Source organism: Cuculus canorus, chromosome 20 (assembly GCF_017976375.1).
Source record: "Cuculus canorus isolate bCucCan1 chromosome 20, bCucCan1.pri, whole genome shotgun sequence".
Lineage (NCBI taxonomy): Eukaryota > Metazoa > Chordata > Aves > Cuculiformes > Cuculidae > Cuculus > Cuculus canorus.
In genome coordinates this window covers 11,943,338-12,167,757 of record NC_071420.1, presented here as the reverse complement: position 1 = coordinate 12,167,757, position 224,420 = coordinate 11,943,338, and the positions used below count along the sequence as shown (strand labels likewise).

The 224,420-nt window shown below is 51.9% G+C and overlaps 9 protein-coding genes and 2 non-coding genes across 22 annotated transcripts; 6 read left to right on the top strand and 5 right to left on the bottom strand.

The window, feature by feature from the left end:
- Positions 1–11,906: 11,906 nt before the first annotated feature.
- TSPOAP1 (TSPO associated protein 1) lies at positions 11,907–79,566 on the top strand. Its single transcript, XM_054085267.1, is given in 35 exon segments — positions 11,907–17,555; positions 19,944–20,051; positions 22,172–22,300; positions 24,828–25,004; positions 31,164–31,418; positions 35,802–35,909; positions 36,774–36,803; positions 36,806–36,859; positions 38,645–38,734; positions 40,011–40,067; positions 40,069–40,113; positions 40,115–40,135; positions 40,521–40,628; positions 40,968–41,018; positions 45,672–45,855; positions 46,154–46,374; positions 47,838–47,947; positions 49,419–49,528; positions 50,926–51,741; positions 52,253–52,404; positions 54,059–54,652; positions 58,249–58,345; positions 58,348–58,395; positions 58,398–58,574; positions 58,838–59,004; positions 61,642–62,769; positions 63,364–63,487; positions 63,636–63,787; positions 63,967–64,135; positions 66,289–66,360; positions 66,730–66,765; positions 67,461–67,564; positions 69,746–69,817; positions 70,987–71,115; positions 78,253–79,566. Coding segments are annotated over 35 exon segments (6,762 nt in total). The 5' UTR covers positions 11,907–16,904; the 3' UTR covers positions 78,469–79,566.
- A 670-nt stretch (positions 79,567–80,236) lies between these two features.
- On the top strand, positions 80,237–111,157 carry MPO (myeloperoxidase). 7 transcript variants are annotated; one of them, XM_054085265.1, is made up of 14 exons: positions 80,237–82,666; positions 85,832–86,129; positions 87,470–87,563; positions 88,681–88,856; positions 90,736–90,859; positions 91,863–91,992; positions 93,247–93,453; positions 94,959–95,274; positions 97,618–97,778; positions 98,682–98,928; positions 99,275–99,445; positions 101,259–101,496; positions 104,707–104,930; positions 111,028–111,157. In XM_054085265.1, the coding sequence occupies exons 4-14, from the start codon at positions 88,787–88,789 to the stop codon at positions 111,123–111,125; spliced, it is 1,986 nt and encodes a 661-aa protein (XP_053941240.1). In that variant the 5' UTR covers positions 80,237–82,666; positions 85,832–86,129; positions 87,470–87,563; positions 88,681–88,786; the 3' UTR covers positions 111,126–111,157. The 7 variants fall into 7 exon arrangements, with proteins under 7 accessions (XP_053941240.1, XP_053941239.1, XP_053941235.1 ...); XM_054085264.1 differs by lacking the exon at positions 80,237–82,666 and adding an exon at positions 84,001–84,011 and having other exon boundaries at positions 85,832–85,906; XM_054085260.1 differs by lacking the exon at positions 80,237–82,666 and having other exon boundaries at positions 84,488–85,906.
- Positions 111,158–111,832: 675 nt separating this feature from the next.
- On the top strand, positions 111,833–117,527 carry LOC104057360 (1-acyl-sn-glycerol-3-phosphate acyltransferase alpha). The gene is made up of 6 exons (XM_009558715.2): positions 111,833–112,162; positions 113,714–113,847; positions 114,298–114,473; positions 114,746–114,841; positions 115,337–115,409; positions 116,810–117,527. The coding sequence occupies exons 1-6, from the start codon at positions 111,978–111,980 to the stop codon at positions 116,953–116,955; spliced, it is 810 nt and encodes a 269-aa protein (XP_009557010.1). The 5' UTR covers positions 111,833–111,977; the 3' UTR covers positions 116,956–117,527.
- Positions 117,528–119,790: 2,263 nt separating this feature from the next.
- On the bottom strand, positions 119,791–135,439 carry LOC104057358 (eosinophil peroxidase). The gene is made up of 14 exons (XM_009558714.2): positions 135,433–135,439; positions 134,254–134,331; positions 133,601–133,694; positions 132,480–132,655; positions 131,467–131,590; positions 128,241–128,370; positions 126,853–127,053; positions 126,442–126,757; positions 125,441–125,601; positions 124,809–125,061; positions 123,085–123,255; positions 122,018–122,255; positions 121,379–121,596; positions 119,791–119,831 (listed from the first exon to the last, which is right to left on the bottom strand). Exons 1-14 carry the CDS (start codon positions 135,437–135,439, stop codon positions 119,791–119,793), a joined length of 2,208 nt encoding a protein of 735 aa, XP_009557009.2.
- Positions 135,440–143,808: 8,369 nt separating this feature from the next.
- TRNAS-UGA (transfer RNA serine (anticodon UGA)) lies at positions 143,809–143,890 on the top strand. The gene has a single exon. It is a non-coding gene; the product is annotated as a tRNA-Ser (tRNA).
- A 613-nt stretch (positions 143,891–144,503) lies between these two features.
- TRNAE-CUC (transfer RNA glutamic acid (anticodon CUC)) lies at positions 144,504–144,575 on the bottom strand. The gene has a single exon. It is a non-coding gene; the product is annotated as a tRNA-Glu (tRNA).
- Positions 144,576–151,573: 6,998 nt separating this feature from the next.
- Positions 151,574–154,119, top strand: LOC104057337 (C-C motif chemokine 5). The gene is made up of 3 exons (XM_009558689.2): positions 151,574–151,822; positions 152,641–152,752; positions 153,183–154,119. The coding sequence occupies exons 1-3, from the start codon at positions 151,750–151,752 to the stop codon at positions 153,268–153,270; spliced, it is 273 nt and encodes a 90-aa protein (XP_009556984.1). The 5' UTR covers positions 151,574–151,749; the 3' UTR covers positions 153,271–154,119.
- Positions 154,120–158,370: 4,251 nt separating this feature from the next.
- Positions 158,371–159,956, bottom strand: LOC104057336 (C-C motif chemokine 4). Its single transcript, XM_009558688.2, has 3 exons — positions 159,835–159,956; positions 159,249–159,360; positions 158,371–158,851 (listed from the first exon to the last, which is right to left on the bottom strand). Exons 1-3 carry the CDS (start codon positions 159,905–159,907, stop codon positions 158,764–158,766), a joined length of 273 nt encoding a protein of 90 aa, XP_009556983.1. The 5' UTR covers positions 159,908–159,956; the 3' UTR covers positions 158,371–158,763.
- Positions 159,957–167,184: 7,228 nt separating this feature from the next.
- LOC104057334 (C-C motif chemokine 4 homolog) lies at positions 167,185–168,833 on the top strand. The gene is made up of 3 exons (XM_009558685.2): positions 167,185–167,435; positions 167,797–167,911; positions 168,510–168,833. Exons 1-3 carry the CDS (start codon positions 167,366–167,368, stop codon positions 168,595–168,597), a joined length of 273 nt encoding a protein of 90 aa, XP_009556980.2. The 5' UTR covers positions 167,185–167,365; the 3' UTR covers positions 168,598–168,833.
- Positions 168,834–174,358: 5,525 nt separating this feature from the next.
- LOC104057357 (E3 ubiquitin-protein ligase TRIM39) lies at positions 174,359–184,188 on the bottom strand. 2 transcript variants are annotated; one of them, XM_054084791.1, is made up of 7 exons: positions 184,097–184,188; positions 183,737–183,997; positions 183,057–183,152; positions 180,333–180,563; positions 180,174–180,196; positions 179,575–179,687; positions 174,359–179,098 (listed from the first exon to the last, which is right to left on the bottom strand). In XM_054084791.1, exons 1-7 carry the CDS (start codon positions 184,172–184,174, stop codon positions 178,527–178,529), a joined length of 1,374 nt encoding a protein of 457 aa, XP_053940766.1. In that variant the 5' UTR covers positions 184,175–184,188; the 3' UTR covers positions 174,359–178,526. The 2 variants fall into 2 exon arrangements, with proteins under 2 accessions (XP_053940766.1, XP_053940765.1); XM_054084790.1 differs by having other exon boundaries at positions 174,360–179,098; positions 183,737–184,174.
- A 17-nt stretch (positions 184,189–184,205) lies between these two features.
- LOC104057356 (C-C motif chemokine 5-like) lies at positions 184,206–196,233 on the bottom strand. 5 transcript variants are annotated; one of them, XM_054084792.1, is made up of 5 exons: positions 195,793–195,902; positions 191,825–191,950; positions 186,357–186,521; positions 185,976–186,090; positions 184,206–184,416 (listed from the first exon to the last, which is right to left on the bottom strand). In XM_054084792.1, exons 3-5 carry the CDS (start codon positions 186,427–186,429, stop codon positions 184,206–184,208), a joined length of 399 nt encoding a protein of 132 aa, XP_053940767.1. In that variant the 5' UTR covers positions 186,430–186,521; positions 191,825–191,950; positions 195,793–195,902. The 5 variants fall into 5 exon arrangements, with proteins under 5 accessions (XP_053940767.1, XP_053940768.1, XP_053940770.1 ...); XM_054084793.1 differs by lacking the exon at positions 191,825–191,950 and adding an exon at positions 187,266–187,529 and having other exon boundaries at positions 195,793–195,897; XM_054084795.1 differs by lacking the exons at positions 191,825–191,950; positions 195,793–195,902 and adding an exon at positions 196,169–196,233.
- Positions 196,234–224,420: the final 28,187 nt, after the last annotated feature.

Below are 224,420 nucleotides of genomic sequence, written 5' to 3'. Positions count from 1 at the left end.
ACAGGGTGCTTAGCTTCAGCCCTCCAAGACCCACCAGCAAAGCTGCTGTGTCCTACAGCAGCATCCGCTGGGGGTGCAAGGCCACCTGGAGCAAAGAGCCCATCCTGTTGCCTCTGGGTCCCTCCAGCCGCACGTCTCTGGCCTGTCCTTCCTGGGGGGTGCCTAAAACCAACCCAGCTTTTGGTGATGCAGGAAGGAGTCCCTGTTCCCCAAACATCAGCTCCCAGACCTCCCCAACCACCCTCCCCTTGGCTTTGACACCCATCTCACACTTGTGGGAGAGGATATCTAAAAATAACAGAACAAATATATTAAAAATACACATCTTTTTACTTTTTTTTTGAGCCCAAATGTTAATGGAAAGTTCCCACATTTTGTAAAACCCACTGTGCTTGTTTCAGGAGCGCCTTTTGGTGTTTTTTATTGTTTAGGGTATTTTCCTTTCATTCTCTGGGCTGCCTGGGATGGACCTGGGGTTTTTTTGCTTCTCTTTTCTGTCCCGGGTTTCCCACCTTTCTCAGCTTTGCTTGCTTGAAGGAGATGCTGAAGCAAAAAGAAAATCAAATCAAAACTGTCACCATGGTCTCAAGGGGGAAAGTTTTTAAAGACCAAAACCCAAAAAGGACATAAAAAAACCTGCGAGCAGCCAGCAGAACATCCTGAGTTGCTTTCGGTTTGTTGGGCTGTGGGAAGGAAGAGCAAACACCAGGGTTTAACATGCAAGGGCTGGAAAGGTCCTGATGATGAATATTCAAGTATCAGGAAGGGCAAACACCAAATGGGTTTGATCCAGTGCTGTTGGCGTTATGATGCAGCGTTCACTGCTGGGAGAGACGCTTGGTAACAGGTTTCTTGCTGAGAGCAGCAGAACAGAAACAGCTACTTATTCCTTGTTGTTTTGTTTTTGTTTTTGTTTTTTTAAAAAAAAACCAAAAATGTTTTTTTCAGGTCCTCTCTCCACACTGAATGCATTTTGCTACATTCCCACAGGAAAAAGTGTCCTCTCACCATTGTGATGAGCTCCAGCTCTGCGAGGGACCTCTGCTCCTCTATCTTTGCCTTGGTGGGTGCCTGGTGCACCAGGGCAGGGCTGGTGCTGAGCCCCCTGTGGGTGCTGTGGAGGGTGCGGGTGCCTGTCCCCAGGCTGTGGGCACCACTAGAGTGGGAGCCAGCCTCTCCTGCACCAGCCCTGGTGTTTCCACACCGCGTTGTGCTGGGCTACCATGTGTCGGGCCGTACCGTGACCAGGGCCAGCCTATCACATCCCCTTTTCTGTTGGGTTATTTTTAACCAGGGTTCTGTCCCCACACTGCTCCGTGGCGCAGCCTGGGTGCTGCTGGGGGTGGCAGGAGTAGCAGGAAGAGTGACCCTCGACAACGTGGCCACTCACATATGCTCTGTGGAGCTGCACCAGCTTGGGTCAGAGCTCCTTGAGCCCAGGATGGGTGCATGGAAGTGGGAAGTGAGAGCTACAGGAGAGAGCAGGTGCCCACTTGTGTCACCATATGTTGGTGCAGCCATGAGCTCACGCACGGAGACAGGAGGGCCTGGATCTACCAGAAAGAAGATGGAAATGGGTTAGCACCTTCAGGCCACCTCAATCTGGAGGTGTCCTCAAGGGCTGACAGCTGCCACTGTCCCCACAGCCATGTGCAGGTCCCCTGGAGCTGGCGTAGTGCTGGGTCCTCGTCCATCCTCCTGTTGCCTTCCCAGCTGAGACCGCAGTGGAGCCCCCACAAAGCCCTCCTGGGCCCTGCCAGATGCCATCCCCAGAGCCAGAGGACGACCTCAGCAGGACTCAGCAGGCACCAGTTGGTCTTAATTGCCCTGAGCAGGCTCACCTAGGACCCCACCCCCATGGACCTGCATTAGTGCATTATTTAAGCTCAACCCTGAGTCCTCAGGCCTTGTTAGAGGTTTGATGCCAGTGAACCTCTGTTTGGTCTTGTCTTCTGGATGGCCCCTGGATCTCTATTTTAAAAAGCTTATCACCAGACGTGTCTTCTGGAAGGACCTTAGATCCATGTTGCAGGTGGCTTGTCCCTAGTTCTGCACCCTGAACAGACCCCATGCCGTAGCCTTGGCTGCAGCCCTGGCTCTGTCTCCTCTTGCTCCTGTCTGGATCCCTGGTTCTGGTTCATCTTATCTTGTCTGGGGCTCCCCAGGGACCTCATCCTCAGTGTTCTGCTCGAATGCTGTGAGGCGGCTTCCTGCTATTTGAGGCCCTTGTCCTGGAGTCACACTGCGCTTCTCATTTGTTGTCCAATGATGAAGGGAGACCTCATTGCGCTCTGCAGCTCCTTCACAAGGGGAGGAAGGAGGAGCAGGCGCTGAGCTCTTCTCTCTGGTGACCAAGGACAGGACCAGAGGGAATGGCAGGAAGCTGTGCCAGGGGAGGGTTAGGTTGGACATGAGGAGAAGGTTCTTCCCCCAGAGGGTGGTGGAGCCCTGGAACAGCTCCCAGGGAAGCAGTTGCGGCACCAAGGCTGACAATATTCCAGAAGCATTTGGTCAATGCCCTCAGCCCCACGGTGTGAATGTTGGGGTGTCCTGTGCAGGGACAGGAGTTGGACTCAATGATCCTTGTGGGTCCTTTCCAGCTGATGACAATCTGTGAGTCTATGATCTTTTTTTCCCCTGAACCTGTCAGTTCCCCTGTCCTGGAAAAGCTTCACAGATCTTTCTAGGAAGCGCTTTAGCCCATCTCCTCTACACAGAGCACAGCCCCACGGCAGATCCCAGGGGAGAAACAGGGGCGTATTGACTTTTGGGTCAGAGACCTCCTGAGACACTAAGTCTTCGTTTAATAGCCCAGATGAATTTATCTTCTTTCCTGTCTAATGATGGTCTGTAGCCATGACTTAGCCAGCTGGCAAAATAGCTGTAGGCTGGCCAAGCTATGAAAAGTCATCACCAGCTTCCCAAGACCAGGGATCCAGGAGATGTCATTGGTTGGTGGCAGGGGATGTACGGACATCCCATCCAAGGCCTTCACTCAACCTAACTGAGGCCTTCAAATGAAGGCTGTGGGAGATTCACAACTGAGCCAGGGCATTGTTCCTGGACCCTCTTTCTCCAGCGCAGCAGGTCTTGGGGGTGCAGTGGAGCCACGTGGGCCCGGCTCCAGTGAGTGGGAGAAGTGAGACATTGCCCAAGGGGCTGCAGTGGCAGCAGGACCCTGAGCTGAGCAGAGACGGAGCCGCACGTGGCAGTGGAAGCACAAACCAAGGCATGTTGGAGCAGGGTTTCCCAGGAGGCTGCACTGCGAGTGGCATGCGTGCTGCTCGCAACCGTGTGATCCTATCAGTGGCACATTTCCCTTCCCACCGCTGGCTCTCGCCTCCTGCTCACCAAACCCAAACAGTCTGTCTTGTCAGCGAACTGTGAAGTGCCTGGGCCACGTCCCACACTTGTGCAGCTCCCACAGCTCCCACCTCGTGTCTCCCCATGGGGAAAACAGTGAATGGGAAGCAACTATGGGGACCCCAGCGGGGGTGGGACTTGGCCAGAGCCATTCCTGGAGGGGTAGGGGTCACTAAAGCCATCGTCTTGAAGACATCCAAGTCCTATGAAATGCAGGAAGGTGTGATCCGTTGTCTGGAATGCTCCCTCTGATCTGTCGGCTGCATTTGCTGCTCACCACCAGCTCCGGGCTTCCCCCCACCAGCCTCATGAACTCCTTAAAAGCGGATGCTTGGGGGTCTGGGATTTGGGTGGGATGACAGCCTCCTGCACACTGTGAGATGCATGACCCGGTGGTGACTCCATCTAAGTGGGTCATCTACACCCTTTGCAGTCAGCGGTGAGAAAGAACTGCCTTAGCAGCATTTTGCCTGTGCTGTCTCTGCTCGTGTGGAGATGATACATAGCCCATGGTGTCCCTTTTAAGAGCTGACACATCTGCACAGAGCACATCTGGATGTGCTGCTGAAGCTCTCAGACGAGGAGCTCATAAAGTGATGTCTGAAACGGACACCAAAGGTGTCCTGTGTGGCACTTCTCCTGGAGCAGGAGGCCCAAAGCCCACTCTCCTGGTGCAGGAGTCATGACCACAACAGGAGACACTTTCTGTGCCATTCCCAAAGCTGTCCTCACCCCGTAGTGGGATGGGGTCACAGAAGCACAGGATGACCTGTTGCCTCAAGGAGTTGTTGCCCCACACAAGGCTGTGGGGAGGCAGGACCTGTCCCCAGCTCTCAGCAATGACCTGAAGTCTGTGCCACCCCTCTTGGTTTTATGACCACCAGACCTTCGGTCACACTTTGAACATGGCTGGGGAGCAAGGAGAGCCACAAGTCCCCCATGGTTGGCCCCAGTGGCTTCGTCCTGAGAAAAGAGCAAGCAAGGGGAAGAGCAAGCAAACCCTTCCTTGGGGTGGGGGTGGTGGTCAGGACAAGCATCCTTCTCCCCAGGGGTCTAGGGCAAGGATCCCCTTCCCAGGGGGTGCCAGGGCAAGCATCCCATGGCAGAGCTGCCCCTCCTCATGCCCACAAAAGCGTGCAGGGTGGAGGGCTGCGAGAGACCCTGGAGAGGGGGGGATGCAACGGAGTGGATATGATGAGGAGGGGGATGTGAGGAGGTGGATGCAACTGAGGGGATGTGATGAGGAGGGAGATGTGGGGGGGATGCAATGGAGGGCGGGTATGGTAGGAGAAGAAGGGATATGATGGGGAGGGGGATGCAATGAGTAGTAGGGGGGAATGCAATGGGGAGGGGATGCGATTGGGCAGGTGTGAGGGAGGGATGCGATGGGGGAAGGAGGGATGTGGTGCAGGGGGATGCAGTGAGTGAAAGGGGGATGCGATGGGGGTGTGTGATGGGTGGAAGGGGGATGCGATGGGGCAGGTGTGATGGGGGGATGTGATGGGGGGTGAGGGGGACGGCCCTGCCGCATCCCACCCCCTCCGCTGCCTCATCAAGAGGCACCACCCCCCCCTCCCTTTCCCGCACCGTTTCCATGGAAACCGTCGGAGCCGCCGCTCCCCCCGGGGCGCCCGGCCCGGCTCGATATTGATGAGGCGGCGGCGGGGGCTGCCCGAGGCCACGGTGAGGGGCTGGCATCTCCCCCGGCCCCGGCGCTCGGCAGCCCGGGCTGGGGGGGGCTGAGGGCAGCGAGAGCCGCTGCGCGGGGCGAGGTGGGGGGGTCCGAGCGCATCCAGGTGGGTTCGGAGCCTCCCCCGAGCGGGGGGATGCGGGTGATGCTGCGGGGGAGAAGCGCGGCGGCCGCCGCTGCCGTGCGGGGCTTTGCGGAGCCCCGGGCGGCCCTGCCCGGCACCGGCTGAACCCAGAGTCCTGCCCAGCACCGGGGGAGCCCTGCCCGGCACCGGGGGAGCGCAGCCCAGCCCGGCCATGGACCCCTCGGCCCCGCCGCGGGATGCGGGCGATGCCGGCCCCGCCGCCCCCGACAGGCGCGGGGGGCGCAGGGCGAGCTGCCCCCCAGCCGAGGCCCCCCCGGCACCCCAGGACGAGCCCTCGGCAGCTCGATCCGCTCCCGACTCCGTTAGGCCGCCGGCAGCGATGGACGGGGACGAGGCGCGGCGCAGCCGGACAGACGGAGCCCCCCAGGTAAGGGGTGCGCGGGGCCCCCGCATCGCGGGGACGAGGCGGGGGGGCGGCTCGGGTGTCACCTTGGCGTGGGGCGGCAGGAGACACGGCTGTGCCACCCGCGGGATCTGCCCCGAGGGGCTGGAGCTGCCGGAGCCGCCACCACACACGGGCACCACCGGGCAGAGGAGCTGCTGCGTCTGCTGCCCTCCAGCACAGACTGGAGCCCTGGTGGTCCCAGAGCTGGTCTGAGCTGGAACAAGGTCTCACCAGAGCCCCGATGGTGCCAGAGTTGGAGCAAGGTCTCACCAGAGCCCTGATGATGCCAGAGTTGGAGCAGGGTCTCACCAGAGCCCTGATGATGCCAGAGTTGGAGCAGGGTCTCACCAGAGCCCTGATGATGCCAGAGTTGGAGCAGGGTCTCACCAGAGCCCCGATGCTGCCAGAGCTGGAGCAGGGTCTCACCAGAGCCCCGATGCTGCCAGAGCTGGAGCAGGGTCTCACCAGAGCCCCGATGCTGCCAGAGCTGGAGCAGGGTCTCACCAGAGCCCTGATGCTGCCAGAGCTGGAGCAGGGTCTCACCAGAGCCCCGATGCTGCCAGAGCTGGAGCAGGGTCTCACCAGAGCCCTGATGATGCCAGAGTTGGAGCAGGGTCTCACCAGAGCCCTGATGATGCCAGAGTTGGAGCAGGGTCTCACCAGAGCCCCGATGCTGCCAGAGCTGGAGCAGGGTCCCACCCGATGGTGCCAGCACTGGAGCAGGGTCTCACCAGGTAGTGCCAGCACTGGGCAGAGCCCACCTGGTGCAGCCACAGCCCGTGCTACAGCCAAAGCTGAGCCATGCCCACAGCTTTTCCTCCCTCCTGCAGCATCACTGGCTCTGCAAGTAGTGGTGGGGATGTGCTTCACTGCCACTTCATTCCAGAACAACCCTGCTTTGCCCAGGGGAGCCAAGGAGAAGTTGAGGCCTCTGCACTGCAGGAGGATTCTGTCCCTGCAGAGGCCGAGGGGCACCGTGAAGCAATGCCATGCCTGGTCCCTTGCAGCATCCCTAGATACAGCCCCAAAGGCTCCCCTAGTGTCCCACCTCCTCAGTCCAGGCCACGGAAGTTCACCAGCTTATCCTGCTTAGGACAGCTTGCCCCTTCCCATGGGTAAATCAGTCGATTCCTGGGATCTGTGAGGGTCTGGGCACTTTTGAAACAGGAGAAGGAATGAGCTCTTGACCTGTTCTTCTTGACGATGGAGAAGGGCTGAGCAGACCTGGTCAGGATACAGCAGGAAGGGTATGAGCCAAGCTATTACCCATCTGGAGAGCAGCCTGAATTGGCTGAACTGGGAGAAAGAGAGTTGCTGGAAACTCACTCAGCGAGAAAATGGTTTCACTGAAGCATGGTTTCTCCTGGCTCTTCTGAAGGGCTGGTCATTGTGATGCTTAGGGAAAGGCCATGTGGAATCATGTAGTCCTTGCTCTGCAACTGACCACAGCCCCCACCTGCTCCAGAAACACCCCAGCCCAAACGTGGGGCCGCGCTACTTATGATTCATCCTTTTCTGTCCATCCCAGAGTCCAATCAGTTGTGCCAGACCTACTGTCTTCAACCGTTTAAGAGATCGAGCTGGCAAGGGTTGGGTGGGGGGCGCCTGGGTGGGCAGGCTGAGCGTGGCACAGGGGAGGTGGGTGATCAAAGGGGAGCTTTGGGGTGCTCCACCAGCCACACAGCATCCTGCAGGGTGGGACCATGCACACAGCTCTGTGGTGGGACCCCCATGGTCCAGCTGTGCACATGGATGGTGGTGGAGAGGGTGAAGACCTTGCTTGGTTTCTACAGAGGTGGCTGCTGAGCACCTGCCATTCCATTCCCCTTGGTCCTCAGGCTTCATTGAGCATTTCCCTGTGATCCTGGAGAACCCCAGCTTGGTAGGTGCCTAACAATTCCCTTCCCACCCCCCATGGGGCTGTGGCAGTCCCATCACAGCACCAGTGTACCGGGGCAGCACCATGGTGGAACCTAATGGTGCTGTGGTGGTATCAGAACAATGGTACTGGGGCAACTGGTGGTACTGCGCTGTACTGGGTTGTGCCAAAGGAGTACTGTGATGTTGCTGTGGTGGCACTGGTTGGTACCAGGGCAGTACTATCCTTAACATTGCTGTTGGACCCCAGAAAGGCTAACTTGTCCTTTCCTGAAGTCAAGTGACTCTAAAAGGCCTCCAGTTCAGAGCCAGGAGGGAGCTCAGCACTGCTGTCACTGGCAGAGCGAGTGCCGATGATGTCAGGCTGAGAAAGCCACATCCTCAAACCCACTTCCTAGGGAGCGATGTGCTGTGTTACAGCTGGGGACGAGGGGGACACTACGTAGCTCTCCTCCAAAAGCACAGCTTCTCATGGCCAGGCACCACCAGCACAGTGTGTCCTGCTGCCAGAGCTTGGCTTCCTTTAGGACATCCGTCCTTGGGCTGTCAGCGCTGCATTATGCAAACAGGACAGCTGCCTCCAGGGAGCAATCTCCTAGTGCAGGGAAGAGCCTCCTAAGGGCTCATCACTGGCAGAGTTGATTAAAGATGTTGATTTTATGATGAAGCTCTTGCCTTGTGTCCCAGCCTCTGCCACTCTTGCTGTGCCATTCCCTCAGGGACGGTCTGTGGGCAGATGATGATGTCCTCTGTAGGTCAAGTTCATCTTTTCTGCTCGTGTCCCATATGCAGAGGGTGGAGAGCTGTTACGATTGTCCATTTGGGAGATGACAAGAGAACTCTGGAGTTGGAGAGGTGGGTTGGGGGACTCACTTGGAGACTCCTGTCCAGCCCCTGCAGAGCTGCCTCCAGAGCTGGAAGAAGTTGCTTAGGGCCTGACGAGGCAAGTGTTGAACATCTCCAAGGGCTGGCATACTGCCGCCTCTCTAACCCTGTCCTGAAGCTTCAGCATGCTCATGGTGAGGAATGTTCTCCATAGGTCTGGTGGGAATTCCCCTTGTTGTGACTTGTGCCCATGTCCTCCCCTCCACATCCTGCAATGCACTGCAGGGTCTCCTGGCTCCTCTGCAGAGTAAGGTGTCCCAGCACATTCCCACTGAATAATGATGCCTAAGGGCTTACTGTTGTGATGGGTCCTGGGCCTTTGAAATCACTCTGGTCTTGCTTTCTCAAATTTCTGTGTGGACACAGGCAGTAAGAAATTATTTTTCTGCTGAGGATCTCCAGGTGTATGATCCTGATTGGAATAACGAATATCAGAGAAGGAGAAAATCTATGTCTGCGTAGGCAGAATGAGGTTAAAGCAGCACAGATACAGCCTCGGTGGGAAGTGGAAAGTTCCCACAATGCTGTCAGATGGATTTTAGAGCACGTCCCACAAGAGTTCGGTTGTCTGCGTCTCTTATGGGATGCTGCTCCAGTGGGGTCTGCTTTGGCCCTGGAAGCTCAGGGTGTGTTGGGAGCGGGTTGCTGAAGTGCAGGCTCTCTCCTGATGCCCTAAATTGGTAGAAGGGAGAGAAGCAAAGTCATTCAATTCAAGTGTATCCCCTGGGCCCTTTACTTCCAGAACAATTTGCTGCCCCCTCGCAGCTGCCTTTGCAGAAGGGATGAGCTCAGCAGCTGCCCCTGTCCCTGTTCTGACCTCCCGTGAGCCACACAAGCAAAGAGCACAGCCAGAGTGTTGCCTATCGTGACTTGCCTCAGGCAGTTTGCAGATGACGCGAAACTAGATGGAAGTGTCGATCTGCTGGAGGGCAGGAAGACTCTGCATAGGGATCTAGAGAGGCTGGATCCATGGGCTGAGGCCAGCAGGATGGGGTTCAACAAGGCCAAGTCCTGGGTTCCTGCACTTGGATCACAACAACTCTATCAGTGCTCCAGGCTTGGGGAATAGCAGCGGGAAAGCTGCCTGTCAGAAAAGGCCCTGGGGATGTTGGTCAACAGTAGCTGAACGTGAGCCAGCAGTGGCCCAGGTGGGCAAGAAGGCCAACAGCATCCTGGCTGGATAAAAAGAGTGGTGAAGCCCAGGACAAGAGGCTGCCTGAGGCAGTGGGGGAGTCTCTGTCCCTGGAGGGGTTCAAAACACGTGTGGCTGTGGCACTTCAGGACAAGGTTTAGCAGCCACGGTGGCATTGGGCTGATGGTTTGACTGGATGAGCTGGGAGATCCTTTCCAACTTTAATGATTCCATGACTCTGTGATTCTTTACCTCTTAATCTCAAGAGGTTGCTTTGGATCTGAAAATCCTAAAAGCCAAGCCTCACCTTCAATTGAAGTCAGATAGAGCTGAGAATATCCAATAAATCCATCAAACCCAATTGAAAATGCTTAAACCAAGAAGCTCCCCAGTCAAGAGGAATTTAGATATCCACAAACAAATCTCTTCCTCCCAGTGGGGTAGAGTTGCAGGTAGAATTCTAACATGCTGGTAAGGATCCTCTGCTTCAAGTGTCCAGGCCAAGCAGCATTTAACAACCAGCTCAGTGCCTTCTGCAAGAACTTCTGGCATTTCTAGAGCTTCTCCATTGGCAAGGATGGAAAACTATTTAGTGTATGAAGGTGTATAGAGCCATACCCTTGACTAGAAAGGGCAAGAAGGTGTCCCTGAGCCAGAAAGGCAGATCTTGCTGTGATAGATGCCATTTCCTGCAATCTCAATTAGATAAAGGTCATACTTCACTTTGCTCAAAATCTGAGTAAATTAGTATTTCTTTTCTTGTCAATGCTCAGGTTGGAGCAAATGATTGAGAGCTGCTTTCCGCAGGCACTCAATGTATGTCCAACCTCAGAGAGGGCCTGCCAAGAGGGGCCAGTGCAACTCTGCATGCAGGGATCGTAGAATCACAGAATGGGTTGGGTTGGAAGGGACCTCAAAGCCCATCCATTTCCAACGCCCCTGCCATGGGCAGGGACACCTCCCACTGGACCAGGGGCTCCAAGCCCCATCCAACCTGGCCTTGAACACCTCCAGGGATGGGGCAGCCACCACTGCTCTGGGCAGCCTGGACCAGGGCCTCCCCACCCTCACAGCAAAGTATTTCTCCGTAAGATCTCATCTCAATCTCCCCTCTTTCAGCTCAAAACCGTTCCCCTGTCATCCTATCTCTGCTCTCCCTGATCCAGAGCCCCTCCCCAGCTTTCCTGGAGCCCCTTTCAGTACTAGAAGCTGCCCTGAGGTCCCCCACAGCCTTCTCTTCTCCAGGCTCAACAAATCTCTCAGCCTGTCCGCCTACAGGAGGTGCTCCAGCCCTTGGATCATCTCCGTGGCCTCCTCTGGACTTGTTCGAACAGCTGCATGTCCTTCCTGTGCTGAGGACTCCAGAACTGGACACAGGGCTCCAGGTGGGGTCTCACCAGAGCAGAGCAGAGAGGCAGAATCCTCTCCTTCACCTGCTGGTCCCACTGCTCTGGATGCAGCCCAGGACACGGTTGGTTTCTGGGCTGTGAGCACACGTTGTCAGCTCATGTTGAGCTTCTCACCTCCCAGCACCTCAAGTCCTTCTCCTCAGGGCTGCTCCCAATCCATTCTCCACCCAGCCTGTAGTTGTGCTTAGAATTGTCCCAACCCAGGTGCAGGACCTTGCACTTACTGACAACAAAGAGCACCTCTGGCTTTTGTGAGTGGTGCAATGCACTGATATTTTCACTCCCTCTCTTAGCTACTTAAAGCTATTGAAGATTTGGGTCTTCTCAGTTCAGGACAAAACCCTATATTTGCCCCAAACTAATTCCTCCTTTACTGAGAGGGTCAAGGAACGCTGTTCCTGGCATGCCAGAGCCTGGGCAACTGACACAGATTTTCAGTCACTGTGACCCAAGCAGACAGAAAAGGTGCTCTTGGCCCCTGGGAAACTGCAAGTAATTTGGAAAACAGGAATAGGTGAGGGGAACTGTAGAGCAGATATCTGGGCAAAAACTGACCTGTGCATGCAAAATCGGCCACTCCAGCTCCCTGATGTATCTTCCAAAGTGGAAGAACACATATGCCTCTTCACTGCTAAACACAGAATCATGGAATCATTAAGGCTGACAAAGCTCTCCGAGTTCACCCAGTCCAACCTTCAGCCCAGCCCCACCGTGCCTGCTAAACCATGTCCCCAAGTGCCACAGCCACACATGTTTTGAACCCCTCCAGAGATGGAGACTCCCCCACTGCCCTGGGCAGCCGCTTCTAGTGTTTCCAGAGCCCCTGGGCTCCAGCCCCTTCCCCAGCTTCATTTTCTTCTCTGGATGTTCTCCAGCCCCTCGATGTCCTTCTTGGAGTGAGGGGCCCAAAACTGACCCCAGGATTCAAGGTGAGGCCTCACCAGCACCAAGTACAGGAGGATGATCCCTTCCCTGATCCTGCTGCCCACCCCATGGCTGATCCAAGCCAGGATGCTGTTGCCCTTCTTGGCCACCTGGACCACTCCTGACTCATGTTCCGCCAGCCAGAACATGGGAGGTGATCCAGGCTCTCCACTCAAGAAAAGCAAACTTGTGAGGCCACAGATACTGTATCTGTGGCTCTAAGGTGGGAAGGAGACCTAGCATTACCTTTCCAAGCAATGATCTCCTTAGAGAGCAGCAGTGCTTCTGTCTGGGGAGGGGATTTCTTGACCTGCAGCTCCATGTTTCTCCGGGGTGAAGCCCTGGTGCAGCCTGGGGCCACGTGCTGTGGACCGGCATTTTGTCCCTAAGTGCATCCATCAGCACCAGCCTCACACCTTCCTAGGGAGTGTTTTTTGTTAGAGTTTGTGTTACAAGAAAGATGAGATATCAGAGAACAATCCTCCCCTCCCTAGCCACCAAAATACCAACCTGGGTAGAGCCGCATTCTATCATTTTTTTCCAGTTTGGTTTTTTTTTTTTTTTGCATGCTTACAGAATAGAATTATCTGGCATGTGGCATCCAAAACGAGTCCAGATGCTTCACAAAGAGCCTGGGCCTGTCTGGGTCTGAGCCTGCAGGGCTGGAGCTGCAGGGTGACCTTTGCTCCGGACTAAACAATGAAAAGCCCCCAACATTTCTATAAGAAGGCAATGCCCACGTGGTGGCTCAGATGATTGAATGCCCAAGAAGCAGGGGTTGCAAAGTCTTTCCGTGTTTGCTCTGAAGATGTTAACACATTTACTTCCCACTTCTTCTACGTTTGGCTTTTGTTCTGGTGGAAACACTGGTGCTTGAGCCTTCTTCTCAGCAGATTCCATGACTTGCTCAGCAGCACCGGAGACACCTGCGCTGGGGGGAAAAGGCAGCTTGACAGGCTCAGCTCATGATCACACACCTGCATTTCATACTGATTATACACCCAAACTACTGGGGCTACACAATCTGGTTTTCACACAGCTCCAAGCTCTGCAAAGAGCGGTTTAGAGATGCTGTTCATGACCCCTGCCTGGGGTGGGGATGGAGCACAGCCCTGCTTCACTGTAGCTGGGCCAGATCTTTCCAAAAGCTGGTAAGAGAGAAGGGAGAAGCTTGTGCACCAGTGCTAGAATGGGAGGTGGGAGAACAGGCTGTGCGTGTGTTTCTCATCCTGTGAAATGCAAACAGCTTTCTCATGAGGTGTGTCTGTGGGAAAAGATCCTACAAGTGTTCTTGGGGGCTGGACCAAGGCCTGGAGCACTTCCTCAGTGAAGAGAGGCTGAAAGAGTTGGGATTGTTCTGCCTGGAGAAGAGAAGACTCCGAGGAGATCTTAGAGCAGCTTCCAGTACTGAAAGGGGGCTGCTAAGAAAGGTGGAGAAAAACTTTTTAGCAGGAACTGTAGCAACAGGACAAGGGAGAAACTAGAAGAGGAGAAGCTTAGACTAGTTATTAGTAAGGATTTTTTCACTCTGAGGGTGATGTAACACTGTCCCAGGTTGCCCAGAGAAGTGGTATCTGCCCCATCCCTGGAGGAGTTCAAAACCAGGTTATCCAGGGGCTTTGAGCACCCTTATCTCGTTGAAGGTGTTCCTGCTCATTGCAAGGACTGGGTGGCCTTCATAGTCTCTTCCAATCCAAACCATTCCATGATTCTAAGTAACACAGGGGTGCCCAGGGGCCACAGAGTGACCCGAGGGCCGGAAGGTGATCGTGTTGTATTTGAGGAGCTTGATCGCTTTTGCACTCTCTGGGAATCAAGGTGGATCACATCCCAGCCACCGTCAGCTGTGGTTTCTGCACACACCTTGGGTTTGCAAAATGATTTGTGTTTAACGTGAGGAGAGATTGGGTCACAGCTGCGGAAAGCCTGTCCAGGGCCACACACGACTTGTCCCTCTTCTGCTTTAGGCAGGTAACAGCCAGCTGGAAGGAGTGTGGGTTACAGGTCCCTCTACCACAATGAAGAGCCACATAAGCATCTCCACCTGAGCAGGAGCTTTCACCTCTGAGAGTCCCTGCTTGGCCCACCCCAGGAGGACTTCTGCCTGTGGACCTCTGTGCTGGGCTCTGTGGCACAGGGACAGGCTGGTCTTAAGGAAAAGGAAAGGGTTTCTCCAAATTTTCCATCCCTCTCAGCTCCATGCCCTGGTTTGCGCCTGATTGTGAAAGATGAAGAGATGTGTGTGCAGTAGGTTGGGAGCAGCTCAGAGCTGCCTTTCCAGCAGCCGTGCAGTATTTTCTTGTCATTTTTCTCTTGTCTGTTTGCAAAGCTTCTTGTATTTTGGATTTGCTGTTAAAAGGTGAGGAACAGTGTCACGTTGCCTGCTAGAGCTGGCTGCAGTCTTGGATTTTGGAGTGCTGATGCTCTGCCTCTGCCCTGAGAGCTTATTTATGCTGAGATGATTTTTGTCCTCCTGGAGTAGCTGGGTTTGTTTCCCTGACACCAGAGATGGTGCTTTTGTAAGAAGCTTTAAAGATATAGAGGACACAAATTGGTGAGACTCCAGTTTTCATAGAATTGTGGAATGGTTTGGGTTGGAAGGGACCTTAAAGCCCATCCAGTTCCAACCTCCTGCCATGGGCAGGGACACCTCCCACTGGATCAAGATGTTCAAAGCCTCGTTCAGCCTGGCCTTGAACACCTCCAGGGATGGGGCATTTTAGCTGTGTATCTCATTTTAGACACACAGTGAGGAGCACGTGAAGAGCTGGCAGTGGTCAGAGGGTGTGCAGGAGAGGATACCTGGGGAAGAGCAAGAAAGAGCAGATACGGAGTGAACGTCCCCTTGAGCATTCTCTTAATACTCTGCAATCGGTGGCTCCAGCGCTCCCCGTGCTGGAGGCAGTGCCTTTGAAGTTAATAACCTCGGAAGGATCTTTCCTTCCGTGAACTCGTTACATGAGGTGATGGCAATCAGATAAATGAGGAAATCGCATAAATAAGGGCAACTCGTAGGCTGGGAGAGGGCCGGGCACGCTGACTCATGGAAACAGGAGCTGACAACGCGCAGGGCGAGGAGCTGGTGGGGGAGTGCCATGAAGCCAACGGAAAACCAGAGATGTTTGTGTCTGAAAGCAGGAACCTGGCGCAAAATGAAGGAAGCGGAACAAGTGCTGTGGGACACAGACTGCCTGTCAGAGGAGTGGCAGAAGAACCCCAACTGCATCCCAGGCATAGCTTTGATTTCTCCCATGCCTTTAACAAAACCACCCTTTCTACCTGAGCTGGGATGATGCTTGCCTCAACGTGAGGCATCCTCGCTGTGCCAGCAGCAGCACGGATGGGTTTTGCTCTCGCTTACTGACTGAACAGGAGGTGATGCTATTTCTGTCCTGCTTTTGACACACAGTGAGGGCACTGCAGAATAGCAGCCTATGGGAAAGGACTTTGTTCCGTGATGGGGCCGATTCCTGTGAAACTCGATGGAAGAGGAAAAAATGGATTGGCAATGACAGGTTTCATTTCCAAGTGGCAAGGACTGAGAAGTTAAGGAAGTTAATTACCAAAGTCAGCTGGAACGAACAGCTAAAGGGCTTTGACATGGTGGAGGCTTGGTGACAATGATTTCACATGAAGGAAAAGCGGTGGGCTTGATATATCCAAGGTAGAAGGAGAGCTGGTGTTGTTTCACGATGGAAATAGGTCTGCAAAGGGAGGGTTGGTTTTCAGAGTTAGCTTTTGCAAAGCAAACACAGCAGCTGAACCCATATCAGCTGTAGATGGGGAAGTCACTGCAGGGACAGCTTGAAACTGTGTGTGTTTTAAAATCAGTCATGAGAGCACCAGTTTCCAAAGGGCCACCTGAGCCCTCCTGCTCATGGGGCCACTTGGGAAGTTCCTCCTGTCTGTCTCTTTGCAGGGACGTTAAAACAAGTCTGGGCTTCGTCTCTGGCAGGTTTCCCTGGGCTGGCGTGGGGGAAGCCCTCTCGGCTGGTCCATGCCAGGCTGTGCCGCAAGGCACCGGCAGCCTGAGCCGCATTGCAGAGCAGCCGCTGCAGGCAGTGCCTGCCGTCCTCCCTGCCGCCTGATTTACTGCCCCCCAAATGGTTTCCTGCAAGTTTTACGCAGGACGTTAAAGGCTGTGCTGGATGCTATGTGCTCTGGGGGAATTCTGGCTGTGTGACCCATTTAGCAGCCTGGCTGGGCACCTCTCTCCCTGCAGAAGCTGCTGCAGCTCTGTGATGCTTTTTGAAGTTTTCAGGTGAAAAAAACAGCAGCTGTCTTGCAGCTGCCACGCTGAGGCTTGTCTTTGTTTGCTCATCTGTCATGCGTCCTGGAGAAACTGTATTTTCGGCTTTACCTGCCAAAAGAGGCGACAGATGATGACAATTTCCCTGTAGTGGGAGGCTTCAAAGCCGCCTGCCTGCTTTGCATCCCCTCAGCATCCCTGCTGCTCTTCTGCCTTGCTCTGGTTTAAGAACATTTCCCCCACGGCCAAAGAATGTTTCACTTGGATTAAATTTTAGTGGCCAAGGATGCTTCTGATGTGGGTGATGTGACTGCCTGGAGATGCTCCTTGTCGCTCCACAATGTCAGCTCTGCCTTGGCTCCTGCTGCCTCCAGCTCTCGGCAAACCTCGCTGACCAGGGGATGCTTTGGGACTTCGGCTCCTGCTGGCATTTCTGTGTGTCTTTATCAAGACAGTCGCTCTGGGTGGAGCCTCTGAGCCTCTTTCCCCAGTGATTTCCTCAGCTCCTTTTGAAAAGCACCGTCCATGGAGCCACAAGGCTTCACCATGGACGCATGGGAGCCTTGAGGAACAGCGGAGTGGTTAATAAATTAAAAGCTATTTCATTATAGGAAATTAATTTTTAATGAGCATGGGATGACGTCTAGACAGTCCTTCAGTTCCAGGCTCTCTGTGGTCTTGTAGGAGGGTTCAGCCTATGCAGCTGGCACCAGCTCAGCGCTGAGGGGAAGGTTTGGCAGAGCTTTCCTGAGCCGTGAGATCCTCGCACAGCACAGACATCCTGGCACGGTGAGGATCTCGTGGCAGATGTCCTTTGTGCCTCTCCAGGCAAAGCCCCAAGGAGATGCAGCCACAGAGGGACGTGCTGGCAGGGAGGAGGCTTGGCTGCACGCCTGGCCCCAGCCTGGAGCACACAGCTGTGCTCTCCTGCCCTGCAGCAACCTCGCCCAGGGATCCTGCAGCACCTGGGGAACTGGCAAGGGTCTCTGCCTGGTCTAGGACATCCCAGCCTTTGCCATGTCATCGATATTGGAGTTGTGGCACGAGCCCTGAGCTGAACCAGAGACAGCACGGTGGGATGAGGGCAAGTGGTTGTGAGGCTTTGCATCCTGCCCTGAAGAATGTTTTATTTCGTAGCTGCAGAAAAGGGGGTTCGACTACAGAAAGTCCAGAGGATACCCCCTGCCATGCTGGAAGTGCTAATTGTCCGCTGCAGGAATCCAACGCTGATGCCATCAGAAGTCCTAGCTGCCTGACAAGGAGAGGCACATCAAGTCCTCTACCAAAGCTCTCGAGCTCCTACTCTGGGTGGATGGGTCTTCTTGGCCTGCCTCAGCATAAGGGAGCACAGACAGGAAGCTCGAGGCCTCTTGTCAGCAGTGAGAAGATGGAAATAATGCCTTTTGACTTCATCCCAGGGGCTGCCTGCTTGGCTTTGGGGATGGCAGCAGTAAACCAGCCCAAGGCGCTGCTGTGCACGGCACGGGAGATGCTGGTAGGATTCCCCCCGTCACCTCCCCTGCTCTGTTCCCTCATCAGCACCCACAGCATCCTCTGCCCAAGGGAAGGCTTTGCTGTTCCTGGAGCTGGTGATAGGGAAATGTTCTTGGGGGCACCTCGCTGTCCCTGTAAATCAGCAGGGATGGGACCAGTGGCACAGGATCTCGTACTGGGTCTCTGGGACTGGAGCACTGCAGGGTTCTTGGCTTCCAGGAAAGCTGAGTTTGGGGAGCTCCTCGGTCCCTGGATGTGCCCTAACCACCCTTGGGAGCAGTCCTGAGTTACTGGGGAGTGGGAGAGGGCACCCAGGTGCCTGGGGCTGCAGCAGTGACTGTGCCTTTGTGCCTAGGAGAGAAAAAAAAAGAATAGAGGAAAATAAATATATTTTTGCTTTCCCACAAGTGGGAAGAGGAGTGATCTCTTTCCATGGGGATTTTCACTCCAGCCTTCTCAGATCCTGAGGTGGATGCCTGCAAACTACTCTGCCAAAGGCCTGGCAACTCGTGTCACCCAACATCCCCTCTTGGTGGCTTAGAGCGCTGGTGGGACCTGGGGACACTGTGTGTAGCCAGCAGAGAGGGTTGGCTGTTCTCTTTCGAGGATTGGGTTCTTTATTTTCAGTCTCCTTCAGTTGTGTCTTCCCTCCCTACTCTGCCAAGACATTTCTATAGAGTGTGGGAAGCTGGAGGAGCTGTGGCACAAGCACGGCGGCCATCTCGGGGCATTCATAGAATTGCTTGGTTGGAAGAGATCTTTGAGATCATCAAGTCCAACCGTACCTGTCCACTACTAAACCAGATCCCTGAGCACTTTGTCTAAGTGTCTTTTGAATCCTTCCAGGGATGACACTCCACCACCTCCCTGGGCAGCCTCTGCCAGTGTCTGAGAACCCTTTTGGTGAAGAAATTTTTCCTAATGTCCAATCTGAACCTGCCCTGGTGCAACTTGAGGCCATTTTCTCTTGTCCTGTTGACTGTCACTTGGGAGAAGACACCAGCACTCACCTCACTACAACCCCCTTTCAGGCAGTTGTAGACAGTGATGAGGTCCCTCTTCAGCCTCCTTTTCTCTAGGCTAAACAACCCCAGGCCCCTCAGGCGCCTCTCATAAATAACCCTTGTTCTCCAGACCCTTCACCAGCTCTGCTCCCTTCTTGAGATGTACTCCAGCCCCCTGATGTCCTTCTTGGAGTGAGGGGCCCAAAACTAAACCCAGGATTCAAGGTGCAGCCTCACCAGCACCGAGTCCCGGGATACAATCCATTCCCTGCTCCAGCTGGCCACGTTGTTTCTGATACAGGCCGATGGGGTGAATGTTGTGGCACTGGTCTCCTGCTCTTTTACTCCAATGGGTGTGATTGAGAAGCCAGAATACATTATTGGTCTAAAGGGCAGTGGGTTTTAGCTGGTGTCAGCCCTCCTGGAGCTTTACAGCATCCACATGCTGCGAGCTCCCTGCCTGACATCTCGCTACCCATGAAGCTTGGGCAGTGTTTGTTTGGTAGCCCAGGGCCATTCCAGTCGTAGCCTTGGCTTGCAAACTGCAGAAGCTGAGCGTGCGCTGCAAAGTTTGGAGTTGGGCAGCAGGACCAGGTTACAGGGAGTGGGTCCTGCCTGGTGCTGGGAAAACATCTGGCCAGCTGTTCGCGAGGTGCCTGGCTTTTTGCTGCCATGTGGCAGCTGTGAAGCAATAGCTCGGCTCCGTGCTTTGCTAACACACCACAGTCCTTCCTGGGAGGCCGCCTGGCGGGCTCGCTGCTCTGAGCCGGAAGCAGTAACCGCAAAGCTCTATATACAGCTCCCGGCAGAGCTGCTGTTGCTTTTGATGTGAGAAAATGAAGGTGGTGTTTTGCAAAGAAGTCCTGCATGTCACCTTCTTCCGGAGCCGAGGCTGACACGCAGAGGGCAGAGGCCAGTGCCTGGGCCAAACCATGTGAGCTGGCACAGGGGGAGGTGGGCGAGTTGCTCTCGTCTTCTCCAAAAGCCACGTGGTGCCAAAGGCAGCATGTGGGGAGCAGCACGCGTGTCTGGGGTGTCACAGCATGTGCTCTGCCTGCCAAGCTCTTAGGATGGTTTAGATGGTACTGTGGCAAATTGCAGGTGTCTAGGGACAAGATGAGGGTCTGGGGACAAGGTGAAGGTCTGGGGGCAAGGTGAGGGTTTGGGCAAGCTGAAAGCATCCTTAAACTATGGAGATGGTAGCTGTCACCCATAGCCTCCTCCTGGAATCAGCCTCCACATGCCACCCTGTCCCTTCAATGCCTGCACCCCAATCCTGCGGCTCCCCTGCATGGCCAGGTCAGGGGGTCATGCAGCCGTGGTCCCTCTGCCGCTCGCCCCATGTGGGCAAAGCACTGCCTTGCCTCTCCTGTGCTATTTTGCAGAGTGGAGCTGACTACAGCTTCCTTGTGAACCAGAACACGAAGCTCCTGAGTGCGCTGGAGGACTTGCAGCACCGCTACTCCAGCCTGGCCGAGGAGAACAGCTTGCTGGTGAGCACAGGATGCGACCCCAATCCAGACTGGGTGCAGGGCTGGCTGCTGGCATGGGATGCTCCATGGGGAGGGAATCCCATCTCGGGCGATCTGCTGTCTGCTGCCAGCTCCAAGAGATGCCAGCCCACGGGATCAGCTGGGCAGGGCCAGGGGAGAAAGGGGACCTGGGTGCTTTGAGTCCCCTGGGTGCCCTCACGCTACACCCGCCGTTAGCTCAAGGCGGGTGTCTTGCTGGCAATGCCAAGCAGAGCTGGGACCCTCCATTGTCCTCTCCGCCACCTGTGTCTGGTGCTCCTTGCCTGCTGGAAACCACGAGAGACTTTAACGCTGCCACCCATGGCAGAGAACAAGGCAGCAGAGGAGCTGACAGCAGGGGAGGGGAAGTCGCTCTCATTTCCTCTTTAATTGGAAAAGCAGAAACATTGATTCCCTCAGTCACAGCTTTGGGTGATAGTGCAGCACTGCCCCCTGCTCCCACGGGACCTCAGCACCCGCGTCCTCCCCAGCCACACCCCAGCACCCAGAGCTATGCCAGGCTGCTCCAGCCGGGGCTGGATCCTGCCCCACTGCCCCGTCCCGGGCTCCCCAGCCCCATGGGACCCCTGGGAAATATGAAGAGGGAGTGTTCCCCTTCTGCATCCTCCCTAGAGAGCATCTGCCCCTTGTGCAGCGCCGCAGCATGGGATGGAGCCACCCCAGAACCCCAGAGATTGGATCATTAAGCATTTCAGATTTATATCACCAAATTAAAAATGCATGTGCTAGATGCGTTAGAGGGGGAATGGTTTTAAGCTGAAAGAGTGGAGATTGAGATGAGATCTTAGGAAGAAATATTTTGCTGTGAGGGTGGGGAGGCCCTGGCCCAGGTTGCCCAGAGCAGTGGTGGCTGCCCCATCCCTGGAGGTGTTGAAGGCCAGGTTGGATGGGGCTTGGAGCCCCTGATCCAGTGGGAGGTGTCCCTGCCCATGGCAGGGGGTGGGACTGGATGGGCTTTGAGGTCTCTTCCAACGCAAACCATTCCATGATTTTATGATAATTTTCTTATGCTAAAAGCATCAGTCCAGTACGACCTGCATGCTGTGGGGTTACCCCTTGTCACTCATCTGGATTTTAGCAAAGCGCTATCACATAAACTCTCATCAAATCTTAAAAAGCACCCTTTGTCTTCCAGCTGAAGAAAAGCAGAGGAGGCAGTGAGTGCCCATGGTGGGATCTCACAGGGGTAGGGAGGAAAATCATTGGAGGGCTCAGCTGCCCTGACATTTCTGCTGATGTAAAAAGACAGCACAACACATCTGGGTAGGACTTTGAGAGAATGAGGCAGTGGCAAGGAACAGCTTATTGAAACGGAGAGATAACAAATAAAAGAGGATTAATAGTGAACAGAAACAGTAGGAAGAAAATAGTGAACAGAATCAGTCAAGTCCTTCGTTGCTTTCTCCACAACTCATGCTTCAGTGACATGAGAAAAACGACAAAAACGAAGCTCACAGCACAAATCCACAACCAAGTGCTGAGTCCTGTAACCCCCCAGGAAGTAGAATCGTGGAATGGTTTCAGTTGGATGGGACCTCAAAGCCCATCCAGTCCCACCCCCTGCCATAGGCAGGGACACCTCCCACTGGATCAGGGGCTCCAAGCCCCATCCAACCTGGCCTTCAACACCTCCAGGGATGGGGCAGCCACCACTGCTCTGGGCAACCTGGGCCAGGGCCTCCCCACCCTCACAGCAAAACATTTCTCCCTAAAATCTCATCTCAATCTGCCCTCTTGCAGCTCAAAACTGTTCCCCCTCATCCTCTCCCTGCACTCCTTGATCCAGAGCCCCTCCCCAGCTTTCCTGGAGCCCCTTTCAGCACTGGAATGGGACCAAGAGATCACAGTAACAAAAATATCAGTAAAACCACAGATTTGTGACTGGAGAGATGCTAAGAGTGGAGGTCAGTATCTCATGGTTTGGACAGTTAGAGGAGAATTGGCCAAACCCTGGCTGGGAAAGCCCTATGGGCACTGGGCAGGTCAGTCGGGGCCAGGGACCTGGGCTTCCCCCAACACCTCTGCATGCAGCTTCCAGCTGAGCAGGGGCTTCATCTTGAATTTCTCCTTCTGTTATCCAGCGCAGGAGCTGCTTCCCTCAGACGGAGGAGAAAGTGAAGCACCTGAAGAGGAAGAACGCGGAGCTGGCGGTGATTGCCAAGCGCTTGGAGGAGAGAGCCCGGAAACTCCAGGAGGCAAACCTCAAAGTTGTGAGTGCAGGGGAGAAAATGAATGCAAGGCTCGTTGCTGCACCGCAGCTGAGCTGAGAGAGCGGCTCATCACTGGGACTTCTTGCTTGCTGCTTCTATTGAGCTCGAAAGGCCTTTTCTTTCCCATTTCCTTAAACATACAGCAAACATGCTTTGATCATCATCAGCAATGCAAGAATTGCAACCCCCAGCCATTGCCACCTCCTTCTGCTCCTGCCTGGGGAGCTGGCTTTGAGCACTTTCCTCCTGCTTGCTTTCTTGCTGTAGACGTGCTGCCCTAACGTAAGGTGTTAATTTAAGGTAATTAGCTCATCTTTTCCTGCACAAGTCATAAAAATAATTCATCTGACTTCACCAAAAACAGGAAGGATTTGAATAAGAAAAGAATGCGGTACAGCAAAACAGGAAGGGGTGAGAGGCTCTGCTCTGCCCCATCCACACCTCACTTGCAGTGCTGTGCAAGCCACATGGGTTTGGCTTTCTCCAAACCAACAGCAGCTCATTGCAAACCCTGGAGTATCTGACACGGTGCATGGATGGTGGGAGATGCTGTAGGACATGGGCTCTTGGACCCAAGCACTTGTGTGAGTTTCCTAGAGGTGGATTGCAGTGGAGGAAGGCAAAACCTTTCTTCTGTTGGAAGGAAAACAGGGATTGTGCAGGGGAATTCAAGCCCTTTAGGACAGAAAGGAGGAAGTGAAAGCTTTGCTGATGAGAACGTAGGGTTTTTTCCTGCCCTCTCTGTCCCAAGATGAGGCGCTGCCCAGCTGTCACAGGGATTGATACTTGCAGGGCAACAGTTGCTGCCAGGTGGACTTGTCAGATACTTCAAAATCATTTGATACACATCCAGCAGCTCTGCACACCCTCCAGCCTCTCTACAAATACTGTTTTATTTTTTTTCCCAAATGAAACCTTGCATTGGTGACAGTTCAAGACCTGTGCAAGCTCTGGGAGATCAGACTTGCTGGGCTCCTGTGCCAGCCCTGGTCTCCCAATAGCAGGAAGCGCTTGGATGGCTGAGGCTCATAGAATTTGGTCTGGAGGCAGGAGCAGGGTACATGCCCAGAGAAGGGACCCTGAGGAGCTGGGGTTCATCTGGCAGTGGTTGCCTTCAGTGCCTGGTGCACAGGTCCTGCAGAGCCAGGGGCCAGCACACAGCTCCTGCACGTGGGCAGGATCATAGAATCACAGAATGGTTTCAGTTGGAAAGGATCTCAAAGCCCACCCAGTCCCAACCCCATGATCAGGGACACCTCCCACTGGATCAGGGGCTCCAAGCCCCATCCAACCTGGCCTGGAACACCTCCAGGGATGGGGCAGCCACCACTGCTCTGGGCAACCTGGGCCAGGGCCTCCCCACCCTCACAGCAAAACATTTCTCCCTAAGATCTCATCTCAATCTCCCCTCTTGCAGTTCAAAAACATTCCCCCGCACCCTATCCCTGCACTCCCTGATCCAGAGCCCCTCCCCAGCTTTCCTGGAGCTCCTTTCCATACTGGAAGCTGCTCTAAGGTCTCCCTGCAGCCTTTTCTTCTCCAGGCTGAACAACCCCAACTCTCTCAGCCTGTCAATGCTCAGGAAGACCTGGGGAGGAAGTTAGCACAGAGGATGCCGTATTCCTGATCCGGCAGGGGGAGTGTCAGGCTTTGTGCAGATGAAAATACCTGGACAGGGAGAGGCAGGGGTGGATAAACCCAGGGAGTGGATGTGTCCTCACTGCGCAGAGGTCTGGGATGAGCAGAGGGGTGTGAACTGCACCCTTGTCCAGCTCCACGGGGCTGGTACCCAGTGGGAGAGCTGGCCCCAGGGATGGGGGTGGGTGCTGAGAGCTAGAAACCCAGGGAGGCTGTGGCCAAGCGGCCTCAGCTCCTGCCCTTGGCCTCTGCTGGTCCCTGTGTGCCCTGTTCTCCCTGAGCATACTGCCCTCCCCACCCTTGCCCTTCGTTCCCACACAGGGAGCATGGGACATCTCCTTCTGAATGCCTTACAGTCCTCCCTGGGCTGTGCTGGCCCTTGCTGGGCGCTCTCTTGCCTCTCCCTTCGCCTGTATCTTCCACCTATCCACGCAGAAGCCCTCTTTCCTACTGCCTAGAAACCCACAGAAGCTCTATTTCTCTTCCTGGTTTGGCCACCTCCATCCTTGCTCCCAAAGTTGTCTTTCCAGCCATCCTCCCTTCCTCTTCTCCAATGCCTTCTCCTGTCTGTCCACCTTTGTTCTGCTTTCCTCTCCTTCCCCCCCCCCCCCCCCCCCCCGGTACCATTCCCCTACCCGCAGCCCCCCATGCTGACTGTACCCATTGCCCTCTTCTGCCCAGAACCTCCTTCTTCCCACCTCTTTTCTGACTCACTTCACCATCCAGTCCTTCCTCTTTCCTCCCACCTTTCCATGGGTCTGTCCTGCTCTTCTGTCTGTGTTCTGAGGCTCGGCTGCATTTCTTGGTGGTGCTTCCTGCCTGATGGCTGTTGGGGTGATGGGGTGGTGGTTAACAAGTACCAACACATGTGGCTTTCTCCCTGGTGTAGGTAACCGCTCCGGTGCCTCTGAAGGGTTCCAGCCTGGAGCTGTGCAAAAAAGCATTTGCCCGCCAGCGTGCCAAGGAGCTGACAGAGCAAGCCAGCGCTCTCCTGGCGAAAGACAAGCAGATTGAAGCTTTGCAGCAGGAGTGCCGGGAACTGCAGGCGAAACTCTTTGCAGGAAAGGTGAGACAATTCCTGGACATCACTTGGTGGCTGGGGACAAGTAGGACAACAAGAGTGATAGGAACCAGGCTGAACCAATTAGTCCCAGCTGCCGGATGAAAACAGAGAGCATTTGGTGAATGAGTTAGGTGGGGGACATTGAGTGAGTATGTGGCAGAGACAGTGTCTGGAGTCATCCAGAACACTGTGTTGGGGGATACCCTGGTTATTCCTCCATGAGTTTGCGGGTCTGAGCTGCCTTTTTTAGCAAAGACTAAGACTCTCCACTTGGAAAACCCCGAGATGTCGCAGATACAGGATGGCTTTTCACAGTGCTGAGCTTCAAGCAGAATGTAGAAACAGGACTTCCTTTGAAAGGCTTTCTTTGAAAAGTAAACCAGCTGAGCACACTCCCAAGAACCAGTGAAAAACCCATGTGTTGAGCTGCAGCTTTCAGAGTACTCACAGCCACCACAGGACTGGTGGTAACTGAGTTCATCCTTGTATGACTCTGACTAAGAGTACCCATCATCAGGCAGGGATGGGCTCATGAAACCATCCTCAATGTGGATCATAGAATCATAGGATGTCCTGAGTTTGAAGGGAAACACCAGGATCATCGAGCCAAAGGCAGAGTGAAAAAAAAAAGACTCTCTGTATCCCTTCGTCACAGAGGAGTTTGGGGGGTGTGGGTAACAAGGGCAGAAATCCCAAACTATAGAGAATCATAGAATGTCCCAAGCTGAAAGGAATCCACAAGGATCCTCGAGCCCAACTACTGTCCCTGCACAGGACACCCCAACATTCACACCGTGGGGCTGAGGGCCTTGGCCAAACACTTCTGGAGTATTGTCAGCCTTGGTGCCGTGACTGCTTCCCTGGGAGCTGTTCCAGGGCTCCATCACCCTCTGGGGAAGAACCTTTTCCTCATGTCCAACCTAACCCGCCCTTGGCACAGCCTCCTGCCATTCCCTCTGGTCCTGTCCTTGGTCACCAGAGAGAAGAGCTCAGCGCCTGCTCCTCCTTCTTCCCCTTTGTGAGGAAGCTGTAGAGTACAATGCAGTCTCCCTCAGTCTGGTCTCCTGCAGGCTGAGCAGACCCAGGGACCTCAGCTGCTCCTCACACTCTTCCCCTACAAATCACTCCCCAACTCTGTGTCCTCCTCTGGACGCTCTCCAGATCCTTTTTATGCGGTGTCACCCAAAACTGCCCCCAGTGCTCAAGGTGGGGCCGCCCCAGTGGGAGCACAGCGGGACAATCCCGTCCCTGGCCCGGCTGGTGACGCGGTGATGGATCACCCCCTCAGCACCAGCACGGAACTTGCTGATATAAATGATGGGACAAAAGGGATAATTCAGCTTATCCCAAGAGTGATGACTGAAACTGGTGGGTTCATTACTCCCTCAAAGCACTGCTCTGCAATGCTCTGAAAGTACCCTCTGCCAACATCTGAGTCCGGGTGAAATGATTCCTACTCATTGTAACTAAAGCAACCTGTTCAGGATGCATCAGATATGTTTTTTTTCATGAGCTGGATATTTGCAGTTTAAGTCCGTTAATAAACTCTCATGAGATACTCAGTAACACTGAGGCTCCCACTGGATTCCTGCTGTCTTTCTAATGCCAATGTTGTCAACTGTGACCCGACATTGCTGTATCCAGTTGACCTGAATCAATATTTACATGGCCACCTACTTTACTTAGAAGATATTTAGGTGGGAAATACTTCTTTGCTGAAGGCAGCTTTGGTTTTGTCTCTGTCATGTTTGTTTTAACTCTGGTTTTAAAGAAGATGCTCAGTCTTTCTCTAACATGGATCTCAAGTAACAAGTGATAAGATGAGAAGAAATGGCCTCAAGTGGCACCAAGGGAGGTTTAGATTGGATATTAGGAAAAATTTATTTACCAGAAGAGTGGTGAAGCCCTGGCAGAGGCTGCCCAGGGCAGTGGGGGAGTCTCCATCCCTGGAGGGGTTCAAGAAGTGTGTGGCTGTGGCAGTTCAGGATGTGGTTTAGCAGGCAACAGTGGGCTTGATGGTTGGATGGATGATCTTGGATGTCTTTTTCAACCTCAATGATTCTATGATTCTATGAAAAATGATCGGGTGTTCACTGCTTGTACCAAGCTGCCCCACTGAACCCTACTGGCATTAAACCACAGGAGAAAGTAATCCAGGTCTGACTGTGTTCTACAGTGAACAGTTCTACAGTTCTACTGGACAGAAGAGATTCCCTTTCTGTCCAGTTCTCACCAGAGCACCCCCAGCAGTGGGAGCAGACCCTTTCCAGAGCAGCCTGATGTTCCTAGCAGAGCATGCTAGGCAACCTGGCTCTGCCAGGGAGAGGAAAGTGAGGAGCTGATGAGGAATATGACAAAAGTGGGTGAGCAAGATTCACTGCTAGCCAAGGAAATACACAGGAGTGCAATTCCCAGGGCTGACAAATTCAGGCGCTGCTTCCTTAAGGCATGGGTCAAAGTCCCACATCCCTGGAGGTGTTCAAGGCCAGGTTGGATGGGGTTTGAGCAACCTGATCCAGTGGGAGGTGTCCCTGCCCATGGCAAGGGGTGCAACTGGATGATCTTTAAGGTCCCTTCCAACTCAAACCATTCTATGATGGGGTGACCTCCCTGGCTGAAAAGGTGAGAGCATCTGTGTCACTGCCGAGGCACTGGGAACTGGGAGTATCGATAAGCAAATAGGGAATGTGCAGAGAAGAGAGCAAGAGTGGAAATCATTCTGTCTGGGCTTGGTTTTACCATTACTCTTCTAAGCAAGCCACTCATTAAATTTTAATTCCCAGCTAGTTAAAATTCCAAATTCCCCTAATTTGCCTGCAGCATGCTGAATGCACGATGCCAGTGAAGGGGGTTGTGTGCAGAGATGCTACGTGCACACTCAGAGTTTGTAACCAAATCCATTTTAATCCAGGGTGTTTAAATCAGCACCGATTTGTCAGTAGCAGCAGCTATGAAACAGATCCACTCGGTTCCTTCCCAGTGGTGGAACAGACACCCTGGGCTGCAAAAGCATCGTTCTGGTTTTGTGAAGACAGGGCTCTTCAGGTAGGATAAAATGATCTCCTGAGATCCCGCTCTGGTGATGGGCTTCCAACCAAACCCCAGCTCCGGCCCAAACCAGGCTGCAGTTTCTTGCAGCAGGGATTCTTGGAAGCAGGGGCTTGCAGAGAACAGCAAGGCAGCTGCAAGGGGCATGTATAATGGAAACTGTGAGTGGAGGACTGAGCTTTTTTCTTCTCCTTCACTCCCTGAGGCTTCAAAGGCTGTCAGCTGGGAATAGCTGCCTTGTTTTGGTGGGGGAAGGGAGATTCCTCAATTCAGTAAAGCCTTTGACACTGTCTCCCACAGCATTCTCCTAGAGAAGCTGGTGGCTCACGGCTTCGAAGGGCTTACTCTTTGCTAGGAAAAAAAAATGGCTGGATGGACAAGCACAGAGAGGGTTAAATCCTCGTGGTAGCCAGTCACAAGTGGTGACCCCAGTGTTCCGTTTTGGGGTCGGTTTAATATCTTTATCCATGATCTGGAAGAGGGGATCAAGTGCTCCCTCAGGAAGTTTGCAGGTGACACCAAGTTAGGTGGGAGTGACGATTTGCTGGAGGGCAGGAGGGCTCTGCACAGGGACCGGGACAGGCTGGATCCATGGGCCAAGGCCAATGGGATGGGTTTAAACAAGGCCAAGTGCCAGGTTTTGCATTTGGGCCACAAGAACCCCATGCTGGTGAGGCTGCACCTCAAATCCTGAGTTCAGTTTTGGGCCTCTCACTCCAAGGACATTGAGGGGCTGGAGTGCATCCAGAGAAGGGAACGGAGCTGGGGAAGGGTCTGGAGGATCTGGGGCTGTTTAGTCTGTAGAGGAGGCTGAGGGGAGACCTCATCACTGTCTGCAACTGCCTGAAAGGAGGTTGTGGTGAGGTGGGTGCTGGTCTCTTCTCCCAAGCGACAGGCGATAGGACAAGAAGAAATGGACTCAAGTTGTGCCAGGGGAGGTTAGTTTGGGTATTGGGAAAAAATTCTCTACTCTACTGAGTAGTGAAGCCCTGGCAGAGGCTGCCCAGGGCAGTGGTGGAGTCTTCATCTCTGGGGGGGCATCAAAAGTGTGTGGCCATGGCACTGGGGGACATGGTTTAGCAGACACGGTGGGGCTGGGCTGATGGTTGAACTGGATGAGCTCAGAGGGCTTTCTCAACCTCAATGAGTCCATGATTCTATGATTTTATACAGAGCCATAGCGAATTTTATTTTAAGAACCACTGTCCTGGGACTGGCACAGGGGACACCTAGCTACTCACTTCTTGAATCTGTATTCAGTCCCCATAAATGCTGCCTCAGTTTCCCCCTCGCAGCTTGAGAATAACTGTGTTTTTCTATACAAACAGTATTTATAAAGCACACACTATTTCTAGGGCGAATAAGAAGTGAACAGGGAAACAGATTAAATCTGTCCTGGATACCAATCGTGCACTGAATTCACTAGCGTAGGCACTTTCCAGGGGAACGAGCAACATCTCCTCCAGCAGCATATTTGTAAAGACCTGTTTTCCTAACCAGCTTTTGTAGGTACATGTGGACATGAAGGTACATGTTTTTTAGCTTCCTGAAATCTGAAAAGCTTTGGAGAACTAAACAAGCTGGTGATGTATTCTCATTGAGTTTGTGAGCGTAAAATTGCACTGGTTTTCTGCAGAAGCTGCTGCGTTTGGGTCTGGACGGGATGTGACTCCTTATGGTAACGATGGGCCCATTCACACACTCTGTCTTTGAAGGGGTTAGAAAACAAGAATGTTTGAAACTAAACATCATCTTGAGCAACAACTGAACGAGTCCCACGTGTTCTTCATACTTTCCAGCATTCCAAGCCCTCACCAGCATCAGGGCAGCAGGGAATGCCAGCACCAAGCCCAAAGAGAACCAGCCCAGGCTCTGCTGTGGCTGGGGCAGCAGATTGTGTTATCCTGACATGCTCTCTGCTGGCAGGGCTAGGGCTGCGAGCATTGCAGGGGCTCTGTGAGCTGAGCACAGATCATGGATGCTTTGGGTGGGAAGGAACCTCAAAGCCCGTCCAGTTCCAACCCCAGGGACACCTCCCACTGGATCCAGTTGCTCCAAGCCCCATCCAACCTGGCCTTGAACCCCCTCCAGGGAGCTGAGGATCTCTCTCAAAATGTCTGAAACAAACAAAATGTCTCAAACAAAACGAACAACAAGGCACTAGGACTAGTAAATATTTAGCCAAGAGTTCAAAGCCCCCATTCACCAAGAATCAAATCTCTAACTTCATCATAACTGAATCAAGACGTGCAGCTTGTCACTTCCCCAACACTACCTTAACACGGAATAACTGGAAGGCGGCAGGGACACCTCCCACTGGATCAGGGGCTCCAAGCCCCATCCAAGCTGGCCTGGAACCCCTCCAGGGCTGGGGCAGCCACCACTGCTCTGGGCAACCTGGGCCAGGGCCTCCCCACCCTCACAGCAAAACATTTCTCCCTAAAATCTCATCTCAGTCTCCCCTCTCGAAGGTCAAAACCGTTCCCCCGTCATCCTATCCCTGCTCTCCCTGATCAAGAGCCCCTCCCCAGCTTTCCTGGAGCCTCTTTCAGCACTGGAAGCTGCCCTGAGGTCTCCCCGCACCCTTCTCTTCTCCAGGCTGAACAACCCCAACTCTCTCAGCCTGTCCTCGCACATGAGGTTCTCCAGCCCTCAGATCATCTTCATGGCCTCCTCTGAAATCGCTCCAACAGCTCCATGTCCTTCCTGTACTGAAGACTCCAAAACTGCATGCAGGGCTCCAGGTGGGGTCTGACCAGGACAGAGCAGAGGGGCAGAATCCCCTCCCTGCTGGTCCCCACTGCTTTGGATGCAGCCCAGGACAAAGTTGGTTTCTGGGCTGTGAGCGCATGTTGCCGGCTGATGTTGTGCTTCTCCTCCCCCAGCACCTCAAGTCCTTCTCCTCAGGGCTGCTCCCAATCCACTCGCTGGAGGAATAACGCGATCACATAAGAAAAGCAAAGTGACTGCTCTTGAGGCACAGGGAAAGCAGGGATTGCGGGGTGCCTGGTCCCCAGTAACCATCCAAGCTTTTGGAGTTGGCCTGTTAAATTCCCCCCTCCCCCTCCCATCCTGATCCTCATCCCAATGTGCCATCCCGTTTGTTTCCCACAGGATGACCCACATGGCCTCAATATCACCAACTTTGACCGCCTGCTTCGGGAATCCCAGAAAGAGGTGCTGCGGCTGCAGCGGCAGATTGCCCTGCGCCATTCCAGGGACCCTCCTCGGCACTCCAAGGACCCTCTCCGGCATTCCAAGGCTCCTCCTCACCATTCCAGGGAGCCCCTGCCTCCCCCCGGCCCCCTCTGTACCGCACCAAGCCCCTGCCCCGAGGGCTCGGCTCTGCGGGAGGTCAGCCACCTGAAGGTTCTGCTGCTTAATTATTCGGTTAATTACTGTTCGGGGTCTCCTGAGGCGGTCTGGAGCGCTGTGGAACAGGGCTGGGGCCCGAATGAGGGGGGCCCGCACGGGGTGGGGCTGAGGGCTGCATGGAGGATGAGGGGGGCTGCTCGGACGGGGTGTGCATGGGGTGTGGGGGCTGCATGGGGGGGGCTGCATGTGGGGGTAGGGGCTGCACGAGGGGGGCTGCACGGGGGGTGGGAGGCTGCACGGGGGAACTGCAGACGGGAGGCTGCCTGGGGGGCTTAGGGCTGCACGGGGGAGGCTGCATGGGGGTGGGGGATGCACAGGGGGGGGGTTTGCACCGGGGGGGTGGCGGCTGCACGAGGGGGGGGCTGCGAGGGGGGCTGGGGACTGCGAGGGGCGAAACAGCAGGGGGGCTGGGATCCCGCTCATCTGACCCGGCACGGGGCTCCTGCCCTGCCCATTACAGGCCGGGGACCCGGCACTTCGCCGCCGGCTGCTGGAAACAAACGCGATGGTGACCATAGAGGGATCCACTCCCGCCCCGGCCCAGCCGCGGCCCCGCCCCCAGCCGTGGCCCCGGCTCCAGGCCCGGTCCTTGGCCCCGCCCCCCGTGCTCCAGCCGTGGCCCTGCCCCATCCTGGCCATGATCCCGCCCCGTAGCCCCGCCCCTCCAGCCCTGGCTCCGCCCCCCGCCCCAGCCTGGTCCGTTCCGGCTCGCCCCCCCCGGCCGCCGTGGTCGCGCCCGGCAGTTCCGGGGCGCCGCGGGCGCCGCTTCCCGCCGGGGTCGCAGGTGAGCAGGGGCCGGGCAGGGCTGGGCCGGGCCGCGGGAGAACGGGGCGGGGGGCGCGGGGCCGGGGCTCGGCCCGCACCGGGACCCTGTGGAGCCAGCGGGGCCTGCGCCGCTCCCCGGGGCTGGTCCCGGTGTGGCCCGGGGCCTGCAGGCGCGAGTGTCCGTTCTGCTTCCTCCCCTGGTTTAACATCCCTCCCCTCAGCAGGTGCTTTTGTTTCTTTCCGGCGTCCCTCGTTGTCCAGGGAGAATCCTGGAATGTGCTGGGTTGGGTGAGGTCTTAGGGAGAAATGTTCTGCTGTGAGGGTGGGGAGGCCCTGGCCCAGGTTGCCCAGAGCAGTGGTGGCTGCCCCAGCCCTGGAGGGGTTCCAGGTCAGGTTGGATGGGGCCTGGAGCCCCTGATCCAGTGGGAGGTGTCCCTGCCGCCTTCCATTTATTCCGTGTTAAGGTAGTGTTGGGGAAGTGACAAGCTGCACGTCTTGATTCGGTTATGATGAAGTTAGAGATTTGATTCTTTGTGAATGGGGGCTTTGAATCTCTTGGCTGAATATTTACTAGTCCTGGTGCCTTGTTGTTGTTCGTTTTGTTTGAGACATTTTGTTTGTTTCAGACATTTTGAGAGAGATCCTCAGCTCTGTTCTCAGGATAAAAAGGATCTAAAGCTGATCAAGATCGTCTGGAGGAGGGCAGGGAGTTGGGGAAGGGTTTAGAGGGGAAGAGTGTGAGGAGTGGATGAAGTCCCTGGGTCTGCTCAGCCTGGAGGAGACCAGACTGAGGGGAGACCGCATTGCACTCTGCAGCTTTCTCTCACGGGAAGGAGGAGGAGCAGCACTTCTCTCTGGTGACCAAGGAGAGGGGCCAGGGGAATGGCAGAAGCTGCGCCAGGGGAGGGTTGGGTTGGACATGAGAAAAAGCTTTTTCCCCCCAGAGGGTGATGGAGCCCTGGAACAGCTCCCAGGGAAGCAGTCACTGCGCCAAGGCGGACAATACTCCAGAAGTGTTTGGCCAAGGCCCTCAGCCCCATGCTGTGAATGTTGGGGTTGTCCTGTGCAGGGACAGGAGTTGGACGTGATGCTTGTGGATTCTTTTCAGCTTGGGACATTTTATGATTCTTTATAGTCTGGTTTTCTGCCCTGGTTTGCCTCACCCCCTAAACTCTTCTGTGGTGAAGGGATGCAGAGACTCCATTTTTTTCACTCTGCCTTTGTTTTCCTTGAATGCCCCTTCCGTATTTTGATTTTCACCTGACCCTGCAGATTCTGTCAGACAAGGACAGTGTGTTTTACAACCTTCCTTGCTCATGGATGCTCTTTATTTCTCCTGGATCAGGAGAGTCTGTCCTCATTGCAGGAAGATTTTCTGGCTGAATAAAAGGGAAAGAGATTAAGCCCAACAGCAGAACTGAAGAGGGAGCGTGAAGGCTGTTGCTGGTCTCTTAGCTGAAACCCATAGTGTAGAGCACCCGGGCTCTGTGGGCTGGATTCTGCAGGCACAAGGATGCTGTGCTGAGTTGAAGTCTATTCTCAGGGTAGTAACCACAGTTATCATAATTAAAAAGGAACTACTTTGCCCTTCTGTCCTGCTCCCAGCATGGTGCATCTGTGCAGAATTCCCTGGCTCTCAAAGAACTTCCTCATAGGGTAAAGTGCAAGCTTTTCCTCTCAGTGTCCTTGGAAAATCCCATTTCTCTGTTCTCTTTCTGATTCCTGCACTTCTTTGCTTAGGTTGATACTTATCTCTATAATGACAAATCATAACTCAGCAGGGGTTTCTTTTGATGGACGTGCTGGCTAAGGAGCAGTTCCCACTGCCCCTTCCCTTGTGTCGGAACAACCCATGTTGGTTAGTGGTACGTGGTGGATCAGAGTTAAAAACAACCTGGGAAACCCAGCGTTCCTCCCCTTTGTCTGGAAACCTGCCGCAGTTTTCTGCTCCAGCCCTGCCTGATGCCACGTGGAGCTGCTCTGGCACAGCTGAGGAGTGGGCCAGGGTTAGGTGGGAGATGCTCTGTTGGTTCTTTAAGGGCAGGATTGTGATGCTCTTCTCTGTGTGCCAAGGGCAGGGCTTTCTAGAAAGCTTGCAACATTTTTCATTTACTCTTTTGTATGCTTTAAACTTTCTGATCATGTGCGGACAGAGCCGGCGTGTGTGGATTGGTGGTACAGCCCCATCCTGCTCCTCGCAGGGTTTTCTGCCAGCCTAGGCGCGTGCCAGGAGAGCACTGGCGGTGGAAAGCAGCCATTCTGCAGTGACCGAACAGGTCCCTTGCATCTGGCTTGTGTCTTGAGCATCTTCCAGTCCCTGCTGGGAATGAGGTGGACAGCCCCAGGTCACAGCGTGCTCTTTGTGATCAGTGCCAGTCCCATTTATTGGTTATTTAATACGGTGATGAGTATGGGTTCTGCTAAAAAAATAACACTGTATGGGCATGTGGCTGGGGCGTGTCGTTGTTCTTGAGAGGAAATTAGATCCGTGAAAGCCTTGGTAGCCTGGGCTTGAGTTTAATCTCTTCAGGTTTCCTGGCTTTCAGCAGTGGAGCCTTGGATATGGACCTAGTTAAACCCAGAGTGTCCAGCCTAAAACAGGGAAAAGAAGTGTTGTTTTAGGTCTAGTGTTTAGTCCCTGTCCTGCTGGCTGGCTGTAAAGGGGGTTCAGGCTGTGGAACATGAATCCCTCAGGACCAGAGGTGTACAAAGGGAAAGGAGAAATTGTGCTCCTGCCGAGAGCCCAGCTAAAGGTTAAGGGCTGTGATGAACTGTCAAAATCCTGCTGCGTGCTCACTGTACAAGTTGGCTTTGGTGATGCTAAAATCTACTTATTAAAAAAAAATTGTAAATTCAGCATTTAAAATAGAACATTTTCATACCCTCTTTCTTCTCTTTGCCTCAGACCTTGCTCTGCTGTCATGGGGGCAAGAAAATGCAGTCAAATATCAGCTGAGTGGAAATTCAGGTCGTTAAAGGTGTGTTTGTCTGTAGCCCAGATTATAAGGGAGTTTGTTAGAATCTTGTGTGCAAATGTGTACAGAGCAGTGTCTCCTTTAGTCTGGTCTGGTGGTGGCAGGTATCGCCCATCTTCTGGTGTTTCAGTCCTCGGCTGCTGGCTGAGGTGGGATGCTCACTTTCTTGCTATTCTTTGTCTGCTCTTCCCTTTTGATTCTGAGATCGCTGATTTCTGCTCCCTGCTGTTTGTGAGGGTTGCGTTCTCCCTTCTGACCATCTTCTTTTTATTGCTTTGGAGAGGGCCAGGAGAGGTGTTGCTGATGCCTTCTATTGAACAATTAGGTGAGGCACAAACGGGAACTCGGATCTGAGAACCTTCTGGAGCCTCTTGTTGCATGTGGGTAGCTTGGTTAAGCGGGGTTGATTGACACTGGGCTCCAGAAAGCTCCCAGAGCAGGTCTGGTGCCTGAAACATACCTGGCGTGATGTTTGCCTTTCTCCATCTCCAGTGGTGCCCTTCAGAGCCTGGATTCCATGTGGAGTGTTGCTCTCCCTTCCAGGGCTTCTGGAAGAGCCTTTTCTCCCTTGATGTGCAGGGTGTGCTCTGTGGTCCTGGCTCTCCCTGACCTCTCTGGTGTCTCGCTTGCTTTCCAGGTGGAAGCGAGTACACAGCTGCTGGGACCTGCCCCTGAAGGCCATGAAAACTTCCCTCCCCAAAATGCAATAACAGACCCAGAGAGCAGCCGACAGATACAGCAGCTGGTGAGTTGTGGCCTTGGTTTGGTGAAGCAGTGCAACACTTTTTCTTGGGGTTTTCATCCATGGGAATCCAGGCAGAGATTTTAGGGACCAAAAGCTTTTCAGGTGCAACTGCTCTTCAGAAACGGGAAGCTTGGGGAATGAGTGGACAAACACAGACCATCTACATGGAGAGTGATGCTGGGGGGCAGCTCCAGGCGTTGGGCTGTTGGGGAACTACGTCACACTGAAATGGGAGGGAAAAATACGTGATGGATTCCATGCTGGTGTGGTGATCTTTGACCTGGGACCAGATATGACTGACCTGGGAGAGCTGGCATGTGAGGAATGTGTCGCTTGTGAATTATTGCAGCAAACCAGGCAGTTCACAGCAAGGTGTAGCGGCTCCTGTCCATCTGAGGAACCACAAGTGGCAGCAGATAAAGGTCCAGACCCAGAGAATGTCTCCTCTATGTTAGCTGTCATTTGGATTAGAATAAGAGCTAAGGTAGCACACCTACTGTTTAAGCTGCATATTTTGCACGGCTCTGACTTTTTGTCCCCCACATTCCATCCTCCATCCCATTCTATATAAACAGGAGAAAGCTGTGCAGATGGGAAACAGAGAACTGTTTCCAGATAATGAAAGTCTTGGGGAAGAGAGGAATAAAAGTCTCTCTTGAGAAGTGTTTTTGGTTTGCTGCCTTTTACAGAAACCAAAGAGGATTCCTTTTTTTTTTTTTTTGTATTGCTTATGTTTGTCACATTGAGATCTTCTCAACAAAATAAAATAGTGAATGCTGAATTGGGTCTGAGAAGCGGGACTTGAATTTCTTCTGCTTTGTAAGGCTGTGGGCTTGCTCCTCTACTTACACTTGTTTCGTGCAGGAATTTGAACTCAAGAAAAAGCGCAAAAAAATGTGAAAAACCTTGAGCATGAAGTGAGGAAAAAGCATAAAAGATGCAAAGAACTGGTAAGTGTTCTCGTTGCCTGCTGCTGTGCATGTACTGGGGGAGCTAGGCTGCTGCGTGCCTCTCTTGGCTTCTCTTTGGTTTATCTTTGTAATGAATTTGCAGTCTTTCTCTTAATTGAACAGTCACAAATTTGAGGCTCCAGCCCTTGAGGCTGGAATCGTTCATGTAGTTTTTCAGCTGGCTGTGAGTAGAATGTAGCTGCATAAATCACTGGATGAAACTCCGTGGCCTTTGCTGGTCTGAGATACACTTATAATTGTCACACTCACTCTGGATAAGTATAGAAAGATTTCTTCTTCTTGGGATGGCAGTCACACAACCTTCCCTCTGTTTGGTTTCACGGAGGTTTTGGAGGTCCTGTCACAGCATCTGGATTTCTCCCTTCTGTTTGTGCTTTGCTGAGCAGCACCAGTGGCATTAGTGACTCTGACAGTGTATGAATTCTCCCAGGGCTGCTTCCCTGCTGAACAGATGTGTTATGCTCCTCCCCAGCTTTCCTGGAGCCCTTTTCAATACTGGAAAGCTGTTCTGAGGTCTCCCCACAGCCTTCTCTTCTCCAGGATGAACAACCCAACTCTCTCAGCCTGGCCTGGTAGCAGAGGAGGCCCTCCAGCCCTCAGATCATCTATGTGGCCCTTCTTCAGCTCAGTTCTATTGCACAGCTCCACGTTGTGTGCATTTCACAATACAGAGTGCAGCCTCATTGTCAAGGTTAGAATTGGGTGTTTAAGAAATAAATTGGTCGTTTCACTGTAGCTTTTCCAGGACAAAGGGGACCAACTCACCTTGAAATATTGGGGCTAAGACTCTGTGCACACAGGGAGTTGGCTCTAGGGAGAGCCAGAAAATATTTCACTGAATCATAGAGTCATAGAATCATAGAATTGTTTGGTTGGAAAAGACTTTTGAGATCATCAAGTCCAACTGTACCTGTAAACCATCCCTGAGCACCTCATTCATCTGTCTTTTAAACCCCTCCAGGGACGGGGGACTCCACCACTGCCTGGACAGCCTCTGCCGGTGCCTGTGAACCCTTCTGGGAAGAAATTTTCCCCAGTATCCATCTAAACATCCCCTGGTGCAACTTGAGGCTGTTTCCTCCTGTCCTATCGCTTGTTACTTGGGAGAAAAGATCAGCACCTTCCTTTCCGCAGTTGTAGACGGTGATGAGGTCTTCCCTCAGCCACCTTTTCTCCAGGCTAAACATTCCAGTTCCTCAGCCACCTCTTATAAGGTTGATGAGGATTTGATGGTCCATAAAAACACTGGAATATGTGTCTGTGGGTCATATGTGACAATGAAGCTATTGAATTCCTCTAATGGTGTACAAGTTACTGCAGGTGGACTGAACCTGACAGACTCAGTCAGCGTCCTCTCCGCATGTCCATGGCCTCCTGCCTGCTCAGACCCTGTTCTCTTAAGTAGAGTGATAGGTGTCTCACGTTGCTTTCTTAGCTTCAGAATGAATCCTGGTTTTTAGACTAGAGTTTAAAACTTCTGGACAGCAGCATATAAATAATGTGACACTGGAGCTGGGAATCGGACAAGGAAATGTTTTGGTCATTCTGGGCTTTAAGGGCTATGTAATTAGGAGAAGAAACATAAGAGAGTCAGCTGGCATAAGGCTGGTATCTTCTTGAGTGCTGTTGCCTTCTCTTCCCTCGAGCAGCATCCCATCAGCATCCTGCACCATCAGGCAATGGGAGCAGTGGAGCTGCGCAGCAGAATAATCTGGGGGTTCGTCTGAGGGCTTTGGTGTGGTAACGGTTGTTATTTCTGGACAGGAGATCCAGCTGCAGGAGGTACAAAGTGAAAATGCACGGCTCTCCGAAGAGAACTTGCAGCTGAATGAGAAGGCTGGATGGGCAGGACAGGTAAAAGGCAGCGTCTTTGTCAGACAGAGCATTAGCTCCTCTCAAAGCTTGCTGAGAAGAACTTGCTAGCATGCTGGGGTTTCAGGTTGTGTGCCTGTCTGTGGACCTTCCTGTCCTGTGCACCCACAAGTGTCCTGTAAGCAGAGCAGGCTCACTGTCCTCTTTTTATGACAGAGTATCCCAAGACTTCAGCGAGCTGATTTGTCCTTACTTCAGTCCATACTTGGATTACCCGTGGTAACTTGTTAATGAGTTGGTAACCAAAGGCAGGCAGGAGTTGATGGGGACAGCAGCACGCTGGGCAGAGGGATAGCAGAGCAGAACCCATTGCTGCAAGCAATGCAATGTGTGTCAAAAGTCCTCAGGCAACTCTGACATTGTTTTTGTCATCCTCAAAGAGGGGTTTTGGTGGCTGATGATGGGGCAGGGCAGAAAGCGCCCTCTCCGCCCCACAGTTCAGAGCTGCCCTTTGCCGAATGGACACCCCAAAAGCTTCAGGTGCTGGGAGAAAGGCAGGATATTCATGGCATTGTTCAGTTTGCAGAGCAGATTTCAGGGGAGGGTGGCTGCGCCTTGGGTGATTGGGTTCTAGGAACATGTTGTAGGTGTCAGTGGTGGAGGAGTTGGTACTCCACTGAAGATCCTCCATGAGTTTCTTCCCAGCTTCTCTGGACAAATGCAATGCACAAGAGTTAGGAAGCCACTTACTTGTCTGTCCCGTGTGTCAGTCATCAAGTTTTCACCAAACATAAGACTTCCCCACACATTTGATAACTGTTGCTAAGTGGGAGTGTTTGTTTCACTTGATTATCTGCACTGTTAATAGTCACCAAGTCACAGTGCACTCCAGAACCAAAAACAGATTGCTGGAATGTCCCATTGCAACAGGCTGCCGGGGTCTGTCTGTACTGCTCTGTGTTTAATCCTACCACCTGGGATGAAAAGAGCTTGCAGACCTTTGTGGCCTTTTTGTATCTCTCCAGGCTGTAGCCTGTTTATCCCGATCCCTTCATTCCTGCAGAAGGAAAGCAGAGCCAAGTCCCGTAGGAGAAGCAGTGCAGGTAAAGTGTCCAGGCACATTGTAGGTTGATACAAAACTATGTGTGTTTGTTTTGAGTGGAAGCCAGAGGGAGAAAGAAGTTCATGAATTTTGGGGTCATTCCAGGTAGAAAGCAGGTTTGCAAAACAGCCCGTTGAGATACAGGAGTAGTCGTCTGTTATTTGTACAAGAAATACCTACAGTTACTTGTGCTAATTGCAGATCCTCTCTCTTCAGGTTGAATCTGAGAATGCTGACCTGAAATTGCAGGTTGTTTTGGTTACTAAGGAACGGGGATTCAGTAATTCAGACGAATCAAGGACTCCAAACCAAGCTGGAGAAATCTAGAGCAGGTGCTGAAGGTCAGTAGGGCCTACGTTGCTGAAGGACTGTCCAGACACTCAGTGCTTGCTTTCGGATGGCACATATTGTCTCTTTGCTTTTTTTTTGTCCGCTCTTTTGTCTCTGTGCTTCTGTTGGGAATTCTGCTTTCTGCAGGATCCTGGAACATGGCCTTCCAAAGTGGGCAGAAAGGCTGCTGCAGGGATTGGGGTGGGAGGGGAAATAAGGCAGTCTCACTGGTTTAGAGTTGTCTTTGCCTGTGTTGCCTGGGCTGTGGTAAGAGCTTCTGCTTCCTCCTCTGTTTGATGCCGCCATGAAGCAGAGGCCATGTCTTCATGGCCCGTAATGGCTCCCAGGGCAGTGTTCAGTGATGTCACCCTCAGCTGTCTGTGTCTTCTTCCGCAGCACATGAGAAATGTGGCTGAGCGAAGGCAGCAGCTGGAGGTTGAGCACAAGGAAGCGGCTGCTTAGTCCTTCAGGAAGAAGCAAGAGGAAGTCAGACGGCTGCAGCAGGTATGCAGCATGGGAGAGGATGGACGCTTTACTCTCTGAATCCGGGAAAGTGGCGGGGCCTTGTTTCCTTGGAATGCGGTGCACATAAGAGTCATGTGTGAGTTTACAGGATAAAGTAAACCAGGGAAGAGTGTCTGTGTCTGGGCAAGCTCTGGTACCTGGGCAAAGTGAAGGGCTTTTCTCATGGATGGCAGGTCTGAACTCAAGGTGCTGTCTGTCCAAAGGCCAAAGTTAGTCTGTACGGCGTTTTAAATCTCTAACAGTGTATCAAGGTGGTGATGACAGTAGAAGGGAACTTCGGGAGGCTTCTTTCTTATTCCATTTCTTATTCCTTCCTAGGCACAGGCAGAGGCAAAAAGAGAACATGAAGGAGCAGTACAGCTTCTAGAGGTAAGCAGAAGAGAATGATGGATCAGTGGCTGCAGATTTGGTATCTTTTGTTCTTGATGTCAGCTTTCTTGATGGCCTGAGTATTGTTGGCTCTTGAGCAAAATGCATTGGCATCTTGATGGGACACAACACGTTGCTGCTTTGAACAGGTATTGGTTGTGCTGGCAGAGTAGTCTTTGCGGTCAAAGTGTCTGGGTATCAATCCTGGCCTGCTCAGTCCTCAGGCAGGTTACTTCATTCAGAGTGTGCCCAGCAGCTCTTTCAGGGATGCATTAAGTGACCAACCTCAAATTGGCCTGCTCCATTTTCCAGGGTCTTCCAGGGAGGAACAATACTTGTGTCCATGTGATTTGGAATTTCTTTTGTATGTGCTCTATGCTTTTTATTAGGGGCAAAAAAAAGGAGCAGTGTGACCTTTGCCTGAGCATGACAAGTGCTGCAGTTTGTGGAAGGTCCTGTTTGCTGGGCTGGGGTTGGCTATGTGAGATCTCAGGGATCCATACAGAACAGGCTTTGCTGTGGTGGCAAACAGCTTATTGGTGCAGCCTAGTGGATGTGCCGAGAGCACTGTTTCGAGTTTGATTTGCATTATCTCAGGATGACTTTGGAGAGAACCCTTGGCTGTGGGTTCCTGGATGCCCTGCAAAGTCAAAGTCCCAAACCCCAGAACTGGACATGGTGATACAGTGGTGGAAAGTTGGGTGAGGTGTGAATGGCAAGGGGGCAGCTGCTGCTCGCTCAGTCCACTGACATTTTCTGAAGTACAAATCATCTGCGACCCAACAGAATGTGTTGCTTGTTCAACACCGAACAGCAAGACCTGTCCGTAGTGGTGACACACAGTCAGAGACAGCAGCGTCACCACCTGTGCGCGCTGCAATGCAGCACCTCTGTGGCTGCTGGGAGCCCAGGAGAGCTGAGTGAGATGATGAGGAGATGGAGGATGTAGATGGACTCCTTGATGGAGGAGATTGCTCCCTGGCTGCAAATAGCATCCTCTTTGAAGGGAGTCTGGCCTGTATCTAAACTGGAGAGCCCAGGACTGCTGGGCTCCTACTGAATGGGACTGAAATTGCTGCAGACTGGGTGAATATCATGTGGAAGTGACATTTTGTATCTGGGGCTTCTCCTCTTGGCTGCAGAGACGGGGTCAGAGCTGATGTGGGTGCTGCTCTTGCATCAGTCAGACCTGCCATCTGCTCCTCCAGTTCCACAACTGAGACAGCACTGGGGTGAGCAGAGGTACGGGATGGGTTTCTGTGTGTGGAGGCACCATGGGCAGAAGGACTGTCTCTGCTCAGGATGGAGTGCTGGAGGGGTTTGATCATGGAAGGAAGTTCTGTAGCAATTCTCCTTGATGCCTACACTCTTTGGTCTCCGACCCAGGAAAGTGTCCATTCAATTGATTTTATGGGGGTTGCAGTGTGCTGGGAAAAGAAGACTTAAAATTTAGCACTGACTCTCACTGCACATTGAGGTTTGAGGCCTCAAACAGTGCCTGGTTACCTTATTCATGCATTTGGGATTGGGGGTTCAGCTTTGGCTTAGAAAGCAGATACTTGTGAGAATGAGGTGGGAATCTCAGCATGGAGCTAGGCAGACCCCTGTGAGTCAGCAAGAAAACAATTGCGTTCAAAGGGAGGGTTGGGCTCTCTTTGGTGGATTGTTGAGTCTCTAACTGCTCTAACTGCTGACTTGGTTTCGTGTCTCTCTTTGCTTTTCTACGTGCTGCCAGAGTACTTGGATTGCATGCAGGTACTTCTATGATCCTGGTCAGCCAGGACATTTCTCTCTTTGTCCTGACTTTGGCAGGTCACTTGATATTCTTGTTTTACCATGTGCCCTGAAAAGGACTGCAAGAGTGTCCCACCAAGAAACAAATGCCATTAAAGGAGCTGCCGCTGGTTGGTTTGATGGAGCAGCTGCTTTTCTGTTGAAATGCTTTGCTTTCTCCACCAACCAGATTAGAAGCTTTACTTTTTTGGCATTCCAGCTTTTTTAATTTGCCCAGCTGTGCACCTTCTCCCTGCCTCACGTACATCTGAAGGACTTCTAGGAACTCCTTGTAGTCCAGGGGTGAACATTTTCTTCAAAACCCAAAAGCAGTGGAAAGTGCCAGGAGAAAAGATCCTGTTGGCTTTGTAATTGGCCTGGCATGGGGGAAGCAGAGGTTGTGGGTAATGGTTTTCATGGAAGAGGTGGAACCTAACAGAGTTCTGGTCTCAGAGCCGTGCTGCTGGCCTGGTCTAACTGATTTGCAAAGAAGGCTGGTACAGGGTTTGTAGCTGACAGAAAATGCTTTCAACAGGTGCTTTTCAGACTGCAAAGACCCGTGAGAAAATCTCACGAGTAACAGGAGATGAACTGACAGGTGATCTTGCACGGACATGGAGGAGAGCAGCCGTGACCAAACCTGCATGGCAACAGGCTCGGAATGAGCTGTTGTAGCAGGAAAAAGACAATAGTGAGGTAGGGTGGGTTTTTAAGATGTTAGCCTAATTCACAAGTCTGGTCAAAAGGAAAAGCACAGCTTCGGGATTTTTTAGGAAAGGGATTGGGAGCCACACAAGGATGTTTCTCAGGTATGCATGCATCGTGTAGAACCAGCACCCACGTTGGGGTGGAGTTATGGATCCTTTAATCCCTTCGGTGCAGCCCTGCTATTAGGCATGAGTTGGACTGACTGCAGAGTTCCCTACTATGCAGAGTTGTGTTTCTCTGATCTCTAGAACATGCATCAGAAGATACAGAGAGAGGTGTCAAGAGGCATTCTGGATGGGAATGTCATGTGTAGGAGAAGCACAACAGAGCAGCCAAGAAGGAAAGTGTCTAGACAACACAGCTGAGCTGGTTGTGGTTGAGTCTAGCTTGGTGTGGAAACTCAGAGTAAGGTCCCGAACTCTGGTGGTTAAAGCGATCCCACCAAGCTCTGCTCCCTGCTCTTGCAGCCTCTTCTGGTGACCATGCTCCTTAGTCTCCATTGGTGTGGGACTCCTCTTTTTACTCTTTCGGGTTGGGTGTAGCCACTATGGGCTCTCCTCTGTGTCTGGGGCTTGGTTCCTGCTGGTTCCCTGATGCTCCTGGCCATGTCCGTAGGCTCCTCTTCCTTGTCTCCCTGCTTCCTAGTGCTGCCCTAGACACTGCTGCTTGCCCAGCTGTGCGTGAACCTCTGTGAGCCCACTAGGAGTGTGCGTTGTGTGTGACATGGTGGCAAGACTTAAGGGACATTTGTATGTTGGGTTGAATAGCACAAGATCCAAAAGACACCTGAAAAATTGGATATCTTGGAATTAAACTGTGGATGAGCCAGGCTATCGGCTTGGCCATCAGTAGAAGTGGATTCAACTGTGATTAACAAACGTACAGAAGCAAGGTAATATTGTGATGCTGTTCAACACAATGTCCAGATGCATCTGCTGGCTCAGATCTCCAGACAAGACAGGAAAATCGGCTCTGGTCCTGCAGTTACTCTGTGTCTGTCTCTTGGCATAGGCTGTGTCCCGAGGTGGGATCAGGGACAGATGTTGGGCCCAAGGAAGCCTTGCCTCAACCCAGTGCAGTGCTTTTACTGGTGGTGGTTTCTTCTCTCTGTTAAGATATGATGCACAAGAGGAGAATAATTGATGTGAAAAGTCTTACCTGTAAGCAAACTTGAACCCTTACAGTTACAGAGGAATCTGATACAACATGACCTGGTGAACAGGGAGGGGGCTCTGAGCAAGCAGAGGATGCAGATGTTTCTGGAAGTTGCTGGTGGCATCTGCTAAACTCTTTCCACTCAGAGACAGTTATTTCATGGCAGGCTTCAGAGGCTTACCTTCCAGACCGAGAGCTCCAGTGTAGCTGGGGCGAATGTGGGCGTGTGCAGGGGCAGCCAGGACTCAGCAGTGTTTTGGTTCCAGACGTGTAGGAAGGGAGTGCTAGAAAATACAGGCAGATGGTTCTCTAGTAAGAATGTGTCTTTTCCATAGCATTTCCCAAAGGCTCCCCGCATCTCGTCTTGCTGCGATGCTGCAGGCTTGTACTCGGCATGGAACAAGTCACCCCTGTTGAACCTGGTGGCAAAGCACATGGGCTGCCTGCGTCCAGGAATGGTTCTGGGTACAGGGCAGGGTGCTGCCACTCTCTACCCTTCCCAGTGCCTGGAGGAGCCAAGGCCTGGAGGGACAAGTGGGGCCCTGAGTGGTGGGATAAGGTCTTGAGAGCTTGGTGGAGCCTCTGAAGTGGTGGATGAGACAGAGCATTGGGAGAGTAATTCCTTTTGGAGACACAATTTTAATTCTCCAGTAAATATGCAAACCCTTTCTGATCTTTTTCTTTTCAAGACTTTTTAATCTTTGAGCTCATCTGGCCTTGTACAGGGCTTGGGTAGGAGATCAATGTTCAAACCAGACATTTCAGGGGTGATTGCTAATGGAGCTTGCAGTCTGTCATCTTAGACCCCGTAGATCATGGGTCTCAGGTTTGCAAAGGTGCTGTAGGAGAACTGAGTAGAACCGGTGGAGCTGCCAGTTCTCATTGACCATTCCTGGCACACCTTGAGAGTCTTGGAGTCTGAGATGCACTGAATGGATGCAGCAAAGGCTGTTTGGAGCCTCATTCACTGTTGGTTTTTATATGGATTTGCGTCTCATCTTGTGTCTGTCCTGTCAGGCCCGAGTGAAAGATCTGGAAGACCAGTGTCGCAGTCAAACAGAGCAGTTCAGCCTCCTGTCTCAGGAACTCCAACAATTCCGGCTTCAAACAGGAAAAATCGACCTTCTCACCTCCACGCTGGTGACTTCGGAGCTTCCTCTTGCTCTGTGCAGCTCTACCCCACAGCCCCATTGGGAGAAAGGTAATTGCTGGAGATGCTTCCGAGTGTGTTTACAAATGAGTTATTTGTGTGCATGGAAAGGTGTAAAGGAAATAATGGAAATATTTAGTTAACTTGTGGGACCTCTGTCTCTCTCTCTTCTAAATACCTTTGGTCCATTTTGTAGTTGTCAAGAGAACCTGGCATTTCTCTGCCCAAAGAGAACCTAGGGTGTCCAGTCTGGAAATGAGTCATGTTTTAGAGACTGGAGCTGCTCTAACGGGTGTTTGCTCACTGCTGGTCTCCTGCCCGTGGCTAAAGACGGATCATTTTATTGCAGAATCACCGGTTCCTGGATTGCTCACTCGCCCAAGCGCAAAGAAGGCTCATAATGAAGAGGCTGATGAGCTGGAGCCCTCCCAGCGGGCGCCTGATGCCACTGCTGGCTCCCCAGTTGCTGCTCCCAGTTCTCACAAACACGCCAAGAAAGCAGAATCTCAGTCAAGCTCTTCAAAATCAGAATCCATGCAGAATAGTCCAAAATCCTGCCCGACTCCAGAGGTCAGTGTGGGAATCCCCTCCATGGCCCGTGCTTTCTACGCACAAGGGAATAAGTGCTTTGCTGAGAGCACCAGTAGTGTTGTGCTGCTTCCCTCCTGGCTGCCCAAAGGAAATGGGGAAAAATGAGGAAAGCTGTAGCAAAACATGGAAAAGGCCTTGTTCGCTCATGTCTGTGACGCTGATTTCAACACATCACTGCACGCCGGGAGGGGAAGGACTGGCGAGACAGAGTACTGGGAGCTTGGAAGGGGAATGAGGTGGGCAGGGCATTGGTGCAAAGCTCTTGCTAAGCTTCCTCCTAACACCTCAGCTGCTGTTAACACACACAGAGGCTACAAACTGTTCTTATTAGCCTGCTGAGGAGCTGTGTCCAGGCTGGCTTTGGCCTTGAGCTGTGGATAAGAGGCTCAAACTTCTTTGCCTGGTGATCGAGCCCCTCATCCACAGCTCAAGGTGTTAAAATTTCATTTGGCAAATGAAACTTTTGTGGTGTGGGAGGCAGCGTTTGCTCTTTGGCTCCACTGATGAGTGGATCTTGACCAGGGAGTGCAGGGATGGGGTGAGGGGAATTGTTTTGAGCTGGAAGAGGGGAAATTGAGATGAGATCTTAGGGAGAAATGTTTTGCTGTGAGGGTGGGGAGATCCTGGTCCAGATTGCCCAGAGAAGTGGTGGCTGCCTCATCCCTGGAGGGGTTCAAGGCCAGGTTGGGTGGGGCCGATCACTAGAAACCCATGGGCTGCATCAGGGAGAGGAGAGTTTCATGCTTGCCCCATCTCTTGTGTCCTTTCCTTCTGCCTATGCTGCTGGCTGTTAGCAGGGCTGCCTGTGAAGACCAGATAGGGTTTTGATTGGGACTGGTCAGGCCTTCTGGTGTTCTGGAAGTACAAAACCGTTCCTTTGAAGTATTTACAGATGCTGGAGGGGAACTGCCTGAACAAAAGCACTTGGAGACTTGGAGCCATCGATAGAGCTGTGAGGTCTCCTTGTGCAGGTTGCTGTTTGGGTTGCACACAGACAACCACCATTTAGAGGGAGAAAGAAGTGAATGTGCTGAATTATGGTGATTTAGGGTGGAAGGAAGCTCCAGATGCTCTAGTCCAATCTCCTGCTCCAGTGGGATTGTCACCAATACTGGATCAGTGTGGCCCTGGCTTTGCTTAGCTGAAGGTCGAAGTTCTTCAAGAATCGAGACCCCTACCTCACAGGAAACTGTCCCACGGCTGCATCACCCACCTGGGCAAGGAGTTTTGCCTGATGTCTGACTTAGAACCTCTGAAACTCCAACTCAGAGCTGTTGCCTCGTATTACTGCTTCTTGATTTTAAAAGTCATTCTTCCAGCTAGTTCTTAGCGGAGTGGCCAGGGTGATGTCACACATGAGCTTAGAGGACTTGTTCAATGGTGTTTGAAGCCTTTGGCTATGATTTGGGATGTATCATGTCCTTCATTTTCAATGTTTTTAGGTGGACACTGCGAGTGAAATGGAAGAACTGGATGCTGACAGCATCTCTCTAATGCCAGAGCCAGGCAGTCAAGGCCCAGCGAAGCTCCAGGTGTTCTTGGCTCGATACAGGTACTGGGTCACTTCTTGTGGTTGGTGGGGTTGGACAGGTTATCTCCTTGTTGCCTACTTTACACTCTTCTCTAGAGCTGGAGCACCTCCCATCTGAGGCCAGGCTGACAGGATTGGGGTTGTTCAGCCTGGAGAAGAGAAGGTTCCAGGGAGACCTTAGATTGGAACTGGATGGGCCTTGAGGTGCCTTCCAACCCAAACCATTCCACAACTCTATGATTCGTATCAGAGTCTTGGGCCCATGAGGTCTCACTGCACTCACAGAGAGGAGAACATTGCTTTAGCACATTGAAATCCCTTCTAAAGACTAAAAGAGCAAGGATTAGCAGTCAGTGCTTGCAAAGAGAACGGGTGTTTCTAAGGGGTTTCCCTGTGCTGGGCTGTCGGATTCACTCCAGGATCAGAGTCTAGAACTGTATAACTTCCAAATCCTATCACCAACATTTTCATCATCGTTACACTTGTGGAGGTTTTGGGCTGCCATTTAAAATGCAGGGTTGTGGCACTGACAGTTGTGTGGTTTGGGTCCTGAGGGTTGGATAATAAGGAAGAAAAAGGCTAGAAACTTTTTCTTCAGCCCTGTAACTTTCTTCTTGCACAAATCTGCCCCTTTGGGTTTTAACCAAGAGAATCCTGTGATCCTGTCCTGTGCTTGTCCATGGTGTTCATATGGCTGAAAAAGTGGACCTGAAATGAGTGGGAGATTTTTGGATGCTTTGGGTTTTTTGGGGTGTTTTTCTGAAACTATTAAACGTGGCAATGTTGAGAGCTGTCTGCATAAACTTGTTCAAAGTGTGGGTGGATTTAAGGGTGTCTGTTTTAGAATGCAGAGCCCCACAGCTCATCTCCTCGCTGCACTCAAACCCAGCAGGCACTCAGGGAATTCAGAGCTTGTTTAGACACTTTGTTGAGTCGCTCTGATCTGTTCCTTCCGATGTGACAGACATCTGTTCTGCTCCTGGGAAAACTATCCCTAGCCGCTGTTTGAACACAGAGCAATATGTTAGGAGTATTCCTTGACCATAATCCAGAGCCTTGACCTTCGCAGAATTTGCTGCTTGCAAATAGCGGGGGCAGTCCCAGAGAACTGTAAACTGATCATGGAATCATGGAGTGGTTTGAGTTGGAAGGGACCTCAAAGCCCATCCAATTCCACCCCCTGCCACAGGCAGGGACACCTCGCAATGGATCACAGTGTTCCAAGCCCTATCCAGCCTGGCCTTGAACACTTCCAGGGATGGGGCAGCCACCACTGCTCGGGGCAACCTGGGCCAGGGCCTCCCCACCGTCACTGTGAAGAATTTCTTCGCAATGCCTGGTTAAATCTTCCCCCTTCCAATTTAAAGCCGTTCCCCCTTGTCGTGTCACTACAGGGCCTTATAGAAGGTCCCTCCCATGGAACATCACTTCTCGAATGTGTTGCTGTGAACGTTCCTACACAAATTAAGTCTTTATATTGGTAAAATTTCAGCTACAATCCTTTTGATGGACCTAATGAGAACCCAGAGGCAGAGCTTCCGCTGACTGCTGGAGAGTATATTTACATCTATGGAGACATGGATGAAGATGGCTTCTTTGAAGGTATGTTTCTGGTTTCGTAGAACAAAATGTGCCCCAAGTGCTGCGGAGAGTTGAACTTTAGAGACGAATTTAGTGACCCGTGTAACCTCAAAAGAAAGGATTTCTGCCTAAAGTTAGTTTGTTAGAAAGAAGAGCAGATTCTGTTGGAAAAGGGTTTATTTACGCTATGATTAATTCCAGTCTAAAACATTAAATCCTGCTCTAATGATTTCAGTGGGAATTTTGCCACTGCTTTCAGCAGAGCTCCAGGTTTCATCCCCATATGTTTCCTTTCCAGCTCTGGAGAGGAACGTGTTCAGCCCTGAGCACCTGCAGATGGCCTGTTTCCCTCTTCCCAGTGATGCCCAGTGAGGCAGAGGCCGTAGGCAGTCGATGGGCTCAATTCCCTCTTGCTCTTTTGGCAGAGCAGGCATGAATAGAGCAGCCCAAACTGCAATTGTTGTCCTGTTTGTTGTTGTACAGTGTGTTTTTTCTCTTGGCATCTTTAATCCTGGTTGCCTGAAGGGCAGATGGCATTGAAACCAAGAACTGTAAATCTGTCACGGAGTCCCTTTGTGGAGCTGGGTTACTAAATGGGATGAAGGGTCTTGATTTACTGAGGTGCTTTGCAAAAGCTGAGGCAAATGCATGTTGTGTTGCACTGCTTGCTCGCTGTTCTGGCTCGCTCGCTCTTTCTATTTCCAAGCTTCTCATGTATTTATTTATTTATTTGTTTGCGTGTTTATTGTTTAAAGAATAAAAGGGTTATTCTTTACTAATGTTTTCTGCTTTCGCTGATTTCAGTTGAATTGCTGTAGGTAGTGTCTGAAAGGGGAAAGCGAGTGCAATCCCCACGCACTGCTCGCGTGGCTGGGATTTGATGGTTCTTGCTGTGGTTTCAGCCATCCCTGGGGGCCCTTCGGGGACATTTTCATTCCAGAAACTAGGAGAACAAAGGAGGGAACTAAAAAGAAGGCCAGAGCTGGATACAGAGCTGGAAAGATGGACTTTCTTGAGGAAGTACTACAACCCCCAAACCTGTATGGCGGGGAGAAGACCTAAAATCATCCATCTGCATAGTTTGGGAAGGCTAGAAAGAAACCCTTAAGTTAGCAAGAAATCTGTTATGAGGAACAATAGGATAATGAAGAAGGAAAAACCCTTAAGCTAATTACACCAAACAGCTTTCTAGTGAGTTGGCTCTGGAACACGGAGCAGTGAGCCTTCTCACTGTGGCCGGGGCAGCCTTAGGAACTGCAGGAAGCTTTGCTGGGAGTAACCTCCCAGAAGTGGTTTTCCCATTCGCTGTCTGCAGTGTGGCTGTGACCTAATGTAGATGCTGTCGCATGGTCTTCCCGCACAGGCTGGAAGGCTGATTGGTAGGTGCAGTGGTAACAGGTTTCCTGTTTTTCGTTTAGGGGAGCTGATGGATGGCCGGCGAGGGCTGGTCCCCTCCAATTTTGTTGAGCGAATTTCAGATGATGACCTCATGACGTTTCTGCCTTCGGAGCTGAATGATCTCACCCATAGTTCATACCAGGAGAAAAGTTTGGTCAGTGCAAGCACCAGCAGTGGGGATAAGAGTGATTTCTCCATTGAAGAGAGTAGCATCAGCCCATTGGCCAGTAGAGCAGAAGGAGACCAGGAGGAACCTGTTAGTCACACAGCAGTGCCTTACCCAAGAAAACTGACTTTGATCAAGCAGCTGGCCAGAAGCGTGGTTGTAGGCTGGGAACCACCCCTTTTGCCAGCTGGCAGCCCAGACATACAAAGTTACAACATCTACGTGGATGAAGAACTACGTCAAAACGTGAAGAGTGGCTTGCAGACCAAAGCAGTGATTGAAAAGCTGGACTTGAAGACAAAGGCTTACCGGGTGTCTGTGCAGAGCGTGACAGAGCGAGGCAGTTCTGATAAACTGCGGTGCACTTTCTTTGTGGGGCAATACCTTTGTGGGGCACCAACTATGCTGAAAGTCCGAAGCGTCACTGCCACATCAGCAGAGGTCATGTGGCTTCCCTGCAACAGCAACTACAATCATGCGGTGTATCTCAATGGGGAGGAGTGTGACGTAACAAAACCGGGGGTCTACTGGTACATCTTCCGCAACCTACAGCCGAGCACTCAGTACGTTGCCAAGCTGGAGGCCCGGCCCTTGCAGACACCTTGGGAAGAGGTCCCAGAGAGGCAGGAGCAGAACTCGGCTGTGATTCACTTCACTACCCCTCTAGCAGGTATCAGAGCAGCCATGCTCGTTGCCGCAGGGCATGGAGTGCTTGGAGCAGTGCGCTCTGCCATTATGTGGCTGTGAAGCCTTGAGGCAAAGGGAAGCAAGGTTTATTGAGGTCCCCAAGCCTGAGATGCTGTCCTGTTCTGTCTTAATGTTTTTCTTCCTTTATTTTACAAATTTATTCTCTCTTTTATTTTCATTTGCTGTGGGGTGACGTCCCCTTTTGCTGGTTTGAGCAGCATGCCTCTCGGGGCATGGAGGATCTGGTTTGCCATGACCTTGCTGCATCTTGGCCTCAGCTACTTTTGCAAAGTTCTCTTTTTTGTGCATTAAAGCTTTCGGAGAACAAGAGCACCTGATTTTCTCTGTCTACCATTTCCCAAGACTGCCTGGCTACTCTAGTACGGCTCTGCAGGGGCGAGTCTGGCGCGAAAGTTCTCACTTTGGTTCTAAGCAGGATTTAGTTTAGCTTTTAGTGAGGTAAACAAGAGGAAAATCTCTTTGGTCTCTTGCAGGCACACCTGATGCTCCTTTGGATGTCCAGGTAGAAGCTGGTCCCTCACCAGGTATCCTTGTGATCAGCTGGTTACCTGTCACCATCGATGCTGAAGGATCTTCCAATGGGGTCCGGGTCACTGGTTATGCTGTGTATGCAGATGGACAGAAGGTATCATGCTGGTGCTGTGCGAGGCTGGCGGCTGTGTGGATGGGTGGCTGGAGGCTGGGACAGGGGTAGACAGCAACTTCAGAGCCCCAAGGCCTGCAGAAGCAGCCTGTGATGACCGTACCCTTCAGCCCTAAAGTGTGATGAACATTAACACCACTGAGATGCTCCTGTGACCTGGCCAGGGATGAGCAGAACGTGCTGTATTTGTCTGAGGTGAAGATAAAGCAAGACAAGGCCACAATCCAAAAGCAAGGAGACTTCGTTTTTTTTTTTTTTTTTTTTTTTTACCTGGATAGGACTTTTCTAATTAGCACATTGTTAGCGTGGTGGGGAGATGCCGCTCAGCTGCAGGCTTGTGACCTATGGCTGATCCTTACCAGGAGCCTTGCATCCAGTTCTGGAGTCCTTGGCATGGGAAAGACATGGAACTGTTCCAGTGGGTCCAGAGGAGCCCACAGAGATGAGCACCTCCCATACCAGGACAGCTGGGAGAGTTGGAGTTGTTCAGCCTGGAGAAGAAAAGGCTGTGAGGAGACCTTAGAGCATCTTCCAGTCCTGAAGGGGGATCTGGGAAAGCTGGGAAGGGGCTCTTGATTAGGGAGAGTAGGGATGGGATGAGGGGAGTACCCTCAGCCCCACAGTGTGAATGTTGGGGTTGTCCTGTGCAGGGACAGGAGTTGGACTCAATGATCCTTGTCGGTCCCTTCCAACTCAGGACATTCTATGATCCTCTGCTGTGAGGAGGCAATGACAGCCCTTGACCTGTAAAGGGAAAGGGCTTGGCTGTCTGTTTTGGCTGATGTACACCAAAAAAGAATTTCTTGGTGGAACTGAGCTGGGAGAGTGTCTGTGGCGGGATCCTTCCCTAGCGAAAGAGGACAATTGGTGTTAGCCTTCTGGGTTTCACCCGAGGCACTGACTTGATCTCTGGGGAAGCAGTGAGCTCCGTGAGCGATGAGTCCACTGGGCATGGACAGAAAGACATGCACAGCTTTGCCACTGTGTGGGGCTTGTCTCTGGACTGTGAGATCTGAGGTGTAGTTGTCCGGCCCTTTCTTAAGTTAGGACCAGGCAAAGGGAGGAGTGTACGAGTACGGGTGAAGAACCTTCAGCAATATTCTGGGTTCACAGTGGCCTTCTGCACTCATGGTGGCGTTGCACAAGAGAGACAAGGCACTGAAGGAGCACAGTGCCAGACAGAGGGATGCTGTGCCAGGTGATTGCTCCTTTATCATGGAATAGTTTGGGTTGGAAGGAGTCTTAAGGCTCATTTAGTTCCTACTCCCTGCCATGGGCAGGGACACCTCCACTGGATCATGGAAAGAGTTTTTCCTCTACAGAGGTCAAAAAAGGAGGAGTTTTGGAAGGTAGCTGAAAGAGGGGCCAAGAAAAAAAGGATGGCCTTTGAAAGCCTAGGGAACAAGGAGAGTTAAACCTGAAGCAGGAAGGAATACAACCTTATTTTATGGAATATCCATCTTCTCAGATGGTTCTGGTAACAATTTCTCTTTACTGTTCATTCTTCCCTGATGTTGTGCAGAAGGGTGGGGGTCCTGCACGCCTACTGTTATTAACTTTAGGTTTAGAAATTGTCATTCTCAGAAGGGCTGAGCTGTGCACAATATGTAATTGTTCCCTGATTTTTCATTTGCAGGCAATAGAAGTTACGTCTCCGACAGCTGGGAGCATTCTAGTGGATGTGTCCCAGCTTCAGATGTTCCAGGCGTGCCGGGAGGTTTCTGTGAGAACAATGTCTCTCTATGGAGAGTCAGTGGATTCAGTTCCAGCCCAGATTTCCTCAGTCTTGCTCCGAGCCTCTCACCGCTCTTCACCTTCAGGTTCTGCTGTTTCCACCACTTTTCCCTCTAGACTACCCCGCAGAGAAGCCAGGGGTTCTCTGCCTGCCTGCAGCCCACCCACACGCCAAACAGCGGCACCTCTCCTCCGACAACAACTTCCCTCTGATAACTCGGATGCCAAACTGACCGACCCCTCCTCCGGCCCTGAAGGCTCAGTGCCACCTTTGCCAGAGAAAGCCTCTTCACCTCCGCACCTCTCCTCTCCCAGTGCTTCCTTGGTGCAGGGTGTAGGCAGTTCCCCACAGGGATCGGATGTTGCACGAGCCAGGAAGAGCCTGGCTGTGCCTCCCCAGCCGGCTGGTGGCACAGCGCTCCCCCGGGACAGCACGGAGCCCAGCCCTGCGGTGGAAGCAGGACCACAAGGCCTGAGCGAGACGACAGCGGTGCAGGTAAGTGCTCACGTCTCCTGCTTGGTGCCATGTGTGCTGGGAAGGAGAACAGATCATTTCGGGGAAGGGAACCGAATGACACTGAGCGTCTTTGTGTGACACACTGTTACCCTTGGGCCCTCATCCAGTGCTTGGTAGACCAGGGAATTGTGGCTGCTGGTGTGCACCTGGAAGAACAGATGAAGCTCCCAGCTTATCGCATGGGTGCAAGCAGATCAGGAATCGTAGAATCATAGAAAGGTTTGAGTTAAAAGGGACCTTAAAGATCATCTAATTCCAACCCCCTTGCCATGGGCAGGGACACCTCCCATGTGTCCCAAGTCCCTCTGAGTTTTCTCGTAGCCCCCTTCAGGTACTGGAAGGTCACTATGAGATCTCCTCAGAGTCATCTCTTCTCCAGGCCAAACAACCCCAACTCTCTCAGCCTGTTCTCGTATGGGAGGTGCTCCAGCCCTCTGGTCATCCTTGTAGCCCTTTCTTGTAGGAATAGAGTCAGGAAAGCAGGAATTCATAGAATCATAGAATTACCAGGTTGGAAAGGACCCCCTGGATCATCGAGTCCAACCATTCCTAACACTCCCTTAAACCATGTCCCTAAGCACTTCATCAATCCGTTCCTCAAACACCTCCAGGGAAGGTGACTCGACCACATCCCTGGGCAGCCTCTGCCAGTGCCCGATGAATTTTTTTCTGATGTCCAGCCTGAACCTCCCCTGGCGGAGATTCAGGTAGGTTCTCTCCTTGTCCTGTCCTCTGTCACCTGGGAGAAGAGCCCAGCTCCCTCCTCTCCACAACCTCCTTTCAGGTAGTTGTAGAGAGCAATAAGGTCTCCCCTCAGCCTCCTCTTCTCCAGGATAAACAACCCCAGCTCTCTCAGCCGCTCCTCGTAAGACTTGTTCTCCAGCCCCTTACCAGCTTTGTTGCTCTTCTCTGGACACGCTCCAGAGCCTCAACATCCTTCTTGTGGTGAGGGGCCAGAACTGAACACGGTACTCAAGGTGCGGTCTCACCAGTTCCAAGTACAGAGGGAGAATAACCTCCCTGGTCCTGCTGGTCACACAGTTTCTGATCCAAGCCAAGATGCCATTGGCCTTCTTGGCCACCTGGGCACACTGCTGGCTCACGTTCAGTCGGCTGTCAAGCATTACCCCCAGGTCCTTCTCCTCCATGCAGCTCTCCAGCCACTCTTCCCCCAGTCTGTAGCACTGCATAGGGTTTTTGTGCCCCGATTCCTCAGAGGTTGAAGGTGAAAAGAATGTTCCCACTGATGACGATGTCATTGTTAGTCTGGCATCGCTGTGCGCTCTGACCTGAGCAATTTTCTCCAGTCCAGTGGGCTTGCTAGGTGCTCCAGCCCAACAGCACAGCAAGGGAGGCGTAAGTAGAGAAGAACAGGCAAAGCTGATATCATGCGTTTGGAATCCTGGAGGGTGGATGAGCACTTTCTGGAGTTTTTTAGGACACTGGTGAGAAGATATGAGAGCCCTGTAAGAGAACAGGTCAATGGTCTTTAAGATGCTTGCTCTGTGACAAGGGGGAAGTGGGTCCTGGTGGGAGCTGGTGAATTATATCCAGAAAAAAGATCTTTTTTCCATTCTGACCTTTGACATCGGGGACTCGGGGGAGTGTTTCAAACTCTCAGATTCAGCATGACTTAACCGGAACAGAGTGAGCTTGCAAAGGGTTGCGGTTAGACAGAAGTGCAGGAGACTTAACATAATTACCGGAGCCCCAGCAGCCATGTGGGTGCGAGACCAAAGGGCAGGTAGATACACAGGAGAACTGAGATGTTGAGGTCAAAATTTCAATCCTTGTTTTTCAAACCCAGGCCATGCTCACAGTACTGCAGGCCAAGGTTGTGGATCACTTGCCCACATTTCCATGTCTGGTGTAGATGAGTACACGTGGTTGGGTTGCTCTGCCTCCTCTGCAGCCAGGGGAGAGAAAAGGGTGCTTCCAACCATAGAATGCCCTGAGCTGGAAGGGACCCACGAGGCTCGTCGAGTACAACTCCTGTTCCTGCACAGGACAACCCCAGTAATCACCGTGGGACTGAGGGCCTTGGCCAAGCGCTTCTGGAATATTGTCAGCCTTGGTGCTGTGACTGCTTCCCTGGGAGCTCTTCCAGGGCTCCACCACCCTCTGGGGGAAGAACCTTTTCCTCATGTCCAACCTAACCCTCCTCTGGCACAGCTTCCTGCCATTCCCTCTGGTCTTGTCCTTGGTCACCAGAGAGAAGAGCTCAGTGCCTGCTTCTCCTCCTCCCCTTGTGCAGGAGCTGCAGAGCCCTCAGCCTCCTCTCCTTCAGGCTGAACAGACCCAGGAACATCAGCTGCTCTTCACACTCTTCCCCTACAAACCCTTCCCCAGCTCTGTGCCCTCCTCTGGATGCTCTCCAGTACCTTTAGATTCTTTTTATCCTGTGTCTCCCAGAACTGCCCCCAGTGCTCAAGGTGGAGCCGCCGCAGTGTGGAGCAGAGCGGGACAATCCCCTCCCTGGCCCAGCTGGTGATGCCGTGCTGGATGCACCCAGGACACGGTTGCCCTCTTGGCCGCCAGGGCCGTGCTGGCTCATGGTCAGCTTGTTGTCACCCAGCACCCCCAGATCCCTTTCCACAGGGCTGCTCTCCAGCCTCACGCTCCCCAGTCTGTGTGGGCAGCTAGGTTTCCTGTGCCCCAGGATGCAGACTGCCCATCTTGCTGGAGATGCGTCTTCACTTGGCTGTCAACAGAGAGATACAGGGTGAAAGGATCCTATCTGTCCAATTAAACCTGAGATCCAGACCTGTGTGGCTTTTGCCTGTGCCCAGGGATATTTAGAAGCAGGTGCTGTAGTGTCTGAATCTCCTGTCAGTGTTTCGGAGTGCTTCTGGTACATTCAGGAGAAGGTTGGGCTCCATTTGCAGAAGACAGTGGAAGCCACTTTGTTTAGAGTGAGGGGCAGAGAAAGGGGTGGTTGGTGAAGCCCAGCTGCCTCACCCGCCTTGTTCTTGGGGTTCCCTTCTCCTCCATCGCTCAGACGTTTTCTTCAACAACAGACTGAAAATCAACCAACATTTTGAATTTCTGTAACCCAGGTAGGTGACCACAAGTCATGCAGTTGCAGCCTGTGTGTCCGTTCTTCTTCATTGATTCCTCTTTTTCTTCAGAGCCTTTACCAGCTTCCAAGAAGTGCTGGGATAGTGTCCTTTGCTCCAGCTCCAGCTGACATGAAGGCTTCTGTGTCAGACATTCTTCTGGCACATGAGAGTGGGCACTGATAACGTTGTATAGTTTGGACTCTTCTTCTGCTCTGAAACTGGTTTGTCAGTGCACTGCTGTGGCTTACAGAGGCCATGTGTGGTGGCCAGAGCTGCAGTGGTGGAATGACCAGGTATCTCCTTGCAGCCAGTGGCAGTGGGTTGTTCCAGGGTTGACCAGCCATCCTGGGTTGTGACATTGTGGTGCCAAAATATCCCTATGCCAGCAGTGCAGATCCTGTTGTATTTCTTCTGGAGAGTTTTGGGGTGGTGAGGGGTCCCTTTGGTGCACAAGCATCACACGATCACTTCCCTGTGTTTCATTGTTTGTGATAGCTTTTTTGGCTTGTTTCTTAGATGGAACAATCTGTGACCAAAGCGACAGAGATAGAAAGCCTATCTGACCGGAATCTGAAGCTCTGTATGGAGACCTGCCGTGCCTGCTCTGTAGAAGAGTACCAAAGGGTCCCAGTGCTGAGAGAGAGAAAGAGACAACGGAGAAGCACTGAGCACAGAGCCTCCACTGTCCCCTAGCCAGGCTGAGGGGACAGAGGGCACCTCCCGAGATGCAAGCGCAGGTGGGAGTGGCTGCCATGAGTTTCCTGAGGTTGTCCACTGGCAAGGGAGTTGGATGAAAGAGATGTCCCAGGAGTGAAAAGAGAGGTTTTCTAACCTTGGTGAATGTCTCTGCCCATGGATGGCTGTAGATGTGTCTGACACCCTTGATTTTCACCCAGCACTGTTCTGTGGGCGACACAAACCTGTCTGCCAGTGGTATGGGTGGGTGTACATGTACCAGTTGCTTCAGTTGGGTGCTCCCCAGTTGATTTCCTGCCCCACTTCAGCTCTCTGTGTCCCAGAGAAAGGTACAGTGCTCTTGTTTTGCTGGAATAGTGCTGCCAGGGCCTGATGAATCTGTTTTGCTTTTCAATAGCAAGAAGAAAAGCTGTCTGAAATGGAAGACGGCAGCTGACCCTTTTCGCTGAGCACAACCGCAGTTCCGACCTTTCCGATATTCTGGAAGAGGAGGAAGAAGATGAACTCTCTTCAGAAGCTCTCGAAGAGAAGAAATGGGACCAGAGAGAGCCGTGTTCCCGGGAGAACGGGGAGAAGGTAACTCATAGCAGGGTAATGCCTGGGGAGTGCCAGTGCCACCATCCCATGCCATTCGCTCTGGGGAGCAGGTGCTGGTCTGAGCCCAGCGCCCTCAGCAGCACTTGTCTAAGATCCTGCCTGCTCTGCTTTTACTCCCAGTGTTGCCTTTAAACTAGTGAAAAATACAAGTTCCTTGTGAGAGGGGAAGGTGTTTGTGTTATGATGTGCTCAGGGGTTTAATTAGTTGGAGAAACACACATGTTTCTGATCCAGGGATAGAAATCAGTCCTAACATATACAACAGAGAGTACAAAGGGATCTGTGAGGTCCATCTATCTATAGATATGTACCGGTCCATGTGAGGGAAACACAGGCAGGGAAATCCTTCCAGTACTGAAAGGGCTCCAGGAGAGCTGGGGAGGGGCTCTTGACCAGGGAGGACAGGGATAGGATTGAGGGGGAACGGTTTCAAGCTGCAAGAGGGGAGATTGAGATGAGATCTCAGGGAGAAATGTTTTTGCTGTGAGGGGTGGGGTGGCCCTCACCCTAATACGAGGACAGGCTGAGAGATTTGGCTTGTTCAGCCTGGAGAAGGGAAGGCAGTGAGGAGACCTTAGAGCGTCTTCCAGTCCTGAAAGGGGCTCCAGGAAAGCTGGAGACAGAGTTTTTAGCAACACCTGTTGTGACAGGACAAGGAGTAATGGTTTTAAACTAAAGGAGGGGAGATTTAGACTGCATATAAGGAAGAATTTTTTTATGATGAGGGTGGAGAGGCCCTGGCCCAGGTTGCCCAGGGAGGCGGTGGAGGTCCCATTCCTGGAAACACTCATAGTCACAAGCAACTTGATATGGTTAAAGGTGTCCTGCTTCTGCGGCGGCATTGGACTGATGACTTGTAAAGGTCCCTTCCAGCCAAAGTATTTCTTGTGATTCTAGGGTTGTGGTGTATTTAGGAACTTTTGGGTTATCTCAAGACTCTTCAGCCAACTCCATCAAGGTTTGGCAGATAAGATTAAAACCTTTAACCTCAACTAACCTGTTTAGTTTCTGAAACCATTTATTGTATTGGACCTCAAAAACTAAAGCCACAACCTTCATAAACAGCTACAATCAGTCTTAATGGGCATAATTTTATGCTTGCATTTATAAATTCCATGCTTCACTCATTTGGTGCTAACAAACTCCAGAGCACATGTTCTGTAAAGGCATTTGGAAGAAGCTGAGCTTGTTTGGTCTGGCAGACAGGAGGCTGGTAGGAGGTCAAGGAGCTGCAAATGATTAAATCATTTAAAGGGTGGTTAAAAAAAAATGAGTGAGCAAAAAATCACCTTGTTCTTGGCAGGTGATACAAAAAGAGGCAGTCAGTCATGAGTTGCTATATGGGAGGTTCTTGTTGGAGAGGAGTACAAGCGTCTTTCCCAGGAGGGTGGAGCAGCCGTGGAATGGGTCCACAAGAGAGGTGGGGGATCTCTGCTCTTTGGTGGTTCCAAGCTTCAGCTCAGCAAAGGCTCTGCTTCAGTGTTGGAGATTGAACTGGAGGCCTCTGGAGGCTCCTTCAACCAGCACTAAGTAGGATTCAAGACCAACTTTTGCTTGGAAAAAGTTATGAGGTTCGGAATAATCAATAGGGCAGCTTAGAAACGCCTTTTTCCCCCCCAACACTATGGTTCAGTTTTCAGTTATCTCTCGTCGAGTCTCCTCCTGTAGCCTGAAATATTAATGGCTACATACGCTTTGTAACTGTTTGTTGAGTGCTTTCAGAACATGTCATGACATAAATAGTCAGGGAGGTTGAACGAACACTTCCGAAGTATCTTCCAGCCGGTACGATGCCATGCCACCTAGGATCCAATCTGTTTAGTTGAGTATAAATGTTGGAAGAGACAAAACAAAATCCTGCAGTTGGTCGAGAGAGATTTTAAGCCAGCAGTGTTTTCCCCTAAGATTTAGGTGAGCTGGTAGGCCCTTATCCAGCTGCAGCTGAAATGCAAATCTGTGTTGACCCCTGGAAGGTAGAGCAGTTTGGGTGTTGTTTGTGTCACTGCTGTTGGCCTGGATTTGCAGACAGTAAACTCTGGAGCTGGACCTTTGGCAGACGATGGGAAGGGGCCTGGGGAAGGGTCTCCCACTGCAGCAACAGTCTCCAGGAAGTTTCTTGCTGCACAGAGTCACTTCCTTCTGTTCCAGCGCGAGGCCAGAGAGGTAATGGAGTCCTTGTGGGAGCTGGGACTCATCCCCACGGAGGGAGAAACCCGCTGAGCTCCAACGTGCCCTGAACAGCCCTGGAGGAACTGGGCTGCTGCCTCCCCATCATCCCAGGCTGGGGATGCTGAAGCTGTGGGAGCTCAAGTGGGCAGGATGGAAGGTGCTGCAGGTGGTTGTGTGTGTAGGGACAGAGGCTGGGAGGGAGCTTTTCCATGCATTGGCCTTTCTCACTTTCCGCTGCTTTGCAAGTTCATCTGATTGTCTTTTGCCAGAAGCCCCATTGCTCTCTCTTCCTTCCTCCCCTCGCTTCGCTGCAGCCCACAGTCGCCGCTCCATCCTGCTGTGCTGGGAGGGAATCAACTGTGCTTTTGCCTCTCTTTTTAATGTTTATTTCCTCTCTTTTTTCCTTTGCTTGTCCTGGCTGTGGCTTTTCTCGGGGGCTGGGTACAGATGGATCTTTGTGATACTGACAGCGATGAGGAGATTCTGGAGAGGATACTGGAGCTCCCACTTCAGAAGAACCACAGCAAGAAATTGTTTAGCATCCCTGAAGTGACTGAGGATGAGGATGAAGATGAGGATGAGGAGTGTGGTGTGGAGGAAAAGACAGACCCTCAAGACTCGTTGGAAACAGTTCCTTACCGTTCAGGAAGGACAGAGAAGCCACCCAGCAACAAGGAGCCATTTCTAAAGGTAGATGGGAGCAATGCCTCCAAGGATCTGTCCACTCAGACTCCGCGGGAGGAGTGTGGTGGTAAGGAGAGCAGAGGGGATGCTGACCATGTAAATTCTGCCTCTGTCCCACTGGCCGGGAGTCAGAAGAAGGCAAACTGGAACTGGAGCTACCAGGAGAATGATTTGAAGCCTGGAACTGGGGCAAGTCCCCCTCGAAGCAAGAAGAAGGGAACTAATTATCGAGAGAAGAGCCGGAGTCGGCCTGAGATGAGTAGGAAGAGACAGAACGATTTAACAGAGCATTGCAGTCGTCTGCTGGGCAACTGCAGTGCCATGGGAGGTGGGTTATACAGAGTTCCAAGCCTCAGGGAGGAGCTGAACGTTGTGAGCAGTGCTGGTGGGAAGGAGGGGTTTGATCTGTACGGTCGTGCCAGGCAAGGCGCTGTACGAAAAAGCCACAGGAAAGCGGTGGTTCCAGGGTTTGCAGAACCTTCTGGGATGGCAACGCGCTGCTCCAGCCCCAGGAGCCTGGAAATAGACATTGAATATGACTCTGAAGATGATCAGGATTCAACCTGTGCATCGCCCCCTGAGAGCAGGATGTGGCCAGAAAGGTCGCAGATCTGGGAGGGGGACTGGGGCGATTGCTCTGGTCCATCTGAGCTTGTCCGCACGGATGGCAGAAGGGATCTAACCAAACTGGAGATGGTGGAAGAGCAGGACATGGAGTGGGCTGAGTCTCCAAGCCAGCACCTACGATTCTTCTGCTCAGAGGAGGAAGAACTGAGATATGAAAGCAATTCTGAGGAGCAGGGCTGGGAGCTGGACTGTAAGTCACCTGGCTGGAGAAGGAGGCTCGAACATCCTTCGAAGGGGATACGTAGCACCTCCTTGCACAAAAGGGTTGGGTGACTTTTCCTATTCTGGCTTTGAAGCAGCTTGCAGTGGCGTTAGCTTCCCTCTGCTTCCCTGCCCTGCCTGTATCTTGCTTTGTTCAGTGTTGTCCAGGGAAAGGACCCTCCTCTAGGATTGTCTGGAAGAATATCTGAGAGGTTCTGTAGTCCTTTGCTGCTCCGTGCCTTTTCTTGTCGTAGCTGCTTCTGCTTTCCCCGCTCACTGGCCAAGTGTCACTGATGCAGTATTCCTTTTTGCACTGGGTCTTCCTCCCTACAGCAGGAGTTTGTGGGTCCCAAATGAAAGTCCCTGGAGAGATAAACAGATTTGTGAAAGTTCCATGTAGATGATGGCCATGACTTCATTGCCTCCCCATGAAATGCCCTTTCCTGCACCTTCACGCTCTTTGGTGCGTGGCAGGGCGCCTGCCTGTTCTTAGTTCTGTTTTCCCACTCCCTTGATATTTTCAGCTCCACCGGGTCCTTGAAGAGGAATGTTGCATTTGGATGTGCTGCTCTTTGTGGAGTGCATTTGGGCTGAGCGCTGTTCCCATGCGTTGGAAGGGAGAGGCTGCTACTAACTCTCTGGTGGTTCCTGTTGCAGGCATCCGGTAACAAAGATCCTAGGGCCCAGGAGCTGCCTGGCACAGCCTGGCCGGCTCCCAGCCGAAGAGGGAACAGGAGTGTAAGGAGTCGTCACGTGCACAAACCTTTGCTCTCCAGTCCAGGTGAGCGGATGAGGGAGTTGGGCAGCGGGAGGGAGGGAGGCTGTTGGAAACAGCAGGGCCGAGGCTGGTAGGAGGTGTGTGAGCCATGCAGGGCTGTGGCACAGCAAGACTCCTGACATCATCTCTGGTGTGTCCCCATTTCACACAGGTCCTCCAAGAATCATGGCTTCAGAAACCTCTGCTAAAGATGATGGCATTAGAATATTTGTGGCTCTCTTCGACTATGATCCTGTTTCCATGTCTCCTAACCCCGATGCAGCAGAAGAGGAGCTCCCATTTAAGGAGGGGCAGATCCTGAAAGTAAGAGCACACCTTAGAGAGTGTCCCCTCCTCTGTATGGATCTGTTTGATGTTCCAGGGAAAGCATAAAATTTGGGACTCAGAGCCTCCTTCCTCTGAGAGTTTCTTCAGCTTGCCTTTCTCTGTACATCTTGGTCCCTGTAGCATGAACAGCTTCTGGCCTGTCTTCTCCCTCGCAGGTGTGTGGAGATAAGGATGCTGATGGCTTTTACCGAGGCGAATGTGCAGGAAGGGAGGGGTACATTCCCTGTAACATGGTATCTGAAGTCCAGGTGGAGAATAATGAAATCAAGAAGCAGCTCCTAAAGCAAGGATTCCTTCCTGCTGACACACCCACGGAGAGCATAGGTACTGTATCTCCTTTCTGGGCATGCTGTGCTGTTGCCAGCATATTTCTTTGCTGGAATGGGGAACGTCAAGCTCCGTGGCCGGTGCAGCCCACCACGGCAACCTCCAGGGCTGGTCCCTGGGATCTGCAGGCCTGTTAGTGACTGTTGCAGGAGTGAGCAGGGAGGTCTCCGTGAGTGAGGGAGGCAGATGCTCTGAGGTTTTGGTTCATACCTGACTCCACTGCAGCACAGCACTGCCCAGGGCTGTGTTTGCAGCTGCTGGAGTTGCTCCTTGAGGCGTGCTGTCCGTGGCGCAGCATAGAGCGCGAGGGAGGATGATCCTCAACTAGAGGAGGGCAAACAAAAATGTTTGAAGAGCAGCTGAAGGATGCGAGTGAGAAGTTTCACTTCTGCGTTCTCTCCTTTGTTTTGTGAGTCTGTAATTGCACGCATAGGGGTGAAGATGGGAAAAGACTGGAAGAGAAGGGAAGGAGGGCTGTGAGACAAGATAGGCAGTCAGAAGGGTACGAGGGGGAGGCATGGTTCTTGGGCTCCTCCTCGCTCACTCCCTGAAGTGCACAGTTCAGTGCTTTATGCACTGCAGAGACTTATCTGTTTCTTCTCACTTGTGTTGCTCCGAGAGAGGAGAGGAGCCTTTCTTGGGTTGTGCAGCCATCCCAGCTCAGGCTGAGTTAAGCTGTGAGCTGCCCCAAGGTTCCTATCAGCGTATTGGTGTTCCTTATGCCCCCAACTCTCATCTTGCCCCTCTCTGCTACCAGTGGCAATTGTTTGACCTGCTCCTTCTCTTAAAATGAGGAGATTCTTGGTTTGATTCTTGGTTTGATTCTTGGTTTGGCTGCCCACTGCAGCCCACCAGTTCAGCAGGGTAAAACAGCACAAGCTTGTAGAGGCGGGCTCATCTGGAGACTTGTCTAGCAGGGACCTGCTCAGTGCAGAAGTTTTAGCCAGAGACCTCCAAAGATCCCTTCCCTACTAAGAGAATAGTGGGTTGCACCTCATCCGGCATTTGTCAGATGTTAAATGTAGCAGGTTTTATTTCATCTTTATGATGTTGCTTCTGAAAGATAAAATTTGCCTGGACAAGCTGGAGAAGTGGGTCTGCATGAACCTCATGAGGTTCAACAAGGCCAAGTGCAAGGTCCTACACCAGGGCTGGGGTAATCCACAGTTTCGATACAGAATGGGGAGCGAAGTGCCTGAGGAGAAGGACTTGCAATGCTGGGGGAGGAGAACCTCGACATGAGCTGGCAATGTGCTTATAGCCCAAAACCCAACTGTGTCCTGGGCTGCATCCCAAGCTGTGGGACCAGCAGGGCAAGGGAGGGGATTCTGCCCCTCTGCTCCACTCTGGTGAGACCCCACCTGGAGCCCTGCATTCAGTTCTGGAATCCCCAAAATAAGAAGGATATGGAACTGCTGGAACAGGTCCAGAGGAGGCCACAGAGCTGATACGAGGGCTCAAGCACCTCTGCTAGGAGGACAGGCTGGCATCGTTGGGATTGTTCAGCCTGGAGAAGAGAAGGCTGCAGGGAGACCTTAGAGTAGCTTCCAGTCCTGAAAGGGGCTCCAGGAAAGCTGGGGAGGGGCTTTCTGCAAGGGCCTGGAGTGACAGGGTGAGGGGGGATGGCTTTAAACTGGAGAGGGGAGATAGATTAGACATCAGGCAGAAATGTTTTGCTGTGAGGGTGGGGAGGCCCTGGCCCAGGTTGCCCAAAGCAGTGGTGGCTGCCCCATCCCTGGAGGTGTTGAAGGTCAGGTTGGATGGGGCTTGGAGCCCCCTGATCCAGCGGGAGGTGTTCCTGCCCATGGCATGGGCTTGGAACTGGATGGACTTCAAGGTCCCTTCCGGCCCAAACCATTCCATGATTCTATGGAAGTGGTGAGCTTTGTCTGGTGTGTTCTGTGGAATGGCTGATGGGCGTAAATCCAGGGGTGGTTTCTGTGTGGATTTGGGATGTCCTCAGACCTCATCTGAGCCCACATATGAGAAATGGAGATCTGGACTTTGCCCACAGAAATCCCGGTGTCTGCTTCCCGGGGGAAGCCTGTCGTTCTGCTCTGTTGCTTGTTCACTCTTCAAAATGCTTTTCACTTTCCATTCACTGTCTGTTTCTCTTGTCTATTTATTTGCTTTTTTGGCTTTTTATTAAGGAAATGGCACATTTTCTCCACCTCCACGCCGCCAAAACGTCCCACCTCCAAAACCCAGACGCTCCAAGAAAGGTCTGTGTCCTCCACTGCTTCCTCTTTGAGTTTTGCTATAGGATTGCAGTCTGCGTTGAATCCTTACCACTTGGTTAAAGGACCCTCAGATGTTTGTCTCTGTGCGACTTCTGGGAAGTGGACAGAGAGCCTATCCCTGTGCTGGTGTTAAGTTTTTAACAGCAGTGATGTCTTATATAGTTGTGGAACTTGACCTCTGCTTCCGCTACATCCTTGAGTGATGGTTCCTAATGTAGACTCTGAGTTGCATGAAGGGTTTGCTTCTGTTGTTTGCAGCCTTGGTCTTTGTTCTTGTTTTGTCACTTGTGTGTCGTGGTCACTGCAGAAGGATGAACGTGCCCTCATGAGTGGTTTTATTTCCTCCAGCAGGGCTGGATAAACAGGAGAAGTACAAGGCTCATCCAGGTGAGAATTGCTCTTCCTCACTGTGAGAAGAGGGTTGGTGTATTTGCACTATTGTAATACAGACACGTTTTGCAGATGAGGGCCAGTGCAGGACCCTGTAGTGCTCTTCAGGGTAAGGAAATGGTCACTCAGGAAGGAAGAGTTTGAGTTCTTCTATTTAGTAGTGGGTGCAGTGGCCTTTGACTAAACAGGGTGTTTGAAGGTGGAGGGCACGTGTGGTTGTGGTTTGGAGGCGCAGGGAATCTCTTACCCATCTGATGCTGCCGTCCTTAAAATCCAAGGTCCCTTGAAGGGTGCTCACTCTGCCTGGGAACACAGTCACGTCTGGACATCTCTAGGCTGAGCCTGCCAACCCCTTGCTAGCCCACCCAGTGCTGACCTGAAACAGGTCCTTGAGATGAAGGACTACTCAGTGTTATTTCTGAAACAGCAGACTTTGCTTTTGCAGACTTGGAGCAGATCTGTGAGTACTGGGGCTGAACAGGCAGGTGGTGTGGAAACACCGCGTGTTCGCTCGCTGCTGGGCTCTGCCTGCTGCTGGGGTGCCAGTCCATGCTGTCCCAGGCTCTTGCTGTTCCCCTGGCACTCAGAGGATAAATTTAGTAGCTCAATAGTAGAGCGTTGCATGGAAGGAGCAAGGGATTTTGTCTTGGAAGTTGCAGCTCAGATTATTTTGTTTTATTTTTGGCCTGCAGGACAGAAGCATCAAGACTTTGAAGCTGAACTGCTGACTCCTCGAAGTATGGTGGCTGTCTTTGACTATAACCCTAAGGAGAGCTCTCCCAATGCAGATGTAGAGGTAACAACCAGCTGCTCACTCGTCTTGTAGGCTTCTTATTCCACTCTTATCCTCTGTCCAAAGACACTTAGTGCTTTGGTTGAAACCAAGATGATTTTAGCTTGGTGGTATAACAGCTACAGAGGGTTGGCTGAAGTTACGAAATGTGGAGTTTGCTGATCTCATGCATTCTCTGCTAACACTGATCAGGGTTCGTGTGTGAAGAGTAAGAAGCAAATTAGCCCTGATGATTTTCAGTAACTGTCTCAGTGGAACTAGTTCCCTGAGTTGGAAGGGATCCACAAGGATCATCAGGTTCACCTCCTGCCCCTGCACAGGACATCCCAACATTCACACTGTGGGGTTCTGGAATATTGTCAGCCTTGGCGCCGTGACTGCTTCCCTGGGAGCTGTTCCAGGGCTCCACCACCCTCTGGGGGAAGAACCTTTTCCTCATGTCCAACCTAACCCTCCCCTGGCACAGCTTCCTGCCATTCCCTTGGCTCCTGTCCTTGGTCACCAGAGAGAAGAGCTCAGCACCTGCTCCTCCTCCTCCCCATGTGAGGAAGCCGCAGAGCGCCATGAGGTCTCCCCTCAGTCTCCTCTTCTCCAGGCTGAACAGACCCAGGGACTTCAGCCGCTCCTCACACTCTTCCCCTACAAACCCTTCCCCAACTCCATGCCCTCCTCTGGATGGTCTCGAGCAGCTTTAAATCATTTTCATGCTGTGGCGCCCAGAACTGCCCCCAGTGCTCAAGGTGGGGCCGCCCCAGTGCAGAGCCCTCACCCGGCTGGTAATGCCAAACTGTGTGAGTATCTCACAGCCTCGTAGCATCCTCTCATGCTTGGGCAGGATTTAGCAGATCTGGGCAAGAGGGAGCAGCCCCTGCTGTTGGCAGCTGATCCAGGGCATCTTCTGGGAAAAGGAAAAACCTGCTTCAGTGTTTGAATGGGCTTCTGGTACTTTAGGTGAGCATGTCTTGGATTATGTCTTTGGTATTAACTACCTGTGCAGGCCTTCTTAAACCCAGAAGACTTGGCTCCAATTTAGTGGACCAGTGCTTTTCTCAAGCTACAAATAATCCAAGCAGAAATTTTGTAGCTAAGTCTGTTTCATGTGGAAAGATTGCAATGCAGATTACTTTCTGCAAAAAGCCTTCTTGACTTGAATGCTCTGTTCTCTGTTCCTCCACAGCAGTGTTAGTTGACTCTGAGCAAATATAAACACAGAGTTTGGAGTCAGATTCTTTCAATACATCCAAAGACGGGCGAAGTTCAGGCAGTGCTTGCTGTCCGAGACAAGTGTCTCACGATCAAGACAGTCTGCTTCTGAGGAGTGAGGGTGTTAGGGGTGGTGGATTATCTTGGGAGAGATCTAATGCGAGCCCCTGTCAGCCAGCGCCCATACAGGTATTCATGCATCTGCCCAAAAAATACTCTGAGCTCTTGTCAGCAAGAAGGTCACTCTATTTTTTGCAGCGACTCAGCCTTCCCAGAACCCTACCTGTGGAGAGAGCTGAAATTATTGAAACAAGTTGGTGCAGTTCAGTTGCATTGGTGGAGATGCTCTTTGTTCAACACTCCCAGGAAATCTGGTCACTGTTTTGCTCGAGGGCTTCAACTCCTGTTTGTGAACTTGCACCAGGACACAGGAGGAGCAGCTGTGCTATTCAGGTTGCTCCAAGCCCCATCCAACCTGGCCTTCAACACCTCCAGGGATGGGGCAGCCAGCACTGCTCTGGGCAACCTGGGCCAGGGCCTCCCCACCCTCACAGCAAAACATTTCTGCCTAATGTCTAACCTATCTTCCTTTCTCCAATTTAAAGCCATTCCCTCTCCTCCTGTCCCTGTACTCCCTGATCAAGAGTCCCTCCCCAGCTTTCCTGGATCCCCCTGTTTTGTGCTAATGCTCTGGTTTGAGGTCAAATCCTCCCGTTTCTGTATATTCCTGCTAGTGACTCATCACTGAGCACTGCATACAGAACAGGCTCTTCCAAGCAAGCTGGATTTAGGTCTTATATTTCAAGAAAGAGGTATTTCTCATGCTGTTCCCAACACACCTTTCCAGAGCAGTTGGTAGGTACTATTTGGCTTCCTCCCTCACGGTGAGATTGTGCAGGAAGCCCAGGGTGATGCTGTGTTTGTGTTGAGGAATTCCAGGCGGCGCCTCTTCTGTAACCACTGTTCTCTTGCTCTTCATAGGCTGAACTGACTTTCAGTGCAGGAGACGTTATCACTGTGTTTGGGTCCATGGATGACGATGGATTCTATTATGTAAGTACAGGGCTTGGAAAGGTGCTGTGGCTACATCGGAAGTCCTTGGAGCCCATCTTGTGGCAGGAGAATGGAAATCAGGGAACAAAATATTCTACTTCTGCGAAAAAAAGTAAACCTGTATCTGCTTAGTGCGGGGTAGATTGTTCCTGGCAGCCCATACTCCTCCTGTAAACCCAGTATCCAAGAGGTTCTGAGTTTATTTCTTGGCATAATTTGACTCCAGGTTTCTCAACACCTGGGATACCCTTTTCTGTACATACATTAGCTGAATCAGCATCTGCTATGAACTGATTTGTCACCAAGCATCCCCCAGCCAGGGTAGGGGGCTAAAATGGTAAAGAAGAATTAAAATGTGTGGTGGCCCCCAGACAGCCACATGTCAACGTAAACAAGCACCGGTATCTGTTTGATTTATCTGGGGACTGTGCCAGCCATTGAGCTGTGTGCTAGACACATTCCTTGTTCCTTGGATCTTCTGCACAGAAAGCATCATGCCCTCGCTCATCAAGGGGAGGTGCAGCCCCAGCAAAGTCTGCTGGGAATCTCTGGGAATTTTTTGTTTGACTTCTTTTATAGTGTTGGCCGAACAGCATTGCCTGGGTTGGTTTTGTCTCGCTCCACCCTTGCTGTTGAACCAGACACAGGTTTTTAAGGATACAGCCAAGCTTGGCTTACAGCTCTGGACCTTGGTTAGCACAGAGGAAATGCCTGGACCAGTAGGACCTCATTCTTTAAAAGAATAAACAAATACCAAAGCAAATCAAATGCCTTTAGCAAGCCCATGGCATGGTCACATTCCAGTTGCTTCTGGGATGGCAGTGGAAATGTTTTGAGTTTGTGGGAGTGACCATGTAGCTAGGATGCGTTTGTCATGGTTTCCTGCTGGCTTTTCTTCCTTTCCTCTTTGCTTTTGCGTTCTGAATTGTTTCACAACAAAGCAAGAATGTGAGTCATGAAATTGGCTGGATCCTTTCAATGTGAGTGTGTTCACAGAATCACAGAATCACAAGGTTGGAAAGGACCCATTGGATCATCGAGTCCAACCATGTGTTCCTGGGCTTCTCTCCTTTCATAGCCGAGCCATCGCTGCACAGGACTCATCCTTTCTTTGTTATTTCTCCATCAGCCAGGAAACCTGATGTGAGGAATGAATATTGATCTTGCAGGGAGAGCTGAACCAGCAGAGAGGGCTTGTCCCATCTAACTTCTTGGAAGCTGTCACTTCAGACGGAGGCACGGTTGAGGAACTTAATTCAAAAGATAAAGAAGCTTTTCCGTTAAGTGCTGAGAGCCAGGTAAGATTGCGTGACTCTGCATGGCCCAGACTGTGATGTGGCTGGAGCTTGGGCATTGTGCAGCAAGGGAATCATTTGAATTGCATGCAGCACAGTTCATGCCACAGGAAATGCTCAGAAGTTTAGAGGGGAGTGCTAGGAGTTCTTGAAGGCTTTCCTGTAGTGCAAAAAGGCACAAAGCAACAGCATCCACTGGGGCCTCAGTCTCATTATGGTCAGTTGAGCCAAGAGCATCCCAAGTCCCACCAGCAAATTCTTTAGATGCACAGAGGGGTCAGTGGTGAAATGCTGCTGCAAGCACCGCAGCTCGGCCAGCTCCCCCGCCACGTGAAATGCCTCAGATATGCTCATATCTATGCCAGAGAGTTGTGGAGTTAGTAACACCCGCACACCATTTCTTCTACCCATCCTGAGTTGGATACAGCTTAATCCAGTTCACGGGACTTTCAGACAAATTCAAACACACCAGGGAGTTTCCCAAACAGATCTATGGGATGGATCCCAGATCTTGAGAGCAACCCACAGGTGCAGGGAATTCAAAGGCCATCCCCTTGCCTGTGTTGCTGATACTCTTGAAACACATGATTTGGGTCAGGGAGGTTTGGGTCATCTGTCAGATTCAGTCAGTGCTCAGTGGGTGAAGTCAGAAGTGTGGCTCCTCCCTGGTCGCTCCTGGATTTCCCATCCTGTGTCGTTCTAGAGAATGGGAGGCACGGAGGGACATGGCTTGGTCCCAGCTCACATGTACTCAACCTTCAGTTCATCCTGGTACGTTATTGGCACTGCCAAGTGGTGCCAGACCCATAGAAGTGTGTGAGAGTGGGCCCAGGTTGGCTTGAGCCAGTCCTTATGGAAGCACGTGGCCCTGGATCCTCCTTTGTTGAACTCTCTGCTGGCTCCACCCTTGCTTTCCTGCTCCCTGCAGCATCCCTTGTCCTGTTTTCCATGCTCAGCTCCTCCTTTCTCTGCACTCACCTCCCATCTCTATCTTCAACTGCTGCCTGATCTCCCCTAGGCTTTACCTGCAGCCCCATCTCTTGCTTCCAGGTGTTTCAAGCCTTGTTGGTGCAGTGTCTGTCTCGATGCCCTGTTAGGAAGAGCAGGCGGCAGGCCTGGCTCAGCAAAGAGGTTTGTGGGTAGCTTGCTGGGTCATCTTCTAAACTCATAAGTTACCTGTGTCACTTTTGCTTACCTGTGTGAGACACTCGGTCCCTTTCCTCCCAGCACATGAGTGCTGGTCCGTGCTGGGGGATCACAGGTTGATAAGTTGTTACAAGGGCATAAGAATCCCGAGGTTACTCAGGCCTGACTTTCCTCGCAGGAAACAAGCAGTCAGAGTGGGTTTCTTCCTTCGCATTCCTTCTCTAAATGATTTACTCTTCCCAAATGCCCCATGCGTTGGAATAGCAGGTGCCAAAGGAGCCTTGTAAAAAGTAGAAGTAAATCAGGTGGCATTTGAAATGTGACTTTATACAGATCTAACCCTTCTCTCTGGCATCAACCAGCAGCAAGGGCCTGTTTCAGATGCTGGGGTCGTTATTCCAGCCCCAGCCTGGGTCCTCTCAGAAACCGTGTTGGAATTCAAGTCACCTTCAGGGCTCGAAGAGCTCATCTCCCACTGGGACATGTGAAGCGTTAGGGCTAATGGTGTTTTATTAGAAGCAGGGAAGAGAGACCAACTTGACTGATGAATGTGGTAACACAACAAACCTGCCTTTGCTTCAAGCATTCCTGTGTGCTTCCTTTGCTTCTGTTTCACTGGTGAGGAAGCTGTGACAGTTTGCCCTCCCCTGTCTCAGTCTTTGTCCCAGCACTCACAGGGTCACAAGGTCTGGTTACCAGCACAAGCTGCTCCTGCTCGCTGCCCTGCAGCTGCTGCTCCCTTCCCTCCCACTGGGGCTGGGTTCAGCAGTGGGTGACTCTTCCCTGGGCACAGCACTTGGGCCCAAATAGCTCTGCATGCTCAAGGCTGTCAGCTTTTTTTCCTGTGGTTTGTGACAACCTTTTTTTTAATCAAAAATGCCTTTGAAATGTGATAAAAATCCATATTAAATAGCCATTTTTCAGGCTAGCCGGCCCTTCTGACCATTCCATTTGTCTCCATTGCTCTGCCACAGGTCCAACAGAGCTTCCCTTGCCCTGGCAGTTGTTGGGTCTGCAGAGCAGGAAGCTGTTGATTTAGGTCAGGATGTATTTGTGAGGTTTGGCACTTGGCCGATCCATGAACTGCTGCTCTTTGTAGCCTGGAGACTTGGAAAATTCAGTTGATTGTGATTAAACCAAGTTGATTTCAGTGGAAATCCACTTTAACTGTCCAAGCAGGACATTGGCTGCTTCTGTGTAGTGCCAGACTGCCTCCCATCCCTCTGCTTTCCTGGGGTACCTGTCCTAGGTGACCTGGGCTTAGCCGTCTCCTGCCTCCTGCTTGTGCTTTGCAATCTCAACCTAAACAGCTTCCAAACAAGGAGGGCATGTTTGCCCCTTTTTAAAACCCGTACGTTTACCCTCATAACCAAGCTTGTAATGAGTTAGCTACATCTGAGTGTGTTCAGTGATTGTTGAGGGGAGACAGAACCTGACCCCCCTAAGAATTTGGCTCTGTCACAGCCATCACAGCACCCCTGCCGCTGGGCAGAGCACGCAATGGGTGAGGCAGAGGGGAAACCTCCTCCTGTAGCACATTCTAAGAGCCATCCCTGAGTTGGGATGAACTCTCATGGTGACACAGCCACACCTGAGGCTTTCCAGACTTCAGCACAGAGTTTAGGAGCTTGTTCAAGTGTGTGGCTGGTGGATGCAGCACAGACAGGAGCCCCTCTGCTGCTGCTGTGAGGGTTTGGGGATGTGAGGGGCGTGCAAACCATCACCAGTAGCAGAAGGTGCGTGGCAGTCTCTGGAGAAGGACTGGTTAAATCTTGTGAGAGACAGCATGGCAAAACAGGCTTGTGTCAAACTTACCGGTCCCAGCGTGAGACCCAACGCATCAAGGAGCGTGGGTGTGCACTGCGGTACTATGGCAGAGCCTTGGACTTATATTAAAGCAGGTTCCAATCTTGACAGAAGCTTCTCCGTCAGAATCATGAGGTAATTTTACATTGCTGATAACTTCTTGGATTTGACGTTTTCACCCTGTCCCTCACTTTTCCTGTTTCTGTGCTGTGATGCCGAAGTCCTCAGGATAAGGACAATATTTCCAAATTGAACTGGGGAATGTGGATAATTTTGAATTATTTCTGAGTAAAAACTTCACATGCTGGCAACTGCAAAAGCTGAAGCAGTTTAACTTCCAAACTGACAGCAATTGGGGAATAGGCTGAGTAATAAAAAGCACAGCACAAAGAGGAGCATCCAAGAAGCTGCAGTCGCAAGGTGGGGCCCTGAAACGCTCACGCTCATCAGCTCAGAGCAGTTGCTTTAATGCTGCAGATGTCGAATGAGTATTTATGCATCATAATATTCAGTTTCTGTCACTGATTGTAAAGTGCCTTCAGCAAGTGTTCAATTCTAATTGATTTCCTGTATTTATTTCTGCCCGTATCATGCACCCGTGATGGTTCTTTTCTTCAGAGAATGAGGAAGAGGAGAGTCCAGTGATAGCTATGAATGATAGAGAGAGAGCAACCATGTAAGTTTGTGTGAGATCTCATCCGTCTCCCACAGCCTGGCACACTTTTCTTCTTCTCTGGAATTGGACAGGCTGGTCTGGGGCTCTGCGGGCAAGTCCAGCTCCGAAACCTCTAGTGGCAGAGCTTTCCCTGCCCAGTGGGTTCTGTGTTAAAGACAAGTGGTGCTCTGTTCAGCACATGAAGTGCCATGGTTTGGAACAATTATCCGGTGGTTTTGGGGACCGTGAGCATAGAATCATGGAATGGGTTGGGTTGGAAGGGACCTCAAAGCCCATCCAGTTCCACCCCCTGCCATGGGCAGGGACACCTCCCACTGGATCAGGGGCTCCAAGCCCCATCCAACCTGGCCTGGAACCCCTCCAGGGATGGGGCAGCCACCACTGCTCTGGGCAACCTGGGCCAGGGCCTCCCTACCCTCATCGTAAAGAATTACTTCCTAATTTCTAATCTAAATCTTCCCCTTTCCAATTTAAAGCTATTTCCCTTTGTCCTCTCCCTGCACTCCCTGATCAAGAGCCCCTCCCCAGCTTTCCTGGATCCCCTTTCGGGACTGGAAGCTGCTCCGAGGTCTCCCTGGAGCCTTTTCTTCTCCAGGCTGAACAACTTCAACTCTCTCTGCCTCTCCTCATAGCAGAGGTGCTCCAGCCCTCAGATCATCTCCATGACCTCCTCTGGACCACTTCCAACAGTTCTGTATCTTTCTTAGGCTGGGTATTCCAGAACTGGACACAGGGCTCCAGGTGCAATCTCACAAAAGCAGAGTAGAGGGATGGGACTGTGCTGGATATTCAGGCTTAGAGAAGACCAGCTTTGTAACTCGGCCTGGCCCCTTTGCCACTGTTCACATCCACAGGCAAAGCTCCACTCAGCCTTTGCAAGACCCCGGTCAGGCTGAGCAGAGCCTGGATTCAGTCTGCTGGGTTGTCTTTTTTTTTCATCTTGATTATATTCGTTCCTGAGCACAGTTCTTGTGTGGATAATTGTTCTGTCTGATAACAATAAAAGAAACAATTTGGGTCTGGGAGGGTGAGGGCCCTGGTTCTGTGGGGCTGTGGAAGCACATCTGTGGGTTTCTTAGTTTCAAACATTGTTTTCCTGAAATTTTGCGGATCAGGAATACCTGAGACAGCACTGAAACTAACCCCTGAAACTTAACCTCAGGCTTCTATTCCTCAACTCTGACAGCCTTTATCAGCATCTCAACAGAGAGGGTTTCCTTTGTGTTTCTTGTAAAGAAACCTCAGTTTTAGTATCATTTGTCTCTTACCCAGTGGATCTGAGCTGGTTCTGTTGCTTTTTTGCCATACAGGCACCTCTCCAAGTATCTGGACAGGAGTGGGTGTGAAAGTGCCTCCGAGTATGAGCATCTGCCTGGGCATTGTGGACCACAGCTGGGAACCACAGAACTTGCAGCCCCAAAGACAGGAAACTGCTTGTCCCATCCTTTTAACCCTTCAGTATTTGATAATGACGTTGGTGCTGTGGTTTCCTTGTTATGGTCAGTAACTATGCGGTTTGTGAGTTGGTCTGGGCAGCTGCCTCTCCTTTTACATACAGTCTGTCATGCAGAGCTCCATAGGAGAAACTGTAGAACATTTGGACCACTTCAGATCTGCCCTAACTCTGTCCCACCGTTGCCAGAGAAATGGTTTCCGGGGTCCATGGGCACCAAGCCTCTGCTGCCCTGGCTTTGCAGGTGCCTTCGCATCACTCCTACCTCCTCTGGAGCCACTGAGCTTCATGGAGAAGATCACTCGCTGTGTGTGAGTGAAAGCCCTTCTGATGTCAACCTGATACTGCTGTGCATTTTATCAACACAGGAGGAGTTCCTGGAGCAGAAACCAGGGATTCTTACTCCTGCACACAGCTTACCCGGTAAACTACCATAATGGCCCTTATCTGGCTCCTTTCTTCTCTTTGTCTCCATGAATCACAGAATGCTTTGGGTAGGAAAGGACCTCAAAGCCCATCCACTTCCAACCCCGGCCATGGGCAGAGACACCTCCCATTGAATTAGGTTGCTCAAAGACCCATCCAACCTGGCCTTCAACACCTCCAGAAATGGGGCAGCCACCACTTCTCTGGGCAACCTGGGCCTCCCCAAGATCTCGTCTCAATCTCCCCTCTTGCAGCTGAAAATTGTTCCCCTCATCCTATCCCTGCACTCTCTGGTCACAGCCATGTCTTGTGCTCTTTGTCCCACAGGAGGTGGGGTGCTAAAACAGCAGAAGGTTGCGAGAGCTCGTACTTTTGACCCCAAGGAACCTTAAATAAGCTAGGAAGTGTGGTTGCGGAGAACTATGGTGTCTGTGCATCTGCTTGAATCAGCAGCTTTCCCCAGGCACAGTGTGGGACAGGACCAAAGCACATGCTCTCCTGCCTGTGATTGTCACACATTTCAGTGTGACATTTCCACTTCCCTGGCAGAGCTTTCTAGCCACTCTCTAGCCGCTCTCAGTTGTGTTTTGGGGAATGTCAAGGGAGGATGTACATCTGAGAGCTTCGAAGATGCTGGTGAATGCTGTGTGGAAGAGAAGCAGTGGAACAAATATTCTCCTAGGCTTCAAAACCCAGAGCCTCTTCCCTGGTGAACTTCTTGGGAAAGCTTGCCCTGCCAGATCAGAAATGGTAACTGTCTGGACACCAGTGAGAGGAGATCATGGAAAGAAGACTTCTGGGAGCTGGCCCGCTGTCAGTATGTTGTGAAAAGGCAGCTGAGCCCAGGACTAGGACACTTTCTGGTTTCTAGAAGCTGTTTCCAGAAGGAGCAGCATATGGCGCATCATTTGGGACTACAGATTCCAGTTAATGTTCTCAAATGCTTGAGTGACTTAGAAACAGGTCAGTCGCTGTGTGCCACCTTGGTCCAAGACTCCTCCATGTCCTGCTCCATCCATCATGAACTAGTTCTCCGTTATTGATGACTCTGTCATTGCCCCTCCTGCTACTTGGTGTGGAGAGTGCTGAGCAGCCTTGCAGAGGCTCCGGATTTCTCTTCTGACTGTGACAGTGTGGCCACTGCTGCCTCTCTTGAATGTTTGAAGGTCTTGCCCAGCCCTTAATTAGGTTGGATTTGTTCTTAATGACTCCTCCTTCCATTCCAGAGTGTGCTGGGTGTCCAGCCCAGGCAGCCAGTGGGCGTACATGAATGCATCCGTGTCCACCCACCCGTGCTCTCAGGAGAACCTTCACTTATGGTGTCTTCAGCTGTGAAGCAGCTTCTTCCATCGAGTCCTCAGTGGGGCTTTCCTGCTGTCCTTTTCTTTGCCCAAAGTTCAGGAATTTCGGAATGCCTGGGCTCAGGTTTGGTCTGGGTTTTGGGTATGAAAAATCTTAAATCCACTGGAAAATTCCTACCTGAATTTGCAACCATGCAGAGGTGCTGACCCCTGCCAGGAGAGGGGCAGACTGGCAGGAAGCGGGCAGGGTTCTCTCCTGAGATTTATGTTGTGATGTCCTGCTCCACCTCTAACTTCTGCTTTTTCTTTTGTTTTCTCTTCTTCCCCCTCAGTCCAATCCAGATGGGTCTGTTGATCAGCATGACTCCTCACCAACTCCGACTCTGCCACCTTCCTGCCTTGTCACGGGCGAGCAGTGTCCAGAGCAGGCATCGCTGGCCCTTCTCAACTGCAGTGACGCGCCTGGACAGAGCAGAAAGAAGAGAAGCTTCTCCTTCTTCAAAGGCAGAAAGCTCTTCAGAAAACTTGGGTCCAGTAAGAAAACCTAACAAAGGATTTATTGTTCCATACAGACTGTCTGTGCGGCGCACATCGGGACTGACCGTTTGGGAGCAGCCCTTTGCAATAAGCTGCTTGGAGGATTTTCTTAGGGAGAAGAGTCTGTTGAACAGAGAAAACTCTTCAGCGGGGCCGTGTGCTCTGCTGCAAGCCTGGCGGGTGCCCTGCCAGAGGCAGAGGCTCTGAGCGCCACTGTGGCCCTGAGGGGTGGGGTCTTGGCTTCAGGACCCAGCTGCCTCCACAGGGCCGTGTCCTGCTCCGTGCAGCCCTCGGCGCACCCATTCCCTGTAAATATTTTCCTTTATCAGTTCTCTTCTGGCTGTAAGTTAGCTCACCGGCTTTTCCAAGCAGAGCCCCTTAGGAGGAGCTCCTGTGTACTCCTTAGTGTTCCTCTGCTCCGAAGGAGGCTGTGTCAACTCTGTCACTTCCCACAAAGAGAGTTTGCACTTTTCCATTTCCATGAATTCCCTTTGCTGTCTCTGGGCTGACGAGTGAGTTCTTTGTACTGTAAACCTGTAAATACGCAGATGTGCCTGGGAGCTTCCCACGCTGCCTCCGTCACGGTTCAGCACGAGGATTCTCACGGGTGAAGGAGCGTTCCCTGAAAGGCGTCAATCCTTCTGTCGCTGGGGTGGGCTGCTGGAAGCTGCTCCTGGCTGGCTCACCTTGCCCACGCACTGGCTGGGAACACCGCCTTATTTATTTATTTATTTATTTATTTATTTATCTATCTATTTATTTATTGGTCTGTTTATTGATTGATTTCTCACCTGCCTCTCTCACAGTTTGGTTTGGCTGGTTTGGTGGGCTGCTCCCAAGTTGGAGCAGTTGGAGAGCAGAGCTGGGGCTGGAGAGTTTGCAGCTATTTGCATATGAGATGATGTGTTCCTTGAGTTCAGACACATCCCTTTCTAGGCCACGGAGAGTTTTGTACTACATGGTTTTTATCCTTTACAGTGTCTTTTTCTTTGCATGTTCCAGTGGGTACTTGTTTTGAGAAGGATGGTTCCGGGAGGCACGTGAGTGATGCCAGCACAGCGTCCGTGGGTGTTGGTGGTCCGGTATGTTTTTATTTAAGATCAAATTTTATTATATTAAAGTCTATTTTCACAAAAATACATTTTCCTTAAAAAAGCACAAGATTCACTGATTCTTCTTCAGCGGGGAGGCCGGGGGAGGTTGTACCCACTAACAGTCACTTGCTCCTTGAGAATGCTCCACAGAGCTTCCTGCCTGCCTGTTTTGGGACCACGCTGGGAGCTGCCTGCTCTGGAAGTGGAAAGCCTTTCCTGTTTGAGACCTAATCCTGGAGGAGGGAGCACCAAGGTGCGGTTACACAGCATCATACTGTGCCTGAACGCAGTTCTTCCATGTCCGGACCTCGGCTGGACGTGGTCATCACCCTGCTGGGTGGCTTCATGCAGCATCGATGCCTGGGGCTGGGTGTTGGGGTCAGTGAACCTGCGCAGCCCTGTTTCTTCCCGCAGTTCTGTTCTCTGCTGTTCCGTGGATGTGGGCACTCCTGGATGTGAAGAGCCCAGGGCTGATGCAGCCGTCCCAACACGCAGGCCTTGTGCAGGTGGATTGTGGGGCCGCTGGGAGGGAGCGTCCAGTCGCTGCAGCCACACTTGTGCCTCCCTGTTGTGGCAATGAGGCAGATGTGCCAAGTATCAGAGAATCCTGGAATCATTAAGGTCGGAAAAGCCCTCTTAGCTCATCCAGTCCAACTGTCAGCCCATCCCCACTGTGCCTGCTAAACCATGTCCCAGAGTGCCATGGCCACGTGGTTTTCGAACCCCTCCAGGGATGGAGACTCCCACACTGCCCTGGGCAGCCTCTGACAGGTCTTCACCACTCTGTCATTAAGGAAATGGTTCCTAATATCCAAGCTAAACCTCTCCTGGCCCAGCTTGAGGCCATTTCCTCTCCTATCCCTTGTTACTTGGGAGAAAAGCCCAGTACCCACCTCCCTACAACCTTTCAGGTCATTGCAGATAGTGTTGAGGTTCATCACCCAGCTGAGCTGTTCCAGCTTGATGAGAGGGGAAATCACCTTTTTTTCTTCTCTGTGGCACATCAGGACATGGTTTAGCAGACACGGTGGGGTTGGGCTGACGGTTGGACTGGATGAGCTTAGAGGTCTTTTCTAGCCTTAATGATTTCATGATTCTATTTGTCAATGTACTTGGAGTAAAAGAGGGAAAAACAGGGAAACCCCAAAAGCTCTGAGGTCAGTCTGCAGGTCTTGGCTCTGTACCTTGCTCTTAGGACTCATTGAGAAGTCGCTGCCTCATGGTCCCACCAGGGGAAGTGTGGACACGTGAGGCTGCGCTGTGGTGTTTTGGGGCCCTCTGTGAAGGCCACAGGTGGGTCAGTCGTGTGGAGTGGCAATTCTGCCTTTGGTCCTTGGGGAATCCAGCCAAGGTGGCAAAAGCCACTGGGGGCTCTCCTAGAGACTTTGCAGGTATTCCTGACAGGAGGGACCTGGCTGCAAAGCTGCCACACCTCAGAGAGAAACATTTCAGGAGGATCTTGACATTGCTGTGAAACTGCTATGCAGGGCTGGAGTCAGGGCAAGGGTGGAATCGAAAGCTTTGAAGACACTCTCAGTGCTTCAGTGCTGGAAGGAGTTTCCAGGACTTCTGAAGCAGAGTTAAAGGCTGAAAGCCCCCAGCAATTTATCTTCAGCCTGCCCTGCTGCAGAGGAAGCCGTTGCCCTTCTAACCGAAGTCAGCAGCTGGGATTTCCTAAATGGGTTGTTGAGGGTCTTTTGAAAGAAGCTGTTGTTGCATTTATCAGTTCAGCAGAGGACAAAGCTGAAGAGCAAAACCCTTAGGAAGAAAAGCAGCACCTGTAGCATTTTGGGGCCTGATGATTGTCAGAGGCAGTGCCTGCTGGATGGCTCCTTGGCTCCCTGCTTGCTGAGCCCTGGTGGCCAGGAGGTGTCTGTTGTCTCCCAGCAAATTGTGCTGTGACAGACACAGAACCCAATCATAGAGCAGTCACGAAAACCCAGTTGGTTCCCCAGGCAGGCATTAGAGCAAAGCTGCTGGAGAAAGGTTTAAGACCAGGGTTTCATGGCTGAACACAAAAGGCTGAAAGAAACATTAAAAATAAGGTAAAATGCAAATATAATCTAGATGTGCGGCACTCATAGAATTGTAGCATCGTGTGGTTGGAAAAAACCTTGAGATCACTGAGTCCAGGAGTACCTGTCCACTACTAAACCAGAGTACCTTTCCAACTCATCTTTTAAACCCCTTCGTGGAAGGAGTCTCCACCATGTCCCTGGGCAGCCTATGCCAGGGCTTCACCACTCATTCAGTAAAAAAATTGTTCCAAATTCAAGGTCATTTCCTCTCGTCCCATCGCTTGCTCCTTGGGAGAAGAGCCCAGCACCCACCTCACCATAACCTCCTTTCCGGGAGCAGCAAAGAGCAATGAGGTCTCCTCTCAGCCTTCTCTTCTCCGGGCTGAACAGCCCCAGGGCCCTCAGGTGCTCCCAGAATCCCAGGGCTCCAGTCCATTCCCACTCTCTGGATGCACTCCAGCCCCTCAATGTCCTTGTACCGAGAGGCCCCAGACCGAACCCAGGATTTGAGGTGTGGCCTCACCGATGCTGAGGGCAGGAGAAGAATGACTTCTGCAGTCCTGCTGGCCACCCTATGGCTGATCCAAGCCAGGATGCACCCTCTGCATTAATTGCTGTGCTGTGTCCCGAGTGGGGATGGCACAGCTCTGCCTGGAGGCACTGTTGCATCAACACATTCCAGTTCCCTTACTCCAGGGGAACAGCGCGTGGTCTCTGTTACTGCCAGTAAGCACAAGGTCCTGGCGCTTGCCCTGATGCTCAGCAGAAGGCTCACCCAGATACCTGGCCCTTCCCACGCTCTGCTGCATGCAAGCACGGACACAGCCCCAGGGGAAGCAAACATTCAAGAGACAAAGCTTCACTCCAAGTCTCCCACTTTCATGGTTTCTGAAGCATTTTTGACAGCGTTTAAGGAAGTTCCTAATTGTGAAATGCAATTAGCACAGATAGACACCAACTGTCTCTCAATCCTTTGACAAACCCTTATCTTCTTCAATCAGATGAGCTGCACAACCCGGCAGAGCAAGTACGCAAATAACGGTCTTGGAAACCTCCTGGCTCTGCCCCCTCTCCCAGGAGCAGCGCGGGGCGTGCAGGTGAGGGCAGTGAAGGGTTTGTAGGGGAAGAGGGTGAGGGGTGGCTGGGACTGTTCAGCCTGGAGAAGAGGAGGCTGAGGGGAGACCTCATCACGCTCCGCAGCTTCCTCGCATGGGGAGGAGGAGGAGCAGGCGCTGAGCTCTTCTCTGTGGTGACCAAGGACAGGAGCCGAGGGAATGGCAGGAAGCTGTGCCAGGGGAGGGTTAGGTTGGACAGGAGGAAAAGGTTCTTCCCCAGAGGGTGGTGGAGCTCTGGAACAGCTCCCAAGGAAGCAGTCACAGCACAAGGCTGACAGTATTCCAGAAGCGTTTGGACAATGCCCTCAGTGCCACCGTGTGAATGTTGGGGTTGTCCTGTGCAGGGATAGGGGTTGGACTTGATGACCCTAGTGAGTCCCTTCCAACTCAGGACATTCAGTGATTCTATTGAATCTATGATGGGATGGGGCACCTCCTTTGCCTCTGGTCCCATTTACCCACAGCACGGCCACATCTGACGCCAGGGGAGGTCACTCAGGGTCTGGTGCAAGTGAGCACTGTCTTGTCCTCTCATTGTCCACTTGGGAAAAAGGGGAAAAATCCCCTCCATCAAAGGGGATTCTGCCCCTCTGCTCCACTCTGATGAGACCTCACCTGGAGTCCTGCATTCAGTAATGAAGTCCTCAGGAAGGAGGTGGAACTGTGGGAGTGAGTCCAGAGGAGGCCATGGAATGGATGGACTCAATGATCCAAGAAGTCTTTTCCAATCTGGTGATTCTATGATTCTATGGAGATAATCCAAGGACTGGAGCACCTCCCACATGAGAACAGGCTGAGGGAGTTGGGGTTGTTCAGCCTGGAGAAGAGAAGGTTGCGGGGAGATCTTGGAGCAGCTTCCAGTGCTGAAAGGGGCTCCAGGAAAGCTGGGGGGGGGGGGGGAGACTCTGGATCAGGGAGTGCAGGGATAGGACGAGGGCGAATGGTTTTGAGCTGCAAGAGGGGAGATTGAGATGAGATCTTAGGGAGAAATGTTTTGCTGTGAGGGTGGGGAGGCCCTGGCCCAGGTTGCCCAGAGCAGTGGTGGCTGCCCCATCCCTGAAGGGGTTCCAGGCCAGGTTGGATGGGGCTTGGAGCCCCTGATCCAGTGGGAGGTGTCCCTGCCCATGGCAGGAGGTGGAACTGGATGGGCTTTACTGTTCCTTCCAACCCAAACTGTGCTGTTATGCCATGAGCTGACCTTCCCCAGGGAACACCAGCAGACATAGGTGACCTCAGTCTGTGCCACCGAACCAAATCATTTCTGTTACAAAAGGAAAACCACATTGCAACGCGCTTTTAGGTGGCACTGAGCTGAAGACTAGTGCTGGTGAGTAGATTCTTTGCTTATTTGACATTCAAGAGCATCATTGCCCCAATCCAGCAGTGTCCCAGTGTCCTGCCTCCCCGGCACAGATGCACCACGGCAAGAACTCACCTGTCAGCTGGGTTTGCACCCAGACAGGAAGGGAGCCTTTGGGCAGGGGAAGAGGTCATGTTGCTAGATGAGCTCCCAGTTAAACATCAGTTTGGTCACGGGTAAGAGCCCTTACCTGAACCACCTGGAAGGTCAAGGTCTGCACACTTGAGGCTGGAGGATCATCCAGGTGCCTCCTTCTGCAGGGAAGTGCACAAGGAGCAGCATTCACAGACCTTTCTGGACCACAAGGACTTGGGCAGGGTGGGCTGGGGAGGTGGGAAGGGAAATGGTGAGCAAAGCAGACACGATTTGGAGCTGGTGCCCCCACAGGTGGGTATGAGGACATCTTTTTTGACCTTTAAGTTCAGCAAAGCATGTAGAGTGCAACGGGGGAAGGAACCCTGTCCCACATCCCCAGTAGGAATCAAGACTCTCAACCCACCACAAAGTTCTGCCTTAGGTCTCTGCCCCAAAACACTGTGGAAGCTGTGCTGGAGCACTGAGCTGCGTCCAGGTGGGTGCTCAGCACCCTCCTTGTGACGGCACTGGGTGGGAGGTGGGTGCTGTGCTGCCTTGGCCTCGCACACCCATGAGGGAGGTCCCGTGCTCTGTGGATTGGCCCCACCGGGACGTTGGCTGCAGATGAGGCTCCACCACAGATAAAAGCGCAGGCATGGAGGGAGCCGCAGTGAGGACAGCAGATCGCAAGGTGAGAGCCTGACCCATCACTGCTTGCTTCTGCTTTGGGGGAGCTCTCATCCCTGTCCCATGAGTGGGGGCTGGGACTGTGTTTGGAGCATCCAGAGGAAGTCTATACTTCCCGCTGCTCAATGGCTTTCCCCACCTTGCCCCAGCGCCAAGCACGGCTTAGGGAACAGCAAGGATGCGGCCGGACCACATTTCTGGTGTTGCCAGAGCTCCTCCACAGGGAACGGGTTGAGCTCAGTGGTTTTAGGTGAACTCCAGACTGCCTTTGCCAGCAGCTCCATGGTGGGTGCTGGGAGATGAGCAGGAACCGCAGCCACAGCTCTGGGCTTGTTCTGATAAAGCTGAGAGTTTTGGAACAGCCTTCGGAGGTGAGTGGGTCAGCTTTGGGCCAGAGCGGAGAGTGAGATGAGACCTCAGGGAGAAGTGTTTTGCTGTGAGGGTGGGGAGGCCCTGGCCCAGATTGCCCAGAGCAGTGGTGGCTGCCCCATCCCTGGAGGGGTTCCAGGCCAGGTTGGATGGGGCTTGGAGCCCCTGATCCAGTGGGAGGTGTCCCTGCCCATGGCAGGGATGGAACTGGATGGGCTTAGAGGTCCCTTCCAACACAAATTGCTCTGTGATTCCATGATGCTCATGTGTCCAGGACCTCTCGTGCTGCTCTGGCTGATCCCTCTTCTCCTCTGGCTGAATAGGCAGAGACTGCTTTTCCAACCTCAACCCCAATCTCTCCCTGTGCACTCAAGCTGCCCTCCTGCAGGGCTGCCGGGATCCTCTGGCTGCTGCCCCGTGTTGTGTTACCGCTGTCATCCCAGAGCGGTGTGTGAGGTCCCTCGGGAAGGCAGATTCATTTCCACGTGTGATGGCAAGAACCTCCCAGGGAGCAAAGGCACTCTTGGGGCTGAAGCTTGGGATACCTCATGAACCCCCGTACCATGTGCCCTCAGCAGTGGGGGCACCGACCTTCCCGGTGCATTGTGACAGCCACTGTTTCTTGGTTTTCTTTACTTCTCACATTTTTTTTTCAGGGATGAAGGCAGAAATCTTCTTGAGGCTGCTGGTGCTCCTCAGCCTGCTCCACGCACCTCTGTCTTCTGGCTATGGTATTGTCCTTCTCGCAGGTTTTGCAGATCTGTTCTGTTCTGAGTGGGAAAGAAAGTTCAGTCTAGGAGAACCTGGATTTATTGTCCTGCAAGCAGCAAGTTCCTGTGGAGTTGTCAGAAGGAGCACAGTTAACCTGTATGTGCAGTGACAGCAGCCCTGGCTCTTCCATGTTTTTAGCAGTTCACTTCATACCTGATTTCTTGAAACCACGTTAAAGGACAGGTTGGTTTCCAGAGCTGCTCCATTCCCATGATTCAAGGGTGGTCTCCATCCCCGCACAATGTGCAGCGTGGCAAGCGAGAGCTGGAGACTGAGGTTCAGCCCTGAGGGCCACAGGCAGCCCCATCATTGCATCCCGGTATCTTTTATGGAAGCTGAAAACTGAACTCCTCTCTCCCCGGGGGAAGATCCCTCTCAGAATGAATTCTTATCTCTTTTTGAAGAGATCTCACTCCAGATATTGCAGTGTTTGATGAACTGGAGCTACCGGGGGCTGTGGAGTTTGGGGATGGGGCAGTTGCTTGGCTCTCATCCAGCCCCGAATCTCTGCTCCAGAGCACACAGAGACCTCTGCCTGTTAATTTATGGTGTAAAATCCTTATGGAAAGCACATGCCTGACCTTTCTTTTGTCTCTAATGGAGGTCCAGGCAATAACTTTTCTCACCCAGGTTGTCAAAGAGGTGAACTCAGGGTTGGTAAAGGAAGATATCTTAAAGAATCTGCGGAGAAATTGGAGATTTTTATCCCCTTTGTGCTCATTTCTGAAGTTTTCTTCTTTCCCAGAACCTGTAGGGAAATGCTGTCATGCAGAAAAGCCCACCAGGGGCTGTCCCATTCTGTTCTGTGACCCTCAGGCAGCAGATGCTGGGGACGCAATCCATGTTTGGAGCTCCCCCAGCACGAGCGGGAGGAGAAGGTGGGCAGGAGGCTGCAGGATGGACTGGGAAACCAGTGGAATGGGGCTGTGTATCCTTCAGCCTCAAGGTGTAGGGCATTTTACATGAGCTCTTACCAGTTGATGGTGTGGGGAAGGACCCAAACTCACCACTGCAGTTTGGGCAATGTGGCTGCAACCAACCTGGGGTGAAAAGCAGGGAAGCAAAGCAGTAATAAGAAAAGAAAACTGAAGAGAGCTCTTAATGCTGAGCTCTCAGTGCTTGCCATGGCAGCCAGTGGTGTCTGTGTGGGCTCTCTGAAGGCAACTCTGGCGGGAGATGTAGAAATAGGGTGAATCACATTAAGTGGCATTGCAAAATATATTGAAGAAATAGCAACCGCTCTCCTGTGAAATGGCAGGTGGGATGATGCCTCTGTCTCTGACAGCGGCTCCTTGAATCCTCCACTGGTGGAGACACCCTCTCCATGCTGCAGAGTGCCTCAGATTCCCCGAAGGGATGTGTGTACGTATGGACATCCCTCTCTCTCAAAAGTGAGCAGCAGCCGTGGCTGTGCCAATACCCCTGGATCTTGGGGGCAAGAGGAGAACCCGGTGGCAGTGCAGGGGACAGTCTCAGGTCGCAGGCAGTGTTCTCACCTCTGCTCTTTCCTTTCCCTCACCGAGACCTGGCAGAGGAGCTGTCGGACGTTTCTATCCTGAGCAGTGTGGACAAAGCCAAGCTGTTGGTGGATGCAGCCTACAAGCGCACACGCGACCGGTGAGAGTTGGGGCTGTGTGGGTGCTGCCAGATTGCAGCCCCACTGGGGAATGATTTGGGTGGGAAAGGACCTCAAAGCCCATCCAGTTGCACCCCCTGCCATGGACAGGAACACCTCCCACTGGATCAGGGGCTCCAAGCCCCATCCAACCTGGCCTGGAACCCCTTCAGGGATGGGGCAGCTCCACTGCTCTGGGCAACCTGGGCCAGGGTCTCCCCACCCTCACAGCAAAACATTTTTGCCTAAGATCTCATCTCAATCTCCCCTCTTTCAGCTGAAAACTCCTTTTCCTACCCCTGGACTCCCTCACTTGGGCAGAGCAGGCAAGGGTGAGATCCAGCAGTTTGCTTTCACCCTGGTTTTACACCACGTCTCCAGTCTGTTGGGTCACTAAGAGCTGTGACTCTGTCCTTCTCTGCGGCTCCCATGCCTCCCAGTTCAGAAGTGCCTGACTCTTTTTCATCCCTTAGGGATGTTCTAAGTAGGACTGGAGCCAGCAGAGGCTTCTGCTGACTTCTCATGGTTCCCCGCTATGGAGGAATCAAACCATTGCGGGCTGCAGTGAGGATGTGTTGTGGGATCTGACAGAAGAACACAGATTTTGCCACCATCGTTTCAGAGTGTATGGCTTCCTACAAGCTCATACAGATCCTCCTTCAGTAGCCACCTCCAAACGCCCTTGTTGGCTTAGGGACTCGTCCATCTGAGTGCTCTTTAGGGCTCCAGCAGCTCTAAGACATAGCAACTTGGAGCCATTTGGGACCTTTGGATGGAGAACATCATCTGCAGGTATTGATTGGCTAAAGAACACTTGAATGAGATTTGGTTGCCTCAGAGACGTTAAGACCTAAGGTTTGGCTTCTGGCAGGTGGAGCTGGGCAATTTAAGACATTTCCTTCCTGTAACTCACTCTGCTGCTCTGCCAAGGGTGGCAGAAGCAGCCCTGATCTCTTCCAGCTACTGTGCTGGGAGGTGGATGGCTCTGTCTTTGCTGGCAGTTCAGACCAGTAACGTGCCAGGAGCACTGGAGTGCCCGATGTCCAGGGCTGTAACCTCCAGGACTCTTGGCTTTGCCCCATTTCAGTCCTGTAGGTCTTGTCTTATTCTTCCTTGCAGCATAAAGGAACACCTGCAGAACAATGCCCTGACCCCAGTAGAGCTCCTGGGGTATTTCAAACAACCGGTGGCAGGGACTCGGGCTGCCTCTCGGGCTGCGGATTACATGGAAACCACGCTGAGCCTCCTCAAGGAGAAGCTGCACAGGGCTGTGAGAGGGGACTTCAACGTCACGGGTACGGAACTCCATTTGCTGGTGGGAAGGCAGAGGAGGGAGGTGAGAATCTTGGTTGCTGGGGCTTTGTGGGGCTTCAGAGAAGGGAATGAAAGTGGCTTTTGATGGGCCATGACTCAAAGCCCTCCCACCCAACTGTGGTGAGGCAAAGAGGAATAGTTTTTCTGGGCTCTCTTTCCATCTTAAGAAATTATTTGGAGGTTTATCAGTTAATGAAAGAGCTTTATGTGCCTCCCTGGTTCTCTCTGCAGTGCAGTTGTTGATGTACTGATGGGTGAGTGCTTTGCTAGATGATATTCTTTTGCTTGAGCACAGAATGAGCAAACATAGAGAATGTGGCTCCCATTCTCAGCCCCAAGGTGAGCAGCTGTTCTGGCAGACTTCAGCTGGCAATAGTCAAAGCCATGGAACCAGAGAATCACGGAATGGTTTGGGTTGGAAGGGACCTTAAAGATCATGCAGTTCCAATCCCTGCCATGGGCAAGGACACCTCCCACTGGATCAGGGGCTCCAAGCCCCATCCAACCTGGTCTTCAACCCCTCCAGGCATGGGGCAGCCACCACTGCTCTGGGCAACCTGGGCCAGGGGGTCCCCACCCTCACTGCAAAATATTTCTCCCTAAGATCTCATCCCAATCTCCCCTCTTAGAGCTGAAAACCATTCCCCTCATCCTATTCCGGCTCTCCCTGATCAAGAGCCCCTCCCCAGCTTTCCTGGAACCCATTTCAGTCCTGGAAGCTGCTCTGAGGTCTCCCAGCAACCTTCTTTTCTCCAGGCTGAACAACCTCTCTCAGCCTCTCCTCATATGGGAGGTGCTCCAGCCCTCCGGAACGTTCACTGCCAGGTTGTTCTGCTCCAGAAACAGGACACTGTGAGAAAGGCACAAATAGAGAATGAGAACATAGCAATGTGAAAGGACCTTTCAGTACGTGTCTTGGTGCAGCAATGTCCTCCATGAGGTGGCAGTCCTGGTCAGACCATCGTGCTGAGAGCAGAGACAAATTGGGAGCAGTTAAGAGAAAGTGCTCAGGGAGGCACAGGGCTCCCGTCACATGAAGATGAACTCATGGGGATGCCCAACATTACGGCAAAACACTGATTGGCCAAGACACACACATCACAGAGTGCTCCAGCATCTCTCCAGTGTGGGGTGAGTAGGAAGGGGGAGCTGGGACTGCAGTACCTCTCCAGAACATTGCCAGGACACCTCGCTGCCTCCTCACCTTCCAGCCCAGGAGGCATCAGTGGCTTCTTAAACCATGCTGTGACCCAAACTGTGGGTGGCAGCAGTGACCGGGAAACCCCAAGGGACTCAGGAGCAGTAGTGTGGGAGCAGCCATAGCTACAGAGGCATGGATGGGCGAAGTCAACCAGTTGTCTCCAAAACATGGGGAAATGTGCACGATGGGAGTGCAAAGCCTGTGTCCCCTCATGCTGCCCAACCCTTCATGCTGCCCAGCCCCCTGATGGTTTCTTCTCCAGGCACCAGTAATGCACGCTGGTGGCTGTTTCACAGGGGCAAAATGCTTGTAAAACAACTAGGGTGACCATAGCCGTTAGCCATTGATGGAGGAGATAAAAAGGGAGAGGAGAAGAAGGAAAAAGGATCACTAATGCAATCATTCTGCTGCCACAGGGCTAACCTGTAATTATAAATAAGATCTGACCACAGCATTGTTTGGTTTAAGGCTTTCCAAACAAGCAAATGCAATCCCCTGCTCTAGAGAGCACCCTCAGCACAGCTTTGAGCAGGAAAACAACTGCCCCTTGTGCTCTCCTGAGAGAAGAAACTGTTTCAAGGGAACAAGAAGGAAAACTCCCTCAGCCCCAGCCAGGCCAGGATATTCCTGCATGTTCATGCTCTGTTGTCACCTGGCAGACTTGCTCACTCCAGTGCAGCTGGAGAGGATTTTCAAGGCAAGTGGATGCGACCAACAGGAGAAGAAAATGACTTGTGATGCTTCTGGCCAGTACCGGACGATCACGGGCGAGTGCAACAACAGGTGAGGGGCTGTGCCAGCAGGAGGGAGGATGGAGGGGTCCATCTAGACCCATGTCCTCAAAGATGGTCCATGTAGGATGCCTTCTTTAGAGTTTTATACCCTAAAGTGTTGTTTTCCTAGATGTGCGAGGGTTTAATTACAGTTCTTGGTGTGGTCCATGAGATGGCTCTTTGGCCAAAATGCAAGTGGCTCTGTGTTGGGGACTAACCATCCAGCCCAGGCTGAATCTTTCTGCTTTCTCCTGGCACTGTCTGCCTCTGCCCCTTTGCAGGGTCTCCAAGTGTTTCCTGACCCAAAGCCATGCAGGGCAATGGTCTCACCATCTCCGTGCTCCGCACTATGCCCAGGAGGAAAGCCAGGCATGTGCACCAGGAAAGAGCACTTTGTGCTTATCCTATGTTTGGATAAGTGAAGGGACAGGACTGTAATTTGGGATATAAAAGCGATTTCCCACCATATCCAGAGCCTTCCTACTGTAAGGAAAGAAAAGCTGTGCCAGAGAATGGAGTGGTTTAAAAGGGACAATACAGAGCATTCCTCATCCTTCCTCTATTTCCAAGAACTTGGTTGGCAGAGCATCTCCTAAGAGCATCTCAGGTGCAGGAAGAAGCTCAGACAAATCTGCCTGCTTTAGCCTTCAGGTATCTCTCTCTACAAGAAGTAAGGAGACAGCTACCTTCCTCCTTCCATTTTCTGAAAGTGGTGGCTTCACTCAGGAGATCTGAGTTCTGGGGTGAGGGTGGATCACTTAGGCCTGAACGAGACGCTGAAGCCTCCCCACTCTCACAGCAAAACATTTTTTCCTAAGATCTCATCTCAGTTTCCTCTTTCAGCTCAAAACCATTCCCTCTCATCCTGTCCCTGCACTCCCTGATCCAGAGCCCCTCCCCAGCTGTGCCATCCCATGATAAGGATCCTATCTCTCTCTCCACATCCACGAACCCTTGGCCTTGTGAGTCCTCTGGTTGCTAACAATTTGCTGTTCTTCTATTCTCTATGACAGGAAGCATCCATCTCTAGGAGCTTCAAACAGAGCCCTGGTCAGATGGTTACCAGCAGACTATGAAGACGGTGTGTCCATCCCCCATGGGTGGACGGAAGGAAAGCATTTCTTTGGATTTCCCTTCCCGCTGGTAATGTTTGTATCAGTTATCTGAAACCCCACTATCAGGGCTTAAGTGATGGCCAATGCTTGGACAGACCACAGGTGCCAAAGTGCACATCCACCACCTGGCGTAGCGGTGGAGGTCAGGAGGAGGAAGTTAAGTTGACCAACTTCAGGGTGATCATATGAGGCTGCCCATGGTGATCTAGTGGGAACGCTTTCAAATTGCCCTGCTTTCAGGAAAAGCAAAGGAAAATGGATCTTACTGCTGCAGAAGTGTGGGACAAACCTGAAGGGGCTACAAGAAAGCTGGGGAGGGACATTTCATAAGGACATGGAGTGACAGGATGAGGGAGAATGGCTTTAAATTGGAGAGGGGCAGATTTAGACTGACATAAGGAGGAAATTCGGCACAATGAGGGTGGAGTGGCCCTGGCCCAGGCTGTCCAGAGCAGTGGTGACTGCCCCACCCCTGGAGGTGTTCCAGGCCAGGTTGGATGAGGCTTTGAGCCCCTGATCCAGTGGGATGTGCCCCTGCACATGGCAAGGGGGTTGGAATTGCATGATCTTTAAGGTCCATTCCAATTCAAATCATTCTATGGTCCTAAACAAGAAATTGTGCAATGTGATCAGTGTCGGGGGGCAGCTCTTGTGGTGACTGGAGGGGAGCAGGAGCATTGGGAAGCAGCTTCTGGTCACTTGGGCTTGGTGCAACAACACCACTAAGGAATTTTCTATCTCATGTGCCTCCTGGTCATGCTTTCCCTGTATTCCTAACTCTGTTCTACAGCACAGAGATGGGGCTTGAACAGAGATTTGACCACTTTTACTGTAGTAATTCATGAAGGAAGAACTGGTGGGAGGAATTGTGATGGATGGAGAAGGGAAGAGAAGAGTGATTTGGGAGAGTGTCCTGCTGCAAAGGATTTCCTGAGAAAACCTTTAGAAACTCCCAAAGACTTTTTTTTTACTCTTCTTTTTCATAGCAGTCTTTCAAAACCGTTTGCCTCCCTTTCTCAGGCTCCTGCTTAGTTGCTTCCATGCATCCATCAAGGGATGCTCTTGGCCTTGGTGCTCAGACCCGACTGAAGCCAGAAAAACACAATGTTCACCAGAGATGGCACTCAGGGATGCCTTCCAACTCTGACAGAGATTTGGCCTTGATACTGTGAAGTATAAGGAATTCATGCTTGGTGGATTTTTGCTGATGAACCCCCAGACTGGTGCACTCATATGCACAAGCGATTTCTTAACACACGTGTTCTGCTTTCATCCTCTGCAGGTTCGAAAAGTGTCAAACGAGATTGTCCGCTTCTCCCCTGAGCAGCTCAGGTTGGACCAGCAGAGATCACTCATGTTCATGCAATGGGGCCAATTTATTGACCACGACCTGGATTTCAGCCCGGACACTCCATCCAGAGTCACCTTCAGCGGCAAGGTGGACTGTGAAACCAGCTGTGACAAGGAGCCTCCTTGCTTTCCTATCAAGGTACAGCCAGGCTGCTTCTTGCAGGGAAGGGGAGGAGAGGGTAGCTTTGCTCCAGCCAGGAGGTGTTTATGGCTCTCACTGACCTTGGCCATGGAGAGGCATCCTTCCACATCAGGCCAAAGGGGACAGACTGCTCTCTGTAAGGTGGTGGTGCTGAGTCACAGGAACTGGCCCTAAATGTCAGGTATAGTCACAACCTGTCTTCCCCCCCATTTCTAACCATTTACCCGTCTCCCTCAGTGATGTGGCTTTGCTCTGAGGTACGGTGCAAAGGCAACATGGGTGATGTCTGAATTGTAGGGAGCGTGTCAAAGACAGGAGTTCAGAGGTGTCAATACCCTAGAAAATCCTTGCCTGTTTGGTAATTAAATCATCAGCAGAGGGCAAGGAAGTTATGAGTGACCAGAAGGAGCAGAGAAGGCATCATGCCCCTGGACTTGGTCCTTGTGAGGCCACAGCTCAAACTCTGAGTTCAGTCTTGGGCCCCTCACTCCAAGAAAGACCTTGATGGGCTGGAGCACTTCCAGAGAAGGGAAAGGAGCTGGGGAAGGGTTTGGAGCCCAGGGGTTCTGGAAGCGGCTGAGAGACCTGGATCTGTTTAGCCCAGAGAAGAGGAGGCTGAGGGTAGACCTCATCGCTCTCTGCAGCTTCTGGAAAGGAGGTTGTGGTGAGGTGGGTGCTGGGCTCTTTTCCTCTCATCCCATCACTTGTTCCATAGGACATGTCCTCAAGCTGCATGGGGCGGGAGTGGGGGTTAGATTGGGTATTAGGAAAGAATTCTCTACTGACAGAGTGGTGAATTCTCCACTCCACAGTGGTGGAGTCTCCATCCCTGGAAGAGTTCAGACAGTGTGTGGCTGTGGCACTTGGGAACATGGGCACAGTGGGGTTGGGCTGATGGTTGGACTGGATGAACGCAGAGTTTTTACAGCCTTAATGATTCTAAAACATTAGCATGTCAGTCACGTTGTGGTCTCCGCTCCAGTGAATGCTTAATGCCATGCATGTCCACCCTGCAGCTGTGCTCTCCTGGCTTTGAAGGTGTACAGCAGCTCAGGCTCTCCCATGTGCCTGAATTTCCTCTCAAGGGAATCTGTGAAGGATTGGAGCATCACTGGGTATTTGCCCAATGTGCATTTGAGAATTCAAGCAGGGTCACAAGCCCTGGATGACAACTGCCTGCAATGTAGATGTGAACACTAGACTCCAACACGAGACAGGAACACCTGAGCTTTTAAGATTCAATCCAATATGCATGTATTTTGGGGGAAAACTTTAGCTATCCATAGGGACTTCAAAAAATAGCCAGGCTTTCAGGCATATCTGGGATTTGGACGGATCAATCTGACCCTTCCTATCTGGGGTTCATGACTGATCTCCACGCTCTCTAGCATGAGGACTGTCTTTGAAGTGTCTCCTGCCTGACTTTTCTTACGGCTGCGGTATCACAGCACAGTTTCTGTACCCCTGAATTGGGGATGAAATATTCATTTGTCTTTCTGCAGATCCCACCCAATGACCCACGGATTAAAAACACAAAAGATTGCCTCCCTTTCTCCCGCTCAGCTGCTGTTTGCCCCAGCGGCAGAGCAACTCGAGAACAGATCAATGCGCTCACCTCCTTTCTCGATGGCAGCATGGTGTACGGCAGTGAGGTGCCTTTGGCCAACAAACTGAGGAATCAGACCAACCAGCTGGGCTTGCTGGCTGTCAACCACAATTTCACGGATCAAGGGAGGGAGTACATGCCCTTTGCCGGCACCGCGAAGGACCCCTGCCTTATAGTCAGCAAGGGAGCGAAAATCCCTTGCTTTCTTGCAGGTAAGTTAGGTGTTCCAGAGCAAACTACTCCATTGCACCAGTTCATTTCTTTAATACATGGAATATTTTGGGTCAGAAGGGACCTCAAAGCCCACCCAGTTCCAACCCCCTGCCACGGGCAGGGACACCTCCCACTGGATCAGGGGCTCCAAGCCCCATCCAACCTGGCCTTCAACACCTCCAAGAATGGGGCATCTTCTCTGGGCAAACCTGGCCAGGGCCTCCCCACTCTCACAGCAAAATGTTTCTCCCTAAGACCTCATCTCGGTCTCCTCTCTTTTAGCTGAAAACCATTCCTCTCATCCTATCCCTGCACTCCCTGATTAAAAGCCCCTCCCCAGCTTTCCTGTAGCCGCTATCAGTACTTGAAGCTGCTCTAAGGTCTCCCCAGAGCCTTCTCTTTTCCTGTCTGAACAACCCTAACTCTCTCCATGGTTCTTGGACATCACCAGGACATAGTGGTGGGACCAGTGGGAGAGCTCTGCTTGGTATTATTCTCCAGCACCTTAGAAGATTTCGTATTGTTTTATGTTTCCTTTGGCTTCTCATATCTGTCCACTGGTCCAATTCATTGTTCCATGTCTTCAGCTGTTTCCCCAGGTCACTCCCTGGGGAAGACCATGCAAGACCTGTGGCCAAACACAGGTGCCCAGTGAGAAGCAGAATGGGCAGGTGTGTCAGATTCTTCCTAGGGTCAGCTCCCAGCCTCCAGGGCTCTCTGGCTCAGGGCCGATGGCGCAGCTGCTCTTCCATAGCTGGGTACATCAATGAGTTCACAGTGAGCAGCTCAGGCTGGTGCAGAAGCTCCTTTGAAAGTTCCGTATCTTATTTGTGACTTTTCCGGTCCCTGAGAACTGTGGAAATTTTACGTGTGCAGTTGCATAACACGATTCTGCAGTTTCCTACTGGAGCTCTTTTGGAAGCCCTGGGTGGGTGCCTTCTGCTCAAGGAGACCTCACAGAGCTTCTTTTGTTCATCCTTCTGCAGTCTCTTACAGATGGCCTTTGACAATCAATGAAAAGGGCTCTGTGCTGAGCACAAGGGCAAATCCCTCTATTTACTATGGGACTCGGGGACTAAACGTGGAGTGTGTACTTTTCTCTGAGTGCCTCTTTATTCTCTCATCACCTGCTTGCTCTTGGGTTTCCTGCCCTAGATGTTTGAAGCAGGATTTAATATTTCATAGCAATGACCTTTGTAATATATTCCTTCAAGATGTGACTCATGTTGCTCTTATTCTCCACAGTAGTCGATTGTGGCTATCATCTTGCTTTGGCTGTAATTTCAGCTGGTTTGGAGGATGTCTTGGGACTTGCAGAGCTCATTTGGCCATCCTGAATGCCTGCTGCCCATTTTCAGTTCTGTCTTGAGCTGTGGGACCGCCTCTGATATTGGAGACTGAAGAGCGCCTGGCCCTTATTTAAAAATTATTCGTTTAATTCTCCTAGCCCTTTTTGAAAAAAAATCTTCCATATCCCTCTGATGCTGAGAAGAACCACGGTGGCATATTGGTTTCTACTCCCTCAGCAGAAATTTGAGGATTGACTATTGCTTTCCAACCCTCGGGGCCCAGAACCTGCTTTCATAGAATTACAGAATGGTTTGAGTTGGAAGGGACCTTAAAGATCCCAGCCCCCTGCCATCCACCTCCCACTGGATCAGGGACTCAAAGCCCCATCCAACCTGACCTTCAACACCTCCAGGGATGGGGCAGCCACCACTGCTCTGGGCAACCTGGGCCAGGGCCTCCCCACCCTCACAGCAAAATATTTCTCCCTGAGATCTCGTCTCAGTCTCCCCTCTTGCAGCACAAGACCATTCCCCTCATCCTCTCCCTGCCCTCCCTAATCAAGAGCCCCTCCCCAGCTTTCCTGGAGTCCCTTTCAGTACTGGAAGCTGCTCTAAGCCGTCCCCACAGCCTTCTCTTCTCCAGGCTCAACAACCCCAACTCTCTCAACCTGTCCTTGTACAGGAGGTGCTCCAGCCCTCGCATCATCTTCATGGCCTCCTCTGGACTCGCTCCAACAGCTCCATGTCCTTCCTGTGCTGAGGACTCCAGAACTGGACACAGGGCTTCAGGTGGGGTCTCATGAGAGCAAAGGGGCAGAATCACCTCCCTTGACTTGCTGGTCCCACTGCTTTGGATGCAGCTCAGGATAAATATTCAGCCCAGGTTTCCTTCTTCTCCTGTGTTTTCCTCACCCATCTTCTTCACGATGCAGATATTGATACCTCTAACCATTTCTCTGTGCGTGGCTCCCCACGGGGCATTTTCCTGCTGCCAGTGGGTGCAGACGAGCCTTGCAGGTCGCTGGCACTACAAATCTGCCCGCTTGCTCCTAGGTGATTTTCGAGCGAACGAGATGCTGGGGCTGACATGCATGCACACACTCTTTGTACGGGAACACAACCGCCTGGCGAGACAGCTGAAGAGACTAAATCCTCACTGGGGTGGAGAGAAGCTGTACCAGGAGGCACGGAAGATCCTGGGTGCCATGATCCAGGTACCAGCCATGGTGTCATCTGTCCTAGCTCTGCTACCTTGTCTTGCTGTCTCCCAGCATTAATGTGATGGCTTTGTTGGTGTGGGATATCCAAAGGGTACAATATTTCAGGGTGCAACTACCATATTCTTTCCACCAGTCCCTAAAAATCCAAAATAAATCCCTCAGAAATACCCAAAATAACAAGGACAGAAGGTTCTACTTGAATCGCTGATGTCCCTCTGCTGTTAAATTTCCAGATTGCTTAATTTTTTTTTTGTGTGAGAAACAGGGGGACAGAAACATAAGAGAAGTTTTTCTAGCCAGTGTTTGGTACATGATAAAAAAGGGACACCTGAGTGGCTAATGCTCAGCATCAACAAGCAAAGGATCCCAGTGCGCGGGCAGAGGATGAGTGTGGGTCAGGCATGAGCAGTGTCTACACTTCCTGATGTTGTGGTAGCAGCTATGTGTCCAATTTTTGTTTTCATACAAATCAGTGCACTTTCATGCAAATCTCATCACTGGCCGAGAGTGCAGAGACCCCACCATACATGGCTGGAGCAACCAGGAGCCCAGGCAGTGGCCTGGAGTGCCTGGAGCATGTTATGGTGGCCAAGTGCAGAAGATTATTTGCACCAAGGCTCTAGGGCTGAAGAAACAGAACTGTCACTCAAAAGAGTCAGAAAGGACCCTCACCAGGTTGCCAGAGCAGCTGGGTGAAGGTCCACAGAGATGAAAAAAGCATAGAGCCTGGGGTGTCCCTCTGCTCCACAGCTGTGCTAGCAAAATTCCCTGCATAAATCTCATCAGAGAAGTTCAGTGTGACAGTGCCTGCAGTTTGAGATGTGAACAGTAACTTTGCTTCCAAAGAAACTGATGGCCAAGCAATTAATGATTCACACTTTCCTTGTCTCCTCCTAGATTATAACCTACAGGGATTACCTACCTCTTCTGTTGGGAAGAAGCTTCCAGAAACTGATTCCTCGCTACCGTGGCTACAATGAGTCTGTGGACCCTCGAATATCCAATGTCTTCACCCTGGCTTTTCGTTTTGCTCATGCTTCGGTTCCCCCAACTGTTGATCGCTTAAATGAGAATTACAAGCCCATAGGTCCAAAAATTCCACTGAGAAATGCCTTCTTTGCTGTCTGGAGGATCGTGAAAGAAGGTAAAGCCTTTCTTGCACCTCTGCAGTGCAAGTTCATGTCATCCAGTATCTTCTGCCCTCTCTGGACAAGCTCGTGCTTCAGCCAAACTTCAAAGCAGTTGGCATTAAATATCTTAAATGACCATTACACTCAGCCAGAATTTTTCCCAATGCAGCTGTTCTCTACAGCCAAATGCAGCACATCTTATTACGAAGCAGTCTGATTGCTTAATTGCTGTCGTCTCTAATTGATTCTCTTGTAGTAGAAGCTTCCAATTAAATATAAGCGGCATTCAGCTTTCCTGAGCTTATTACAGACACACTTCCGACTCTGCTCTGCTCATAAGTCCCTCTGTACCCACTGCAGGTGGTATTGACCCCTTTTTCCGGAACCTGATCGTCAGTCAGGCCAAGCTGATGACCCAGAAGCAAATGGTTGTGGATGACCTCCGAGATCACATGTTTGAGCAGGTTGAAAGGATTGGGTTTGATTTACCAGCACTTAACATGCAACGTGGCAGAGATCATGGCCTTGCAGGTGAGTTGGCTGTGGGAGCAGAGCCTCCAGTCTCCAAGTGGAAAGCAAGCACTCTTGGGATTGAACATTGAGCAACATCTGCAGTCTGTGAGTGGCTGAACTCACTCTTTCCCAAAGCTTTTCACTGTTTCTGTGCTATCATAGGTAAGCGGGTAAGAGGTTGAGCAATGGAGTCAATGACTGGCTGCAGCTGGAGGAGATACGTGGAGGCACATGTGGCGTTGCACAGACCAGAGTCAAGTGTGCAAGAAATGACTCATTTGTATTGTTTTCAAATGGGAAAATTGGGAAAGTATTTCAACAACTTTGCAGGAGTGGAATTAGGGCCAGAAGTCCCCCATGGCTTCTTCCCAGGCACCTGTAGTGGTCCAGCCCAGGCACAGGTGACTGGAAGAGCAGATCATAATATGTGAAGAAAATTTCATTGTAATTTCTCTATAAAAGTGGTGTCCCAGAAAGAAAAGTATGTTACAATAACTGTCAGGGCTCTGCAAGATGTAAAACCAGTGTAATGGCATTGCAAGATGCTCTTGAGAAATAGCTTGTTGATAAGACTTTACAACTGCCTCCTGCGTCTGTTGTTGTCTAACAGAGTTATTAGGCAGATGTAAGTGTCTGGAGCTACTGTGCCAGTAACAGCCTGCGAGACGCAATAGGGCTCTCTTAGAAACCATGATGAGAAATGCACCCTATTAATGGGTTTTAAGGCCAGACAGAGGCTTTGCAACTCATCCAGGTGCATGGTCAGCTCACAGGATTGCTCTGCCTTTCCTGCAAGAGAAGATCGCAATTTTTGTAGAATCATAAAATCATGGAATGATTTGGGTTGGAAGGGACCTCAAAGTCCATCCAGTCCCACCCCCTGCCATGGGCAGGGACACCTCCCACTGGATCAGGGGCTCCAAGCTCCATCCAACCTGGCCTGGAATGCCTCCAGGGATGGGGCAGCCACCACTGCTGTGGGCAACCTGGGCCAGGGCCTCCCCACCCTCACAGCAAAATATTTCTTCCCAAGATCTCATCTCAGTCTCCTCTCTTGCAGCTCAGAACCATTCCCTCTTGTCCGATCTCTGCACTCCCTAATCAAGAGCCCCTCCCCAGCTTCCTGTAGGCCTCCTTGTCCAGTGAATCTTGTCCAGATAATTTTTGGACAAGATGTCTTGTCCAAACATCACGGAGTTTTTTGAGGACCTCTCTCTTGTGGCTCTGTCTGAATGCAACTGAGACTGTAGGTTCCCTGAGCTTCCTTGGGGTCCAATGGTCGCAGCCCTTCAGCATGCCCTGACCCTTCAGCACCCACAGCTCATGTTAGGAGCAGTCCCAACACACACAGGATCAGGTGCCAGACCATAGGTCTCCTTTTCTGTTTGAAATGCCCTGGGGTTACACTTCTGGCTCTGTGCTGCAGCTTCAGCAGGGCTTGGGTTTCCCAAAGGTCCTTGATCGTATCACCAGGAGGTTATGTCAGACCCAGCGTGGCTCCGGAGCCCGTGCACAGGCACCTGCCTTGCTGCTGAACAGAACAGCAAATGGAGCTGAAAGGTGATGGAGCAACTCCCATGAACAGGGATCATTCGCAAAGACACGGCCCTTCCACAGAGAACATTGAAATGCCAGGTGGGAGGAACTGGCTTGGGAGGAGTGGAAAGTCGATGGCATTAAGAGAAACACAGAAAAATGGTTCAGAAAATGCTTTAAAACTTATTGGGAAACTTCCTGTGCCCCAGCTTTGGGAAAAGAGAGGGGAAAGTCTTTCCAGGAGAGGAAAACACATTCCTGACCTCTCTTTGCTCTGATACCCAAATCCTTGCAGGTTATAGTTCCTGGAGAAAATTCTGCGGGCTCTCGCAACCTTCCGGACTGAATTCACTTGCTCAAGTGTTGAGGAATGTTGATCTAGCAAAGAAGTTCCTACAGCTATATGGGACACCAAAGAACATAGACATTTGGATTGGGGCACTTGCAGAGCCCTTTGTGAAGGGAGGCAGAGTCGGGCCTCTCATGGCTTGTCTCATCGGCGCCCAGTTCAGGAATGTTCGTGATGGGGACAGGTAAGAGAGGAGCTCGGTACGCAAACCCTAAAGGAGAGGAGGAGACTGGGGTTTATGCAGATTTCCTTACGCAGATTTGGAAACTGTTCCAGTTGGGTTTGGGTTTTTTGTATCACACTTCCAAATGGTCCTTTCTGCTTCTGGTGATGTTCTTGTCTAGATCCATCACGGCTGAGATCCTAGGGTGAAGTCACTTTCCAGCCAGGTGTTTTCACCCTCAGCCCATTCACTGCTTGTGCAAATCCAATTGTCCTTCTCCATGCTGATGGTTCACACTCAGTGTGAATGTTTGAGCTCTTTTCCTCCTTCAGATAAGGGGTTTCTAGGAGGCTCATATCACCTGTGTGCTCAAACAGCAGCTCAAGTCAGCATAGGGAAACATAAATACCTTAACAAGAAAACCGAATAGAGCTCTGAAGGTGTGAAAACCAGGATCTAGAGGGATTGACTTCAACAATTAGAATAAAAGCCATCCAGTTTAATCACCCTAAATGGCTTGCGCTGCTAGGAGATTCTCTTGATGCCGTGGCTCGTGCTTTGGGTAGCTTTGGAAACCTGCCTGCAGACCAAGGGATGCCGCTGAAGGACCAATACATTTTCAGGCTTTGCAAGGTGTAAAATAAATTATTTTCTCTCTCTTGGTTAAGTCCCGTCTCTGCCCAAGCTGCTTCCCTGGCCTCAGCAGCATCCCTGGCCCCTCTCTCTGGGGGCTCCTTCTGGGCTGCTGTGCCCTGCACGATTCAAGCATCTGTCCAGCCTCCCACCTCCTGGGTTTGCAATGCACAGCTTTGCATCATTGCAGTGTCTTGTGCACTTCCCAGGGGTCTAGAGATTAATTTTCACTATTCCTCCTCTCCATCCCAGTTCCAAATTGGAACACTGTACTCTGACACGGACTAGTATTTGGGCTTCATTCAAACCAGGGGATCAGTAGGTTGGGGTTGATTGCCAGCCAAAACCACTTGAGCAGTGGTGTGCTTTCAACATACGTGAAACCCTCCTCCTCCTTGAGTTTGCTTGGGGACATCAGGGGCAGAAGTGAGTTCTGTGCCCCATTTTAAGCTGCATTTCTGAAGCAAGGTCCCTGTATTGGCTACAAATATCACCTGAAAATGGGATCATGACCACTGTTTCTGGAAAACTTTTCTGTGTAGAAGGACTTACTATAAGCTCAAAACCCAGTATAGGGCAGTTAAACGCAAACATTCTACTGCTCATCCTGAAATGATATGCGCAGATCCATAGAATCATGGAATCCTTAAGATTGGAAAAGACTTCTAAGTTCAAGTCCAACCACCACCATGCCTACTAAACCCCACCATGCCTACTAAACCATGTCCCCAAGTGCCACAGCCATGTTTTTTTGAACCCCTCCCGGGATAGAGATTCCCCCACCTGCCTAGGCAGCCTTTTCTGGTGCTTCACTCAAGAAATTTTCCTGATACCCAATCTATACCTCCCCTGGTGCAACCTGGGGCCATTTCCTCTTGTCCTATTGCTTGTTACTTGGGAGAAGAATTCTTATGGCAGAGTAGAAGAACCCATTTTCTTTATTTCCTGGCCAGGCAGCAGTATCCTGTGTCTGGGTAAGGCATCAGGAACTAAAACCATTCTGCACAATTCCTTGCATCCACTGGTCCTTTCATATTGATTAAGTTTCACCTTGGAATGGAAAAGCTCAAATCTGCATCCAGTCAACATTTAAGCAAAAAGAATCCAAGATGTTTCTGGCTTTAGCGTTTCCTTTATTTCACAGCATGAATGGTATCAACTACACAACTCTGAAAACTGAGCTAATCTTTCCTTTAAGATGTAATTAGTACAGTACAGAGGTCCTTCCTTAATTAACAGCAATACGGGATTTAAAGCATAATTCAGGAAAACTTTCATAATGAGGACAGCAACAAGATAGGCTCTGTCCATCGGGGTGGGGTTCAACAAAGCCAAGTGCCAGGTCCTGCACCTGGGCCACAACAAACCCATCAAAGCTCCAGGTTTAGGGAAGAGTGGCTGGAAAGCTGCCCAGGGAAAAATGACCTGGGGGTGCTGGTCAACAGCAGCTGAGCATGAGCCAGCAATGGCCGAAATGGCCAAGAAGGCCAACAGCATCCTGGCTTGGATCATCCATGGGGTGGGCAACAGGAGCAGGGAAGGGATCGTCTCCCCTGTATTAGCACTGGTGAGGCCTCACCTTGAACCATGGGTTCAGCTCTGGCCCCTCACTCTAAGAAAGATGTTGAGGGGCTGGAGCATCCGGAGAAGGGAACGGAGCTGGGGAAGAGTCTGGACCCTAGGGGTTCTGGGAGCGACCAAGGGGTTCTGGGGCTGTTTAGCCTGGAGAAGAGGAGGCTGAGGAGAGACTTCATCGCTCTCTGCAGCTCGTGGAAAGGAGGATGTGGTGAGGTGGGTGTTGGGTTCTTCTTGGTAAGAAGTTACAAGAGAAAATGGCCTCAAGTTGTGCCAGGGGAGGTTTCAATTGGATATCAGGAACAATTTCTTTACTGAAAGGGTTCTCAGGCACAGGCAGGTACTGCTGAGGCCAGTGGGAGAGTCCCCATCCCTGGAGAGATTTAAAAAAAACAGATGGATGAAATGCTCAAAGATATGTTTTATTAGTGGACGGGTACAGCTGCACACGATTAACTCAGAGATCTTTTCCAACCCAACAATTCTATGATTCTAAGATATGCGTTCACCACCAAGGACCTCCAGCTGAGGGCCAGGGTTATCAAGTCCCAACCATTATTTTAACATACAAAAGGCTATAAGAAAAGAGAGTTGCTTCTAAATGAGAAGATTTGGAAACACCAAGAGCTGCATAGCAAGCAAGACAGGAGGTAAATAAGAGTAAGACAGAGAGTATGTACAAGGCTGGATTCAGCACGGTACTCATGGGGATGTACCCACAGCCTATGTGCAAGACTTGGTGACTCTTCTGTTTGAAGAAGGTGCTTGTGCCTCATTTGAGGGAAAGCAGGGCAAGCCTTTAATTTAATTGCATCTTTATTGTATGTCCATGGCAGAAAAGCAATATAAATTATCCAACTGGTGAGTCACGGAAATTAAATTAAATTAAATTAAATAGCAGATATTGAAATGAGTCCTTCGCAAAAGAAATTATATTGGTGCTAATGGGCAATTATGTTGCAGGCATCTGGAATGTGAAGAAGCTGGAAGGGAAAAATCTGTTACGTCTTCTTTCTCTTGCAGGTTTTGGTGGCAGAACAGCGGGGTTTTCACTCCACAGCAGCGCTCTTCACTGGCCAAAATCTCCTTGTCACGAATAATATGTGACAACACCAACATCTCTAAAGTTCCAAAACGAATCTTCCTGGCCAACAGGAATCCTTGGTTCTTTGTGAGCTGCAGACGTTTCCCAAAGCTGGACCTCAGAGCCTGGAAGTCGAAGAGCACTGAGGAATTTACAGAGCGAGGTATGAGCTTTAAACAGCCACAGCTGTGAGACAACCAGAGCCTGAGACTCTAGAACAGAGCTACGTTGCCGAGGTCTGAGCATACGCACCGGGTGCACATCTCGCATGTGTCCCACCAGGTCCCCTGTGAGGAGTTCCTCTAGCACGCATGTTTTCTGGCAGCAGCATTGCAAGCCCAAGCTATGTGCATTGCTCCAGAAGTTTTCTGATGAACAGGTTTCTCAGTTCAATTCTTCACTGTTGATGCCCTTGCTTTTCTGCGTGGGAAGCGATGCCTGGATCAGGGAGGCTGGTCTGTCTGTCTAGACGGTTGCTGTGTCTTTAGACAGCTCTGAGCAGGCTGTACGCTCATCCTGGTCAGACTCAAAGCAGCTCTGCCCTTGAACAGAGATTCCCGCTTGATGGAAGATGTTGTGGGGTTCGACTCCTGCTAGGAAGAGGTTTGCCTCTATTTACAGTATTTCCCTCAGCTGCCTTCAGGTTTTGTAAAGTTCTTGAGGTTTAGTGCTTTTCTTCCAAAACGCTTTCCTGGGAAGGAGATGTTGGTGAGGGTGTCTCTGCCCTGGGAGAGGAGGCCTGCTTCAGTGCCTCAAGGCCATCCCATTTCCTGAGAAAACAGTGTCTTTCCTTTGCTCTGACAGTCAGATCCTGCCATACTCTTACAACGACACCCAGGCTGTGAGAAGGAACACTTCTCTGTGGCTACCAGCAACCATTAGGAGCTCAGATATTTCCAGGTGCAGTCAGCTCCTGCTTTCCATGAGTATATTCTCCACAGTATATTCTGTGTCCATTATATTCTCCACAAGGCTCCACATCTTCAATGGGTCGCAGGACACAACCATAAATGCCATTTTCACGGTGCCAGAAAAAGGGACACTTGTAGGATCTTGTAGCCAAGGGGGAATCCCCGGAGGCCTTTAGAGCAATCAGGACTGGTACCAAAGTTATTGGTCCCTCTTTTCCAGCTTAACCTATGGAAATAAATTGTACAGGATAACAGGGAACTATGGTACATCCATTTCTCTTTGGTTAACACGTTGCTTTTTGTGTCCTCTAGTAGAAACATCTGGTGACATCTAATGCTGAACACTGAGGATTCCCCAGATACCTGGACTTGGGCAGCTGCTGAGATGGAATGTTTTGCTTTACAGTGTGCATGCTTTTATTGCCTGAAATGTTTGGCCGTGATTGCTGTCATTTGCTCAATTTAGTTTGCATGAAGCCTTTTCGGTGAGATGGAGTCCAGCTCTAAGAGAAAGATGTCCCAGCTCTGTGCAAAGCACTCCGTATCCCAAAGCAAAGCAGAACAAGTTATCCAGAGGCTTAAGCAATTCCACATATAACTGAGTTGCAGTGAGCTTTACTGTCAAAAACATGGTTTGGACCCTCCTTTCAAAGTTTCCAGCCTACATAGAAAATGATCAGGACAGTTCAACCTCTGCTTATTGTCGCTCTCAATGTTTTTGTTTAAAACAAGAACATACTTCAGTTTGCAGAGAAAATCTACTCATTTCATGCTGCCTTTGAGGGAAACAAGAGCTGCCTTGCACCTCAAATAGACTTGTTGAAAATGTATGTTTGAGGTTTTGCTTGAATATGGAATGAAGAAATAGTCCACATGGAAGAAAGCTGTTTTCTCACCATATGTGCCCTTATCCCAGAATGCCTAAGGCACCATCCAGTGTGATAGAGATCCAGGACAAGCTATTCCAGCAGCCTGGCATGAGCCAGAGGGACTAGCTGTGGAGCTGCTGAAATGTGTCCTGGAAAAGATAATCATAGAATGCTTTGTGTTGGAAGGGACCTTAAAGCCCATGCAGTTCCACCCCTGGCCACGGGCAGGGACACCTCCCACTGGGTCAGGGGCTCCAAGCCCCATCCAACCTGGTCTTGAACCCCTCCAGGGATGGGGCAGCCACCACTGCTCTGGGCAACCTGGGCCAGGGCCTCCCCACCCTCACAGCAAAACATTTCTTCCTAAGATCTAAACTGTTCCACTCATCCTCTCCCTGTACTCCCTGATCCAGAGCCCCTCCCCAGCTTTCCTGGAGCCCCTTTCAGTACTGGAAGCTGCTGGAACAGAGCAGTCTGAACATACAAGAAAGTAAAACCTAATCTTGTCTTACTCCAACTTTCTCCCCTCAATATCTTTTCTTGAAGGGGATCCAAACCACTTTCTGTTTGCTCTGCAGTTTGCTCTGTTGTGGTTATTGATCAATAAATTGCAATTTTGAACTGAGGCCAAATTGTTCCTTGAGCTCTGTGAAAGGTGCAACAGCTGCAGTGAGTGGAGGATGGTGATGAGTTGTGTATGAGGATATCAGGCAAAGCAGGTCAAAGAATCTGTGTATTTTTAATGAAATATGGTGCTACAGTCTAACCGATATTCTTATGTTGATTTGCAATATGAAATATCCCACAGAGAAAGTGTGTGGTGCAGGATTTAGTTCCAAATAAAGCCTTGACATCTCCTCATCATCACCTCTGAAATGGGAAAGGTCTCTGTGAGATCCTCAGAGCAAAAGAAGAGGCTTCTGCCAGCACTGTTCTATGAGTCTATGAGTACACTTCACCTGAGTGGAGGCCCACAAGGCAGTCAGCGGGCCGGAGCACGGGATGTACAAAGAAAGGCTGAGGAAGCTCGATTTGCTCTGCCTAGAGAAGAGAAGGGGAGAGGCCAGTGATTTTTTTTGGTCTTCAACTCTTCAAAGGCACAGGATTGCACAATGAGAGCTGCCAGATACAGGCTGCAACAAGGGAAATTCCTATTAAATAAATGAAACTACTGTTTCCTCTGATAGAGGTGCAACATGGACACAGAGACCAAAGAACTGTCCTTGGAGAGTCTCCAAACTTGCCTAGACAAGGCCCTGAGCAAGTTAATTTGGTTTTGGTGTTAACGCTGCTCTGAGTAGCTGGCTGTATCATAGACCTCCAGGGGTCCCTTCCTGCCTTGATTTTTCTGTGATTTACAGTGATGAAGTGATTTCTTTCCCAGCCCACTTCTCACCTGCCTGTACCAAGCGCTACCCTCTTGGATGCAGGTCCCACAGCCAAGGTTCAATTCAAGCCTGGTGCATTATGTTTCTGTCAGGGCTTTCTGGATGCCACAGCTTTTCTTGCAGATACCCCTCCTGTAATGAAAATGTCAAGCTTTGTCTTTGTTTATCAGTAAGTACCCAATGCTAATCTGTACCTTGTAAAACTGAGTGATACATGGATTCACCACGTAGCTGCGGCTGGAACAGGATAAATACAAATTCCTCAGACTTGAGGATGTGTCTCCTATGAGTTTACCCCAGAATCCCTCTGAAGTTTTTTATATCAGCGTTAATGGCTCTGTTGAACTGAGAAGTAACTGCATGGACTAGAGGAGTTCCCTTTTGTACTGTTCGCCTTTTGAAGGCCGAGTTGCTGATGTGGTACTTTGCACTGAGCACTTCCAGCACTTCACTTCTTGATAGTATTGTAGAATGTCCTGAGCTGGAAGGGACCCAAAAGGCTCATCAAGTCCAACTCCTGTTCCTGCACAAGTGCCAACATTCACACTGTGGGGTTGAGAGCGTTGTCCAAACACTTCTGGAATATTGTCAGCCTTGGTGCTGTGACTGCTTCCCTGGGAGCTGTTCCAGGGCTCCACCACCCTCTGGGGAAGAACCTTTTCCTCATGTCCAACCTAACCCTCCCCTGGCACAGCTTCCTGCCATTCCCTCGGCTCCTGTCCTTGGTCACCAGAGAGAAGAGCTCAGCGCCTGCTCCTCCTCCTCCCAATGTGAGGAAGCTGCAGAGCGCCATGAGGTCTCCCCTCAGCCTCCTCTCCTTCAGGCTGAACATTCCCAGGGACTTCATCCGCTCCTCACACTCTTCCCCTACAAACCCTTCCCCAGCTCCGTGCCCTCCTCTGGATGCTCTCCAGTAGCTTTAGACCCTTTTTATCCTGTGGTGCCCAGAATGGCCCCCAGTGCTCAAGGTGGGGCTGCCCCAGCGTGGAGCAGAGCATAACAAGTCTGTTCTCGTGGAGCTCTTTGTGCCAGCGGTTTCCAGCGGGATTTGGTCCCATTTCAGAATCCAGCCCATTGCTTTTGCATTTAGAAATCACGTTGTGGTTTTTAACCTGAGCAACTCCCTTCTCTCTCTAACATCACTGTGCTGACAGTCCATTTTCTTCTGAGCCTTCCTTTGCTCACTGTGCACAAGACAATTTTTGTGGCCATTTCCCATCAGGTTAGATCACCTTCCCTGCCTCCATCTCTCTCTTCTGGCCAGTATGTTGGTGAGCAGGAGAGTCATAAAATCTGCATGATGAAAGCTCACCTTATGAGCGATCCCCTCCTCTCCCTATCTAAGATTCACTTTATTGAGCCAGGGCGATATGGGTGCAGAGACCCTGGGGCAAAAGAGAGTTAGCTAAGAATGGATATGTTCAGTCTGGAAACTGGCGGCTTCATTAGAGGTGTGGTTTCTGAAAACGCCTTGCAGGTTAAGCAAGACCCGACTGCTTTTGAAATGGAAGCATGATGATGGATCCTAGTGCTAGGGATCCTTGCAACAGAACAGAGTGCTAGCTGAGGATTCTAGTATCTGTGGGTTTGAAGCCAAAAAGTTTTGTTAGATCTGAACTGACAGTGTCTCCAGGGGGATTTGGGAACGCCATAACTTTCATTGTTGTTGAAAGCTCCAGATAACCATTAGCCTAACTTCAAACTGTCACATATCTGGTGTCTTCTTGAGATGACATCTGTCCTCAGTGCTTTAGATGTGCGGAGTTACCTTTCTTCATGGAACAGCTTGGTGATGCCCAGCTGGTGTTGGTTGTTCCTCAGTGTGGTGGTGCCATGGAGAAACTTTCAGAGTATAAGAATCATAAACATCGGAAAAGACCTCTGAGATCATCCAATCTCACCATGTCTACCAAACCATGTCCCAAAGTGCCACATCACATTGTTTTTCAGCACCTCCAAGGATGGAGACTTCCCCACTGCCCTGAGAAGCCTCTGCCTTCACCACTCTTGCAGTAAAGAAATTGTTCCTAATATCCAATCTAAACCTCTCCTGGCACCACCTGAGGCCATTTCCTCTCATTCTATCCCTTGTTACTTGGAAGAAGAGACCAACACTCACCTCGCTACAACCTCCTTTACAGGTGCCACTGAGAGTGATGAGGTCTCCCCTCAGCCTCCTCTTCTTCTCTCAGAGGTGAACATGCTGAGGATCTAATTGATCCTCACACCCGTAAATCTCCTTATGTGGGTCCATTTTCACCCTGGGGACACCACCAAGTATGTGTGCTAGAGACATCTTTCTGCCTGCTCCCCAGGTTCAGGATTTTGTGTTCTCATAGATCATCTGTATTTTGGGGTTAATGGGCTCTTTTGAGTGAGTCATCAACTTGCCACAGCTTAAGGACACATGCACCGTGTACTGCAGGAGCACAATTTGTGGTCAATGGCTCAACGTCCAAGCGGAGACTGGTGGTGAGTGGCATTCCTCAGGGGTCAGTGTTGTTTAACGTCTTTGTTGCAGAAATGGACAGTAGGATTGAGCATTCATGGGACTGGAGACAGTTCATAGAGACCAGTCATGACTGCCTCTCCGATGTCTCATCCAGCAAAAAGTTACCTTCTTAATGCCTATTAACTTTCTTAATATCTTATCAGTACCAATTATCATCTTTCATGCCTTCCTCTCTAACAGGTTTCTCCAAGCCCCATCCAGGCTTTCCTTCAACACCTTCAGGGATGGGACGTGCACCACATCACAGCAAAATATTTCTTCCTAAGATCTCATGTCGGTCTCCCCTCTTGCAGCTCAAAACTGTTACCCTTTGTCTTATACCTGCAGTCTCTGATCAAATGTCCCTCCCCAGCTTTCCTGGAGCCCCTTTCAGCACTGGAAGCTGCTCTGAGGTCTCCCCTCAGCCTTCTCTTCTCCAGGCTGAACAACCCTAACTCTCTCAGCCTGTCCTCGTACTGGAGGTGCTCCAGCCCTCAGATCATCTTCCTTTTATTATTATTGTTTTATTAAAGCTGGTTTATTGTTTGTTTCCAACCAGCAAGTCTCTCACTCTCTCATTTCCCTTTTCCCTCTCTTGCAGGAGGGCCTGGGATTTACGCTGCCCAGTTGAGCCGCTGCCCAGTTGAACCACTGCCCTGGCCAGATTGTGCTGAGCTGGGACATTCTCTGAAGCGATAGCTGCTTAAGCAATGTCTGTCACACAGATGGTGAAATATAATACTTTTTTTTTTCAGCCTTATCGTGCTTGTTGGAAAGATCTTTTTCACACACTGTTTACAGGAGCTGGAATGCAGCTGGAGCACTCCCAGGTTATACTTGCGCTTTCCTGATTAACTTACATACACAGATGCTGCCTAAACATGTGCCTGCCTCTGGCCATGAACACATCAGGAGTAGCTGCCCTTGTTTTGTTTCACTTTTTGTCTCAACATGGGACACTTCTGACACCTTTTCCTTTCTTCTTGAAGAATGTCTGGTTGCTCAGCTTGGTTCCTCCAATGCCTGGATGTGTGGGGCTGTGAGCATCACTGTTTTTTCTCTTTCTCTCCCCCATCATACTAATTTCTGACTTTGTAGGCATCTTGCAGTTGGTTCACTCCTTTGTGAAGTTTAATGCTCATGCAGAGAGAGGGACAGCCTGGGGTCTGTACTGTCCAGCACATCCCACTCCTTTACATTAATTCCAGGGTTCCCACACACAGAGCCCCTCTGAAAGGTGCTGTCTCTCCAAGCCGTCGTTGCTCTACCAGCCCAGACACACACACACGCTTGGCTATTGCATCTTTGCCTCTGCTTGCCAGCCAGCTCCTACACACGGTGCTGCTGGAGATCTCTCGCCAAACCGGATTTCCATGGTTGCTTTAGTTCTGAGCAGCAAGCACGGCCTTTCGGAAGCATCACTCCTGAATCTAATTAGAGCTTTATGCCACTCACACGGAACTGATCTAAACCCTGTTCCATAACATCAAGTGCTCATGACTCATTTACTGCTCTGCGCGACATTCCTGTCGTTGACTCTGAACTGGAAGGATGGTTGTTTTGTTTCTTCACTACCTATTTATGTTTCTGTTCATTGCATTTGTAGTCCTTTATCAGGTGAATCCTCCATTCAGATTCTTCTGCAAGATGACCTTCTATAAGTTCTGGCTCTTGGTCCTAGCGATTCCGGTTATTATGGTCAGTATTCCTCGTGGACGTAACATGGAAAACACAAAGTAAGTTATGTGTGGCTTCTTTCTGCTCTGGGCATTGATAGAGTGAACCCGTGCTCTTGTTTGGAGGGTCCTGGGAGGTGCGCTGCAGTGGGGAGGAATGAGCTGTGTTGGTGTGGAAATTTGCCAGACCCTGTAATTCAGACAAGGGATTTCGGTTTCAGTATTGTATTTGAGTTGATAGAATAATGAACGATGGAAGGAAAGCATGCAAAAAGTGATATAAATTTGACAGACTTGGTAATGCCAACAAACTGGGTGTAATGCATGGGTAAAGCAACTTGCTGGTTTAAGTAAACCTCTCCTACTTGGTCTTCCTAGCTGTATTTCTCACCTCCGTGTAGCTGATCATTTTCACAGAATCACGGAATCACAGAATTTTTTGGGTTGGAAGGGACCTCAAAGCTCAACCAGTTGCAACCTTGAACACCTCCAGAAATGAGGCTGCCACAGCTTCTTTGGGCAACCTGGGCCAGGCCCTCCCCACCCTCACCACAAAACATTTCTTCCTAAGATCTCATCTCAATCTCCTCTCTTGTAGCTCAAAACCGTTCCCCTTAATCCTATCACTGCTTCCTTCTAAGTTGTGTTGAGAAAGCCTCTGCAGCCTCTCTTTCTCAACTCTACTCTGAGCCAGTGCCCACCTGCACAGGCAGGACCAGACATCACCACTGTGCCGTTCTAGCGCCTCTGTTGACCCTGATGTCTCCATCATTGCAATCACAGCCAACGCCTCTGGGTCTGGCAGTCTCTGAGCTGGTCCCCTTGTTGTCCATCTCCTCTCTCTATCTGTTCCTGCCTCTACATGAGCTGCCAGACCTACCCAGAGGCTGTGTGGTGTGATGTATGTGTGTGATAAGCAGTGGTGGGCATTCATAACTAGGGGTGCACTGAGAGGGGCTAGAGCTGAGTCTGCCGTCCAGCAACACAGTGCTTGTAGCCTTCTGGAGTGCTGCAGAGGCAGGGTTTACTACATCTTTGTTGTTCACTGCAGAGGGAGATCCTATCTTTTAATTATCAGCCTTTCACTTGAAGAAATTGTCCTCAGTTCTCGACACTCACGCCTGACTTTTATTCCTTTCTTTATTTTTCCAGTATCTGTTAAAATATATCTACCAGCACTGCAAGCTAATATTACCTCAAGGCAAAAGCATCTCTCCTTCCACAGTCTGGGCAACCACGGAGCTAAGTGCATGGCACGTTCATTGCAGCCTGTGTTCAGAACTCAGCAAAATGGGCAGGGATGTAGAGTACAAAGAGGTGCACCATTAATCTGGGTATTATCTAGTATTTGGCTGATCCATGGAAGTGATGCTGCTGAAGATGCAAGGCCATTGGTTTAACCTGGCTGGAAGAAAATCTGCTGGGTGTATTTGTGTTGTCTAATGAAATAATGAGCTGAAGAGACATACCAGTCACTGGTCAAACCTGGGACCATGGAGGAACAGGCTACTCCACAGGAGCAGTCCAAGATGGATGGGTTTGGAAGAATGGTGTTTGATTCCTTACCCAATTTCAGTGTCTCTTTGGCTTATGCCTGCTCCTCTTTTCCAGGTTTTTGTGCATGTTATTTTGGCCACTCAAATACATCTTTGGTCTCCAGATAGTTGTGAATGGCAAGGAGAACCTCAGGACCAAGAAACCTTTCGTCCTTGTGTTGAATCACCAGACCTCTCTTGACTTTCTAAGTATGTAATGATCCTGCCTCCTGCTCCTGGCCCCAGTTATCTGGTACGGGGTGGTAGTAAGAAATCACAGGTACCACAGGTAGAGGGGCAAGATGGGCTGCTACATGGTCCATTACCAACTAGCCCCAAGCTAGGGCTGCTCTTCGGAGTGTTAGAGCCCAATAGGTATTTTCAAGCTAAACGAGCTTTATCCTTTCCAAGAGAATGATGATGAGAGTGTCTTAACCACAGCCGTGTCATAGCTGCTCTCATTCAGCATCAGCAATAGCCCTCCTCTAAGTGGGTGGTTGTGCCGGACACCTCAGAATCCCTTTCCCAGCGTGTTTCTGGCCCCGTGAAGCTGGACAACCACTGCAGGCATGGTGTGTCCCAGAACACAGGGCTGCAGCCCAGAATCTGGAGGAAACCTCAGTGCAGATAACAATTTGTTCTCTCCTTGTCCCTTTGCAGTGGTTGCAGAGATATTACCAAGGCGCTGCGTGCCCATTGCAAAAAAGGAAATCCTATACATGGGCACTTTTGGCCTCGCCTGCTGGCTTTCAGGAATCTTTTTCATCGACCGCAAGAAGAGGGAGGAGTCTATCGCTACCTTGACAGAGGTGGAACACTCCCTGCACAAAGAAAACGTGAGTGGAGAAACACTAGAAACTCATCACTTTGATGATCACACTCATCAACTTTGATGAGTCTCAAAAGGGCTGGGCACTGAGCAGAACAGCATAAAAACATCTCTGTTGGTTTCAGTGTGTTATACATCTATAAAACTCGTGAAGTGGAGGAATTAGATGTCTCCGCATGGTCAGGAGCAGACAAGTCAGTCCCAGGGATGTGCAGCTGTGCAGTGGTTTAGAATAGTGACTGAACTTCCCTCTTTCTCAATGTGTTCTCTCTTCTGCAGTTCAGTGTTTTGATCTTCCCTGAAGGAACTCGCAATCATGGTGGCTCCCTATTGCCCTTCAAACGTGGGGCCTTCCAGCTGGCCATGAAAGCCCAGGTGAGAGTCACCTTCCTCCTCTCCTTTGGGGTACAGTTTGCCTACCATGGTCCACCAGGGCTGTGTGGTTTCTTGTCCCTTTCTTCCCTTTGGATCAAGCATGCATCCAGAAGCCCAGCAAGAGCTTACAGATGGCCCAGGGGGGGCTTGTTTCTGGTACAGGGGGAAAAAACCTTCATGACTCAGCTTGGGAAAAATGTGGGAGGACCTTGACAGGAGACCTGGATCTGCCTGGGGAAGTTTCTGCTGAACAGACCTCTATGCATACTGATTTGGCAATTGTTGGCCAAGATACAGAGATGAAAGTGTAAAAACCAACAGTGAGGACATTGGGTGAGACAGTTAAGTGTTCTAATTATCCCTCTGAGTGCCTGCCATGCAGCTGACTGGGATAATGATCTGCAAGGTGCAGGATTCACCTAAGGACATGGGATCTGTTTTGGGAGAGGAGTTGGAAGATGTGTAAGATGCACTGTAGATTTGCCTCTCCTCCAGGTGCCCATTATTCCTGTCGTGATCTCTTCATACCACACCTTCTACAACCCGAAGGAGAAGAGATTTACACCAGGTAAGGATGACTTGGTGTGGAGGGTGGGCTGGGTGTTCGTGCAAATGAAGTCCTTGTAGGGAGCCATGAGGTGAGTGGGCAGAGGACCATGTGCGATGTGGAGGTAGCAGATGGACAATGACAGTGTCTGTCTTTGCAGGAGGGGATGGAATGGTACATCACAGGCATCACTTTTGCCTCTCCCTCTGGATTTCAATCATAGAATACTGAGTTGGAAAGGAGCATGCCCTCTTCTCTGTGAATCTCTTCTCTATGCGTCTGTTTTGCCTCCCCTGCATGGCTCTGCTGGCAGCGTTGCTAGCACACTCATTTCCTAGCACACGTGTAAGGACATGCAAGGAAGTTAAAAACACAACACTGACACTCCCCGGGTGGATGTCTACACAGGGAGCATCTTGTCTTCACCGGCCAGAACAAGGGCCACAGGGTGCAAGAGCAGAAGAGCATGATGACAGCTCCACAGTATTCTTCCTGTTTGCACCATTCCATTGCTAAGGTGCATCCCAGGAGGGGTCGGACAAACCTTGTCCAACCAGGGAGTCTTGGGCACAATTTCTCTCATCCCAGAACATGTTTCTGGAAGGAGGAGCTCTGGTGGAGTTGGTACACATAGATCAGAGCACAGCCAGTCTGGATGTGTTGCATTACAGACATCTCGGTCTCTTTGCTGTCATTCAGGCAGATCTTGAAGGCTTTCCACTGTGAAAAGTTATTCAATACGAGAGAGATGGGATTGTTCAGTCTGGAGAAGAGAAGGCTCAAGGGAGAAGTTAGAGCAGCTTCCAGTGCTGAAAGGGGCTCCAGGAAAGCTGGGGAGGTGCTCTTGAACAGCGAGTGCAGGGATAGGACAAGGGAGAACGGTTTTGAGCTGCAAGAGGGGAGACTGAGATGAGATCTTAGGGAGAAATGTTTTGCTGTGAGCGTGGGGAGGCCCTGGCCCAGGTTGCCCAGAGCAGTGGTGGCTGCCCCATCCCTGGAGGTGTTGACCAGGTTGGTTGGACAGGTCTTTGAGAAATCTGATGCAGTGGGAGGTGTCCCTGCCCATGGCAGGGTGTTGGAACTGGCTGGGCTGTGAGGTCCCTTCCGACTCAAACCATTGCATGATTCTATGATCCTACAAATCATTGCATTGAATATATTTGAGGAGAGATTAACTTGTTTCTGTATTTATAATTTTTGTGGTCTCTGTGGATGGGAAAATTCTGGTTTGAATTTTGGCTGTGTGCATCTGGGACACGGCTGGGCTGCTGCACAGTTCTTGGTGTGTGAAAGAGGGCATTTCCCTCCATTTCTTTCTTGTTCCTTTGTTTATACCGATTCCGCCTTATCTTCTCTTGTTCTGCTACACCATTCACACATTTCCTCCCAACACCTCTGACCCTCCTGTCTCACTGTTGCAGGGAAAAGCATCATCCAGATCCTGCCAGCAGTGGAGACCCTTGGCCTCGGCCCAGATGATGTTCCCAAGCTCACAGAGCAGGTCCGGGACTCCATGCTTACCACCTATCAGGGGATATCAGGAACGACAAACGGGGCTTCCCGTTAGCGATCCTATCTTCCAGCTCCAGCCGCATGTGTCATAGCTGAGAGGGAGGGCATGGCAACCACAAGAAGAAATCGGGACAACAATGAATTGCAGCCCTGCGACACCAGAGACAGGCAGAACATCCACAGAAGAAGAAAAGCTTGTAAGTGAAGGTGGTGCAACAGTTGCCATGTTCCTTCCAGAGAACTGTGCCTCCTGCATGGACAGATGCACCGTGGGTAGTGGGATATTTCTTTGTAATCATAATCCTGAGAACCGATCTCCACCTGGACCTCAGGCCGAGCTGGACCCTTCCTGTGAGCACCCTATAACCAACTTTTCCTATTCCAGACCAAAAAGATGGAGGATTTATGCCTGAGCCTCTGGCCATGCTGCCTGGGGAAGTGGTTGTCCTGAGACTGGAGGGCTGCCACGCTCCCCTAGAAGCGCAGGCAGGAGAAGGCACTGCCCCCTGCCTCTTCCCATGAGGTGGACTTGGGAGGTCCCTATGCTACGAGAAGGGAAAACCAAGGCAGCTTTGGGAGAGGGGAATTAAAGAGCTTACATGTGTCTGCAGGAGTTAGTGGTTTCCTTGTTTTTCTTAACCTTTCTTTTAAGAAAAGCAAGATTTTTCTTTAAATGCTTGGGAAGACCTTGAAAGTGTGAGGGGAACATGCCTGGGGACTCAGAAATTGGAGGAGGATGGCAGAAATGTGTTGCTTAACACCCCTGACATGCTCTGATAACCTCATGAGTTTTAACACAACCTTTGAGAGACATTTGGGATTGTCCAGCCTGGAGAAGAGAAGGATCCAGGGAGAAGCTGGAGCAGCTTCCAGTTCTAAAAAGGGCTCCACGAAAGCTTGGGAAGGGCTCTTGATCAGGGAGTGCTGGGATAGGATTAGGGGAATGTTTTTGAGCTGCAAGAGGGGAGACTGAGATGAGACCTTGGGGAGAAATATTTTGCTGTGAGGGTGGGGAGGCCCTGGCCCAGGTTGCCCAGAGCAGTGGTGGCTGCTCCATCCCTGGGGGTGTTGAAGGCCGGGCTGGATGCGGCTGGGAGCCCCTGATCCAGTGGGAGGTGTCCCAATCCATGGCATGGGGTTGGAACTGGATGATCTTTCAAGTCCCTTCCAACACAAACCATTCCATGATTCTATTATTCCATATATTACTCAGTCCAAACACACTCTGGCAGCTGCAGCTTCTGCTTTCTGAATATCCTTTGGGTTTACCCTGTCTTTGATGTGTCAGAGAATGGCATCTTGCCTTCCTCTGTCTGGGGTGACCAGAGCCTTTCCTCACTCCCAAGACTCTGGGGCCACTGGGATAGGCATGGTCCCCAGCCAGGGCCCTGGCAGCTCTGCAGGACCCTACGTGGGCAGTGTGGGCCACTGGGCTGAGGTGAGCAGGACCTTCCAGTACACCTCAAGATAGCAAAGCACACATGCAGGTACTATAGGCATGAGAATTTACCAAGCCATTATCAGAGAGGGACCAACTCCACCCAGAAGCTTCACTCGTGACTCTACTTTAGGCTGCCACCTTCTTTCTCCCAGTCTCTCTCTTCCCTCCTGATTGTACCCAGGAGAGGTGGAAACTTAATATGATATTTATTTGTTAGGTATTTATTGACTTAATACTGTCTAGGGAGTGATCATCCCAGCCAGGTGATCAATTCTTAGCTCTAATGGTTTACACATCAGCCAGGTTACAGTTTGTGGTTCTATGCTGATATATTTAGCTCTAGGCCATAGCCAATGAATGTTTTGGACATGTTTGACCTACCAGAATTGATGGCAAAAGTGGAGGATGTAGGTAATGTATATTATTAGCACCCAGCACACCCAAACACACACATGTTCACTCTAGGGTTTAAATAAAAGCTGTCTCTAGGCTCCAAAATCACAAAATCGTAGAATCTTTTAGTTGCAAAAGACCTTTGAGATCATTGAGTCCAACTGTACCTGTACAATACTAAACCAGATTCCTGAGGGATTTGACCACCTATCTTTACACCCCTCCAGGGGTGTAGACTCCATCACCTCCCTGGGCAGACTCTCCCAGTGCCTGAGAACCCTTTTGGTGAAGAAATTGTTCCTAAACCTCACTTGGCACAACTTGAACCCATTTCCTCTCATCCTATCACTTGTTACTCAGGAGAAGAGCCCAGCACCCACCTCACCACAACCTCCTTTCTGAGAGCCACAGAGCTCAATGAGGTCTCCCCTCAGCCTCCTCTTCTCCTGGCTGAACAGCCCCAGGGCCCTCAGCTGTTCCTCGTGACCCTTGTCCTCCAGCCCTTTCACCGTCTTCGTTGCCCTTCTCTGGACACACTCCAGTGTCTCAATGTCCTTCTCCAGTGTCTCCAGAGACTGAAATCTCACTCCTAAGTGGAAACAACTTGAATCATTTAAGATTTTGTGAAAAACAAGGTGGAAATAAGGAAAGTTTTGATTACGTTTACATGAACTGGCTAATTACTAATCAGGTACAAAGGATAAGGGATTTGATTTTGAAATGCAAGGCCACCAGCCTCGAGATTTGACACCCATTCAGGGTGGGAAGTAAAAAGTTGTGCCTTTAGAGGGTCTCAGGCACCCAGATCCTGACCAGCCCTTGCACACCTCTCAACTTGTTTTTAGTGCAACACATAACAAAATGCTACCAACCTGAAATGTGACATTATTGAATGCTTTTATAAATGAATGAAATAAAAATCACCGCACAGCAAAGAAAACAGCAGACACAGTTTTAAGCTCCTCTTGGGGCAATCACGTGCCAGGTTCAGTCAATTGCACTCAGCTGAGTATGAGTTATGGGCAGTGGTTTCCCAAGAGCAGCTCAGCACCACCATTAGGAGTTTCCAGCACTGGTCTGATGAGCAGGATCAGAAACTGTCAGAGAAGCAGAAAAAGTTACTGAGAAGCAGAAATTCTTTGCGGGACACTATATTTCTCCCCTCGTTTTTATCTGACTCCATAGCTTGAAACAGTCAGTGAGGAATGGGCAAATGAGTACCAGAGCACTCCTGTATCCTTGTATCTCTGCAGTGCTTCGCACCTTGTCAAAAGATCCCTACAGTGACCCAGCATCAGCCAGCTCTTCAGGTGAGTGGGTTTGGGGCAATTTCTTTACCCATGAAAAGGTTAAACTTCTTGAAATTGTGTTTTTAACACCCTGGGATTTCATTGTCTCTGGGTTGTGCAAACATAGTCTGACTTTCTCCCAGCCCCATGATAAAAGAGCCTCAGGAAGCAGCAGTTAATAAAAGCAATCAGGAAGCCACTAATATTGAGAGAGAAAGCGAGCATCAGCCGGACTTGGTTCCTAAAAAATGAGGTGAAATCACCAGAATTTAGCCTTTATAACAAGTGCAAATGTCTTCTTTAAACAGCAGCACTTGTCTCCAACACAGTCTATCAAACTCATTCAAGAACTGTAAGAGATGCTGTGTGGTTTGTGCCTTGCGGAAGGACAGAGTAAGTGATCCCGGGGTGTTGTGATCATCTATAAACAAGTTGCCAAAAGGAAAATTTTAAGGCAGTCCATTCTGCTCCGGTCATATTTTTCTTCTGCAAGTCTCTGCACGCCCTACACCATTTTCAACTGTGAGATCCCATGCCAAAACATATCAGGAGGACAAGGCTGGTGTCCACATCTCTATGAGGACACTATTTTACTGTCTTTCAGATGTGGTATATCATCTTCTCCGACTGTGTGTGTTAAACAATTGATGTGACAGATCATACAGGATCAAAACCCCACCAGATATCCAATAAAATCATTGAATCATGCAATGGTTTGGATTTGAAGGGACCTCAAAGCCCAGTTCCACCCCCTGCCATGGGCAGGGACACCTCCCACTGGATCAGGGGCTCCAAGCCCCATCCAATCTGGCCTGGAACCCCTCCAGGGATGGGGCAGCCACCACTGCTCTGGGCAACCTGGGCCAGGGCCTCCCCACCCTCACAGCAAAACATTTCTCCCTGAGATCTCACTTCAATCTCTGCTCTTTCAGCTTAAATGCTTTAGAGCTGTAGGGGAGGCAAAAGGATAACAGGGGCTTGGAGCAGGAAAATAAGAATTTGGAGCAGGTTAATTCTGACTGATTCCTTCATGGACACTCTTCTAGTGAAGTAAGACTCCCTTTGTCCTGGAATAAGGTGTTTACAGAAGGACACATTCACAAGGTCCCAAAAGGACTGGATTTTCAGGGATTCCCCTTCTAGTTGAAGAGGAGGAGGCAAGCAAATAAGGGATGATGAAGGTGATGGCTTACAAAGAGACCAGGCTAACAGTGGTGGCTGAGTGGGCATGAATGGATCCTCAAGGTCTTTTTAGGGGCAGAGTCACTGTGATGACCTCAGTTCTTTTATTTCTTTAGGCACAAAAGAGTCTGACCTTGTGGGGCAGTTATTCTTTTTGACAGACAACTGCATACCTGTTGTGCCACTCTCAGGCTCTTCTTCCCAGGGTGAGAGGTTGAGCGTTTCCATCTCGTGGCAGTCAAAAAAGTCACTGGGATAACTGTTGACCTTGAACACATCCCTGGGTATCTTTTTGATACGAGTGTTGTCACAGATCACTGCTGATAGTGTCGTCTTTCGCAGTGCGTTCAGCTGCTGCGGAGTGAAAATTCCTTGGTTTTCCCACCAGAACCTGCAATGATATTTTCAGAAGAAACTCAGAGTCTCCTTGAAGGAATTTGGTGCTAGCTACTTGCCAAGATGTGAATGTGACCAAGGTGAATGTGTGCTCAGATCCACCTTGATTCATCAGGCAGCAGGCACATGCCTTTAGAGGCAACTCCAGTGTGGTCATGTCTTCCACACAGCATCACCATCCTCCCATTTTGTACCCTTAGAGCAAATGTCACTTCAGGCAGAAACTATTGAAGATCGCCCACAGCCTGGGGAGCCTCATCTGCAAGGATCTGCAGGAATAGGCTGAAAAAAAGAGCTCTTTGACAACTAGGCTAACATCAAGGTGTGAGCCCTGCTGGGAGTACTGTGTTGGAGGTGGGCTGGATTAGTTTGTTGCATGAAATCCTGGCGTTTTTCCCCTAACAAATGCTCCCTACCTGTCCCCATCACGCAGGTTCCTGAACTGGGTGCCAATGATGCAGGCCAGGAGGGGTCCAACCCTGCCGCGGGGAACAAAGGGTTCTGCAACTGCCCCAATCCAGACGTCAATATTTTCTGGTGTCCCATACAGGTCCATGAACTTCTTGGCCAGTTTGGAATTGCCTAGCACCTCAGAGAATTCTTCTAAGTTCTGAGGCTGGGAGAGCCCACAGAAGCGCCTCCAGGCATTGTAACCTGCAAAAGCAGGAATAGCAGCTGATAAGGACCCATGACTCCCTACCATCTGCCTACAACCAGAAGCTAGACAGATCCATTGGCCCATAAACTGTACCTGCTTCTTTTCATGGCATTAAAGGATCTGGAAAACGCTATTGTCTAAATAGAGTCAACAGTCACATTTTTAAAAACTCTTTTTGTATGCACACACTGAACTAGCAGCTTGAGTTGTCCTTGCACACAAATACAGGTTCATCACACCCTATCCGTTGGAGCTACCTAGTGCACCAGTGCTTGCAGTTTGGAGAGGCGACATTTCTAGGATCAAAGTCCTAGAGAAGAGCAACATTTGGTTGTGTTGAACCCAAGAGCACACATTCTTCTCTAGGGCCTGGGGGCAATCATACCCGTGGGTGAAAGCCACTCCTGCTCTGAGCTCTGGGTTGACTGAAGACACAAAATACGCGTTATGGGCAAAGAACAAAGCACAGATGGTCTTTTCTGCCCACGTGAAAGCTGAACGTAGTTGTTTGTGTCTGTACCTTCTGTATTCCACATGATGTCTCTTTGCAACACATCACTATTTCTATTCCTCTTTATTACATTAACCCAACAATAATTTTTTCTTCCCAAGCCTTTTGTCTTTGTCTTAAATCCCTCAGAAAAAAAAATCTTTATAATACAGAAACCTTTATTTCCCTGAGCGACACTGTTTATCCATCTTGCGCCCTCAAATATGTTTCTTCCCACTGCTATGGAAAAAGCTTAGTATATTCATGGAACCACCACAGACAGCAAAAGGAAGAAGAGTATTGTTCATAGGAGATGTGGACTCATGTCTCTTTACCTGGAAGGCCATGGTCTCTTCCCCGTTGCATGTTCAGGGCTGCTAGATCCAGACCCATTACCTCCGTCTGCTCAAAAAGGTGGTTCTGGAGCTCCTCCACAAGCAGCTGATTCTGCTTCCCCAGTTTGGCATGGTCAACCATCATGCCCCGTATCAGTGGGTCAATGCCACCTGCATTCATTGCAAATTAGGAGAAGACCTTTTGTACCAGGTTCCAGCTTTGATGCTCCATTTTGTGCAGCTGCATGAGATGTTGTCTCTCCTCTGGGCTGTGTGGGGTTCACCTTACTCCTTATTTCCATTTCAAGGTACTAGTGCATATGTACATACCTGCATATATCAGGAGATGAAGCCTCCCTCTGGATGAGGCCTCCAACTGGATTCCCCACCCTTCCCCATCTCCATCCCTCAACCTTGCTCTCCTGCAGCCCCAAACCCACTTGTTGCCCACCTGGACATCCAGGTCACTTTCTGCTGAACTGCTCCTTAGCCTGGCAGTCCCCAACTTGTCCTGATACAATCATGGAACGGTTTAGGTTGGAAGGGACCTCATAGCCCATCCAGTCCCACACCCTGCCATAGGCAGGGACACCTCCCGGTGGATCAGGTTGCTCAAAGCCCCATCCAACCTGGCCTTGAACACCTCCAGGGACAGGGCAGCCACAGCATCTCTGGGCAACCTGTTTCATGAGGTTCCATCCAAGGTTTAGGTTTTGCAATTGGTTTTGTTTATAATTACCTATTAATTGACAAATATTTACTAAAACATTAAATAGAATGATAGAATTCATTCATGTCTCTTTGTCTATGTCTTTCTCATAGCCATTAAGACAGTATTAGTAAAATACAGGAAAATTGGCTGCATGTGTGTATTTTGGAAAGTTTTCCATAATTCAATAACTCATTTAGGAAGAGACATTTGTCTTGGAAAGATTCCTGTCCACAGATTCAGCTGCAAAAGAGCAGGATCCTGTAACTTCCTTTAGAGCGCAAAGAGACCAGCACCACTAGGAAGCAATCGTGCTGTCTTAGCTCAGTTTGATTGAGCCTACCCTCTGGCAATGCCTGCTAATTGCAGAGGGGTAGAACAGCTCAGATTGACCTAAATTTTGTTTTGATGATGTTTGGTGCCACGAGTCTCGTTCCTCCTGTAACAGGACGAGCAGTTCCCCTGTTTGTAGGCAATGCTTTCACTGCTGGATCTCGCTGAGTTGAGAGATGCACAGTGATCCATGAAGGATATTTAGCCTGTTACGTGGTCTGGTTATTTATGGACGTAAATGCAATTGTCGTGCAATGAACTGAGGAAGACAACATTGAAAAACTGTGCGTAAGAAACTACAGAACTGTATGTTCAGATGAAAAACCCTGCTGCAGTGCAGCTGCTTCTGCGGGAGTTGGTGCTTGATAACATTCAGTGTTTGGAGGCTCCTTTGCCTGAGTGCACTGCAGAACCAGTGTTAGTCTGTGCTTGGTGACCATTCCGCAGTGCTGTCCTGCTGCCCCATGGTCAGCAGCCCACTAACGTGCCTGCAGCCCCTTGGGCAGACATGTTCTGAGCACGTTCCGAGCTGAATGGTGCTGTAATTTGTGTAAGGCCACTTAAGTAGATGGAGCTAAAGCCAGTTTTGGAGTCTGGGCTGATGTGCCTGGCCAGCTAACCTCCACCTGAGCATCTGGTCCACCTGACTAGACCAGGGCTGCTGGCTGCCCCACATTCTTACCTTCCATTACAATTCTCCATGGAGCGCAGAAGGTCAAATGAAGAGGGACATTGGAGAACGAACCCAAAGGCTGGAAATTGTCATCCAGACGGGATACAAAAGGCCTTACTGATGTGTGACCAAATCGGAACGCCAGGGAAAACACATTTGAGACTGTCGGATCCACATCCTCATCATAGCCAGCATATGGAGGGATCCACTTGCTGGTCTCCTCCGCCAGCACAAGCGGGAGGTAATCCCTGTATGTTATTATCTGAAAGAGCCCAAAAGCAGAGCAAGTTGCCAGCAGCTGTAGGAGAAATGCCATCAAAGTAGAGTGCAGAACACGGACACAGACTGGCTGTCCCAGAGCAGAGTTCATTAAGATCTTCAGAAGAGAGATCTGTAGCAACAATATGAGTATGACAAAATATATTGAAATTATTATTATAATAAATATTTCATAAATCGGTAAAATAATGAATGAAAAAGCTCTGGATACCCACACTGTCACAGATAGACCATCCTTATTCACAATTTTTGAAGCTCACATGTAACTTCACTAGAGCTGCAAAACATCGTTTTCCTCCTTTCCCTGGAAGAAAAACCATTCTTAAGCATGCAGCTGATAAACAGCAAGCAGTGAGCGGTACCTGGATTACAGCTGCTACAATTTTCCGACTCTCTTGGTAAAGCTTTTCCCCATCCCAGTGAGGGTTTAATCTCCTCAACTCTGTAACAAGGCGGTTGTGTTCCCGTAGGAAGATGGTGTGCAGTGCAGACAGACCCAGGTTCTCAGTTACTCGTTTGTCACCTGTACATGAAAAAAAATTAGGAATTTTGCAAATAGTTTCTTACTTTTGCAGCAGGGCTTTCTGTTAGCACAAATGAGGAACAACTGATGGTCAGTGTTACGGGTGGTAATGCTCATTGTTAAGGTTCCAAGCTGTCATTGTTCACAGTTTGGGTTGGAAGGGACCTCAAAGCCCATCCAGTCCCACTCCCTGCCATGGGCAGGGACACCTCCCACTGGATCAGGGGCTCCAAGCTCCATCCAACCTGGCCTGGAACCCCTCCAGGGATGGGGCAGCCACCACTGCTCTGGGCAACCTGGGCCAGGGCCTCCCCACCCTCAGAGCAAAACATTTCTCCCTAAGATCTCATCTCAATCTCCTCTCTTTCGGCTTAAAATCAAATTACTCAATTCTCCCTGGTACCACATTCTAATTTTTTATTCTTTCATAGATCCCAACTTGCATCGGAAGCCAAGTCTGGAAGTTTGTCTGAAATTTAAACAAACCGATGACTCAAAACGCAGAACCTTTTAGGAGGGGAAGTGAGCCATTACTGGCACATTAATTATGAGTCCATGATTAAGAACTTTTAATTGTCAGGAGGGCCCCAGTTTACATGATCACATCGTGCAGGGCCTTGTACAAACATAAAGACACATCAGACACCTGATTATAATGACCCTTCTTGACTTTATGGACCACTGAAAACTACCCCACAGATTGAATCGTGGAATCATTAAGGTTGGAAAAGCCCTCTCAGCTCATCCAGTCCAACCATCAGCCCAACCCCACTGTGCCTGTTAAACCATGTCCCCAAGTGCTACATCTACACATTTTTTGAACACGCCGATGCACCTTACCTGCTTTAAAGCAAGGGATGTTCATGCTCTTGTTAGTGAGGACACAAACACTTTTTGTTTTGTTCTCAAAGGGCAATAATTCCAGCCCTGCATCTGTAAAATTCTGGTTCACAGCCATCAAACCCAGGAAGTTTGTCATGTTTCTAATACTCTTTGCCACAGAGTCTTCACTGCCGTACACTGTGCTGGCATCAATGAAGGAGCTGACGGCATTGATCTGCTCACGAGTAAATGTCCTGGGATTGCACACAGATGCTGATTGGATGAACGGCATGCAAGAGTTGGACCTCAGCATCCGTGGGTCATCAGGAGGGAACTAGAACAAACAAATAGAAGTGATAGTTCAGAAATTCATGTGGGTTTATTTTTACCATCTTAGGATAGCGTGGGGTGGAGGGAAGGTCAAGGGACCTTAATCGGGAAGCAAGGGGTCCTGAAGGCACAATCAGTCTCACAGTGAAGCTCCAGGCTGGCTCCTGCACCACTGGAAGGAGCTAAGTCTACGTCGTGGTTGACCCACTGGCCCCAATGCATGAAGACAAGAGAGAGCTCTTGATCTTGAGTGATGTTCTCATTGGCCGTGTGAGCAATTTCATTCGACACTTTTCGAACCTGCAGAAAATCAAAATGAAAATGTGTGTGAATATCTGTACCGTGGTGAATTTATCTCTTAGTAGAAGACCCACTGTGAGATCACACATAAGATGATCTTAGAGGAGCTCCTATGAATTAATTATGGCAATAAACAGACCCATGCTATGCCCCAGCTCCACTGAAACAGATGTGACAAGTCATGACTCCACAACCATTCAGCCAAGCCCAGCTTCATGGAAAGGCTTTTACAGCCAAAACTGAGGTATATGCACATATCCAGAAAGTCAACAAGGTGGCTGAGGAGCACCCAGACGTTATGGCTTGTATAAACATCCCAGTGTGCCTGAGCACACTGGGGTGTTGCCTGCACCCGAACTTTGGGTGCACACTTCTGAAAAGGCTGGCTTGTCCATGCTTTGCTTAGTGAAGTACTCAGAGGCTTTCTTCCTCATTCGCTGGCCAGGTGAGGGAGGGGATTGTCCAGCTCTGCTTCGCACTGGGGCAGCCCCACCTTGAGCACGGGGGGGGGGGCAGTTCTGAGCACCACAGGATAAAAGGGATCTAAAGGCACTGGAGAGCATCCAGAGGGCACGGAGTTGGTGAAGGGTTTGTAGGGGAAGAGTGTGAGGAACGGCTGAAGTCCCTGGGTCTGTTCAGCCTGGAGAAGAGGAGGCTGAGGGGAGACCTCATCACGCTCTGCAGCTTCCTCACATTGGGAGGAGGAGGAGCAGGCGCTGAGCTCTTCTCTCTGGTGACCAAGGACAGGAGCCGAGGGAATGGCAGGAAGCTGTGCCAGGGGAGGGTTAGGTTGGACATGAGGAAAAGGTTCTTCCCCAGAGGGTGGTGGATCCCTGGAACAGCTCCCAGGGAAGCAATCTCGGCACCAACGCTGACAATATTCCAGAAGTGTTTGGTCAATGCCCTCAGCCTCACGGTGTGATTGTTGGGTTTGTCCTGTGCAGGGACAGGAGTTGGACTCGATGAGCCTTGTGGGTCCCTTCCAACTCAGGCCAATCATGATTCTGTGTTTGTCTCCAATGAAAAAATGCCACCCCAAACCATAGCTCAGTTGTAGAATCCAAGTCTCAAATTGGGACCTGAGATCAGAGGAGAGGATCAACTTTACATGTTGCTACAGTTTCATTTCTGATGGATGCAGTGAGGGCAGTATCCACTGCTGTTATCTGGAGAAGAGCAGCTCTCACCAGCGGGAGTGGAAATCCATTGTATAGCTTCCCTTCACTTGCTCCTCGGGGAACAGACTCTCCATCTTCATATGCTGCTGGAAGCCAGCGAGCAAATGCACGATTTGAGGACCCCAGCTCAGGATGCTTCCTGGAGCACCACAATAAAAGCAAACAGCAGTGTTATTTCAGAAGCAAACAGGCTTGTACCCAGTAACATTTTTCACATTTTTCACATCCCTTAATTCCACATCTGATTACTCTGCTAACAGAGCTGACAGACAGAAAACATTGATAGGTAAATAACACCAAGATTATTATTGCAGAGAAAAATGAACTTTGACATGAAGAGATTCTTCATGTCATTATATGAATTTTATTTGGCAATTTAAATCTCTGTAGCACCTCTGTTTCTACTGCTGCTCCACATGAAATCACAGTAGGGCCATCACCAATGATCAGGGTGGCCATACTCTTGTCCAGTTGAGACCTGGAATCTTCCAAGCATGAAGATCCTGCACCTCTATAGGGACCTGTGCCAAGATAGCACCTTCAGGAAGTTTTTCCCCATATCAACATGTAAAACCTCTCAAACTACAATCTCCAGCTGTGGCCACTTGTTCTATTGTCTCATCTTACAGAAGAATTTGATCATGAAACTCAGCAGCAATTGTTAAGAACAACAATGATTACGGTTGAGCCGCTGAGCTGTGACCCTAAAGACAGAAATACAGGTTATTTAGGGGAAACCACCTACTGAATATCAGCAGCTTTCTGTGTTTAATCTCTAAAATCTATAAAACCTAGATAATAATCGACAAGAGTTAGACTCAGAATTCACAGCAGCTGGGAAATAAGAGTGTGCCCTAGAACAGCTGACACAATTGCATCCAAAGTTAAGAGTCCGGTACCATCACAGCTCTGGTTTTGATTGTTCTTACTGTCCTTGCAGGCAAAGTTCTGTAAAATATTCAAGCGCTGCCTCGTGGTGTTTGGCTCAAGCTGAGCAAGATCCTTGGAAAGATGTGAACATAACAGAGTCCTTTCGGTACCAAGAACCTCACACTCTCCCTTGGCAGCCCAGGAAATAAGGAAACTCAGCCTGGTTGCTGATGTCCCTGGGGAGCTGAAGTCTCTGGGGGCACTGGATGAATGTACAGACTGACTGTGACCCTGCACGGTGAGGGAGATCTCCCTGCATGAGCAGTGTAGAGCTGTGCTATTGCTTCACATCTGGCATATCTGTTTTAGGTCAGATGCACATCAGACACAAGGTCTCCTCAGACTCAGACGCTGGAGATAATGTGCCAGGCAGCTCTGCGCAGAACAGGACAGCAAGCCTTCGTTTCCAAGTATTATCCTAGAAACTTTTCAATCTTCTATTACAAAAAAAAAATAACTAAAAAGGAAAGAAATAAATGTGTAGTCCTGGGTTTGGACCGGGGGAAGCTCTACACAAAAAGCTGAAGAATTTTTTTTTTTCCCGCATTAAGGTTAGACACTATTAGAATAAGCCAAGAATTAAACTCTCATTTACTTCTCTTCCCTAGGCATCACCACAGTGTGGATTTCGGCAGCCACACAGATACAGTGAGAGCTTTGTGGTCTTATATGAACCAGGCACCAAATCTAGTCAAAGGATCCTAGAATCATGGAATGGTTTGAGTTGGAAAGGGACTTCAAAGCCCAGCCACTTCCAACCCCCTGTCCTGGGCAGGGACACCTCCCACTGAATCAGGGGCTCCAAGCCCCATCCAACCTGGCCTGGAACACCTCCAGGGATGGGGCAGCCCCCACTGCTCTGGGCAACCTGGGCCAGGGCCTCCCCACCCTCATTGTGAATAGTTTCTTCCTAATGTCCAATCTAAATCTCCCATCTTGCAGCTCAAAACCATTTCCCCTAATCCTGTCCCTGCTCTCCCTGATCCAGAGCCCCTCCCCAGCTTTTCTGGATCCCCTTTCAGTGCTGGAAGATGCTCAAAGTTCTCCCCACAGCCTTCTCTTCTCCAGGCTGGACAGCCCCAACTCTCCCAGCCTGTCCTCGTACAGGAGGTGCTTCAACCCTTACATCATCTCCGTGGCTGCCTCTGGACTCGCCCCAACACCTCCAGGGATGGGGCAGCCACCACTGCTCTGGGCAACCTGGGCCAGGACCTCCCCACCCTCACAGCAAAACATTTCTCCCTAAGATCTCATCTCAATCTCCCCTCTTGCAGCTCTAAATCATTCCCCTTATCCCGTCCCTGCCCTCCCTGATAAAAAGCTCTTCCCCAGCTTTCCTGGAGTCCCTTTCAGTACTGGAAGGTCGCTATAAGGTCTCTCCACAGCCTTCTCTTCTCCAGACTGAACAACCCCAACTCCCTCAGCCTGTTCTCGTACAGGAGGTGCTCCAGCCCTCGGATCATCTCCATGGCCTCCTCTGGCCTCACTCCAACAGCTCCATGTCCTTCCTGTGCTGAGGACTCCAGAACTGGACACAGGCTCCAGGTGGGGTCTCACCAGAGCAGAGCAGAGGGGCAGAATCCCCTCCCTCCCTGCTGGTCCCACTGCTCTGGATTCAGCCCAGGACGCGGTTGGTTTCTGGGCTGTGAGAACAAGTTGTCGCCTCCTGTTGAGCTTCTCATCCCCCAGCACCCCAAGTCTTTCTCCTCAGGGCTGCTCCCGATCCATTCTCCATCCAGCCCGTGTTTGTGCTTGGAATTGCCCCAACCCACCAGGTACAGGACCTTGCACTTGGTCTTGTTGAGCTATATTCACAGTACCCATGAAACCTCTGTTTTTAAGTATCTTGCTTGTGTAGTCAGTCCAAGACAGTTGGAAATCTGAAATTAGATAGTCATTGTACTCATCACACTCAGAGCACCAAGTCTCCTTTGGCCAAGGAATTTTAGCACTGTCCATGACCCAGATGAGATTTCCTGCAGCCTGATGCTGAGAGGGAGGCTGGCCGTGATAGTCCCAAAATCTGCTTTCCTCAGCCTTTCCCCTTAGTCCAGCCAAGAAGTCCTCTCCTTTATCGGAAGCAGCACATGAAGGGCAATGCACTCAAATCTGAATTTACCAAGAAATTACAACTTTTTTTTCCTGCCAGGCATAGGTAGAAATGAAACATCTGTTCTAGGCATTGCTAGAATGAGCATTTCATTCTTCTTGCTTTGTTGGAAAGAGCTTAATAAAACAACCATGAGCCACCTGTCCGGGTCAATGTGCAGACTGGAGACTTTCCTTGCACAAACACAACTCCTACCTGTTGTTGCACTCCCCAGTGCTGGTTCGGTACATGTCATGCTCCGGGCATTTAATGGAACGAGTCTGATAGTCACAGCCAGTTTCTTTGGAAATCATGTCCTTCTGTTTTCTGTCTAGTAGGTCTGCAAAAGAAACCATACAAAACACTTACTCTTACTCATTTTTACTTATCTTCCAGTGCAGAAAGAGGCTCCAGGAAAGCTGGGGAGGGGCACTTGATCAGGGAGTGCAGGAACAGGATGAAGGGAAATGGTTTTGAGCTGCAGCAGGGGAGATTGGGATGAGAGTTTAGGGAGAAATGTTTTGCAGTGAGGGTGGGGAGGCCCTGGCCCAGGGTGCCCAGAGCAGTGGTGGCTGCCCCATCCCTGGAGGGGTTCAGGGCCAGGTTGGATGGGGCTTGGAGCCCCTGATCCAGTGGGAGGTGTCCCTGCCCATGGCAGGGGGTGGAACTGGATGGGCTTTGAGGTCCTTTCCAACCCAAACCCATTCTATGATTCTAGGTCAATGTTTGAGTCAGGGCTGTGGATATTTAGCATCTGAAATAGAATTTGATGTCTGAAATACTTCGTTGATCCTCTGTCACCTCTGGTCTAGGGAAACTGGGTTGGCATGGAACAACTTTCCAGGGGAACACGGGGTGCAGGACTCCCAGCCACATTCTACCCTAGGCTGGGGATATAAATCATGGTCCTGCAGAGTGGCCCAACCTGAGCAGGTGTGGACGATGACCAGAAGTAAAAGTTCTCAGGAGTCAGAGTCTCCTGGCATTCAGCACATCTTGTCCCAGGTTTATCACACTTATTGTCAGGATGCTTTTACCATCAAAGCTATGAGCCAGGCCCTGCCAAAGGTGGTGATTAAGACACCAGACCGTCTGGTCTGCCTCTGAGCATGCTTAAAGGAGAAGTGTCCTATCAGCAGTGTTTTGCAGATCTGCTCTCCGACTTTCCTGCTGTGGAAGATTTTCTGCTGTTAGTTGTTCGTAAGAAATTTTGATCTATCCCACATTACCTGTAACATTGAACCTCCTTTTCCCAGATTGCTGCAGCTTTTTTTTGAGGAGATTCAAAGTCGTTTCCATGTAGTCAGCAGCACGGATGGCAGATCTGGTTGTTCCTACTGGGTCTTTTAAGTGCTTCAGGAAATCCATCGGGTTGGCAACATTTTCCTCTAGTTTTGTCTTTAAGCTGAACATAAAAGAGTTCCATGAAGCAGCTTCTCTGACATCAGACCTCCTCTATCCTGCTGAGCTGAGTGCTCTGAGATGTGACAGCACCACTGGGTCCCAGGCAGGCTCTGCTCACCAAGGACAAGCTGGCCACTCATCAGCTTTGCACATCATCTCAGACAGGTTTTGGCAATCATTTCATTGTGATCCCCTGCTTCAAGTCTGCATTATGTCCTTGTCACAATGAATGTTATTCTATCATGTGTAAAGCTAGATCAGTGGAAAACTGAGTTAGAATCACAGAATGTCCTGAGTCGGAAGGGACCCGCTAAGATCATTGAGTCCAACTCCTGTCCCTGCACAAGACAACCCCAAATGGATGAATGTTTACCTTTAGTATGTCATAAGCGATATTCTGTGACCAGAGAGATAACCTCGGTCCTGTCACATCTCTCCCTGCTCCCATGACTCTTTCTTGCACGATAAAAAAGCTTCCATAAGGTCAGTGGAGAGAGAATCCTACCCAGAGCATCCTACTACCTGGAACCAGCCTTCAGGGAAAATACATGAAGGGATGCCTGTGGTTTGACTTCCTCTGAGACTTTGTGACAGGGTGCTCATCTGCACAACTGCCTTATGGCTGTGGGTCTTTTGGAGAGAGGCAGAACTTCAGTTGCTGGGAGGGGACTCGACTTGTGCCTGGTGTGCGCATACCATGGACTACTGAGAGGTGTAGGTGAGAAGAGTGATGAAAGGTGTGGGTGATGAAAGGTGGCCTTGGGACTGAGATGGGACACAAAAAAACCAGCCAAACAGGGCCAAACAACCTCTCCTACTATGACAAGGAGAACCCTTTGAACAAAGGCATTTCCGTAATACGTATGCATTGGAAAACAGAAGAAACACACGTGTATCTCCTCTTACATCCTAATAACATAGTGGCCTTCATACGAAAAGGACTCACCTTCTTCGAGCATCTAAATATGCTGTGTCTACCAGCTGCCTGGCTTCACTGATGCTGCTCCGAAGAGATGAGTCTGAGAGCACCTCTGAGTCCTCTGCTAGAAAGAAAAAGCAGAACTCGAGGATACTTTGTGATGTGCAACACGAGGTACACACTGCAGCCCATTGCTGGATGCTGAGGTAAGCTGATTCGCTTTACATGCAGTCCCCACTGGGTGTTCAGTGCTACCTGGATACCTTCATCTGAGCTTCTCTTGCTCATCTGCATCAACTCATTACTGAGGTCTTGAAAGCCACAGGACAAGAAATGACATGGTAGATCATCCAGTTCACAGAACTGGTTCTGATGGCTTTGGGTGAGTTTTAGGGAGTTATTTTGTACCCTCTATGAAGATATTCTTCCCTGTAAGAAGGGGAATGTGTGGAAGAACATTATCTCTGATCCAGTTCCCTTATCATAAAGTGATGATCATATGCTTGGAAGATCTGTTGGTTAAACTGGCAATTTCCTTAGACATTGACTTCACTGTCAGGTGGTCAAATACCAGATATTTCACATTTATCTTAGAGCTATATCTAACCAGGAGTTCAGTCTGTGGTTTGACTCACATTTTTTCAAGCACAATAGCAGCCAAAGGAGAAAATGAAACTTACTCTTTAATGACGAGCCCATTGCACCAACTAAGCAGAGAGCGATGATGGATCCCAAGAGGGTCGTTCTTGGGTTGATGCCTAGAGAGAAATGCAATGTAAATCTTCTGAATGGACAGGGCTTTGCTGAAACATCAAAAGGTACTGACACTCCATCCCTGGAGGTGCTCAATGCCAGGCTGGATGGGGCTTGGAGCAACCTAATCCAATGGGAGGTGTCCCTGCCCATGGCAGGGGGTTGGAACTGAATGGGGTTTAAGGTCCCTTCCCACCCAAGTCATCCTATGATTTCTTCCAGGATCTAGGAATAAAATCCATCATTCCTTACTCAGCTCCATAGGTGGGACTTGGCTCATGAGGACTGTAGCTACAGGTATTGGCAGGACACAGTGACAGCCCTGTGATTTGGGGTGTCAGTAAAAGGGGCTGAGTAACTGCCAAGGAGGAGGCAGCCAAGTACTGTCCAGGCTCCTCAGATGAAGACTATTGGGAAGGTGAACTGCAAGAGGGCAGTGTTCTGGTGTCCTACCATTTGGAGGTTCCTTCTTGAGTGGCCAGTATAAAGGTTAGACCTCATACATCCTTCTCAGCCTTGTCACTGAGCAAAACACACTGCTGTGTCTAGCACTGGACCTCCAGTCTCCAATCATATTTTTAGTTTTTAGGCTCCCTAAAGTTTATCTCTATTTCTTTTTCACATTAACGCTAGAAATGTGTATTATTTAGTGTCATCAGTGTTATCCACAAAGGCACAGCACTTTCCCAGAAAGGAGGGCTTTAACCAAAAGGTTACAATTGGATATCTTTTACTTACTTAGTCAACATTTTAACTGTTTAGAACAAGAAAGACAAAATTTGGAAGAGATAAGGAGTTTCTCACAGTAGGATAGGCTATCTTACACATACAGTCTTGTGGAAATTCTTCAACTGCTTTCACCAGGGTTGAAGGATGCTTCATCCTTGCAATCTTATGCTGTTACAAGAGGCAGAAAAGCTGTCTTTTCTTTCTTAGCAAATGTATTTCACATAGGAGGGAGAAGGAAGCATGAAGGACCACCAGCTCCTAGCACTCTACTCTGCCTCCTCACCTCCTTGGGCTCACTTAGGGAACACACCAAGATCCACACCAGCAATATCAAAGCAGTTAAATGTAGTTATAAAATTAAAAAGCACTGCTCTTACCTGCCATCCCTGCAGAGCTGGTGAGGCTGGGAACAAGCCAGCCCTTTATAGCACCTGCGCCAGGGCAGAAATTAGCACTGGGTCTGACCTGGGTGTGGCCCAAAAGGGAGAAATTGGGACCAGTTTGAGCCAAGAGGAAACAACCGCTGTTTTGCTTTCTGGATTAAGCACCAAGGTGCTCACTTCTCCATTCCTGCTCAGTAAACGGTGGCTTCCTTTTTGACAAATCTGGAAAAAAAAAAGATGAATAAAGGCACAGAATTCTTTCCTGCAAGTGAAAGAGATTGGCTTCATTTTATGATGGTAAGAGAAGATGGTAGAATTTTGCTTCTCTTTCCTTCGTGGTTGACATGTCTGATGGTTTGGGAAGCTGGAAATGGGTGACTTTGCAACCATGCATTTGTGGAGTACACCAAGGTCCAAATGGTGGACCTGCCAAAATGTGTATCCAGGAAACACAGAATCATGGTATCATGGAATCACTAAGGTTGGAAAAGACCTCTAAGCTCATCCAGCCCAACCTCACCATGCCTGTTAAACCATTTCCCCAAGTGCCATGGCCACACAGCTTTTGACCCCTCCCCAGGGTTGGAGACTCCACCACTGCCCTGGGCAGCCCCTGCCAGGGCTTCACTACTCTGTCAGTAGAGAATTTTTTCCCAATACCCAATCTAACCTCCCCTGGCACAACTTGAGTCTGTTTCCTCTTGTCCTATCACCTGTCGCTTGGGAGAAGAGACCAGCACCCACCTCACCACAACCTCCTTCCAGGCAGTTGTAGACAGTGATGAGGTCTCCCTTGAGCCTTCTCTTCTCCAGGATAAACAGCCCCAGATCCCTCAGTCACTCCCAGAACCCCTGGGCTGCAGACCCTTCCCCAGCTCTGTTCCATCTCCAGGCACACTCCAGACCCTCAATTGGAGGGTGAAGGGGCCCAAAACTGAACCCAGGATTCAAGGTGTGTCCTCACTAGCACTGAGGCCAGGAGGACGATCCTTTCCCTGCTCCTGCTGGCCACACCATGGCTGATCTAAGCTAGGATACTGTTGGCCTTCTTGGAAAACCAAAGTTTTCTCTCATTTAAAATGTCTCAATGAAATGGTTTGTATAATTAAACACCAGTCAGATTACCAGTGATTTGGAAGCACATGTGAAATAACTGCTGGTCACTGTGATGGCAAAGCCTGGACAAAGAGCAAGGCAGCTGCACAGAGCAAGCTCGAGTTGCCTCCAGTAAAACCAACTCATATTAATATGGATAATCACAAAGTTATGTCCATATAAGTAAGAAGAGGCCAGAGGCACAAAATCATCAAATCATAGAATCGTTTGGTTCGGAAGGGACCTCAAAACCCATCCAGTTCCAATCCCCTTCCATGGGCAGAGACACCTTCATATCAGGTTCCTCGTGGGAGATTCCATCCTGAAATAGGCAGAAAGGAATGTAGCGTTGGGTCAGTTGAGCACTTCACCTTAGATTACACCAGCTACACTGTCGGGAAGAGGGTTGTGCTTCAGTGGGCAAACAGGAAGGTAGAAGAGATAATTTAATTCTTTGCTATCAGTCAGGCTGATCTCAAAGACAATGCTGACTTCTTGCTGGTAATCATCCACATTAATCTCACCAGGATAGGTAGCCAGTCCTTCCTGCTGTTCAAATATTGTCACATTTCTTATTAAGCCAAAACAAATAAAAAGAAAAGATGAGAAAGGAAACTGATAACAAACACGTATCATTTCGGATATGGGAAAAAAGGGTTTGTGAAGGTCAGGTTGGTGTTCAAGACCAGGTTGGATGAGGCTTTGAGCAACCTGATCCAGTCGAAGGTAGTCCCTGACCATGAAAGAGGGGTTGGAACTGGATGAGCTTTGAGGTCCCTTCTGACCCAAACCATTCTGTGATTCCATGAAATATGACATCAGTATCACTTCCCTAAAGAGAAATCCAAACCCAAAAGCAAAAGCAACCTCAAAAGTGACAAGGTCTCCCTCCCCTCAGCCTCCTCTTCTCCAGGATAAACAGCCTTGAGTCCCTTAGCCCAACCCAGAACCCCTGGGCTCCAGACCGTTCCCCAGCTCCGCTCCCTTCTCCAGATGTACTCCAGCCCCTCAATGTCCTTCTTGGAGCGAGGGGCCCAAAACTGAACCCAGGGTTCGAGGCATGGCCTCACCAGCACAAAGTCCAGGGTCATCTACCAAACCTACTCAGCAGCAAGTTCCTCCGTCAGATCTGCTCTCTGATTGATCAGAATTTTCAGATTTCTTCTCGTTCAGGTTCCTGATATGACATCACTTCTCAGCATTGCTATCTAGACTGCAGGTCATGATCTGTAAATCCTAGAGTAAATCTAGCAACCTGTAGCTATGTGCCCAATGATGATGTTTGCTAAATATGCGATTAAGCATTAGCTGTAGGAAAAAGATTATTAAACTTAAGCAACACAAAAGAAGAAAGAGCTGATTATTCCATTCCTTATTTCCCAACCTAATGGCAAAAAGCAACTTCATCCACTTCCTTGCTCGACATGCCTCTGGTTTTCCTGCAAGGTCTTTCAGTGCCCATTTTCGTGACAGAGACTCAGCTATGCTAGTAAAATGCAGGCGTGAACCACAAGCTTTCAAAGCTGCTTCTTCACCTGCTAATGGCACCTTTTCCCTCTATTTCAAACTATGGATTCATTTGCACACTACTGAAAGCCAACAGCCTGGACAAGCCAAAACTGTCCTTGTCCAGGGCATAGTGGCATGGAAGAACCACTCCAGGTTTACAGAACTATGCTGAATGCATCTCCTGGCATGCATGCATGCCAGGATGTAACTGGCACTGGTGGGTTAGACAATCCAAGCACCAGTCATTTGGGAATGAACACTATTCCCCTTATGAGAGGGGAGGGATTATCAGCCCAGCTCAAGTGCATTTACACCAATGCACGCAGCATGGGCAATAAGCAGGAGGAACTGGAAGCTATTGTAGGGCAAGGAGACTACGATATAGTTGCCATCATGGAAACATGGTAGGATGACTCATGTAATTGAAGTGCTGCTATGGTGGGATATAAACTCTTCAGGCAGGACAAGAAGCGTAGGAGAGGTGGTAGCCCTCTATGTTAGAGTGTGCTTTGATACCCTCGAGCTCAATTATGGTGATGACAGGATCAAGTGCCTGTGGGTAAAAATCAGAGGAGCCCACAAGAAGGCAGATATTGTGATGGGAGTCTGTTACAGACCACCCAGCCAAGAAGAAGAAGCTGATGAGCTCTTCTATAAACAATGGGGGAAGTCTCAAGTTCATTAGCTCTTGTCCTTGTGGGAGACTTCAATCTTCTGGATGTCTGCTGGAAGTACAATACAGTGGAGAGGAAGCAGTCTAGGAGGTTTCTGGAGTGTGTGGATGACTACTTCCTCACACAACTGGTAGAAGAGCCGACAAGGGAAGGTGCCCTCCTGGACCCACTGTTTGTGAACAGAGAAGGCCTTGAAGGGCATGTGATGGTTGGAGGATGCCTGGGGCAAAGTCATGAGATGATAGAATTCTCAGTTCTGGGCGAGATGAGGAGGAGGGGTAGAAGAATGGCCACATTGAACTTCTAGAGGGCAGACTTTGGACTGTTCAGAAGGCTGGTTGATGAAGTCCCATGGGAGACAGTCCTTAAGGGCAAGGGAGCCCACGAGGGCTGGGTACACTCCAAGAAGGAAATTCTAGCAGCTCAGGAGCAAGCCGTCCCCGTGTTCCAGAAAATGAGCCGGCGGGGAAAAATACAGCTTGGCTGAGCAGGGAGATCTGGGTGGACATCAAAAAGAAGAGGAATGTCTATGAAATTTGGAAGAAGGGACAGGTGTCTTGGGTTGCGTAGACTACAGTGAGCAAGTGAGATCGTGCAGACTTAAAATCAGGAGGGCTAAAGCCCAACTAGAGCTCAGATTGGCCAAGTCAGTGAAAGAAAACAAAAAATCTTTCTATAAATACATTAACAAAAAAAGGAGGACCAGGGAGAATATTCAGTCCTTATTGGATTCAAAGGAAACAACTGTGACAAAGGATGAGGACAAGGCTGAGGTACTTAATGCCTTCTTTGCCTCAGTCTTTAGTAGTAAGGAAAGTTATTCCCTGTGTGTACATACCCAGGAGTTAGAAGAGCGGAACGAAGCTCCCATGTTCCTAGAGGAGACGGTTAGAAACTTACTTGCCCAATTAGACAATCACAAGTCTATGGGGACAGATGGGATCCATCCAAGAGTATTGAGGGAGCTGGCAGACATGCTTGCCAAACCTCTTTCCATCATCTTCCAGTGGTCCTGGCTGACTGGGGAAGTTCCACTGGACTGGAGGCTGGCTGATGTTATGCCCGCCTACAAGAAGGGTCGGAGGGAGGACCCAGGAAACTCCAGGCCTGTCAGTCTGACCTCAGTGCCGGGAAAAGTCATGGAACAGGTGATCTTGAGTGCTACCATACAGCACATGCAAGAGAACCCGGTGATCAGGCCCAGCCAACATAGGTTCACGAAAGGCAGGTTCTACTAAACTAACCTGATCGCCTTCTGTGACAAAGTGACTCGACTACTGGATAAGCGAAAGGCTGTGGCTGTAGTCTTCTTGGACTTCAGTAAACACTGTGACACAGTTTCTCACAGCATTCTGCTGAAGAAACTGTCAGCCTCTGGCCTGGACAGGTACAGACTCTCCTGGGTGGAAAACTGGATGGATGATTGGGCCCAGAGAGTGGTGGTCAATGGAGATAACTCCAGCTGGAGGGCAGTTACAAGCGATGTCCCCCAGGGCGCAGTGCTGGGTCCAGATCCAATGTCTTTATCAATGACCGGGATCGAATGAAGGGATAGAATGGGGGGATCAAATGCACCCTAAGTAAGTTTGTGGACGACACTATGCTGGGTGGAAATGTCGATCTGCTGGAGGGTAGGGAGGCTCCAAAGGGATCTGAACAGGCTGGACCGATGGGCTGAGACCAATGTGATGAGGTTTAACAAGGCCAAATGCCGGGTCCTGCACTTGGGGCACAACAACCCTGTGCAGTGCTACAGACTAGGAGAAGTCTGGCTAGAAAACTGCATGGAGGAGGACCTGGCAGTCCTGGTTGACAGCGACTGAACATGAGCCAGCAGTGTGCCCAGGTGGCCAAGAAGGCCTATGACATCTTGGTTTGGATCAGAAACGATGTGACCAGCAGGTCCAGGGAGGTTATTCTGCCCCTGCACTCGGCACTGATGAGACCGCACCTTGAGTACTGTGTTCAGTTCTGGGCCCCTCACCACAAGAAGGATGTTGAGGCTCTGGAGTGTGTCCAGAGAAGAGCAACGAAGCTGGTGAGGGAGCTGGAGAACAAGTCTTATGAGGAGCGGCTGAGAGAACTGGGGTTGTTCAGCCTGGAGAAGAGGAGGCTGAGGGGAGACCTTGTTGGTCTCTACAACTACCTGAAAGGAGGTTGTGGAGAGGAGGGAGCTGGGCTCTTCTCCCAAGTGACAGGGGACAGGACAAGGGGGAATGGCCTCAAGCTTTGCCAGGGGAGGTTCAGGCTGGACATCAGGAAAGAACTTTTCATGGAAGGGGTCATCGGACACTGGCAGAGGCTGCCCAGGGTGGAGTCACCTTCCCAGGAGGGGTTTAAGAGACGGGTGGACGAGGTGCTTAGAGGCATGGTTTAGGGAGTGTTAGGAATGGTTGGACTCAATGACCCAGTGGGTGCCTTCCAACCTGGTGATTCTATGATTCTATGATTCATAGCACCAGGTAACGGATCCAGCACAGAACAGTGACCACCATGTGCCAGGTCCAGCAAAGACAGCACCCGTGCAAGGCAGGTGTGATTTTCTGAAATATGAAACTCCAAAGGCTGAAACCTTGTGAGCAATGGTCTGAGCATTTCTAGGAAAAAGAGAAAGATCTGCCTCATGACAGACCTTGCTGTTTTCTGCATTGCATAATATTGAAAAGTGTAATTTATTACAACAGAAGAGCTGTCAGGTCTCTGTTGAACCCACACTTGTCTACAAACACATCCTGTTCTTTCCGTCAGGCAAGGTTATTTTGTCTGTAAATATCACAAGGTGTTCACTGCTGATGACATGAGATCAGAGAAGGAAAATATTCAACAGCAAATTAAAAAACCAAACTCTGAGAATTGTTGTGGGAATTCTGGCCACTGCAACAGGAGTCGGAGTCCAGCCAGGCTGCAAGGACCAGCTGGGATATGGTCCCCTCCAGGCTTTTCTGCCTGGGCTTCAGAGCTCTCCAGGCAACAGCTTTTGCTCTCCTTAACCCCTTCAGACCTACCTTTCATGCTCTGGTCCCCTCCAAGCTCCTCTGTTTGGGTACCACTGCTGTCCACGTCCCTCTGCTTCCCCTCTGGTCCTCTCTAGGTCTTTTCATTTGGGTCTGGACCATCCCTTCCCACCCATCGCCCTTTCCTAATGCAATGTACACCCCTCCAAACCCCTCCTTCCGGGCTCCACTAACATGCACTTCTTTGTGCTCAGGTCTGGTCCCTCCAGGTTCCTCCACTTGCCAACTGAAGGATGTTTGAATCCTTTCCCTGAAATGAAACCTCACTTCAACAAGAGTTGTTTGGATACACAATTCACAGTACTTTGTGCTCAAAAGGACTATGGAGAAGCAGCTCATTCCAGATCACAGACCTCATCTTTACTCCCTGTGCCAGTGGACATGTTATTGGCCTTCCAGATCTGAAGGCTATCTGCTCCTGTGCCCTACTCTAACCTGAACACACAGGCACTCCAGGATATTCAGGGAATGTATCTCCCAGCTCTGAACACGGCACTTGGAAGAGAGAGAAGGAAATTCGGATGTCAGAAAGGCATGAATTAAAGCTTAACCTTTCTCCTGAGTCTCCCCTTAGCTGGTTTGCAGACACCAATTTGAGCACGGGGTGTCAATCTGCTGGAGGGCAGGAAGACTCTGCAGAGGAACCTGGACAATGGGATGGGATTCAACAAGGCCAGGTGCCAGGTTCCTGTACTTGGAACACAAGAGCCCCATCAATGTTCCAGGCTTGGGGAAGAGCAGCTGGAAAGGTGCCTGGTGGAAAAGGCCCTGGGGTTACAAGGTCAACAACAGCTGAACGTGAGCCAGAAGTGACCCAGGTGGCCAAGAAGGCCAACAGCATCGTGGCTTGGATCAGCCATGGGGTGGGCAGCAGGAGCATGGCAGGATTGGCCCCCGGTACTTGGTGATGATGAGGCCACACATCCAATTCAGAGTTCAGTTTTGGGCCCCTCACTCCAAGAAGGACTTTGAGGGGCTGGAGCACGTCTGGAGGAGGGAACAGAGCTGTGGAAGGGTCTGGAGTGCTGGGGCTCTGGGAGTGGCTGAGGAACCTGGGTCTGTTTAGTCTGGAGGAGGCTGAAGGGAGACCTCATCGCTCTGTGCAGTTCCCTGATCCAGTGGGAGGTGTCCCTGCCCATGGCAGGGTGTTGGAACTGGATGGGTTTTGAGGTCCCTTCTGACCAAAACCGTTCCTTGACTCTAAGATTCTAAACTGGTGAAAATCACACAAGTCTGCAACATTGTCTTGCCAGCAATGGGACAAAACCCTGCCCAGTCTGTGTCAGGCTGCCTCAGTGAACTCCACACTTCTTTTCACGGAGCCAAATTCATGTGTGTTGGGGGTAGAAGGGCATGGAGGAGGCTGGAGTGTTCCCAGACTGGGAGAGGAGGTTCACAGTATGATAAGATGTCCTGAGTTGGAAGGGACTCACTAGGGTCATGAAGTCCAATCCCTGTCCCTGAACAGGACAACCCCAACATTCACACGGTGGCACTGATGGCCTTGGCCAAACGCTTCTGGAATACTGTCAGCTTTGGCACTGTGACTGCTTCCCTGGGAGCTCTTCCAGGGCTCCACCACCCTCTGGGGAAGAACCTTTTCCTCATGTCCAACCTAACCCTCCCCTGGCACAGCTTCCTGCCATTCCCTCGGCTCCTGTCCTTGGTCACCAGAGAGAAGAGCTCAGCGCCTGCTCCTCTTCCTCCCCTTTCGAGGAAGCTGCAGAGCGCGATGAGGTCTCCCCTCAGTCTCCTCTTGTTCAGGATGGTCATTGAGGGACAGACTTTCTATTGGAGAGGAGGAGATGAGATGAGACACAGAGCTTTCACCGTGCCCCTCTGCAATGTCACCACTGCTGATGTGACAGGTGCTTGGTTCATCTCCCAACACTGCTGGGATGCTGATTTCTGCATCAGCCTTTGTCCTGCTCAGGGCAGGTGGCAGCAGTGACTGCAGGACCTGTGCTGGGTGTGCAGCATAGCTCAGGAACAGAGAACCCAGGGTGGGATTAGGCCCTGTTGTGTCCCCTGGGGCAGGATGACGGCTGTTGCTTCCACAGAGACCCTTTGGACAAGCTGCTGTGATGGCCGAGCGGTGAAGGCGTTGGACTTGAAATCCAATGGGGTTTCCCTGCGCAGGTTCAAATCCTGCTCACAGCGGGAGCTTTTACTTGCAGCCCCCAACCTCCTGTCCCTGGGAGGGACAGACGGACATGGTCCTATCTCTCCTCATCCAGGGACATTGCATAGTCCCAAGTCCCCAAGATGCCAGGGACATCTTCCCTTTAGGAGAGGGGCAAGACGGGGTTCAGAGGAGCAGCCCTGTCACAGGGAGAAATCCTGTCCGCCCACACATCAAAGTCACCCTACCCCTACAGCCAGGTCACCCTGCGCCCTACAGTCCCATATCTGGGTCACTTTACTCCCTTCAGCTCCACATCTGGACCACCCTGTCCCTAGATCCGCACACTTGGGTCATCTTGCTCCCTACAGCCCCACATCTGGGTCTCTTTGCTCCCTACAAACCCACACCAAGGTCACTTTTCTCCTCCCAACTGGTACAAACTTGTCGATCCACTCCAACTCCAGAGTATTTTTCTGCTGTTGGGTACAGCCTGATGGCAGCGGGGGACAGGAGGCTGCTTCAGTGCTAAAAACTCATCCAATCCCATGTGTGGGAGCTCCTGAACCCTCTGCTGAACTCAGGAGCTGCTCAAGGGCAGTGCAGGCACCCAGGAAAAGGTTATGTCTTGCACTGACCACATGGAACCCCTTCCCTGGCTGGGAATCGAACCCAGGCCGTGGCAGTGAGAGTGCCAAATCCTGACCACTAGACCACCAGGGATGAGGTGGTGGTGTTGGTGGACCTATTGGCGGGCACCAACCAAGTCCTAGAAGAATAGGAACACTTGGGCCCAACAGCCCAGACCAGCTGGAATGGATGATACAGCCTTTCTGATCCCAAGCACAACTACAGGCTGGTGGGAGAACAGATTGAAAGCAGTCCTGAGGAGAAGGACTTTCGGTGCTGGGGGAGGAGAAGTTCAACATGAGCTGGCAACGTGAGCTCACAGCCCAGAAACCAACCATGTCCTGGGCTGCATTCAAACCAGTGAGACCAGCAGGGTGAGGGAGGGGATTCTGCCCCTCTGTTCTGTCCTGGTGAGACCCCACCTGGAGCCCTGTGTCCAGTTCTGGAGTCCTCAGCATAGGAAGGACATGGAGTTGTTGGAGTGAGGCCAGAGGAGGCCATGGAGATGATGCGAGGGCTTGGACCACCTCGTGTACAAGGACAGGCTGAGAGAGTAAAGGTTGTTCAGCCTGGAGAAGAGAAGGCTGTGGGGAGACCTTAGAGCAGCTTGCAGTGCTGAAAGAGTCTCCAGGAAAGCTGGGAAGGGGCTCTGGATCAGGGAGTGCAGGGGGAAGACCAGGGAGAATGGGGTTGAGCTGCAAGAAGGGAGGTTTAGATTGGACATTAGCAAGAGATATTTCACGATGAGGGTGGGGAGGCCCTGGCCCAGGTTGCCCAGAGCAGTGGTGGCTGCCTCATCCCTGGAGGGGTTCAAGGCCAGGGCTTGGGGCTTTGAGCTCCTGATCCAGTGGGAGGTGTCCCTGCCCATGGCAGAGGGTGGGACTGGATGGGTTTTGAGGTGCTTTCCAATCCAAACCATTCCAAGGTTCTTTTCTGTGTTTCTAAGAGTCCACACAAGATCCCAGGGCTGAAGATGGCAGTGTCCCTGCAGCACCCACCACAGTGGGGTTCAGACCGGAGGGGTACAAGCAGTGGCACAGAAGGTGAAACACAGGGCGATGCCGGGTGCTGTGGGAGCCCTGCCTGCCCCAGGCTGTGTGCAGGGCGCAGAGCCCCAGCCCTGCCCTTGGGCGTCAGGCACTTCAGGCAGATGGATGAGTGGCAACTGAGATGGAGTTGAATGAAATGGCCCGAAGTTTTACCAGGGCAGGTTCAGATTAAACATCAGGAAAAATGTCTTCACTGAAAGGGTTCCTGGGCACTGGCAGAGGCTGCCCAGGGCAGTGTTGGAGTCTCCATCCCTGGAGAGGTTTAAAAGATGGGTGGATGAGGTGCTCAGAGATGGTTTAGTAGTGGACAGGTACAGTTGGACTTGATGACCTCAAAGGTCTTTTCCAACCAAATGATTCTATGATTCCATGGAAGGGCTCCAGGAACATTTCCCACAAAAGACAGCAGAGGGCCCGGTGCTCCTTGGGTGCTTATACGTGGTTAAGAGGGGAAGTGAACGCTTCCCTTGACAAGAGAGAAAATCACTCTGACTTGCAGAGTCCATGCACACAAGAACGCACTGAGAAAACCTCCCTCTGAGGTCCCATGCAGGTCCAGCCCTGTTCAATGTCTTTATCAATGACCTGGATGAAGGCATTGAGTGCACCCTCAGCAAGTTTGCAGATGACACTAAGCTGGGTGGAAGTGTGGATCTGCTGGAGGGTAGGGAGGCTCTGCAGAGGGATCTGAACAGGCTGGACTGCTGGGTTGAGGCCAATGGCATGAGGTTTAACAAGACCAAATGCCGGGTCCTGCACTTGGGGCACAACAACCCCATGCAGTGCTACAGACTGGGGGAAGAGTGGCTGAACAGCTGCAGAGAGGAGAAGGACCTGGGGATAATAGTTGACGGCTGACTGAACATGAGCCAGCAGTGTGCCCAGGTGGCCAAGAAGGCCAATGGCATCTTGGCTTGGATCAGAAACGGTGTGACCAGCAGGTCCAGGGAGATTATTCTCCCTCTGTACTCAGCACTGGTGAGACCACACCTTGAGTACTGTGTTCAGTTCTGGGCCCCTCACCACAAGAAGGATGTTGAGGCTCTGGAGAGTGTCCAGAGAAGAGCAACGAAGCTGGTGAGGGGCTGGAGAACAAGTCTTACGAGGAGCGGCTGAGAGAGCTGGGGTTGTTTATCCTGGAGAAGAGGAGGCTGAGGGGAGACCTTATTACTCTCTACAACTACCTGAAAGGAGGTTGTGGAGAGGAGGGAGCTGGGCTCTTCTCCCCAGTGACAGGGGACAGGACAAGAGGGAATGGCCTGAAGCTTTGCCAGGGGAGGTTCAGGTTGTACATCAGGAAAAAATTTTTCACTGAAGGGGTCATCGGGCACTGGCAGAGGCTGCCCAGGAAGGTGGTCGAGTCACCTTCCCTGGAGGTGCTTAAGGAACGGGTGGATGAAGTGCTTAGGGACATGGTTTAAGGGAGTGTTAGGAATGGTTGGACTCAATGATCCAGTGGGTCCTTTCCAACCTGATGATTCTATGATTCTATGATCTTTCCCACACTGTGGCATCTCCACCACGATGGTCAGGGATGCAGAATCCACCTCCTCCGCTGCAAATACCTGCACATGGACAGAACCCCCAAGCGAGAGGCAAGGCTGGGCTGTGCAGCAGACATGAGGGATGACACCACTCCTTGGGCACTGTGGGTATGGGAGAAAGAGGGAGCTGTGCTGGGCTGAGGCACAACCATGGTGCACTTTTGGAAAGATATGCAGATGTCATGGTTTCGTTTGCCTTTACAAGCTTCAACAGAGCGTGAGCTCTTGCAGCCTTGCGGTTGGGGGAGCGTCAATATCTTCTGTGGTTTCTTAGATCTTTATCTGGACCTGCCCTATATTTTGTCACAGGCAGTAACTGTTCCTCCCTGCAAACCTGAGCACATCACAAGAGGCTTCATTGCATGTCCTACAGCAGGACACAGTCTCAGGCTGTGAAGGCAGGGGAAGGGGAGGTGAACAATTGCCACCCCATTGATGTCAAGTGCTGTGAGGAGACAATGCTGAGACACATGGCCTGCTGCACACCCTGAGGGACATGAGCAAGGCATGCATAAATTAGCCAGGACAATGGGCTAATGGCAATATTGGAGAATGGATTGGGAGCAGCCCTGAGGAACTCCTGAGGACTTGAGGTGCTGACAAATGAAAAACTCAACATGAGCCAATAATCACAGAATCACAGAATCACAAGGTTGGAAAGGACCCATTGGATCATCGAGTCCAACCATTCCTAACACTCCCTAAACCATGTCCCTCAGCACTTCATCAACCCGTTCCTTAAACACCTCCAGGGAAGGTGACTCGACCCCCTCCCTGGGCAGCCTCTGACAGCGCCCAATGACTCTTACTGTGAAGAATTTTTTTCTGATATCCAACCTGAACCTCCCCTGATGGAGCTTCAGGCCATTCCCCCTTGTCCTGTCCCCTGTCACTTGGGAGAAGAGCCCAGCTCCCTCCTCTCCACAACCTCCTTTCAGGTAGTTGTAGAGAGTAATAAGGTCTCCCCTCAGCCTCCTCTTCTCCAGGATAAACAACCCCAGCTCTCTCAGCCGCTCCTCGTAAGACTTGTTCTCCAGCCCCTCACCAGCTTTGTTGCTCTTCTCTGGACACCAAACAGAGCCTCAACATCCTTCTTGTGGTGAGGGGCCAGAACTGAACACAGTACTCGAGGTGCGGTCTCACCAGTGCCGAGTACAGAGGGAGAATCACCTCCCTGGACCTGCTGGTGACCCCATTTCTGATACAAGCCAAGATGCCGTTGGCCTTCTTGGCCACCTGGGCACACTGCTGGCTCATGTTCAGTCGGCTGTCAACCAGCACCCCCAGGTCCTTCTATTCCGTGCAGCTCTCCAGCCACTCTTCCCCCAGTCTGTAGCACTGCATAGGGTTGTTGTGCCCCAAGTGCAGGACCCGGCATTTGGTCTTGTTAAACCTCATCCCATTGGTCTCGGCCCAGCAGTCCAGCCTGTTCAGATCCCTCTGCAGAGCCTCCCTACCCTCCAGCAGATCCACACTTCCTCCCAGCTTAGTGTCATCTGCAAACTTGCTGAGGGTGCACTCAATGCCTTCATCCAGGTCATTGATAAAGACATTGAGCAGGGCTGGACCCAGCAGTGAGCCCTGGGGAACCCCACTTGTGACTGCCCTCCAGCTGGAGTTAACTCCATTGACCACCACTCTCTGGGCCATCCAACCAGTTTTCAACCCAGGAGAGTGTGCGCCTGTCCAGGCCAGAGGCTGACAGTTTCTGAAGCAGAATGCTGTGAGAAACTGTGTCAAAGGCTTTACTGAAGTCCAAGAAGACTCCATCCACAGCCTTTCCCCCATCCAGTAGTCGAGTAATTTTGTCATAGAAGGTGATCAGGTTAGTTTGGCAAGATCTGCCTTTTGTAAACCCATGTTGACTGGGCCTGATCACCCGGTTCTCTTGCATGTGCTTCATGATAGCACTCAAGATTACCTGTTCCATGACTTTCCCCGGCACTGAGGTGAGACCGACAGGCCTGTAGTTCCCCGGATCCTCTCTGCAACCCTTCTTGTAGATGGGCACAACATCAGCCAGCCTCCAGTCTAGTGGAACTTCCCCAGTCAGCCAGGACCGCTGGAAGATGATGGATAGGGGTTTGGAAAGGACATCCGCCAGCTCCTTCAATACTCTTGGGTGGATCCCATCCGGCCCCATAGACTTGTGGGAGTCTAGCTGGGCAAGCAAGTCTCTAACCGCCTCCTCTTGGATCACAGGAGCCTCATTCTGCTCCTCTAACTCTTGGGTTTGTAAACAGAAGGAACAACTTTCTTTGCTATTAAAGACTGAGGCGAAGAAGGCATTAAGTACCTCAGCCTTGTCCTTATCGCCTGTCACCATTATTCCTTCTGCATCCAATAGAGACTGGATATTCTCCCTCGTCCTCCTTTTCCTGTTAATCTATTTGTAGAAAGACTTTTTGTTGTCTTTCACAGACTTAGCGAGTTTTATTTCTAGTTGGGCCTTGGCCCTCCTGATTTTTTCCCTGCACAATCTCACTTCCTCCCTGTAGTCCACCCAAGATGCCTGTCCTTTCCTCCAAAGCACATACAACTTCTTCTTATTATTGACACATCTTGAGATCTCCCTGCTCCACCAAGCTGGCTTTTCCCCCCGCCGGCTCCTTTTCCGGAACACAGGGATGGCCTGCTCTTGAGCTGCTAGGATTTCATTTTTCAAGAGCGCCCAACCCCCGTGGGTTCCCTTGCCCTGAAGGACTGCTCTTCCAGCCCAGAAACCAACCATGTCCTGGTTTGCATCCAAAGCAAGGGGACCATCAGGGAGGGAGGGGATTCTGCCCCTCTGCTTCGTTCTGGGGAGATACCACCTGAAGCCCTGTGTCCAGTTCTGGAGTCCTCAGCACAGGAAGGACATGGAGCTGTTGGAGCAAGTCCAGAGGAGGCCATGGAGATGATCTGAGTGCTGCAGCACCTCCTCTATGAGAACAGGGTGAGAGAGTTGGGGTTGTTCAGCCTGGAGAAAAGAAGGCTCCAGAGAGACCTTAGAGCAGCTTCCAGTGCTGAAAGGGGCTCCAGAAAAGCTGGGGAGGGGCTCTTGATCAGGGAGTGTGGGGACAGGATGGAGGGGAATGGTTCTGAGCTGCAAGAGGGGAGATTGAGATGAGATCTTCTGAAGAAATGTTTTGTTGTGAGAGTGGGGAGGCCCTGGCCCAGGTTGCCCAGAGCAGTGGTGGCTGCCCCATCCCTGGAGGTGTTCCAGGCCAGGTTGGATGGGGCTTGGAGCCCCTGATCCAGTGGGAGGTGTCCCTGCCCATGACAGGGAGTGGAACTGGATGGGCTTTAAGATCCCTTCCAACCCAAACCATTCCATGATTCTATGAAGTGATGCAGCTAAAAAATGCAATGGCTGTTGTAGCAAAGAGACAAAGCTCAGATGCATGGCCTTGCTACACACCCTTGGGTGGCTCTGGTGGGACATGAGCAACACATACACAAATTAGCCAGAACAATGGGCTAGTTGCAATATTGGAATGTGTACAAGAATAGCGATGAATAACTGGTCCATCCCCACTCCCTGGACAGGGAAACCTCCTGCTCTGCCTTGTGCATCCCACCTTGTACAAAACCCACACTGGCACTTCTGTTTGCCCCATATTTATGGGAGATGGTGTTATTTGCAGAGTCAGACAATCGAGTTGGGCTTTGCCAGGAAACCGCTCCCCTTCTTGGCTGATGCTGGAGTGATTTAGGAGACCTTTGGAGATCCTGAGTTGTGTATTGCATGCACAAGACTGAGGATTTTGCATTTTATGGTGCCAAGACTGCCAGCCCAGCTCTATAGCCAGTCCCTAGGGTGCCAGCCATCCTGGCTGCCTGACCAGGCAGCAGAGCTCAGAGCGTGCCTCCTGCCCGTGCTGTACCCACTGAGTGTGTGCCCCAGTCCCACCACAGGAGCAGAACCCCGTGGCTGGACCTCTACTGTTCACAGAACTGTCGAATATCCTGCGTCAGAAGAGACTCACAAGGATCATCAAGTCCAACTCCTGTCCCTGCACAGGACAACCCCAACATTCACACCGTGGGGCTGAGGGCATTGGCCAAACACTTCTGGACTATTGTCAGCGTTGGTGCCCTGACTGCTTCCCTGGGAGCTGTTCCAGGGCTCCACCACCCTCTGGGGAAGAACTTTTTACTGGTGTCCAACCTAACCCTCCCCTGGCACAGCTTCCTCCTATTCTGCCATTCCCTCGTGTCCCTCCTGTTCGGAGGGTCTGAGCACCTAATTCCTCAAGGCCTGAATCCTTGAAAAGGAGACTGAGTTGAGATCCTCCTGGTCCTTCAGGGAAGATGCTGAGATGAGTTTGCTGAGTACTACTGTCATGTTGGTGAGTCTGAGTGTGAACCTGCTGCTTAGGGGTGGTTTCATATCCTGTCTTGGTCAGTACAGCCCTCATGCGGGTGCAATTTGCTCAGCTACCCAACCTCACATGAAGGCTATTCTGGTATTTCCTAGACCTGCTGCTTCCTTTTTTTTTTTTCAGCATTTCTGAGACAAAGGTGCCATGACATCAGCTCTCTCACACTTTGGAAACTCCAAGTGTTTGCCTTAAAATCTGACTTCCGGGGGTGGCCACAGTCCCTATAAAATGCAAGGACCAAACCGGCCCCTTGCACAGGAGGAATCCACTCTGCTCCTGCCTCTGCCCTAGCAGCTCATCCCTGTCCATAATGAACATTTCCACAGTCTGCCTTTTCATCATCCTTGCTGCTGCCCTCTTTCTCAAGGCCTCTCCTGCTCCATGTGAGTATAGCATCTCTCTGCTTCTTGGGGTGGATTTTTGCTATGACTGGCAGGAATTTGGAAGCAGATATGAAAAACACTTATGTGCAAAGGTTGGAAACCTGTGTTTCTTCTACTTTCTGAGGACTTGTCTCTCTTTCTAGCATCCTTTCTATTAGTCATGAACTTCATTCAAAGTTTTCAAGTTCATCGCTCATGATTTCATTGCTGGGCTTTAGGATTGGCCCCAAGGGGACTGTAGGGATTTTTTATCATTGGAAGTGAGGGCAAAATATTTAACAAGACATTCCAGCCGTGACCGTAATTAAGCTTTGGCGTTCATCATAGCAATTTCTTGCAGACTTTCTGGGGAAACAGGAAGAGAATCATAGAATCATGGAAAGGTTTGGGTTGGAAGGGACCTCAAAGCCCACCCAGTTCCACCCCCTGCCATGGGCAGGGACACCTCCCACTGGATCAGGAGCTCCAAGCCCCATCCAACCTGGCCTGGAAAACCTCCAGGGATGGGGCAGCCACCACTGCTCTGGGCAACCTGGGCCAGGGCCTCCCCACCCTCACAGCAAAACATTTCTCCCTAAGATCTCATCTCAATCTCCCCTCCTGCAGCTCAGAACTTTTTCCCTCATCCTATGCACTCCCTGATCAAGAACCCCTCCCCAGCTTTCCTGGAGCCCCTTTCAGTACTGGAAGCTGCTCTAAGGTCACTAGAAGAGGGCTCCACAGCTGATGAAGAAGATGATTGCCCATAGTGGGGAATGTGCAGTTTATCTCCTTATTGCAAATGACGGACTCATGCTGGCTTTTCTGATCTCTTCCAGTTGGGGCTGACACAACTGTGTGCTGCTTCAGCTACACTGTACGAAAGCTGCCTCAGAATCATGTGAAGGATTATTTCTACACCAGCAGCAAGTGCTCACAGCCAGCAGTTGTGTAAGTACCAGCTCCTCCTCTGGGATCTCCACTGAGAAATAAGAAGTCCCCTTCAGCCCTTTGAACCATCCTGATGCTGGGAATAAGGTGTGGGAAGGTGGTCCCTGTGTAGCCAGTAGGACCTCCCAGTGGAGATGAGGCCAATACGCATAATGTGTTACCTACAAGAGCTGGACTTTATAGAGGCTGTGGCGCTGAAGTCAGCAGACTTTTGTGCTGAACATCTGAGCATGGTGGGGTTCTCCTAGGAGACCTCAGGGTTTTAGCAGGCCCTGCACCCTCCTGATGCCGGGATGGAAGCCTGGAGGGGAAGCAATCCCCTTGGGAGCTAGCCTGGATCCCAGGGTAGGGTGTGCCCGGGAGGTGACCCAAGGCCCTTGGGTCCTTTTCCCTCTCTGGGGCTGTAACACCTCCCTGTCTGACTTGACAGATTCATCACCAGGAAGGATCGGGAGGTCTGTGCTCACCCTGATGCCAGGTGGGTGAAGGAATACGTGAACACCTTGGAGCTGCAGTGAGCACTGGGAGCTGAGAGGTCTCTGCCCTGGACAGTCCTGCAAGACCACCCAGCAGAGTCTTAGATCTAGAAATCCTGCTGCTGAGAACTAGGACATACTGGGCCACCTCGGGACCCCTGAAGTTCCTTTTGGCTTGCAAAGCTGTCATTTATCCATTAGGATTTAGCCAGCCTTAGGGGCAGCTTTGATGCTGGGACTGTCCCGGCCCTGCAGACCCGCCTTGGTGTAGCCTTGCTCTGTGACATGTGGCTCAAGTGTCCCCTCATTGTTCCTCCACTGCTAGGATGGGAGGAGGATTTTCTCCCCAGAGCTATTTGTGGGAAGTGGTTGGTCAAACTTGGGTATGAATGTAAAGCCAGGCTGACTTCCAAGTCAACTGGTTGAATCTTGCCATGGTACAGTGGCTGCTGTGAGTAAGATCTGGCTCCATCATGGAAGAAGTGGAGCACAGGTTGCTGACAGGAGACTCGTTGTGGAACCATGTTGTTCAGTCTTGTTCTCAAAATGCTGTCTGTTGCTGGTGCCAAAGAATAAAGATTGTTTTCTCTCTGTGTCAGCTCTGGAAGCTGATTTTCCCCTCCTGCCAGGAAAATTAAGGCTGATGGGACCCCACCACAATCATTTTGGGAGAGGCAGGGGAAGAACCAAACTTCCCAGCTGGAAGCACCTCAGCCTCCATATCCATAAACCCCTTCCCTTTCCCCCTGCCATGGAACACTGAGCCAGAGCTGCTGTGCAGGGATGCAATCCAGGCCCTTGCACCCCTTGTCTCCTGCTGAGCAACCTGAGCAGCCACAGACCACTTGGGCTACTTTGAGAGGTCCCCTGAGGCATCCTCATCTACCCAATGGGAAGGGGCATTTCAAGTGTTAATTAGCAATTTTCAGTCTTATTTTGTAGACATGGCTTCTTGCTGTCATTAAGGAATAAAACCTTCTGTTCATAATGCAATGACCGCAATTAAGCTTTGGTGTTCATCACAGTAATTTCTTGCAGACATTCTGGGGAAACAGGAAGAGAATCATAGAATCATGGAAGGGTTTGGGGTGGAAGGGAACTCAAAACCCATCCAGTCCCACCCCCTGCCATGGGCAGGGACACCTCCCACTGGAACAGGGGTCCAAGCCCCATCCAACCTGGCCTGGAACACCTCCAGGGATGGGACAGCCACCACTGCTCTGGGCAACGTGGGACAGGGCCTCCCCACCCTCACAGCAAAACACTTCTGCCTAAAATCTCATCTCAATCTCCCCACTCTCAGCTGAAAAACATTTCCCTGGTCCTCTACCTGCCCTCCCTGATCCAGAGCCCCTCCCCAGCTCTCCTGGAGCCCCTTTCAGTGCTGGAAGCTGCTCTAAGGTCTCCCCGCAGCCTTCTCTTCTCCAGGCTGAACAACCCCAACTCTGTCAGCCTGACTTTGTATGAGAGGTGCTCCAGCCCTTGGATCATCTCCTTGGCCTTCTCTGCATTCATACTAAAAGATCCGTCTCCTTCCAGTGCTGTCACCGCATCCTCGTGGGCCTCCTTCCTGCATTCTGCTTAGGCTCTGAGGGGGTCCCAATTTTTGGTGATGGGACACAACGTGGCACAGCCCCAGGCAGTAAGGGTGGTTGCCCCTGGGATGAGTAGGAAAGGTGTAGAAGTGTGGAGCCCTTCTTCCTCCAGGAGAAGATATAACAGCCCAAAGATAGAGGTGGATTGACCTCAAGCAGAGGAAAACCCAGAGCAGAGAGCAGCAACAAGGAGAGCAACAGGATTCAACCAGAGACACCATGTTCCCACCAGCAGCTGAGCAGACACACAGGTCATGTTTGTGCTCAGCACTGACCCAGTCAGCCCCTGCTCGGCATGAGGCCAAGTTCAAACCACCAGCCATCAAAATGCTGCAGGGAAAGGTTGTGGCAGGATGCATGTCCCTTAATGTAATGATGTTGCCTAGAAACAACCACAATTGCCCTCCTCCTGTTGAGAACAGCTGAGAGCAAGAGCAGGGGTGAACCACCCTACAGAGACTGATGGAGGGGGCAGCTACAGAACTGGGTTGAGGAGAAGGCCCAGCAGGGGACAACACAGCCTTTGGGTCTGAAGGTCTGCAGGGTTCGTCTTCCTTCCCAGGGCTTCTTTCACCTTCGCTGGGAGAAAGGGGACAGCCACAGGGTTTGTGTTCCCCAAAAGGCCAAAGAGGACCAAGATACTAAACCCAGCCCAAGCATGTCCAGCTGTGGATGAGGCAGTTCTCTTGGATCAGGCTAACTTGACTGCTGCTCCTGGAGCTTCAGGAAGGAAACTGAAACCAGAAATGCCAGAGAGGGAAATTCCCACATGTGCCTGGGCTTCTGGCCAGGGACTGTCCGGAGAAGAGCCTGCTTCAGCACCGAACCCTTCTGACTTTCCAGTCCGTCTCCTGCACCCTAGGTCTGGGGAAAACGTCAGATCTTCTGCTCCCCAGCTTTCTGTACACAACATCCATCCTCTGAACCATCACTGCACACAGGGTCCCACATCAGGGGCTGTTCTGGGCTCCTGCGGTTCCTCTGCAGCACCAAACTCTACTTCTCACAAGCACATAGGAGCTGTGGCAGGAGTTGGAATGCCCTCAAGGGTAGGAGACCCCCAACATCCCGTTCCCAGGGTCCTCGCCTTCCCACCAACAGGCAGCAGCACCTGTCCATCCACATTGCCACGTGGCAGTCACTCTGCTCCTGTGTTTCACAGCACAGCAGGGAACTCTGTCCAGGATACATCTCTGCAGATTTTGTCTCTCCCCAAGGACGGTGTGCCCAGGCCGTAGGGTGGGACGAGACTTCTTGCAAACATAGAATGGTTTGAGTAGGAAGGGACCTCAAAGCCTGTCCAGTTCCACCCCCTGCCATGGGCAAGGGACACCTCCCACTGGATCAGGGGCTCATCCAACCTGGCCTGGAACACCTCCAGGGATGGGGCAGCCAACACTGCTCTGGGCAACCTGGGCCAGGGCCTCCCCACCCTCACAGCAAAACATTTCTCCCTAAGATCTCATCTCAATCTCCCCACTCTCAGCTGAAAAACATTTCCCTGGTCCTCTCCCTGCCCTCCCTGATCCAGAGCCCCTCCCCAGCTTTCCTGGAGCCCCTTTCAACACTGGAAGGTCGCTATAAGGTCTCCTCATAGCCTTGTCTTCTCCAGGCTGGGCAACCCCAACTCCCTCATCCTGTCCTTGTACAGGATGCGCTCCAGCTCTTGGATCATCTCTGTGGCTTCCTCTGTATTCATTCCAACAGCTCTATGTCCCTTCTGTGATGAGGACTCCAGAACTGGATCCAGGGCTTCAGGTGGAGTCTCACCAGGACAGAGCAGAGGGGCAGAATCCCCTCCCTCCCTGCTGGTCCCACGGCTTTGGATTCAGCCCAGGACACGGTTGGTTTCTGGGCTGCAAGCACACGTTTCTGCCTTACGTTGAGCTTCTGATCCACCACTACTCCAAGTCTTTCTCCACCGGGCTGCTCTTAACCCATTATGTTGACCCACATTGTCCCTGCTTGGACTTGATCACCTCTGCTAGGACCCTGCTGTACCAGGGGAGCACAAGAACCATGTCGAGGTTCTTTCCCAAATAATCCTCCCAGCAGAACAGGCAGAAGCCATCCCCCTGGAGCTGGAGAGGAACCCTCCGTGTGGTCCCCCATCACCAGCACCATGTCCTGGGACAGAACATGATGCCTGAACTGGGTCTGCTCCTCGCTGGGATGTTGCTTGTATGGTGGCCCACGAGCCCTCCTGCCTGCAGATGACTTTCCATCCTGGAAAACACAAGATTAGAGGGAAATCACAAGACAATGTGGAGGTACTTTCCCAGCCTCAGGGTTGCCAAGTCTGATCTAGAGCTGCAGGGGGAAAAAAAGGAAACAATAAGAGAAAGGCTTTTTTTTTTGCTCTAGGAAGAAGGAATTCCAACAGAAACAGGACGACTGCAAGGCCAGGGCAGCTCTGGGTGACCATGCTGTTGGGGATATTTCTTCTCAGAGTACAGAAGAAGAAGAAAGGTCTGAGCATGACTGCAATGGGCAAGCTGTGCCCAGCACTGTGCTTTCACCCTTGGGACCTGTTCCCCCTCATCCAGTTCCCAGGCAAAGCCACATCCTGGGGTTGATTACAGCCTGGAGAAAGCAGGTTTGCTGGTGGCTGCTTTCCCCCTGCAACACAGCCAAATCCTTCTCTTCATTTCACTGATAGGAAAGTGAGGAACACTCTCTGTTGGGGTGGTCAGAAAGTAAGCTGGCGCTCTCCAGGCAGCCCTGCTGGGGCTCAGCAGGACCAAGTACCCATGGGGGCTGGAGAGCAGAGGAGTGGTGATGTCTCAGAGGAGAAGATACCTGGGAGAAGAGACACTATGGGTCTGCTTAGAGTGTTCATAATGGTGTCTGTGGGCTCTGTGCTGGGAAACACAGCTGCTTTGCTGGCAGAAAGGCTGGCAGGCGTTGGTACGAGCAGTGAATTCGACCTGCTCTACACTTGGCGTGGGGGCTGACGAGCAGCTCACGTCTCTGGGTACCTGCTAGCTTCCAGAGCAGCCCCAGCACCACAACAGCTCCATAGCCCTCTACTTCTTTCCATCCATCCATGAGCTGCTCTCCCTGTTTCCCTCCTGAAGACTCTGGCAAGATTTTACCCCTTGCAGCAATACGTCCCATCACCACCCCACTGCACACAGCAAACCCAGGGACCAGTTTGCAGTGTAGCACATGGGGCTGGGATCACAAACGAGCATAGAGGACGTGCCTTGGGGGTGTGCGGAGCATGTTCATGTGTACAGAAGGCCCATATGTGCATACAAACATGGCAATTCTGAAGAGGATGTGGGAGATGGGGAAGGTCTGTGGTGAGGGACTGAGGTGTCGGAAGATGTTCATCTGTCTGCAGTACGGAAACTTGATGGGTTTGCCACAAACCATCTCCCATCATCATGTGCCATCTAGGGTGTGCAGACAGGCATAGAGTGAGGTTCTGCCTCAGTGCTTGTGAACACCAAATAAAGGGGAAAAAGCAGACATTTCATCCAAATTCTTTATTCTTTAGAACCACAATTTCACATGTGTAAGCCAGGGCCACCCATCATCCAACGCTGAGACTCAGCCAGACTCCCACAAATGCCACTCGTTCATAAACAGCATTATTATCCGCACAAGAACATATTGCCTAGGCCATGCGATAATGTCTTAAATAATTTAAAATAAGATAAGAATCATTCAGGTGCAGCCCCATGGGCCTTCCCAGGCCACAGGCGGAGTTGTCAAGGCAGAGAGATGAGGTTGCAGACTGGTCCATGAAAGCCAAGGGCAAGCAGCAGCAGCCCGACACGAGGTGCCTCACGGTGCCCTTCCAGTTTTCCTTGGTATTCCCTGTTGATGACACGAGCTCATGCAACTCCTGTCACTCCAGGGTCTCGATCCACCGCAGGAGCTCAGGATAACACAACTCAGCATGACAACAGCTACGCTTGCCATCTTGCTTTGCTCAGTTCTGCTTCAAGTTTTGCAAGTAACTTTGCACCCAGGTGTCACTGGGGTTGGCACAGACTTGGCGGCCTCTCTTTGTGATGAATCTGTGGGACAGGGGTAAGACATGTTAGAGCTCTACTCAAACCTGCATCCCAGGAGACCCTGGACCTCAGCTTCGGGGCACTGCAAGAGGTTCTCCGCTGTGCCCTAAGCCAATGCTGAAACCAGCAGCTGGCTGTGATTTCCTCTGCTCCCACACCTTTTCCCATACAACCTCCTTGACCCCTGCAGGAACATCCCTGGGCATTCCCACAAGAGGATCCCTGGCAAGTCCTGTGCAAGTCTTTCTGCCTTGGGGTTGCCCTCACCCTGCTCTGTTCTTGCAGCCCCCCTTGCCCTCAGCCACCCTGCAGAGCTGCTCACTCCCAAACACCCCCCTCAGCATTTGACCCCTCACTGTCCCACCTTCTCTGCGCCCCGGAGTCAGTGCCAGGTACTCACACGATGGCTGGCAGGGTGCAACTGGTGCTGGTGCTGTAGTGACGCAGGATGAGCTTCTGTGGGAGCTTGTGGCTTGTGTAAGAGAAACAGCAGATTGGGAGGTCAGATCCAACTGGAAGAGGTAAGGAGAGATAATGTGAGCATGTGCCTGGCTGTGCATCGGGAACAGCCAGTCCATCAGCTGAGGGACCATGCTGGCAAGGAAGGAAGTGAGGATATAGAGAATAATTCATGTTGAGATGGACATTGGGTATCATTTGGTCCAATGCTAGGAACATGCAGAGTCAGGCGCTGGGGAAGATTCCCACTTGGTCATTGCTCAGAGCTTTGCTTCCCCACCTCCCCCAGCCCCAGGGCAGAGACTGAAGTCCCTAAACTATAAGGAATAAGTACTCCAAGCCATGGATGGATGGATGGATGGATGGATGATTAATTCTGGGGTACTACACGCAGCTGATCTCAGCGCAGAGTTCAGAGTGGTACAAGCACTGAAAAATTCCAAGTTATAAGCAAGAGACACTCAAACAGAAATGATACCAAAGGCTCAGATCTACTCTTCCTTCACAAATGAAAAAGAAGGACTCACCTGGGCCAGCAAAAGTTTGGGAACAAGAGGTTGCAATGAGGAGAAGAGCAAAAAGAGCTGCAGAGATCTTCATCTTCTCCCTGGGTGAGGTCAGTCAGAGAGGAGCAGAGGCTCTGGCAGATGCAGCTCAGACTGCAGGAGCTGGATTCAGCTCCCTTTTAATAGGAAGTCCTGGAGGGAGCCATAAGAAGCCCCAGTGGAAATTCCAGGATGATGACAGAGGATGACAAGAAAGTGAAACAGCTAAAGGGAATTCAAAATAAAATAAAAAATTTAAAAAAAAAAAAAAGCCGAAAAGAATGGGATGGGGGTCCATTGGGGCCAAGAGCGCTGAGTTCTGACTCATCGCTCATTTTCTACTTCAGCAAATCAAAAGGAAATGAAAATATGCCAAGCGGCATGGCCACAAAGAGAACTGTTTGTGTGAGCTGCAGGAGGGATTTTCCCTGTGTGTCTGGATAGCAGAATACAAGAAGTTTACCTAAAATTATGCAACTCTGGGAAAAAAAAAAAGCCCAGCAGGCTCCAACGCATGTTCGTGCCAGGCATTTTTGTCAAAGGCTGTTGAACTGCAGCACGTGGAGCTGAGCGGACGCTAGACCACAGGCTCTGCGCTGCCCAAAGCGCTGCCAGTCCCACAGGGCTTGGTTTAGCTCGGATCAGTGAGGAGATGAGGTTGGAGGCATCCCTGGATATCGCCCAGTGAGGCTCTTGCTCAAAGCAGTGTCAGCCAACTCTGTGGGTCCCATCAGCTCCACAGTGGTGCGCAGCACGTCCCCTTCCAGCAGATGAGTGACCTCTATGGCAAGGGTCCATCGCTTAACAGTTTTATGGACATTTTTTTCTCTTCTTGAAATGACACTGCTCTCTTCAGTCATTGATTACTTCATAAATCGTGGTGCTGAGTTTGAGGAGGTGCATCTTTACAAGGAGATATCTGATGATGTTAGAGATGCGCACATGAAAGGGTTGATGTACAAATGGATTGAAAAATATCTGGAGCAATATATTCTGCATGGAGATGAAATCCATGCAGTAGTGAACCAACTGGTGAACAACAAGAAGTGCTTCCCCATTACCAGGACCATGACCATGTCCAGATGGGCTTTGAATATCTCCAGGGATAGAAACTCCACAACGTCTCTGGGGAACCCATTTCAGTGTTCAGTAGTGAAATTTTAGCTGATGTTTAAATAGAATTTCCCACTGCCTTTCGCCCTGCCACTAGCCACCACTGAGAAGAATTCAGCTCCATCTACTTTTCTCCCCACTCACATGTCGATAAGATCCTCCCAAGCCACCTCTTTTCCAGTCACAGCTCCCTCAGCCTCTCCTAGGAGGGATGCTCCTATCCCTTTATCACCTTCATGGTGATATGCTGGCCAAAAAACTGATAAACAAGTGGTGGAGAGCCTGCCTGGCATTGGAGAGCCTGTCAGGCCATGGCCGGTCCCTGGCACAGAAGAAATGCCAGCGTAGTGCTGGGGAGGTTCTCCAGCCCTCAAATGGGAGGTTTTCCAGCCTTTGGATCATCTCCGTGGCCTCCTCTGGACTTGCTCCAACAGCCCCATGTCCTTCCTGTGCTGAGGACTCCAGAACTGAACACAGGGCCACAGATGAGGTCTCATGAGGGTCAGTCTGAGTGGCCCTGGGTAGAGGTGCGTGGCAGAACGAGAAGTGGCTCCAGCTTTTGGCTGAATTGTTGCAGAGCAAAGCCAAATTATGGCTTTTTTTTTCATGGAAATATATCATGCAGAAACCCACAGTGGGAGTTTTCTGTTCCTCTTGGCCTGCAACTTAGATGCTAGTGTGTGCACGGGGAAATGACAAACGCTGGCAGCCAACGCTGCAGTGCCGAGCAAGGAAGGTTGTGGCTGCAGAAAGACAGCTTTGTGGTTAACATCAGCCAGAGGCAGCTTTGCTCATGGGAACTTCACGGCTTCTGCTCTCCAGCCTTGCTGCCTGCAAGGAGCAAGCCAGAGGGTCGTGGTGTGACACGGAGCACCAGTGGTGATGGGGAGGTGTGATCAGCATCAGGCAGATGTGTCCTCCATCTGGAAGCCCTAAGATGGTCAGTGGAAGAGAAGGAGCTGTTGTGTACTGCTAATGAGTTTGCCAGAGCTGGAGGAAGAGGAGAGTCCACAAAGCACTGCTGCAGCTGCAGCACTTGGTGTGTCATCAGAACAGACTAATAAGCACTTACAAAACTGCCCATTGTCAGCTGTGGCATTGTTTCCCCTGGAGGACTATAAAGCCTCCTGGACGGGGGAACCTCTCCCTCTCCAGATGCTCCTCTGCGCTGCTGACCCCCTGCTCTAGGATTCCTGCTCTCAGCCACTGGCTGCGACCCCGCTGCGACCCCAGCTGCACGTTCCTGCCAGGCTGATCCCAGAGCAAACCTCCCTGCAATGCCAGCTTCGGTTTCCAGTTTTCTCTTTCTGTTTTCACTTCTCTGTTTAATCTCAAAGCCCTCTGCTGTCACAGTTTAAGCAGTTACATGCTCTCAAACTTCCTGTATTATTCCTGGAATACAGCAACTCTTTATCACCCAGACTAGGGCAAGCAATTTGTTTGGGTGCAGGCAGAATAGAAAAGGAAGGATAAAATTATTCAAAGAGGAAGATTATGGAGAAGGATGTTCTAGAAAGAGCTGAGTCGTCATCCCCTGGGATAGACAGTGGCAAGGATTAGCCTAGAAGCTTTGAGACTCCTTCAAGCGCCCCAAAATCCTGCCCTGGCTAAGAGCCATAGGTCGCAAAGCACGTACCCCCAGGGCAGAGGGATGCAGGTTATGTTGGGGCTCTGCATACAGTTCTGGAGTCCTCAGCACAGGAAGGACATGGAGCTGTTGGAGCAACTCCAGAGCAGGCCACGGAGATGATCTGAGGGCTGGAGCACTTCAACTGACAGACTGAGAGTTGGGGTCATTCAGCCTGGAGAAGAGAAGGCTGCAGGGAGACCTTAGAGCACTTTCCAGTCCTGAAAGGAGCTCCAGGAAAGCTGGGGAGGGGCTCTGGATCAGGGAAGGCAGGGATAGAACAAAGGGGAATGGTTTTGAGCTGGAGGAGGGGAGATTGAGATGAGATCTCAGGAAGAAATGTTTTGCTGTGAGGGTGGGGAGGCCCTGGCCCAGGTTACCCAAAGCAGTGGTGGCTGCTCCATCCCTGGAGGTGTTCCAGGCCAGGTTGGATGGGGCTTTAAGCAACATGATGCAGCAGGAGGTGTCCTTGCCCATGGCCGGGGGTTGGAACTCGATGGGCTTTGAAGTCCCTTCCATCCAGAAAAATTCCAATTCTCTGATGGCACTAGATGTTCCCGGGCCTGTGGGGAAGGCTTGTCTGCCTTCTCCTGGGGGTACATCTCCCCTACGGGGACCATACCATCCCAGCCCCACAGCATAGCACTATCATTTGAGCACATAAAGGGATATCATCCTTTCACTCCTGCTGGCTGATGGATCCCCTTCCCCACAAGCCCACAATTGCTGCAAGCTCTGGGCTGTGGGGTGTTTGGCTTTGGAGATGTATGGGACAGAAATGTGGTGCCCTAAGTGTCACAGCCTCATCCCTCTGCCCCGATGAAGCCCAGATTCCCTCTGATCCCATTCACACAGCAGCCCCACCAAGACCTTCTTGCACTTCTCTGCATGGTTCCAGGGGTACTGGTGGCCACATGGGGAGGCTGCAGGGCTGTGGCTTTGACAGCAAGCGCTGCTGGAACTTCCAGCCCTTCCCAGGGATGAGGGTGCCAGGCAGAGCCCCTGCTGGCCAGGACAGCTGGACAATGGCCCTTTTGAAGGGCAAGAGCCCATCTGGGATGGCAAAAGGCTCAGCATCACAGGGAGCAGGATGGGACCTGTACTTCAGAAGACAGTGCAAAGTGCCCTAACCTAAAAACAGACCCCACGCATGGGAAGTGGTTTGCAGCCTTGCAGCATGCCCAAAATAAATCATGAGGTTTGTAGATATCCAAGCTCTGCTGCTGGTCTCCAGGCGTGACCACTACAGCTAGAAAGCTCACACCTCACTGTGAAGTTTCCTAACACGTGTCTGTCCTTGGGGAGGGACCGACACCAGACACATCCCTGCCAGCACACTGCAAAGAGACAAACCAAGCTGGCACTGGTGGATGCAGGGTATTCAGGAGGTCCAGTGGCCATAAGTTAGAGATGTAAGTGTCAACCCTGGTCTCATCCCACTCCATGCACAGAGGAGGGTCATGACAGAAGGCCTGTGAGGAGCAGCTGAGGGACTTGGAGTTGTTTAGCCTGGAGAAGAGGAGGCTGAGGGGAGACCTCATCACTCTCTGCAAAATGTGAGGCATCAACCATTAGAAAGTGACAGCATTCCTAGGGTATGTTTCCCAGAAAATGCCCTTGCTGGAGGAAGATTAAACCCTCAATGATATCCATTATTTTTCATCAGCTACAAACATCTCCCTGGCGTGATTCAGTTTTGGGGAAGCTCAAAGGGGTCTCTTGCACAAGATGGCTGGTGATCATTCCTGCTGCCTGGCTGGGATGGCTGTGCTCTCCCATTCACCCCGCGTGGTGGAGCCGGATGGTTCCTAGTCACTCCCACATGAACAGGTTCCCATTGGAGACAATTCCGGCACATGATGTCATCTCCAAATTTCCAACATTTCTCCAGAAATGACAAGAATGGGGCGAGGGGAAACTTCTGGACACTCATGGAAAGTCACCAGTGCCTTACCCTGAGCAGGGCGTGATGGAGAACCTGCAGGTAGAAGTGGGTCTTGTCCCAGAGGCAGTTTCAGAGCTCAGGACATTTAGATGAGATCTTAGGCAGAAATGTTTTGCTGTGAGGGTGGGGAGGCCCTGGCCCAGGTTGCCCAGAGCAGTGGTGGCTGCCCCATCCATGAAGGTGTTGAAGACCAGGTTGGATGGGGCTTTGAGCCTCTGATCCAGTGGGAGGTGTCCCTGCCAGTGACATGGGGTGGAACTGGATGGGCTTCAACACCCCTTCCCGCTCAAACCATTTTATGCTTCTATGATCTGCAGAGAGATGCACCTTGCAGAGTCACCCATCAGGTCAGATCCCACTCCCTGCTTGTCAGCTTGCCTGTCCCCAGATATCCTGGGAGGATGAGGAGATATCCTGCTTCTGCAGGCAGAGGGCCCAGCCAGGCAGGAGGTGGGAACCCAGCGTTCTGTCAGACACCAGCTGGACCAGAAATCAGCTCTGAGTTAGCGTCTGCTTTCTTGGCTCCTCTAGTTGCTCAGGGAATAGAAGTTGTAGATATACGTAAGCGCATAGTTTGCTTCTGAGCTGTTCCCTGTGATTGTACCTTCAAGCATTCATGGGTCATGTCTTGACGTCTGCCACCTACAGCCAGCTGGTTCTGTCCTGCTCCCAGGGCACATGTGTACGGAGGGCGGGCAGGAGAAATACTATTTATGGCTCAGAAATAGTCAGAGATAAAGCAAGTTTCATTAAAACGGGAGAATTTGTTGGAAATCCACATTGATTATTGGAATGCTTTCAATGAGATATTTTTCCATTTCAAGCAGGTGAAAACCTCTGAGTCTTTATACCCTTGTCAGCAAGCAGATGCTGAATTATTTTGGACCTTTTCTTAATGATTCAAAAGAATTTTCTCAGTTTAGCTGAGTCACGTCAGATCAGTTCATCTTAAATAACGCGTGATACCGGGGCTGGTTTGGACTGAAACTTTTCTGCTGCTGGAAGCCAAAAATAACACCAAAGTCAGGGTGTTTGCTTTCCAGTTTTTCCTTAGAAGTCTGAAAAGAAACCCCCTTTGTGCCAGCTCTTTGTAGGCTGCATGGAGGTGGAAGGCTGTAGTCATATCAGTGATGCTTGGAGAGATTGTGACACACTCCTAAAAACCATCTCCTTACTCGCTCCCCCTCATTCCAGTTATGGTGAAATGAGAAAGTCATTTCTTCTAGTTCTTCCTCCTTCCAGAAAGAGGGGAATCTGCGTGCCTTCATTGAATCATAGAATCATAGAATCATAGAATCATAGAATCATAGAATCATAGAATGGTTTGGGTTGGAAGGGACCTTAAAGATCATCTAGGTCCAACCGCCTTGCCATGGGCAGGGACATCCCACTGGATCAGGCTGCCCAACACCCCATCCAACATGACCTTGAACCCTAGTACTTCATCTGAGCCTGGAGGTGCACTGAGATGGAGAGATGGCTGTGAAAGAGTAGGCCAGAGCACCTCAGAGGGAATTAGGTTGGTTCCTCACACAGCACAGCCTTGGTGTGAAGTGGAACTCTTGCCACCAAGGCTCCAGCTGCTTCCAGCATCCATACCCATGCTGTTGTCTACCCTTGCCCCCACCATCAGCGGTTGGAGCCAGCAGGACAGGCTGTCTGTCTGGCTGATGTTGCACATTGAGGGATAGGATAGAGGTCCTCTGCAAACCCTTAAAAAGTCCCAGGAGAAAGGAGAAAGTGCTAAGTAAAGCAAATGCCCAAAATAAATGTGGCAGTGGCAGAAATAGGGAAATTCTTGGTCTTGAAAGGGAAGCCCTGAAAAAAAATAGTGAGGCTGGATGATGTAAGTTGCTATTTATAATAGAGTTGGATGCTGAGGAGTTAGTATTAGCTCAGAAAGGAATCATATTGTCATGGAAAGGTTTGGGTCAGAAAGGACCTCTAAGCCCATCCAGTTCCACACACTGCCATGGGCAGGGACACCTCCCAGTGGATCAGGGTGCTCCAAGCCCCAGCCAACCTCACCTTGAACACCTCCAGGAATGGGGCAGCCACCACTGCTCTGGGCAACCTGGGCCAGCAAGACATTTTTCCCTAAGATCTCATCTCAATTTCCCCTCCTGCAGCTCAAAACAGTTCTTCTTGTCCTATCCCTCCACTCCTGATCAAGAGCTCTTTCTCAGCTCTTCTGGAGCCCCTTTCAGTCCTGGAAGGACATATGTTGAGTCCTTTCATACTCTGAAACCTGTACAGGACGTGGAGCCTACTGGTGACGGCTCCCATCTCCTGCTACTGGGACAGCATGGGCTGTGAATGTTTGTGAGGGGAAGAGGCCATGGCAGACGAGATCTCAGCCCCTTTTCCGCCGTCCAGTCTCATCTCATCCGTGCTCTCCAGCCCACTTGCACAGCTCTTGGAAGAATGCAATTTCACCTCCAAGCTGCTTTGGCCAATTGGGTAATAGGGGTCTGTTGACAAATGCAGGAACCTCCACAGAGGAACTTCTTACTAAGGGATGTGCACGAAAGAAACAGAAATAGCAATGGGGACTGTTTCATATCCTGTGTCAATGGGGAGGCTCTGAATCGAGTGCAGAGCTTCTCTCTTCCAGCACTGGGGTTGCTGCTGTGTTCCACCACAAGACTGTTCCACAAGCAGCCTCCTCTCTGGGGGAAATTCCACCATGCCTACGCAAGCCGCTGCTCAGACCTCCTCACCCCATAAATTGAGGACTCGATGGCTGTCTCAGCACCAGACAGAAAAGAGGCTTTCAAGCTCCACTTGCCTGCTTCAGCTTCAGCTTCAGCCATCACATCTCCGCTGACATGAAGGTCTTTGTGGCTACCCTCGCCATTCTCATTGCCGCCTTCTGCTACCAGACATCTGCTGCTCCATGTAAGTTTGGGCTCACCCCGCCTTTCTCTAAGTGGGGACAGGAGAGATGTTGCTGCAGGGACAGGGCCCTTCTGCTAGCCCTTCCACCCCTGGGTCCTTTGCCGAGCCAGACCATCCTCAGGGAGGTGCTCCAGGGCCAGTGGGGCTCTCCTGCCATGGGAAATGCAGCACTCAAAGCACGGCGAGGGCTGTGTCAGCACCAGCTCAGGGTGAACCCAAAAGGAACCAAAGAAGAAAGAAGCCCTTTTCTTTTCTCTTCCTCCTCCAAGCCCTCCTCACTCCCCAGACCTGGGAGGTCGCAGCTCCCCATCCTGGCTCCCCATCCCTTGCCACTGCTGATGACTCTCTTTGCCCTTCACAGTTGGCTCCGACCCACCAACCTCCTGCTGCTTCACCTACGCCTCCCGGCAGCTGCCCCGCAGCTTCGTGGTAGAGTACTATGAGACCAACAGCCAGTGCTCCCAGCCAGCTGTCGTGTAAGTTCTGTTCTCCAGGGTGGTGGTGGGCTCTGCCTTTGGGGGGGAGAGGGAAAGGCCCCTTTTCAAAAGACGGAGGATTGAGGGTGAAGACAGAGAATGAGGGACAGAAGATTCAAGGTGATGCTCCATGGGCTCAGCATGCAGGGGGACAATGAGGATCATCCGGTCCGACCCCGCTGCAGAGAGCAGGGACATCTTCAACTAGATCAGACTGCTCAGAGCCCCATCCAACTTGGCCTTGAATGTTCCATGGTGTTTCATGAACATTCACACGATGGGCATGATGTGCTGCCTGCCCAAATCCTGCTGAGCCCTGGGAGAAGCTGGGCAAGGTGCCCTTCCCTGCAGTGCTCTCCCACCTCTCTCCCAACACTCTCTCCATCTGGACCCAGGAGATGGGAGGGATGGGCAGGCAAGAGGTGTAAGGTGATGGTCTGTGAGCACCGCACTCAGGGGCTCGCTCAAGTCTTGCTCCATCTACACGATGGGCATGATGTGCCACATACCCAAATCCTGCTGATCCTCCAGAGGATGGTGCTGGGTTCCCATCTGGGTTCCTTCACTTTCATCAAGATCTCCTCTCTGCACCCCACAGGTTTGTCACAAGGAAGGGCCGCCAAGTCTGCGCCAACCCTGAGCAGGACTGGGTCCAGCAGTACGTGAATGACCTGGAGCTGAACTGAGCTCCCGGGACAGACCCTGCTGCCCTGTGTACCCCACGACGAGTGAGCCATGGCCAGCGCGGGCTCCATTAGGAATGCCTCAATGCCATTTCACGCTAATTAGGAATGTGCTAGAATCTGAATTTAGTGTTTTGCTATTTAGTTTTTCTATAAGAGAGGGATAAGGTGCAATAACTCCACTCCAGACAGATAAGAATGTTATTTAATAGATATATTTTTTTAAACAAAGACTTATGCTCAGGTTCTATTTGCTGTACTAAATTAATTGTATTTTTTATGTCATATTTAATTCAAAATCTGGAAAATAAATATTTTTGTAAGAACTTTCTGTCTTTGTCTCTATTTGCAGTGACAATAGCTGAAATCACACTAGTGGCAGCATGCTGCTTATTCCCTTTTCTGTGCTGTCAAAACCCTCACAAGTTTTCTCTATACAAACGTGTTGCTTTGCACCTTGAGAAGAGAAAAAAAAATGAAGAAGGAGGTGTGAGAAGGGCAAAAGTTGCATTCAGGTAGTTTGACTCACTCTTTTCTCAAGGTATCTCATCACCAGCCATGACTTCTGGCAGCTGGTTCAGTTCCATCATTGGCCCCATTCGAGTCAATTAAAACATTACCTGTAGGGGCTGGAATTTCATGTGGTGATTGTTTTACGGAGAACTTTCTGTGAGCTGGAGCTAAAATGGATCAGCTGTCCTCAGAGCTGAGGATGGAAAAAATATGTTTCACTGCCAGATTGTCAGAACTGTTTCATCAAACTCTCCTTTAGTTGGGACATGAGGCTTGGCAGATGTGGCCTGATGGGAAAAGGTGTTTTTCCTCCTGTCCATCTCTGGAGATGCAGTGTCCAGGGATGCAGTGTCCAGGGATGAAGTGCCCAAGGATGCAATGTCCAGGGATGAAGTGTCCAGGGATGCAGCATCCAGGGATGTCTGTCCAGAGATGCAGTGCCCAAGGATGCAATGTCCAGGGATGTGTTGTCCAGGGATGAAGCATCCAGGGATGTAAGTCCAGGGATGAAGTGCCTAAGGATGCAATGTCCAGGGATGTAATGTCCAAGGATGCAGTGTCCAGGGATGCAGCATCCAGGGATGTATGTCCAGGGATGAAGTGCCCAAGGATGCAATGTCCAGAGATGCGGTGTCCAGGGATGCAGTGTCCCCTGGTATTGCCCTGCCAGACACCATCCAGAGGGCAGGATCTGCCCCTGCATGGAGACATCTCCACTGCAGCCCTGGGTCTGGTCTCCCACCAGAGCTGAAGGAGATGGAGCCCACACCACTGACGGCATTGAGGTTGATCTGACCAGCTCTGGACATGCACTGTCAGATGAAAACCAATGTCCTGCCTGGACTTCTGATGCCTACAGGGCAGCCCAAGCAAACAGGCTGAGGTCAGAGATCTGTCTGCACTCAGCTCACCCCACAGTGGTTACTCACAGAACTGAGGAGGACAGACATCAACATCAGTGAGACACGGGGGAGCAGAGCAGGAAGGGGGCTTCTGGGAAGGGTTGAAGGAGAGCAGAGGGCAGAAGCATATTGGGAATCATGCAGCGAGAGGAGCCTCAGGTGAGGCTGGAAGGGATCAGAGGGATGTGGGTATGTTTCATAGAATCATGGAACAGTTTGGGTCAGAAGGGACTTAAAGCCCAGCCAGTTCCAACTCCCCTGACACCTTCCACTGGATCAGGGGCTCCAAGCCCCATCCAGCCTGGCCTGGAACACCTCCAGGGATGGGGCAGCCACCACTGCTCTGGGCAACCTGGGCCAGGGCCTTCCCACCCTCACAGCAAAACATTTCTCCTGAAGATCTCATTGCAATCTCCCCTCTTGCACCTCATAACCATTCCCTTTGTCCCATCCCTGCACTCCCTGATCAAGAACCCCTCCCCAGCTTTCCTGGAGCCCCTTTCAATTCTGGAAGCTGCCCTAAGGTCTCCCCAGAGCCTTTTCTTCTCCACGCTGAGCAACCCCAACTCTCTCAGCCTCTCTTCACCTCATAGAGGAGGTGTTTGAGGGAGGAAGGAGCGTATTGGTTATGTCAAGAGCCTCCTCACTTCAGGAACTGCAGCCCCCACCTCCTTCACTCACGAGGCAGCGTGCGCTCCATCAGTCATCCCGCTACAGCGCTGACTGCACCAAGCTTAAAACAGCATCTGAAGAGGAGGGGGTGAATGGGAGGGCAGTGCCAGGGAGCAGGACCAGGGGGTCCTTCACTGAGGAGCTGCTGAGAGGAAGCCCATGATTCATGGTTTGGGTGGGCATCACCATGAAGATGGCTATGCCTTGGTGACAAGAAGCTGCTCTTTCGTGCAAGGGCATGGCTTTGGTCACAGCATGGACTCCCAGGGCACTGCACAGCCCAGGACCAGCACTGGGAGCAGGGGTCATTGTTGCCACGCTGAAGGTGAGGAGACCTTGGTTGTTGAGTACCAACCAGCCCTCTACCTGAGTGCCAGAGCGCAGTAGCTTCACATTGAGGACTGAGATTGGTGCAAAGTAGGGTGCTCAGTGCTGCCCTCACTTCAGGGAACAGCAGGAAGAAGGGACAGAGTCACAGAATCACAGCATGGTTTGGGATCAAAAGGACCTCAAAGCCCATCCAGTCCCACTCCCTGCCATGGGCAGGGACACCTCCCACTGGATCAGGGGCTCCAAGCCCCTTCCAACCTGGTCTTCAGCCCCTCCAGGGATGGGGCAGCCACCACTGCTCTGGGCAACCTGGGCCAGGGCCTCCCCACCCTCACAGCAAAACAGTTCTGCCTAAGATCTCATCTCAATCTCCCCTCTTGCAGCTCAAAACCTTTCCCCCTCATCCTATCCCTGCACTCCCTGATGAAGAGCTTGGTAGAGAATGGAGGAGACTTGCAATGGGCTCATCCCCATATGGCTTGAACCTCTCCAGTCCCTCATGGATACAAGCCCCGTATTCCGATGGCACTGGAAGCACTTCCACAGCGTTGGTGTTCCTTGTTGAAGGACACAGCGTGCAGAGTCACCCGGGGAGCACCATCCCGCCCCTACACTGTTTGAGCCTGTCACAAACAACCCCATGAGCCAACGTCCTTAACAACCCCGGTCACATTCAAGCCACCCACGGCAGACACCCACCCCAGGTACCTCAGCTCACTCCTCACCACTATTCTGGGAGCCTGCAGGGAGTCCTGAATTGCTCATGTCTTTCTTGATCTTACACCCACCTACGCGTGACAGCTCCGAGGAGCCCTTAAAGTGCATGCGAAGAACGCGGCACACTCATTACTCCACACCCACAGGCACAGAGGTGTGAATGAAGCCTGCACGAGCAAGGCAAAGGCTCCCAGCAGGCTGCTGTGTGCCTCCAAGGCCCTCAAGAAGCAGTGTGTGCATGGAGAAAGCATCCTTAGTGATCTTCAGAGCCACCACATTTTGCAAAGGACAAGGAGGAGGAGCACAGGAAAGTGGTCTGGGGCAGGGACAGGCAGGCAGGGGCTGCAGAACCTATGTTGCCGTTACCTCAGATCTGCACCCAGGGATTACTCTGCACAGAACAGGGGGTAGATTTGCTAGATGGGCTGATGCAGATGTTTGAGGCTGACCTTGCTGCTAGAGCTGGGCAATGTAAGAAAACCCTCACACTGTGCTGCCCTTGGAGGAGTCCAATGATGTACCAATGCTTATGCATGGGTTTCAACATGCTCAGCCTTCCCAGCAGATTGAGGAAGGCAATTCTATCCCTCTACCCTGCTCTCCTAAGCCCTCACCTGGAGCCCAGTGTCCAGTTCTGCAGTCCTTAGCAGAGGAGGGACATGGAGCTGCTGGAGTGAGTCCAGAGGAGGCCATGAAGATGATCTGGAGTACCTCCCATAAGAGTTGGGGTTGTCCAGCCTGGAGAAGAGAAGGCTCTGAGGAGACCTTAGAGCTGCTTCAGGTACTGAAAGGGGCTCCAGGGAAGCTGTGGAGGTGCTCTTGATCAGGGAGTGCAGGGAGAGGATGAGGGGAAATGGCTTTAAATTGGACATCAGGAAGAAACAATTCACAATGAAGGTGTGGAGGCCCTGGCCCAGGTTGCCCAGAGCCGTGGTGGCTGTCCCATCCCTGGAGGTGTTCCAGGCCAGGTTGGATGGGGCTTGGAGCCCCTGATCCAGTGGGATGTGTCCTTGCCCATGGCAGGGGAATGGAACTGGATGTGCTTTGAGGTCCCTTTCCAACCCTAACCATTCCATGATTCCATGATGAGTTCGCAGGCTCAGTACAAAAGCAATATTTTCTGAAACCGACAACAATCCCAGACTTTCAGGGCTGAAGAAGACACAGGATTATGCTAGAGACAGTGCCCGGCTACCACTTTCCCCTAATGGTGAGCAGAAGGCACAAATGGCAATGAGGACCTGCAAGAACATTTCTGCTCAGTTCTTAGACACAGACAACTACTCACATCCCCCTAAGATGACAAAGCTTTTTCCTCTGACTCAAAGGAGAAAGATGCTCACAGTTTTTGAGAAAACACATTTCTAAAATCGAAGGTCAAGAATTTCTGCTGTACTGAATCTTAACAGGCAACTCAGTCAGCATCTCTGGGTGACCACGCTGTCCCTGGAATTGCCACCTAAAAATGCGACATTAATCTACTGACTGCTCAGAAAAACAGCTCTCTGATCACCCTACCCCAACCCATCTGCCAAACACGGCATCGTGATCAATCACTGCCTCCAGTAAAACCACACACCTGGAGCAGACCCTGGGACTCACCACAGCACGAGAGTGCCTCAGCCCAAAATGGCCCTGAAAAATATCGGTGTATACAGATCGTAGAATCATGGAATGGTTTCAGTCGGCAGTTCCACCCCCTGCCATGGGCAGGGACACCTCTCACTGGATCAGGTTGCTCCAAGCCCCATCCAACCTGGTCTTCAACACCTCCAGGGATGGAGCAACCACCACTCCTCCTGGGCCAGAGCAGAGGGGCAGAATGCCCTCCATGGACCTGCTGGTCCCACGGCTTTGGATGCAGCCCAGGACATGGTTGGTTTCTGGGCTGTGAGTTCACGTTGCCGGTTCCTGTTGAGCTTCTCCTTCCCCGGCACTCCAAGTCCTCCTCCTCAGGGCTGCTTCCAATCCATTCTCTGCCCAGCCTGTGTTTGTTCTTGCCACTGCTCTGACGCAGGGGCAGGAACTTGCACTTGGCCTGGTTGAACTCCATGAGGTTTGCACATGTGCCAATCTTCCCCCAGCATATGGAAATCAAATGGAAATGGTGTGACTGTGATTGGCCTGGCACATACGGGTCAGCCCTTTGGGTAATAAAGGACCTGATGGTGCCATGTGAGGGTCACCATCTTTCTTGGAGATGGGGAGCAGGAGCACATGTGGGAAGACCCTCATGCTCAGATCAGACCATGCTGTGCCATGCAGCCATCCCTCACCACTGGGGTGAGCGCTCCAAGCAGAATCAAAGAATTATTGAATCATTAAGTTTGGAAATGACCTCTAAGCTCATCCAGTCCAACTCCACTGTGCCTGCAAAACCATGTCCTAAAGTGCCACAGACACGGTTTTTGACACCCTCCTAAGGGATGGAGACTCTCCCACTGCCCTGGGCAACGTCAGCCGAGGCTTCCCCACTCTGTCAGTAAAGAAATTTTCCCTGATATCCAATCTAAACCTCCTCAGTGCAACTTGAGGCCATTTCCTCTTGTCCTATCACCTGTTACATGGGAGAAGAGATCTGGTCCTCGCTGGGCAGGATCTGTGTGGAGGTCAGAGCCAGGCAATAAGTGCATTTCCACCAAGGACAGGAGCAAGCTCCACTTGTCATGACTTGAACAGACAACCTGCTTGCAAATAGCTTTAGGAACAGCTTTAACTTTAATTCATCAGGGAACTGTAAAAGCCCAGGTCCCGGTGCTCCCAGCTTATCTCTAGCTGCCTGTTCCAAGTGGGCATCTCAGGGCAGACCGTATCTGCCCCAAGAAATTCCTTAGTTGCAGGTGATACAAAGAGAGAGCCAGCTGGAAAAATTTACAGCATCTTAAGAGTAGTCTCATGCCTTCAACCTTTGCTCTCCTTCTGGGGAAAGGCAGATTCATGGTTTCTAGGAATGCTTTGGGTGCTGCACTGGGGTGAGTTCACATCCTTTCTGCTCATTCATTTCTTCCGCCTCTTCGCAAGATCTCTGAACTGTTGCACTTCCTCCTGTCTCTTCTGTAAGCACCCTTTGTCCCTCCAGTGCCACAACAGAAGCCGCTTGTCTGTGACCCTGCCATAGTTGGACTGCTCTGGCTTCCTGGACAGGTTCCATCCTACCAGCTCCTCCCACCCCTCTGACATTCAGTCTGGTCTTTTCCCAGCTGCTACCTTGCACCCTGCACGGCAGGTTTCCCTGGCTGCCCTCACCTTTCTCATCTTCTCAGGCTCCATAAAATCCCTCTGCAAGTTCTCCATGAAGGTCAGGTCGATGAGCAGGGCCATTGCCAAGATGCATTTCCCTTCTCCTTCCTGGGACACGGCCAAGCAGGGACGGTGATCCACTAGCTGGTCTCTTCTCCCTTCTGTGCAGCCTCCAAAAGGAAGAGCCTGCAGCTGAAGGGAGGAGGTAGGACTCCCCAAAATAAAACCAAATTCAGCTGAGAGGAACTGCTGTCTCAGGTCCAGCATCATTTTTCACCATTAGGCTCCTAAAGCGCCAATCAGAACCTCTCTAGAGAAATCATGCTGAGCATTTACGTGTACTTTATCAAATCTCATTTTATTTTAATTTAATTGCTCTTTAATTAAGTAACCCCATGTCCCTTCCTGCCTCCTGGCCCAGCAGACCACAGGCACTTTGGTTTATCATAGAATCATAGAATCACCAGGTTGGAAAGGACCCACTGGATCATCGAGTCCAACCGCCCCTAACACTCCCTTAAACCATGTCCCTCAGCACTTCATCCACCCGTTCCTTAAACACCTCCAGGGAAGGCGACTCGACCCCCTCCCTGGGCAGCCTCTGACAGTGCCCGATGACCCTTTCTGTGAAAAATTTTTTTCTGATGTCCAGCCTGAACCTCCCCTGGCGGAGCTTCAGGCAATTCCCCCTTGTCCTGTCCTCTGTCACTGGGGAGAAGAGCCCAGCTCCCTCCTCTCCACAACCTCCTTTCAGGCAGTTGTAGAGAGCAATAAGGTCTCCCCTCAGCCTCCTCTTCTCCAGGATAAACAACCCCAGCTCTCTCAGCCGCTCCTCGTAAGACTTGTTCTCCAGCCCCTCACCAGCTTCGTTGCTCTTCTCTGGACATAATCCAGAGCCTCAACATCCTTCTTGTGGTGAGGGGACAGAACTGAACACAGTATTCGAGGTGTGGTCTCACCAGTGCTGAGTACAGAGGGAGAATAACCTCCCTGGACCTGCTGGTCACACCGTTTCTGATCCAAGCCAAGATGCCATTGGCCTTCTTGGCCACCTGGGCACACTGCTGGCTCATGTTCAGTCGGCTGCCAACCATTACCCCCAGGTCCTTCTCCTCCATGCAGCTCTCCAGCCATTCTTCCCCCAGTCTGAAGCACTGCATAGGGTTTTTGTGCCCCAAATGATTGTTGTGCCCCAGGTGACTGGGACTGGCTGATGCCACAGATGGGCTTAAGGACCTGTGAGGTTTTCCTCCAGCAATACAGTGGCAGACTGCTTGAGCAGTACAGGTAAGAGAAGGAATGTCCCAGGCCATGGAGAGGGCAAAGGTGACCTTTGGAGACATCAGCAGAGGCTGAGTTATTTTTCTTGCCCCAGGTTTTGTAGTCTCTGAAGTGCCCCCATCCTGGTGTGTGCACCACAAAGCTTCCCATGCTTTAAGATTTCCCGTCCCGAGGGCTTGGGAGGGGAGGCACCTAACAACCTTGAGGTGACCTGCAGCCCAGGAGCCACCAGGCAGTGCAGCACCCCCACACACATAGATGTCCGCTTGCCTTCACCCCAGATCCCAGCAGCAGGAGGTTGAATTGTGGCCAACTGCACATGCAGATGCCACTACCGCACCACTGCCTGGCAGGTGCCCGGCTTGCTGACATGTCCCATTGATGCCACAGCAGGATCTCCTGAGGACCCTCTCTGAGCCAGAGAGGAACAGATTGTCTTTGCCCTCTGAGTTGGCTTTGAGCACCCTGATCCAGTGAGAGGTGTCTCTGCCCGTGGCGGGGGCTGGAACCGGAAGGGCTTTGAGGTCACTTTGAACTGGAGGGTTTTAAGATCCCCCCCAACCCAAACCATTCCATGATTCTATGATTCTACGAGACATTGTGGATTACTTGGGGCTAACAAGCAAGGATAAAGGCACCACAAAACCACGCTGCCAACCACACAAGGCTCCCTCAAATCAACCCTTTATTGCCTAGTTCTGGTACAACTCACACCAAAATCGGCACCGTGCAGCAGGCTGGGTGTGCGCCCTTCTCCCACGAGCTGAGCAGGAGGGCAGGAGCAGGCGGCAGGCTCCTCCGCCCCTGCTGACACCACGGGGAGTGCTGGCACATCCCCACCATGAAGCGTCCTTCTCAGCACGGGGGAGGCACACGGTGGGTGTCACACTTGGTTGGTCACCTCCGGCAGCCGGGAGCACGTAGGGACCCTGCCAGGATGCTCACCAAGGCACACAGATCTGGGGGTGCTGGGTGACAACAAGCTGACCATGAGCCAGCAGGGCCCTGGCAGCCAAGAGGGCAATAGTGTCCTGGGTGCATCCAGCACGGCATCACCAGCCGGGCCAGGGAGGGGATTGTCCCGCTCTGCTCCACACTGGGGTGGCTCCACCTTGAACACTGGGGCAGTTCTGGGAGACACAGGATAAAAAGGATCTAAAGGTACTGGAGAGCATCCAGAGGAGGGCACGGAGCTGGGGAAGGGTTTAGCGGGGAAGAGTGTGAGGAGCAACTGAAGTCCCTGGGACTGTTCAGCCTGGAGGAGACTTAGATAGGTGAAGATTCACTTAGAAATAAATCTTAGATAGGGAGAGGAGGGGATCGCTCATAAGGTGAGCTTTCATCATGCAGATTTTATGACTCTCCTGCTCACCAACATACTGGCCAGAAGAGAGAGATGGAGGCAGGGAAGGTGATCTAACCTGATGGGAAATGGCCACAAAAATTGTCTTGTGCACAGTGAGCAAAGGAAGGCTCAGAAGAAAATGGACTGTCAGCACAGTGATGTTAGAGAGAGAAGGGAGTTGCTAAAGTTAAAAATGACAACTGATTTCTAAATGCAAAAGCAATGGGCTGGATTCTGAAATGGGACCAAATCCCGCTGGAAACCGCTGGCACAAAGAGCTCCACGAGAACAGACTTGTTATGCTCTGCTCCACGCTGGGGCAGCCCCACCTTGAGCACTGGGGGCCATTCTGGGCACCACAGGATAAAAAGGGTCTAAAGCTACTGGAGAGCATCCAGAGGAGGGCACGGAGCTGGGGAAGGGTTTGTAGGGGAAGAGTGTGAGGAGCGGCTAAAGTCCCTGGGAATGTTCAGCCTGAAGGAGAGGAGACTGAGGGGAGACCTCATCACGCTCTGCAGCTTCCTCACACGGGGAGGAAGAGGAGCATGCGCTGAGCTCTTCTCTCTGGTGACCAAGGACAGGAGCCGAGGGAATGGCAGGAAGCTGTGCCAGGGGAGGGTTAGGTTGGACATGAGGAAAAGGTTCTTCCCCAGAGGGTGGTGGAGCCCTGGAACAGCTCCCAGGGAAGCAGTCACAGCACCAAGGCTGACAATATTCCAGAAGCATTTGGCCAACGTCCTCAGTGCCACAGTGTGAATGTTGGGTTTGTCCTGTGCAGGGATAGGAGTTGGACTCAATGACCCTTGTGGGTCCCTTCCAGCTCAGGATATTCTATGATTCTGATTCCCCCATGCTGCCCCACTCACACAAGGAGCTGGTCAAGCTCCCAGGGCCATTGCTCTCCTACTGGTGAGAAGCTAGGACAGTCACTGTCACAAGATGATGCAACCGGTCCCCTGTGTGTCCCTGACCCAGGAGATCACCAAGGGCTCTGCATTTCTGCCCCCTAAAAAGGCACCCAGGAAGAAGAGAGGCTGGAGATTCCCAGAAAACTTGTCAGTGAAGGTGTAAATGTGGGAGCGGTCAGTCACATTGTAAAAAGAGATTTCTCCTGCCTCATAGTCCAGGAAGATACCAATGCGCCGTGGTCTCACGCTTATGGTCAGAGGGGAGACAGGTGAAGTGAGGGCCTCATAGTTGACCCCGTTTTGCAGCCGCAGCACCCAGTAGCCATTGTTTGGGGAGAAGAAGACGTTGCCTTTCCGGCTGGCAGACTCCCTGCACAGCCCCAAGCCCCACTCAGGTTTGTCTCCCACCTGCACCTCCCAGTAGGAGCGTCCTGAGAAGAAGACCTGGCTCCCCAGCACCACTGGCGCAGTGCCGAACCTCTTGGGGTTTTCAAAGAGGGACAGGAGCAGCTTCTTGCTCCCACGCCGCACGCTTTTGCGGTCCTCGGACAGGGAGAGCTCAGGGTGCGCTGTGTCAGGGTCCAGAGTCACGTCCACTGGAGGAAGAGAAGAGTGGAAGGACAGATGAGGCTTCAGGGATCTGCAGACTCAGACACGAGCAGGTGTCTGTGACCGGGATGCTGGTTTCCTCTCTCCCACATGGTGCCCACAGCTTTGCAGAGCTCCCAGTGCTGCCCCACAGTGAGGAAGCGCAACAGAGAATCATGCTAACCATAAACCACACCAAAACTTCCGGCACCTGGTGGCAGAGGAGGAACAGAATGAGGGCAGCCCCACCACCCCGGCACAACTTAAGAAAGAGCCAACATTGAGCCAAGGAGTTCATGGGCAACACAGAGCCTGAAACTCTAGAGGAACTTCTGCAGGGTCACCTCACAATCCATCCAAGACCAGAATGAGGAAGGTCTCTCCACCACAAAACCAGCCTGAACTCAACAGTACACAAACTGGCAGCAGCTGGACAAAGCTTGGTAAAAAACCCTCCCCTGGGGCACAAAAGCAGCCTCCTCACCTTTGAACTTCTTCAGCATGTCCCTCAGGCCAAGGCAGCGCTCAGGGATGCTGTAGTTTTCCTTCAAGGTCACGGACACAACCTTGGGGGACTGGAACTTTACTCCCTCGCACCTAGAAGGAGAGCAATATTCATGGGCTGCATCAGAGCCCACAGCACGGCCAGTCTTCTGCTGGGGCTGTAGTTTAATGCCTTCCTGTGGGCTGTACAGATGCGTCTCCTCCCTTGAGTTCTTCAGCTGTGAAGAGCACTAGGGGTAACTGCTTGCTTATCACTGAGCTCAATGGGACCAGAGCTAAATGACGCGAGGAGCAGCAATGCCAGTCCCTGGGAAGGAAGGAGAAAGTCCGGCCAGGCAGCATGGCCCTTAGTAGAGAACACAGCCCACATGACACAAGGCCAAGCAAGGCTTTGCCTCTGGGGGACTGGAAGAAGAAGATGGAGTCTCTTCTCCCGCCCCCGCCGGTCTCAGTCCCAGGGAGGACCAAACCAGATGCTGGGCAAGGAGGAGATGGGGTGTCTGGCATGGAGCAGACATGAACATCTCACAGAGCTCAGAGGCAGCCAGGATGGTGGGAAGAATGAGCATGGGTACATACCTGCTCAGGATGCTTTTCATGTCCTAGAAGGAGAAGAGAAAAAACATTCTGGGGGGTGGGCTCCAGAGTCTTGCACCCAGTAGCCAACCTGTTCTGGCCAACCATCCAGGTGGCAAAGGCAATAGGGATGAGTCAGTGGGGCCAATGGCAGAGCCTGACCTTGAGCAGCCCGTCATCTGCCTGCTGGGTCTTTTCCTTTATCTCCAGGATAAGCTCTTCCAGCAATGACTTCTGCTCCACCAGCCTGGCCAGATTTTCATTGATCAGCAGCAGAATCCTCTTCTCCTCCTCCTCCAGCTTCTGGAGCAGCAGCTTCTCCTCGTCCACCAGCAGCCGATGCAGCTTCCCGAACTCACTCACAATCCTCTCCCGTTTTTTCTTCACTGTCTCCTAGTGATAAGAAAGCACACGTTAGCCAGGCTACCAATACAGAATTAGATTCTATAGCGCCCATGCCTGGCGTCAGGTCCTGGGAAACCACTGAATTTTTTGATAAGCACATTTATTTCCAAAAACAACCTGAGGCTACTCGCTGGGCTTCCTTCCCACTTGGCATCCTCTGTTTACCAGCAGGAGGATGCTGCCCAGGGCATTCCTGCCCAGACGGATCTCAGATGTCTGATGATGGCTGAGTACAGCACAGGGCAGCTGCGGGGAAGGAGATGCCATCAGGTGTTGGGGTAGGATTTAATTGAATCATAAAATCATAGAATGTCCTGAGTTGGAAGGGACCCACAAGGATCATCATGTCCAACCCCTGTCCCTGCACAGGACACCTCAACATTCACACCGTGGGGCTGAGGGCATTGACCAAACACTTCTGGAATATTGTCAGCCTTGGCACCGTGACTGCTTCCTTGGGGGCTGTTCCAGGGCTCCACCACCCTCTGGGGGAAAACCTTTTCCTCATGTCCAACCTAACGCTCCCCTGGCACAGCTTCCTGCCATTCCCTCGGCTCCTGTCCTTGGTCACCAGAGAGAAGAGCTCAGCGCCTGCTCCTCCTCCTCCCCGTGTGAGGAAGATACAGAGTGCAATGAGGTCCCCCCTCAGTCTCCTTTTCTTCAGGCTGAACAGACACAGGGACTCCAGCTGCTCCCCACACTCTTCCCCTCTAAATCCTTCCCCAACTCCGTGCCCTCCTCTGGATGCTCTACAGCAGCTTTAATCTTTTTTATCCTGTGTTGCTCAGAACTGCCCCCAGTGCTCAAGGTGGAGCCTCCCCCGCGTGGAGCAGAACAGGACAATCCCCTCCCTGGCCCGGCTGGCGATGCTGTTTTGGATGAGCCCAGGACACCGTTGCCCTCTTGGCTGCCAGGGCACACTGTAGATGTGGTTCAGCTCTTCCCCGGCTGGGTTCAGTTTGACCCACAGCTCAGGTAGCCAGGAGGAAATGCTCCTTGCCTGGAAAAACCCATAGCAATGGGAAAGAGGTGGAAGAAGCCCCGGAACTGGGGAGAGCCAGGGAGGACTCCCTGGGTGTCTGAGAGCTCTCCTGATAGCCAAGGTCTCCGAGTTGTTTTAGGCTTTTTTGCCTGAGCCTGAAGAATCAGTGCTTTGCTGGAAACCTGACGCCCCAGGCAAACACACTGCAGTCAGCAAGGACCATGAAACCTCAAAATGCCAAAGATAAACAAAAGGAAAGTGAATTGCATTTATTTTTCCACCCAACCACATGTTTTCTTGGTCCTGGATGAAGAAAGCTGGATGAGCCAGGACACTTGCAGCCACTTCCCCACCACCACACACAAGGGATATTTGTTCCTGTTTAGTAAAATGTGCAACCAGCTGGAAGGAAGACAGGGGCATCTCAACCACGGCCCCAGAGGTCTGACTCGGGTGGGAAGAGTGACACAGGGATTTCACAGCCCCTCAACCCCAAGGGGGACAGCGGGCACAGAGGGTCACCCCAAAACCCTACTACCCGCTTGGTCCGGCTGCTGTGGGCAGGGGACCTGACCAAACAACTGAGGGAATGCAGAGAGACCTGTTTTCCCTGCCAAAGGTGATTAGTCATCAACTCCAGATCTGGGAGGGATGACTCGCTCCAGTAGTTTCGTTTCCTTTGCTGCAGTTACTTTTCCTTTCATGCTTTCACCCCAGAGGGAGGGGAAATGCACTCATTCAGCTTTTCTTTTTCCTAATGAAAGCACTTCTCATTCCTATTGCTGCAAAACGGAGTTCACCATCTGCCTCGTGACTGGTTTGTAACTCAAGCACACGTTGCAAACAAAAAGGCAATTAAAAAATAGCCCATGTCTATTTGTTTCACCAGCAATGAGTCCCTGTGGTTTCGTGGAAGCTGGTGCACAGCTCTTTGCAAAGCATTTCTTTGCAAACCTGTCTAATTTTCTGCAGAGCTGCAGATGGTTATTTAGCCTGGATTCCAGCTCTGGTCCTGCATGAGAGCAGGACATGGGGACAGGTCCCATTCAGAACACCATGACAAGTTCATAATCCCAGATAGGGAAAGCTTAGAGCAGCCTCCAGTACTGAAAGAGGCTCCAGGAAAGCTGGGAAGGGGTTCTTGGTCAGGGAGGGCAGGGAGAGGATGAAGGGAACAGTTTTGAGCTGCAACAGGGGAAATTGAGATGAGATCTTAGGGAGATATACTTCACTGTGAGGGTGGGGAGGCCCTGGCCCAGGTTGCCCAGAGCAGTGGTGGCTGCCCCATCCCTGGAGATGTTCCAGGCCAGGTTGGATGGGGCTTGGAGCAACCTGATCCAATGGGAGGTGTCCCTGCCAATGGCAGGGGGGTGGGACTGGATGGGCTTTGAGGTCCCTTCCAGCCCAAATCATTCCCTGATTCTATGATTCAGGGTTAGGTTTTTTTAATTGCTGATATCTGTGAAGCTCATTCACTAAGAATTAAGCCAGGCACCTGCCTTGCACTCCTGGGTTTTCAACCTTTCTGCTGACTCACGCTTCTTCACGTCCTCCACTTCCTTCAAAAGATTCTCTAGACATCTGTGGAGTTTGACCTGAAAAGAGAAGAAAGGGGCTCAGCACCCACCAAGTGCCATGGTTTGGCTCCAGGACCCTCAGTGCCAGCTGGGGTGGTGACCCCGTGCCAGGCACTGCCAGCCCTGGCACCCAACCCAGCAGCTGTGCCCTTCGCTCCACTCATAGCGTTAACCCTCTCCACACTCTGTGGCTTTTCCCCATATTTTGCTCACTATCGAGGTTTTTGGAGAGCAGAGCGACTGCTGCCCGCAGCACTGGGACACAAGGCTGCTGCTGGCACACTGCTAGGGACACGGGGTTTAGGTGTCAGCAGCTTCACACCACTCCACCAAGATGAAATGTCCCCAGGGCAGCACTCACCACCCCAACTTCTCCAGCGGTGTCCTGGAGCTGGACAGGCAGGGGTAAACCTGGGTACCTCCACAGTTTGGGAGCCAGCAGGTCCAGTCACAACAAGAGCAGCTGGGTAGGTGCCACTGTCTCTGCCACCCCGTCCTCTATTTCCCTGACAGAGCCACCAGGGATGTTGGGAGAGGGGCTGTGGGGTCCTGGTAGGTGCCAGGGTGCATCAGGCAGGATGGGGACCTCCAGCCTCCCCTACCTTATACACCTGCACGGCCTCCTCGATGGGATAGACGGTATGCAGGCGGTGGCGCAGGGACTCCCGGCACACCACGCAGATGGGCTCCTCATCCTCCTCACAGAAGAGCTTGAGGCACTCCTCGTGCTGGACACAGAGCGGGGTCTCTGGCCCCAGCTCCACCACCGAGCCACCCTTCAGCCCCAGCTGCCGGATGCTCTCCACGATGCTGGCCAACTGCCGGTTGGGTCGGAAGCCGCTGCGGTGGCAGGAGGCACGGCACTGTGGGCAGGAGAAGGGACCATCGGCACGGATGCCCTTCTCCTGGCAGTGCTTGACGATGCAGCCCCGGCAGAAGTTGTGCCCGCAGTCGATGCTGACCGGCTCGCTCATGTACTCCAGGCAGATGGGGCAGATGGCCTCTTCCTGCAGCCGCTCCAGGGCACCTGCCAGCGCCATGGTGGCCACCGCTGCCTCGGTGTGAGCTGCCTTACTCCGGGTCAGCCAGCACAGGCAGGATCGTGCCTGCGGTAGCCTTACAGCAAGGCAGCACCTGCTGCACCGTGAGAGCCCAGAGGAGATGGTGGCCTCGCTGCCGTCCGGCACTGGCCACGGGATCCTTCGGCCGGGGGAGGAGCGTGGCACCGGCGGGGCCAGCTGCAGCCAGCATGAAAAGGTGGGGCTCCCTCCACCCCCGGCAGCTTGAAGAGAAAGAAAAACCTTGGCAGGAGATCAGGACAAATAAGGAAGTGACAGAAATAATCAATGCTTGTAGATGAAGCTGTACGAGGAGTGGCTGAAATCCCTTGGTCTGCTCCACCTGGAGAAGAGGAGACCGACAGGAGACCTCATCACACTCTGTGGTTTCCTCATGAGGGGAAGAGGAGGAGCAGGTGCTGAGCTCTTCTCTCTGGATCCAAGGGAATGGCAGGATGATGTGCCAGAGCACATTTACATTGGTTATTATTTGACCAGTGCCCCCAGCCCCACGGTGTGATTGTTGGGGTTGTCCTGTGCAGGGACAGGAGTTGGACTCTATGAGTCTTGTGGGTCCATTCCAGCTAAGGACATTCTATGGTTCTAAGGCAGAGGAGGCAAGATGGTCTCAGTATCCGCTGAGGTGAGCAGCCCCTGGTTGCAGCAGGAGCCTCAGCATTGCCCACCCTGCTCACAGGCTGCCTGAAGGCACCAGCCAACCTTGGTGACCCATCACGCCACCTGCTCATGCTGAAACCTCCCCCACGATGCCCACCTGCTGCACACAGTCTCAAGCCTGGGTCTTGGCCACAACAGCGCTCAAGCCCAGCTTGGCAGGCACAAGGCGGGAGGCACAGGAGGCTGCCCAGAGTCCTGCCAGGAGCACACAGGATGCTCCACAGTGCTGGAGGCTGTGCAGCACCCAGGGGCTGGAAGGCAGCCAGGTGCCAACCCATCATCACACAGACACACTTAGGGTCAGCCTGGACCCCCTCCCAGCCCCTGCTGCCCACCACAGCCTCCATCCATCATCCCAAGAGCCAGCAGGAGACGCTGCAGGTTTTGCTCCCTTTTATTATACAAAATAAAATCACAATCAGTATAAATTAGAATGAAAAGTTGCACCGAAAATGCCAAATAAATTTAAAATGCCTTTGCATTAACTTAAATGAAAGAGCTCAACGCTATTAAATAATCTGTCAAGTTCACAGGCAATAGGAAAACAGGGACGTGTCGTGGAGGTGCCTGTGTGAGGTCTTGCAGAGATGATGCTTGGAGGGAGCAGGGTGCTCCCTCTTGCTCATCCTCTGCTTGCCTTGACCTCTTGGTTCTTTATGATGTCCTGGACCCATTTGTCATCAGGTTTGCCACAAACCATCTGGCCTCGGAAGGTGGTGAATCTGGAAAAGAAATCCAGTTGGAGGGACCTCACCACCGATGAATGCCACCAAACCAGACACTTCCATAGCAGCCAAACAGCCCCAGGGAAATATGGAGTGGAAGGTTGGCTTGATGTCATTACAGGCATCCTGCTATGTCCTGCGTGACTCCCGCTCTCTGGGGATGAGGAGTTGACCAGCAGAAGCTCCTTCAGTTCAAATCTAATTGGGATGACCAGTAATTGGCTGCTTGGGATGTAGGACTGGCCTCTGAGGTGTTTCCAGGCTGTTCTCCTAACACAGGTTTTCCCTTGCCAGGATGGGGTGTGATGTGGGGTTGCCTGGCACTGCTTCCCTTGAGCAGAGCTGGGGGGCCCCAGGATTTGGGCAGGAGATCTACTCACATCACAGCTGGCTGGAAGCAGTGGCTGCCCGTGTACTCATATGTTGCCACATGGCTCAGGGGAAACGGTTTAGCGCTATATGTGACACAGCAGGGACCAGAAAAGTTCACAGAACCTGCAAGAGAAGGTAAGTTTTCTGATTAAACCAGACTAGGAAAAGTGCCAATGGGGAGAAGCATGGTCAGACGACCAGAAGATGTCCATTAAAGGAGATGCTGCTCCCACTGCGGGCTCCCACCCATCCTGCCCTCAGGATGCCAAGGAGTAGCAAGACATGATTCTCCTTTCCCACAGCAGATGTTCAGGAGAAAGAGTTGAAATGTACTACTACATCACAAAGAAAGAGGAGAGAGCTCTTCAGAAAAGAGAGTTTGGACTCACGTGGAGAAGAGGAGACCTGGTAGCAGAGGACAGCCACAAAAAGGACAGCAAAGGCAGCTGTGGAGGTCTTCATGGTTCTGCTGGGTGAAGATATATTGTAGGAGTGAGGCTGGGCTGTCGCGGAATGGCCCTTGCTGTGCTTGACACGAGATTCCGGGGTTCAGCCTGCTTTATAGAGACAGTGATCAAGGATGGAAACGCACCGGAAATATTGCCACACAACGCGACACGAAGGAAAAATTGCTGTGCCAAGGGTTCCGTGCAGCCCCGCGGAGACTAGTGCCCTGACGTGGCATATTATATAATGATATACCATGAAATGATAGAGAACAGGATATGACTTCTCTTTTCCTTTCCCCTAACCAAAGGACTCTGGAGAAAACCTAGAAGTAACAATTCAGATGATTACGAAAAGGACCTCTCACCTTGAGTAACATAGAATAATAGAATCAAAGAATCATAAAATAGTTTGGGTAGGAAGGGATGTCAAAGCCCATCCAGTCCCACCCCCTGCCATGGACAGGGACACCTCCCACTGGATCAGGGGCTCCAAGCCCCATCCAACCTGGCCTGGAACCCCTCCAGGGATGGGGCAGCCACCACTGCTCTGGGCAACCTGGGCCAGGGCCTCCCCACCCTCACAGCAAAACATTTCTCCCTAAGATCTCATCTAAATCTCCTGAGTTCCAATACTGCCTCTGGGACCCATCCAACTGCCTCTGCCTCCCATCCAGCTTGGCCTCCTCAGCAACCTCCATCAGCTTCCCCACTGAGCAGGTACACCATGTGTCTGAGGGCGTTGGCCAAATGATTCTGGAATAATGACTCACTGAAAGTGATGGTCAAGGACACAAAAGGAGCCCGGATGTGGGGTGGCACCACATTCTACCCTCTGCTCTGCATGCTTACACACTGATGGTCTTCTGGGCGCCACGGAGAAAGCCCCAACTCCACAGGGCAGAGGTGCGAACAGGGCAGTACACAGCTCCCATGGACCTCACCAACCTGCTGAGGGCACAGCTGTGAGAGCTGCCCGACTCATGGACTCTCCTTGATCCAGTCACTGTGGGAGAAGTGAAGTGTCCCCAGTTTGTCTGTGATGCAGATGTTCTGGGAAACACAAGAGGTGTGGGAGTCATGGTTGTTCTCCATCCGTTGCGTAGAGGTTTTAAGCTGCAAGAGGGGAGATTGAGATGAGATCTTCGGGAGAAATGTTTTGCTGTGAGGGTGGGGAGGCCCTGGCCCAGGTTGCCCAGAGCAGTGGTGGCTGCCCCATCCCTGGAGGGGTTCCAGGCCAGGTTGGATGGGGCTTGGAGCCCCTGATCCAGTGGGAGGTGTCCCTGCCCATGGCAGGAGGTGGAACCAGATGGGCTTTGAGGTCTCTTTCAACCCGAACCACTGTGTGATTCTATGGTTCCTCATTCTGACTGATGTTAACATTCCTATTACACATCACACAGGGACTAGAATAAAACTGAGAGGAGGAAAACAGGTTGAGGAATGAGCTGGAGCCTCCTTGCTGATGCAGTCCACACCAACACAGCCCAGCTTGTAGCTGCTTTTGAGCTGAATGTTCTGGATGTTCTTGCAAAATTCAAATATGGCTTTGAGGCAAATGTCAAGCCTCATTCTGAAAAATCAATGTTTTCTATCAGGAATATAAGCATGTCTAGACATTTTCAGTGAATTCTCCCTTCCTTTCAGACACACCAGGCTGTGCTTCCTGCTTCCATTCATTGCAAAAGGAATTCTTGGAGGTTTTGACACCTCTGTTGTTCCCCTATTCACTGTTTTTCTCAACTCTGTCCCTTCCTTGAACAAAGATTCTATATTTCAGTCTTGGCTGCTCTTTCCTGCCAAGACAAATAATGCAAATCTCTAAATATTTTGATTTCTAAAGCCTCCTCCATATCATGCATCCGAAACAGAAGCTATTTATGGCATCTGTAAAGCCTCTGCCTTATGGTGCATTTCAGCTTTGGATAGAAACCACACATGGTATCTTTGGATTCACCACCAGAACAGATTCAGGATGCAGGAGGAAGTCTTTTCTTAGCCCTGAAGGCATCCTGCTCCACCACAGACACTCTTAGGTTGGAGTCATGTCTAGGGGACCGCATTATCACCGTGTCCCTGGGAGCTGCCACAGCACTAATGTGGGAAACTCTGTTTTTTACTGGGAGCAAATCAGCTGGAAACAGAGAATGACTTGGGGAGTGACTGGGCTCACCATGAGCGGGCAACGTGTGCTCACAGCCCAGAAATCAACCATGTCCTGGGCTGCATCCAGAGCAGTGGGACCAGCAGGGAGGGAGGGGATTCTGCCCCCCTACTCCACTCTGGTGAGACCCCACCTGGAGCCCTGTGTCCAGTTCTGGAGTGCTCAGCACAGGAAGGACGTGGAGCTGTTGGAGCAAGGCCAGAAGAGGGCACAGAGATGATCCAAGGCCTGGAGCACCTCATGTACGAGGTCAGGCTGAGAGAGTTGGGGTTGTTCAGCCTGGAGAAGGGAAGGCTGCAGGGAGATCTTAGAGCAGCTTCCAGTGCTGAAAGAGGCTCCAGGAAAGCTGGGGACGGGCTTTTGATCAGGGGGGGCAGGGATGGGGTAAGGGGAACGGTTTAGAGCTGCAAGAGGGGAGATTGAGATGAGATCTTAGGAAGAAATGTTTTGCTGTGAGGGTGGGGAGGCCCTGGCCCAGGTTGCCCAGAGCAGTGGTGGCTGCCCCATCCCTGGAGGTGTTAGAGCCTATGAAGTCAGTGACCACAGGGTGGTGTGACTGCAAGACAAACAAGCAAGTTCTCAGATGTGAAGATTTGTTTTCCAGAGGGACAGAGATTTTCCAGCATGGGAATTGAAGTCTACAAAATCATGAGTGGCCGACAAAGAGCGTCAAACAGTTATTATTTAATGTCTCTCCCAGAGCAAGAAGCATGGACCATCAAATGGAAAGCTGCCAAGGGCCAGGTTCAAAATGAACAGAAGGTGGAAGCTCTTCATGTGGTAGAATAGGTTGGGTTGGAAAGGACCTCAAAGCCCAAGCAATTCCAACACCACGCCATGGGACATCTCCCACTGCATTGGATTGCTCCAAGCTCCATCCAGCCTGGCCTTGAACACCTCCAGGGATGGGGCAGCCACCCCTGCTCTGGGCAACCTGGGCCAGGGCCTCCCCACCCTCACAGCAAAACATTTCTCCCTAAGATCTCATCTCAATCTCCCCCCTTGCAGCTGAAAACCTATGAGGAGCTCCTTGCCGGGGGACACAGTGATCACAAGGTAACGTCTGAACCAGGGCATGGATTCCTAAGAGATAAGCTCAAGGAGATTTGTAGATTGGGAATGGTTGGAGGCTGGGAGTGCACTCAAGAAAGGCACCACAAATAGTTGCCTTTCTCTTCAAGGGGTTTGTTGAGGCCACATCTGGAGACTTGATCATTGACTGAGATGGACCCTTAGTCTACATCCTCTGAGACTGCTCATATTTGATTCCCCAGAGGAGCTGGTCCGACAGAACTGTAAGATCTATAGTGTAGCTTGTGAAACCGCATTGAAATCCCTGGACTGAAATCTATATCCTAGGATGTGCCTCCAGAAAATTATTTTTTGTAAATGTCAGCTGAAGACATCAGCTGTTTCCAAGCATGGTGAGGCAGAAGGACATCGCTGCAGCTGGTGCAATATTCCCAGACAAATTTGGGGCCCCTAGACAAGCCCCACTTTTGGACCAAGAGTCCAAGGAGTGGGAGGTGGCCAGGTGTCATGTCAGGATGGACTTCCCAGAAATTAGGTGGTCCTTCAAAGGACAGGCACAGGCTGCCTTTGCCAAATTACAGCCACACATATGCACTACTGTTTCCCTGAAGACGTCCTCAGCACTGAGCACCAACCTGCCTGGAGAAGAACAGGGTCTGCTCAGCAGCCACAGCACGGTGTGACTGCTTCAGCTACAGCCACGAAGGTTCAGAGAAACTTCAAATGAAGTTTGAACCATGAAGGTTCAGAGAAACGCAAAACCATTTGAGTGCCGGCTTTGAGACACCACAGATCTGACGTTTCCCAGCACTTGCACAACATGGCACTTTGTACTTGCAAAGGCTGCCTCCTGTTGTCTTCAGCCAAAGGTACCTCTGACAACTGTGAGTCATAGAACTATGGAATGGTTTGGGTCAAAAGCAATCCAGTTCCACCCCCTGCCGTGGGCAGGGACACCTCCCACTGGATCCGGTTGCTCCAAGCCCAACCCAACCTGGCCTGGAACACCTCCAGGGATGGGGCAGCCACCATTGCTCTGGGCAACCTGGGCCAGGGCCTCCCCACCCTCACAGGAAAACATTTCTCCCTAAGATCTCATCTCAGTCTCCCCTCCTGCAGCTTTCCCAGCAGGCAGGTGCAGCCTGGTCTTCTACTGCAGTTTTGGTCTGTGATCCTACATTAGGATCACTTGAGCCATTATCTTTCATACCTGTTGTCCAAGAAACGACTAGCCTGCCTTAAGTCATTGTGTCATTAGCTTTGGTTCCCCTGAGATCGCACACTGCAGATCTCCAAGTTTATTAGAAGTTTTGCTCTTGAAATTCCTTGGTTTTCTGTTCTTCCTCCTTCTCCTCTAAAGAGCAATGAGTTCTGCTGCTCTCTGGTCACAGAAGTTGCCTTCTACACTCCCACTGAAATGAGGCTAAAGGTTTCCTCTTAAGTCGCTCATATGTCGCGAAAACTTGCTGGAGAACCCACACTCATCACCCGGCACACAAACCACCGAACAGATAAACCCCCTATTACCATCAAGTCATGCCCTGGAGAATCTTACCAGCTCCCAACAGAAAAAAAACCTAGTCCAAATCTTCTTGAGGGGGTGTAACTGGTAAATCATTTCTTTCCTCTGCAGACCTCCAAGTGCTCCTGGCACAGCAGCCAGGTGGTCATCCCAGGGATTGTGTGCTGGACTCCAGCTGGACCTGCAGCCCATGCAGTGGGGAAGCTCTCCAGCAGATGGCAAACACTTCACAGCTCCAGGCAGAAATTGCTGTGGAGTAAGTTTCTGCCCAGGCAGCCACCGCTGCAGCAATGCAGCCCAAGGCTGGGCTCAGGTCCTGTCCTGTAGATCCAGCTGGGAACTATGCTCAGCTTTGCTTTTGGCTTCCTCAACAAGCAGAGACAGTTGCTGAGGCTTCAGTGCAGAGAACGCACCAGGACATAGGCGAGGGCCCCATGGATCCCTCACGCTCCTTAGCTAAGCCTTCCTCTCCAAAACCCTCTCCCTGGGCCCTTTCAAGCAGCTGCTCTACCTCTAATGGTCTCTAAGGTGGGAGCTGGCTCTCCTGCACCAGGGCTGCCCCTTCCCTTGGCCACTGATCGCCCCATGCAGCAGCCCAGGGGCTCTTCGGCAGAAGAAGCAGGCAAAGACTCAACATCAACTGGTTTGCCCAAAGCAGTCAAAAAACGAGAACAAAAGATGAAACATACGCACCCTGCAAGCTCCTCTTGGTGCACTGTGCTGCCCGAAGTGTTCTTTGCTCTATTAAGGATCCTCCTGCTATGACTGGACCACCACTCTGCACCCAAGATCCTGTCCTCTGCCTGCACTAGGTGGGCACTTTAGAATCATAGAATGGTTCAGGTCAGATGGGACTTCAAAGCCCATCCAGTTCCGCCGCTGCCATGGTTAGGGACACTTCCCCATCCAGTCTGGCCTTGCACCCCTCCAGGGATGGGGCAACCACCACTGCTCTGGGCAACCTGGGCCAGGGCCTCCCCACTCTCGCAGTAAAACATTTCTCCCTAAGATCTCATCTCAATCTCCCCTTTTGCAGCTCAAAACTGTTCCCCTTGTCCTATCCCTGCACTCCCTGATCAAGGGCCCCTCCCCAGCTTTCCTGTAGGTCCCCTTTAAGTAAGTTTTGCCCTCCGGGTCTGAGTGAACAGCCTTGCAGTGAGGGCAGGGTTGAAACTGTGGCTGCAGGGTTGAATTTGTGGTTGCAGGGTTGCATTATCGAAGGCTCATCACAGCCGCCGCCCTGCTGCTGCATGGCTTTCCAGAAGCTGTGCCCTCCAGGTACAGGTTGTCCTCTGCTGGGCTCAGGAGATTGTGTCTTGGGGTGTCTTAAGGGGTGATTGAAAGGGATCCATTTTTGGAGCTCACCCCCAGCAGGGAAAAGAGAGCAGAGCACATAGAGCCCTGTGCCCGCCTGTGCCGGCGCAGCCAGTGGGATAACAGAGGAAGGTCTGTGGTGCTCTCTGTGCCTCTATTTTCTTGCCGAAACAAGGGGGATCTGTGCTCTCCCTGAGCCTGGGCCAGGCCACGGGAGGGTGAGGAGCATTGCTGCAGCACCCTGGGACTCCTCGAGCTCTGGCTGGGAAGAGAGGTTGGAAAGGGAGCTCCTAGCCCCTAGGAGAAGAGCATCCCTCACCCCAGCCAGGACCCACAGCCTCTGCAGTCCCCTATGGCTCCTCTCCTGACATTTCTCCTTCCTCTTTGCTTGCAGGTCCTTTGGGTTGAGATCAACCTGAGAAGCAATGTCCTGGCAGAGCGGGAGCAGCCCCTTCTGGGCTGTCACAGGTGGGAGCCTTGGAACACGTGAGGAGCAAGGGGAGGCTGCCCTGCGGGACTCTGCAATGGGGAGCAGGACCAGCTCCAGTCCCTACTGCCCATCCTGAGCCAGAGCTTGATGGCTGTCACATGCTGCTGAACATTAGGCTGCCCAAAGGGAAGCAGAGACACATCATCCTCTCCATGTCTCAGCAGACATCAGACCCATGGTCTCCATCCTGCAGAAGATACTTGGGTGCAGACAACCCAGCTACTGAAAGCAAGAAAGGTGACCGTGCTCCACAGCCCAAGCGCAAGGTCTCCTGTCCCAGAAATATGAAAGCAGCTTCACCAGGGTGGGTGGCATTGGGGAAGCCAGCTTCTGTCCCTGCATAGGCCAGACACCCCTGTGCCAGGCTCTCCCATCACTCTGCCTCCAGGCTGCAGTCCAGCTTCTTGGACAGGAGCGAGATGAGCACAGAGCAACCAAGCAGATGAGACCCAGCCGTGGCTTTCAGTAAAGACCTGCTGGGTAAGAGGAGTGGTGCCCAACCCACCTTTCCTCTGTCCTTCACTATCTCCCCATGGAACCTGAGGCAGGGGAACAGCCCACACACAAGAACAGCCCTGTGCCTTCTCCACTTCCAGAGCAGCTCTCAATCTGCATAAAAGCCAGGCACCCTCTCTCACCAGAAAGCAGCCTCTCAAATCCCTGCAAAGCTGCCAAGCCTGGGCGAGAGCCCAGAAGCACAATCCAGCAGAGCCACTGGAGGGACTGGACCAACCCAGGGTGGTCTGACCAGCTCCCCATGGCCTGGCTCCTCACTCCAACTCGGACAGCCCAGCTTCGAGCAGCAGGAACAGCAGGTAGAAAAGATCTGTTCCAGCCACCTTCCTCTGCTCCTGCCCTGGCCACAGCCTCCCAGTTGGCCAGCCCAGGTCCCAGAATGGGCACTTGGCCCTGGCCATGGAAGAAGAGGACGTGACTCTGCTCTTCGGTAAAAGGGAGCCGATAACACATAGAATCATAGACTCATAGAATCATCAGGTTGGAAAGGACCCACTGGATCGAGTCCAACCATTCCTAACACTCCCTTAAACCATGTCCCTAAGCACTTCATCAACCCATTCCTTAAACACCTCCATGCCTCATGATCACTCGCTTGGGGTTGAAGACCAACCCACCTAGATCTAGGCCCTCACGCTCGAGAGGCCACACGGGACCAGGATGCTTTTAGCCAGGCAATGGAGGTGGGAGAGCTAGGTAGATCACAAGGACCTTGCTGTCCTTTGTCGAATGTCTCCCTCTGTTCTTGCTTTCCTTCAAATCTATTCAGCAATGACTTCATTTCTTCAATTATTAATCACCTCACCACAACAGTGCCTGAATTAAACCCATTAAACCTCCTCTGGGACCAGCCCCAAGGAAGGAGGCAGCTTTCCAAAAAGCACATTAGAGAGAAGGCAGACAGGGAGGCGAGACAACCTGCGGTGGGAGGAGATGGCCTTGCTGCATAGCATAGACCATTTCCCATCAGCTGTGAATCTGATACCCAACGTGCGGAGATGGGTGAGGTCCATCTCACAAGGAGCCTGGTCACACATCCTGCTGGGCAGTTACAGGAGGGTCCTTATGTGGCAATTGTTGCAGCTGAAAACTAAGCCACGCAAGTGAGTTATGCAGGGAGGATTGCTTACACAAGAGCTCCTGACAAGCCACATCCTAAAGAGATGTTCCCAGATTGCCCCATCACCACTTGCAGCAGCGGACAGGGTGGCTTTGCATTGATATTCTCTGCCTGAAGCAAAGACTCTGACTGCGTGTGAGCCACTTTTGGGGACCGAGGAACCCTGCTGGCACAGCCTCAGCCCAGCCCCCTGTGCCATCGCTGGGGATTAACTGGGGAGCAGGCAGAGATTGCAGTCCCTGCCAAAATCCTGATTTGTCCACGTTTACAGCAATGTTCCAGTTCTCGCGAAGGTCCCAGTGGGAAATCTACTCCCAGACGGGGATGGGATTCCAGGTCAAAACCACAGGAGCCTGTCACAGTCCAGCAATTTGCTGGGGTGAGAGAAGGCACAGATCAGGTACAAATCTCTGATGAGTGACGGGGCAAGAGACATGAGCCTGGACGACGTTGTGCAGAACAGCATCTTGGCCATCAATCCCCCAGGTCCTCGGGGGAGCAAAAACCTGGATCCTCCTCCCTGCTTCTCTCTGGCCCCAAGCAGGACCAGGAAGCCCTGTAACCCCCTGCCCGCTCCTCCCTGGCCCTGGGCAGGATGGGGAGGCTCCAAATCCTCCTGTGCATGAGCAGGACAGGGAAGCCCTGAATCCCCCTCTCTGCCCCTCCCTGGCCCCGGGCAGGATGGGGAGGCTCTGAATCCCCCTGCCTGCTCCTCCCTGGCCCTGAGCAGCATGGGGAAGCTCTGAATCCCCCTCCTCACTCCTCCCTGGGTCCGAAGAGCACAAGGAAGCCCTGAAACCCCTAGCCCTGAGCATCACTGGGAAGCCCTGAATCCCCTTCCACTGCTCCTCCTTGGCCCCGGGCAGGATGGGGAGGCTTTGAAACCCCCTGCCCACTCCTCCTTGGCCCCGGGCAGGATGGGAAGGCTCTGAATCCCCCTGCCTGCTCTTCCCTGAATTAAGCCAGACTGGGAAGCCCTAAATCCCCCCTGCCCACTCCTCCCTGGCCCCAACAAGCACAGAGATTCCCTGAATACCCCTCTCGGCTCCTCCCTGGCCCTGGGGCAGGATGGACTCCTCCCAGGCCGCTAGCAGCACTGGAAAGCCCTGAATCCCCCCGCAGGCCGCTGCACAGTGTAGCTCGTCTTGGCCACAGCACAAGGTCCAGTGCACAGCGCCCGAGGCCATGCGAGAGGGAGAGGCTGCGCTGGGATCCGCTCACCTCGCTGCTGCATTAGGGCCATGCTGTGGGAGGAGCGAGGCCGGGACCCCCAGAGGACCCCCGAGCTCCCGCCCCCGGTGGTCCCTGGGGTCGCTCAGCCCGCACTGCCGCCCTCCCCTCCCCCCTCCCCCGGCAGGGGGCGCCACACGGAGCGGACGGTGCAGCAGGGGCAGAGCGGAAGGAGCCGCGGCCCATCAGCACCGAGCAGAGGCTCGGAGGCGGGGCTAAGGCGGACGAGAGGGGGCCGGGCCTGGCCGTGAGTGGCGTCCGCGTGGGCCAATGAGCGCACGGCTCTAGGGGCGCGGGGCCCGCCTCCGTGGGGGCGCGTGGCGAGCGGCGGCGCGCGGCCAAGAGGGAGGGGGGCGGGGGGCGTGACCTCGTGTGAGTGGCGGGGGGAGTGGGCCAATGGCGCGGGGCCCGGCCGGCGGAGCTGAGCGGAGCGCTGGCCGAGGGAGCGGAGGCGCCGGACGCGCGGCGGGGCCATGGACCGCGTGAGCAGCTCCATGAAGCAGGTCGCCAACCCTCTGCCCAAAGTGCTCGGGCGGCGGGCGGGCGGCGGCGGCCTCGAGGTGGAGCGGGAGAGCTTTGAGCGGGCCCAGGTAGCCAGCGGCACCGCGGGGCGGGCCGAAACGGAGTGGGGCCAACAGGGGGCGGGGCCGGGGGAGGGGGGGGGGGCGACAGGTACGTGGACCCGTTTTCATTGGATTGCGCGGGCCTCGTGGGCGGGGATATTGCGGGGGGCGGGGCCTGTCTGGGTGCGCCGCGTGGGCGGGGCCGTGTCAGGTGGGCGGGGGCGGAGAGGGGGCGGAGCCAGCCAGGCACCTGGAGCCGGTTTTATTGGGTGGAGCTGGCCCGGCGGGCGGGGCTAAGTCGGATGAGCCGAGGGGGGCGGAGCCCACTGGTACATGGAGGTGTTTTTATTGGATGGAGGTGTTCTGTGGGCGGGGCTTACTCAGCTGGGCGTGGATATGTTTGAGTAGGCGGGGCTAATGAGCTGGGCGGTGCGATGGCGGTGGCATTACTGGGCGGGGCCTGTGGGGCGGGTCGGCCCTGGTCGGCGGGGCCGCTTGAGGAGGTGATTGGCTGAGGGGCGGTGCGGGGGTCGGTGCTTTCCCGAAGGGTGCAGGGGAAGGGGCACCCCCGGCTTCCCGTCGCTGCCGTGCGCTCTGCAGGCCGTGGCTGGGTTGTTCCCCCACCCAGGAGCACAGGGGGTCCCCATGGAGGGCAGGGGATGGGCCATCTCCAGGCTCCCCCTCACTGCCCTGGGTCCCCCAGGCTGTGGCTGAGCCGTTCCCATGCAATGTGGGGCTGAAGGAGCCATGCCTGGGGTGGGGTCTCCCCTCTGGCCCTGGCCAGAGGCATGTGTCGTGCCCAGACTGGTGCCCTCTCCACCCTTGCTCCACTTTGCATCGTCTCAAGAGGTGCCCTCAGGACATGGCACCCTCTGCCCCATCAGGTGAAGGGGAGGCAGTGTGGTTCCAGGGTGCACATGGTCTGTCACCCCGATGGATGTTAGCCCAGAGACCTCCTGTGCCACTCAGAGACATCTGGTGAGGGCAGGGACAGGGACCAGGACAGGGCAGAGCCGCCGGGCCTGTGGAGCAGTGGCTGCAATTGGCTCCCAGCAGGACCCGGAGTGCTTGGATGGGGATTTTCTGCCCTCTCCTGTGGTTTAGGTGAGGCCTCGAGTTCCTGCACATGGAGCAGAGGGAGCAGCCGTGCTTTAGGATGAAAAGCTGACAATTTGGGAAAAGGGCATGCTTGGAAGCAGCTGGGACAATGCCTGGACAAGCCATGGGAAGGGGGAGGGTGGCAACCGGAGGAGCTGGGGACAGCTTGTTCCATCTCCGTTCCCAGAGATGGAAAATCGAGGCAAAGCGGTGCCGTCCTGCCCTCCCGTGGGAGAGGAAGGGAAACAGGTGGGAGAGGGGCGGAGGGGGCAGACAGCAGGATCAGCTGCTCCAGAAGCATGGCAGGGGGGAGCAGGACCTGGATGAGACCAGATTGGGAATGGCACAAGGATGATGGCTCCATGATGCAATTAGAGATCAACTTTAAGACGGGTTTTTTTTTCAGAAACAGAAACTTGAGGATCTAAGGTTGGATGTGAGGTTGGATGTGAGATCCTGCCCAGGGAGTCTTCTTACATTCCTCGCTCGGATTACTTCAAAATCAATTATTTACTGCCGTAGAGGTGGAACTGGGACTGGTTTGTGTTTGCAATTGCCTGTCAGGTCCTGTGTGACAGCAAAGGACCCCAGAGCATCTGCAAAGATCCATGGGATCCCCAAAGGTCCCACGGCATCCCCAAGGATCCCTCATGCTCCCCAAGAGCTGCTGCTCCCTTGGGAAGGGCAGACCTGGAGCGAGCGGCCAGCTGTGCCGCAGGAGCAGCACACGCAGCACCCAGCACCACGCCAGCAGCATCACGAGCCCTCACACCACCTGCCACATCCCTACTCCCTGGATTTAACTTTCCTTGCCTGGTGTGCAGACACCACATGTCTTCTTAGGAGCTCGGTCCCTTCCTGTCTTCTTATTCTTCTGTAGATTCAGCTCTGTGCAATTTCCTTTCTTGATCTTTTATTCCCCCCCTCCTTATTTTGTGTCATTCTTTCTCTCTCTCTGTGGTTTCGGGAACTTGCCGGCACCCCTCAGATCTGCCACGCGTTGGTCATCCACAGTTTCTGTCGAACTTCTTCTTTCTGAGTTTTTTTTTATAGAACCTTTGTGGGGTTTGGGGATTTTGGAGTTTTCTTTTTGGAAAGTGACTCTTCTTAAGAAAAGTTGAATCTGTTAAATTGCCTTTCATAGAATCATGGAGTGGTTTGGGTCAGAAGGGGCCTTAAGCCCATCCCTTTCCAACCCCCTGCCATGGGTAGGGACAATTCCCACTGCCACTGGATCACGTTTCTCCAAGCCCATCCAACCCAGTCTTGAACACCTCCAGGGATGGCGCAGCCACCACTGCTCTGGGCAACCTGGGCCAGGGCCTCCCCACTCTCACAGCAAAACATTTCTTCCTAAGAGCTCATCTCAATCTCCTCATCTCCAAACCTGCCTGTCTTGTGACAGCAGTACCCTCACCAGAAAGATTATTCTGAGTTAAAAGAGCCCAAGCAGGCAGAAAGTGCATCAAAATGGGTCTTCACTGAGCCTGAATGACACCTGCTGGGGTTTGGCACCACCTCATTTGTGTGCTTTGAGACTCAGCTTGGACAAACAAAGGTGGCCTGTGAAGCCATGGTGCTGGTGGGACATTCTAAAGGTGGAATGCTCTGTTGGCAGGGAGGCATTAGAGCGGTTGGATGCTCTGTGGGGCATTCTGGTGGTGGGACAGTGTTGGTGGTGGGACATTCTGGTGTTTGGACGCTCTGTTGGTGGTGGGACATATGGGTGCCTGGACACTTTGTTGGTGGTTTGGACACTGTTGGTGGCAGGGCATTAGGCTGGTTGGATGCTCTGTTGGTGGTGGGGCGTTCTGGTGGTAGGACACTCTGTTGGTGGTAGGACATTCAGGTGGTTGGACCTGTTGGTGGTGGGATTCTCTGTTGATGGCAGGGAATTCTTATGTTGGGATGCTCTGTTGGTGGTGGGGCGTTCAGGTGGTTGGATGCTCTTGTGGTGGTGGGCAGCTGGTGGTGGAATGCTTTCATGGTGCTCATCACATTACACTATCTGTCCATCTGTTCACTTGGGAGCAAATGGGGATACATTTCCTGGTGGCCTCTTTTCTTCTCCCACGGCTGGCTGTGTGTCTCAGTTTTCCTGGTGATGCAAATCTGTGAAACCTGAGGAGATGCTGCAACATGGTGTCCCTGTCGTTGTGCTGCTGTGTGTGTCCTTGCTGCCTGCTGGGCAGAAGCTGCTTAGGGAGAACCACAAGCATCGGGCCGTCTGGTTTGGGCACACACCCACGTACTTCCTGTTGCTTTTGCCATCAGTGCTGATAGTTTGCATGGGAAGTTGAGCAAGGACACCAAATCCTATACTTCTGCTGTCCTTACCGAGTGCATCACTGCCATGTAGAGGACAAGTGTTGCAACTCTCTGCCTTTTGCTAGTGTTTCTCTTGCTGTGATTCACTGCTGCATGTTGCCTCAGTAGAACAGATCTATGGACAGAGCAAAGGTCACCAACGGGGGATAAAAAACACCAAAACTGAAAAATCTATCATACGTTGAGATAAATCTTCATATCTCACGTGATATCTGAGTTTGACATCCGCGTCCCCTGCAAGTTCTCCTCATATTAAGGAGCGTGTTCTGGTGTCAGAGCTCTACAGGGAAGGTCTGAAGACCTCCTCACTCAGGTTGGTGCATTAGGATCTTCCCTCCTTTGGTCTCCCTGCACTTCTCCTCTCCACGGTGGTCCTCAGTGGACATCATGTCATGGTGGTGCCAAGGGGTGAACCTTGTTCCACACCAACTCACTTGGCTGGGGCAGGAACAAGGACTGGAGCTCACCACACATCCTGCTGGGATTCCAAGGATACTTCCCCTTCACCAGCACCCACCTCACCACAACCTCCTTTCCGGGAGCTGCAGAGAGCGATGAGGTCTCCCTTCAGCCTCCTCTTCTCCAGGCTAAACAGCCCCAGGTCCCTCAGCTGCTCCTCATAAGACTTGTTCTCCAGACTCTTCCCCAGCCTCGTTGCCCTTCTCTGGACATGCTCCAGCAGTTTCATATCATTCAATATCTTTCTTTCCTCCCCTGAGTTGTTAGTGAAACCTTTTGATGTGGGAACCAACATTTTTCACAACTAAATGCAGGTTGAATGCAGCTCTGTGCCCGTCCTGGTCCCTAGCGTGGGCTGTGCCATCTGAAAGGAGGTTGTGCTGAGGTGGGTGTTGGTCTCTTCTGCCAAGTAAACAAAGGATGGGATGAGAGGGAATGGCCTCAAGTTGTGTCAGGGGAGGATTAGACTGGATATCAGGAAAAATTTCTGTATCAAAAAAGGCACTAGCAGAGTCTGCTGAGGGCAGCGGTGGAGTCTCCATACCTGAAGGGGTTTAAAAGACAGGTGGACAAGGTGCTCAGAGATGGTTTAGTAGTGGACAGGTCCAGGACTCAATAATCCCAAAGATCTTTTCCAAACAAATGATTCTATGATCTTTGAGCACCTGTTACTGCAGTTAACCCCTTCCCTTCTCACTTACATAACTGGAAATACGGCACTGGGTCTCCCATCTCCAGCAGCCCCACTGGGTTCAGAGCAGCCCCGTCTCGCAGCCGTGAAGGAAATACCATTTGTCTACTGAAAAAAAAACAATTTTTGTGGTTCAGATGCTGCAGCCGCCAGCGGCTTTGCCAAGAACTTCAGTTCTTACACAGGAAATGAGTCTCCTTTCAAAGCACCCGAGTGGGGCTTTATATATATAGCCTCTCTGAAAAGATATTTAAAGAAACATATTGACACTAGCAAGAACAGGAAAAAATAGCTCCTGGCTGCGGGGAGCGAGGGCTGAAGGCAGCTGAGCCCATCCTGGGGGAGTAGGTGGTACTGAGAATTAATTCTTGGCTCTTTCATCTCCAGGAAAATGAGCTCCTGTGCTTTGTGCTGTGTGAACCCCCATGCTTTCGGTCTCCTGTCTTTTAATTGGAATTAGAGGTGCTTGGGATTGAATACAGCTTCCACAGCAATGAAATGAGTCATCTCGTCTCTTTTCAACGTGTCCCTCTTAGGAACTTATTTCCATCCCCGGGGAAAAGCAAATAGTTTGTATTTTCCCGGATTAGGGGCTGCTTTTCTCGTTGGTGCAATCTGGGCTGGAGGAGGGGGAGCTGGTTTAAGTAGATGCAGAAATAACAGAGTGTTTTAATGTGATGATGGACTCCAGAAGTGGCCAAGCCTCAGGAGGATGAATAGATTTGGGGCTGAAAGTGGGGAGAATCTGCCCCCAAGTCCAGGGGGCTGCTCTGGATTGGAATGTGGTGGCTTTGAACCCCAAAGTGGTGAGTGGGGGCTTTGTCTCAAATCACACCAGAGGCTAAGTGGGATGGCAGGGATGCTGGGGGACGTTGCTGCCCCAAACCCCTTTGCCCTTGCTCAGCCCATGCTGCCCTGGTGGCTTCAAGAAGCATTTTAAACACAGATCGGCATAAACGCTGTGAGCTGGGGTGGTGGGAATTCAGTGGCTCTGCTCTTAGGAGATGGCTCCCTGCCGTGGGTGTCCTTCTGAAATCCAGCCCATTTAACTCCATCCTCCTGCAAAGCTGGGGAAAAGCAGACAGCCAGGTGGATTGATTTTACCAAATTCCCCCTTGGAGGACTCCGGCCAGAGCGTAGTCCCTGTGCCAGCAGCAGCTCCAGAGCTCAGGGACGGTGGTGGGGGAGGTCATGAGGAGGGGTTTGCTCATCCCAGCTTTGCTCTTCCAGGTGCAAAAACTCTGGACAGACCAAAGTGAAGGCACTGCAGCTGCAGGAGGGACAATTTTGGTTGAAGATTGAAAAACTGAAGATCATAGAATCATTAAAGTTGGAAAAGCTCTCTAAGCTCATCCAGTCCAACCATCAGCCCAACTCCACCGTGCCTACTAAACCATGTCCCCAAGTGCCACAGCCACACACCTTTTGAACCCCTTAAGGGATGGGGACTCCACCACTGCCCTGGGCAGCCTCTGCCAGGGCTTTACCACTCTTTCCATAAAGAAATGTTTCCTAATATCCAACCTAAACCTCCCCTGGTGAAACTTGAGGCCATTTCCTCTTGTCTGATCATTTGTTGCTTGGGAGAAGAGCCCAGCATCCACCTGACAACAGCCTCCTTTCTGGGACCTGCAGAGAGCGATGAGGTCTCACCTCAGCCTCCTCTTCTCCAAGCTAAACAGCCCCAAGTCCCTCAGCTGCCTCTTATAAGACTTGTTTTCCAGACCCTTCCCCAAGCCTTGTTGCCCTCCTCTGGACACACTAAGAGAAGGCTGCAGGGAGACCTTAGAGCAGCTTCCTGTGCTGAAAGGAGCTCCAGAAGAGCTGGGGAGGGGCTCCTGGTCAGGGAGTGCAGAGACAGGATGGCAGGGGAACAGTTTTGAGCTGTAAGAGGGAAGATTGAGGTGAGATCTTAGGGAGAAATATTTTGCTGTGAGGGTGGGGAGACCCTGGCCCAGGTTGCCCAGAGCAGTGGTGGCTGCCCCATCCTGGAGGGGTTCAAGGCCAGGTTGGATGGGGCTTGGAGCCCTTGATCCAGTGGGAGACGGCCCTGCTCATGGCAGGGGGTGGGACTGGATGGGCTTTGAGGTCCCTTCCAACCCAAACCATTCCATGATTCTATGAATATTGATAATTAAGTTTGAAAAAACATAGTTGGCTTAGAGTGAGCAGTGCTGGGAGGGCTGGTGAGGGCTGCCCCAGGAACCCCCGGTGCAAGCAGGAGAAGAAGCTTGGTCCCGTGACTCAGCCCTAGTGGACCAGGTGCTGGCGCATAGTGTGGGGAATCCACTTAAAACCCCTTTCTCCTAAAAGAATTTGGTCCGTCTCTGCTTTCCCCCGAGGGTGACCCACAGTGGGACAGCTGGGACATAGGGCCAACCAGGGGGTTCGCAGAGCAGCACAAGGGCTGGGGGAAGGGCTGGAGCCTGGCCCTAATCTCTGCCACCAGCTTGGCTGATTTATTTTGCACAGTCACCGAACAAGAAAACTTCCTGGGGACAGGCTGTTCCCCGGGTGACAGCAGAACCCAGCCGCGCAGCCAGGATTTTAGCCCGGATGTGCGAGTCCCAGCCCACAGCCGGGCTAATTATACATCATGTGCTGTTCCGGGCTAATCACTTTGGAAGGTAAATGGTCCCTAGTCTACGTGCAAAAGGCGAAGTTGCTTGCTCAAAGGCATACAAAGACATTTCATCTTTTATGATGGATTCACAAAGTGGTTTGGGTTGGAAGGGACCTCAAAGCCCATCCAGTCCCACCCCCTGCCATGGGCAGGGACACCTCCCACTGGATCCGGTTGCTCAAAGCCCGGTCTAACCTAGCCTCGAACATCTCTGCTCCCAATCTTGCTGTGCTCTGGGTAAATCCACCTCTGTCTTTGGGTTGATTTTTTCTCTCCTGGAGGAAGAAGGGCTTATGATGGTGACCTGTAATGCCTGAAGATAAGGCATGACCTGCTGTGACACCTTGGTCTGGAGCATGACCTGCTAGGAGCGCGTATTCTCTGCTAGTTGTACGTGTCCACGTTGTGTCTCCTCCTGTTCCTGTGGATTCGGTCATAAAATCATGGAATGGTTTGGGTCAGAAGGGACTTTAAAGACCATCCAATTCCACTCTCCGGCCGTGGGCATGGGCACCTCCCACTGGATCAGGGGCTCAAAGCCCCATCCAACCTGGCCTTGAACCCCTCCAGGGATGAGGCAGCCACCACTGCTGTGGGCAACCTGAGCCAGGGCCTCCCCACCCTCAGCATGAAACATTTCCTCCCTATGTCCAACCTTACCTCATCCCTGTTCAGTTTAAAACCACATCTTGGCTCATGGAGCTTCCTTTTGTAAACACAGAATTTTGGTTCCTTCTCTGGTGGGATGTTTTGGCACCTTCAGAAGTATCCCACATGGTGTAGTTTGGTTGTGGTGATGATTGGTGTTGCACCATAAGGACGGGCTTATCCTTGGAGCTGCAGCAGGCTATGGTCTTGGCCACAGCTTCCAACTCCATCTTCCATCCAGCACTGAGGTGCTTCCAGATGGTCCCTGTCCACACCACAGGCTTTGAGATGGCTCTGCCCATTGGCTGTGTCTTAGAGCCTGTGCCCTCCCATGGCACTTGACACGCTGATCCCTTCTGGCCCTGCCATTAGCCGGTTGTGCTGGTTTTTTGCTTGGACAAGTGGACACCGTTGCACATAGTATCCTCACCAATGCAAAAAGCATCGGAGCAGGCACTGCAAAAGCTGTGTCACCAAGAATTCAGAGAGCTCCAGAGCTTGTCCAGCTTTCTTCAGCTCATCACGAGGTTACCAGGCTTTCCTTATGGCTTGGTCATGAAACTTATGTTGTGAGGTTGCCTTGAGTTGTCCAGATCTGCCATCCTTTGAGTCTTGAGGTGGAGAAGACTCTGTTCCTTGTCTAACAAACACAACTCCGCTAAGCGTGCTTGCAGAGGAGGTTGCTGAAGCTGTGGTCAGCTTATTCCTGGTCTTTCATAGTTTCACATTCTCTTTCTCCCCAGTCTGACTGTGGCCAGCTTGATGGGATTGCAATAAATCCCAACCTGACAGCATCAGCCTGGGCTCTTCCTGGTGGGATTTTAGTCCAGCTGCCCCCAGCGCTGCAGCAAAGGCTGCTGGTGTCTGGGTTTCTCTTCCCTCGAGTCTCCTGGGGTCTGATGGTCATTGCCCAATTTTCTATCACCCTCCCTGCTGTGCCAAGTGCCCTAATGCCTGCATGGATGCTGCTGCCAGAGGTGAGCGGCAGGTGAGGCACTGCTGCCGAGGAAAGTGTGTTAAATATTTACTGTGGAGAAGAGATGAGTTGGAGCAAACCTAGGGACCCTTCGGGAGAGGAGGCTTCTCTAGGCAGAGCCAGGCTCTGACTTGCTCTTTATTGGAACCATTTGTCTCTTTTATTCCACACGAGCAACTCAGTGCTCTCTAGAGAGAGCATGGCATTGCTTTTTATCCCGATGAGCAGGCTGGGAAGCAGTGGTTTCCAGTCATTGTGTTCTCATGGAAGCAAACAAGAAAACAGGGTTTCGTAAGTACAAATGGTGTTGCAAGGCGCCTGTGCTAGAACAGCAGGGACACCCAGGAATTGTCCCTCCTCCTCCTGAGAGCCCAGAAAAGAGGTTGTGGCATCAGTGCTGAGACCTCACCAGCACACCTCACCAACCTAGTGATGCATGTCCTGAGATACAGCTCCCACCAGGCAGCATTCCTCCAGGATCAGCAGTCATAGAATTATGGAATAGTTTAAGTTGGAAGGGACCTCAAAGCCCATACAATTCCAATCCCTTCCCACTGGATCAGGGGCTCCAAGCCCCATCCAAACTAGCCTTCAACACCTCCAGGGATGGGGCAGCCACCACTGCTCTGGGCAACCTGGGCCAGGGCCTCCCCACCCTCACAGCAAAACATCTGTTCATGAGATCTAATCTCAATCTCCCCTCTTGCAGCTCAAAACCGTTCCTCTCATCCTCTCCCTGCACTCCCCGATCCAGAGCCCCTCCCCAGCTTTCCTGGAGCCCCTTTCAGCACTGGAAAATGCTCTAAGGTCTCCCCGCAGCCTTCTCTTCTCCAGGCTGAACAACCCCAACTCTCTCAGGTCTCTCAGGCTGGCCTCATATGGGAGATGCTCCAGCCCTCGGATCATCTCCGTGGCCTCCTCTGGACTCACTACAACAGATCAATGTCCTTCCTGTGCTGGCATGGAAGGGCTCTGGGTACTGCTGCAAAGAGCAGTTTGCATCTTCTGCGCAAGTGGGATGTGGCCGTCAGGTCACTGTCCATCCAGGTGTGGACTAAATGTAGTCTCGGCAATCCACTGAGTCAAGCACAAATCAACGCTTCTGCGTGCAAGTGGGTATGGGAGCAGGTCACAGTGCTACTGGCCCTTGCCCTTGCTGGTCCATGGATGTTGGGTTGTCCCTTTCCTGCTGAATCATGGTTACTTCTCTGGCATGGTTGTCCCTGCCATGGCAGGGGGGTGGAACTAGATGATCTTTAAGGTCCCTTCCAACCCAAACCATTCTGTAATTCTACTGTGTGCATCAAGCATGTCTTCTTCAGCCTGCTCCTTGTTGGCCACCCAATCCATCCCTACAACGCTCAGAACTGCTCCCAGAGTAATTCCCACACCACAATTAATGGTATGTGAAGATTTTCAAAGGTAAATCAAAGGCAATGCTGAAGTGGAAGCAGCAGAAGATGTTGACTTCTTCTATGCTTCAGAAGTCAATGGAGACTAGGAATGGATCTACAGGAACAGTTGACACCTTCTGCATTGAATGAAGCCATTGAGGAAGTCATCTCTTCTGGTGGAGCCATTCCCAGGCTGTGACCTGGTGGAGACTTTTTGTTTTCCCAGACAGAAATGTTTTGTGCACTTCACAAGTGGGAATGAAATGTTTCAGCAGAGTCATCAAGGTTTGGCTGCTTCCGTGGAGGTAAATACTTGTCCAGAGAGGGCAAAGGTGTTCTTGAGTTTGCTGATTTTATGGTCTCATGCTGTTACCTGGAGCTTGCATGGTCTGGACTGTCCTGCTGAGATGTGTGGAGCAAGTGTCTGGTGAGGCTGTTAACCCCTTCAGCAGGAGCCTGGGGAGCAGAGAGCTCAGTGTGGCTCGTTCTTCCCTGTGGTACCAGAGAACAACTTCTCTCCTGTCTCTGCTCCACATGGTCCCTGTTGCAGGTGTTGGTGGATGTACCTGTGCCTCCTGCAAGCCAGAACTTCTCGTTTCTGCGAGGACCCAGGCTTGTGTTGGAGTGAGAGTTGGGGAGGGTCACATGCAGCATGGCATGAAGCTGAATCCTCACCTGCTGTCCTCAGGCAGGGAGGCTGAGAGGTGGTGAGATGACTTGGGACACGGCACAGCCAAAGTTTCAGTGAGTGGGATGCAGCCTAGAGTTCCTACTGTGCCCACAGCCCTCCCTCCTTGTGGGCACCTCAGAAGGTGACATTTTCTGAACTGGGTTGAGCAAGACCATCTCCTGGCTTCACTCATCTCCTGATGCTCTTGGCCTCAACAGGAGGACATGCTCCTCTCTTGTTTGTCTTCCCAGACTTTGCAGTCCTGCTCCAACTCTTTTTATAGCTCAGTAAGAAGTGCCTTGAGTTTCTGAGTCGTCTGGGAGGCCAAGCATGCGGGGAGGAGTCGCAGCTAGAAATAGGGCTGCTCTCTGCTCCTGCATTCCACTTTGATTGTTTTTGTAGCCACGATGTCCAAGTTTGAACAGTCCCGCTGCTGCAGCGGCTGAGCTGGGAACCAGCGCCTGCATTTTTTTCCGCTCACATTGGGTCTTCTTTCTCTGTCACCTCATTCCCAGTGCCTTCCCACCAGCTCTTCAGCCTCTGGGAGATGCTTGCACAGAGAATGTGGTCTCACCCCTGCTTGCATTTCCTGTACCCCTCAGATTTCACAGCTGGGCAGGGCTGGGTTGGCAGAGGAGCTCCCTGTGTGCTGGTGGCCTTGGCCAAAGCTGCACAAAATCATCATGTCTGGGAGATGAGTGATCGGGTGTTTGCTAAAGACTCTGGGTGTGGAGCAAAGAGCTCAGACCAAAGGTTTGAGATTTCTGCCCACCAGGAGGGAAGTGAAGCTTCTTCTGCTGTGTGGATGCAAATTAACCCGAGGGAAAAGGAGAAGACAATTTGTTTGACAAAACTTGTGGTTTTCAGCCCCTTAAATTAGCTAGGATTTGAGCTGCAGTGCAAAGCCAGGGCAGGAGCATGGGCAGAGCTGCTCTGCTGCTCCCCAAGAGCTTGCATGGACTCCATGGCCATCAAAGAATCATGGAATCATAAAGGTTGGAAAAGTTGTGCCGGGCGAGGTTTAGATTGGATATTGGGAAAAAATTCTCTACTGACAGAGTGGTGAAGTTCCATCTCTGGAGGCGTTCAAAAAACGTGGATGTGGCACTTCAGAACATGCTTTAGCAGTCATGGTGGGGTTGGGCTGATGGTTGGACTGGATGAGCTTAGAGAGGTTTTCCAAGCCTAGTGATTCCATGTTTCTATGATATCCCTTGCAGGACGATGCCCTGAGGGTGGTGAGGACCACGGTCCCTTGTGCTTGTCTGGTCTGGCAGTGTCTGACACTGAAAAAGAATGAAATTGTGTGCGTTTAGTAGGATGTTTGATTTTAGGTACTTCAAAAAGTTCAGGGCTTTGCTGCCCAGAAGGACTCCTTGTTGCCATCTCTGAGAGAGCGGATTGAGTTGCTCCACATGGTTCGTTTGCTGTTGTGAGTGCTGAGTCACAGAAGCGGGTGATGATGATTTGGGAAAAAGTGCCTGCTTGCATTTCAGTCCCAACTCAGCTGTCAGCACCAAGCCAGGAGCACACATTCTGTCTCTCGGAGCCGATACCTCATCCTTTTGGTGTCCCGTGTGCCCCCTTGCCAGCGATGCTCATCCAGCACTGTGCGGGCAGGAGGTGGTTGGCAGCGATAGCTGCATGCACACTCCGGATGCTGTGATTTGCTTTTAAGAGCAGATATTTTCTTCTCAGATTGTACCCTCTGGTTTTCTGACCACATGGAGTTGCTGGAGCTGCTCTTCCTGCTGCTCTGTTTAACTCTGGGCATCAGAGAATCATAGAATGTCCTGAGTTGGAAGGGACCCACAAGTATCCTCGAGTCCAGCTCCTGTCCCTGCACAGGACACCCCAACATTCATCCCGTGGGGCTGAGGGCATTGGCCAAACGCTTTTGGAATATTGTCAGGGTAGGGCATCCTCGGGGTGCAGAGCCCTTGGGGTGCCCTGCCTGCCTCTCCAGCCCTGTACTGGGGCTGTGCCTGCGAGTGGTCAGGGCTGTGTCTAGGGCTCCCCTTCCCCTGGTACCCATAGGGACAAGCCCTGCATCCCCCCCTAACTCCATCCTAGTGTGGAGGAGGGATCATCACACTGGTAGGGCAGGAGGATGCATGAAGTGGGGTGGTGGATGCAGGCCTCCAAGCCCAGCCCGTGTCCCCATGCGATCACAAATGGGTGAGCCCTGGGGCACCAGTGGCTCGCACCACAGAGGCATCTCCTTCCTGACACCAGAAACAGTCTCCTCCCACTGTCTGTCCCAGTCCAAGTGCCTTCCATCCGTTTTCCCTGTCCTGTCAGGAGGCACAGGCATGTTTGCCACACTCAGACGTGGATTTTATGCTCTGGGTTCCTCTCCAGCCGGGTTGCCGGGGCTGGCAGGAACGGGACAGTGCAACCCTTTCTTCTTGGGCTGGCTAAGCTGAAGGGCGTGCTGGCCCACACCCCAGCCATCAGTGGTTGGTTTTAAACAAGGAAAATGAGTAAAAACTAATATTTAGATCTTGGGAAGGGATTTCACAGCCTTTTGCATGGAATCATGCTTGCGATTCCCCATTGGGAAGCATCAGGCAGGCAGCAATAACACATGAAACACAGTTTCCTTTGTACTCCCGTTTTTTTTCCACCGTGGGCTCCACCCTGTGTCCCAGCTGAGATCCCTGCTCCGGCTCCATGTGCTCCCCAGGCACTTTCCACACCCAGCAAGCCGGCAGCACGCCAGATGCTTGCAGCCTGGCAGAGTCATGGAACTCCTTGCGGGGAGCATCACCTGCAGCGGGGAGCATCCACAAACACATTCAGAGGGGTTGAAGATGGGGAGCTTGGCACAGTGTTCTTAAAAGAACACAGGGAGAGCTTGCACTTGTGTACCAGGACAGAACTGGTTTATTTTATGGTCATATATCCATCAGAGCACAACCTTTGCTCCTCCTCTCTACACCTCTGCACGAGGACCAGATGCCCCATTGCTGGGCGCTGAGCTCAGTTCCAGCCCGCGCGGTGTGTACACTGTGGTGACAGCACGTGGTGGCCTGGGCCCCAGGGAGGGATGCAAGGCCAAGGCTTGGGGACCAGAGTCGTGGCTTCATAAGCTGGATGCTCCTTTCTGAGCTCCTGGGAGATCCCAGGGTGATGAACTCCATCTCGCTCCAGTGCCAAGAGCACTTTGTTGCCCTTAGGCTTAGGTCTTGGGTATTTAGTAAGTATATGTGAGATTAGGTCTTATGTATTAATTAAACCAGTATCTATTGATTATAAAGGTCAGACCTTCCCAGCAGCAGAGACGTGGACACTGGAAGTGAGCTCTGTCCTTGCTGGGGGAGCAGGAAGCAGGTTCAGCCGCAGGGTATCTGCCTGGCACTGGTTGCTGCATGTGGGGAGATGCTGAGACCCCACCTGGAGCCCTGCGTCCAGTTCTGGAGTCCTCAGCACAGGAAAAACATGGAGATGTTGAAGAGAGTCCAGAGGAGGCCACAGAGATGATCCAAGGGCTGGAGCACCCCATGTACAAGGCCAGGCTGGGGGAGTTGGAGTTGTTCAGCCTGGAGAAGAGAAGGCTGCGGGGAGACCTTAGAGCAGCTTCCAGTGCTGAAAGGGGCTCCAAGAAAGCTGGGGAGGGGCTCAGGGAGAGCAGGGGCAGGATGAGGGGAACAGTTTTGAGCTGCAAGAGGGGAGATTGAGATGAGATCTTAGGCAGAAATGTTTTGCTGTGAGGGTGGGGAGGCCCTGGCCCAGGTTGCCCAGAGCAGTGGTGGCTGCCCCATCCCTGGAGGTGTTCCAGGCCAGGTTGGATGGGGCTTGGAGCCCCTGATCCAGTGGGAGGTGTCCCTGCCCGTGGCAGGGGGTGGAGCTGGATGGGCTTTGAGGTCCCTTCCAACTCAAACCATTTCATGTTTCCATGACGAATCTGTGCCGTGACATTTTTATTTGTTGTTTGGAAATGAGTTCTCTTCCTTTGCTGTTTTAACCCTGAACCAAAATAGGTTCCTCAATTTCACTGGGTCTGATGGGAGGGACATGAGCTCGCAGCCCCTTTGCAGGACCACAGGCTGCAAACCCAACCCCCCCAGCATGGTGGCACTTCTGGGAAGCGGCGATCCATGAGATAGGGGAGTGCACAGAGATCTCGGGGGCCGGTCTGGGGGATGAGAGAGCTGCAAAGTGATCTGCAACTCCTCAGAGATCAAAACCCTCCGGGAGCTCTGGGAGGAGGAGATGGCATTGCTATGAGCTGGCATCACCCACCTTGCTCCAACCTCTTCCTGCACAGCGCTTAAATAGGAGCATCCTCCAAGCTGGAAACTTTCCCAGGGCTGTAAATATGTTGCGTATTTCGTATAAATACTTTGGCTGCTGCCCGTTAGGCAGAGACTGGCTCAGTGTGAGCCCGGCACTGTTGGCAGCCTGCAGGCAGGGGCTGACAGAGGGCTGGCAGCGCCCAGCTGGAGGGTGGGATCCGACCACGAGGAAAACATTTGCGGTGGTGTTTCCCAACCTATTGCATCAGGTGGTTGCATTTTAGATGAGTTTGTTCCTCATTTCTTATCCGGATGTGCCAAAGCTGTTCACATTTAAGGCTTGTCGTAAGCCTTAATGCTCAAGGCTGATTGCTCAAGGCTGCATTGCACATCTGCCGGGGGCATCCGCTCAGCCTCTTTCTCACCCGTCTTTTGGGTTTGCATGGAAATAAAGCTCAGGAGAAGGTGTGAGAAGGTCCTGGGTAGTGGGTGGGCAAGTCCAATTTCTTCACTGAAAGAGCAATGAAGCATTGGAAGAGGCTGCCCAGGGCAGTGGTGGAGTGTCCATCTCTGGAGGGGTTCAAAAACCATGTGGTGCTTTGAGACATGGTTTAGCAGGCACAGTGGGGTTGGGCTGATGGTTAGACTGGATGAGCTGAGAGGGCTTTTCCGATCATAATGATTTTAAGATTCTATGATTCTAAGTCCTAGCTGAGTGTTGAGCTGAAGCATCACGCACATGGTCTTGCCACTGGGTCTCAATTCAAGGAACAAACAAAAGTGGGTGATTAGAATTATTCCTCTTAGGGCACGATTTGAAGGTCACCTAAGGCAGATGTTTGGAGACTACCAAGGCAAGTGGGCTTTATGCACTTTAGGAGAGGGAGGAATGCACCCGAGGGCAGATGCTGAAGGTATTTTGGCACGGCTTCATCTCCAGCCCCATGGGCACCAGCCGTGCTCCACATGAAGCTTCCAGCTCCCCATACATGAAGCCTCCAGAGAAGAACCTAGGGACTTCAAGAGGAGACTGGTGTAAGCCACGTTTTATTGACCACCTTCTGAGTCCTTGACCGCACTGATGCAGGGCTGCAAAGTGGAGAAGTGCAGACAAAGTTGGGGGCGTTTGCGGGGGGCAAATGGCCCTGATGATAGGAACAGAGGCTGGCGGCATTTATCCATGTAGACACTGGGGGCGTGCAAGGAGGTGGAGGACATAGGAGCTCTGTAGTCCAGGGAGCAGCGAGGTGGCAAACACGGGAGTGGTGAACACAGTGCTGACAGCTCAGTAGCGCAGTTGTGGCCTTGGCAAACCCTGTTTCCTTCCTCTGGGCATTTTGCTTATCGCGATGGTGTTGGGCTTATGAGAAGGAAGCGAGTAACTACAGCGGAGCATTGAGAGTGTGGAGAGGAAGACTGAGCCACAGATGGAGTCAAGAAGGGTTTCCAGATAATCTGCATGTACACAGAAGAGATCTGTGAGTCATGAGCAAGTGGTCACATACATATTAGCTGAAGTTAAGCACGCAGGTTTCTGTTGCACTGCCAGAAGTCACTTACACATGATTGTGCACAACCCCAACTCTCCCAGCCATTCTCCCTAGCAGAGGGGTTCCAGCCCCTGGACCATTTTGGTGGCCTCCTCTGGAGCTGCTCTCCCAGGTCCATGTCTTTTGCTGGGGACCCCTGAGCTGGGTGCAGGGCTGGAGGATGTGAGGAGAGCAGGGCAGAGGGGGAGTATGTTGTCCCTCGAGCTGCTGGCCACACTGCTGGGGATGCAGCCCAGAAGACACTTGGCTTTCTGGGCTGCAAGCACCCATTCCCGGCTGATATCCCATTTGTCACCCACCAGTATCCCCAGTCCTCCTCTGCAGGGCTGCTTTCCATCCACCCATCCATCTCCCAGTCTGTGCTGGTACTGGGGATTGCCTTGACCAAGGTGCAGGACCTTGCCCTTGGTCTGGTTGAACTTCATGAGGTTCACAAGAGCCACTCCTCCAGGCTGTCCAGGTCCCTCTGGATGCCACCTCTTCCCTCCAGCCGTGTTGACTGCACCACTCAGCTTGGTGTCATCCTTTCTATGGCTTCCTAGACCTCCACACCATATGAGGAATGAGAGTTTCTCTGCTCGAGGTTGGAATGGGAGGATCTGCCTGGCTCCTTGCAGCATCAACAGGAGGGTGAAGCAGTGAGTGGTAAGGATGATGTTCATCCTGTGTCTCTTTTTCCCTCTTGCATTTTTAATCCTGGTGGCTTTGCATAGCCATTAACCTTGGACCAGCCCCGGCCACAGGCGCTGTCTGAGCGATGTTCCACCAGGCTTGTGCAGTTGCTGTAATACCGACGGCGATAGATTGAACAAGGAGCTAAAAATAACGAACGATCGATAACAGCAGCTGGAACCCTGCCTTTTTTTTTAAGAAAATCTGTATATCGACCACACAACAAAGCACCTTCCTATAAACGCAGGAGGGATAATGGAGCCGGGCTCCCTGTCCATGCCCCAGCCGGGGACTGGCAGCAGTGCCAGCTTTGACCGTGCCTGTCTGTCCCCTGGGATTGTGCAGTTCTGGATCCCAGGAATGCTTCATTTGTCATAGAATCATGGAATGGTTTGGATTGGAAGGGACCTCAAAGCCCATCCAGTTCCACACTGTGTCATAGGCAGGAACACCTCCCACTGGATCAGGGGCTCCAAGCCCCATCCAACCTGGCCTGGAACACCTCCAGGGATGGGGCAGCCACCACTGCTCTGGGCAACCTCGGCCAGGGCCTCCCCACCCTCACAGCAAAACATTTCTGCCTAAGATCTCATGTCAATCTCCCCTCTTGCAGCGCAAAACCATTCCCCTTGTCCATCTCTGTACTCCCTGATCAAAAGCCCCTCCCCAGCTTTCCTGGATCCCCTTTCCAGCACTGGAAGCTGCTCTAAGGTCTCCGCACAGCCTTCTCTTCTCCAGGCTGAACAACCTCTCAACTGTCCAGTTGAGTCCAAATCTCTCAGTCTGTCCTCAGATGGGAGATGTTCCGTTTATCTTTTGCCTGGGGCAATGTGGAAGAGTTCCTCTCCTTCCCAACTTGAAAATGCTCCAGCCACTGGAAAGGAGCTGGGGAGACTCAGTACCTGCAGAAATGCCCCCTTGCTTCTCCAAGTGGATTTTTGCTTTCTTGGGAGTCACAGCTCACTTTCCAGCTCTCTCTTCCCCTCCCCCAACGTGTCCTCCAGGACCTTTCTCCTGGAAAGGCACTTCCAAGAAGGTTATCTTCCAACAGCCGCCTCAGAGAAATCATTTTAATTATCCACTTTTGTTTGTCCCTTGAATTGAGACCCAGCAGCAAGGCCATGTGTGTGATGATTCAGCTCAATGCCCAGCCAGGACCTGCCCACCAACCACGACCTTCTCACACCTTCTCTCAAGCTTTGTTTCCACATAACCCCAAAAGAAGGGTGAGAGGGGGCTCCTGCCCGCGCTGCCCACCCTGTGCCAACACGAGTCCTCAGGGTGGCCGCCAGCCCTGGACCCGTGCCCGCTTCAGCCTGATCTTCTTTTTCCTCTCGCTTTCACATGCCGAGGAAACTCTAGCATTACAAGGATTTGAAACTGGCCTTGAGCTTTTTAAGCACTGCTCCAGAGCGGATAATTTTCCTAAATCAAGATTTGCAAAGGTATTTGGGCATTAATCGGCCAGGGGGGATTTCCAGAAGTATTAGAGCACCCAAACACCCTCTAACTCTGCCTCCCACCTGAGGGCAGATTCGTTGTTGGCTCAACAGGACCAGGACTATTTAGGGGGTGTTTTTTTCATCATCAGTGTTAGCATCAGGGTTTTCTGAAGGTTGTTCATTCCTGGATCCCTTCTGAACATTGTGGTGGTGTGGGATCACACACCTGGCTTGGATCAGCCATGAGGTGGGCAGCAGGACCAGGGCAGGGATTGTGCCCCTATATTGGCACTGGTGAGGCCACACCTCGAGTCTTGGATTTAGTTTTGGGTCTCTTAGTCCAAGAAGGACATTGAGGGGCTGGAGCATGTCCGGAGAAGGGAACGGAGCTGGGGAAGGGGCTGGAGAACAGGGGTTCTGGGAGCAGCTAAGGGACCTGGGGCTGTTTAGCCCTAAGAACAGAAGGCTGAAGAGAAACCTCATCACTCTCTGCAGCTCTCAGAAAGGAGGTTGTGGTGAGGGGGGTGCTGTGCTCTTCTCCTGAGTAACAAATGATCAGACAAGAGGAAATGGCCTCAAGTTTCACCAGGGAAAGTTTAGATTGGATATCAGGAAAAATGTCTTCCCTGCCAGAGTGGTGAAGCCCTGTCAGAGGCTGCCCAGGGCAGTGGTGGCATCTCCATCCCTGATGGGATTCAAACACTGTGTGGCCATGGCACTTTGGGACTTGATTTAGTAGGCATGATGGGGTTGGGCTGACAGTTGGACTTATTAGGATTAGAAGGATTTTCCAACCTTTATGATTCTATCATTCTATTCTATGATCATCTCAGAGGGGTTTGTCTGTATCGCACTCTCTGAGTCCAGAGAAACTCATCACATTTTCAGCTTCTGCTGTATAGCTGAATCCCAGATAACCTATGGTGCTATGGTGGCTGTGGGGAGGGTGCCCAGGGCAGGTCTTGGCTCTGTTTCTGTAGGACGTGGAGCAGCACAGTGGCTCAGTGAGGAAAGCTGTTCTGTGTCACAATGCTGTAACCTCCCAGCTCAGGGGAAAAGACATTGCCACAAAGGGCAAGGTGAGTTTTTTCTCTAAATCACACAGCTACAAATACACCTCAGTACCCAGCACTGGCTCCCTCCTCATAAAAAGAAAATCTCCTTGGACAAGCAGCAATGCTCACACAGCTCCATGGACCAGACCAGAAACTAACCCAACCTAACGAGTCCTTGAAGACACAACCCCTAAGCCAGTGCTCCAGATCTGGAGAGATGCTGAAGAGCTGAACCCTTCAAAACAGAAAAATCACAGAATCATAGAATTGTGTGGTTGGAAAAGACCTTTGAGGATCATCGAGTCCAACTGTACATGTCCACTACTAAACCGATCCCTGAGCACCTTCATCCACCTGTCGGTTAAACCCCTCCAGGCTGGAGACTCCCCCACTGCCCTGGGCAGCCTCTGCCAGGGCTTCACCACTGTGGCAGTAAGGAATGTTTCCTAATATCCAATCTAAACCTTCCCTGGTGCAACTTGAGGCCGTTTCCTCTCATTCTATCGTTTGTTATTTGGGAGAAGAGCCCAGCACCCACCTCACAACAACCTCCTTTCCAGGAGCTGCAGAGAGCAATGGAGTCTCACCCTCAGCCTCCTCTTCTCCAGACTAAACAGCCCTAGGTCCTCGCCACTTCCAGAATCCCTGGGCTCCAGCCCCTTCCCAGCTCCGTTCCCTTCTCCGGACACGTTCCAGCCCCTCAATGTCCTTTTTGGACTGAGGGGCCCAAAAACTGAACTCACGATTCAAGGTGCAGCCTCACCAGTGCAAATACAGGGGGGAGATGATCCCTTCCCTGCTCCTGCTGACTGCCCCATTGCTGATCCAAGACATAATGCTCTTGGCTTTCTTGGCCACTTGGGCCACTGCTGGCTCATGTTCAGCTGCTCTCCACCAGCACCCCGAGGGTCCTTTTCCACTGGGCAGCTTTCCAGCCATTCATTCCCAAAAATAAATGGGTTTTCTGAGCACTCAGTGGTTTTCCCGAGGAACCTGCTTTTCTGCTTTATATACCTACAGCTCTAAAAACCCCATGATCCTAGAGATCCTGTGCTGGAAGACGTTTCCAGCAGCATCTTGCACAGCTGAGCCACAGGTCAGTACTGATTTATCACGAGCTAAGAAGCTGCTCTAAGGACGTGGGTTTAAACTGCTCCTACGCTGCAAGCAGCTTGGAGAAAAAAAAAAAAAAAAAAAGGCATTCCCTGAGGAAAGCAAATTGAAGAGATTGTGAATCTGATGGGTGGGTTGAGAGCACAACTCCCATTTGGTTCCTTCCCGCGGGGAAGACCTGGGAAATACAGAGAGATCAAGAGGAGCCACAGCTATTCTTAGTCATCAAGGAGGGAGGCGGCTGCAGGGGAAAAGGGTTGAAAAGCCTTCAGAGTATTTTTAGACCCGGTAAAATGAACAGTGGTGGGGAGAAAGAGGCAGGAGACCTTTGAGAGAGACCAGAAGCCCAGGGCTTTTCTGCTCCATCCTGCCTCAAGGCGTGTCAGCTCAGGTGGAGATTTGCTCAATAGAAGTAGGAGATGTGAAGCAATAAAAGCAAATGCCTTCTAGATCTTTACCCAATGAACCTCATCAAGCTGGCGTGATGACGAAAAGGCCACATTTGCCGAAACGTTTTTAGCCCTAATTCCTTCATTTTAGCAGGAGTTGGTTGCCAAAATAGAGTTTTACAGCTGGTCACAGAGCCTCCGGTGGGCTCAAGGAAGATGCTGAATGTCTCTCCTTCTTCATCCGTTGTAGTCCACACTACACGTCCCATTCTGGCAGCTCATAGGAGAATAACGGAGCTGCAGGGGCATGAAGGGCGTTTCAGGGTGGTGTGAAGGGTCTCAGAGGGATGCACCAGAAGAGATTAAGCTGTGAGTGAGAGGGGACTGTCTGCCTCTCTGGATCAACTGGAGGATGGTCATTGAATCACAGAATCATAGAATCGTTAAGGTTGGAAAGACACCTCTCTAGATCAAAACCAACCATCGACACAACCCCACCGTACCTACTAAACATGTCCCAGAGTGCCACATCGACACATTTTTGAACACCTCCAGGGATGGAGACTTCACAGCTTGATGAAGGCACTTGAGGGACAGAGTAGAGCGAGGGTCTGCCTCCTCCCTGGTTCTCCAGAGAAGAAGCCCTTGCTTTCCCTTGGTATTCCCTGCTGGGAAAGGCCCCTTCCTACCCCCTAAGCTTGGCAGAGGCAGCACCTTTGATGCCCTGCGGTTTTTCAGCAGCACCTTCAGAGCATCCCAAGCATCCGCCATGCACACGGCCCTTCATTCATAGGGTAATTCCCGCATCCCAGCTGGAGCGCATCCATTCCAGAGCGGCTTGCTAGGGGCCAGTCCCTCCACACAACGCTCATCCCAAATTGCTGGGGTGGTACACAGACCTGGAGAAGGTTGCTGGAGCCTCGGATGAAGCATGTGGGGTTTGCGCAACTGACTGGGATGCTCTGTATCCACGCAGCTCCTGCTGCAGGGGCAACGGAGGTTTGCAGGAGACTCACTTTTTGCACAGTCTTTGGTGGATTGTGTAGGTGGGTTAAGTATAGTAGGTGTGCTCTGGTGGGACCTCACCTGGAGCCCTGTGTCAGTTCTGGAGTCCTCAGCGGCAGGAACGACATGGAGCTGTGGGAGCGAGTCCAGAGGAGGGCCATGAAGATGATCCAAGGGGCTGGAGAACCTCCTGTATGAGGACAGGCTGAGAGAGTTGGGGTTGTTTAGCCTGGAGAAGAGAAGGCTGTGGGAGACCTTAGAGCAGCTTCCAGGCACGAAAGGGCTCCAGGAAAGCTGGGGAGGGGCTCTGGATCAGGGAGGACAGGGAGAGGATGAGGGGGAATGGTTTTGAGCTGCAAGTGGGGAGACTGAGATGAGATCTTCCAAAGAAATATTAATGCTGTGAGGTGGGGGAGAGCCCTGGCCCAGGTTGCCCAGAGCAGTGGTGGCTGTTCCATCCCTGGAGGTGTTCCAGGCCAGGTTGGATGGGGCTTGGAGCCCCTGATCCAGTGGGAAGGTGTCCCCTGCCCATGGCAGGGGGTGAAACTGGATGGGCTTTAATGTCACTTCCATCCCAAACCATTCCATGATATCTGTATATCTATAGCAGCTGAAGGAACGAAGCAGAGCTGATGCTCCTGCACCTGCAAAGTGCAGCAGGTCCAGCACCTTGTCAGCTTTACAGGACGACCCTGGGAATAATCCACACTCTGTGCGGTAGCAGTGGCCCCCATGTGCTGGCATCAGTGTTTCAAAGAATAGAATCACAGAATCATGGAATGGGTTGGGTTGGAAGGGACCTCAAAGCCCATCCAGTTCCACCCCCTCATCTCTGTTGCCTCCTCTGGACCCACTCTGACAGCTTCATGGCCTTCCTGTGCTGAAGAGGCCGAGAAAAACACAGCCTTGGTCTTGGGCTCAAACGCTGCCCTCTCGGTCCGGGATGAGTTGGGTGGGTGTGGAGCTGGATGCTGGCAGGAGGTGGAGGTGGCGGCGCTCCAGCCCTGCAGGTTCCCGCAGGGATATTGGATCTCATTAACTTATTAAGAGCGGCCAAGTCACCATTGTGGAGTCGGTTGCTGAGCCGCGACTAGACTGTAGTAATCCTGGGGGATTAGCGCGTGCGGCCAGGGCCGGCACCTCAGGGTGTTTGGTTCTTAAGGCTGAGCTTCTCCACCTTCAGCCCGGGGGCAGCTGTGAGGTTTTTCCTCCTCCCTGCTTCAGGGCTGGTTTTATGGGATCTGCTGAGCAGCAGGAGAATGGTTTGTGTGTTTTTTAGTGATTCCTGTTGGAAGATGCTAAAGTGCTCCTTGAGCACTGCTGGGAGCTGGGAGAAACCAGGATGCTCCTGGGCTGGGTATTTACCTGTCCTGCAATGGGGCGGCAACCCTGGTGCTGTGGCTGCCCGAGGAGGGGAACTGAGGCCAGGAGAATCTGTTAATCACGCCAGTTTAATTGCTTTTGTTGGTGGAACCCAGGCTGCAACAGCCAAGGGAAACCATGTGCAGCCACCGGCCTCGTGCAGCTTCCCCTCAGCACAGGGATGGGGCAGGGGGCAGGCAGTGGGGCAGGAGATGGGGTGAGAGGTGTCGCAGAGGGGCAGGGGGCAGGCAGTGGGGCAGGAGATGGGGTGAGAGGTGTCGCAGTGGGGCAGGGGGCAGGCAGTGGGGCAGGAGATGGGGTGAGAGGTGTCGCAGTGGGGCAGGTGGCAGGCAGTGGGGCAGGAGATGGGGTGAGAGGTGTCGCAGTGGGGCAGGGGGCAGGCAGTGGGGCAGGAGATGCGGCAGTGGATGAACCTGGGAGTCAGGCAGTGGGGCTTACAATGGGATGGAGCAGGGGGTCAGGCAGTGGGGCAGGGGATGGGGTGGGAGGTCAGGCAGTGTGGCAGGGGGTCAGGCAGGAGACAGGGCAAGAGGGTGAAGCAGAGGGTCAGACCCTGAGGCAGGGGATGGAGCAAGCGGCCAGGCAGTGGCACAGGGGTCAGGCAGTGGGGCAGGGGATGGAGCAAGCGGCCAGGCAGTGGCACAGGGGTCAGGCAGTGGGGCAGGGGATGGAGCAGAGGGTTGAACGGTGGGGCAGGGGATGGAGCTGGGAGTCGAGCAGTGGGGCAGAGGAGAAGGATGGAGCACGGGGGCAGGCAGTGGGGCAGGGGATGGGGCAGCAGGTCTGGCAGTGGGGCAGGGCGGCAGCTAGGGGATGGAGCACTGGGCACGAGGTTGGGGCAGGGGGGCAGGCACCGGGGAAGGCTGTTGGTTAGGGGATGGAGCAGGTGGTCGTGCAATGGGGCAGAGTCTCGGGCAGGGGATGGAGCGGTGGGGCAGGGGATGGAGCGGTGGGGCAGGGTCTCGGGTCTCGGGGGCCGCTCAGGGCGCGGAGCCGGGGTCCCGGTTGCCGCCCCCGGGGCGGGGCGGGGCCGGGGTTGGGCGGGGCTCAGCCGGGCGGTTCGCACCGCCCTCCGGGTCCCCTTTGTTTCCGCGCCCCCCGCCCAGCCCGGCGGGGCTGTCCCTCGCGGGGCCGCGCATCCCCCCGCGCCGCCGCCCGGCAGAAGCTTCCAGCGCCGCGGCCTCCGGGGCCGCTATGGGCGACGGCTGAGCCCGCACCGAGCCCGGGACGCAGCCCTGAGCCCGCACCCGAGCTCAGCCCGCGCCGAGGCCACACCGGAGCTGAGCCCCGCATCCCCGCTGCACCCACACCGGAGCTGAGCCCCGCATCCCCGCTGCACCCACACCGGAGCTGAGCCCCGCATCCCCGCTGCACCCACACCGGAGCTGAGCCCCGCATCCCCGCTGCACCCACACCGGAGCTGAGCTCCGCACCCGCACCGAGCTCCACACCGGAGCTGAGCTCCGCACCCGCACCGAGCTCCACACCGGAGCTGAGCTCCGCACCCGCACCGAGCTCCACACCGGAGCTGAGCCCCGCACCCGCACCGAGCTCCACACCGGAGCTGAGCTCCGCACCGAGCTCTACATCCGAGCTTAGCACCCATCCCGCGCCCCGCGCTGCACCCGCACCCGAGCTCTGCCCTCGTGCTGACCCGCACCGGAGCTGAGCTCCGCACCCCCGCTGAGCTCTGCACCCGCCCAGAGCCCCCACCGAGCCCCTCGCCTGAGCTGTGCACCCGAGCTGAGCCGCACGCTGGAGACTGGCACCGGAGCCGAGCCCCGAATCCGCACCGAGCCCGCGGGGTGCCGCGGCCGCCATGGAGCTGGGCAAGGTGGTAAGTGGGGACCCCGGCACCCCCCAGCTCGGCCCTGGACTGCGGGTTCACACCCAGGGAAACTCCTTCCCCGAGAAGTTTCGGGGTACCGGTGGCTCCGGGTGTGAGGTGGGGGGCACAGCGGGGGCCGAGCCCCCCTCCATCGGTCCCTGCGCTCGCCCTGCGGGTGGCGCCGCGGTGGCCCGCAGCCGCGCTCGGAGGTTTGCGACCACCCACCCGGTTTTGCGGCTCCGAAGGGTTCAGGCGGTGCCAGCGGCGACGGGTCCCCTCTCCCACCCGTGTCCCCTCTCCCGCTCCTGTGAACTCGCTTTCCCCTGGTCTCCGGATCGGCAGGGTTCAGGTGTCCCCTCTCCCACCCGTGTCCCCTCTCAGCATGTCCCAACCCACCTGTGTGAACTCGTTTTCCCCCGGTCTCTGATTCAGCAGGGTTCAGGTGGTGCCACGTTCACCCCTGTCCCCTCTCCCACCCGTGTCCCGTCTCCCCCCTTGTCCTCACGTGTGAGGCCGCTGTCACAGCCCTTCAGCCCCTCACACAGGCACGAAGGGTGGAAACAAGTTTGGGTTGAAATTGCGGGTTTAGGGTCTGCTCCTACAGAGAGGTTCATGCCCTGCACTGCTTACCTGGGAAGAAGGATTTTGCTTTCCATGGTGCTCCAGCAGAGCTGGGGTAGGGATGGGGAAGGTCCCTCCGGTGCAGCGTGGAGCCCATGTGGTCCGGGCTGTTCTCGGCTCTGTTGTCAGACCGAGGCATCCTGGCAGGATAACGGGTGAGGAAACCCCCATCCCATTTGATGGACCTGCTGCTTGGCACGAGGTTTTGCAAGGAAAGATTATCACCAAAGCCGTCTTGCCACTAACAGGCTTGACATCCTGGCTCCAGGTAGCTTGGTGGTGTCCTGCTAAGGTGTTGCGAGTGCTGGATGTACCCCAACATGAGAACTTCCCAAGCAAGGTCAGGCCTGGTCATGAAATGCATGTTGTAGAATCCTGGAATGGTTTTGGGTTTGAGGAGACCTTGAAGCCCATCCAGTTCCACCCCCTGCCACAGGCGGGGGACACCTCCCACTGGATCAGGGGCTCCAAGCCCCATCCAACCTGGCCTGGAACCCCTCCAGGGATGGGGCAGCCACCACTGCTCTGGGCAACCTGGGCCAGGGCCTCCCCACCCTCAGCAGAACATTTCTTCCAAAGATCACACACATCTCAGTCGCCCCTCTTGCAGGTCAAAACCATTCCCCTGGTCCTCTCCCTGGACTCCCTGAATCCTGAGCCCCTCCCCAGCTTTCCTGGGGCCCCTTTCGTGCCTGGAAGCTGCTCTGAGGTCTCCCCACAGCCTTCTCTTCTCCAGGCTGAACAACCCCAACTCTCTCAGCCTCTCCTCATATGGGAGGTGCTCCAGCCCTTGGATCATCTCCGTGTCCAGAGATGAGCTCCTGCATCTGCTCGTCCAGCCTTGCTCCTTTATTTCCTCCCATCTCCAAAACCACCCCAACATTTGCATTTGCTGGGAAGCGGAAGACTCCGAGTGGGACCATTTGGAATGTATGAGGAATATCTGAAGGTGGTGGAGCACCTTCCCAAACCACCAACAACAGGAAAGGCAGCCATCCTTCCTCCGCAGACGGAAATCCCTGCTGTTGGAAGAGATTATCTCTGCATAAAATCCCTGCTTAATTAAAAGCCTAGCTAACAGGGCAGCTCCCGGGAAGGGCTCTGGCCATGCCGAGCCCGCTGAGCAACCTGGAGCATGAGTGGTGGAGGGTCTGTACCAGTAATGAAGCAAGAAGGGTACCGTGGTTTTGGGGGTGCAGGGGTCCCAGGGAGCCTCCTGGGCTTCTGCTTCTCCTTGGATACAGCCCCTCCTACCGGGGTCTGGGTGTGCCCTGGGGTCTCCGGTTCCAGTGAGGTTGATGAGTGTGATGCCCGTTTACAAGAAGGTTTTGATGATCTCAAAGGTCTTTTCCAACCAGACGATTCTGATTATATGATTTCTAGAAGTGCCCGGCAATGGGAGTCGGGGCCCATGCTGACCTTTCATGGTGCTGGAGGTGACAAAAGCCCACCCCAAGCTCCTCTGCAGCCTCAGCTGACTTTTATAGACTGTTATTTCAGCTGGAGGCTTCAAAGTGATCCCAGATTTATAGTTTCAGCTTCTCTGATAGTCACTGGTGAGGTTTGGCTGCTTCCGTACCCTCACTTTTTGACAGATGTTCCCCCCCAAATTAGTTTTCTTGCTATCCTTTTTTTTTTTCTCCAAATGTTTATCTACTCATTGGAAAAGTCCATAATCCTTAAACAGGATTTTAAAAACAGAGCTTCAAGTGATTAATGTGCAGGAATTGTTCTTGGCAATGGAGAAACCCAGTGGCCCAACTGTTTGAGTGCTGGTCTGCTCGTGATGGGCAGTGATGTGTTGAACATAGCAAGCTCTCATCTCTTGGCATCGGTGGAACCAAGCTGTTTGAACCACTGGTAACCAGCCCAG

Bases quoted from the DNA above. Each gene is read 5' to 3' on its own strand.
- LOC104057334 (XM_009558685.2), top strand. From the start codon at position 167,366: ATGAAGGTCTTTGTGGCTACCCTCGCCATTCTCATTGCCGCCTTCTGC. The intron at 167,436-167,796 runs GTAAGTTTGGGC...TGCCCTTCACAG, and splicing joins CCAGACATCTGCTGCTCCAT to TTGGCTCCGACCCACCAACC. The intron at 167,912-168,509 runs GTAAGTTCTGTT...TGCACCCCACAG, and splicing joins TGCTCCCAGCCAGCTGTCGT to GTTTGTCACAAGGAAGGGCC.
- LOC104057360 (XM_009558715.2), top strand. From the start codon at position 111,978: ATGGTTGTTTTGTTTCTTCACTACCTATTTATGTTTCTGTTCATTGCA. The intron at 113,848-114,297 runs GTATGTAATGAT...GTCCCTTTGCAG, and splicing joins GACCTCTCTTGACTTTCTAA to TGGTTGCAGAGATATTACCA. The intron at 114,842-115,336 runs GTGAGAGTCACC...CCTCTCCTCCAG, and splicing joins AGCTGGCCATGAAAGCCCAG to GTGCCCATTATTCCTGTCGT.
- LOC104057358 (XM_009558714.2), bottom strand. The intron at 133,695-134,253 runs GTAAGTTTCATT...TCTTTCTAGCAG, and splicing joins AATGGGCTCGTCATTAAAGA to AGGACTCAGAGGTGCTCTCA. The intron at 123,256-124,808 runs GTAAGAATGTGG...CAATGAATGCAG, and splicing joins ATGGAGAATTGTAATGGAAG to GTGGCATTGACCCACTGATA.
- LOC104057357 (XM_054084790.1), bottom strand. From the start codon at position 184,174: ATGGCGCTGGCAGGTGCCCTGGAGCGGCTGCAGGAAGAGGCCATCTGC. The intron at 179,688-180,173 runs GTATGTACCCAT...CTCTCCTTCTAG, and splicing joins ATGAAAAGCATCCTGAGCAG to GTGCGAGGGAGTAAAGTTCC. The intron at 179,099-179,574 runs GTGAGGAGGCTG...CTCTTCCTCCAG, and splicing joins CATGCTGAAGAAGTTCAAAG to TGGACGTGACTCTGGACCCT.
- LOC104057337 (XM_009558689.2), top strand. From the start codon at position 151,750: ATGAACATTTCCACAGTCTGCCTTTTCATCATCCTTGCTGCTGCCCTC. The intron at 151,823-152,640 runs GTGAGTATAGCA...GATCTCTTCCAG, and splicing joins CAAGGCCTCTCCTGCTCCAT to TTGGGGCTGACACAACTGTG. The intron at 152,753-153,182 runs GTAAGTACCAGC...CTGACTTGACAG, and splicing joins TGCTCACAGCCAGCAGTTGT to ATTCATCACCAGGAAGGATC.
- MPO (XM_054085260.1), top strand. From the start codon at position 85,666: ATGGCAAGAACCTCCCAGGGAGCAAAGGCACTCTTGGGGCTGAAGCTT. The intron at 98,929-99,274 runs GTAAAGCCTTTC...TACCCACTGCAG, and splicing joins CTGGAGGATCGTGAAAGAAG to GTGGTATTGACCCCTTTTTC. The intron at 101,497-104,706 runs GTAAGAGAGGAG...TTTCTCTTGCAG, and splicing joins AATGTTCGTGATGGGGACAG to GTTTTGGTGGCAGAACAGCG.
- LOC104057356 (XM_054084795.1), bottom strand. From the start codon at position 186,429: ATGAAGACCTCCACAGCTGCCTTTGCTGTCCTTTTTGTGGCTGTCCTC. The intron at 186,091-186,356 runs GTGAGTCCAAAC...CTTCTCTTGCAG, and splicing joins CCAGGTCTCCTCTTCTCCAC to GTTCTGTGAACTTTTCTGGT. The intron at 184,417-185,975 runs GTGAGTAGATCT...TTTCTCTTCAAG, and splicing joins TGCTTCCAGCCAGCTGTGAT to CTGCCGGGGGTGGAGGGAGC.
- LOC104057336 (XM_009558688.2), bottom strand. From the start codon at position 159,907: ATGAAGATCTCTGCAGCTCTTTTTGCTCTTCTCCTCATTGCAACCTCT. The intron at 159,361-159,834 runs GTGAGTCCTTCT...TACCTCTTCCAG, and splicing joins CCAAACTTTTGCTGGCCCAG to TTGGATCTGACCTCCCAATC. The intron at 158,852-159,248 runs GTGAGTACCTGG...CCTGTCCCACAG, and splicing joins TGCACCCTGCCAGCCATCGT to ATTCATCACAAAGAGAGGCC.